This window comes from Sphaerodactylus townsendi, linkage group LG11 (genome assembly GCF_021028975.2).
Source record: "Sphaerodactylus townsendi isolate TG3544 linkage group LG11, MPM_Stown_v2.3, whole genome shotgun sequence".
Classification (NCBI taxonomy): domain Eukaryota; kingdom Metazoa; phylum Chordata; class Lepidosauria; order Squamata; family Sphaerodactylidae; genus Sphaerodactylus; species Sphaerodactylus townsendi.
In genome coordinates, this window is record NC_059435.1 from 56048260 (window position 1) to 56336617 (window position 288358).

At 41.1% G+C, this 288358-nt stretch overlaps 2 protein-coding genes, 1 long non-coding RNA gene and 1 other non-coding gene across 5 annotated transcripts; 2 read left to right on the forward strand and 2 right to left on the reverse strand.

Moving 5' to 3' along the window:
* The first annotated feature begins 7099 nt into the window (after window positions 1–7099).
* MLLT10 (MLLT10 histone lysine methyltransferase DOT1L cofactor) lies at window positions 7100–126949 on the forward strand. Its single transcript, XM_048511868.1, is given in 21 exon segments — window positions 7100–7629; window positions 14204–14283; window positions 22876–22930; window positions 43776–43885; window positions 56222–56325; window positions 57405–57498; window positions 62085–62180; window positions 71963–72058; window positions 74913–75168; window positions 76496–77074; window positions 98982–99073; window positions 99075–99167; window positions 110258–110375; window positions 111697–111769; window positions 117137–117291; window positions 119218–119406; window positions 119955–120043; window positions 120160–120503; window positions 122672–122774; window positions 123741–123929; window positions 125414–126949. Coding segments are annotated over 21 exon segments (3129 nt in total). The 5' UTR covers window positions 7100–7460; the 3' UTR covers window positions 125459–126949.
* A 2441-nt stretch (window positions 126950–129390) lies between these two features.
* On the reverse strand, window positions 129391–214323 carry DNAJC1 (DnaJ heat shock protein family (Hsp40) member C1). Of its 2 annotated transcripts, none has more exons than XM_048511394.1 (12): window positions 214087–214323; window positions 190247–190348; window positions 189417–189463; window positions 183608–183773; window positions 182216–182310; window positions 181038–181131; window positions 167578–167668; window positions 165495–165661; window positions 144908–145027; window positions 134341–134389; window positions 131507–131901; window positions 129391–129880 (listed from the first exon to the last, which is right to left on the reverse strand). In XM_048511394.1, the coding sequence occupies exons 1-12, from the start codon at window positions 214246–214248 to the stop codon at window positions 129812–129814; spliced, it is 1557 nt and encodes a 518-aa protein (XP_048367351.1). In that variant the 5' UTR covers window positions 214249–214323; the 3' UTR covers window positions 129391–129811. The 2 variants fall into 2 exon arrangements, with proteins under 2 accessions (XP_048367351.1, XP_048367350.1); XM_048511393.1 differs by having other exon boundaries at window positions 131507–131976; window positions 214087–214322.
* Window positions 214324–231209: 16886 nt separating this feature from the next.
* On the forward strand, window positions 231210–244308 carry LOC125441365. Its single transcript, XR_007245834.1, has 3 exons — window positions 231210–231333; window positions 232231–232444; window positions 243799–244308. It is a non-coding gene; the product is annotated as an uncharacterized LOC125441365 (long non-coding RNA).
* Window positions 244309–276926: 32618 nt separating this feature from the next.
* TRNAN-GUU lies at window positions 276927–277000 on the reverse strand. Its single transcript has one exon. It is a non-coding gene; the product is annotated as a tRNA-Asn (tRNA).
* Between the last annotated feature and the right edge of the window lie 11358 nt (window positions 277001–288358).

Below are 288358 nucleotides of genomic sequence, written 5' to 3' on the forward strand. Positions count from 1 at the left end.
GGGGAAAAGACCCTATTTAGGCTGTGAACTGCAGTAAAGAAATCAACATGCCGAATTACTAAGCACCAGGTCGCTGAAAACATTTGGTGGCCGGCTAAGCCAGATGCCGTGTTTATACCGACATTTTTGTTTTTTAAATTTTCCTTTTCTCTTTGTCAACTTGCTGTGTTTAGAGCCTTCAGAAAATGCAATGAGGATGTATCTGAGCAAAAGTAATTTAAGTGTTTACAATGTGAAGATTTCAAAGAATTAGGGTTTATCATATTTTACTATTTCTATGTATTTACCCCCCTTACCATACACTGGAACAATTTTTAGCATAGGCCTACAAAGAAAGAAATTCAATGGTAGACTATTTTTCAAAACTGGACCTATATTGCAGTATTTAAAAATTATATTTTGGAAGAAAAATGTTTGAAACAACAGAAATCATGGCTGTTTTTCTTTCACATCCAAATTGTACTCTATGGTGAACAATGGTAATATTCCTCCTCTAAAGGGTCAGTGTTTTGTGGTTTTTATTTTTTTAAATGAGAATAGCACGATTTTTTAAAAAAAATCACATTCTGACTGAAGAGCCACAGTGAGACTGACAAAAAAAATGATCCCAAGCTTGTGCCCCTAATTCACTCGGAATGTTAAGCTTCCCAAGATAACTCCCTGTCTATGTGGTTGTGTTAGTTTTTCTGCAAGTTTGTAGGGTGGTTTTTAGTAGGGAAAAATCGGTACGTGGTAACAACAGGACCTGTGGCTTTGTGTTTGTAAAACTAAGATTAAAATAAGAATCTTGTAGTGGGAATAACACGGTTTTTTTCAGGTTGCATTTGCTTGCTTTTATGGACACAATACGACTAATTACCATATTCCGGGGCGTGTTTTTGAAATAGGGAGGTAGTGGCCCCTGCTTGAAGAGAAAACTTTACATGCAACAAATAACACAAATCTGCCCAAGTAAGGCTAATCCAAGTTAATATAATCGATATCGACTGCAATTATGCCTCATGCGTTGCAAGTTACTTTCACCTCCAAGCAAAAGTGATATTTCTTTTTCCTAAGCACATTTTAACGGATTATAAATGACTTACTACAACACATTCAGATTAAAATAGTTTGGTGTTTCAGATGCTTGATTGTGAAGAAAACACCTTTATTAACAGAAAAAAACACAGCTCTAACTGAAAAAGAGGAAATAACTTGAGTCTGTTGTCAAAAAAATATGCAGCAATACAAACTTTAGCTTTTGTGCACAAAATGTATGCAGGCATTTGCAGTTTTATTTTGGGGAAGGGGAAGGGATGAGTGGAAAGACTTGATGCAAAACAAAGTAACAACCCCATAACATTTAAAATCTTTTCTGGCTTCTCCCCAAAAAGTCCATGATATTTATATTACTTTTAACCTAAATCTTAGAATTAACTAACCTAGTTACTCTCCCCCAAGGATTAGCACATTAATATTAAATTTGGCTTGCCAAAGTTTGTTTCATGTTTTTTCTGTCTTTTTCCTACAACCTGAAAGTAGCATATTTTAATCGACATAATAAATTATTTCCTAAATGTAAATCGTCACTCTGTTGGTAAAGAATTGTTAACTCACTGCTTAAAACCAAATCCTCGCAACAAATTCTTTATTTAGAATTTTGGCATGCAAGAAAAACCCTTATTTCATGTTTACAGTAAATCTCAGACTGGTATTAACAATTAAATACCAGCATTACCTAACAGAAAAGGTACTTGAAAAACAACTATTTCAGCCATTGGTGCTGCTAGTTTAATGGCATTTCCCAAAGCCTCCTGAGGTGACAGTGCAATTTGAAACAATATAATGTATGTTTTAAAAATAGCTTCTCAATGAAATTAATGCTTTTTAAATGTAGAATTTAAGGGAGATATCACCGGTTTTTAAAACAAACTAACATTAATAGGTCATTTGAGAGCGCACAGCTAACACAGTCTTTTACATACAAATTGCAAGTTGTGTAAACCTATTTAAAATTATAATTAAAGTGAGTTCTCCATATATCTGGTGCTGCTGAAAAGTATTCCTGATTTTATGTATACATTCACAGAGAAAGAAAGAACTATATTTTAACTTGCGGTAATTTAGTCTGGAAACTGGGTTCCCTTTACATAAATTGGAAAGTTGGCTTCCTAGGGACTGAGGTGCTGAACACACAACAGGAACTACATGGTGTATTCATATGTGCACATACACAAACATATATTTAGTATGAATTAACAGGCTATATATCTCATAACTGGGCATGGATAGTTTGTTGAATCTAAGCCAGTATAGCATTTAAAACACATTAATGTGCATGGGTCAAAACACAAGTGTCACACACACTCCACATTGTGTGGACTGACCATTATGCTTTCATTTCCTAGGATTAAGCAAACAGCATCATTAACATTTATTTTGATTAATACTAGTTCCAAGTTCAGCAGCTGGATGAAAAAGGCATAGAAAATGTGATTCCTTTAAATAAACACATATATGAGCTTTCATACTTAATGCCAACAAATAATTATATTTCTCAACATTTTTTTCATTTCATACTTTCTTGCACATCATAGCTCTTTGCACCCAGGTAAGGACTGAATAAGCAACACAGATTCAATTATAAAAATCATGGCAAAAGTTGTTAAGAATGGCCTTCAGGCAAACATTTATTCCCACCCCAGCTCCTTCAAAACAAACAGCCCTGACATGACTCCTCTATTCCTCTTCACCCCTGCTAATTATTTTCAACATAGCAAGGGAAAGGGATGTTTATTCAAAGAGTTTATTTTTGATTTACCTCAAAAATATATACGTTCATTTTACCTCAAATGTTTATACCTTGTGAATATTAAGAAAATTGCACCAGATTTAATCGATAGTATGTTTCTGATGAAGATATGATTAAGCAATTCAGGATGGGTTGTTGATTTTTGTTTTACTAGTACTAATAATTAGCAAAATATAAAGGAAGGAAAGAGCTATTTAGGTAATTACAATTTTAAGGTAACACTCTGGTGTTTAAATTGTAAGATTCAAGTGATGTAGTAAGTCAAAAGTCCTGAAGACATTTTTCACTAGGCATGTTTCATTCTAGTCCTTAAATAGTAAAACATTTTCAGCAACATTTTAAATAGTTTTTCTATTTTACCATTATTGTTCTCATTGAGAATAAAAGTAAATAAAAAGAGAAAACTGAAATTATAAACATGGTAAGCACTATGTATATATTGTCTTAGGAACTGACTGAATTTTTACATATTCTATAGTTTAAATAATACAAATGCTTTACAATTGTGAAGTGCAAGATAATTCCCAACCTCTGCTTTCTCTTCTGTTTTGGTTACTCTATGCCTAAACATGCATTTGCATGAATGCTGTCATAAACTGCAGTTCTTTTTTAAAAAGCTTTAACAATGACGACATTCAAGAAGCACATCCCAACCCTAAACATGAAACCTGAAAGTAATTTCCATTGATTTCAGTCAAACTTGCTTCCAAAAGTGTGCTTCCAAGTAGTGTGCTGAGGAATAGGGTGTAAAAGATTTGCAGCGCTTCCATATCATATGGATGTTAATGGCATACTATGTGTAGTACATTGTAGTACAGCTATTCTCTTCCTATTTTGCATTTCAATGGTTCCTTCCAAATGCATTGTTTTATAAAACCACCAAGAGGCTATTTACATTTTGCCATCAAGTTTTCTGCAATGCTCTGAAGTAGAGATTATGGACTGTTTTTGAGTTCATGTATTTTAAGTCCATCAATTGAAGTAAAACTAAAAATAGGACATTAAACATAAAGCCAACAGTATAGTGGTTTCCAACATACTGGAATGTTTGTAAAATGTAAGTTTTAGATTTGTAATTACGTTTATATACAGCACAGAACTGTTTAGGACGTAGCTTTGTTTGATTCACACATAGGTGTTTTACAACATTCTGATCTTTAGTTTTTAACAGCTCTTGTAGTATGAGCTACAGTTAACATGGTTTTACACTTAAGGGCCAAAATTTAATTCACTTGATATAAAATGTGGAAACCTGTGAACTGTGGCCATTTTAAAATTAAAATCTATAGAAAACTTGTTAGCAGCCATTTGATGTACATCCAGAATTGTTTGCAAGTTGGAAGGAAACACAGACTGCAATTGTATCACACTGCAAATTTTTCCCTTGGCCATCTTCAATAAAACATTGGAACCTTAACTATGCTGACTGGACAGGGAGTTAGGATGTTTGCAGCTCTATACTACTAGTTCTGAAAGTACCCACTCCCAATATACCTAACACATACCCTCCCATTTCTGCATAAAATCCAAATTCATCAATGTCTCCACATAGCTATCTATACTGTGTATGTCAAGCGTCATCAAGTCTTAGCCGACTTATGGCAACCCATAGGATTTTCTATACTAGCCTCCCATAATGCTACCAAGTAGAGCCATGTGAAAAATACTGCCTCAGTTTACATTGGGACTGATATGTAGTTGACTGGTTAGTATCTATTTAATTTTTCTGTCAGGTGCTTTTCTGATTCCATAAAAAGGGGTGTGGGGTGCATGAAGGAATCCATGAAAGATTTCTAAAGAAGGTATCAGCAATTTAATCTACTAGCCTTAAGTGCCATGGCTGTTTTCTGTATAAACAAGTGTTTTATTTATGCCACAATTTTATAGTAGTTAACAGAATTTCTAGGAATACTTTAAAAAAATCATACGCACCAACACTGGAACTTTACTGCCCAGATCCACAGCTCAATAGGGCAATCCTGTGTACACTTAGTGTGGAGTAATCCCATGAATATAGTAGGACTTACTTCTGCGTATATCTGCATAGGAACATGTTGCATTTAATACGACTGAAGTCAATAGAACCAAATCAATTTAAATGCAAGTACCAGTTTTACAGGTTCTCAGCTACTTTAAATGCAATAAAATCTTTTACAATAATACTTTACTTATGCGTTCTCTCTTTCTTTGTCTTCCTAAGTCATCAATGTATAATTTATGCCTCCTGTTTAAATGTTTAAATTTGTGCATTTTCTCAATAAGACTTTCAGGGATATTATGTGTGTATGCTTGAGGCAAGTTCAACTGCTCACACTCAGATGGCCGTTATGTTAGTTGTATGTAGTAGCTAAGCCTTCTATAGGAAATGACACTCACTGTTCCCTTTCCTTGTCCTTCCTCCTCTATCTACAAAATTTCACTTCAAACTGTCAAGGACAGCAAAGCCTGACCCAAGATATCCTGCACGCTGCTGTCTCTGATATCTCAAAGGAACAACAGTTCTGCATCTTCCTCCTCCTCTTTCTATGTAACAGCTGTTGAAACCACACTAATTTGCAAAGGTATTACTATTCATTACTTAGCAACTTCTTAAAAAACACATCTAACCCACATATGAGCATATTTAGGACACTGCAGATAATTCCATAAAGCTGATTTGAATAACTATATCAGCCAACAAGGCAGTCAACCAACCTATGCCCAGTCAGCTTGTCATTTAGCATGAGAATGAAAATACATCAATTGTATTAGTTTTCATCCCTTCCCTTCACCTCTCAAAAGTACTAGCTGTGAAGGAAGCAGAGAAGTAGGACTGTTGCAAAGCTGCACTAAAGCACAGTCCTAAATCCTTCTAAACCCATTGCTTTAAAGGGACTTAGGAGGTGTAATTCCATTTAGGACAGTACTGTCCCTGTTCTAACAGCAGCCACAATTAGTTCCTTCAGTTAGTCATACCTGTTTACAATCAATATCTGGCGATTTTCCTCTGTGCTGATGATCTCAGCCATCTCATTATCCCAGTACTATTTAAAATATACAAAAGCAAATCAACCATTGATCAAAATTTGGAGAATATGACCTTATAGCCAAATCTAGTTTACAGAATGTTGGAAATTGGATGTGCGTGCATGCAAAGGGGATGAGGCATCTGGTTTGGTTCCCTGTTTTGTGCCTACAGCTAATTAAGCCTATTAATATTTGATAGTTGGTAAAATGGATTAAGGTAATGAGTAATAATATATTTAAGTATATGTCACATTAATTTCAATAGGATTTGCTTATTATGGTCTACAGGTTTAAGGAGCAAGAATACTCTAAATGGAAAGTTTAAAAAACTTAAAAATGTAAATGTATCAATTTGGCAGATGTAGGGAGTCAGAGATGTGTGGTTGTGAAAATTAAGAAGGCTGAATGTCTGAGAATGGTGTAAGCCACTTTTGAGTCTTGGGGAGAAAAGTTGGGTATAAATAAATTAAAACACGTGACCCACAGGAAACTTTGAAATAAAATTAAGTAATGGCATTTTCACATTAGGAAAATCTAGCAACCTTAACAAGCCATTGAGATCCTTAAAAATTCTTTCGGGGTGGGTGGGGGGTGGACATACCAGTGAAATTCCCAGAAGCAACGTTCTGGATAGCGGTATGGAAGAAACACATCCAGGCCAGTAAAGCGACGAGCAACACAGCAAACAAACCCTATAAGTAACTAAATGGGTATGGGCGCTTGCACAGAGGCTCGCTATAACAATAATTTTTAAATGAGGGAAAGCACCCTGGGCTGAATTTCTAAGGCTCGGTGATCTAACTGTCTTGTTCTCACAGGCACTGGAACTGTCAGGACTCACAAAACACGGGGAGAAAACGTGTATGTTTTTGTGACCGAGCAAGGTGCGGGACTGACACCACTCTTCAGATTCAGGACAGCCTGAGAGAAAGAAATAAAGAGTTCAAAAGGAAAAAAGGGGGGAGATAGCGCAATTTCTGTCGGGAGCGGGATGACTAGTGCCGTCTCGGCTTAAACACCGGTCAGAAGTGTTGAAGAAGCACCGCGGCCTAACAGGCTCTAACCAGCCGCTGAGGCGAAAGCCCAGCAATGCGACTGCATCTTCCTCCCTTCCCCTCCCCCCACTCCTCCGTTCCTGCGCACGCTCCGTGGGTGCATCCGTTAAAAAAAATCCGTTGGGGGGGAGGGGGAGCGAGCAAGCAGCACGCGGCATAGAACTCCACGGCGGCTTGCGTTCCACTGTCCGCCCATGAGCCACCGCGGGGAAAGGAGGCGGCCGCATAGCGGCCTTCGCCGAGAGGGGAAGCGCAGTGCGCCTGCGCGCAGGCCCTGCTCTGTTGCTTTGCATTGCTGGACTGCCGCCGCCAATAATCCCCATTCCTCCCCTAGTGCTTGAGCCTGCAGGACTGCGGGGTCGCTCGCCCGGCCGAGCCGGCGTTGGGGAGCGACTCCGAAGGGGCCCCGTCCTTCGCTGCCCCAGCCGCCGCTGCTTCCAACCTCGCCACCGGCGGCCATGGGTCCCACGTCCCTGCTATGGAGACTGTACTGGCGGCGGCGGCGGCTGAGCGCCTGAAGGCGGAGTGCCGTGAGGGAAGACTGAGGCGGCGGCGGCGGGGGTCTCTGTCGGTGGTGCGCGGTGCTGACGGTGTGTTTTAACCCTTAGATGGTCTCTAGCGAGCCGCCGTTGCTGCCTGTGTCACTGGAGGGCGAGTTCTCCAATAGCATGAAGGAGATGATCGGCGGCTGCTGCGTATGCTCCGACGAGAGGGGCTGGACCGAGAACCCGCTGGTTTACTGCGACGGACACGGATGCAATGTCGCAGTGCATCAAGGTGAGTGCGAAGGGGCGGCTGGGCCAGCCCTTGGGCCCGTCCGCGCCGTCGTGGAGCCGGGGTCGGCCAGGCTGCGCCCCCGCTGGGGCCTGCCTCCGCTTCCCCAGGGCCTGCGCGTGCCCTCACATCAAATATAAAAAGGGTGTGTGTGTGTGTCATAAGACATCTGTTTTCTGCAGGCTCTTGGCTTGGGCTATCCCTGGGGGGTTCCCGTCCACGTCTCTCCTCTCCCCCGCTCTGTTGCAAGCGTGCATTTTATCCCTCCCTCCCCTTGGCTTCGTAGTCAGCCCCATAGGAAGGTTGCCAGTTTCAGATGTGCCTCTTGGCCCTTCGTCTTGCCCTCTTGGGGTGCAACAGGAAAAGGTATTTACATAATATATGCCTTATTCTGCCCCCCCCCCCCCAAATTGGCTTGTGTGTGTGTGAACCTTTCATAGTTACTCTTCTAACGTCCCTGTCCCCCCTTATTCAGTATGTGTCAGCCTTGGTGGTGAATGAGAGAGAGCAGGAAAGGACAGGTAGGTAGTGTTGGGAAGGAAAAATATTTTGGCTGGGCCTGGCGTGCCACCTGCACGTGCGTTCTTCTTTGACTTGTCACCTCTTTGCTGAATTTGAACCCCTTGCGTTTTCACAGCCTTGCATTCCCTTCTCAGATTTCTGTTTCTTAAGCCCAGACAAGGTGCCTGTAAACGTGTTTGTACAAGGGAGGAGTAGCTGTCATGTGACTGTTCCCTGCCCTCTCTTCGGACTGCTCCTTTCCCAGAATGTCATCTGGCTGGATGTTGCCTGCTAGATGAAGAGACTTCCTGTTTGTGGTAGTGTAGCGTTTGGAGGAGGGGAGGAAAGAATTACTTAGCCTTTGATGGTAGATTTGTTTGGATTAGTGGAGGGGAACAGTTGGCTGGTGCCCAGCTGAGTGGCTGTGTTATTACTTTGCTTACTGTAGTGAGCACAGTGCATTTCAGCTTGTCTTGAAGTTTGGCGAGAACAGTGTCTGAAGGCATGCATTATGGCATGAAAGACCTTGGAGACATATCTTGGTCTCTCCCCACCCCCCACCCCCCACCCCCATTAAATCCCATTACTGAGAGAAATGTATAGGATTCCCTTCTGGGAGTACATAGTTTATGAGTTGTTGGAGAGAACATTTGTGGTTGGAATGAAGTATTACGCCAAGTGAAGTCATGCATCTCTTTGTAAAACCTGTGGGTGAGGTTTTTTTCAACACCTTTCATATCACTTACTAACGTGGGAACTAAGCTGTGCATATTTACAGTTCATGTGTTCATCTTCCTACAGTTGCAGGCCAGGGTTTGCTTTAAAGTGCTGATTTTTCAGTTGACTTATGGGCTTTAAAGGCAGGTTGATATCTTTGTTACAGTATGATTAAGGGGGAAGAAGAGAACTGTGGGTCAAAGGTTCTATGGATGGAGATGTAGCAAATAAATTGAGTGGATAAATCCTGGGGAAACAGTGCAAATTAATCAGTGTCAGTCAGTAAAAGAATAACTAAATTGGTGCAGAAGAAAAAAAGGAAATGTAAAGTCAGCATAAGGTTTTCATCCATACCAGCTTTATAAATGTGTCTCTGTATATTGGTAAAAGACTTTGTGTGTGACAGCCAGGGAGTTGAATGCAAAAGATACCAGATACCAGATATGATGCCAACTGTGTCTGTTCTCTTCTCTCTGTGTGTCAGATTGCTCACTCATACCCACACAGAAGCAAAACAAATTCTTGCTGGTGCAAATGTATCCAAAAATGTCTTGTTTGTGGATTTTTCAGTAGTAAATTGAGATTTTCTTAAATTTCAGTGTGGTGTGGAAATGAGAGACATAAGCATCTGTGCTTTTATTAAAATTCCCACACATGTATCTAACATAACTCATTCTTCTGTTGAGTTGATTAGGATAATGAAGTTGGTGTTTGTAAATTGTTTGGGATATAGGTTGAATACTGAAATTAGGCAATATCTAGAACACCACTAATGGAATGAAAAGAATAACAGGGACTATGAAACAGTGAAAGTACTCCTGAGACTAAAATTAAGTTGAACTGGGGGGGCGGGGGGGTTAGAATAAAATACTATATCTATTATGTTTCTGAAAGCTCTTCTCTCCACAACATCTAGTATGTTCTGAGTACCGAAAGTCCTGCTTGAAGGTACTGAGGACTAGTAGAGATCTGCTTCTAGTTCTCCTGAGATGGAGGGTAGGCAGCAGTGACATAAATTGCAATTAATTCTTGTAGTGACCCAATTGTCCATGACAGCACTTGAAATGAAGGAATTTGAGATGAAACTCATGCGATGCTGTAAAAGTAGTATGGAATGGCACCTTAATGTGAAAAGGAAAAAAGTTCTCTTGAACAGAGCTTATACTAAAGACCATTGGTCCATGTAGCTCATTATTTGTTACCCTGGCTGACAGTGGGGCTGCAGATTCTCAGGAACAGAAAGGTCTTCCTCAGTGGACACGCCAGGGACTGGACTTGGGACCTACTCTGTGCACAAAATATGTGTTCTGCAACTGATCTGTGGGGTTTTACTAAGTAGCTAGAATACTTCAATATGGTTCTCCTTTTGGGAAACGTGTTCATAACATGTGAACGTGACACGCACAACCCCCCTTCCATTCCTGAATGTCTCCTGCTGAAGTTCATCTGCTTCTCTTTGTTCGTATGAATGCAGGTCAGGATAGGATCTAAGTGTGTCGAATTGGGGTGTATAGGGTACATATGTAAGCAAGGATGAAAGAGGAATGGCTGCAAAGGAAACTTGCTTTATGAAAACAAGTCACAAGTTGTACCTGTGCACTGTATTTATCTTACCACCATGGTGCCGAGTAGTAAGCTGCAGTACTGTAGGCAAAGCTCTGCTTACAACCTGAGTTAGATCCCAACAGAAGTCTGTTTCAGATAACCGGCTCAAGATTGACTCAGCCTTCCATCCTTCTGAGGTTGGTAAAATGAGTATCCAGCTTTCTGTGGGTAAAGTGTAGATGACTGGGGAAGACAATGTCAAACCACCCTGTAAACAGAGTCTACCTATTAAACATTGTAATGTGCTGTCCCCTATGGGACAGTAATGGCCTTCACCTTGCATAACTAGTTTCCATCCTATTTCTGTAATATTAACATAACATGAGACATTTTGAATTATATCTTAATAACCATAGAGTTAAAAGAGACCCCAAGGGCCATCAAGTCCAACCCCCTCAATACAGGAACACATAATCAAAGCACATCTGACAGATGGCCATCCAGCCTCTGTTTAAAAACCTTCAAAGAAGGAGACTTCACCACAATACGAGTAGTCCATTCCACTGTCAAACAGCCCTTACTGTCAGGAAGTTTTTCCTGAAGTTTAGGTGGAATCTTTTTTCCTTCACATTGAACCCATTACTCCTAGTCCTAGTCTCTGGAGCAGCAGAAAACAAGCTTGCTTGTAATCTTGTAAGCTGCCAGCAGTTTTAGAACCATGCAGAGAGACCATGTGCTCAAAATTTCAAGAATCTGGAATGGGTGTGTAATAGTAATGTTAGGATGTGTTTTGGATTTTTTTCCGTTGTGCACAGACTCACCAACTTCAACTCTTTTTCTCACCATAACTGTATTCTTATCCAAAGTGCAACCTTAAAAATATATCAGAGTAACACTGCACGTAGGAATCCTAATTCTTATTAAAATACAAACGGAAAAAAATCATGGGAATTCTTTCAGAACTTACCAAATTTGCCCGTTTTTCCACTGGAAAAAAACTTTGTTCCCCAGATCCCCCCTCAGCCTTCACATCTCTGTTCATCGTTGGAGTCTTTCAGCCCAATCCAGATTGAGGGTAGAGGAACTCTGCTGCAGCTGGGAAGGTGGCACTGTGCTGCCTCCAATGGAGCTCTGAGCACTGGGGAAGAAAAAAACCTACTGCTTCCTGGAAAAACTCTATTGGAACAAATGAATTATACTACGTGTTTCTGTGGTGAAAGTCAGAGGGCTGTGCTGGGGCATTCCCAGGCTAAAAGCCCAGCGGAAGCCCACTAAAGTCAGCTTTGGCCCCTGGGAATGCCTTTGACCTTCCTCCTTCTGCACTGGTGTGCTCCTGAATGGCTCTCAGCCTCTGAGCAGCAAGCTTTTCCAGCAGCTGCCCACCTGTGCATTTGCTCTTTCTGATGGCCTAGGTGCCCATTTCACTGGCAGGTTGGGCAAAATGTTGGTATTACTACATGCTGCTCCCATGGCCTATTCTACCCCCCCCCCCCAAAAAAAAAATCTGGACTGGACCACAAGTCAGTACAGCGCTATATATCTAAAGCTGTCATTTTGTGGACGCTTGCATAAATGTTGGCCCAAAGGATTCCGTGCAGCTTAACTTATAATTAACTATGTACAGAAATGGACTGCGCACTGTAAAACTTAAATTATTGACTTTTACTGTTACTGAGTGCCAAACTGGACTTCTAGAGACTGCAGCTTCAGTGGCTAGTTTCATATGACGATGGTTGATCATGCGATTGAAATCTGGTCTTTGAAGCTTTAGGACAGAAGCTTTGTATGCATGATGTTTCGTAGCATTCGTTTTAGGACGTTTTGGTCGCATTACTAAGTTGAATTTATGCCTGGGACCCCTGGTTTTCAAAGAGATTTATACGTGTGCAACATTTCAGGCTAAATCATACGAAACTAAATCTTTGAGGTATAAGCTAAACATCAGCAGCAAACCTTCATGTAAGTCTGTTTGAATGGATTATGCACAATATGTCCAAACACATTATTTCAAGCTGCAGGCAACCTAATGTAAATAAGGCTGAAAGTTTCTTTGATCTTGATAGGATCACACAAATGTTCAGCATTACTCATATGCCTGAATGGAAAAAAATTATAAAGGCTGCAAAACTGTACTTAATTTCACCCTCCCTCCCCAGCTCAGTTTCCTGGAGTTTGAAATAGCATTTTGGAATTAGAATCCCTTGCCTTTTAAGTCTTGGAAGTTTCTGCCTATGGTACTGTTTCCAGCGTAGTCCAAAAGAGGTATACCGCTGTCTGGTGGCCTACAGTAGAATGTGTGAAGTAATGTAGTGCTTGTGACAGGTGGGTGGGGCCTGAGATGAGCTCTTATTTGTAAGGCTGGAAAGTTCTACAGGTATGTGTGTGTGTTGTTTGGTTTATACCAGATAAGGCCTTCCAGCCTTAAAGTTCTAGGTTGGTCAACAGGGTTCACAAATAAGAGCCTTTTCAGAACCTATGACATGAGATCCAATAGGAATTCATAAGAATGGATTAAACAGGCTCAGAACCTGAAAATAGTCCATCAAAGGAGAACAACAATTGTGCTTAGAAGCCAGGTTCGTTTAACAAAGAAGTTAGTAGAGCCAGGATAGGGAGAAGCTGAGGCCACAGCTAGGTCGGACACAGTTCTCCTACGCCGTAGGGACTCCATAGGACCCTCTGGTACTTACTTTAGTACTTGCTGAGCTTTTCAGAAAGTGGATTGGGGGCATTGTCAGTCAGGATTTGTTAATTGGTTGACTTATTTTAAATGGAAAGGTTTTCCACTGGAAGATGAGTAGGACTAGTAAGCACCTTGGCTTTCCTTAGTATGTGTTCCATCCCCTCTTCAGGATTGTGTACTTTGCAGGTGATGTGAGGAGAGAGGTATTCTATTTGGGTCCCTCTCCTGGGGCAGCTATTTTGAGATGATGCTCACCATCTTTTAAAAGTCTAAAGGTGCCAGCAGCCTCAAAAGGTTTGGGGACCCCTGAATTAGGCTATCTGGGTGAGCTGAGAAATAACTGGGGGGAGGGTTAAGAAGAGAGCATCTTGTAAATGGTTCAAGAGGGAAACAGAGTGAGAACGTCAGTCCCTTGAGCATGAAAATGGACTGTTCTTTATTTAAAAGTTTGTGTCTGACTTTATCCATATGGAAATGTCAAATCAGGAAGGAGCTATTGGTAATAGTATTCAGGTTGGCTCATAAGGGAGAACGAGGTATTTTGTTGTGCTGGTTGAGTTCTTCAAGCCCCAGTGACTTGATATCTTACCTTAATGTCGAGGATGCCCACCTCTTGCTTCACTGTGGTAATGATGAACATGTGAATGTCATGTTGTATTGTAGATAACAAAAAAACTGAACAGAAATTAAGAGGCTTTTCAGTGCAAAATTGCTATTCCCCTTTATTTCTGGCATTAATGCCAGAGTAAAATACCACAGGAAAATTCTACTTGATCGTTTAAAACTTGTTAGCCTGTCTTTAAAAGCTGTTTTATAGATTTTTGTTCTGTAATAAAAACAACTTGTAATTAAAGAGTAGTCTTTCTATTGCTTTCAGTAAGCTGTAGATTTGTGCCACAATTATTTAGGTGCCAGTTGTGAATACACACAGCCATATGTGCCTTTTGAAGTCAATAGAACGTTTAATATAATTGCTCAATGGGCTCCCAGTTCTAATTTGCATATATGTAAAGTATTCCATGGATTATTTAACCTTCACCCTGTGAGATTCTTTCATTAATATACCAGAACTTACTTTTGTGTACACTATAATGTAATTTTGATTATTTTGTACTTTTCCTCCAATAATAGCATGCTATGGAATTGTACAAGTACCCACTGGACCTTGGTTTTGCAGAAAATGCGAGTCTCAGGAAAGAGCAGCTAGAGTGGTAAGTTTGAACTAGTGTATAATGTGTGTATTAATGTTCTAGTTAATGTCCAGAACTAAATAGCATGTCTTGAAATGTCAGATTCTTAGCATTGGGTGAAATTGTTTGTCTCCTTCACCAGCTACCGATCAACATAAATGTGTTGTCAAAGGCTTTCATGCATGGCCAGAATCAACTGGCTGTTGATTCAGTTGATTCAACTGGCTGTTGATTCAGTTTTCCCAGCTGTGTGGTCATGGTCTGGTAGTTTTTCCTCTTAACATTTTGCCTGCATCTATGGCTGTGCTAGGGAGAGAAACACATCTTGCTATGACATCTCTGAAGAGGCCAGTCATAGATGCAAGCAAAATGTTAGGAGCAAAAACTACCAGACCACTGCCACACAGTCCAGGAAACTCCCTACAGCCAAATCAACATAAACCTGTCAGAAATCTTTACCACCACCCCTGTTGTGTTCTAGTTTTTAACCGGAAAGTGTAGAGAGAGCCAGGTCGGGCTACCACCGCTTAGAGGCAGTGGCAAAGCTGCAATGGGACGGGGTGCTGCTCCCTGGGCATGCGCCATTGACATCATGTGGGGGTGGAAAAATTGCCCCCCCTGGACTTCCCTCCCAGGGTTGGGGTGTGGGTGGGCTGGGGGCACGCAGTCAGGTTGTGCCCCAGGCGCAGTTCCCTCTCACTTTGTCACTGCTTAGAGGGTGTCCAGGCATCCTTCTATGTATTCTACAATTCTCTCTCCTCTTTACCAAAGAAATAAAAAGGTTGACTGTATAGGGAAGTGCTAGCCTCTGATCCTCCACCTCTTTTTGCCAGAGAGAGAAGATTGGCAGGCACTGGAGAAATGTGTGATGTTTGCCAGTTAGGAAAGATGGAGTGGGGCCAATGCTTCAGTGCCTTTTGTGGCTGATGTAGGTTTTGTTTCAAAAACAACCTCTTGCCATGGATGAATGCTAGATGTTGAATAGGAAGACCTGGTTTGAACTCCTCTGACTCTGGATACTGTTTGGAGCTCCCCAGCTTTGACTTACCTGGACTGTTAATTTCAGACTATATTTTTGTAAGTGGTGATACGAAATGCCAATAATTCTTTTCTGCAACTATAGTAAAGGAGGGGAAGCTTATAGGAAATTCCCAAGCGAAGTGCTAGTGCTGAAATGCTGAAAAAAACATTTCAAGTTCAAGTGGGAAGTTTGTTGAAAGCCTAAGCTGTTGTTTGCTCCTATCTGAACATCAGTGGCACATCAATGCCTCCTGAATGTAAGGCATTAGACTATAATTGCTTGGAGTAACTGATTAAATATTTACCATTTCAGTCATTACAACAAGATTTGTCTTTGTCTTGTACATCTAAGCTTCCCTTATGCTTTCACTCCAAGCTACAGCTTATTCTATGACTTCTTGTTGTATCGGTGCATTCTTACCAGTATCAAGGGCGTAAAGTTCTAGTGGTGTCCTTATTTACAGTTTATGGAAGGAGAACCAGTAATGGTTTTCCATTTACGTGCTTACCGTGGGTCTTGTACATATCCAAACTTTCAAGAGGTAGTATATTGAAATAAGTTAGCATGTCTAGCGAATAAGAGGTAAGAATATTTCTTCATTGGCTGTTGGAGTAAGAACCCTGGGCTATGTAGAATTGTATGTCTTTTGCAGGTGGTAGGTGTATTTGGCGATTGGTGGCTAAGTGTTGGTTGCTAAGGCTGCCTTAACCTGGCTTTTTGCCTGCGTCAGGATCTTATGCATGTGATGGCTGGAAATTCAGCCCCTCTGTGCCTGTCTAGCACATTATTCTTTCCTGAATCAGAGGTTCCTGCAATATGAACCGCCTGTTTTTTCAAGCGGTATTCTCTCTTGCTGCTGTTATGGCCTTATCTAAATGAAACTTAGCACTTCCGTCCCCAAGGGCTTTCATGGGTTAATTGTAGTAGTTCTGCATTGGTGCCAGCTTTTTTTTTAACGCACTGTGATTATGTAATATGTAGTCTATCACTTTACGCATATACAATATTTTCAACCATATTTATAGTGAATTCAAAAATATTTGCAAAAATATCACACACCATACAGGTAGTTCTTAAAGTGACAAATAGCCATTCTCTAGGAAGGATGATGAGCCACTGGGAAGCCACATGCAGCAAGTTTGTTTCTTGCTCCTGAAAGATGGAACTGAAGGATGGCTTACTGCACCCTATCCCCTCTTTCAGTAAGTAGTGTACAGAACTGTGTGTACCTTTATGTGTGCATGTGAATGGGGAGACCCAGTAAGGTTTTCAAGGCAAGAGATTTTTTGAGGCGGTTTGCCATTGCCTGTGTGCATATGGGCTGAGAGAATTCTGGGAGAACTGTGACTGGTCAAAAGTTACCCAGCAGACTTTGTGTGGAGGAGTAGAGTATCGAACCCAGTTCTCCAGATAGAGTCTGCAGCTCTCAGAGGCATATGGCCTATGGGGACATGGGGTCACCCATGTCCCTGGGCGCACACCTTTCGATCACTGGGGGGGGGGGGCGGCAGGCAGGCACCAGGTGCTCCCCCATGACAAAATGGTGTGTGCTCCAGCTGCAAGCCACTGAGCCCCACCCCCATATAGCAAGGCAGGGTGGGGCTCAGTGGTGGGTGGTCGTGGCACCTGCCTGGGCCACCTGCTGCGGTTGATCCCCGCCCCCAACCTCGGTGCAGACCCTGGGGACGGCAGGAGCTGGCCTGCAGAGAGGTGGCAGTGGGACTCAGTCTGAGCCCCACCCTTGAGCATGGGGTGTGTGTGCATGGGTGGGCAGGCACCTGGAGGAGGTGTTGCCCCTGGCTGCCATTTCCCCTCAATACGTTTCTGTCACCTCTTGACTATTATACCACACTGGCTCTCATGTACCTTTAACTTTGTGTTTATTATTTATTAGTCCTTTCAGTGAAGTTTTCACAATAGTGACCCCTAGTCTCTGGATTAATGTTGTGACTGGCTATTTTGCTCCTTTGGTGGTTTGCCTTCAGGGTGCCTTAAAGCATTTGATACTAGGTCTGTGTGGCCCATCTTCCCTGCTTTTTTCCCTTCTTTGGTTGTCTTGCCTCTTAGCCTTTGGCAAGAAGTGCTCTTCCAGGAGTTGCCTTGGCCTTGATAGTTTTCTGTATTACTTTTAGGGAATATATGACTGTTTATTTTTGATCTAGCGAGGTTTGTTGTGACACACAGTGTAGCACTGTGTTTGAGTGTTGCTTTCCTCTCTGAGATTTTCTCTGTGGAGAGATGGAGGCTGGCCTTTTGGCTTGTGTGTTCCTCCTTCCTTGCTTCAGTCTTCAGCCATTTGATCTTGGAAATTAGATGTTAAAAGTGTTACTTTGTCCAGGGCTAGGGAAGATACCAGGTTCAAATAACTGCAGGATATTCCAGTTTATAATAATTCCTGAGAAGGGTGGGGATATATTGGATCCTTGTTCCTAAGCTCTCACTGCAGCATTTCTGGTGGGGTGAAAAGTATTCCAGCAGGCCTGAATTCTAGATGGGGTGTAGTGTTGTACACTGCACAATTGCAGGTTTCTGTGCTACCTAAAATTATTTTTCCAGAGGGAGGAGAACAACTGTATTTTGGAAATGTTGGCTACTGCTGAGTGGAACCACTTTATGCTTTGGAGTCCACTTCTGAATTTATTTGAAAATAATTTTTTATCAAGTATGTCTGTTTTTTTACATATACCTAGAATATGTCAAGTGCACTTTTCTCAACTCTTCTGGTTCTTGAAAATGTTTAGGTGTGTGTCCCAGTCTATGTTTAGATAAAACAGAGCTGCATATTTGCTGCTTACCTGTCACTTAATCCTCACTCAGAGAGGAACTAAACCCCAATACATCTCTCAGCCTCCTATCTTGGAATATAGCAGGTTGGAAAAATAAGGCCAATAATCCGATTTTGCTTGTTTTCTTAAAGATTTTAGCATACTTCTGTTCAAGAGCTTTGGACCTCTCTATTGTAGCCAAAGGATATCAAACCCTATTGTCTTCCTGCTCCTTAAGTCTAATAAGATGGGAAGAGCACCAAGTAGATCTAACAATCTTAGTAGCACAAGAATTGAACCTCGGATCACAAGAGTTTACCAGTAATGCTATCATTTAGCTCAGGCTATTGACTATGTGAGGGCTTGATCTCTCCCCTCCCTAGTGGATTTAACATCTACACTTCAGGATGGTGAGAGCGTCCATTCATTGGATGTGTATCACAGACTACCTTGATAGCCACAAACAACTATATCCCCTATGGCTGAAATGGTGGTAGCTGGGTGACCTTAATGCTTTCGAATTGGAGTAGCGAGACTGCCCTGATTGCACCCTTAGAGACTTGAACTTGATACCTTCCTGGTTCTTCTCATTCCCTAGGTTCTCCAAAGATAACCAAAACTCCAAATTATAGCTGGAAGAGCTAATTTCTTTTGCCCTTTTCGAACAATCTGCATTAAATGGACTTACTCAATTTAGTATCTGGAGAGGTCACCTTGCCGATAGGAGTAGTGTGGTTGATTATATTTAATATCCCACACAACCTTTTTTGAATATGGCAAGGTGAATTCAGGTATTATTCCACCGATTTTAGGTGACCATCTGCCTCTTTCAGTTATATTAAAATGTAAACTCCTCCCCATCCCAGCCGACAGTTGAAGTGAGTTTGCCAGATCACTTCCTAGAGAGTTAAGATGGTCTGAGGCATTGGGTATAAAATTCTACACAGCTTCTCAGCTCTCGAGAGCTGGAAACCAACTGAGGTTGGATATGCTAAGTCTCCAAAAGTAGGATGAGATGGTTTAAAATTTGATGACATCACCAAAAAAAATTGAGTTTATCCAACAGAATCCCAGCATAAGAATGTATCCTTGCCAATAGGAAATCTCTACGCAGGGTTGGAATTCTGCTCTGGGGTATGGCCATAAAACACTCACTGCGGAGATTTACCAAAGGCTTAAACAAAGCCAAAGAAATGGGATAATACTATACATCTTACTTTTAAAATTTAAAAGCATAGCCAATTAACATTTAAACTCAGGACTAATCAACAAGAGACAATTGATGCCGTTGCTGGGTGGCGGAGATTCAATCAATTTTGGGAGACTGACTCTAAATTCTGGAAAATGGTCACTGGTGGATAGGATAGCAGGTATCCTTCCTTCTAGTATCTCAAGATCACAATGGTACCAGGTTTTTTTAGGAAACAATGAAGTGCCAGAATTCTCATTCCACCTGGTTTAATGTTCTACCTTCTGACAGCCTGGCCTCCCGATGATACTCTCTCTTGAAGTTGGGAAACTTATAGAAATAACTTAAGCGAGGTGCAACTTGCACAGTTCTGTTATAACTGCTTCAGAGTTGTTTATGGTATTTTGAGAGATGGTGGTCCCTTATATTGACACGATTTGAACTTATGGGATTGATAAGAACAGGCTTATAATTCCCGCAGTGGTAAGACTGCTCAATTATCATCCCTATCGCAAGAAGGTGACCCTAACATGATCCATCTAATTTATAGACCAATCAGTCTTCTCTCGGTCTTGGGAAAACTTTATCTAAATACCTCGCTAAAATTAACTGGCAGTTGGATTGTTGATAAAATGTCATAGGAAGAACAAATTGGATTCAAGGGTAAGTCAATATCGACCACTGTACAGTTGTTCAAGTTGCTTGATAACTAAATGCTTAAGAGGAAAAAGAATTATGTATCACCCAGCCTTTGCTTATACGATCTCCGAGGCATTTGATTCTGTTAATAGAGATTCTGGAAGAAACTCCAGCAATAAGGTGTAGGAAACCAAGGTTACTTCAGATTAGTAAGATCCACAAGCACCTATTGCGCGATGAGGATGCTTAACTGGAGGGATTATTGCTTAAAAAATTCAAGTTACTAAAGGGGTAAAAACAAGATTCTTGTGTGAAACCCTACACTCTTTAAGCTCTTTGTGCCGATCTAGAAAAGCTACACTAGAGTGGGAAGCCCAAGTACATAGATCCAACTCTGGACTCAACTTTATACCTACTTCTAGTATTATTTACTGATGGCCTTTGGTTGTACTTCAGCTCAATTGATGGGATAAGGAGGCTTTACAGAGTGTTGTATAGAATGCACTCAGCGATTGCAACTAACTTAGATAAATCAAAGGTACTGGTATTTTATCGTGGAAGAAGCCACTTGAGATTGGCGGATAGGCCACAGTGGTTCAGAGCAGGTTACCAGTCATATAAATACCTAGGAGCTTCTACCATCATAGGGCCTCCCTGGACACTACATGGAATCAGACCATCTGCCCATTAAATTAAGTTACCTCAGCCATTATCGCTTCCTCTATGGGGAAGGCGGTTATCCCTGCAGTTGAGCATTAGTACCAAAGTGAGTCAACTCAATCCTTTATAGGATCCCCATCTGGATAAGAATGGAGCAAGAGGTTGAAAGGGTCAGTCATACTTTTCTGCAGCATAAAATCATAAAGCACTTGTTCCCATTCCCTATAAATACTATTAGCGAAACTGAGGCCAACTATCCCGTACAAGAACTCAGCCTAGTGCCATTTACATTCAAGTTTGGAGCCAGAGTTGTTTTAATGCGAGGATGAACTGGACCCCTATACATCCCAGGGCGGCTCCATCCTCCACAACCAGTATTGGTGGGTTAAATCAGCTCAAACTTAATGGAGTTGGGCATTTCCTTCAGGAGGGACTCTACTAATACTAACAGAGCAGGAGGAGTCTATGGGAGATATCAAGAAAGAGAGACTTTTTGACAAGAGAGTTTCAACAGATACTAGAGAGAGGCTAATGACCATTTGATCTCTCTGGAATACCTATCTGGATAGACTAATTACCAGCCAATTTTCCAACCTATCTGGTTTTAAGGCCCGGTGTGAGCAATCACCTTAGCTAGTGCTTAATGCCTACCTTCACTTCAACTGTGACCTGTGAATCCACAAGAAATGCCGATGTTAATGGGTTCTGTGAAGCAGTATCTCTCATATGCAGTTGGATTGTCCCTTTTATGAATGGAGTGGGAAAAGAAACACATAATCCCATACCATGGAAGTAGAAGGCATTACAGATAAACAGAAGGTTATATCTTAAACAGCCACAGCCTACAGAGCTGTTTGGAAGTGATTCTGGCTAAATTACCAAGTAGTTATTTATTTTAACTTTTACGTCAGAAATTGTAAAGTTGTAAAGGCTGTTATTATCTTGCTAAGCTAATCTTAAACAATCTATATGCCATTAAAGGTATTTGGAATCGAGAGGAACTAGCATCTTCTGAATGCCTAGCAAATAAAGGGAGTTGTGAGAAGAGCTATCAGCAGTCAGCACATCCAATGTTTCTAATATTTCTCTACTCCAGTCTTCCTCCTTTGCATTCTCAAGTCTCTGTGAACATTCTGAATATTTTCAAACCCTGTGTCATACTGTAGCAGTGCATTATAGAAGATTAATAGCCCAATATTGGGGGGGGATCTCCCTCTGGATGGGGTGTGGGCTTATGCCAGGGAAATACCCTCCTTGGAGCTCTTACACTGGTGGAGGGGTGCTTACGCCGGCGCCCAGTCACTTGGGAGCCCTGGGATGCCCAGCCATGGCACCCAGCTTTCCTCTGGTGCTTCCCCGTCGCCTCAAACTGTGTTGGCATAGTGGGGGCGTTCCCAGGCCTTAGTCGGCTTCCATTGCTGGTTTAGCCCCCTTGCTCCTGCAGAGCAGGGCTCATATATACGCCGTGGTTTTTGTGGCATATCTCTACTTCCCCTTAAAGGAAGAGTTAAAGGTGAGAATTTTTGAAAAACCTTTTGGGCTTCCCGCACTTTGGGAAAACGCTTTGGAGCGGGTAGGGTAGTGCTGAAGCAGTGCCATCCCCACCCACATGACAGCTCTGGATTAGGCTGTTTGACTTAGAATCCCAGTCTTTCCACTCACCCCTCATTGTCCATTGGGGAGGCAGTGCCCTGGCGCAGGCTGTCACTCGTAGTTCTAAGCACTTTGTATCTCTTTGGAAGACATTGGCCTTGTGTAAGTGGAAGTCCTTATCATCTGCAATGGAAAGGGGTGCTATGCTATTAAAAAATCAAGGCTTAGGATCCCAACCACTGTGTAGAATTTGTGATGTTTTAGATTAGAATGTGTTTGAATTTTTTTCTCTTCACAATGATCTTCTTTTGAATCAGAAATAATTAACATTTCTTGTAGTAATGTAGTTTCTTGGATAACCAGTCACTAATTGTCCTTAAATGTAATGGATCAATAAGGTCATTAAAGTTTGTCTTGCACAAAAGCATTTGTAATTGCCTGGCTGGTCTCCATTGGTGTGCCTATAATTATTGAACTAAAAGACTTTGAAGGTCATCTTGTCTCTTACTTGAGGAATAAGTTTAGAAACAACTATTTTTGCAAAGAACTAGACAGAAATAGAACTAAGAGAGGTGTTTGTATTGTGATTTAAGGAGGAGACACTTGTTAGAGGTTTTCCCTAATACAAGGTAAGACCCTTTTATTTACCCTTTCATATAAATTGTAGATAGTTGTAAACGTTCTAGTGGCACATTGTGACTTCTTTCTGAGGTCTGTTACTTATAACTGTTTTTGTCTTCTTGTAGAGATGTGAGTTATGCCCTCACAAGGATGGCGCTTTAAAAAGAACAGACAATGGGGGTAAGTTTATTTTGTTTTTAAAAAACTTTTCCTTAAACTGTGCTGTAACAGGAAGATAACTCCTTAAATACAAATTTGTGTCTAGCTTCTACAGTTCTGTTCATTTGATTGGTTTAGTTTGGGATTGATATAACATGGGTGGCAGTTAATAAACATTTGGGGCCAAATCTGTAAATCTTCTGACATACTGAAGATTTCTGAGCTCCCTTTTAGAGCTTATATTTAATCATTTAGGTGTTCATCACTGTAAATTATATTTATTTTTGCATCATGTATACGAGTTTGAGAAATCTTATCTTTTTCTTCCACATGGAGGATATGGGTTCTGTATCTATCATGCTAGAGGGCTACATGTAAATTGTACTCTTTAATTTATGCAGAAATCATTCAGTGTTTGTGAACAGTGAAGGTTATTTAATTCCATCTGTAGCTGTGGTTCACTGTTCTCAAGTGGCACACTTAAAATGATGAGCCAAGTGCTTGATGTACTACCCACTTCAAAATGGGCTAATTTTTTTGGTTAAACTCCAGCTGCAAACTGTACATATATTATGTTTGGATAACAAATCTTGTTATCTAACTAATACCCACAAAGAAAAGGAAATCCCACTTTGTACAGGAACACCACATGTGAAATTTAGAGCATTTATGGGATGGATGTATTATTAAGGAACAAGAATATATCTATATTGTTCCTCAACATTGTAAATGAAGAATTTTGGTTTTCTCTGATGCAGAATTCCCACAGTTCCAGTGTCAAAGTGTGCATCTGCCATGGGTTTACTGCAAACTGCTCTTTGTTGAGTGTTATGTATTATTTATATGTTCTTAATTTTGGCTGTATTTGGGAGCTAAAAATGTGCTGAATTAGAAGAAAACAAAATCTGCATAATTAAATGTTCGTTTGCATAATCATTTATTAGCATCTTTTTTTTTCTTGGGCTAGAATATGGGCTCCTCTTGATGCAGAGCAGAATCAACTTTTCACGCATAACTAGTGTGATGGAGGATATATATCAGGAAATGAGTTACTTTGACCTTAGTGCTGCTTCGTTGATTCAGGTTGATGTTCTAGAACAGGCACCTTTTGAAGTGTCACTTCAGCCTCATAACTGGTTGCAGTTGGGTTAGTACCTGAAATAATGATTAAAATTGAGATTGTAAATCTACAGGTTTAAAAGTTTTCAGGGGTAGTGCCTGAGCAGGCTGATTGCACTCTTCGGATGGGGGATTTAGCAGGTACTCTATTGTTCTGAATAGATTGTTACCTGGTGAGAGCAGATGCCACTGTGGGGATAATCTGTGTGGTAATGAGCCAGTTAAGATAGTGTATCTCCAAAGACTGCGGGATACAATTCTGAAATGTGTGGGGTGTTGGTGTTGCTGGCAAGTTTTGTCTTATTTCTGGAATGGGGAATTGACTTGGATGAACATAATGGCTCTGGAATGCCTGTTCCTGCAGACTAGAACTTATGCTTCTTTGTTGTGAAGCTGCAGATACGATCAGTGGAAACTTAGGGTGATTGAACAGAACTCAGAGCCCATTTGAAGGTCCATTCTTTGTCACCAACATTGCTATTTATCTGCTTCTCAGCTTCCATCATCTGCTTTCTGCCACTCATAAAAAGTTCATTGGACCTGTTGAAAACCTAGAACAAGGTCAGCCAATCTGTCAGCACACAGTGCTTCCATGTGCAAATCAAGCCTTTATACCCCACTCCCAGGTAGTCTTTTCCAACCCTGGGAAAGTTGATTCCTGGGGTCATGGGACCTGTAAGAATTAATAGACACTTGGGGAGAAGGTAATAAGATCACTCTCTCCTGGTAGTCCAGCTCAGCATATTCAGGGATGGAAAGGACTGCTTTGGGGAGAGGAACATGTATCATTCTTCAGCAAGGAGATTGAGCAGATGAAGTGAATGTTCTAGAGACTTCTGGATGATGCATTCCCTCAGCCCATATTAGTGTGTCTTTCCAACCAGTTCTGGGACTAAAACCACTTTCCCAATTAGACAACCTGTGCCAATTTCGTGTCGGTGTGATTAAAACAAGTTTTTTTTCCTACTGAGAGGACACACAAAGCCTCCTAAAATAGATTCATTTTGAACTATAAGCCTTCCCCTCAGTTTCCAAATGTTTTACAGGTAGCAATGATATAGTTTTTGGCTTCGCTGCTGTGAGGTAAATTTTATGGTGCAAACAGAGATTGTTGAGATCACTGAGACTGTATTAATATATAAACAAACCAACAGCACACATCTCCAGGTAGAGGGGTCTGCAACCTGCAGCTCTCCAGATGTTCATGGACTACAAGAACAAACCAGCAGCACACATCTCCAGGCAGCGGGGTCTGCAACCTGCGGCTCTCCAGATGTTCATGGACTACAATTCCCATCATCCCCTGCCATCATGGCCAATTAGATAAAGTGTTTCTGAGGCACAAAAATTTAAACTGGCGATGACTCATAGACTTCTCTACAATGGTTTCAGGCATGACAAACTAGGTTGGATCTTCTCTCATACACAGGATTCTACTACTTTCCCCAGAGTCAGGTTGAATTGTACAAGGTCAGCTCATCACTGGAGACAGACCTAACAATGGAGCACTCCCATCTCTCCCAGAGATAGAGCTGAACTGCTCTGTCACACTATCAGGCAGAGCAACTCTTCACTCTGCTCTTTTTCCTGAGCCAGACCTGAGTTGTCACTGCTTTCTCCCTGAGGCAGAACTCAGCTGCCTCTTCTCCTCTGTTCCTTTCAATATCTCATCCCCCTTCTCAAATGTGAGTGGATGCTGGAGCAGCACTTCTATCTGAGAGGCTGATTTTTCCTTCAAGGGTAAGACATTCCCCCGTCATCGCAGTGATCCTTTTGATTCTCTGACTGGAAATTTCAGTTGCTTTGTACACTACTGAACATGGCATCATTCTGGGCTGTGTGATGATGGAAATACTGGTACTGTTTTGGATATATCTTGGAAGTTGATGAGGGGTGGGAGTGGGGGAGAGACACAGCTGCTTGTCCTAAGGGATGTATTCCTAGGGATGATACACAGTTCTATCATCCACTGTGCTTTCTAACATCTGCATGAAACTTTGGGAGCCGTTTGGACATTTTGAGGAAACATCATTGGAATATTGCTGATTCTTAGTTTTATGTTTCTTTTTTCAGCAATAACAGGTGGTAGTTGCTTTGAACAGGCTGCATGAGGGGCTAGTAAATAATGGCCAGGCACAGTGGAGATAGTGGAAGGTCTGACTGATCAGGAAGCCACTGGATTCCCTCTTTATGGGGTTCACTCTCCTGAAGGATGAAGTGTGCAGTTGGAAGTCCTTCTAGACCTGCTCCATGGGGAGCTATTAGGACCAGAATCACATTTGTACCAGTTGAGAGGTTCATTTGCCATTTATAACTACTCCAAGGAAAGCTAACCCAGCTACTGAGATGTAAGGTGGATTATTGTAACATCAGGTACACAGGTTCCCTGTGATGATTGTTTGGAAAGGAGTCTCCCACTTGCTAGTGAAATTAGTAGCATACCACCTGTGTTAAGACAGCTGCATTTTCTTTCAGTTTCTTATAAAGTACAGTTCAGAGTGTAGGTTTTAACAGTTTAAAGCTCTGCATGGACTTGGTCCCATTTCTCAGAAAAATGACAGTCCACTTTGTAGACTGAAGATTTCAGGGTGAGGTGGGGCTCTGCTTAGAGCCAATCAGAGGCCAAATTGATCACATCAAGAACCAACAACACAGAACTCCTGCTAGGCTAGCTTGATGTTTACTTCCTGGAAGATGTTCAAAGGCTTTTCCTGTGTGCAGATTTTTATGGGGTGACGCCTTTGCTGATAAATAAACAGTAATCTGCTCTGTTTCTGAAATATGCTGGATATTTATTTATTTTTGTACCTGGCTGCTTTGTGGTACATATTGTTCTGTATTTTAAATTAACACTATTTTAGCATTGTTTTGTTGTATATTGCACAAGGGTTAGCGTCCTGGAAGCTGCATGTTTGGCTGGGTACAAACTCAAAAAATAAATGTATCTGTAAACTTTCAAACATTATATTGCTATCATTCAAAACTGTTATCATTGCACCTCTGAACTAGAGGAGGTATAAATATATTAAAGCTTTTACAAGTATTTTCAGCATTTTCTTCTTGATAATGCCTGCTTAACATCAAAATGGCTCTCAGCTTAATGGTAGGGTTTGCATAGTATTTATTAAGGGTGAGTTTTGCCAAGAAAAAATCATGTTTTTTCTTGCCCTAGGAGAGGCTGTTTTTCCACTGTCTAAAACATTATAAAATTATTTCATTACTACCACATTTTTCAAGCTGTGGTTATGACATGGTTAATTTGCTGTTGAGCAAGTAAAAATGCAATAGGCTTCAATTGATTTGAGTTTTGCATTTTAGCAAAGAAATGTATACTACATTTAAAATAGAATGTAGAAGCGAGCACAAGTTATTTTATTGTGAAAAGTTCAATTGTACGAATCAACATGGAAAGAGGACTTAAGGAAACATTAAGCAAAGATAAAAGGAGGCTTGTGGTTTGGTAGGAGACCAATGTGAGCTATATACAGGAGCGTAACAAGGCAAACTGGAGCCCTGGGCAAAACCTGAGTTTGATGCCCCCCATGGGCAGTGGAAGGAGGCGGAGCTCCCCCGTCCTCCTCCCTTGGTGGCTTGTGGCTTCTCCTATCCCTGCAAGCTGAACTTAGGCGCCCCCTCTTACCGGTGAAAGGGCGCGAGATGCAGGGGGTGAGTGGCCGGTGGCGGGCAGTGGCCGCATCCAGGGGAGAGTGGCGCGGTCGGTGGGTTGGCCAGGTGCACGTGCACTCCTGACTGCTAGCTCTGCCACCCCACAAAGATCCATCTGAGGATGCGGCAGGGTTGGCAAGAGGTAGAGCAAAGGCAGCAAGGCTTGGCAGTTTGACTCAACCTGATATGAGCCGGTTTGGAGGCCCTCAGAGGGCCAAGGGCCCAAGCCCGCCCACTCCGAACTCTGCACGATCCAAACTTGCAGTAACATCCAAGATTCTCGGATATGTTTTTATTTTTTGGTGTTTTTGCGTTTTGGCCTGCAGGGGGCGCATTTTTAGAGATATCCGCACCAAAATTTCAGGGTATCATCAGGAGACTGTCCTGATGATACCCCCAAAGTTTGGTTCAGTGGGGCCAAAGTTCTGGACTCCCAAAAGGGGTGCCACATCTCCATTGTTTCCAATGGGAGTGAATAGAAGATAGGGGCTGCCCCTTTGAGGGTACATAACTTTAGCCCCCCTGAACCAAACTTCACCAAACTTGGGGGGTGTCATCAGGACAGTCTCCTGAAGATACCCTGAAAGTTTTGTGACTGTGCCTTCAGAAATGTGCACCCCACTGGCTGCACCAGAAATTCCCCATTGACATCAATGGAAAAAAATTAATTCAGAAGAATCTTGGGCAAATTTCTTGGGGTACCTGTCAGGGGTGCAATTGTTAAGCTAGCGACACCAAAACTTCAGGGTATCATCTGTGAACATGAGACTGTCCTGATGATACCCCCCAAGCTTGGTGAAGTTTGGTTTAGATGGGCCAAAGTTATGGACCATCAAAGGTGCAGCCCCCATCTTCTTAGCTCCCATTGGAAACAATGGGGGATAGGAGCTACCCCTTTGGGGGTCCATAACTTTGGACCTCCTGAACCAAACTGAACCAAACTTGGGGGGTATCATAAGGACATTCATGATGATACCCTGAAATTTTGGTGCCAATATCTCTAAAAATGCGCCCCCTGCAGGCTGAAACATGAAAAAACAAAAAATAAAAACACAGGAGCATGCCCTGCAAAATTCCTGAGCCCTGGGCAGATGCCCACATTGCCCAGTTGACATTATGCCACTGGCTATATACTAGGCTCTACATTGAAGAAGAAGAAGAAGAGTTTGGATTTATATCTCCCCTTTCTCTCCTGTAGGAGACTCAAAGGGGCTTACAATCTCCCTGCCCTTCCCCCCTCACAACAAACACCCTGTGAGGTGGGTGGGGCTGAGAGAGCTCAGAAGAACTGTGACTAGCCCAAGGTCACCCAGCTGGCGTGTGTGGGAGTGCACAGGCTAACCTGAATTCCCCAGATAAGCCTCCACAGCTCAGGTGGCAGAACTGGGAATCAAACCTGGTCCCTCCAGATTAGAGTGCGCCTGCTCTTAACCACTACGCCACTGCTGCTCCCTACATTGGGACTTAGTTGTATTCCATGTACATTGTGTTATTGCAGAGGCTTCTGATGTTGCTGCATTTTCAATAAGTCACCTCAGTAGCATTGTAGAGTTGTGCAGTTGGTCTTCCCTTGGCACCAACTTGTATACTCTCAGCTGCCCAGAGACATCTTCTAATTAAGATGCAGGACATTCCCTCTGCCCTTTCATTCTAAGCATATTTCCTTCGCTAATTTCAATTTCACTTGCACTCCATTATAATTTGCTAGATTTGTGCAAATGGCTTTCACTGAATTAGCAAGTGATTTGATGCTTCGTTTGCACTACCACTCCCTTCAAGTTGTGTATCTCTGATCTCCTTTTCTGTCCTATATGAATTTAGCTGGAAGGCTGGGAGGATACATGGAAATTAGCAGTACCATTTATTTAGTTAAGTATCACTACCAATTTTTTTTTGCATGTTCCTCTTCCAGTTGCGAGTTGACTTTCTGAATTGATAAGACAGATCTGTGAAAGGCATTTAACTTGTTTATACCACTGTAAATATTGGGTGTTTTATGCTAATCGTCCTTGGTTTCAGTTTTGTTTGGAAGCTTACAGTGTACACAACAAAGCCTTTCATTTCAGTGTATTTAAAGGCTGTTCTTGGTTTGAAATCTGATCCAACTGGATGGTGATCAGGAATGCTGTACAACAGCATTCTGTCAGCTTTAGAACAGGATTTCTGGAAGGCAGAAGTAGCATATGGGCAATTTAATTTTTTGAAGATTTGTATCCCACTTTGTCATTAAAAACATACATGGTAGCTTCCAATAAAGAACAAGAATATGGTAGAATTAAAATGAGCAACAAATGATTAAATGAAACCAAACTAAAATGTAGACCAAGTCAGATGAAAGCACTAAATCAGAATATAGTTCAGCCATTCCTCACATTCTTCTGGAGGGAAGGAGACAAATATGCTGCTTGAGGGACAAATTCCACAGTCTGAGGGGTGGCTGCCAAGAAAGCGTTATGTAGGTTTATGTAGGTCTGGTGTCTGAAAGGGTGTGTTCCTGCAGTTAGCCTTTTCCTGCTTAGATCATCTTGGTGGTGTGATTCATATTGGTGGAGGTGCTCCTTGAAGTACTTCAGGCTCAAGCTGTTGGAGCTTTAAAGGTCAAACCAGCACTTTAAATTAGGCTCAGAACCAAATTGGAATGGAGTGTAATTGGCATAATATAGAGGTAATCTGTTCATTGTGATGATTTGCCACCTACATTCCATGTGCTGCATTTTGTACCAGTTGAAGCTTATGAAATATATTCAAAGGGTGAGGCTGTTGTTTTAGTGGAAGCGCATGTGCCTTGCACCCTGAAGATCTCAGATTTAGTTTTCAGCATTCCCAGTTAAAAGGATCAGGTACTAGCTGATGTGAAACACTGCTGTCTTGAGACCCTGGAGAGCTCGTACAGTCAGACTGAATAGTTGCTTATCTAGATAAGTGGTCTGGTCCATTAGAAAGGCAGTTGCAAGACAGCCATGTTATCTAGCCCTATGTTATAATAATCTAACCTAGATGTTGCCAATTCAATGTGTTCAGGTGGCCAGATCAGCTTTCTCTACATTGGTGAACTGACTTGCATTAGTAAAAATTATTCCTGGTTGCTCCCATTACTTGCTTATTGAAGGACAGAGAAGAGTCCAAGAATATCCTCCATTCAGACATAGTCAATCAGGCAAGTACTACCCAATACACATGTTCCTGGATCAGTTTTGCCCTGATTCACAGAACTTGTGCCTTGTCTGGATCCAGTCCTTCACAGCTAGCAGCTATTGAGCCATTAATCTATGGTTGATATTTGGGGAGAAAGAAAGCCTTCACGGTTTTGGAAGAGATGTTTAACTTTTCATCTGCAGAGATACCTATCCTTTGTTCTTCTGATTCCAAGTAGGTTATTCCACCTTTCTCCTCAGTGGGAATCCAAACTGGCTTACAACATTCACCTCTTCTCCAAGAGCCCTGTGAGAGGTAGGTTAGGCTGCGTGTGAGAGACTGGTCCAACATCACTTAGCAAGCTGTCATACTGGCGTGAAAATTCAGATCTGGGTCTCCCAGATATAGCCAAACCACTCTAACTGCTGCACTACACTGTAGGAATATATATGGTTCTCTTACTTAGCAGTTGTAAAGAAAGGCAGTATCATCAAAAGAAGGTTAAAAAGTAGGCCTACTCAAAATGGACAACGAAATACCTTGGTCACCAATCAGAAGGCTTCTCAGGAAAAAGGGAGAACAATCCAGGCACTGTCACTCCAAATCTGTGCTACTTGTGGTTTTGGTACTGAGCTCTACTCGTCACACCCAATGTTCCTTCACTGGAAGTGACATTACTGTATTCACCTACTGCCAGCTAGTGGAACCAGGAGCTCTCCTGGTACAGATTTCTCTACTACCTGTTTCAAACGTTTTGCTGATCCTTTTTCTTTCTGTCTGTTGGAAAGAAGACTCTTGTTTTTAATTTATTTATCAATGATTTCTATTCTCCTGGGGGCGGAGTCCATCTCCGCTGGGTGTTTCTCAACCTTCTGTTAGGGAGGCAGGCCTAAACTTTCAATTTCCTGTCCCTGGCTCCTCCTCCTCTTTGTTTCCAGATACTTTCCTGCCTAGCTAGGGAGTGCACCTATAGTGTTTGGCTCCACTATTTTACTCTACTACCTCCTCTTTTCTCTTAATTCTTCTTATTCTTCTACTACCAGCACTCTGAATTCTTCCTTACTGCGGCAGGTAGGGTTCTTCCCCTCATACAACCCCCACCCTTCCCATGAAACTAAAAACAAAATAGGCGAGACCGGATCATTCTCACCTCCCAGGCCCCAATTTGCCGTCCACGGCAGAGGCCACCAGATCCTCCACTTCAAGGTCCCTTGACCTAGCGGGAGGAAAGAAATACCAACTTGAAGGGAAAGCCTGAAAAAAGCATAAACCCGGACAGAGAAGCCTCCGGAGCGTGGCTAGCCCCCCTCCCGTTTCAAAGCGCGGAGAGAGCAAAGCTTGGCAGCATACCAGGAGCAGAATGAGGCGCCCGGCCCCTCCACCTGAGCTTCAAAGCTCCCAGATGAGGCATCGGCTGCTCCCCTCCCTCCCCTCGAGCACTTCTCGGAACAGGACTCCGAGGGCAACTTCCAGGCAAGAATTTATTGATGATGGGGGAGGGGCTGGGATGGAAATCGAAGCTTGAGGGAGGAATTCTGGAGATGAGCCCTTTAACCTCCAAAACATGACTGCCGCACAATTTTCCCAAATTCTCCAAAGGCGGACAGTAGCAAGAACAGATGCAATCTGTAAATACTACCACCACAACCTGGCAGCCCTCTTCTCAAAAGAGTAGCACCAGCTCCCATAAAAGCGCACCTCCCCAAGATCAGGCAGGGAATCCTCTAGCCTTCCCAGGGGAGAAACATTCAGCGAGAGATGAGACTCTGGAAGGAGACAAGAGCACTTTTCCGATCAGGAGGAACCCCCCCTGAAACATCAGATCACATTTCACCCAGATTTTTCAAATTGGAGAGAGACCTACCCATGCTAATAAATAAAACTATCTCAGCCCTGGAATTACAGGATGAGGAGGGGACCCAAAGAACCCATCCGCCCCTTCCTCCTCCACAAAACCCGTTAAAGGGGGGGAAGCCTAAAAGGGAGCAAAAAAAATTTTTCCACTCACACTGACTCAGCCTCCAAATATTTTCCCATCCCGGAATACTTAGAAAGAAAAAAATTAGAAAAGAATAGCAACAACCAGGGAGCAGCGAGGAGGCTTTACCCTCCAACATCAAGAAACTATACACCTGGGTACCAAGAGTACATTAACTCCCATGCTGAAAGTGCCCTAGTAGGCGCCCCACTTGGTAGCAGCACTCCAATCAGGAGGGACTGTGGTCTCCAAAGATGGAAACAGACTCCATTAGAGAGGCATGCCATGGATAAGCGTTCAGATGCTTCACTAAGAAGGGCCCGCGAATGGACAGCCCACAGCAATGAAGCGTTAGCACCCCTCAGCTGTAGTTACGCCGCATGCAGCATGCCTCTTGAATCTGGTCAAACAAGAGTCATGGCAATGTTTACCACCCAGCTTACAAGCGCTCAGGGAAGGCATCCAAAGAAATTCTTTGCGGAGTCTCCTTCCTAGCCCGACTCCAACCTGGATGCACTTTTTACTCTCGGCCAGATCCCATGGCAGCATCCGTAGTAGCCAGAGGCGTTGGCACCCAGCTGGCTTAGGGCATGGCATGAGCGGGCTAGACCCCCACTCCAAAAGGGTACTGGTGGCAAACTACTCCTTCCAAGGGGAGATGCTATTTGGCCAAGAGTTGGACCAAGGTGCTCACGGGAAAGCAAAGAGACAAAAAGAAAATCATTGCCCAAAATTAGGTGAGAGCTGAGTGGAAGCCTCAATTCCAAAGAAATACATTCAGATCACACCGCACATTACCAAGAGCCCCAAAGAGAGATCTCCGACGACAGAACTGGGAGACCCCACAACTCGCTTTGGTGGCCGTGAGAAACTCCTTCAGGGCCCACCACTACCAACCCACACAAACCAGAGCAGAACAAATTCGGGAAGTTTGACAAATCAGAGAAGGCAAACAATGGCGCTTACGACACCCGCTACCCGGTGGGAGGGAGACTCTCCCACTTCTCCAAACAATGGAGGGACACACACGAACAATTGGAGCACGGAAATCATTTCATCCAGGCTACCTCATAGAGTTTGCTCACATCCCAAAACCCGCGTTTCTTCCAAACTTATCAAACTCCAGGAACCCTCCACACTGTCCCGCAAGCCAACTGGCAGTCCAGCACCTACTAGACATAAGAGCAATAGAAAGGGTCCCCTCTACTACGAGAAGTCATTAGGCATATACTCACATTTTTTCACAGTCCCCAAAAAGACGGCGGGGACTGGAAGGCCATCCCTGGACCTATAAATCACGTGAACAGGCACATCAAACTCCGTCACTTCCGGGATGGAATCCCTCTCCGCTTTTTTTTCCACCATCACGGGAGGCACTTGCCAGCCCAGGGGAATTCCTGCATCCCTGGATCCCTAGCGGAGGCTTACACTCCACATAATGATCCACCCATCCACATCGACAATACCTAAGGTTAGATTTCAAGCGACCAGTACACTATCTCCAGTTTCGTGCTTTACCATTCCGGACTCTCCACTGGCGCCCAGAATATTCTCAAAGGTACTACTAGGCCCCATAACTTGCTACTCACGCATGACAGGGGATTCACGCACACCCTATCTGGGCGATGACGTTTCTGGTCAGATCCCACTCCAGAGAAAGGGCACTAAAGGACATCCAGATGGTTTACTCCCTCACTAAGAGCAACACGGGTTCTTGGTAGGCATATGGCCAAAAGCTGTTTGACACCATCTACATGAAAATCCTGGAACGCACCTAGAAGCCATCATCTCCACAACAAAAAAATGCGACTAACTTCCTTCCCCATCCAGAGATTTGCATCGATTCAAAAGAAAACAAAAGCAATTATACCTAGCCAGACTAATCATCTCTACTTTTGCCTCACCAGCCTCTTAAGGGCCAATTCATAGCATGACCATGGACATGGTGCAATGGGCAAAAGATTCCATGCACGTCAGCTACAAAATGCTTTCTTACCCATTCCAGCTAAGACATCATGAAGCGGGACCACTCACTGACCCTGAAGAGCCATCACTGGGGTCAACCTCCGTTGGTGGACCATCGAAACAACCCTATCCCAAGGGAAGACCTTCCTATTCCCCAAGCGCCCACAGATATTCTCCGGGGGCTTCAGCCTCAGGGGCAGGGGAGCAACCCTGAACAACAACTTTTGTACAAAGGGACCTGGAACAAGCGCAGAATCTGCACTTCCAATCAACATCCTAGAAACTCGAGGCAATCCTCCTTGCTCTAATACAATTCCATCCACAGATAAAGAATCAACCGTCCTCATCTGAGAGCGGACAGCGTGGCGGCCAAGGTATACTTAAACAATCAGGGAGGATCCAGGTCCTCAAACCTATATCGAGAATCAGCCAAGAATACTCACATGGGCAGAAAAATACGCAAAATCCATACAAGCAGACCACATACAAGGAAAACTAAATGTCTCAGCGGACTGGCTGAGCAGATCCACAATCCAGGAGGCGGAATGGTCCAATCAACAGAAAGACCTTCCTTCTTCCGTCTCCCCAATACTTAGGAAGGCATCCAGAAGTAGACCTGTTAAGCTACAGCGGACAATGCACAGCTCCCAGCCTTCATGGCGGATCACTTTCACCCAAGGGCATTAGCAGTAGAGCGCCAATGGCCAGGCAGCACCATGGCCGCCAGCACCCTCCCTATACGCCTTCCCGCCACTCCCACTGCTTCCCAGACTCCTCAGGAGAATCTTTACCTAGACTGAAGGCGAGAGTAATACTTATTGCACCACACTGAAGCCCAGGAGGCCCTGGTTCTACCGACCATAGCGAGGATGTCGGGAACAGTCCTCCACTGAGACTTCCACGATACCAGACCACTGCTCCACCAGGGCCCAATAAGTGCACCCAGATCCCGGCTGGTTTCAGCTGGCCGCCTGGACATTTGAGGCAGAGAACAACCCTAGGGAACAAGGGCTACTCCTGACAATGAATAGCTAACACACTATTGGCATCACGTGCGCCCTTCTACCAACAGGATATATAACTGCACCTGGAAGGCCTTCCACAGATGGTCTAGTTAAGTAAGAAGAGTCAATCCCACAACTTACCGGCGTCTATAAACAACATCCTGGAGTTTCTCCAGAGATGGAGTGGATTAGGGACTTAAAAGCTCCACATTACGCAGACAGGTGGCGCCCTCACTACCCGTGCTATGGCCACTGGCCGAGGGGACTCCGGCATCCACGTCACCCTGACTTACTCCAGATTCCTAAAGGGGTTCAAGCAACTCCAACCCCAACAACCCACAGGTTTCCATCCTGGCGCCTACACTCCGTTCTCAGCAGCGGCTTACCAAGAGCACCATTCGAGACTCAGTCCAATCCTATCCCCATCAAATGGCTGCGCGGCAGAAACTCTGTTCCCTCATCCAGCTTTTCTTGTAACCGATGGCGGGTCTCAGAATTAAAGGTCCACTATCGGTTAAACAAAACCTCTGCGATTTTTCACACTCTGACAAAGTCATGCCACTTTAGACCCAACCTTCTTTGCGAAGGCAGCATCCTAGAATTTCACCTAAAACGGGAATTCGTGATTCCAGAATTTCTGCGCCCAACCCAAACACCGCACGGGAACACAGCCAACCCGGCACAATCTGGACGTAAAGGCTCGCTTAAAGGCATTCATCATTAGAACAGAGGAACATCCATGCCAAAACTGAAAGTCTCTTCATCAGCGTGACAGCTCCAAACATAGGTCACCAGATGTCTTCGGCTGCTATCAGTTCGACCACTCAAGAAACTGTATACGCAGAGGCCCGCCAAGGCCCTGAGACTTCGCCAGTGCCCACAGGCATCACGGCACATTCCATTAGATGTACAGCAACCAATGCCGCCCTACTGCACCAGGTCTCCAGTAGAGGACATCTGCAGAAGCGGCGATCCTGGTCTTCTTCACCATCTACATTTACCAGATACTTCTGGACTTCACTCTTGGTCCGCAGCACAAAGGCGTTGGGACCAAAAGAATCTTGGAACTTACATCATGAGGAGAATGACGGTCCCCACCCACTTAGGGACACTGCTCTGGAAGGTCCCGAGCCCAGGAGAATGGACTCCGCCCCCAGGAGGAAACTGAGTCCATTGGACACTTACCGTGAAGGGCCCTTCTCCCTGAGTGGGCTAGGAGTCCATCTCGACCCTTCCCGACGCGTCTATTCAACAGGATGCGTTTCCCGAAAACATTTATAACTTTCTGAATACCTAGATACCACAAACTCAGAATGCTATGCTTGACCACATTGGTCCACAAGTTTACACCCACAGTTGATTAAGTTACAGTTTACTTTGTTACACATTTTCTATCACATAAGTTCACTCCAGTTACCGGAGAACTGTTTATACTGTTATTCCTGTTCCTAATTTCTTTTCTTTCACTATTCTTAAATACTGCTTTGACAGTCGTACTGGAAACAAAGAGGAGGAGGAGCCAGGGACAGGAAATTGAAAGTTTAGGCCTGCCTCCCTAACAGAAGGTTGAGAAACACCCAGCGGAGATGGACTCCTAGCCCACCAGGAGAAGGGCCCTTCACGGTAAGTGTCCAATGGACCGTTCTACCTTCTCCTGTTTAGTCGGGCTTGGGGTAGCTTACAACAAGATCTAACAAAATGCTTGTATAACAGTTGAAACCTTATTATGTAAAACTCAAGTGACGCCCAAATGTACAAAAATGGAGAAACTAACAAGAGGAAAGGAAAGAAACAACGAAATCACTGATTAACTAAAAGGAAAAAAGGAAAGGGTAAAGGGGAGAGGGGGAGGGAAAGGGAGATCAGCTAGATGAAAGTGTCACCATCCTCAACTGTAGGCTTGGTGAAGCATCCCTGTCCTACAGCCCACCTGACTGGAGGACAGCCAGGTACTCTTTGAACCAGGGACCCCCAGTAGGTTATTTCCATCTGAGTGAAATACTCATTCTTTTCTGTCCTGATCTTTGGCTCTGGTGAGATGAGTTCATTGGGCCAGATCTGAGGCTAGGGTTGGCAGCTTCAAGTTGGGAAATTCCTGAAGATTTTGTGGTGGAGTCTGAGGAGGACAGGGTTTGGGGGAGGGGGAGGAGAGGCCTCACCTGGATGTAATGCCATAGAGTCCACTGTCCAAAGACATCTTTTTCTTTAGGGAGACAGATCTGTCATCTGGAATTCAGTTTTCATTCTAGGAGATTTTCAGGTCTCACCTGGAGGCTGCAACCCTAGGCCTGGAGGCAACTTCTGAGGGACTTGATTCCATCAAAATGGCATAAGTCAATTATGTCTGGCTGTTTGCTACTGTCCAATAGCCATTATTCTATGAAAGCCAGTGTGCTGGGGAAATGAGATTCCTCCTGCAAGTTCTTGTGGGTTCCCTCTTGTTGGATATATTTTCTTGTAGAAAATTAGAACATTGAAGTTCCATAAATATCCCTATGTATTAATCTGGGTCCCTCTGGAAGCTGTCTCTTTTTCTTAACCTATAATTCAAGGATGTTCACTATTTTGTTACATCCTACTAAAGCAATTCTTCTGCATCTCATACAGAATAAAAGCTCGCTCAGGCAGATCAGTGTCAGGGTAATCGGCCTTTGGCAGAGATGACTGCCCCCAGAATGTCTTGAAGCTACCTGACAACTTCTGTAAAGCATTGCACCCTTGAAGCATGAGCGAGCAATGAAGCATCATTTAGCTGTCCTGTTCTTCATTCACGTTTTACCGCATGCACCTGTGCCTGCCTCCAGATAGCTTAGTTTGCTTCTCTGTAGCCATCATGTGATGCAGAGAAGTAAAAACAGGTTGCTTACTCAAAGCTGTCCTTTGAGTCCATTGTCTGTTATCAGTGCGTTCATATAACTGCCAACTTTCCCTGTAACAGGTATCATCAACTCACTGTGGCATACTTACACGTATGTGGAAGAAGCTAAGCAGATGTGTGCATGTGTGGCTCAAAATTGTGCTTCTGAGGGGGTGGAAACTTCATGTCTAAACACCAGCCCTAGGAGTTTTAGAATTATTGCTCTGCCCAGGTGCAAAATCTCATCAGTGTGAATGCACTGACCAATCAAAGAACAACAGTTATAACCAAGCAGTCTGTTTTTTCTATTTTGTGTTTCCTTTGTTGGGAGACCTTTTTTTTCTCATGGCTGGCTCTTTTGCAACTCATTGAAAGATATTGGTCTTGTGCCACTGGAAGCGCCTTGCACCTGAGAAACAAGCCCTTTGCATTGAATGAAGAAAGTGCTAGTGGAAACAAGGTATAGAATCTACTTGGTTACTGTAGCAGAAGAATCAGTCCTATTATTTTTCCTTATGAGAATGAGCCTTATTTATTTTGATCTGGACGTTTCTCTCACTTTTTCATGTGGAAATGAGATAAAAAACTTCCTAGTTTGGCAAGACTTATCTAACTACAGTTATTGTAACAACCAAAATACAGTGCTTTAACAAATTATGGCTTATTTCCTATCTACCAACTGGGGTTCTAAACCAGGGTTAAACCCTACTGGTTAGCTCACTTGAAAGGCTGTTGTTAGCAGGAATAGGATGGATTGGGACTGGTATATTTTATAGAAGATTATGAGATCCTAGAGAAATGAGAACTGAAATTAACAGTGTGGATTTGGAAGACTAGAAAGTGAGCTTTAGAATAGGGATGTGCACCCATTTTCCCTGATATTTAGGGAAAGAAGGAAAGTCGAAGACAAAAGGGCCAAATAAAGGTAGGTTGGCTGGTGTGTGGAAAGGGAAGAAAGAAACCGGAAAAGCTGAAATTCTATGGGGCTTTCAGGGAAAGGAAAGAGTAAACAGTGGGAGTAGGAAAATGAGATGCCCTCCATAAATACATGTGGGTCACTTGTATGAGTATAAACAGATTCCTGGCTGATGTGGTTTTAGGGAAGTTCTACTGGCTGGATATCTGTCCTTAGACAGTGTTTGAAGAAAAGGAGCCCTGATATTTGAAAAGTGGCAACCATAGTGGAAGATTAAGATAAATGTAACCAACAATAAATTCCACAACATAAATTATGTTGTGGAATGTATTGTTGGTTACATTTATCTTTCATCCCTTTCCACACACCAGTCAACATATTTGTTTGCCCCTTTTGTCTTCTACTTTCCTTCCTTCCCTCCCCCTGACAGCTAGCTCTGGGAAAACTCTGTCCTGGTTGTGTGGTGCCAGCTGCCAGACTCAGGCTTGGTTGCGTGGAGGGAAACCTGCTAGAACTTGGGAGGGGCATCTAATTTTCCCTTGCATCTCCCTCCTCACACTATTTCACCTTTCCTCCTATTGGCAGTACCCATATTCCCTCTTGTTTGCCAGTTTCCTTTTCTTCTTTCCAGTCATCAGTCAACCTACCTTTTGTCTGTTCCCCTGTCTTGAGTGATATTTTTATTTATTTACTTCATTTATACTTAGCCTTTCCCCCCAGTGGACCTCAAAGCAGCTTACATTGTTCTGCTGTTTACCATTTTATTTTCACAAATAGGTTAGGCTGAGAGAGAGTGACTGATCCGAGATCACCTGGTCAGGTTCCAATGGAGAGCAGGAATTTGAACCTGGGTCTCACAAATCCTAGTCTGAATAACCACTATACCACTCCTGGCTTTCCTGGGGTGGCTGTTGTTGAACACTAGTGAGCAATTGTGCCTGGGTGAGTCAAGGAAATTAGGAGGCAACAAGTTGTCTATGATTGCTGCCAGGCCTGAATGAATCTTCCCCCCAAAGTTCAAACAAGAAAGGACTCTGCCTCCTCCTGCCTTTTATTTACCAAACCTAGGCTTGAAGGCTGGCAATATTGTCATGGGTGTCTAGCAGTGATCACTCAGATAACATTTGTTTTTAAATTTTATAGTCACTGCTCCTTTTCATTTTTATGTATTGTAAAAATGGCATTTTCTGATTGGTGGCCCTAATAAAGCTAACACAAGCTGTTACTAAATCTCATTGAAAGTAGTGGAATAAAATGAACATGACCAGTATAAACCCTGTTATTCATTGGGACTCAATACTGGATTATGGCCATTGAAAATAACTGCGCAATTACATAAGCTTGTAATTAAGCACTTATTAGGTCAACTCCAGGTGTTCCAGACCAATATGCTTCCAGGAAGCAATATAGGAATTGGCTCCACATCATGATTCCGTAGGCAATGCTAAGGGACTGCATATTTTTGCTGTGGACCTGGTGGAGAGAACTGTTTTGCAAGCAGGGTGGATTGAGTTAAAGTGATTAAATTAAACCTTAAACTGCTGATTAAATATTTAAAACATCTTCTGTTTATTATTCCTATATTTCATAAGTAAAACTCTATTAATAGACAGCGCAATGTAGGGGCTAAGAGCAGGTGCACTCTAATCTGGAGAACCAGGTTTGATTCCCTGCTCTGGCACTTAATCTGGTGAACTAGATTAGCTTGTGCACTCCAGCACATGCCAGCTGGGTGATCTTGGGCTATTCTCAGTTCTTTGGAGCTCTCTCAGCCCCACCCACCTCACAGGGCATTTGTTGTGAGGATGGGAGAGAAATGAGTTTGTCTTTCCTCCTCCTCCTCCTCCTCCTCCTCCTCCTCCTCCTCCTCCTCCTCCATTGTACAGTATCCATGAAGTTTATTAACTAAAACTTGATAGAGTCTGTATACAGCCTCCAATGTTTTATTACAAGTTTCATGGATGTTTAATGTTTTTACTATTTTAGAAAAATATCTGATGCTTTTCTTATTTTTGATAGCATTGCTCATGATGTCAAATAGGATCTCTGCAGCCTTGTCAGACTTCAGGAGATAGACAATTGATAGAGTGAAACTGCTTCTTCTTTCTCCTCTGCTAATTTTTGCTCCAGTATTTATGCCCTTTCTATTCTCCTTTTTAACTATTTTATAACTTTCCCATCCCATTCGTCCTGTAGTTTTAGCAAAGGAATGGACTGTTGATTGGGTTGGTGTTGACAAATTGTTGTTTTCTGTAAGATAGAAGTCCATGTTGTTTGATTGGTTGAGTCAGATACTTATTCTTGTTATGTGGAGTCCTTTTCAGGAGTCAGGTAGTTAGTTGTTAGGTATGAAAATAGGAGTAAAAAGCAGTGAACTGCTGTGTGTTATAATAATTGGATTTTCCTTTTGCCTAAAGCCTTTTCACACTATTTTCAAATATTTTGGTGTTTTAAGGACAGTTTTAAAGATTTTTGGCACTGCTTCTATAGGATTAGATCCCGGCTAAATTCTTGTTCATTCTGTAGTTTCTTTTTGTCAGTACCACATTGTTTTGATGCTGTTTTAATCTCACCTTTCATTTTCATAGCTGAATATTTATTGTTGGAAATTCTTTTGATGCTATTTTTAGCTGTCATGTATTGTAAGCCTGTCTGGTTGAGAGCCTATTTGGTTGAGAGTTACAGGACAACATTTATTTAAATAATAACAGCAAAACTAGAAGACATGACTGTATACCATCTTTTTGCCTTTTATAACTTTTATGTAGTCTTTTGTGTGTAGTAAGAATTTGTACATATGGTAGGAGGCTGGTTCAGATTTTATGCCACAATGGTGTTAAATGAAGTACAAAACTGGAGTCAGAAGTACAGAATATCATGAAGTATAAAATGGAAATGAGTTTGAAAATAATATTAAGAACACAGCCTTCAGATTTCTGCCACTGCAAGTCTCTATGACACATTTTCCTATGTACTTTGGGTCACATGCCTACCACACATGGCATTTGCTGTTCATAATATATCATCTAATCAATGCATGATGTTTAAATACATTAGTGGTGGTAATTCTACCAAGTTTATTGGAGGTACAGCTATGATGTTATTGCTTGTAGACATGCTTTCAAAAAAATAATTGAAATAGGTTCTGCTTAGATTATCTCAAATTGTTAGGCTCTAGAACATTATTCTATTTAGAACTATATTTCGTGATATAGAGGTTGGCAAAGGGGGTGGAGAAATAGTTGGCATGGCGGAAGATAATTCCACATGCAGAAGGCAGAAAGATACGAAAACATGACTACTTGCCAGTGAAGAAATTCTAGAAGTGTCTAGGGTGGCTAGGATGAGGGCCTAATTTCCTGTGCAAAGCTGTAATTCTTCTTTGAATGTTTCTGCTATTCTTCTTTTCATATTGGGAAATTGGTGTATCAAGCTGCCTGGGAATTCTCTGCATAAAGCATTCTAGGACACAATATGGCCAACGCTTGAATAGCAAAGTAATTTTCAAGCTGAGCTATTTATGCAATGAAACAGTAGCAGACATGGTTAAATTGTTTTCTTCAGCAAAACACAAATTCGTGACTCCCTTGGGAACCACAGAGAACCTGAAATTAGGCAGTCTCTTTTCTGGGTCAAGAATCCTTGAAAATTGAAGGGGGAAAAACAGGCAAAGTGTATCATACCTTTCTGTGAAATTTTGTCAGTAGCTAGGAGTGAAAACAAAAAACTGTTTCATGATCTGAAATACTATTCTGTGATATTACCTAGGAAGGTAAAAGATGCAGTATTGTGCCTTTGATCTAATCAACAACAATGAAAGCAAAGATTTATTGTTTCCTACTGAGAAATCTGTGAGCTGTTGTAGTGGAGTAGTGTATATGTTTCATTCTATTCAAATTAGAATTCTCTCAGTTACACAACTGTAAGCTTATTGATCTCAATGGAAAAGATCTGGTTAAAGGATTAGATTTTTTCAAAAAACTTCATTAATTTGTATCAGTTCTTTATTGATTTGGATTGTAGCTCTTTGAAAATGTTTTGTCATGTTATCCTGTTTTTGCATGCTATCGTGTGATAGGTAAGTAACTTTCATACATTCCTTGCCTTGTACTGAATAATTGAAAATACATGCAAATTATAAGGAAGCTTCTTTTTGTTATAGCTGAAATTATTCTATTTGCGTTTTCAAAAAGCATTAAAAATAAAATTCAATTAACTTTTTATAGGTTGGGCTCATGTGGTTTGTGCTCTGTACATTCCCGAGGTGCAGTTTGCTAATGTTTCTACAATGGAACCTATCGTGTTGCAGTCTGTTCCTCATGATCGTTATAATAAGGTATAATTATGTATTATGACTTATTTTTCTTGATGTAACTTCATTATTTGCTAAATGATTAACTATTTCAGTCCTGATTTTTAAAAACTGAACATAGTTTGCTTTGTGAATTTATTGCACAATTTCATAAACATTCTATGTGAAAGTAAATTTGTAACATTCTCTTTTCTCTTGAATTGATAATGTGAATTCATGTCTGCTTAATTAGGTACCTAACTTTTCCAACATGGAAACTATTTTAATGTCATCAAATAACTTTCCAACGTAACTGTTGCAAGTACTGTACGTGAGGCATCTCGACTGTGGAACACAATGATTATTTAAAAGTTTCTTTGCAAGTAAAGTTTTAAATTAAAAGTTATGAGTAGATTTGGATCTTCCAACTTATTTTTGAGTCTTCTGTTTCCTGTGTTTCTTTTAATATGCTAGAATTCTTAGGCTTTGTGCCTTACTAAAGACATAGCTAATTCTCTTGGTAAAATGTTTTGCCCTTGAGACTGTCAGTGTGATATCAGCTGGAGCAAGCTGTCTAATCCTTGTCTTCTGCCTGCCCTCCCTCCCCTGCCCTCACCCCCGGAGGCATATAATAGGCCTATATAGATGTTCCATTTTGCTTGTATTGGGTGACTAAGATCACATTTCCCCAAGCCCCTAACGAAGTTGACATGTTGGACATGCAGGTAGAATTGCAGGTAGAATATTTAACTGAAATAAAATTAACTTTTAAAAATTTCACTCCTGAGTTTTGTGTTCAGTATCCCCCCAAGATACAGTTTGTAAAATTTTTCAGTAGTGGTAGGGGCACAGACTGAGCATTTCTAATACAATCCCTGCCTTGCATTTAACTGAATGTCTGATTAGAGCTAAAGTAGTATTCATTGAGAGCTGTACCATGTTTCTGGGTATAATCTATTATTAATTTTAATTCAGGAGACCAGTTTAAGGAATTAGAGATCAAGTAGACAGATAAACATTCCCCACCCCTAATAAAACATTGTTAGAAGTGTATTGTGACAAGGACAAGCACAAACCTGAGATTCATTCCCTCTGTTACTACATTAACTTTCTCACTGGCAAAGTAACATTTGACAAAGCCTTCTGTTTATCTTAGTTCTGTTTTTGAGATTTATTTATAGTTATATTTAACTTTATCAAATGCCAGGTACAATGATGAATGTTAACATTAAGGCCATAAAAATTGCCTCCATAGGTCAGGATTAGAAGAGCTGTGAAATGAGTTTTGTAAACACAAGAGAACAAGATTTTTTTTTTCAAACAGCAGTCCACATGTTACATGGAAAACTGCTTTTGAAACTGGGAGGAGTTTCAAAAGTAATTATATGTGAATAAAAATCCACAGGGCTGATATATATCACTTGCTTGAGATGGGTGGAGTTTGCTATCCCTTTTTTTTGTTTCCTCACAGATTCACTCACACTTCATTGAGGTTTAGCTGTTCCATTATGAACTCTTTTTGGTGACTTCTACTTCACATTTTCTTATTGCCTTTAAAAATGCATATTTTAATACCATCCTTCTGCACATTGTCTTTTTCTATATCTAGTATATTTATGTACTTTTAAAAATGTGTAAATTCACAACAATCCATGCATGTAGCATTGTCACTTCTTTACACATTCCAACATAAGTCTACCTCTAATTTACACAGTATTTTAATTGACTATATCAAATTTTTTTTGGGTGTAATCTGCTTTTCCTCTCAGATATCAGGGATAGTTACAACAAGGTGGGAGGCATGTGAACAAGACGGTTCTTGGTCTTGCTACATATAAATGTTCAAGGGTGGGAGAGAAGAATGCACTGAAAAGGGGTGCCGTCTTCAGGCAGTCTTCCAGATGGGTTTCACTATTGATTCTTTCAAAATATTTTATGTAGTTCTGGGAAAGAGCTGAGAGAAGCCTGATTTCGCTCGTAGTGTGACACTATTCTGTACATTCAGCACCTGTTACATGGTGGTTGGAAATTGACTACATTGGCCTATATGTGATATGAACAATGACATTAATATGGGAAGCATATTGTTATGCAGCAGTTCTTCTGTACCTGTATTGTTTATATCCATGGTAATTAAAGACATCTTTGTTAACTAGCTTTGAAATATTAGCTGACAGTATTGCTCTTCTGATTAATAAGTAGGTGCAGTCTCATGCATATTCATCGTATGTCTGATCAGCTGACAAACATCTGGACTGGGGCTGTTCTGGATGATCCAGAGACCCTAGTGTGTAAGCATTCTTATGGTTTTACAAAACTTAGTAGTAAATGAAAGCTGGTGTCTGAAGAAAAGAAAGCTGGTGCAGGTTTGTTACCCGCATGTGATGTCTCAAGAATATTTAAAACAAGCAGGGACTCATAAGGACTCACCCTCCAGCTTCTGTATGCCTCCTATCTCCAGCCATATATTTATTTACTTAATTTATACTCCACTTATACTTAATTTCCTCCACGATGGGAACCCCAAAGTACCTTATATCATTCTCATCTCCTCTATTTTATCCTCAGAACAAGCCTGTGAGGTGAGTTAGATTGAGAGTGCATGACTGACCCAAGGTGAGGTTCCATGAATTCAAACCTGGGTGTTCCAGATCCTAGATTGAAACTTTAACCATGATACCATACTGACTTTGGGGGGATGGTTCCTGTGGAACATTAGCAAACAGCCGCATCTGGGTGATTCACACAGGTTGGGTGACAGAAACTTGCTCAGTAGTTGCTGTTAGGTCTGAGTCCAAAGAAACCTCCTTCAAAGGCCAAAACAACTCTAGAAAGGACCCTGCCCCCTCTCCTGCATTTTATTGGCAGAAACAAAGGTTGGAAATATTGCTATGGTTGCCTACAACAGTCACTCAGGGCATTCATTTCGTAAAGCTACCAGTGCTGCTTATATCTTTTTTTTTTTAAAGCAAAGTTTTCAGATTTTTCTGAAAATCTGGGGCTTTTTTCAGATTTGTAAACATATCTATGTGGTCTGTCCATAACTCTGATTTCCAAATTTATGTATCTGCAGATTGCTATGTCAGTATTAAATATAAGCTGTAAGTGAAAGTTAAATGGAAAGCATCTGTATATCACATATAGCCATATTATTTCTTACATTGTGAGAAAAATTTACTCATCCTTTATTTCCACAGTACATGCACACCTTCATAGTTTAATCTCAGATGTCTCACAACATGCAGGATACTTGTAGGTTTTAAAACATACATACAGGTATTAAGACATACAGGTATTGTCGAAGGCTTTCATGGCCCGAATCACTAGGGTGTTGTGGGTTTTCCGGGTTGTATAGCTGTGTTCCAGTAGCATTTTCTCCTCAGAGAAAATGCTATTGGAACATGGCCATACCACCCGGAAAACCGACAGCACCCTAAGACATACATGGTTTGTTACAGGTATTTGTGGTATATTGTCGTGTATCTGCTATGTCCTGTTTATTTTTTCATGAATTTGCAACCTTTTTATTGTGGAGGGGGCATTTAAATAGGGAATCTTTGCATAACACCTAGATAACATTAAATATTTTAATTAATTTGAACGTTCACAAAAACATGTAGGCCACTTTTCAACTATTCCAGCGCAGTGCACAGAGTTAAATAATGTGCAAGAGCACATATTATAGTAGCAGCAATTATTTAAAGATTTTGTGGTGATTGTAGTAGTGATAAAGCTTTTGGCTCCTACTGGCTAATTTTGGAACTAGCAGCTGATTAAGGAACAAGAAGTCCCGCTGATCAGGAGGAAAAAACAGATACAAATATTTTAGAAAAATAAGCAAATGGTATGTCTGGTGGTGGAGAGCAGCCCATACAGCCAGTAAATAAATAAATACATTTTCATAGTGGAAGAAAGTAAGCTCTGGGGATTTTAAAGGGTCTGATGGTGTTTAACTTGTTTGTAAACAATTAGATGCCAAATATGTGTAATCATGTATCCCAATTGAATGGGATATTTCCTGTAAATGTTGGTCCATTGCATGAAGTATAGTTAACTGTAAAGTGAGGTACATTTTGGGGGGAAAATCCAAACTTTAAATATCTAGACTTAACACAACAAGAAATATGTTTGGAACTGGCAGAGCCTGGGAGGGAAAGATCTTGGGTTATGGGTAGCTCAATAAAAATGTCAACTCAATTTTCAGCAGCAGTGGAAAAGGTGAAATCCATGCTGGGAGTTATTAGGGAAGAGATTGCAAAGGACAATATTGTAATGGTTCTTTATAGCTCTATGGTGCATCCTAATTTGGAATACTTCATACTGTTATGGCCACTATATCTCAAATGGCTAGAAGGAGTCAAGACAAGGGCAACCAAGATGATTAAGGGGTTGAAGTCGGTAGCCTGTTGGGGTGGCATGAGTAGGCACATTTCTTGGCAGAAAAAGCCCCCACTCAGTGAAGTTTCACTTTCTTCTTCATACACACCAAGAACTGTGTACAGAGAAGCCAAAGAAATATTTACATCAATATGCCAGTGTTCAGCTCCCTTTAAAATCTGCTCCCTATAAGGCACCCTCTCCTCTACCTTGGTAAAACCTGATTATAACTTTGGCCATCCCAAATATCAAGGAGAACATAGATTTAATACAACAAGAAATAAGTTAATTTTTCTGGGAGGGAAAGATTTAAGTTGCAAGTATTTACATCAATGACAAAATGGGTAAAAGGATAACCCCTTGCTTCTATCTATCCTATGGGGATGGGTTAAAAAATTTGGAACTTTCTATTCAGAAGAAAAGGTAAAGGTTTATAAGGAAGGTGTGAGATGGAGAAACTAGATAGAACCATGTATGCAGCACCAAGCTCCTTGAATGAAGGATGAAAATATGCTAAAAAGCCAAATGGTGCTTGTTACTTTAGGTCTGTTGGTTATTTGTTTTTTGGTATAGTGCAATGAAATCATGTTGGAATGTTTTGCTTAGGACTATGGGTGGAAGCTTGAGATAGTATTGTTATAGTCTAGAGGCCTTATTAAATTTTGTGGGTGACAAATGATGGATGTGAGAGTCGCATATGCAGGAGTAAGAGAAGAAAACTTGGACAATTGTATTCTGCCCTTTGTTTTGGTCCTCTTTCCAACTTAGGGAAACTTGTTGTCTGGGAACCACCAGATCTTGATGACTTACTGTTGAATGTTAGCTCAGTTAATGGAAGAACTCTTACAAGAATATGTTTATTGGGCCTGTATTACTGAGATGTAGTCTGAGTAAAGTCTGGTGTAGGAGAGGTTAGATGAGGTTGTAATTATTTGTTGGCAGATTCCTCATTTCAAGAAAACTCAATACCGAAAGTTTTCAAAGGAGACTGTTGTAAGATCTTTACTAGAGTTGGGCTTTCTAGAGTTGAATAGTTTTTGCCTTGTGGCAAATCTGCCTTTCCTTGGCAAGGTGCTTGAGTGAATTGCTAGCAACTCAGCACCAGATGTTTCTGGATAACATGGGTTATCTGGACTCTCTGAAATCTGCTTATTGAGTTATGGATAAGAAAATGCCTTGCTCTCGACTTCCGGGAAACCTGGTGATTTGATTGGTTTGAGCTTGCAGAAGCTCCCTTCTGCGCTTTACTGTAAAGGGTTCTTATTGGCATCAGAGCAGACTGGCCCTGACTCTAGCCTCTTCAGAAGTTCTGGAGATCTTAAAATTCAACAGATGAATTAGCTAGGGCTTATCATAGACCCGCTAGTTCTGAAAACATCTAGGATCAGAAAGTGTGAGGTGCCTTTAGGTTTCGAATCTGCTTCTCCATTTTTTCCCCTAACGGCCCCTCAGTTTCACTTTCAAGCTCCCCCCCCCCCCTTACTCTGTTGGATCTGCAATATAACAAGACTTTTAAGGTACTAGAGGACTGTAGAAATCTTTTGTTTAAAATAAGTTTTGCTTTTTGGACTGGATCTGGTTTTTTTCCCTCTTTATTTTTGGATTGAATTTCTACAATAACAATACTCCCCATGTACTAAATGGATTACAAAATCTCTTTGCTCAGAAACATTAACTAATTTTGTGAACAGAAGACCAGAACATGAATTCAGAGAAAAATGGGAGTCCTATTCTGAATATTATAAAATGTAAAGTTCCATACAAGTTTAAAAGTTATTATGACTTTAAAGAAGTGCATAAATGTAAGCATATCTTTTTAAATATACACAGATATTGATAATTAATTTCAAATTTAGTAATTACATGATCACAGAAAAGAATGGGTACATTTATATATCAAGATAGTTTCATTTTATAATGTATTTTATGTTCCTTTAGCTGATCATCAGTGCAGATCTACATATTATGTGTCTGTGTACTTATCTTTTCTCCTGTATATTTTTTCTTTTGTTATAATGTTTTTGTGAAAAAGAAATACATTTTATTTAAATAAAAAGAAACTGCTTTGCTGCCCATACTTGAAGCCCTTGGCCAGGTCTCCCTATTAGTTTTTCTGGACCTCTCCGCAGTTTTAGTGCTAAACTGGGGTATCCTTCTGTTCTGACTGGGATGGAGTAGCAGGGTACTGTTTTGCAGGAGCTCTTATGTCTCCTTGTAAACAAATATCGGAAGATGGGACCAAAAGTCTCCTTTTTACACCTTGGCCCTTTGGTGGAGTTTTGCTTGGCTTTCGTCTTTTCTCCCATACTGTTTAGCATCTGCACAGAAATACTAGGGGAAGTTGGAGATTTGGAGTTCAGTGCTACCAGTTTCCCTCTCCACCAAATTCTAAAGAGGCAGCGAAAACCACAGTGAAAGGATAGATGTGGACAAACAGAAAAGAAAGGAGGTGACAAGATGGAAGCACTGCTGGTTGAAAGCAAAGCAGTCTGGGATTACTTTTTACAGCCTGGATCAGGTTGAACTTCCCTTGAAGGATCTGGTTTGCAGCTTGGGAATGTTCCTGTTCAGGGCTTTTCTTAATGAGAAATAGGTCACTGAGATTTCCAAGAGTATGTTTTACCTGCTGAGGTGGTTTGCCAGCTGTAGCCATTAGTGGAATGCTTGGATTCAGTCACAATCACTCATGTCTTCATCAAAATCCAGCTTGAATTTCTGCACCCTAAAGCGGAACTGGGATTGCCTTTCAAGATTGTCTGGAAATTCTAGTTGAGTCAAAATCGAATAGTAAAGTTCTGACAAGAAACCACTGTGATATACATATTATTCCGGTGGTTTATTTGGTACACTGATTGCCAGTTTGTTTCTGGACCCAGTTCAGTGTGCGTGGTCTGTTTTTTGATAGGTCTAAAGGGCTTAGGTTCAGAGTACCTGAACAGCTTGCCTCTGTCCATGAGTTGAAGATTAGAAAGTTGATTATATCAAACACATAAAGTAGTGTGTTCTGTTTGATGGCCTCCATATTTTGAAATACCTTGCTGAAGATGCCCTTTTCTTCTGGCCTTCTGGAAATGCATCAAACATGTAGGGTTATCCAAGGCTCTTGATGGTTTCATTGCTTGACCTCTTGGTGTAAACTGTGTTAATGTTATTGCTCTTGGGTTACTGTTCTATACTTTTGTATGTGGTTGTGATGGTGAGGGGTGGGATTAGGGCCTTTTCTACCAATTTGCATTAAAGGTTTTAAAAAATAAATTGCTTTGAATTGTGGGCAGGGGCAGTATTAGTGAATCTTTGGGCCTGAGCAAAAGGCCAAGTTGGGGCTCCAGTTTCATTGTTCTGTGCCTTTTGCCCCATTGGGGCCAAGCCAAAGGTAGTACTTTCCCCGTGGAATGCTGGAAGCTAGCTGTCTGAACCCCAGATGGGATGACAGCAGCTGTAGGAGCCTGCTATTAGTTGGGTTGGGAGCTGTGACTGGTTGTGGGGTATTTTCCTTGATCATAAGATTTTTTCCTGCTTATGGAGGGCCTGTTTTTGTCCCCACAATGTTCTGAGGGCTATAGTAAAGGTGCATACACTGGGTCATTATTGACTCATGGGGTGGCATCACATTATGGCGTTTACTAGGCAGACTGTGTTTAGGATAGTTTGTCTTTGCCTTCTCCAGTCATCTAAACATTACTTCTAGCAAGCTGGGTACCCCTTTTACTGACCTCAGAAGGACGGAGGGTTGAGTCAACCTTGACCCAACTACCTGAAAGTGACTTCCATTGGGATCGAACTCAGATCATGAGCAGAGCTTTGACTTCAGTACCTGCAGCTGACTACTCTGCTCCAAGGGGTTCTTGGGCTGTGGTGGGAGATGGAAAATGTTAGTTCACCAGCAGAAGGGCATTCCTTTGATGGAAAACTGCTTTTGACCCAGTCCTTATTTTATTGAGTTATAGTTTTATTTGACCTTACCTTAATCACCTTAATAACAGAAAACTGTTGAGAGAAATTGTTGGTCACTGTTTTATGTGCTCCAGCATAGTCAGTTAAGGTGAAGGGTCCTTCATTCAGGCTCAAGGATATTTGAAGCTTTGCTAGCAACGTTAGAAGACGAAGGACAGAAAAGTTTAGTGCTTAAAGGTCCCAGGAGGTAGGAAAGCCAAGACATACGAAACAAAAAGAAGCTAAAAGAAGGAAGTTAGCAGGCAATGCACTGCAAAGCTTGGTATATGAAATAGAGGTTCAAGGAGGAATACAGAAGAGAGAAAAGGTTTAGAAAAGGAATGGCTAGTGAAAGTGGAAAGAACCAGATTGGCAAATAAAACTGGAGTAAAAAAAGTCGTGAGTTCCTCCAGTACACCCTGAAGTGTTCTTGTACCTTTAAGAATGCAAAAAAGAAAAAAAAAGCGGGGGTGGGGGGTGGGTGGGTGGGTGGGATATCTCTCACTTGTGGCTTTTCCCATCACTGGCTAAGCAAAGATTGCTGAAGGAAGATATTACAGATAGAGACAACAGATTGTCAAAGCAGGAGTTAGAGGGAATGGTGCCTTGGAGACAGTGTGAAATGGCAGCTGGAACCAAACCCATGGGAGCTATGATCCTGTAGGACTGTGATCTGATGGCAGAAAGGAAGGATACTGATGAGACAACCGTTTTTTCGCTTAAAGCATAGTATTTAAGTTTAAATTGCCATGTTGGCACTTTGCGATAAACAAGTGGGTTTAGGGTTGCAATTGCTGGGAACTCTAGGTCTGGCGAAAAGGTTGGCTTCTACACTGGGCTAGGTTGCTGGGAGGTTGCTGGGAATTGAGATCCAATATTTTAATCAACTAGGTAGGGTCCTGGGAAAATCAACAACTGTGAAAAAAAAAAAAGGTCAAGGGGCATCCTGAAAAGGTAGGACTTTGGTTTCATAATGGACACAAGTTTTACAAGCTGACTTGCACTCACCCAGCCATTGCAAAATGTGGGAGATTGACTTTGGACTGAGTTTCCCCAAGCAGGGTTCTGTGGCAATCATCCTTAAACTCCTGCCTCTCCTCTAAGGCTCTGGACTGGATGTTATGATTTTGGCTTCAGGCAAATCCAAGTGATTGTCAGCCCGTGTGAGGTCATGGAACTCAACTGAGTAGGAGGGGGTGAGCTAGCCTCAGCTTAAGAAGGGTGAAGGAAATTTTGGTCTCTTGGATGGGGATTTTGTGACTCTGGAAAGGAGCATCATCTTGGCCAGGCTTTTATTTGGCTTTTAGTTGAGGTTTGAGGGTTGGCTTAGGGAAGAAAGCTTGTTTTTGTATGACAAGTGAGTATCCTGTTAAGGTCTTGCCATTCCTAACTGGTGTTTGTAAGGCCTGTGGAAAGGTGCTCTCTGTGTGGGAAAAGACTAGCTTTGAGCCTGCTGGCACCCTGTCTAGAGAAAGGGGAATCAAATCTTCCTTCAGGGATTATTCACTTGACTTTGAAGCCAGTTTTACTTTATACATTAAAGTCATCCATACATAGCAGTTATAATATTAAATACTTCATTTCCTCTTTTTCATCTGTCTTGTCTGTCAAGTCAAATAGCCAAGGAAAAGTGATCTCTATTTACCTTATATACAAGTACAGCCTTGGTCTAGTGTCTAGCAGATTTCTAGTCAAAAGACCTTTAGGGAACACAAAACATTTATGCTACCCATCCAAACGTTTATTCTATCTATCCAAAACGTTTATGCTACCTATGCTACCTATTCTGTATCTATCCTCCCTTTTTATTTGATTGTGCATGGTTGGGGTTTAAAGAACCTGTAGGAGAGGTGTGGGAACTGCGTTTTCTTTGGTCCAGGAGGCAGTGGATTCAGTGCCCTCTCTTTGGCCCTTCCTTTGCCCTTTGGCCCTTTAAGGCTGCTGCTCCAAGTCACGCCCACCTCTCTTGGCTCCTGCTAGCAGCCTTGCTACCTCCTCAGCCTCTCCCCTTCCCTGGGTCAGTGCAGCTCCGGGATTAGGCAGTGGCTTTCTACCTAATATCTGAAAAGGGTGTCTTATTAGGGCAGAACAAACTTTCTTTCAAAACCCCTGTTCTTAGACAGAGGTCTTGAACAATAAAACCATAAAGCTTAAATAAGGCTCATATGTAAAAACACCTGTCTTCAACTCTTCTCTGCAGCCTCTAAAAAGGAAGCAACAGAAGAAGTACGTTGAAGGTCAGAGTCCTAGAAGAGGAACTGAATCTTTTGTTCTAAAGTTGTTCAAGGAAACATGCACCCTTTATTAAAACAGGGTACAATTCATTTTATCCTCAGTTGGGACACATAAGGGCATCGCAAAATGATATGTACCAAGGAATCCACTGGCTGAAGGGGGCAGGGACAAAGCCAGTATGGAAAAGGGATCTTTAGCAGATGACCCAGCAAAACCACTGAAAAAGGGTAATTAAATCTTGAGGGCATAAAGATTCCATAAAGAGTACAATTAGGAAGATTACCCTTAGATAGAAGGCCCAGGGCAAGCAGAGAACATGTCCGCCAAGCATCAAAATGAATGTAACTCTTATCTGTAGCATAGATCAGTTTGGCCACATTTTTTTACGTTGATCTACAGGGGAAGAAAAGGATCCTCCACCTTCAGATTTACAAGTGATAGCTGGTGTTCAAAAAGCTGGAGCTGGGGACCCTCAAAAGAGTCCCTGAGGGTTAAGCTTAACAAGCTTCCCTGAAAGAAACAAACAAAACAAACAAAATGGTTAGATCAGAGATTCATAAGAGTAATCTTACTTCAGGAATATTTGAAGTTGTTTCATACTTCTTAGATCTTGTTTTTTAAATTATGGCGGTGGTTAATCTGCATCTTGGATTTTATCATTCTGAGGCAATAAAAGTTTTGCCCCAAAGGCTATATTTTCATCTTCTGTGTGGTAGCTCCTTTGATTGCTGACCTGCTTCTGGGGTTTGCAGACTGGCCATGATAGTAAAATAGAACTTATATAAGTAGAGCATGCTAAGGGATAATCAGAGGGAACATCTTGCATCATTATTACATTGTCTTAGTAGCATGTTGTGAGAGATGCAAAAAGGTTTTGCGTTAGTTTTGCCTGTTGGAAACATTTGCGCGAGTACATTTGGCTGTTGTATGGGGGCTGTTGTCTTTCGAAGTTTTTCCATTATACCAGAGAGAGCTACAACAACCAGCTGCTCTTCAATTATTAGAAAAATGTAATTACAGAATGCTCTATCTACAGCAAAGTTTTCCCAGTTTTCATCAGTAGTATCAGTATTTACTATTTCCAGTCCCTGGTCTGAGCGCTATTTATCCTGGAGAGAAGAAAAATTTCCACATGATGGCTTGTTCTCAGTCACAATGTATAGCATCAGGAAATGTGTCCTCCTCTTTCTTCACCTGAGAGCATTTGTCAGTACTAGACTTGTTCCAGGCAGAGGTGTGGAGGGGGAATGGTGCCTGGAGCAACACCTGCTCTAGGCGCATCCCGTGCACGTGCCCCACGTCCCCCCAAGCCCCACTCACCTTAGCTGGTGGGAGCCTGCTGCGGGCTGCCTCTCAGTCTGGCGCCGCCAGGCTGCTCCAGGCCGTGGGATGCCTGGTGGGGCTGGGCCAAGGGGAGGGGTGTGGAGAGTGATTCTCTCCCACGTGACCAGCTGGCGGGGACATGTGACCGCTGGTTCCAGGAATTGTGGTGATGGTGGAGACACGTTGCCGTATGACAAAGAAGGTTTTTAACAATGCTATGTGGTGTTGTGGCTACGGCAGATAAATTCTGTGTAATAAGCCCCTCGGGGATTGGGCGGTCTATAAATTCAAATGATAAAAAATAAATAAAAACAAACAAACAAACAAACAACCTGGGACTCTTTGGGGTTGGGGACTTGACATGAATTCACAGTTCTGAAATCTACAAAACGGTTTAGTCTTGGCTGTGCTTACTTTTTGCTGTGGATATTTCATTTGCTTTTGTCACTAGGTTTCTGTTGACTCAAAATGAGCGCACAGTGCACTGAACTATTTTCTCCTTTTTCCTCATAGACATGTTACATATGTGATGAGCAAGGCAGAGAAAGTAAAGCAGCCACTGGCGCTTGCATGACTTGTAACAAGCATGGATGTCGCCAAGCTTTCCATGTAACATGGTAAGTAAACTCTAGTGCAAATAGCATATTTTATCCTGTTATGACATAGCTTTATTACCTTGGCAGATGTATTTAGTATGCTGTGACATTTTTTGGTTAAAATATTGACTTTTCGTATGACAGCATGCTAGCTGGGTCTATAAACCACAAAATATAGCAGGTATAGCAAAACTTAAGCAACCATAGCACAGAAAAACAGTACCCAGGCTAGAACTGCAGTGCAACAAATAACATAAGCATTTAATACATGTGTGAATATCCAAGCACTCCTGACACGCAAGTAGACAACAAATCTTATAAGTAAGCACAGAAGCATATAGCATTCAACTGTAAAGATGGTCCAAGGCGAGCCTCCTGGTTCTTTTTGCTTATTTTGTAGAATTTTTCTCTTATCCAGTTCTTCAATCTTGCACACAATATTAAGGATCACCTTCCCAATCACTATAACTGCTATTCATCACATTTAAGAAAGCATTCAGTCATTGCTACATATTCTTGTATGTTAGCTGAGAAATCTTACTGTGTCATTATCTCCGTAGTTCAGTTTTGAAGTAAACTCATATAGTTTTTAAGTAAAAGGCCAGTTATTTATTTATTTATTTATTTATTTTTCAGATTTTTAGACCGCCCCATCCCCTAGGGGCTCTGGGCGGTGTACAAAACGATAACCATTGTATACAGATAAAAACAGTTAAAACCTTTAAAAGCAGCAGTAGATAAAGGACTAAAAAGAATAATTAAATTAATTTGTAAGATGGCGTCCGACAATCTAATTTCACCCTCTTTCAGAGAGGGAAGGGCAGCAAATCCCGAGATGGCAGAGGCACAGATGTAAAGGCCACGGGAACTATACCAGAAAGAATTTCCTGCTGAGGCAGCATAGTGATTAATGATTAGGTGCAGGTGGACTTGTAAGCCTCTTTGAGACTCCTTAAGATTGAGAAAAGCGGGGTATAAATCTTCTTATGTTTTAATTTTCATTAGTAGCCTGCATTAATAGCCTGATTTAGACTTGATTAGCGATGGCTTGTTTTCTGTTCTGATGTTTAATCTCTTTCTATCCTGTACTTCTCTTTTAGTGCACAGTTTGCCGGACTTCTTTGTGAAGAAGAAGGTAATGGTGCAGATAATGTCCAGTATTGTGGTTACTGTAAATACCATTTCAGTAAACTGGTAAGAATCTGCTGAATTCAGTATTTCAAAGACAGTGCCATGTTTATATGATGTGAATTTAACAGTTGGTATACTAACAAAAAGTTAAATGTTATATATCTTTAATACTGGATAATATTTAATTTTCTGGGCAGAATGAGTCAGGTCCAAAGTTTTGTTTAGAAATGGAAAGATACTTGTGCAAGCAGAAGAGGAGATTATTTTTGTTGCTGTCTCCATTCCACTGCAGACACTCAACTTACATCTCACACTATTCCTGAGTGTCCCCTAACCCCAAGGGACAGTGTTTTGGGGACCATGGTGGGCTGCAGTGGAAGGGCAGATTTGAGAAAGATTCATTCCACAAATGGAGCTTCACCTGGATCCATCTTTTTATCTTTTGAGTAGGCAAATAGCTGTATGTGACATTCAGGGTTGTCTGGGAATGTTACATTATTGATAACGCTAACGTTGTCTTTTAAATTCTGCAACATAGTAAGTTTATAGTAGAGCATTAATTATGGGAATGGCTTGAACCTTCAAAATGTTAATGTAATGAAATGTTTGTCTAAATACATGATGCAAAACGATAGTTTTGCTGAGAACTACATAATGGTAAAGTTAAAATTGCCTTTCTGGATCAGACTGAACTTTTCTAGGTTAGCATTCTGATGGCAGCAACGGCAAAGCTCCTACTCTCATGCCTTTCTGCAAACTCTGCAAAGCTGAATTATTCAAGAGAGCTTTTCTATGCAGGCAATAGACATGCACTGTACTAAATGATTCACAAGGTTACTCAGAAAAATTATTCGGGACTGTGGTCTATATTGTTGTGTATAGCTGGTTGAAACTTGGATCCTATTGTGGAATTTTGTATAATTTAATGTGTCATGTTAATACTTACGCTTTGCCTCAGTTCTGTTTTTAGACTTCTGGTTGGTTCTACAACTCTAATCCTATTAATTGTTTATGAATGTCCCATCAGTAGCCCGCCTTGAGTCCAAGTGAAATAACAAACAAATAAATAAAGCATGTAGTGCATGATGGGAAGGGGAGGCTGGAAATTCCTATTCTGTGAGCTCTGCTTTATTTGCTGGATGTGTTGAAAGGGACTGTGCTGTGGTCACTTATTTCTAGATGGATTGGCAATGTTTTTTGCATCTTGTGTTAAAGTCAGAACTTTGTTACTTCTTCAGATTAAATCAGAAGATGGCAGTGGGTTCCAGAAGTGATTGTTCTAAGCTGGAATAATTTATTGTATTCAGAAATGACACAAATGTATGTTTAACTTGTCAGCTGGCAAGTAATTCAAGTCTCCTGCTACATTTTCTACCTTAATTGTGTCTGATTTTATCTAGCACAGGGGTAGGGAACCTGCGGCTCTCCAGATGTTCAGGAACTACAATTCCCATCAGCCCCTACCAGCATGGCCAATTGGCCATGCTGACGAAAAGCGATGGGGAATTATGGCTTATCTGGAAACAGGACCCTGATCTAGCATCTTGAAGCTGTTATCTTTGGTTAGGAGCACAATAGTAATGTATTACTTTTTTGATTTTTTTTTCTAATTTGACTCTTGTCCTTTCTGGTAGATTTATGCCTGAGGATAACCACTGCCATTGGCTTTTCTGTGTTCTGATGTGCTAAGTGCATCTCTATTCTCTTTCAGTTACAGAATTTCTGACTCATTCATTTTGTACTTTTTTGAGCAATGGTGAACGGATTTTAAATGTCAGCATTCTGAGTCTTGTTATTAGATGGATTGCAGAGGCATATTAACTTGATGCTGAAAGTAGTTTATTAACTTGAACTATAATAATATAGTTTAATTACTGCATAGCCATGACGATTTAAATCTATATAGTAGCATGGAAAATGTTTTCTAAAATAGTATTTGGTTTTTTAAAGACGATCCGTGTCTTCCCAGGTGCATGCGTCTCTTAATATAATCAGGTCTCTTATCTAGTGAAGTGGATCCCCCCCCGCCCCCCACACACTACCACACAAGTGACCTTGCTGGGTGACCTGGGACTAGTCACAGTTCTTCAGAACTGTCTGAGCCCCACCTGCCTCACAAGATGTCTGTTGTGGGGAGAGAAAGGGGAGGAGACTGTAAGCTGCTTTGAGACACTTTACAAGAGAGAAAGGTGGGATATAAATCCAGATTCCTCCTCCTCCTCCTTCAAAATAATAAAAGTAGCTCCTTGGTGCTCTTGACTCACTTGAGGGGTATGAGCCATGAGTTGGACTTGAGTCTTAATTAATATTGCAGTAAATAATCTTTGCATCCTCATTAATGGATGAGATTGGTCTACATGAATCGACCTTTATGCGCCTTAGGTACGGTTATAATCTCTTCCTGTGCTGGGAACTTTTTCAAATCTTCTGCCTCCACCTTCAGGTCTTTCTCTTCCCAGAGAAATAAAACAACTCCTGATAATACGCCATTCTTTCATCGTAGGCCTTGTTTGCAGCTTTTGCCGCTTTCCTTACTTCAGTGAGGCAAGACGATCTTTTTTTTCCTTGCAGAAGTGGAGTATGTTTGCATGGGCATCTGCCTTAAGCTCTTCAATCAACCAGATCATGCAGTTCATCTGCTGTAATTAATGTCTTAAATTAATCAGGCAGTCCATTTCTGAATCCAGTTGGATCTACTTCTTTTATTTCATGATCTTCCATCAGTGTTTTGTCATTTATGTCTGCCTGCCATCTCTCTTTTAAAATAAATTTTATTATTGAGCTGGGAGCAAGGAAGCTCTACTGTCATTTTCCCGGTTGATGCTCTTGTCTCCTCTCGTTGCTTTTCTTTAATACATTAAACCATATTTCCAGCTCAGAGAATTGCGAAAAGTGGTGGGACTGACTTTAAAAAAAAAAAGTGGTTGAGCTGCCAGTAGCTAGAGGGCATGGCTTTCCTCTGTGAACTGTTAGTTCATATCTTTGAACGTATCATTTCATTTCACTGTATTTTACAAGTTCCTCCTTTTCTCCTGTCTTTGAAACAATAAAATTAATTTCATGAAGAAAATTCCAGGAAAATATTTGTCACTTGAACAAGAAGTGAAAGGATAATCTAAATATACACTGGGTTATGTATGTGTGTTAAGTACTGCCAAGTTGCTTCCTATTATGGTGACCCTTTGAATTAATGGCCTTCAGAGTGCCCTCTGGTTAACAGCCTTGCTCAGGTGTTGCAAACTGAGGAACGTGGCTTCCTTTATTGAGTCAATCCATCTTCCAGCACTTTATATTTTTTTCGTTTTGGATTGTCCCATCATAGGGTTTTCAAGATATGAGATGATCAGAAGTGATTTACTGTTGCTGCCTTCTGGGTAGTACTAACCAGGGTTAGCTGAAATGCCACTGCCATTATCTATTAAAGATCCTCCACTAGTGTCATCTTCCACTACTGCAGCTGCCCAATAGTCACCATTTAAGGTTTCCTCCATTCCCATCACCATTGGACCTGTCCATTCTCTTCCGCTGTTATGGCCATTGATTCCTGAAAGGGGTGGATGCATCTTCATCTGGGGTCTCAGCTGTGCCCATTCTGCATTGAGTGTCTCTACTAGGACTTTAGCCTCTTGACATAGTCTAAACTCTGTACAGTATTGTTCTTGGCTTCTCTGACACACACAAACCCCCTCATCACCTGAAGGTGTGTGCCCAAGAGGGGCAGGGATGTTTAGCGTACATAACTATTCTGATTCCAGGCTTTAATATTTTAGTACCCTATTCCATTTCTTTTTAACGTTCTATCAAATAAAACAAGCAATTTTTCAATCTGTTACATTGTAGCAAATTGGTGCTATGAGTGTTGAAAGCATTTATTATTTATATATGTAGCACTTAACTTTAAGTGCTGGGTAGAAAGTGAAAATATGTTTAATGTTAATTGGCCTGTAGTTTTTGGATATTACACTTTAAGTTAAAGTGTATTTTGCTTGCTGATTATAAAGTAACTGTTTTCCACATTTTACTCTCCAGTTCAGGGGTAGGGAACCCCTTGCATATGTGCTGTGGAACATCAAACCATTTTGCTTGGCACCCAAGGCTATATCTCTGCCCAAGCACCTGAGGCATTGGCAGCAATATTGGGGTTGGCAGTGTAGGAGAAAGCAACTGACATTGATAGTGTCTGTCATTCCTGTGAAGATTCCTGTGCAGCTGGGTACAAGACCCTAAGATGCTGTCAATGCCATTGGGGCTTAGGCTGCTCTGATAGTGTCTTGCCACATTCTCTAGTTCTCCTCCCAGTATTTGTTTGCTGGCACACCAGTATCACAGGTAGAATGTGCATTTTTGGCCTTAGGCCAGAAAGGTTGCCTACCCCTGATCTAGCTGTTTTTAACCATCTGGCTTGAGTGAGAAAATCTATAGAATTCTGCTTTTGAATAAAATACCATTGTTACAAATGGTGGTAGTATTGAAAGGTGTTGGATCCCTTTTCCCTTCAGTCCTTTTAAAAGACTGTTTTTTTAGATAAATTCATACATTTTTACGATGAAATTTTTACCATACATTTTTACTTCTAGGCAATTGTCAGGTCTAGTTTAGATGGCTTTTATCTGTAGTCATTTACATAAGTATATATTTTCTCTTTTTAGAAAAAGAGCAAACGGGCATCTGATAGGTCATATGATCAAAGTTTAAGTGATTCTTCCTCTCACTCTCAGGATAAGCACCATGAGAAGGAGAAAAAAGTAAGTGGATATGTTTACATGACACATCTGCTTTTTAGTATTAGCATCTTCTAAATGTTTCCTCAGTCATTATTAAATGTATGGGAATGTTTGGTTTCTGAAATGTGGGGAACAGCTATATTAACATTGTTATTTGGAGGCAACAGGATGTAGTGGAGAAACTCTCTTTTTCTTTATTTCTTTTTGCCAGCCCCTTCCTTGTTTTGGCATATGAGAAAATGGAATTAAAATTAAGTTTCTTGCATTCAGTTGATCTAATTATAGTGCCAGTTAAAAACCGAAAGAATAATGATGTTGGGAACTTGTTTTTCAGTTGGTTATATGAGTAGCACTCTTATTCTTAGGTGGTTATACGAATATCACTCTTATTCTTAAATCTTACTTTCTGTTTCGACCTTTCATGTACCCATTGTTGAAGAAAGCCAGCTAGTGGGTGCTTGATAACTAATCATTTGGTAGTACTAGAACTTTTTTTCACTGTAATAACAGGATGCCGTGTCATTTATTGGAAATCTGTAAATCTTTCAATAAACTGTAAAAAAAATCAAACTCTAAATGCATCCTGTTGACATTCTTCTTATACTTTGATTTTAGATAGTTTAGGGAAGAAGGTTGGTTCTGTATTGGTAAGTGAATACTTGAAAAAGTTTGGCTCAAAATATACCAAATTGCAGTTGCTTAAAGTTGTTTGCTTTCCACTGTGTAGAATTGAAATATTAGATCTGCATAAATAATTGAAACCTCCAGGGAAGAAAAAGAAACACGGATGTGCTAAATCTGTGTTGAATACTTTTTTCCTTTTGTGAAATAACTGTTTTCTTGAAGAATGGATTTGACTGTTCAGATTCATATACATTGACTTGGAGGAGATGTTGGGGCATGTGCCTCAAAGCTCACCTACTTATACCACCCTCCTTAAGACATGTTTGAGATCTAGAGGGCCTCTGGAATGGCTTAGGCATCTGTTGTCTGAAAGGGAAAGTAGACAGTCCCTCTCTGCCCATGTGTGAAGTGCTTTAGATGGGTAGAAGGGGCTATTTGGATCCCAGCCATGGAGAGTAAGCAGATACTGAGAATCAAAAGAGGCACTCGAGCTATATCCTGATATTGCAGTTGTCAACAAGCAAAACAAAGACATTTCCCACAGAAGGTGTTTTAGTCTTGATAGTGCATTTCCATTTTGGCAAATGCATTTTTTTTGCCTACCCTATGAAGAAGAATTGATGGTGGTTCTTTCTTCCCTGTCCCGATGTTTCCGAGTAGTGGCTTCATTGGCATGTTCTTGGGCATGTGTCACTGCAGGTTATTGATAAAAAAGTTACCGATAACTTCAAGTTATTAATAAAAGGTGGCCCTTTGAGCTGCTCAGAGAGCTACAACAAGATGATTTTGATGTGTTTAGTGTCGTTTTTAGTCAATTAGTATAGAATGAAGAATATTGTTGAGGGCTTCCTTGTTGAGTAGATGCTGTGCAGTTTTAAACTAATTACAGTTTGAAAGTGTGAACCAATTGAGAATGCCCTTGTGAGAAATCATAGTAAAGACATCTGTTTACTTCATTATGTTTTGGTGTATCAGATTCCATTGATTTTTTTAGTTTTGAAACTAATTTTTTCCAATCACAAACAAAGTATTTTACTTCATTATCCAGTACAAATGTCTTAACTAGATGCGTTTGAAGGAAAGACCCCTTTGTGGAGGGTCCAGTAGGAATTTTAGTACTCTACAGTAGATTGTTCAAACCTTCACATTCTCTTACTGAGCAAAAGGCTGACATCTATGGTTATTGAGTGTATATAGCACCCTTCTGAGATGGTTTCCTACTCATTATTTCTGCATATGTACAAGAGATTTTATTAGACCATAAGCACCTAAGGTATGTTTTTTTGTTGTGTTATGTGTGTTGGAAGAAAAACTTGTCCTAGGGAGCAGCAGTGGCGTAGGAGGTTAAGAGCTCGTGTATCTAATCTGGAGGAACCGGGTTTGATTCCCAGCTCTGCCACCTGAGCTGTGGAGGCTTATCTGGGGAATTCAGATTAGCATGTACACTCCCACACACGCCAGCTGGGTGACCTTGGGCTAGTCACAGCTTCTCGGAGCTCTCTCAGCCCCACCTACCTCACAGGGTGTTTGTTGTGAGGGGGGAAGGGAAAGGAGATTGTAAGCCCCTTTGAGTCTCCTGCAGGAGAGAAAGGGGGGATATAAATCCAAACTCTTCTTCTTCTTCTTTTACTTCTGAGGATAAAAAAGGAACATTTGAGTTATTATTTCATTTGGAGTTATTCAATTTCAATAAAGCTGACTTCATTGAAAAATATTTAAATTTCAGTCAGTTCTGTTATAGTTATTGGTAGTACTGGGATGTTGTGTGGTTTCTGGACTGTACAGCCTGGAAACCACACAACACCCCAGTGATTCCGGCCGTGAAAGCCTTCAACAATACATTATTGGTAGTACTTTGAAAGTGATGTACTCACCGTTCTATCTTTGGTTACTTTTTTTGGTGGATGGATGCTTTCTCTTAGGAATGTTGGGATAGAATCAATGTTTTTATGTAGAATCAAAAGCAACTGAAGATCTGCTACAAGGAGAGTTTGTGATTCCAAATTATCTCACTGTGAACCCCATTCAAGTGATAGCCTGATGTGTACAGCCTGTACATATGAAGGTTAAATCCCATCCTTTGACTATCTTCTCCTTCTCCAGGTCTTCCTTTGATCCCCTCTAAAATTCTAAGAAATGTACTCTATCAGTCATAAGGATATGTTTTAATTAATCAGCATGCATATGCAGTGAGGGAAAAATCCCAACTAATGTATGAAATGGAAGATATTGTTTCTAGGGTCAGATCTTTGCTTCCAAAATATGAAGAGAGCAATGGAAAGGGCAGGGGCAGCTGATAGGGTTGACTGGCCCCTGACCCACTTTCAAAGGCTTTGTAACCTACCTTTGGGTCCCGACTCACAAGTTGGGAAATACTGTTGTCTAGCACCAGAAATTCTTTGCTGCTGGCCGTGCTTGCTACCACTTTCCTGTCCAGCCTGGCAAGTTGCAGTGTTCTCAGAGGTTAGACACATTTAAGCTAAAGAAATCTGCCCTCCTTCATGATGGCAGGCAGAGACCAAAAAGAAATTGAGAACAACATTTCTGCTCTGCCTCTTTCTGGGGCTCCAGTTTCTGCTTTCACCCCCCTGTGTCCTCTGACTCCAGTCTTTTTTGGCCCAGCCTAGGAAAGAGCAATCCCCATTTGGAAATTTTGCTTTGATTATAGGTATCATATCAAGGCAGGCGGCACCTCCTGAAATGGGAGCAGAACAGGAAGAACTTGTGGGCTAGCCTTGGCACCACTTGAAAGCTCGTACAGGAAATACAAGTATGAGAACAGAACAATTGCTGTTTGGAAAAGAAACCAGGATTAGTGGGTTGGCGTTCTAACCCATTCAGCTCACGCAGTCCAGAAATTTGAGGCACAACCTCATTTAGCTAGGTTCCCAAGTTTCCACCCTCCTGTGTGGATTGAGCCATTTTACAGCAATCTGAGAGTTGCTAACAGCTGGAAGAAGGGAAATTGTCAGAGAAGACCTCTATGGAGGGTACAGGCAGTGCATGGCTCTTACCTCCAAAATGGTGTTTTTCTTCAAGATCCTGGCTAAAATTGACTGACAACTGCAGGGAAGGCCCTAGAGCTGGGGTCTGCAACCTGCGGCTCTCCAGATGTTCATGGACTACAATTCCCATCTGCCCCTGTCAACATGGCCAATTGGCCATGCTGACAGGGGCAGATGGGAATTGTAGTTCATGAACATCTGGAGAGCCGCAGGTTGCAGACCCCTGCCCTAGAGGAACTGTTTCCCAGCCCAAGTAACTAACTACCGTTTCCCCGAATTGTTTTGAAGTGTGGTTAAGGCAGAATGGAAAAGTCCAACACTAGACAAGAACACATGTAATCTGGCATCCAAATTCTATGTCAGTGATGGCGAACCTTTTCAAGACTGAGTGCCCAAATTGCAACCCAAAACCCACTTAATTATCACAAAGTGCCAGCATGGCAATTTAACCTGAATACTGAGGTTTTAGTTTAGAAAAAATGGTTGGCTCCTAGGCACACATTACTCAGGAGTAAGCTTGGTGAAGCAACCGTGCAACGCTTTGAATGGGTGAATCACGACCCTAGGAAGGTTTACTCAGAAGCATGGTCAGCCTAGATATGTGTGTGTGTGGGGGGTTATTTTCCGCTCCCCCTACATGACAAACTCTGAGTGCCACTTCCGGCACGCGTGCCATAGGTTCGCCACCACTGTTCTATGTTCTCCTTCCAGAGACTTTAGCAATCAGGTTCCCTTTTGGGGGATGCCTCAAGTGTTCTGTAGTGTTCGGTTGTTCTCTCTCTTTTTTCTCTCTCTCTCTGTCTCTGTCATTTTCTCTCTCTCAGCAGTTGTCTTCCAGAATACTCATGCTACAAGCATGTTGCAGCAGCAGTCAGGAAAGGGCTTATTGTTTCGTTTGAAGTATTTAGAGACTTTGCCACAAACTGCGTTTTCTCTGTGGCTATCGACATATAGACTAACAGCTTAGCTTCCATAGATGCAACTACCAAGGGAGGTGAAGGATATACTGCTCGTGTTATTGATGGCAACACATTGCCTAGCAGGATCCTCCCTGAGTTCTGTGAATTTTTTTGCTCTTCAGTTCTGTAATGTACACCTGGCTCAGGAATTGGCAAGTTGACCTTGAGTCTAAGCACACGTTGCCAGTGCCTCCTTCACTGGTTCTGTAGTCTGTCTCAGAAAAAGATGTTAGTAGGGCTGTATATTTCTCTGCCACAGTACTCAACAAGCCAGACCTTCTTTATTGTAGAATGCTCTGCCTGGGTCCTAATGCCTACCTAAGCCCTGCTCTCTCTCTCTCCCCCCCCCCCCCAATTCATTTGAGAGTAAGAATACATTTTGGCATTCAGTTTAATAATGTTTGGTAATGCACCAAGTAAAGGTTTTGACAAAGGCAGCATGTACAAATTCATGGCGTTAGAAATAGCTGCTTGGGTGGGGGCGGGGCAGCGGCAGCCAGGAAGACCTATGGCAGGGGTAGGGAACCTGCGGCTCTCCAGATGTTCAGGAACTACAATTCCCATCAGCCTCTGTCAGCATGGCCAATTGGCCATGCTGGTAGGGGCTGATGGGAATTGTAGTTCCTGAATATCTGGAGAGCCGCAGGTTCCCTACCCCTGACCTATGGCATTCAGTACTTTCCACAGATGAATTATAGCACCCAGCCCTATGCCTAGCAAATAACTGTGATTACAGAAGGTTAGATGGCACTGTAAACTACTGTTACTGTTAACCAGAATAGGGAACAGGAATATGCAGTTTTGGTGGAGAGACGAGCACACAGTGCTGTGGAATGTGTATATGCTGAATTAGTAAAGCATGGCTTGATGGCAGTTGCCTGCAACAAAATTGTCTGTCCTGAAATTGATCTTGGAAGAAAAGTTAAACACAGACTTTATATACCTGGCATCACTTCTGTAGTATACATCTTTAGAGGACACTTTATAATATCATGTCTGCATTCTTGTTTTTAAGGTTTGTTTAATGTGTTTAATTATATTCTTGGCCTAAGTTAGTGCTATTGCAAATAATGGACAATCTTATGTTTAGGGGCGGGGGTGAAGAGGGCTGTCTCTTCTGCAGAAATGGCCTGCTGGCCCTGACTGATCCTGAATATTAAAAAAAAACACTAGTGGGTCAAAATCAACCCAAACTAGTCCCACCTGTCGAATTAAAGGTTCTCAAAACATTGAGAAGGCAAGAGTTAGACTTAGTCTACTCTTTAATGGGCAATTTGCCCCTTTCAGTGAGTGCAGCTGGAAACTGGCAAAGCTCAGACCAAACGAGATGCCATGTCTTCCAGAAATCTCTGGATAGTCTTATGTTGATTGTATTTAGCTGTTAAGTTAAGAAATGGCCACCTACCAGCTCTAAATTTCTATTGATGCAGGAGAAGCCATAAGAATCTTATTCATTGGAGTAATTAAAATCCTGGTTAGTGTCTTTTTGTCTCTGGAAAGCATGGGCCATGTTAGTCTTTTGTGTGGGCAGTTATGTCATCATAACACTAACTTCAAGCAATAAAAGCATCAATAACTTTATGTGTATTTGATTACAGAAAGGAAAAGCATATGATTGAGCAAGGCCAATTCTCAACTAACAAAATGGAATAATAATGAATAATAAAAGCAATTCCTAAGTTAGTGAGTTAAAAGGTAGGCAGAATAATCTTAGTTACCAAATTTCTCTTTCAGACCATATTTAAGTCTCTCTCTTGCCCACCATTCCTGGGCATTTTTAGTCAAGTCTCTCATGTTCCTATTTTTTTTCCCTTTCCAAAGTTATTGTCCCAGTTTTCCAAAAAACAAACAAGTAAACATACCTTCTCATCTAGCAAAGAACAATCTTCCTAACAAAGGGTGGAACTCTTTCTTTAATCTCCCTCAGACCTCTCCCATCCTACCTGATGGAAAATTACTAGCCTTCATCAGGCACCCTGAGACTTCTTTAATTACATGCAGGTTCTGGTGCCACATGAAATATTACTTTGTTCTGTTTAGCCACCTCATAGGAATTGGCATCTTGCAGCCTTTCATTTACCTGTAAAATTGATTATAGGTTTACAGCCTTGCAAAGCTGTAACCTTTTTGAGCAGCTGCTGGGTAAAAATTCACCATACCTCTTATACCTAGAACTGCCTCTCAGAACACCAATGTGATGTTTCTTCTCTCTCTTTCTTCAAATCCCTCTTCTTCAAGACCCAGCTTTTCTGGAAAGCCATTGGCAGGCTTCCCCTATTGAAACGAATCCGAAACAATATGTGACTGGAATAACTTGCATATCCTTTCCCTATTTATCTACTCCTTTGTGTGTAACAAATTTTAGTTTATAAACTCCTTGTTGTCTTGTTCTCTGTGTATTACTTATTGATGGCATTACATGAGTAATAAGATCCAAAGCAATTGCTGCTAAAATTGCCAATCCATCTATATTTTTTGTTCCGAAGGGTCCAGCATGTGCCTGTGTTACAATATTTCATAATTGTATGGACAGTCATAATCAACTGTACATTGGTGGCAAAACAAATAAGTGTGATTTCTTTTTATCATTCTGTTATCCTCTCTCTTTTGTAATTTCCTTCCCTTTTGCACTCTGATTTTTCACTTTGGAGACGAATAAAATATGTAAACATAAAATGTCAACCAAACATGTAACACGGGAGGATTTATTCACTTTTAAAATGAACTAAATAACGTTCACAGACCTGGGAAATTTGTTTACTGCTTTACATATTTAGTAGAGAGATATTTGTAAATAGATAAACATAAGAATCCATTTATCTAGCGTTAAAGCCAATTCTCTGACATTGGGCTGTTGTAATACTGGGTTTTGTGATCCGTTTCTTTTTAATGATATGAAAGCATTCCTTCAATCACTATTTAATTAGTTTTTTGGCATCCTTCTAGGAATTTCTACTCTTTTCTAGGAATGCTTTACAAGTTTCTCATGGCTATTGACTAAAAAAATCTGTTTCTATAATAAACTTTTATATAATTCTTACTGCATCAAAATTCCATTCAGTGAGTTGTTCTGATTATACTTCAGTACAGCCATTTCTTACTCTGATTAAGCTACTGAATCCAGGTAATAAGCATGTTGGCAGCCAGCATCACAGAAATATATCACTTCCTATACATATGAACTTGTATACAGTGTTGAGTCAGTTACTGAAACCATTTCTGTCTTTAATATTTCAGTAACCCACTTACATGGCCCACTGGGGCAAAAATGGCAGATCAGTAGATGGCAGGTGATTGGGGTTGGGCATTTGGTTAAATTGTTAATAATTTAATAACTCTTATTACAATGCAGCGATATCTGAAACAACTGTAACTTCTGGGTTTAATGCAGACCACACCTTTCATGTTAGCTGGTGGTAATTTCTGAACCTTTCTTTCCTAAGTCTTCACTTTTTATTTGCTTTTTAAAATTATATATTTGCATTTAAAAGAATGCTAAAGTGTGTTACCAAGACAATACATTGCAGCTGGAGGTCAAAGTAAATGGTAACAAACTCTTCTTCTTTGCAGTCATTTTAACAGGAGGAAGGAGAAGACAGGAATCAGCCATAACTCATCAGAGCTAAACACTGCATGGGCTATGCTTATAAAAGGAGAGCATTTCTAGCATTTGTTAGGCTACATTATTAACTCTTGCAGAAATTTGGCACACTTTTATTTAAATCACTTGGTGACTTTGATTGGGAGTCCTTTTGAGGATGTGTAGCATTAATCACACTAATTCTGCTCAGTGAGAAACTAAATTCTCTTTTTTTCAGCTTGCATAGAGATGTATTTGGAACATTATTTTGAGTTCACATTATGTCTTTTATGAAGGCAGAATTAATAAAAAAAGTAAAGTTAAAAGTAATCCAATTTATTGATAATAATTTCTAGGCTGCTTCACCTGACAAACTGGGCCCATATAGGTCTTTTCTAACATTGGGGAAGGCCAACCTACTTCATTTATTCTGGCATACAACCTAATTGGAAGTGAATAGCCTATCACTGTGAACTATGTACTATGCATATATAAAACAAAGAAACACTGAGATGATGTTGGAGAACTTGAGCAGTTCAGATGATTTAAGTAAAATATTTATCTCCTGTCTAATCAAGGTTATTTTTGTTTGTTAAATAGTTTGTACTGCAGTACTCAAAATGTGAATGAATGAATTTTGTTGAACTAACATAGTTTGTTATCTTTATTTGTAACTGTGTTAAAGTTTTAGGATAAGCTGAGTGGTTGAAAGCCAGTTTTAATGGTGAAATTTTAATTTTACCAAAACTAAATCTTATAAAAGTGCTTGCTATCTCACCCACATTTTAAATAAAAATGTTGAGTTCTGGTTATTTTATTACACTTCTATGTCATTTCTCTTCCATTGTAGAACTCAAAGTAGCACACATAAAACTGGATATTCTATAATTCCAAAAACTGACTTGTTTAGTTTCAGTAAGGTTGCTCTATCACATGCCTTTAGATTATACCCTGAAAATTAACTGGATTGCTTTAGTAAAGATTTTCAAATATTATTAAAGCAGTAACAACATATGTGAATTAGGAACAAATGTAAATAACACTGAAAATGATAGACCATGTAAGTTTTTATGCATGTTCTACTAATTTCTTTGCTAGCTCTCCCAATGGCAAGCACTCCCTTTCTGACAGGTGCCCCTCCTTAGAACGCTCTTTGAAAAGCAGATCATGTGGGGGAGAGAAGGGAGATGGACGGTTCCACTTCACTGTAGCTTTGCGGAGGGCACAAGTGGTGTCATGAGTCTCTCTTATAGCTTTCCCCTTTCCCATCATCTCCAGCAGGCACTTAAAAAGATAGCAAAAGCTGCTTTCCAGGTGGTGGAGTAAGAGCCTGTCTCTCCTCAAAGTGCTCTGTGCAAGCCAGACTAGTAAACCAACCCCAGATCTGTGCATTCCTCATCCTATAATTACATACAGACATGTGTTTGGAATAAATATAAGACATCAGAAGTAAAGATTCTTTTCACTTTTAATGATATGCTCTTTTGAGTGGATGCTACATGACAGAAAACATCATGTGTCATATATCTTAAAGTTAATTAACATGAAGTAATCATTGTAACTTTAAATGGCAACCCCTCTTCTCATTTTCCATAATCCTGATGTTCCCTTTTATTTTGCTTTCATGTTTTTTAGAAATATAAAGAAAAAGATAAGCATAAACAAAAACACAAGAAACAGCCTGATTCATCACCCTCTTTGGTTCCTTCTCTCACTGTAACTACAGAGAAAGTGAGTTTTTCTTCTTTTTTTGTTGGAATTGCTTTTCTGGTCTTGGTATATGTTTTATACAGTAAAGAGTTCTGCATTTGTGAAACAGTTATGACACAGAAGCCGTCATCAAGCCGATGTGATTTTAGATACTTTTACTGTAATAAGCTTTAATTTAAATATTTGTACTTTCTTATAAAAATGAAGCAGAATACTCTGAGAAGATACTGAATTATCCATGTTGCATTAGGATGGAATTTTGTATGTTCTGTATCTACGTGTATCAGATTACTGAAGAAGATTACTCAATAACTTGGAGTATATGATTGTTCGTGAACATTTTGAGCATCCAGAATACATGTTCTTGGAGTTTAAATGTTTTGTTTTTACATTTATTTTGGACTGAAGAGACTGTTGCGACTGTCTTAAAAGTAACTACTTTTATTAGGATGCATTTTAAAAACATAAGATACCACCAATGTGAATCAGACTGGATCTCCTGTGTTGGGATTTTATTGCTTCTAAGTTGGGGCTAGAGATGGAACATTCTCAGAACATTTAAAGCCTTAGAAATCCCCCTCCCTTTTCTTCTAGGAAAAAAAAATGAAACTTTATTAAATTGAATTATATGCCTGATTTACTTTTCTATCAAACACAGTTTTACGTGTTAATTCCTTATAAGCAATTTGTATTATTTTAATGTCATATTTATGGAACTTAAAAGTATACATGACTTGGTTTTCCATATGAAAAATAGCAGATATACCCAGTACTAAAGAAAAAAATTGCAAACTGCTACACTGTTACTTTAGCACACAAATATTATTTTTTCCCATCTCAGAAGTTCAAAAAATAATTTGAATGTAACAGCAGTGTGTAATAAAAAGGGGGAAAAAAGAGTTTTAGTCATATTGAAGTTAACTTTTTAATACTGTAATAATGGATTATAATATTGAAAATTCTGAACTGCTTAATAATGTATTATCATTAATCAGATAATAGTGTGTCAGTTGTCACCAAAATTATGTATATTGAAACATATTCTTGAAAATTTCTTAAAGTCTATATTATTCTTAGGTATTCCCAGTATATCCAATTGTCAACATAGCCAAATCTGTAGAAACCTAAATCCAAAGACTGGAGCCAGACAATCCAGACTTTTCTAGAAATTTGATAAAAATGTACAGAAAAATCTGAAATTTTGAAGAACCCTCCCTCCAAATGAAAGAAGTGTTTCAAGTAGCTTTAAGAAACAAATGTGCTCAGTGACCACTGCTAGGCAACCACAACAGTGCCACCAACCTTCAAGCCATGGTTTCTGTCTGTAAAAAGAAGTGGAAGGGGTCAAGTCTCCTTCCAGGTCGTAGAAGGAGGACTCATTGAGTCCATGCCTGACAGCAATCACTGATAGCAGCAGACCCAGGTGTTCAGTAGCAATCACCTCATGAAAGCCAGTGTGGTGTGGTGGTTAGAGTTGCATACTAGAGTGTAGGAGAAACAGACTTGAATTTGCTCTCTGCCTTGGGCAGTTCACACACACTTAGCCTTATCTACCTCACAGAGTTCTTGTGAGGATAAAAGGGAGAAGAAGAGAGTGATGTTGCAGGTTTGGATCCTCATTGTGGAGAAAGGCAGAATATAAATGAAGTAAATAAATATAGTGTAAGATGGGGTACAGATAAAAAGTAGGTTGATAGGTGGGTGGGAATGAGTGGAAGAAGCAGGGAAGAGTAAGGATGTGGAGTTGCCAGGAGGAAGGAAAGAGGAAATCGTGTGGGGAAAGGAATATAGGGGAATATGAAGTACCATACACCAAGTTGTATACTGTGCCCTAGATACAGGCTCTGTGGGATGGGGGTGGAGAGAGAAAGCTGAGGACAGGGAGGTGGTAAAGATAGGTTTGGGTGCTGGGTATGGAGGAGAGAATGAAGTAGGAAAAGCAGAGAGGCTATGGATTCTTTAGGGAAGGAACAGAGAAAATTGTAGAAGGGATGCTTCCGCAAGTCCCTGTAGATTCCCCTCTTCTAATTTTTAGACTGTCTGAAATGTACAAATAAATAAATCATAATGTACATTTTGAAACTAAACCCCTAGCTTAAAGAGCACTTCACTTGTTCCAAAAAGGTGGAAAAGAGTGTGTGTGTGTCGTCCCCCCCTTTACACAGCCCTCCGGGAGTGGGTGGCATAAAAGTCAAATAAATAACACCACCACCACCACCACCACTGCTCCTCCTCCTCCTCCTCCTCCTCCTCCTCCTCCTCCTCCTCATCATCATCATCATCCAATTGGGAAAAATTGAAGGAAATCCTCAGATATTTTCATTGTGTATGTAAAGTGCCATCAAATCACAGCTGATTTATAATGACCCCATAGGGTTTTGAAGGCAAGAGACTTACAGAGGTGGTTTGCCATTTGCCTTCTTTTGCATATTGACCCCAGAATTCCTTGGTGGTTTCCCATCCAAATACTTAACAGGAGAAATGCTTAATGTTTGGAAAAGTATCTGACAGTATTACTGTTTACTAAATATAAGTATTTTGATTAGAATAGGAGTATGTCAGTTTGTGTACTTCCACTAATTGCCACAATCTCATGCTTGCAGAATTGACAGCTGGTATCTTGTTGATGTACTATTAGATTTGTTCTATTTTTTGTACTTCCCTGTTAATTTAAATTAAAGTACTCCTTAAGTGTCTAATTCTTTTTAAGCTGGGATTTTAACATCTTATTAATGTAGTATTGGACTTTTCCATATTTTTAAATGATAGGATGCTTTCAATTCCTGAGTTGTGTCCTTTGGAGTGCAGTTAATTTTTTTCGTGGTCTAACTGTTTTTGATCTAACTTCCTTTTTTCTTTGGTTCAAAACCGACAGACTTACACAAGCACTACCAACAATTCTGTGGCAAGCTCCTTGAAGAGACTGGAAGACACTGCAGCTCGCTTTACAAATGCAAATTTCCAGGAAGTTTCTGCACATACTTCAAGTGGCAAAGATGTTTCTGAGGCCAGAGGTTCAGAGAGCAAAGGGAAGAAGTCAGCGGGTCATAATTCAGGTCAGAGGGGAAGAAAGCCTGGTGTTGGAAGGACTCCTGGAGCTCCGGTGTCAACAGCTTGTAGTTTTCAACAAGGTATTATTCAAGAATACTATATTACTTCCATGTTTACCTACAATCACATAAGTTAAAAATCCCTTAAAAATACTCTTCATATTTCACATTTGAAGAATGAAGTAGCTGCATTTTCTTGTTAATTTACTGGAAAGACAATGTTTTTGGACTGCTAGTGAATCAGCAGGGAAACAGATGCATATTTTCTTTAAAATAATTTTTGGGGAAGGAATTATTTGCAGGTGATAGTTGTAATGACACAGTGGTGTCCAGAGGAAGGTTAAATTTAGTTTCTAGTTTGCAGCAGTGTTTTCATATTTTTAAAATGTAATTGTCAGAGGCTATAAATATGGTCCATCGATCTGTTAAAAGAGAGGTAACGGATTTTAATTCTGTGCGATCATGATTATTTGTTAATTTGGTTTAAAATCTGCCCTAATACATCTCTATTTCTTTATTTCTGCTAATCTGCTTGTATTGTCTAATCATGAATAGTCTGCAGTCCAAGGGTATTGAAATGTGTCATTCTGATTTCACACATTTCACATTTGTATTTCTTTTGTTGCATGAAATCTTGACTCAGCATCACATTTCTGTTCTTCAAGTCATACTCTGGTTTCTCTTCAGATCGTATAAATCTTTCGCCTCTAAAGTCATAGTATTGCTACAGCCTTATATATTTAGTCTGCCAAGACTTGTTCCATACATCAATTCTCTCCCTCATTTCCCTATATACTAAAGCCATAGTTTGCCATGATGCCTGAATCTGCTAAATTGATTATTACTTTCTGAATCCAGAGTAGATATAATTTGGAGGTTAGCACTAACTGTAGAAACATTGAAATGGAGAAGTAGTCTGTGTGCAAGAGGGTAGAATGGAGTCTACAAGCCCACAGCACATTCTTAATCCTCCATATCCCTGGGGACCTCTGGTTTAAACTGACAGTGCAGTCGTGGTGGTGGTGGGTCTTTATGTGGAACAGGGTATACTGAAGGTGAAGTTGGGACACAATGCTTGTTCACACTTTCCCAGAGTGTTTCTAATCAAAGTGTTTTATAACTTTACTGTGCCAGGGTGTCGTGGTTCAGATTATAATTTGGAGATTTTTTTATTGGCTGGCTGAGTAGCATCCATGAAGTAACGGAGCGAAATAGGCTTTGCTAGCACTCTGCCATTTAGTATTAGGGTCAGTTAAAATTGTTATAAGATTGTGTAAACATTATAATTAACGCTCTGTTCAAATGCTATTTTGTTGGCATCAAAATTTGCAATTTTGCAGTGTTCCTCTTGCAACTGTCTTAAAATAGTACAGTATTTTATTTTGAAGCCTTTATTTTCTCATCCTAGGCAGTTTTTTGGGAACACCAAACAGTATAAAGTCATCCTCTGGAAGTTCAGTTCAGTCTCCCCAGGACTTCTTAAGTTTTACAGACTCGGATCTACGTAATGACAGCTATACTCATTCCCAGCAGACATTGTCAACCAAAGATATTCTTAAAGGAGGAACTGGAAGCCAGGAAGGGGGTGTGAATTGTTTTACTTCCTTAATTGGTCTCTCTTCAGCCTCAGCTGTTTCCTCCCAGTCTAATATTTTTGACAGCTCACCTGGAGATTTGGGTAATTCAAGCCTTACATCAACAGGATACAAGCGTGTTCAATCTTCTGGGATAGACGATGAGACTGTAAAGGAGAAGAAACGGAAAGGAAATAAGCAGTGTAAACATGGGCCTGGTAGGCCCAAAGGAAATAAAAGTCAGGAGAATATTTCCCATTTATCAGTTTGCTCTGCTTCCCCAACATCGTCTGTGGCATCTGCTGCATCTGCTGCTGGAAGTGTAACAAGTTTGAATCTACAGAAGTCTCCAACTTTGCTCAGGAATGGAAGTCTACAAAGTCTTAGTGTTGGTTCTTCTCCTGTTGGTTCTGGTAGGCATTTGAATTATTTTAGAAGTGCAACTTTTGACATATAGTTTCATTTTGCCATCACTTGTGGCTCATTGAGTATCAGCTAACCTAGAAAAATTCAGATAATGTTACGAATAGTTTTAAAACGAATGGATGATTTGCTTTTCTGTCTTTGTGATTCAGTTGGTGCATTCTCTTGCTTTATATCAGGGTGGGGCAGAATTTTGTCCACTGTAACCATGAAACTAGTCAAGGGAGAAGTTGATATTTTCCACAGAGCAGAATTTGTGCCTTGGGTTAACCTAGATTTCAAGTCAGTCAAATTATGCAGTTTAATACAGATTATACACACTGCATACTGAAAGCTGTCAACTGTACTCTGTCTCAGATAAAGATGTTAGTATGGTCAGTTGAGTTTCAGTGGTAGAGAAAATTGTACGTTTCTGCATTAGAATATAATCCTAAATAAATATGAGAATTATCATTCATTTTCATGTGCTGACTTTGTCAAAACCATTATTTTGCTCATTCTTGAACATGGTTCTTTGACACAAGAGCGTTTATAGTTCATTGAACGACTATTATTAGTACTTGCCTTCTGCAAACTGGTAGGCTCTAGGACTTATGTGGAGCATTCTGCAATAAAGAAGGTCAGGCATTCTGAGTTGTGACGCAAAGGAGGTCACATCTTTTTATGAGACAGAGTCTGAGAATTACTTAACTGCCTTTAACCCTGTAGATGGCTGGCCATTATGCAGATGGGCAAATCTGGGCAGCAGGGGTAGCCATCACTACAATTTTGGGATGTACCAAGCTCATAGTTTTCAGAAAAAACTTTGGAAAAATATCAAAAGTGGAGAGTGACCCCCCCCCCCTCACAAAATTCTGACAGTGAAAAACAAGGCTTCAGTAATCTCAAATGGTGCCAAGTGGTATCTAATGTTAATGGCAGCAGCCACCACCAAGGAGATGGGAGGGGAGGCCAACTGGAATTGGGTGGGTGGAGGCAAGCAGAACTGGTGGGGCAAGGGAGGAACTGGAGCCAACGGTAAGAAGGGGGACGTCACAGCTGGCAGTACTGGGCAGAGGGGATTTCCCTTCTCCTATAAGAAGTCCCCATCCTGTTTTCCATAAACATTTTCAAATAATATTATGGAAGAACTTTTTGATTTGTGATTAATGTGATGTTTTCAATGTTGCGTGAAAAATCTTCTGTTGAAGAGAGCTGTTCTAAATGAAAGCTGACCAAGCAGACAACTTGTATTATCCATGTCAGCTTAAGTACCTTGTGTGGGATGAAATAAGGAGGAGCCCAGTGGCGGTGTTGAAATTGTCATGAATCTTACAGTTACACTGGAGTGTTGTATAGCTAACCATTGACAGGAACTGTAATCACGGAATAACTAGTATCTATGTCTTATGTGCCACAGTGTAATCTTGATATAAGACTAGCCTGATACCAGTAGGCTTCAAAAAGTGAAAACATGTAAGCAACATAAATTTTAGTCTGCATGGTATCACACTTTGCACATCACACATTAAGATGGCTTGCTTTTTAAAATAGCCATCAATAGGCCGATTGTTAACTGTTTACCATTAACTTCTTGCAGTGTGGTTTGTCATGTCATAAAGGCTCTCTCTCCTTTTTACAAAGGCGTCTGGCCATATATTCATATGTATCATGCTACTTGCAGGGTATGTAAGTTAAATATCACTGCAAGTGGCCTTGTCCCTATCTCATTCTCAACAGTGAGGAATTACAGTAGAGGAGGTAGCTGTCATTTTTGTAATCTTAAGAGGGGCCACACTTTGGTCTCTCTTTTTTCATTTTTTTTGCCAATTGCCTATAATCTTCACTTAGACTGTGTGATGATTTGTCTCTGTAACTGGTTTTCAGAGTCATCTTTGAATGTGTAATATTCTCGCTGATAGGCTTAGTTGCAACTGCCAGATCAAGTGAGCTGTATTCTGTTCAATTTCTGGGATTTTCAAGACAGTACTTATTTTCATTAAAGCTAATTTTTACGAACTACAGGAATTCTAACCAGTGGTCAAATCACAAAATACTTTTTAGATGGAATCAAAAGTTTTGGTGTACAATCTGAGATATCTTTGTGGTTCAGGGTGGGTTGTGTGTAATTGTCACAGGTTACTTTCATTTTGTTTTGATCTTTTATGGATGACATATTGTCTGTCTATTATGTAATGTCTTTTCATGGCACCAGAAGTTCTCAAGGTGGTTTACAATGAAGAACAACTATGAATGTAGTATAAAAAGGTGAACGTCAATGATTACAACCATTAAAATACCAGTAGCCCTCAATAATAATGATAATACAAAGTGTCCAGCAGCATTCTCACATAAGTCTGTCAAGATAGCAAATATGGGGGGGAACCCCCCCCCCACACACACGATAGTTCACCCACTGTTGCAAGTCCTGAAAAAATAGAACTGTCTTTACTTGACATGCAAAACACAAAAGAAGGTCAGGCAAATAGATGAACAGAGGAAATCCAGAAACAAGGTACCACAGCAGAATATGTACTGTCTCAAGCAACCACCTACATCACCTCTTAAGGCGGAGAGGCTACAGAGGAAAGTCTTTGAAGAGCTTATAATAGCTGGAAAGGTGGTGGGATTCAGCAGGTTCACACCACTTTGGCAGAATCGGTTGTTAAAATGGTGCTTGTAAATAACCAGTGAAACAGACTTTTCTCTGTGATACACCTCTGAAGATGCCAGCCACAGATGCAGGCGAAATGTTAGGAACAAAATCCATCAGACCACGGCCACACAGCCCGGAAAACCCACAAGAACCAACCAGTTAAATTATTTGAATCCCACCACCGGAACCAGCTGTTAAATTATTTGAATCTCACCACTTTTCTTGGGCGATGATGCAGCGCTTTACATACCTTGGTCCTGAGTAGCCTAGACTAGCTTGATCTTGTCAGTTCTCCAAAGCTAAGCACAATCAGCCCTGGCTAATATTTGAAAGGGCGCCCTCCAAGGAATATCAGGGTAGTAGTGATATAGAGGTAGGCAATGGCAAACCACCTCTGAACATCTCTTGCTTTGGATACCCTACTTGGTAACCATAAGTCAGATGTGACTTGACAACCCCCCCAAACAAAAATAGTTTCTGCCTTTAGTTCCCTGAACAAACACTTTAAATTGTGACCATCTTTCATCTTATGAGATGTGTCCCCTCTAAAATATTCAAGTTTTCACAATTGCTACATTATTCTTAACCATCTGTAGTATCCTTCAAAGGTTGCCTCATCCAAAGCAAACTAAATTGGGATGTAATCAGAGTACAGATAACCATGACCAGACTTGCCTTTCCAGGAAGGCTGATGAACTAATGGAGGCTGAGAACTGGGCCTCCATCTGCTCAAATGGTTCCAAGCTGCAGATCTGTTCTTTCATAGGGAATGAAGCCCATCCAGAACAGATTAACCCTTAAGTCCTTGGTTAGCTCTGTCATCTTTTGACAGCACCTCAGTTTCATCTGGCCTGAGATTTATTCCGACACTCATCTAGCCCAGTCCATTATTGCTGTCAAGCACATGTTTACTTAAATAAGTCCTTAAAGTCCACTGCTTGTCAGATCAGACAGTGCTAGACTGGATGGAAAAGAGATCTGGTGCACATGTGAGATTCTCTAGCTTTTGTTTTTAGCTTACTAAAAAGTGGGTTTGGCAGGCTGTGAGTCTGAGTGGAAGAACAGAGAGAGTTTACCCCTTTCTCTCTGGGCCATTTATTGGCTCAGAATCACCTGTGTGTTACTTGTTTTGCAGGAAAAAGTTGCTAAAATCATGCAAAGAAAAGGTTTAAGCACCCCCTGTTCTGTTGCTGCTCTTCTGTTCCAATTGCTTCTTCTTGAAGCAGCCTTTTCGTTTAGAAAGGGGAGAATATTATGATTATTTTATTTAAAACATTTGTTTAATGCAGAGGCGGAGCTGCAAGGGGGCCAGGGTGTGTGCATTGTACGGGCGAGCCTGAGGGGCAGCAAAAATTTCAGGTTTATTTTTTGTATCTTTTAGTGTTTTTCAGTTTGTGGCCTGCAGGGGGTGCAGTTTTTAGGCTAGCACCAATATTTCAGGGAGTTTTCGATGGACTCTCCTGATGATACCACCCAAGTTAGGTGAGGTTTGGTTCAGAGGGTCCAAAGTTATGGACTCCCAAAGGGGGGTGCCCCATCCCCCATTGGAAACAATGGGAGCTAATAGAAGATGGGGGCTACACCTTTGAGAGTCCATAACTTTGGACTCCCTGAAGCAAACTTCACCAAACCTGGCTGGTATTATCAGGATAGTCTCCTAAAGATACCCAGAAATTTTGATGCTGCTAGCCTAAAAACTGTGCCCCCTGCAGGCCAAAAATTTAAAAAACACTAAAAATACAAAAAACATAAACAAACATGGGGGGGGGCAGCAAAACTCAGATTTTGCACTGGGCTCCATTTTCCCTAGCTACACCTCGGGTTAAATGCCTTTTCTCTTGTTGAACTCAAGGCAGCATACAATATAAATATATTTATATTGGGGTGTGTGTAACTACCTACTACTCTGATGTAGATATGGGTAGGCCAGGCTAGCCTGATCTTGTCAGATCTCAGAAGCTAAGCACGGTTGGCCTTGGTTAGTATTTTAAAGGGAAACTGCCAAGGAATACCAAGCTTGCCACACATGCCGGCCATGGCAAACTGCTTCTGTTTGTCTCTTGGCTTGAAAACCCTACGGGGTCACCTTAAGTCAGATGTACCTTGATGGTCAAAAAATATGTATTATGTATACACACTATTATTTCTTTACAATATCTATACATTTGAAAGTAATGTCTAGTCTGGTTCCTAATATGCTCATGTGCAGATTTTATGAATCTCATGCAATCATCATGCTAGTTATTGGACATCGGCCAGGTTAGGGAGAATAAATATAATTTTATCATAATATCTGTATATAATATCTCAGTTCATAAGTGAATATAAAAAAACAGTGAAAATGAAAGATGTGATAAACAGGAACATAATAATGCAAAGACAAGTTCTGCATCTTTTTGGCACCTGAAATTTTGAACAAAGAAGTTATGTTTGCAGAGATCCAGGGTATAATCTAATAGGGGAAAGAGCCGCGTAAAGTAATACCTGTTTGAACCCCTCTCCCAAGCTCCTGAACAAGCGCACATTCTGTAAAGGGGAACAACTATATAATTGCTATTTATTTTAAGAGTGTAGTTTCCTTTTCTCTGGGATGAAGGCAATCTGTCAATAGCATTGTGTTGTAGCTCCTAACAGACACTCTGTTTCCTGGATACGCTGTGTTTTCCTTAAAATTGCAACTGCTTCCCTGATAGTTAAAACCATAATTTTAACAGACTTGATTTAAATATCCTGTGTCTTTGTGTTCTTCTCAACTTTACATCTCTAAGCTATTTTTGTTCTCTTATTTCTGCCGTTTGACTCCTGCAGTATTTCTGTACCGAAGTGGTTTTAGAATGCCATTCTTGACTGTTCATTGAATGCAGAAGTAGGTGGGAAATTTGATTCAGATGTATGGGCCCCTGGCGCATAAAGGAAATAGATTTTGGTAATGTGATGGGTATGCAGAGAATATTTGCTGTTATGATGTTATTCCACTGGCATTTAATATTTTTGTTACCAAAATTGTAAGATACCAATTTAACATCAGGCACTTACATCAAAATATAATGCATATACAAAAGGTTATGTCCTATCCCCACTAATTTTATCAAGAGGGCCTCTTCATGTACTTAGATGTTCTTACTGACATTGTCAAAAAAATCAATTTAATGGATAAATAGTAGTGGAAGCAAGTGTGTGATATAGGAGGATTATCACATTCAGAAATTAAATAGGGAAGCGTTGGTAAAGTAAAAGACAGTCAATTATTTAATTCTTTCACATCATTGATAGTGAACATAGATAAAAGTATGACTCATTCAGAATGTTATAAAGTTCAATAATTTTAGTGGAATTACTTGCAGTTTTAGTTTTATACTATCTTGGGCTAATTTCATTCTGAGAATTGTCTATTCAGGGGGTGAAATGAATTAAGATCTCTTGGCAAAATAAGGAGCTCTTTGATTTTCTCATTTTTATCCTGCAGTGAATTATCCTAGGGCTTTGTTTTTGCATATGTCGCCTTTTAGACACAAAATGAATGAGCCAAGGTAATTAGGCAAGTGTGTCTAAGTTTTCTAATTGTTTGCTAGGCCTCAATATCCTTGATTGCATAAACAAACTCCAAGGTAGTAGATGCAGAAATAGAACTAGTGAAATATTCTCCCACAATTCAGTACAGCTTCTGAATATCAGTAAACTTTTAAAATGTTGGTGTTATAAGCAGTATTCCATAATCGCTCCTCATCAGGAGACTGGTCCAATATTATTACAAACCTCAAAACAAAACTCCATGTTTCAGTGATTATAATTTAGAACGGTACAATTAGGTATTGTCTTGTACGGCTAAAACATTAGTAGACTGTATTCATCTTTGTTAAAAGCTGGAATCTCTGATACTTAAACCAGAGAAATACCCAATCTAATGTGTAAAATTATTTACTCAGAGTAGCAGAGGTATTTAAAATGTAGAGTCTAAAATAATTTCCATAATTTTAACCAACAGATTAAATTCAGAGTTACCATCCCTTATGTATCATGAGAAATTAAGTTTTTAAATGAAACTAACAAGATGTGGACCATATTCTCTTGCTGAATTAATTGTGCAGTATGTCTCAATATACCTGTATTTTTTAATTTATTTTCTTGGATTTCTGCGTTGCGCTTTCCCTTTCGGGCTCTAGGCAACTTCCATCAAATAATGATACAATTTCTGCAATACACACAATTTCTACATCAATATAGATGATATAATTGTACAGTCTTAAATATATATTTTTTCCAATTGATATAGAAAATAACTTTTGATAAAATATATTGACTGGTTTTCATGTTTTTAAACTGTGGTCTCCTTATGCAATACAGTCAGTGAATTATTAGTTAATTATTAGTTAACGGGTATAAACTTTCCCCAACGCGTGGAAACCACAGATGGAATTGACTAACTCCAGTTATTCACTATGTCCAGTGATTGCCGTTCAAGTCGGAATTACGAGAAAGAAGACTTCGTTTTCCAGAATGATAATTCTCCTTTCCCCACCTCTTGAACTTTCCTCAGAATTTAAGGACAGACCTGCTGGATGAGACCAGTGATCCATCTGTGTCAGTATGCTGTCTCACAGAGTGGCCAATCAATTATTCTGCAGGGCCAAAAGGGCAAAGAAGCCGTGGCCTTTCTACAGAGTTGCCTCCTAGCACTGATATTCAGAGGTTCCCTTTAGTCACCACGGATGGACCTTTTCTCCATGAATATATTTAATCCCCTTTTAAAGCCATGTACATTTCAGAGGGAAACAAACTAAAGAACAAAATCAGGCTAGATGAATAGAACTAGAATTATGTTACATGTAGCCAGTTCAAAGGTGCAGCTCCCTTAGGCTCTGTAGTTCACTAATTCACTGCATAAGAGCCTCACAGCCAAATCTGTGAGGGAGCAGGGGACGGGGCGGATCCCCCTCTGGAGGTGACATGGCCCTATGCTGGTGGAAATGCTCTCCCTGGGGCATTTACCCCGGCAGAGGGACAAATCTGCTGGTGCTCAGTGGTGCAGCGCTTTGGAATGCCTAGCCACAGCTCCCAGCTCCGTGGTGGCACTCCCAAGGCATGTCGGCATAGTGGAGGCATTTCTGGGGGTGGAGGCGAAGCTGATTCTGGTTGGCTTCCACTGTCCATTCAGCCCTCTTGTACCAGCAGAGCCGATCTATCTGTGTTTTCCTCTATGGGGAATTCTGGGGGGCTTTTAAAAACCTTTTGGGCTTTTCACATTGTGGGAAAAATTTTGGGAGGGGTGGGGTAGTGCCAGAGTAGCGCTGTCCCTGCTCTCCAGCCCTGTCTGGATTGGGCTGAAAGTGGTATAGTGGTTAAGAGCGGTGGACGCGGAAGTGGAGGACCAGGTTTGATTCCCTACTCCTCCACTTGAAGCCTGCTGTGTGACCTTGGGCTAGCCACAGTTCTCTCAGAAATCTGTCAGCCCACCTATCTCACAAGATACCTGTTGTTGAAGGGAAGGGAAAGTGATTGTAAACTACTTTGAGATTCAGTATGGTAGAGAAAAGTGAGGCATAAAAATCGCAATTCTTCCTCAATAACAAACATTAACAGTTACAAGGAAATAAGTATACCAACTTCACAAATGTGTTATTTGGTTTAATCTAAAATAAATACAGTAAAATAAATTCCATGAACTGAAAAGTATATCTCTTAACAACATATTTGGGACTGGTATACATACAGTTTCTGAAAGACCTCAGGTTCTGATTGCTCCCAAGGCATGAATTACTTCCAAACATTATTACTATTATTATTATTTATTAAATTTGATAAACCGCCCACCCCCGAAGGGCTCTGGGCAGTGTACAGCGAAACCCCAACTAAAACAATGTGCACAATAAATAAATGATAAATAGTTAAAATACATAACTCAGAATAAGCAGCATTCTAAAACCCAGTAAAACAATATTAATAATACTAATGCTAATGATGGCTCCCGGTCCCAAGGCCAGGGGGGGACAGACAATACCGAAAGATGTCACGCTGGTAGTGCCAATGATGGTACAGCACACAACACAGGGACATCCAATCTGTGGCTGGCCTCCCCAAAAGCCCGGTGGAACAATTTGGTCTTACAGGACCTGCGGAAATCACTAAGATCCCGCAGGGCCCGCACCGCTGTTGGAAGTGTGTTCCACCAGGCAGGGGTGAGGGCCGTAAAAGCCCTGGCCCTGGTAGAGGTCAGCCGCATCACAGAGGAGCCAGGGATCATCAGCAAGTTGGCCTCAGCAGAACGCAGAGGCCTACCAGGGACATATGGGGTGAGACGGTCCCGAAGGTATGAGGGTCCCAAGCTGCGAAGGGCCTTGAAGGTTAACACCAACACCTTGAAGACAATCTGGAATTCCACTGGAAGCCAGTGTAGGCTGTGCAACACCGGGGTGATATGGGCTCTGAAAGAGCCGCCCACCAGAAGTCGCGCCGCCGCATTCTGGACCAGTTTCAGTTTCGGGATCAGTCTCAAGGGAAGGCCCGCGTAGAGCGAGTTACAATAGTCCAGCCTGGAGGTGACTGTTGTATGGATCACAGTGGCCAGGTCGGCTTGGGAGAGATAGGGGGCCAGCCGTCGAGCCTGGCGGAGTTGGAAAAAGGCAACCTGGGTAACATTAATGACTTATACTCTGCTATTTCATGTACCTAATTTAGACACAGTACCCTTAGTGTGGACTTGCCATCAAGCCATCCCATGCTTGATTTTAGGCCCATTCAACAAAATTGAAAGCTATCGAGAATTTGTAGATTGACAGCCCATGCGAGGTGGAAGAAGTGTTTGGCAGAGGCTGGGGATGGCATGGCAAAGGTGGCACCTCGCCACCTCCAAGGAAGTTTTGATGGCGCAGTGCTCCAAAATAAAAAAGTAAAACGCTGGCCCCCTAAAGAACTCCTATTGAGGAACATGACTTACACCACACATTGTGGTGGTACAAGTCTGCAGCTGGAGGAGTGGGCATTCCTGGACTGAAAACCAACTACTCCCGGAAATGCCCCTGGCCTGCCCCCAGCTGTACCAGCATAGCATTCTATGCTAGCAGAACCTTTGAGCATCGGGCTTTTTTGAGGTCTTACTGTGACATGCCTCTGCCAGCCATAGATGCGGGCGAAATGTTAGGAGCAAAAACTAGCAGACAAAATCCACGCAGCCTGGAAAATCCACAACACCCAATAGGAACAGACTTCTCTTGATATAGTAATTGTCAAGAAGATTTTCAGAGTGCCAGGCGGAAATATGAAGTGAAGGAATTGTTCTCCCATTCAAATGCATTCCCCTCATTCAAATGTTGAGTTTTATTATGAAGTAATAAATGAATAAAAGTTTGTCTGGGAACAGTGACAGATTCACAGTGCTACCAGTCAGGGGTTGTAGGCTGCCGGAAAGCCAGAACTGTTCTTCTTTACTCCTAGGAAGATGTGTAGATGCACAAACAATGGGCCAGCACATTTGGAGGTACAGCCAGTCTATATCAAAGGTTGCTTCTTGTCTGAGAAAAGTGGTGGCTGAGGATAATTACAGGGGGATTGATGGGCTGCAGCCGAACACCACAGGATGAAAGAATCAGAAGCAGTTCCCACACACATGTTCGTCTCAGCATGGGTGGCAAGAAGGAAATGCCAAGAGATCCTTGGACAATTCCTGTAGTAGAACACAGTCCCCATCTATCAGGTACATGCAGATTATGGCCAACTGTGGAGGAACACCCTCCACCCAGGAATTTATCTCAGTGTTCCGATTGTCCTGGCTTCTGTCTGTCCACGGACAGGAGTCCTGCAGAATGATTCCTGGCTGAAGGGAGAGGGAGTTTGAAATAGGAACTGTCAAGACCTCAGCACAGACCACTCAAACTCTTTGTTATGCTAATACAACCTCATCTCCTGCTTATAAGTCACACCTAGAGCTATAAAGCTGGAAAGACTAAAGGAAAACTCTTCGTTTGGGAAAGAGGTTATAAAAACTCTGGACCGGAGGGATAGTGATCTGTTCCATTTTGAACAGCATTTTGGGTGTGCACAAGCTGTGATGGACTATGCTTTCACCGAGGGACTTAATCTTGTCCACAAGGCAGGGGACAGTGCCAAAAGAACCACAGCTTTGTTCTTAATAAAGTAAGAAATATTCTGAACCCTACATAACACATCATCCCCAAGGAGTAATGGAACTTGTTCTGAATTAAGTATTTTCTTCCAGAAGCGAAATTAAAACTCATAAAGTTCACATCAGATGTGAAGCCTCTAACCTCATTGGGAATTCAATGACAGTACACCAAGGGTGGATTTGTTTTTAATCAAATTGATTTAAATCATGATTTAAACCACTAGTCAGCCAGACTTGGTTTAAATCAGATGTCTCCATTCTATAGCCCTCCAGATGTTTATGGACTGCAATTTCCATCAGCTCATGCTGGCAGGGGCTGATGGAAATCGTAGTCCATGAACATCTGAAGGACCATAGGTTGGAGACGCCTGGTTTAAATCATTATTTTCTACATACTTATTCTTAGTATAATCTTAATATTTACAACTAGACAAAGGTTTCATTTTTAGAATAATTCCTGCCTTACCTGCCTTGTAGAGAAACTTCATTAAAATAGCCGCAAGCTCTGTCCCTTTTATGGCTGGTTGCTATTGTAGCAAAAATCTTATATTCTCTGGGGTAAATATTTAGATAGGTTGTTTTTTTTTGCTTAAAAGGATTTTAAAAATATGGTTTAAATTTTAAAAATCAGATTTTTTTAATTTTCAAAAATCATTGATTTTGACCCATTCTGCAACACACTCTGATTCTGTTCCAAGGGCCAAATTTCATATGAAAACTCTTCAATGGCCCTTTGCTCAAGTTATTGAAAAATATTCCTGTATACCATATATACTTGTGTATAAGTCAACCTGCATATAAGTCGAGGTACCCAATTTTACCACAAAAAACTGGGAAAACTTATTGACTCGTGTATAAGTCGAGGGTGGGAAATGCAGCAGCTACTGGTAAATTTCAAAAATAAAAATAGATACCAATAAAATTACATTAATTGAGGCATCAGTAGGTTAAATGTTTTTGAATATTTATTTCAAAGAAAAAACAGTAAACTGGCTCTGTAAGCCCTGATTCTCCCTTTAAAACCACTCAGAAGGGGGGGGGTTGATTTAAAGGGAGAATCTGGGGAAAATTTGAGGGTGCCTGTCAGGGGAGAAATGTTTATGTTAGTAGGACCAACATTTCAGAGTATCTTTAGGAGCACCTCCTGATGATACCACCCAGGTTTGGTGAAGTTTGGTTCAGGGTCCGTAACTTTGGACCCTCAAAAGGGTAGCCCCATCTGCTATTAGCTTCCATTGGAAACAATGGGTGATGGGAGCACCCACTTTGAGGGTCCATAACTTTGGACCCCCATCTCTAGAAACCAAACATCACCAAGCACCAACTTGGCTGTATGCAGCAACAGAGATTATCCCTAGATAGATACAAGGCAGGTTTAGTGAAGTTTGGTTCAAGGGTTCCAAAGTTATGGACCCATAAAAATGTAGCCCCATCTACTATTAGCTCCCATTGGAAACAATGGGGATGGGGAGCACCCCCCCTTTGAGGGGTCCACAATTTTGGACCCCCTGAACCAAACTTCACCAAACTTGGCTGGTATCAGCAAGAGATTATCCTGATGATACCCTGAAATTTCGGTGCCGCTAGCCCAGGGGTAGGGAACCTGCGGCTCTCCAGATGTTCAGAAACTACAATTCCCATCAGCCTCTGTCCAGCCTGGCCAATTGTGGCCATGCTGGTAGGGAGGCTGAAATGGGAACTGTAGTTCCTGAATTTATCTGGAGGAAACCGCAGGTTCCCAACGCTAAGCACCAAAAACTGCGCCCCCTGGCAGCTGACAAATAAAAACCCTAAAATATTTTTAAAAATACATCTCACTCACGTATAAGTCGAGGGGGGCTTTTTCAGCACTAAAATGTGCTGAAAAATTCAACTTATATATGAGTATATACAGTAATTCAGAACCAAATACCGGTGACAACAGAAGTGACTCTAAGGGTCTGTCTGGGCAGCAATCTACTATTTGAAATTTGCACAGTAGGTTTAGGACAAAAAACACATAAGAAACCCATAAGGATGGAACTCTGGGTGATTAAGGTATCTCTCTACTATTTCTTCCCAGTGGTATGTCACTCCCAGATGAAGGTCAAGATGTATAACATGATGTATAACATAACCACCAAATCTCACATAAACTGGCAAGGTGAAGACTGGGCTACAGATTCTGAACCAGGAAGCACCTCTCTTCCTATCATAGGTAGACATTCGGCTTCAGCCCACCTCTGTGGACTATACAGAGGGTCAAATACACCTGTTGACTTGCTTAGCCACCAACAGATTATTATAAATAGACTGAAAGCAGAGAATTTCCAGGAGATAGTGGTAGGATTTGGAGATCCAGTAGTGTTGTTTGGCTTGAATATAATCATCCAGAGTTTTCAAAGAATTCTTCTTCAGTAATATGATTCTGTCTCTCCCTTAGGAAAATTTTCTCAGTGGTGGCTGCTACCTTTTGGGACTCTGTCCCTAGGGATATTTGCTGTGCTTCCTTGCTGTTACTATTAGGAGAACATTTATGTACCTTTTTTTAAAGAAAGATGTTCGAAGTCTTAGCCGCTAAATGCATGTCATAATTTTTTGATGATTCTGTTAGATTTTGGTGTTAACATTTTACAATTCCTTTTATTGCTTGATATTTTGTGTTTATTGTAAGTTCCCTTCTGGGTTTGTCATACTGAAAGGTGAGGTAAACATTTAATAAGCTTATATGGCTACTGATTTAGACTATTCCATTTATTTGGATGTTCATAAGCTTTTGGCTGTAAATGCAATTTTAGCATCTCTTTGTTGGAATTTCCTAGGAGAATAAGAAATAGGATGCCTTCTTGTTTGGGAACAATTATCTTTCAGCATCTGGAATCAATTCCTAGTAGTTCATTTACAAGATAGCCATCAGCCTATAATTTCATCATTTAAAAAATTCATATTGAAAACCCTTCTTTGAGATTTAGGACCTTAAATACTTTTTGGCATTATAAAATATGTGTTCAGATGCAAGAGCATGATGATGAACATTTTAAATTGCTTTGTTTAAAATTCAGTCCCTAACCTGAAACAAGTTTGAGAATTGGATCTGAAGCAACAGTGTTGAAAAATGCTACTTTCTGATGATGTCCCTTACTTTAATGTTTGTTTCTTTTCATAGGAGATTGGCCAAAGCACAGAGAAATGTGCAACTTTGTATTTGAGTTGACGTTGCAAGGCAATTACTTATTTTAAATTTGGTTAGGTTTTGAATCCAACTTTGGTGTCTTATGCTATAGAGAAGAGAATCTTTGTTAGCCAAGATTTCACTTCGTTTTATAGTGCTGTTAAAATTATACAGCTAGGGGAAAAAATCCGGTGTTACTATTGTACCAGGTCTGTTGTTGGGGACTAGAAATATTTGGAGTTCAAAAGTTTAACTGAGTTTTAGCAGTGGCAATTATATTTGACAAGCAAGGGACCCCTACAAGGAACTGGGAGGGGGACTCACTTCCCACTGTATCCCCACTGTTTCCTTTTCCTTCCTCCAAAGCCTGATCTCTTTCCTTTTCCTGCTTCCTTCTCTTTCCTGTCCACCAGCCAACCTACATCTATCTGTCCCTCTCTCTTCAGCTTGCTTTCTTCCTTCCTTCCCCTTGGCAGCCTCCCCCTTGGAACACAGAGCTTTCTTGTGCCACTGGGCCGACCTGGACACAGTTGCTCCATGAAGAACCACAAGGAGCTGTGGGGGATCTTCACTTTTCTCTTTATTCTCTCCCCCCCCCCCCAACTACTTTCTCTCTCTCTCTTTTAAATAAAAGTACTTTCCTGAACAATTCAATTTTTATTACAACCCTATTCTAAAAAAAATAGGGAGCAAAATGCGGATCCTCGCTGCTTAATCTGACAGACATTGGTCATGTGTTTCTGCTTCTATAATACTTGTATTCAGATATGTGTCTAGTCACTATTTATAGTTTTTAAATATCCACATATCCTTCACTGTTCAGGCTTACTACACCTAGCGATTAGCTGGCCCTTTTGAAGATCCAGCTAGAAATCTTGGGAATGAATCGCACTCCAGGGGGAGACCTGGAGGATGGACCTTGGCCATGTAACAGAAGTAGTAGGCCTCAAGTAGGCATCCTTTCCTTAGTAGGGCTGTTAGGCCTACAGGAATTTTTATTAAAGAGAAGTCATACAAGAGAGAGTAACCTATTTCCTGGTGGTTGTCAGAGAAACTGAGCAAGCCCCTAATCCAGGGAGCTTCACAGACTTCCACAAAATATGGAATTTCTATCATCGGAAAACCAGCTTAGCTTTCACAGAAAACAAATCACTACTTTTGAACATTGTGTAAAGATGTATGCTAACACTATTATTTCATTCATAAATAAGCATCATGCTTGAACGCATTTAGAAGGCCCATTCCCCCCACTCCCATCAGTAATTGACAAAAGTGTGTAAAAATAAGCCTCTTTAACAAGTTCAGCAACTGTAAGCGATCACAGCAGTGGCTGTAGAGAGATGCATTTTTGTTCTTTTTTTTCATTCTTTTGTGTGTATTAAAACACAACTTTAACATGGAATTCTTTTTCTTCTAACTCAAAAGCTTTCTTGTAGCTGTTGAATACTATACACGATGGTAAGTTATATTAGAATGTTCCCCACAGGTTCATTTATCACAGAAAGGTAGTCTTTTGTGCAGAATTCTGATTGAAGGTCTGCATGTTCTATTGATTGGATGAAATCCAAGGTTGTAGTGAGTCAATTGTTCAGTCCCTCAGTGAAAACTTTGTAGATACCTGCAGGAGGCTGATAGGTCAATAGTTCCTCGGGTTTCTTTTATTACAGTTTTTGCATGTAGCAAAATGATAATAGTGTTATTCTGCTACTGGGGCTCTTTTCTCTTTAATTATTTTTGTGACTAGCTTTCCTTGGCTCCATTCATAGCTGTGTAATACCGAGGAGGACTACCTGAGGGTGCCTTCCACTATGGCCATGAATTATTTATAAAACAAGTGGAAGGATATTTTTGTCTTATCTGCAGTTCCTTATTGTTAGCACATGATATCATCTGTGCTTATGCAGACCTCCCTCCACCACTGCAAAGTTGCATTCAGTCAGCATGGTGTAGTGATTGAGAGCAGGCGGACCCTAATCTGGAGAACCAGGTTTGATTCCCCTCTCCTCCACATGAAGGGCGGACTCTAATCTGGAGAACTGGGTTTGATTCCCCACTCCTCCACATGAAGCCTGTTGGGTGACCTGGGGCTACTCACAGTTCTCTCAGAACTCTCTCAGCCCCACCTACCTTAGAGGGTGTCTGTTGTAGGGAGAAGAAGGGAAGGGTATAAATCCAAATTCTTCTTCACCTCACTGCCTATAGAAAAGGGTGGAAGAGGGGGAAATGCTGCTGAGAATGCAATCTGCTACCGCCTTGCTGCCACAACTACTTCCTGAAGAATGGTGGGCCAGCGGACAGATAGGTGGTTATAGAACTTGGGAGGGGGAGGGTGGGAGGAGGAGAAGGTAAAACAATGAAGATAGCTATTGGCGGATACAGCAGCAAGAAGCTTAATCCGGGGGAGGGCGGTATATAAGTTCAACCAATAAATAAATAAATAAATAAATCTTGACAAGATGAAAGACTTGTACTTGAAGAGTAAAACTGATGAAGCTGATACATATTCATTTCTTTCTTGCTTGGGTTGTAGTCTGCTTTGGAAGATTAGGCTTGCAGTTTGGAGGCATTCCCGGATTCCTCTTTGACAAATAGGTGGCACCATGGCCAAGAATGCTTATTACTAGCATATGGTGGCTCAACAGGTACAGCTTTTCCTTGGTAAAGCTGACCTTGTCACTGTTAAACCTGTCTGGCCATCATCTGGATCAGCATCTTGTATGTCGGGCTGCCTTTGAAGACTGACTGGAAACTTCAGCTAATGCCCAGTGTGGTGGCCAGTGTTCCAAGGTTCACTGAAGGAAGACCAGTGCAGTATGACCTGTATTGCCTGGCAGGTTTTTGAGCCCAGTTCAAAGTTTTGTTGTGAGCTGTTTTGGACATTAATGGATTGGGAAATTTTGTACTGTGAATAGAAATACTGTCCTGAATTTAGCACAAATCAGAGGGATGTTAAAAGGTTGCTTGGTCATATTGGCAAAGCAAGATGGTGGTCAAGACTTGAGCAAACATTGATGTTATTATGCAGTCAATATATATCACCATCATAAAAAAGGTTCTCTTGGTGGTCTTTGCAGTCTGATTGAATTGCTTTTTGTATTTTGTAATCTGCCTTGTGTCTCGGTGAGAGAGGCTGGTTATAAATGAAGTTGATGAGGTTTGTGTATGTAAAAAAAGTCCACTGAACCTGAAAAGGATGTGATAGAAGCATGGCAGAATTGATGGATAATAATATGTGTCTTGAAGAGGAAAATGGCTGCTCGTGGAAGATGACTCAGTAGAAAATTGTGGTGAAGTCAGTGCAGCTCAGAGATAAAGTACATTGCGTATCAATGTTTTCCTGCCATTAATATTATATTTTAGGCCTCTAAGGGGGCAGTATAGGAAATCAAATAATTAATAGATAGATAGATAGATAGATAGATAGATAGATAGATAGATAGATAGATAGATAGATAGATAGATAGATAGATAGATAGATAGATAGATAGATAGATATTTGAAATATTACAAGTTGTTTACTTAGTTTTTGTATACCCTTAATTATATTATATTGGGTAAGTTTTTTGGAAGTTAGATTTTAATTTTTGCTTCAGTTTGGCTTGTAGATGTATACACGTTTGGTGTATTTACTTGTAATTTCCATCATTATGGGTTATAGTTATGACAATTCACCCTCTGAGGTGTAGTAGCTGTGTGATGCATTTTGATGTATTTTGCAATGAATATCTGTTATTGATGGGTAGGAATGATCGGTTTTTCTGATATTGCAAAAATACATTAAATATACTGTATATACTCTTGTATAAGTCGACCCGCATATAAGTTGAGGCACCTAATTTTACCACAAAAAACTGGGAAAACTTATTGACTCGCGTATAAGTCGAGGGTGGGAAATTCAGCAGCTACTGGTAAATTTCAAAAATAAAAATAGATACCAATAAAATTACATTAATTGCGGCATCAGTAGGTTAAATGTTTTTGAATATTTATTTCAAAGAAAAACAGTAAACTAGCTCTGTAAGTGGAAAAGAGGGTCAACAAGAACAATATGGTCTCAACAATAACTGTTTATGTTAGCAGTACCAACATTTCAGAGTATCTTTAGGAGACCCTCCTGATGATACCACCCAGGTTTGGTGAAGTTTGGTTCAGGGTCCATAACTTTGGACCCTCAAAAGGGTAGCCCCATCTACTATTAGCTTCCATTGGAAACAATGGGGGATGGAAGCACCCACTTTGGGGATCCATAACTTTGGACCCCCTGAACCAAACATCACCAAACCTGGCTGGTATCAGCAAGAGATTATCCTGATGATACCAGGCAGGTTTAGAGAAGTTTGGTTCAAGGGGTCTAAAGTTATGGACCCGCAAAATGTAGCCCCATCTACTATTAGCTCCCATAACTTTGGACCTCCTGAACCAAACATTACCAAACCTGGCTGGTATCATCAGGAGTGTCACCTGATGATACCCTGAAATTTTGGTGCCGCTAGCCTAAAAACCGCACCCCCTGGTGGCTGACAAAGTGAAAACCCTAAAATATTTTTTAAAATACACCTCCCTCGTGTATAAGTTGAGGGGGGCTGAAAAACTCGACTTATACACGAGTATATACAGTAAATCTGGGAGGCAGAAGTCTCAGAAATCCCAGTAATCACTCTAATTTAAACAAAAAAAGATTTAACAGAACCATCACGAGTAGGAGGCATTTATGTGAGTTTGCATCTTTGGGGTTGGGAAAACCTGATACCAAAGGTTTATCAGGTTTAGCCCTCAGGTATGTTGTACAGCATGTTCCACTTCTTTTTCTTACTATGTTAGTTTGTGTCTGCTAGTGGCTAGACTTGTATGGTCTTCCATTATACCCAGCATTTTAGTTCTTATCTCTGTTACAAGCCACTGCTTCTCTACTAATGCTCAAGACCAGCTTAATCCTCCACTGGCTTCTCTAGTGCTTTTTTGCTTCTCAGGTGGTCACCACTAAATTCAAGTTTATTTCTTGATGGGCAGGGTACCTGTTGTCTGCTCAAGCAAACTGCACAGGTTTTAATGAGTTCTTGCATTATGCATTAACATCTCCCCTTGCAATTCAGTGCTGGAAGCCCCAATTCTAAGACTGCAGTAGCACAGGCTTCTTTTCAGTAGCACCTCCCCATGTAAAATGAGGAAACCCCAGTGGTTCTTGCAATCTCTTTTCTCTGCCCGGTAAATTATGTGGCAACCGGCATGCTGCTTTTTATATGTTTGTGACTGCTTCCCAAGCAAGGTGCTGGTAAGCAGGGGCGAATCTAGGCAAACTGGAGCCTGGGGAAAAAATCTGAGTTTGGTGCCCCCCCACCCCCACCCCAGGTATGGACGACCACCCTCCCCCACAACGACCAAACAATGATTTTTTTGCACCAGCTCACAAAACACCTCCCACCACCAGCAAAAAATACATGGCTCTCTCCCCACCACTTTCCTAATTGTGTCCTCACACCAACCCTGTGAGGTAGGCTGCTAGCCTGAGAAACAGCGCCAAGCCAGTGCAAGGGGAATTAACTTTTAAGCATGTAAATCTCTCACAAGTCACCCCCCATCTGAAGGTTTACCAAACAAACCATCAGCATCATCTCTCACAAATCACCTCCTACCCCCAGCAAAACATACATGGCTCTCTCCCCACCACTGTCCTAATTGTGTCCTCACACCAACCCTGTGAGGTAGGCTGCTAGCCTGAGAAACAGAGCCAAGCCAGTGCAAGGGGAATTAACTTTTAAGCATGTAAATCTCTCACAAGTCACCCCCATCTGAAGGTTAACCAAGCAAACATCAGCATCCTTTCTCACAAATCACCTCCTACCCCCAGCAAAACAGGCATGGCTCTCTCCCCACCACTTTCCTAATTGTGTCCTCACACCAACCCTGTGAGGTAGGCTGCTAGCCTGAGAAACAGCGCCAAGCCAGTGCAAGGGGAATTAACTTTTAAGCATGTAAATCTCTCACAAGTCACCCCCCATCTGAAGGTTTACCAAGCAAACATCAGCATCATCTTCAGTTCTGCTGCTGCTTCTGGGCTCCCTGCTCAGCTTGCCTTTTCCTGTGCCTGCCGACCCCTGCTGCCGGGGGAAGGCTTCTGAGTAATGACACACTTAATTTAAGGCGAATAAGGCATGCTGGGTTAGAGGGAGGGGAGGCGGAGCTCCCCAGTCCTGCTCCTGGGAGCCCAGTGGGACTTCTCCCCCGCCCCCTGGACACTCCAGGCCACCGTACAGAGTGGGCGGGGCTACGACAGGCACTAGGAGCAGTCGGCTGCTTCAGTGCCTGCTTTCTAGTGCTTGCCGCCCCCCACGTGACCTCAATCGATGCGCCCGGGGACAAGGGGTACCCCATGTCCCTAGGCAGGAACGCCAGTGCTGGTAAGTCTATAACAGACGCCTATAACTTCTGGCTTGGGTTCCTCAGAAGATGAGGTAGCAGTTGTCTGTCATTTGGCACTTAGAAAGATTCTGCCCAGAAAGATTTTTCAACCTTTGAACTAGTTGGTGCTTCTCCTTGAGCAAAGAGTGTTGAAGGGAAATCTGGTCAGCATCATACTGGTCTTGTAGGCATTCCTCCTCGTGTAAAATGGGAGTATACCCTGAAAATAAGTGCAGTTGTGTGGGAAAGACACATGGGGGTGGGGGTGGGTGGGCTGAATACACCTTGAGAGAACTACACAAAGGCAACAGTGACATTGGAGTCAAGAGCGGGTTTGCCATTCAAGTAGCTTGGATATCCCTTTTTGAAAACATTTTTGTTCAGTGTTTATGAATGGGAAGACATGGTCACTATTTTCTTATTTTTTTACATGGCTGTCTAACTTTTAAAAGACTCTTATTTTCTGTTTACATTAGGATTTTTTTTACTCAAGCTAGCAGAATGGGACTGTTTAAAGAGCAAAGCGCAAAGCTCTTGCTCTCCAATATTCTTTGGGATTATCACTCCGAAATTTAGCCCTGCTATAATATCTGGAACAACTTGTTAATTACAATTGCAGATGGGTCATGACTAGAGCAAGGTGTAACTCTTTTCCCTCAGTACATCTTCAAGGTCGCTTTTCTAATATTCCACAAAATGAGCATTGCTGTTGATCCTGTCCTGATACAACTGATTCACTTTCTCATATTTTGCTTTACTGTTCAAAATACAACAACATTAGAACTGATTTGAGGACTGTATTACCTACAGGATTTATGCTCCTTTCTGATAAGTTAAAAATGGCTAAGCTTCTAAATAATTCTTATGCTGACATCTCGGAAGCTGTTGCTATATTTTTACTCTGTGTACTACAAGTTGTGCAATAATGACCTTCTTATTGTACTTGGAATTCTTGACACACACCAGTTTCATGCCTAATAAAGGTTCTGGAATGGAATGGAATGGAATGGACTGTTTAAAGGAAATATACTTTATCTTTAAAAGATTTATCTGACTCTACCTGTAACCCTCAGACCAAAAAACAAAGCAAAAAACACTCTGCATGGTCGAATGCTTTCACGGGTAGAATCAACTGGCTGCGGTGGGTTTTCCAGGCTGGGGTCTGGTAGTTTTTGCTCCTAACGTTTTGCCTGCATCTGTGGCTGTGTGTAGTTCAACTAGCATATCAACCACTAGCCATGATGATATGAAAGGCAAAAAACCGCATGTCTGCCATAGATGCAGGCAAAACATTAGGAGCAAAAACTACCAGACCCCAGCCACACAGCCCAGAAAACCCACAATAGCCAAAACCGCACTCACATTAAACTACACTCTAATCCTAAAACTGTTTGAGCCTTTTTTAAAAACAGCGGTGTTATGTCCATTATTTTAATTTGCCTTCAGTGAGCTGATTAAAGTAATTCTATGAAAAATACAATTTGGGAGCTTAGTGAGATCTGCCTTGTGTAATAATGAATGAATAATTAATGAATTAATGAATAAAAAGATCTTTGTGTGTGATGTGTGTGCTTTTTTTCTAGGCATTTTTAGCTTGGTATAATGATGAAGCCGCAGGTGTCGATTTCCCCAAAGCGCCGCGGTCTGCAAGCTCAGGCTCTAGCACCAAATTCCCTGTTTCCAGTCTAGCAGACTTTACCTCAGCAGCCTTCTGGTCAGGTGCAGCAAATGTCTCCATCATCTACGCCTTCTGTAACTGCGACTGTAGCTACCACTCAGGTAGGTGGTTGTCAGTGTTGATTATACAGGCTCTGGCTCCCCACAGGTATGCCATTCTGAAGCAAATCTATTATGTCACAAGGATCTTCAGGGCCCACCTAAATAGTTCTCATATTTTGAGACATATTTTTCATTATTTTCATTTCACTAGTTGTACTGTGAGCATCATTAGATAAAGAAACAACTGTATATAGCATTCAAAGAGTGGTTGGTTCACGTAGATTACAATCTCTACATAGTCTGTTAAAGAAAAATATGAATGTTGTAAATAAATTAAAAATCGCATCCCCATTTTTACTGGTACTGCTGTTTGAATCCTGAGCTAGTACTTTTGGTTATTGCCTACAAGATCTTCACTGAATAGCAGTCAATAATTTAGAACTCCACATGGGGTTCTTTATGATTAAACATACACAGAAGATGATTCTTATTAATACCGGACAATTAATTTGTTCCCCTGTTTTCTTGATCTTGATATTTGGCCAGATGTTTGAAGTACAGTTGGAGCTTTACTACGTTCAAATCCAGGAGAGCTCAACTCTGACCCTCCAAATGTTCATAGACTACGATTCCCATCAGCCCCTGGAGGGTCAGAGTTGGGTACCCCTGTTCTCTAATCCAATCATTCAGTTTTTGGTATGCGTTTAGGCAGTAGTTCCTGCACTATAGTTCAAGTGGTATATTCACCACTAGCCATGACAGTATGAAAGCAAACTGGCTATAAATTTTAGTAAGCAAGTTACTTGATTCAGAATGCCTTTAAAATGTAGAGGCAAAAATACTACAAGTACCACAAAAATAAAATGTGTGTTTTATGTAATCCAGAAGTTTTAACAACATGCAGTTTACAAGCTTGCTCCCAAGTATTTAGCTGCAAGAAACAAAGTAGGAGAAATTAATTACACGCGAGTACTTACCTGAAGCATAGACAATTTCCACTTACTTTGTGAACAAGTTTAAATATTTTTGTAAAAGAAATTGCAGCTAAATCCATCTTTTCACTGTGTGTGTATGCATGCATCTTTTAAAACTTCAGCATTGCTTGAAGGAATACCCTTCGTCCTTTTCCTTAGGTGCCAAATCGCATTGGAGTTCTGCAAATGGATTATTTTGCTGTGTGGGAGGGTACCACTGCACTGCTTTCCCACTTGAAGATATTCTCCCCCTGGGGCTGCTTTTAAGCCCCAGTAGGGAAAAAAAACCCTGTATTTTGTGCGCACGCTCACACGTGGGCTTAAAACAGCCCAGGAGCTGTAATTTATGAATGTGGGAAAGAGTGCAGGAGGGAAAAGAACTAAACCTTCCCTTTCCTCAGTCATCATCCATATCTGGATAATCTGTGATCTCCTCTTGCCACAATCTGGCACTCCAGACATGTGACTGCAGGGACTTGTGTACTTTGGCCCTAACTTTGAGAGAGAAAATCATGCTTTTGCATTTTAGTTCCATGATCTATCAAGGACTGAAAAGAAATGCAACATGGACTCTCCCATCACTATTTATTCTATTCACTAATTCGTTAGCTTCATAGAAGCGGTCACTGATGGCAGAGCCTGTTTCTGTTAATCCTTGTCATCAAAAGAACATCTGTGAAATTGATGGGGTTTAACTTGGGACTATATTTGTTTTCTCCTTCTTAAAAAAAGTTTGTGGGAATCTACTACAGCTGAAAGCTTTGCATGGGTGTGGCGACCTCCCTACACACAAGCATATTTATCAGAAACTCTTACAAGGTTCTGGCTAGGCTTTAACACTTTAACTGGGCTGTTGATGCAACAGTTTTGCCACCTTATTCGTTGCCATCCGGGACAAAAAAAATATATTCTGGCCATCGTTTCTCACAAATTTTACTTTATTTGTTAAAGAAAAGTTAGTGCACCAGTCTGACATTGGTTACCTTTCTGGTGTGATGTGTCTTTCCATTAGCATTTCATTAACTGGTTAAAAAAAAATTCGCAATCTAGAAGAAGTTACTACAGTTCCCATGCTTCTAGTTGGGAACTCTATCAAAATCCAAGCACACGTGGGATCATCTGTCCGTTTAAAATATCTGTATGACTTGCCCTGTTTTCTACCAGTTTGCCAAGTAGAAGCTTGGCTATAAGCCTGTATTTTCCTTATCAGTTTACTTTGGCAGTCCAGTAATGATATGGAAGTTGACTTTAAATAAGTGAAGCAGTTTTGTTAATAGTCGAGTGCTTTCTCATTTCCTTAAAAACACTCTAGCGAATGTCACTGAGTTCTGGTGACTTTGACTGCTTTGAATTACGTGAGGGAATTATTTTGGTTCAGATCCTCTAGAGATCCTCTCCTAGGTGAAGAAGATGCAACAAGTTCTTTTATGTTTCCCTACAGTTTCTTCCTTTATATCTTCATCACCCAACGAGTATGTGCACCCTGTTGAAACTTGGCCGAACTCCAGTAAAATGGAATGAAGTATTAAAATTAAAAATACTAAAAGAGACTTGTTGGAACTCAGCTCAAATGTTTTTAGCCACTGACAGTTCTTGCATCTATTATGTTTTTTGTTTATGTAAATCATTTATAGTCTGCTGTTCTTACTGAGACTCCAAGAAGGATTACATAATGTAAGTCAAATACAATTAACAGCTTGTGACATCCTGTAAAACAGTGCAATGTAGTATGGATTGCAGAAATCAGAAACAGAGCTGAAAACAAAGCATAAGAATTTAAATGTGACATATGAAACAATGCAGAAATCTCTTACAAAGACATGCAGAGTCCAGTGTGTTCTTTAGACATTAACTTTAAATGGCTTTCACTGGTAACATGGATAATAATTAAAGATGCCTGTAATATTTTTCCTGAAAGAAATTATAGAGTATCAGTTTTACTGTAGCGTAAGATAACTGAAGATTCCAATGTAAAATTAACTGGTTCAGCTATTTGTAGCCTGTCCACACACAAGCATATGGAAGAATGATATTTCAGGCCCTGAACTTTGTCCTGTGTTTCTCTGTGCTTCTGGGAAGTGATCATTCTATACCATTCTATAGTGACCTCCTCTGGCTGGCAGGAATAAAAGCAGTCCTGTGTGATATTTTCTTCTCCCCCATCCCTCAATGCAAGAGTACCGAAAATAACATATAATAATTCCTGACCTTTGAGTCACCAGAAATACTTTCCTCATAAGTTGTGCTTAACCTTCAGTATATGGCATTAATAAAATAATATTTCAATTATTATGTAAATAAACCGTTTATTCTTTAAAAGCTGGTTTGCATAATTATTGCTAAATAGTAGGCAAAACTATGTAAAAGCCTTCTTTTCTTTCATTTAAACTAGGACTTTGAGGGTAGGGGAATGGAATTTACAGCCAGAGGGAAAATTCCACATAACATGTGACTCTGCTAGAAGAACAAAGGAATCACAGTTGCTCCTATGTAGAATTTGATCCAATTAAAATCTTTATTTTTAATGTGCTGATTTCAGTAATGCAAGCCTCCTGCATAAATATAATCTTGCGAGACTGGACGGCCGTTGCATGATTTTGCACGCGGTCCTGCATAGGGAGGCCAACTGCATCAGCGTTTCACAGTCTTGCAGTAAATGCTTTCTGCCTTCAAGCTGAAGCTTATTTAGTCGGGCTTATCTGGTGCTGCTGTAGCAACCATCAGTCTCCAGGCAACTGAGGCACATTGACCTCTTCGATGAACTGAGTGTAGCACTACTTCAGTTTAACTGCCTGAGACAATAGTAATGGTGGTGAATGTGAAAAATGGGATTTAAAACAAAACAAAACAGTTATGCAGCAAATTTAGGCACAGCTCTGACAGGTTTCACACAATTTTTTTTCCAGAGTGGCAAAAGTTTGTTGATAATTTGAAGCCCTTGTAGGTCAGATGTAAAATTTAGTATGATTTAAAGCATTTTGAGGAGAAGATTTTGGCTTTGATTGGAATGCATCTTTGAATAACGAATGTGCGATTCAGACCTTTCCTCAGATATATGTCAGTAATGTGATAACCCTGCTCTTCATTTCCTTCTTTCTTACTTAGTTGTAATTGTAAAGGAGGAGGATTGGGGCAAGCAGATTTATCAGTCACTAAACTACTTAAATGGTCTGTTAACAGTATGAACATGAAATCTTCGAACCATGTCGTGCTGGTTCCAGGGTCAAGAATAAACTTTTGATTCTTTAATTGTAAAGAATTAATTTCTGGTTATGTTATTAAACCGCCATTGAAAAATCAAATATGTTGAGCTGCCAGGTCAGATGGAATTATTAATTTTAAAATACAGAATATTTTGACAGAATATTAAAAGTTTCTGTGTTTCTTTAGAAAAAACAGCAGGCTACTGTATAAGTTCCATATGAATATGCCAACCTATAAAGTTATGGAATATTCAGACTGATCAGTACAACTGTATACCAGTTTTCAAGTTCACGTTATTGTTTTGGATATTAGACCTTTTGTATTGGATATTAGACCTTTTTTCATTGGCGTTTTTAATTATTGCTGTATTATAACAGTGGTGTGAAATGATTTCTGGAGGTATGCTGTATTTTAATTTTGTTTTCTAATTCTTTTGTAATTCCATGTTTTCCTGGTTGTGTTTACTTTTGCCTCTGTTTATAACTATATCTTTTTGTTTTAAAGTAACTGGATTTTGTAGTGTAAATATGAAATGAAGGTTTATTTAAAAATGATAATCCATATAATAGTTCTGTTTAGTAACCTGCATTGTTTGCCTATCTAATATTGTACTTTTGTTCTCTATACTTTAATGAACAGAGGCCATTTTCTGAAAATGTAGTCACTTTTTAACAGAAATGTTTTATTTTAACTATCTTGAAATAATTAAAAGCAAGAAATACATCTATATATTTAAGTTGTTCAAACAGTAGTTTCTCTGTTGAAGAAAAAATGTTTGGTGTTTGATATCTGAAATATCTGGCTTTGTTATCAGAATGGGTATAGAAAACATTTTCATTCAGGATGTTTTCTGTCATCTTTCAAATAGTTCCCTACTCTTTCAGTTGTTTAATATGTTTTAATTTGATAAAAGTGATCAAATGATTGGCATTTGCTGGGGCGAAGTACAATACTGTATTTCCCACTCTGAAAATCCTTTTCCCTAAGGAGCACAGCTCAAGAAATAGAATTCTAAAGTAAATTAAGTAGTAATAATAAAACTGAAAAGAAATTGTCTTTCTGATTCTGTTGGAATTAGATTGTTGGAAATCCAGTTGGTACAGAATCTCTGGGAATCAATCATCATCCTTTTCCTCATGGAATATTGACTCTTATGCGTACGTATTCTATTCTGTTGGGTTCTTTTTATCACTTTTTAAAAACCCAACTTGCATTTTTAAACTTTTGTCACAAGAGCCAAAGATCAATCATACATCTTTAAAGCATGATCCTTATTCATAAGTAGAGTGAATCCAGAAAAGTGTTGAGTTGGAGCACCAGAAGGCAATTATTTAACTCAGGCAAAGTTCCTTCCGGAGTTAGAGAGTGAACAGTACTGCAAGCAGCAATACATTCACAAAGGATGTTTGTAGCTAAAGCTGTGAAATGTGCGCATTAAGTTGTATTTCCACTTGATTCCCACGTGGCTCAGCCTGTATCCCACAATTGCTAATCTGTTATCAGAGGGAAGGTGCTATATTTTTTCTTCTTTTCTGCCAACAATAAGTGTTGCAAGCATATCCATACTGAAATAATCACCTGAAAAAGAGAAGAGGATGGCAAGGTAGTTATTAGCTGTCTAATTTACTGATAGCGCCATTTAGATTGCATATCTAGTCATTTTGATAAGAGAGTGCTTACTTAATTGCAATTGTTGTTCTTTTCTTGGTAAATAAGGAGTGGTTTTAGGTGTTTTTTTAAAATAAGCCTTTTCTATTTCAATTCTCCACGGTTTATTTGAAGTTACAAATTATGTTATAAATAGTTATTGTAGGAATGATTACCTGTAGTAGTTATCATACTGACTTCGTACGGAGGTGCAGTATCCCCTGTGTGAGCGTCCTTGAAATTGCTGCCGTTGTGCAAAACATAAATACCACCAGGGCATTAAATACTTGGAGCATTTTCTGTTAACACTCGCAGTGAGCAAAATTTGCATCTAAATACCTGTATTTCCTGAGCACACTTCTTTTAATGAAAACAGGATTCTGAGTTGAAGCAAGCCATGGAATCATACCGTGATTTAATTTTAAAGTGTATAACTACTTGTGTCCCACAACTATTCTCAAACTCATGCAAAAATTATTCCCAACAGAGGTATTGATTAGATATAAACTTGATTAAGAAGCTGCTCTGGAATTGGTGGTTCAGCCCTTTCTTGTTGCCCTATCATGAATGAAGCAGAGTTCAGTAATGGTTTAAGTACAATTAAATCCCTCCCCCTTCTTTATGGAAGCTCAGCTGTGGGCATTTCAGCATTAGCCTAAACAATGGTTTTGAATATGTTAAGCCCCTAACAATTAGGGAGAAGTTTGGGGCATTGAATAATGTCGAATGATGCAATTGAACCTGACAGCTTCAACAGTCAGCCTACTCATGGGACCTGAAAGTTGTTCACACTTGGTTTCATCTCTCATCACACGCTGAGTATTAAAACCTTACTGGTAGGGAGCTTAAGCAGAAATGAGGCCTCTTAGAAAAAAAATCATATCTTAAACTTGAGGTGAACAGGAGCTTATACATGATATCTGCGATTTTAGGGGTCTACTAATACTCTTTAAAAAGCATAGTAAAATCTCTTCCTTTGGTTTTAGATAAACGATACAGTGATTTTCTTGAACCTCAGTGTTTACTTCACCTAAGTTGCAAGCTAGCTTTAAACATACATGGTCACAATTCAGTATTCATCATCCAGACAGCTGCAGACCCATGCGCTGAAGATTCTTGTAGTCTCAAAGTCATCCTGGGCTCATTCTCTGCTTCTGCCTGTATACTATCAAGAGGCATGACAGTCAGTTGGAGTATGAGTAACGTGCCCTCACTGGATTGCCAAGGCTACCTGGGAATCATACACATTGCGCTGTCTAAATAACCACCTGCACGTGTAGGTGGGAGAGAGGGAAAACTGGGCTCTGAGGCATGGGAATCTCTGGCATTTGAGTATTGCATCTTGTCTGTTAAATTTGTAATTCTGTTTCTTGTAAAGAATTGTGAACATTTGTTTAGAACACTGTGGGTCATATAAACTGATTAGTTAGCATTGTTCCATACAGTACAGAGATAAGGTATATACAGATGTATTCAATTAGATGTGAACAATAAAAGCAGATAACTTTATATTATACATGATCTGCTTCTGTTTTAAATTAAATTTCCTATAAATTTCCTATAAATTTATTAAATTTCCTATAAATAACAGACATTTATTAAATGTATTAAATTTCCTATAAATAACAGACATTTTATTGTATGTGTATAAACATTTTGAATATGCCTGAATGAGTTTTTCAATACATGCTTTAAAAAAATTACCTGTAATTATCTTTGGCTAAAAATATGTTGATGTTTCTGGTTATTCTGACTCAGCTGAAACAAGGTTCAGTGCTGTATTTTACCTCTTGCTTAAATGCATGACCTTAATGTATATTTACAGGATGACTGTGCATTTTTAATAAATGCTTTCTCCAGCATGTTTCAGCTTGGATTGAAACATGATGCTTCTATTTCACCTTTAAGTAATGCAGTAATCTAATACTTTGCTTACATTTCCTGCCCAAATGAAGCTATCACATAAATAGTAATACTGCTTAATCTACTTTTAGCCGCAATTTTACCAGTTGCCATCATAAAAAGCCAATTCCTTAATTCAGGCTATAGTTCCAACTTTGTGGGCTGTTTGTGTGTGTGTGTGTGTGTGTGTGTGGGTGGGTGGGTGGGTGTGTGGGTGTGTGCGCGTGCGCACTTAAAGTGTGTTGTTAAATCATGCCAAGCCTACAGGACAGACACATGTTGTTTAATTTCTTTTGGTGTCTGTTGTGTTCTGCCTCAGTAGATTTCCCACAAAGACATGTTACTTTATGCAGGAGAGTTTGATCATTTAAAACAGACCTGTGCAAGATATATCTCTCTTTCCACTAACGGAATGCATCATCTTCCATTGTTAAAGCTTAAACCAATCTACTTTATCTGCAGGTCCTGTACTCAGTTGGGTTGGTCTGTAACCCGTTAATTTCAGTGAAATGTAACTGTGTAGGGTAGGATGCTTTAAAGTGAAATAATAGAATTAAATTAGATGTTTTTGGAAAGATGCAACATTGAGAATTTAAAGGATCTCGTTAAATTCAGGAAAAAAATCAAGCGCAAGACGTTGCTGCATATGTGATAACATTTAAAATAGTTATAAAGAGCACATTACTACAATTTCATCTAGAATTAATAGAAATCTGTGGTTAGGTTTGTTCATTTGATCTTTAGAAGTATGCAGGTTGGATAAAAATTTGGTGGGTGCCAGAAATGTATTTTGTTGTGCTTTTTGACCAGGCCATCATATGGTCTGATATAATTAAATACGCCACTGCACATAAGTTTCAGTGGAATCAGTGTCTGTGATAAAAACAGAATAATGCATCTAATTCGATATACCCAAAGGACTTTTATATTTGTGTTTCCCAAGCAGAAAAAAAGTATAAAAATCCCGCTAGGTGAGTTCAGTTCCTTGATTTTGCCAAGAGTAGCTCTTTGGATGCCAGCTAGGACCTGAATTCTCTGCTTCCCCCATATTTATTGTAGTAAATTATGCTGGTAGTCATGTTGCCTCTGCCTTTTATCCCATCATATGCCCTCATAGAATATCGAAGAGGACGGTGTTTGTGTGTGTGTTTGTTTGGTTTTAAAATGCATTTTTATCCATCCCTCCTTCCAGGGAGCTCGAAGAAGCATCCATTGTTCTCCCTCCTGCATTTTATCCTTATAACAACCCTGTGAAGTTGAGTTAGAGCAACTGGCCTAAGGTCACCCAAAGAGCTTCATGGCAGAGTAGAAATTTGAGGCCTCTTAGATCCTAAGCTAACACAGTAACTACTAAACCCCCCTGGCTCGCTGTAATAAGTAAATAGAATATTTAGCCATTACTAAAACCTGTAATTCCTTTTCTTCTGTTCAACTGATCCCCCCACTAAGAATGTAGTTTATGTATGTGTACATGCACTTTCACTAAAAAATTCTCTTATAATCTGTGGCTCAGTTATCCAATTTATGCATATCCACGCTCATTGCTTGGTGGCTGCAGCTGCAGGAGGCAACTTGTATGTGTACATGAGCCATTGCATGTCACAGAGAGAACTTCTCTCAAGTAACCTTGATGTTTTTCAGTTCATCCACTTTGCACATTCAGCTACAAATTATCAATGCTGCAGCCCTAAGCATGCTTCCCAGGAAGTAAGTGCCACTAAACACAATATGTCCTGCCTCTGAATACATATGCTAATGAGCTGTAAGTTTTGTGTTAAGTTACATACATGCATTTGTGAACTGGCTCTAAGTCATTCATAATAATATATCAGTTTCAGTTTATCTAATATATTAAATGTTTTGTGAATTCAGCCCTTCCTGTTCTCTTTAGCGAATGTTCAGGCAGCCCTGGACTCCTGATCTGGCTATTGGTATGTCATAGATCACTCATACAAACATTCCTATCTATGTCTATTGGATACAGTTTTGTTAATGGAAAGTGTACTATCATTTGACATAACTGATAAATATATACATTTGTAGAAGCTTACTGTGTTGGCTGAGGACCGATTTTATGATAGGGCATGATTCTCTGGAAATGCAGGTCATTATGTGATATTTGATTTATAGTAGTCCATGTATTTCTTGTTTGTTGTGTGTACTTACACATCTTTTGAATTGAGAAGTAATGTGAGTACTATCCGGTCTAAGGAAAACACTTGAAATCCAATTGGTTTCAGAAGGGGAAATCAGGGAGAGTTCACTGTTAAATTTTGGCTCGATCACACTTTAGGAATTTAATTTCTTCTGGAAAGCATATTTGCGTGTATTTTGCATTCAAGTGAAAACTGTTTAAATAATTTCAGATATGGATCTAGTTTTAAGCCCATGGGGCTTAAATTGTTAGATTATTATTCTTAAAAGGAGTGGTCTGCAAAATGTAATAGCAATGCTTCTCCAAAGTCTGTTCACAAAGTATTCAACTTAAGCATTTAGATATATCTATTGTGAATAACATAGTCAAAGGCAGAAGGTATTTTTATTACAAAGGATTATACAAGAGTTTTGCCAGCCAACTTAGTTTTATCTCTTCAAGGGTTCATTTTTGCTTGTTTGGCACAAGTCCCAGCAGAGACCTTCAGAATTGTGGTTAGTAACGTGAATGAATGAATACAAACTTTGGACGAGCTCTTCAGTAAGTTGAGCTGGCCAACTGCCAAAATTCATTTCCTTATAAGTGAGTCAGGACAGACCTGTGATTCGTTGAGCCTTATATTGTATAGAAAACATACTTGAATTGGGTGTTTGCTTTCTTTAATAAAATAAAAACAAAACCCCGTTTCCCTGTGCATTGAAGTAGGAAGTAACCAAACGGTGTGCAGATTTTACTAATGATGGAGTACGGCAAAGCAAATATGGCTCTGTTAGGTTAAACTATAAAGCTGGAAGTTGGACCTTTTGACCTGTACAACCGTCTTGTGATATAAAAAGCCCAAGCATTTGTGAGACATCTGTTGTCTACCTGCCCTTTATTTTGTAAATGGTTTAATAAGATTAAATAATTACGATAGCCGCATGGTCATTAAGCAGCTAAGTCCCGGTGTTGTCAGAGCACTTCGAAAATGTGAACAACTCTGCATACCCGCAGTATTGTATGAAAATTGTTGAAAATCTCACTTCATGACATTTCAGGCACAACCTAGATGAACATGTCGATGTTTTCTGAATGGGTTTTCCTAAATATGCAGTGTGTGTTAGGTATCAAAGCTGAAATTCCTGCTCATGTGTTCAGTAAGTTTTGCAGATTGGTTTTCTTTGCCTGCCCCAAGCATAGTTGAAAAATGACCTTAAACCATTTTTAAGTCATCGTGAAAGCATTTTAAATACTTTTAAGACAATATTTTTGGATTTGTTTGTTTGCAGGCAAACGCCCTACCTGGATCTTCTCTCAGCCTGCCTCCATCCCATGTATATGGCAGTAGGCTGAATTCCAGCACTACAATGGCAGCACTTATTGCGCAGTCTGAAAACAGTCAAACAGGCAAGTTAGTTTTTCCAGGAATTTCTCTTTTATTGGAACGACCATTTCTAACATTATGTGCTTGCCTTTTAATTAGTTGTATGCTCTCAATTACTTGCCGTCGTTTGGCAGTGATTCTGTTTTGCTGCAGAAATCAGTGTGGTGTATCTTCCTGGCTGAAATGTAAATGTTTAAGCAGAGCTATGAGCAGGCAGGAATGCAACAATGTCTCCTGTGACTTTAGTGATTGATGCATTCAGTTCCTTTAGTTCTCTGCAGAGGGAGTAGCACAGCACTGGGGCTTGTTGTGAATAGTTTAAGCCTTTATTTCCATAATTTATAGAACTGCACGATATACAAGTTTGTATGGGTGCGATCCTGTCAGACAGTTTCCACAGTGTTGGATAATTCTGTGAATGTTTGCTGGTCTTTTTTCAACATTGGTCTGTCCGCCCCCCCCCCCCCTTTTCCTTCTCCTCTCTTCTTTTTTTTTGTACAATTTTTAATGAGCTCCTGGATTTGCTTTGTTTCTTTCCATCCATAAGGATTTGTTGACATGTCGTAATAGTCATGCCTGTTTGGGGGAAGGGAATGAGTTTAGCAGTTTACCAAGAATGGATCAGTCATGTCTTGCCCTCTAAGAGGCCAGAGGTCATTTGCTGCAGAATAGTGGGAGGGCAACCTTGAAGGGGGCAGATAGGGTTATTTTATTGAGAGGCCATAGGGAAAAATAACCCTTTTGAGTCCTACCAAGCAAAGCGCTTCTGTGTATTTAATGAGGAGGATTTTTTTTAAAAAAAAACAACCTTTCAGTGTTCAACTTTTTTTTTCTTCGCTTCCAAAAAATAATCAAATATGCGTGTTAACATTTCTTAGTCAAACTCCTGGCAAAAATGTAGCTGGTAGAGAAGCCAAATGCACAGAACATTTTATGAGTTGTCCTGGGATGTGAAGTGTTAAAAAAAAAATACAAAGCCTGGGGATTTGCTGTGATAAGCATACAGATTAGCTGTCCACAGCTGTGATTCATTACTTTCGCTGCAGAAATTAAAAGTAGCTAAGGGGAGGGTGCTGGAAATGCAAACCATGCTTCTGTGCCGTAAAACTGAAAGCAATGAAAGGACCGAGCCTAATCCATGGCCTGCTACTCCCACAGAAATGTGAACGGACAAAGCCTTCGCCATCGCAGTTAGCAGTTTTAAACTCACAGCCGCCTTTAGTATGGATAGCAGCTCTCAGATCCTGGATCACCTGTTTTGAAATTATGTCCATATCTGCAGCATCTTAAAATCTTATCTCAGAAAGAGTTTGTTTCATCTGCTGTGAAAAATTTACTTTGCAGATCAAGATCTTGGAGACAATAGCCGCAGCCTGGTTGGCAGGGGAGGTTCCCCCAGAGGAAGTCTTTCACCACGGTAAGCAATATTTACACTCCAGAGTTGAGAAGGAGGAAACGTTGTTTAAGAGGTGGAAACTTTTTATCTCTTATCAGACCTACTTGAGTTTAGGTTGGAAAGAATTATCTAGATAAAGCATGTGTCCAGATAGGTAAGGGGGGAAAAATGTTCGATAGCAACTTGGATAAATAGGATTATGTGCTTAGACAATGCAAGAATGAATGCCTTTACCTCAGACGTGGAAATAGCTTCAGGGGACTCCACATCTTTGAGGGGGGGGGCGTTATGTGCTCTCGGCTCAGTTATGTGACCCCCATGGTTTGTACATAAAACTTTGTGCATTAGTAGTTACAAAATGGGACCTATATTTGTAGGATGTTGAATGTAAACATGTTTATGTTTGACTAGTAAAGGACAGCTCAGATGGTAACAAAAAAGTAACCTTCCAGAGGAAAGGCGTTGTCCTGCTTTTCACCACTAAAACATAATTTTTTTCCCAACATCCTCCAAAAAATTCGGAGCATTTTATGGTTTCTGATGCACAAGACTTCACATACAAAGTCAGCGTTACCATGACCAGAGGCAAATCATTGCCAACTTTCTCCTTGTTTCTCTTGTTTTCTACATGATCAGCCATATTGTAAATGAAAATGCGCTACTGGGGTATCGAGTTCTTCAGTGACAGATTTCTTCTTAATTATTAGATGGCATTCTAAAGTGTTTCATTTACTGTACAATAGTACTACATGCTGTTGCTGCAATCATCTGTGTGATATTTAATAAGTCAGTAATAAATTTAAAGAAAACATTGTTAGTGGAGACATGTCAATGTCCCATAACTAATCAGAAGTGCTGTGTCATGTACAAGAGTAAATGAACTGTAAAGTGAATGCTACTGATCTGTGGCCTGGTTTTCAAGGATGGCAAGAGCGTGCAAATCCCAAAGAAGCAGCATAGGAATGCCTAATAAATAAAATAAAGACTGAATGACATTCACCTCTGCAAATGAGGTAAATGTGAAGTATTAAATTTTGTTGGGACAAATCTTTTAAAGCCTTTTGAGAAAGGACTGCGATTGAGTCAAATACCGTAAGAAGTTTAGCCTAATATATCTTTATCTCTCCTTTTACTTTTTATCTTTTTATCTCTGCTGGATCGATTTTAAGGTTCCAGCTTATTTTTTAAAAGCCAAGTGTTTATTGTATTTGTTTATCTTTAATGTTGGTGAGTTCTCAGCCTGTAGAGCAACATTTGAGTTTGGTGAGCATGTTCAATAAAGGAAAGGAAAATGATTTTTGCAAGCATTGCCTTTTTCAGAAATTTGGGATGGGTTATTACTTCAGTTATCAGTTACCCTATAGATTTATAGACAGAACTATTCAGGAATTAAATATACAGTAATTTGCTAAAATCTGATTGATTCAGCTAGGATTTAGATGTGCCAAAAAGTTTTTTATTTTTATTTTTTGCCTTCATTATACAGTAGTAGTTATGGACTGATGCTGTATAAGATTACATATAAACATAACATTCTTGGCAGTATTGACATAAGACTGCCAATAAAACACATACCTAGTCTCCTGTCTGCCTCTCTTCTGTTTGTATATATGAAGCAAACCACTTTAGAAATGTCTTCATGCATAGTTTGCTTTTTAATCTTCTATCTTGAACATCATCGTATAAAATCTTCCATTCTTGTCTTTAGTATGTTTGGAAATGTACTAAAATCTGCTTCATCAAATATACATAAAAGAATGTAAAATACATCCTTCTATGACAGTGTGTGTAGAACAATACAAAGAAGCCTGCTCTTGTCTTCTAATTGCACTCAACTATTTTTAATATATAAATCTGCCACATTAAACCCAACCAGTGACTTTAGCAAACCTTGTACCCTGACTCTTGCCATAGTTCAGTGCTGTGCATCAGAGATTCCGCCCCTCCCCAAAATATGTTAATGTAGAGGCATCCCCCTTGTTTTCATGTCTTGACTGTCAGAGATTGAAGTTTTAGTACTGTCTACTAAAAGTGCTGATACAATCTTTATGCACATGTAAGTAAGCACACTGGCCATGTGGATTAAAAAACACTGATGGCCCTGTCAATTTGTTAAATTGATTAATCCTGTGTTTTATCAAGCATGGTATTTTTTATTTGTATGTTTTCAGAGAACAAATTAATTTGGAGTTCTGTGGTTTCGGCAAAGAGTGCAGTAGATTTATATTCACTTCCTGTACTGTATATGATCTGGTGTGCTTCTCTACAATGTTTTTAAAATTCCCATTAGGCTGGAGAATTCTGTATTAACTTTAGCATTGTATGGATATATTCAGAACTCAAATAATTCTGTGAAACATTCTATACATTGTATTGTCGAAGGCTTTCATGGCAGGAATCGCGGGAGTGTTGTGGGGTTGCCGGGCTATATGGCCGTGTTCCAGTAGCATTTTCTCCTGATGTTTCGCCTGCATCTGTGGCAGCCACTGCTACTGAAACACAGTCATACAGCCTGGAAACCCCACAACACTCCAGACATTCTATACTTTATTATAATAAATGCCTTCATTATGAGTTCAGAGGAAGAGTTCACAGTTCTCTCATAACTCTCTTAGCCCACACAGAGGTAGGCAACAGCAAACCACCGCTGAATGTCTCTTGCCTTGAGAACACAGTGGAGTTGCCATCAGTCAGCTGTGACTTGATGGTGCGCACACATGTGCGCACACACACACATTATTTATATGAAAGAATCACATGACTCTTTGTATTTTCTCTTTTCTAACAATTCCCCTGCCCTTCTGCAATTAATAACTCCTGCCATGTTGTTTGTAATTGCTGAAGCACTTTCAGACAGTGTTTGTTGTTAGTTATCGCCAAAATCTGTTTCCTGATTGGTAATAGCTTACAAAGAAATTGTGGCTTGACTTGTTTTCCCCCTAATGTGCCCACTTGTGAAAATTGAATTTCCACCTGCTCTTTTATGCCCCAATCAGCTAGTTCTTAACTCTTCAGTAACTTCCATCAGCATCTTGCAAATACATAATGCTTCTGTATTCATATGTTGTTTATTTCCATTATTTATTGTCCATCTTTCTTATTGAGACTCAAGGCAGATTACACAATGTGGGTCAATTCAGTCAACAGGATGGGGCATCCAGCAAGCAATGTAATAGGATTAGGATGTGGAAATTTAAACCAAGTAAAACCTGGAAGAAAGCTGAAACACAGCGTAAATATCAATGTGGCATATTAAATGATGCAGAAATTACCTAGTAGGAGAAATGCATACAGCAACAGATAGTGAGTGCTGTACACAGTAGCGTAGTCTACAGTCCTTTTGTTAAAGCATTCTAAGTCCTGAATAGTTCAGCTTTGCATAGTTTGCAGGAAGCCAGTCAAGTGGGTGCCTTCCTGACCTCATCAGTCAGGCCATTCCATAAAGTGGGTGCCACAAGAAAGAGTGGACCTATATAGGCAGTTGTTGATTTGGGTGGCATCTACAGAAGGCCCTGGTCAGAAGAGAAATGCTGTCACAGTGGGACTTCTGTGCTTTTGATGAAGGTGGAATCCCAAACAAGTTAAGCAGTGACTTGTTCTCCTGATGTTTTCTGTGAAATTTCTGCAATCTGTGAAATTTCTGTCTGCTGAACTAAATGCAGTGCTGTTAAATATTTTTTCATATTTTCAATGCTCTATGCAGTGTGCACATTTCATGCCTACTCACATTTTTTCTGAGCATCAGGTATGATAAGCAAAGCAGATCATAATATAAAACTTTCCAGTATCACTGGTGTTTTCCTCACATTATGAACAGCGAGCTGTGTTAAAAACGAGGTTAGACTTTTTGATGTCTTTTGGGCTGCTTTGCAGAATAAAGTAGGATATACATCACATATCAGACCATGAAACCAGACATTTTAGGTTTTACTTTCTATCACATAGAGAAATGTTGTGTACTTCATTTAGGTTGCAATCCTAAATTTACTTTTCTGGGACTAAGCCCCATTAAATAAAATGTTACTTACTCCTGAGGAGACCTGCTTAGATTGCTTCCTGAATTTCTCTGTGCTAAGTGTTGTTGACATGAAACTGTTTCTTGGTCAGAAAGAAATTTGATGATAATCATGAACTGTGTGAGGCAAGTACTCAGTATTGAGGACCCATTTTAAAAACTATGAAGATGCTATTGTTTGTTTATTGATGCATTTTCATGTCGAGTGATGGGCAGAATCCAAAGCCTATTCATATCAGCAGGGAATCTGATCCTAACACAAATGCTAATGAATGAAAATAGAGTTTAATCAAATAAATTAAATACAGTTTAAATAGATTAAATAGGCTTTGCAACCTTCAGTTTGCTGTAAATAGAATTGCCTATTTTATATTTTAAGTTCTTAATCTTGACATTAATGAACATCAGAAGATCACAGTATTCTTGTAGTGGAATGGAGAAATTTCAGTGTTTGGGGTATAGAGTGAATATATATGTCTGCATAATGTGAAAGTTGCTAATATTAATTTTAAAATGTCTGCAGACAAAGGGAGGAGAGCAATTTTGATAAGATGTTATACTGATACTCATTTTCTGTTAGTATCAAAATGTTGCACTCAAAGGCTCAGTTAAGGCCACAGCAGCTATGTGTTTTCTTTCTGTTTAATTTGTTTTTGTTTCTTTAAGGAAATAAAGTTTCCACGTTGTTAAAGTATCTGTCACATTATGTGCTGATCAGGATTTCCTGTGCTGTGACCTAAATTAGCTGTACTGTCTACATGTGTTTTTAATACTCTCTTCTGCATGCTGTATTGATTGTTCATATTACTCCAGAATTTTGTGTAGAATTTTAATCACTGATTGTACAAAGATACTATGCTGTGTTAAACAGAAAGCTTTACTTAGAGGTTGCTGGGATTTACTTCCTTAGAACTACAGATCTTGGGTGTCATCTTCATCCATAAGTGACTATTCTCTGTAATAAGTGTCCTCAAAAGAAGTCATACAGGATTATTTGTGCAAATCATCCATACAGTAAAACTGCACTACCTATGAAAGAGTGCAATAACTTTAATGCAATATTTTGTACCGCCCGAGTGTTTTGGATTTATATTTATCACAGGAACATTTTCTGCAGGGTTCCTAATCTACTTTTCTCAGTAAACTGCTCCCTAATTAATGCATTAGTCCGTTCACTACTTGAGCAAGAGAGAGCTTGCTTTTTGCCATTCTCAGATTTCTTTATTTAAAGTATTGTTCTTGAAAGGCAGAGCTCTCAGGAATGCTGCTTGCGGGGGTGGGGGGTGGGGGTTCAGCCTGGCTAGAATATAGACAGTTCTTTTATGTGTGCGTATTCCATTTCTTTCTAAGTATAATTTGCCATCTCTCTGCAGGTCACCTGTAACTAGTTTACCAATTCGTTATGATCCACCAGGGAATCACAGTGTGGACCATTTGCCCTCAGTACCTGTTACTATAGAGCAGCTTCTGGAGAGGCAATGGAGCGAAGGGCAGCAGTTCTTACTGGAGCAGGGCACCCCTAGTGACAGTGAGTATCTGATATTATCCAGCCTGATCTATTGAATGCCGACTGTTGCTAACCATTTATGTTAATAGTACCATATATGTAAGGCAGTACCCCACAGGGGAACACTTTATGATGCATATAAATTTTGATGTTTGAAATCTGAGAATTCCTGTAATTCCTGTGTGTCGTGGGGAGGGGTTTGAATATCTGTCCCCTTCTCATGCTTTCCTGGTAATTATTAGGTAGTGACTTTGTTGAAATTGTTTAAGGGGGATTGTAATAGAAAAGAGGGTTGTAAAATTTATTTTGGCACGATAACAGTAAAAAAGATGGAATCCCAATTAATTGCGTTAAGAAAAGCGATATTCTGGTTTTTAATGTATTCATAATCAAACCACACGCATGTAAAGATTTGAACTGTTTTAAGAATATTGTTTTGCCATTTAACAGAAATCATTGAGCCTGCTTTCCTGGCTGATGGGTGTCAGTGAAGTGCCATCTAGTTGGTATTTTTATGAATGGTACCCTGACAAAAATGCTAATTGTGAGGAAATTCATGCAGGGATAATCCTTTAAACATGATAGCTGGAGGACAGGTTTAGCAAAGTCTTATTGCATCTCATTTGGGCACACTGAGAGTTCCTTTGTATGTTCTTGAAGAGGAGGGATAAAAAGCTAAATCCCTGGGAAATGACCAGATGTGCCTGTATCGGTAGACTTGTGTCTGTATTAAGCCCAGAGGTCATGTTAAGCAAATACGATTTAGAATTTTGAAAGTGGGGTTCCTTGTGCTGTGGGGGCCCACTTTCTCGCATGTGGGCTGGTTCTAGTCCTAAAATTCATCCAGAATCCCAGTTGGAGAGATCTGGCTGTGGCAGAAACAGAAGGATGTACTTTATCTTCAGGGAGAAAGTCGGACTGCAGGACTCCTAACGCTTCCTGCTGGTGTTCTTAAGAGTGACACCGAAAGCAGCTGGAGTCTGATTTAAAAGCAATAAAAACAGAGGAAAAGTTTTCATTGACTACATGAATTTGTGGAGTTTCTGGCCAAGGAGTCAACCAATCGGTTTTCCCCTTTTCAACAAATTAGAACAAAAACTACTTTGTGAATACACTGTCGTATTAAACTTGCAATGTAAGGAGCGATCCTTTTTTTACAGTTGGCCACTTAACAATAGATGTCGTTGAAAGGAATTAGTTTTTTATGTTTCAGAAGTTAATGTAACTAAGAGCACATGTACAACCATTTTGTTTGGCTTTGGGAGAACAAATGGTTCCATGCATGATGGGGTCTCTGAACCAAGGGCAGTAGGGAGGCCTTGGCTTTGAACAGCCACATAAGTAGCACTGAGTTCAATGAGACTTACTCCCAAGTAAGTGTGTATAAGACTGTAACCTAAGTAGATGCCATGAGCATTAGAAAGCTTTATGGTCTTGGAGATTTCAACGGTTGAATACATGGGAGAAGCAGACCCATTCATAGGATGTGCTGAACTACGTTACATAATTCTAGATCAGGGGTCTGCAACCTGCGGCTCTCCAGATGTTCATGGACTACAAATCCCATCAACCCCTGTTCTAGATATTGACTTTAGCACTGTAGAGAAGTGGATTACAAAGGTGGAGGTGAACATGTATGTAAACAGAGGCCTGTAATTTTCAAATGTCAGAGAGAATTCACAGTATCACCAAGATGTAGAGAAGTACCTTCTGGTACCTTATTTGACCAACGAGTAGTTCTTCATAGCCTGAGCAAAGAGTTTACGTACAATGCGTCGTTGAAGGCTTTCACAGCTAGAATCAACTGGCTGTTGTGCATTTTCTGAACTGTGTGGCCATGGGGTGGCTTGTTTTTGCTACTAATGTTTCTCCTGCATCTATGACTGGCATCTTGATGTGGCTTCCAAGGGATTTTTCAAGGAACTGAATTGGTCAAATGCTGTTTAGTTTTAGGTATGCTAAAGTCATTACACCAGCTCCAAGTTGAAAACCGCCGCTTAGAAGAACAGATTAAAAACCTGACTACTAAAAAGGAGCGCCTCCAGCTTCTAAATGCCCAACTTTCGGTTCCTTTCCCAACAATAACATCCAATCCAAGTCCATCTCATCAAATGCACACATTTTCATCCCAGGCTGGTGAGGAAAATTTCTTCCTTTTGTGTTAAGCTTTGTCAACATTACCAGAAGGCTTTGCATTTGCAGCCTTTTACCTGTATTACCATTATGTGCATATTTTAAAGAACAGTTTTATTATTGGTCTCTCCTACTGTATGACCTGTCAATTGTCCATGTGTCTGATAACAACTTTACAAGGGGAAGGGAATGGAATATGCACTTTGGAAAGGGGCAACTTTTCAACTGAGATTGATGAAATTTACTTAAGGGCTTTGCCAGGCAAACCTTTATAGTTTTTGCAAAAAATCACATTGCAGGAGAAAAGAACTAAATGCTTTTGAAAGCAGTGAAAGCCCGCACTTTCAGCTACTTGTGGTTATATTCATATTCAGTCGTGAAATTCATTGACATAATTAGATAAGGGCTTCAGTCTGATTAATGCATATATTGCTTTGGGTTAATGATTAAAAGAAATTAAATTCAATTTTATGTAAGTGTTCCACATGGAGTTAGATTTTATGTATTTCGGATACAGAAGTTAATTCCCTTTTTTTTAAAATTGTCACTAGCTGCTAGCACTGATTCTTTGAACAGCAGCAAGAGCCCTCATTTGGGAACCAGCTTTCTACCAGACAATTCCCTTCCTGTATTAAATCAGGTACAGTTTGCTTTTTTCACATTGTCTTCAAGACTTGTAGTAGGTTAATACGGTCCTCCTATTCTTTTATTGTTATGTGAAGTTTGGTACAGCTGAGCCTTTCTTGTTTTCACTAGGAAATCAACTCCAGCGGACAAAGCACCAGTAGTTCCTCTGCCCTTTCTACTCCACCACCTGCTGGGCAGAGTCCAGCTCAGCAAGGCACCGGAGTTCAACAGGTCAATGGTGTGATGGTGGGGGCACTTGGTGGTGGAATGCAGACTATGACATCTACCATTCCTGCAGTGGGTGGAATAATTGGAACTCTGCCAGGTAACCAGCTGGCAATCAATGGAATTGTTGGGACATTAAATGGGGTAATTCAGACTCCTGCCACAATACCACAGAACCCGTCTGCTCTCTCTCACACAACTGTGACACCGAATTCAACACATCCTTTGCCGACTACATTGAGTAACAGGTAAGCCTTTGCTTGTTCTGAGTTTGTATTGTTAGGCCATATTTGAAGTTTCTCTCAAAACCAATGGTTGTGTAGAACGAACTTGCTGAGGGAAGGCATTAAATATGCGAAAGGTTTTTTTTAAAAAAGAAGCAAATCATGGACTTTGTGTGACACTTGGATCTTTCTTGTGGATGTTAGTGCAAGTTTATCATAATTTGTTTCAGTTGCTTGAATAACATGGCAGAAGGTGAGTTTATCTGATTTTTTAAAACTTTTGTTGCACCTGATATTAAGGAAATTGGAAATGTGATCAACTCATTCACAAGAATAAGTTTAACGTGAAGGTAGATTATGCTGAGTAGCTATGTTAGTCCATATGTACCAGTAGAAAAAAGCCAGAGTCCTGTAGCACCTTTAAGACTAACAAAATTTCTGGCAGGATATGAGCTTTCACAGCTCACTTCTTCAGATACCAACTTAAGCTGAGTTCAGCATGAACCAGCATCATAACATAACTGTGCATAAGTTGCTGTCTGGCACAAATGAAAATCAAGATCCTAGAATCGTAGAGCTGGAAGAGACCACAAGGGCCATCAAGTCCAACCCCCTGCCATACAGGAATACACAATCAAAGCACTCCTGACAGATGGCCATCCAGCCTCTGTTTAAAAACCTCCAGACTCTACCATCCTCCGAGACTGTCAGGAAGTTCTTCCTATTGTTTAGGTGGAAGCTCTTTTCCTAAACCTTGAATTCATCACTCCTTGTCCTAGTTTCTGGAGGAGCAGAAAAACAGCTTGCTCCCTCTTCAACATGACATCCCTTCAAATATTTAAACATGGCTATCCTGTCACCCCTTAACCTTCTCTTCTCCAGACCTCAGTCTCTCCTCGTAGGGCATGGATTCCAGACATTTAACCATTTTGGTCCTTGGTTAAACCTTTTGATTTTTGTTATGAAGTGTTTGAATTGTTCACTACAGATTTCCTGGGACAGGAGATTGCTTTCCCCCTACTAGTACACAACATTTTTTAAAAGCCTGAATTCCTTCCCTAGATTGTATATGTTTAACTTTTAAGCGTGTTAGATAGTGGATTAATGCACTCTACACAAAATGTCAACATGAAATAAAAATGCCTTTTAAAAATACATTCACTTAAATATAATCACTCCAGTGGACAGTAAGAGTACAGGGTGCCTTTCCTTTCAGAATGTTTATTTACTTCATTTATGCTCTGCCATATGCCTGCGGGGGCCCAAACTGGCTTATATCATCCTACTCTCCTTCGTTGTATTCTTCCAACAACTCTCTGAGGCAGGCTAAGCTGAGAGTGGGTGACCCAAGTCAATCAGCAAGTTTCCATGACAGAGTCAGGATTCAAATCTGCTTCTCTGACATCATAGTCTGAGACTCTAACCATTACACATCACTACACACATGCTACAACACAAGGGGAGAGCATTTGTTACAGGGAAGGTGGCTATTTTTTCTTAGCAGAAGAAGAAGAGACCAGTCCCATCTTGGATCACCTTTCTGCACAGGATAAGGAAGCTGGGATTTCCCAGAGTACCATAAAGTCCAGAAGAAGAGAGAGGGATTTGGCAGCAAAAGACTGTCTCACTGGACTGTGAAGCAAATAAGATGGGAGGGTTTGGTCACTTGCTCACCTGGGTTCAGCCCCATAGTTTCTTTCCTTTGTGCTTTAGTTGTGGTTCCATAGTTTCCCAGATATGGCGGGAGTGGACCACAAGGCACAGTGGTCGTGGCGATGGTGGAGAGATACAGCCTGGCCTTGCTCCAGCGAGGGACATGGAACTTGGCAGCAGTTGTTTTATTTCTCTGTCTGCAGAATAGCTGAGAATAATATGGAGAGGTATCTTGGTGACTCATAAGCACTGAACACAGTCCCTAGAGCAGGGGTCTGCAACCAGCGGCTCTCCAGATGTTCATGGACTACAATTCCCATCAGCCCCTGCCAGTATGGCCATTCTGGCAGGGGCTGATGCGATTTGTAGTGCATGAACATTTGGAGAGCCGCAGGTTGCAGACCCCTGCCCTAGAGTGACACTGTGTACATAGTTGGGATTCTTTTGCTTGTGCTGAAAAGGCAACATAGAAGTGAACTGGTGAAGGTGCCAAGCTACACTTCTAATCAAGTGTTTTTTTAAAAATAATTATACTGTAGTGCCTCCGGACTTGGATTTCTTCCTGACCAGCAGAGGCAACTTTTGCTACATCAACAACACCAGCAATTTCAGCAGTTATTGAATTCTCAACAATTCACATCGGTAAGTTCTGCTGTTTTATAAGTTCGGTTTTTCTCCGTCTGTCAGCCCAGCAGCGTAGATTATTAGGGACTGCTCTCCCTTCCACACCCCAACCCTGCTCAGAAGACATGGCCAGACCTTGTAAGTGGCTCCAAGGGAATTTGAAAGAACATTTTTCTTATCTGATGAGCAGGAAGCACAGGGTTGGCAGCATGGGAATATGGAGCATGCTTTGAAGAGCTCACATACATTTGGGTCCTTCTGCCCTCCTCTCTCCTACTGTGGGGGGATTTCAAGCCTTCCCAGTTGAAAAGCGGCAGAATGGCTCCTGCCAAAGCTAGAAATGGTCAGAATAGTACAACGTCTTGAAGGGAGGAGCACTGCAGCTGCAGGTGCCACTTGGGATTGGGCAATCTGCTGGAAAGAGCCTTGTCACAGTAAAGGGCAGTGCTGGGTTATGCATGAGGGAGTGGTCTATCAAAGCCTGTTTGATCACAATGGAACACTGAAACCCTTTCCCACTTTCAAGCGCAACAGAAGTACAGCCAAGATTTCTCCCTGACCACTGATCTTTAGACCTACTCTGGCAAGTTTAGGGGGCAGTACTCTTTGAATCTGCCACGCTGGCTGAGTTGTTTCCTGCTCTAAATTTTGGTGCTAGAATTAGGAAGGTAGGCAGATCCATCAGGGGAATAGAGCAAGTGGAGAAGCCAAGGAAAGGGCCAGAGCTACTCAAGGAGCTGCTGCACATGAAAATATAAATGGTGTCAGCACACATCCCTTTACTGTTAGACCTATGGCTGCTTAAAAGGTGACTGACTTACCAAGGTTTGACTAGAGACTTGTCACAGCTCAACTAGTGAAGAACTCATTGTTCACCTTAGTCTGGCTTTCCCCCACTGACCTACATGTTTCTTCTGAACGCATAAAGAGTAGGTTCACCCATTAAATGACTGACTAGAATGTTCCTCCTCTGTCGTATTCAAGGAACAGCACCAGGCTCTTCTGTATCAACTAGTGCAGCAGCATCACCAACCTGAAGTGCAGCAGTTGCAGATTTCGGGAGCAGCACAGATTCCTATCAGTAACTTGCTGGCCGGCGCTCAGGCCTCTCCGCTTCATGCCGCTACAACAAATCCATTTCTTACTATTCATGGGGATAATGCGACTCAAAAGGTAACTACTCTGTGTATTCATGTACCATTTACACCAGAGTGAATCGAAAAGAGTCAAGTCAGAGGAAGTTCTTGTCTTATTTGGTTGCAGCCAGTAGTGGGATTCAGCCAGTTCGCACCATTTCGGCAGAACTGGTTGTTAGAATGGTGCTTGTAAACAACCAGTTGTTAAATTATTTGAATCCCACCACTGGCTGCAGCTGCTCAGAAACCATAGCTGCCCAAGCCACCGAAGTGTTGGTGCTGCCATAAAACATGTGACCTAGCACCCTTTAAAAGTATCCTCCTGCCTCAGTATTATTCTTGGGTTCTAAATCTTGCTGTTACGTTTGAATTGGCTGCTTTTGGAGCCATTCTTTTAAAGCAGGGCTTCAACTTTTAACATTCAATAAGTGTATCATGATGATAGTTCTATATACATGAAGGGTGTGCTTTCCTTCACATAAACCAAGTAAGCACCATTCATGCCACATTTGAGGGAATGAGTGATCAGGACCTTGGTGTGCAGCCAAGGAAGTCTCGCATATTTTTTCCTTAGCATTTAGCCACTGCTTTAACTGTCGAACCAAGACTTCTTAATCATGCTCAAATACCTTTGAATCCCAAGTTGCGAAGAAAAATAGAACAAACAGATAAACCCATTAAAATAGATATATTGGTCAGTGGTCTCAATTACACATATGTGATTTATTACCCAAGTTTCAAATTTAGCATCTTTTTGTGATATTGAAGGGCCTGGTAAAATCAACAGTACCATGACGGAAAAGTAATAATTGTTTTTGAGGCCAGTTCTGGTGTGATGTAAAAGGGAATTACAAAGAAAATGGAAACAAAAGGCCTTTTAAAAACAAACAAACATGTGTTTGTTAGCTTTTACCCCCGTCAATTAAAACTTGATGTGATTGATTGGCATGTGTCCCAACTTGACAGAACAGCTACCCATTTCTAAGTCAAAATGTAGATTACATTTGGCTGATGAGCCTGCCCTTTTCCATTTGCGGCTGTTCAGTTTTGGGGAGACATTGGTGCCACCTATTCTCCTAAGCCTGCTGTCAAAATTTTGCGTTGGAAAGCTCTGATCTCAATTTTGCCTACAGTGAAAAAACAGAAACTGCTTGACTCTTAAGGGCAGGAGAAGAGGCTTTGTGACTGGTGCTCCCCTCCCCCCTTTGTTCGGGATGCTGAGGTTCATCTGGAATGCCCTTTCAGTCAACAGCAGGGAACAAAAAGCTGGGCCCCCCTGCTGCTTCCACAGTGGTCCTTCCTTAAGCAGAGACACAGCTGGGAGGGAGAGGAAGCAGCAAAATCAGTCTGCAACTCTCCACAAAGTTTGGCTTGTTGCTACGAGAGGGTTGCTGAACATACGAAAACTTGGAAAATGTTTACGAAGCATTAACGTGACATGGAATACAATGCTGTTTTCTGTCGTCAGAACTTTCCACGATGATTGAGAGTTTGCGATAACGCATTTCCTTTCCCCTACAGAGGCTCAATGACAAAACTGGACCTGTTGCCTCGGAAAAGAACTGACTTTTGGGCAACTGGAGCATTTGAACTGCGTCTCCTGCTGTGATAGCACTTCATCAGGCTGCAGGCTGCAGCCACTCATTCCCTGCAGGTATGACTCGCCACAACAAGGAGCTAACTGCGCACTAGAAAAGAGGCTCTTCCTGGAGGTGTTATTGTAAGGCTTGGACCTTGTTGTTTTTTGTTGCACTGAAAAAGAAATGTTTTCTTCAGATTTCATGAGACTCTAGAAAAAGTCTTGTTCATACCAGAGACGCCTGTTGAACAACTGCTTGAACTCTGCTGCTGAACAAATAGCCTGGTATTGTATTGGAGGGCTGATCAAACAGCCAGCTGGATCTACTTCTTTATCTGAAGAAAGCAAACCAAATTTGCAATATCTGCCAATGACAGTAGTTCCTGTAGATGGACAAGTTTCAGCGTTTAGGAATACCAGTTTTTTCTCCAGCTGAGGGCTAGATAAACTTAAGTCTTCTCTTGGCTTGGCTTTTAATGGATATTTTGCTGGAAGGTGAACTTTTAAGGAGAAATGGCGAAAGGTGATTAGTCTTGAGTTGGATTGTTAAGATTGCTGGAATTTTTTTTTTCAGAGATGATGAATTTTACCAGATGAGAAAGCAGCTCAAGTCATGGTAGTGTTTGACCTACTCCCAAGTGCCTGTTGCTTACCTCTGTTGGGTTGGAATGGCTTTAAACAGCTGGGCGTGCACTAAACAAGTCTTGGAAAGTTGTCAGGGTGGGACACCCTCGCACCAGCAGCCTCCCCCCATTAATCTGCCTTTATTAGAAGTGTGTGTCACTGTAGATAGCTCAGGCAAATTTCTACCTGGGTTGCTTTCCACTAATAAATTACCAAAAAAAGAGAGGAGAGGTATCTTAATATTTCTAATGAAAAAGTATGAACGGGTGAAGTGTTTGAATATATTCACTTTGAATTGTTTAATTAATCGTATGACTATGCAGCATAGCAGAAGATAGATTGAAGTTGGGGGCTAATGACCACTAATTTGAAGTTTTAAAGTGTGAATTATTAGTGGAAAAATACCCAAGTATAATTAGACCTTCACTGTGTACTTAAATGGAAGAACCCTTTTGTTTCTGCAATATTGCTTGGTTAAACATTGCACAGTTCTTACCTCATTTCTGTAAATAGGTTTTGTGACTTGTTTTGTATTGTGAAAATTCATAAAAATGTGGATATTTTGATTTGTAATATTTCTAATTGGTAGATTTAATTGAAATAAAGAATAATTTATTTTTATATGTTCATGGGATTTTTTTAAAAAATCAAAAATCACTTTTGTAGATAATTTACTAAATAAATCAGTATGGTTTAATTTGCTTAAACCGCTCATTAATATTCTGTAACAGTTTGTACAAAGAATTGCTGTTTTGCCTAGATGTAAAATTGCAAGTTTATAAAAAGTATGTACAAAGCTTTGGTTAATAAATTTTAAATATTGTTTATGGTTATAAAAAATAAGGATACTTGGATTTCCTGGCCATTCTTTCTCCTGTTTTATGCCGGATTTTCTCAGTTGTACTATTTTGTTTTTTTTAAAAAAACCCTTAAATTCCTCCTTTGTACTGTTAATGAGACTGCTTTCAACAATTATTACAATGACAACATAGTTAATTAAACTCACAGTGAAGCAGATAAAACAATAATGAGATCAAATACCCCATGCTAAAAACCAGGATTAAAATTAACTATGTGAGAAGGAACTGAACTGAACAAAAACCTGGGAGAAAATCTTCACCTAGCACCTCCAGCTCTTGTACTTTGGTGCTAGGAGACGGATGTGGGTAATGATATCCCCCGATCAAGATGACACTACAGAAAAGGCTGTGCTCCTAGTGACCACCTTTACTTACTTTAGAGGACAGGGAAATGGTGGTGAAGATAATGCACAGCAGAGCTCCTGTCGTTGGTTTTCACTGTTATGTAAGTTTGGGGGGCAGGTAGTATGGCCAGATCTTAGAGACCTAGGGGAGTGAGTGCGCCTGCACCAGGCAGCCTGCAGAGGGGGACAATGGCAGCAGATTATGTGAAGAAAAAATGTATATAATATATGGGGGTGTCAATTTGTACATTTGTCCCCTTTCAAACAAGTGTCAATCTGGTCCTAGCAGCTTGTATTATAAACTGGCCTGCAGGTGGCCCAGACTGCTTGGTGCTTCATGAATTACACTTGGAAGCACACTGGAAGTGACTGTAGATTTTTAAAAGTTGCAAGGTATGTTCTCTGAGTCACACTAGCAAGTAACTTTGCTGTGTCACTTTGCACCATTTGAAACTTCTGAATACACCCTGGATTAGATCACAGCATAAGTGACTGATCGAATTGTCTCTCTGAAAGCTTCTACTGGCATAGCACTCAAAGCTCAGGCTTGATTTGGTTTAGAATTTTGCGGGGGGGGGGTGTAAAGGGGTGGTTCCATGGAATCTGTGATACTCTCTTCCAATATCACATCTCAAAGGACTCTCCTCTCCTCCTATCAGCTTTCTACATTGTCCAGCTTTCACACCCATACATCATAATGGAATATTATGGCATGACTTAACTTGATCTTGGTTGCCAGTGACACATCACTTAAGAATCTTTTCTAGCTCCTTCATGTCTGCCTTTCCTAGTCTCAATCTCCTTCGGATTTCTTAAGAACATAACAAAGAGCCTGCTGGATCAGATCAGAGTCCACCTAGTGCAGCACTCTGCTACTCACAGTGGCCCATGGCCCACCAGGTGCCTTTGGGAGTTCACATGCAGGATGTGAAAGCAATGGCCTTCTGTTGCTGCTGCTCCCAAGCACCTGGTCTGCTAAGGCCTTTGCAATCTCAGAACAAGGAGGATCAAGATTGGTAGCCATAGATTGACTTCTCCTCCATAAATCTGTCCAAGCCCCTTTGGTTGCAGTCTCCCTTTTGGTTCTTGGTTGCAGTCTCCCTTTTGGTTGATGATGGAGCCACCACTTCAATATCTTCATTGTCCACCCTAATGCTGAGTATTGCTTAAAGGTCAAACCAAGTACCATGTCAACCAGTGGTACCACTAAGCATGCTTAAAGCTATTGATGTTCAATATATTAGGATCAGAGTACGCCATAAAATATTTTAACAAGGCTTCAGGCTTGTATAGGCCTTTTCAATAGAAGGAGGTTAAAGGTAATCAACATGTTGTAAAGATAGCTGCCAGTATGTGCAGTTTTACTTTTTTTGGTTTCCTAAAACAGGAACAGGACATATACCTGAGCTGCTTTCTGGCATGCAGGGTTGCCTAAATCCACTGATTTTGGGCATACTAGTGAGACATGAAAAAGCTAAAGTTCTCCATCTGTGCATAATATCACGTTCGGCCTTGTTGCAATTAGCCTGGTCTGGATTAAACTAGTCCTGTACCTCTGTAGGAGATGGCATCATTTGATCACTTATAAAGCAGCCACCCTAGGAAGAATTTTTTGTAGATTCTCTCCATGAGCCCTGCTTATTTATTTAAAATGTTTGTACTCTGCCTTTTTCCAAGTATTCAAGTCAGTTTACGCATATGACACTACAAAATGCTTTGGGCTTACCAAATGCCAATGAGGATGAGCTGCTTTAGGGACTGGTACTAGAATTTGATCTTGCATTTTAACTCAGAAAAATATCACTGCGCTTGAGTTTATGGAATACTGTAGAAGACTTTTCCCCTGAAAGAACGCTGAAGTCCAGGTTGTATTTTAAAGTACTGTTGTTTAGTTCCACATTCTAAGTATGGATGCCGTTGCCTAAGACTTCCCATTGCTATTCAGTGACAAACTATATGCCAACCTAAGTGGCTGTAGTGTTTGATGTGTAATTTTGAACAGGCACTTGAAAGTATACCCTACTGCACCATCTGCTTATTTGAAACACACAGATGTAGGTTTCAGAAACAAAAATGAGATTTCCAGCACTCTGCATCTCCAGAAATGTATTGTGATGGCTTTTGTAATAGCCTTGCTCCAATAGTGTTGAGTTTACAAAAGGCACCGTTCACCTGACTAAAAAGGAAAGTGAATTAACACAAAATAATTAGTCTAACCTAAGGCAAAAAAAAGCATATTTGTCATCTCCAGCAAATAGACTCTAGTGATTTAAGTTTTCAACAATACAGGTTCCTAAACTATCCAACTATGAAGATAAGCGCTAGATCATGTCCATATTTTCCAGTACAAAAATACATTTTGATCTTATTAACATAATTTTAAAGGCATAAAAGTTATTTATTTGTATTACTAAGGCACATGACGTACTGAAATACTGACATACAAAAATACACGTCACTGGATATGATGATTAAAATATCCTAGTACGGTAAGCACAATTCTTCCACGTGTTCAGCTCTTTGCCATTTTTTTCTTTTGTATGAGTTCAACCAGCAACTTGTATCTAGCCATGCATTCCTCCTGTAAGGAGAAAAAGAAAAACTTAACCATTAAAGTGATCTTAAAGTGCTTTTGTTAGAAAATGACACTTGCGGTTAAAAATGGTCATCTGCATGTACTTAACAGGTTATGCCAAGAATCAATATTTTGGGAGTGTTTTGTAAGGGTCAGTTTCATATTGCTTAATTTATCCATGTGTGTTCATGACCACATCTATGGCTTTGTGCAAAAAAAAATATGCAAATAAAAGTGGTACTAACATCATTGCTGGGATTGCAACCCTACTTCTTGCTGCAGTTTTGGGGCAGGGTGCTAACTCATTGCACACACAACTCGTGGCCCTCCAGATGTTATGGACTACAGTTCCCATCATCCCCTGCCAGTATGATGCTGACAGGGGATGATGGGAGCTGTAGTCCATAACATCTGGAGGGCTGCGAGTTTGACACCTGTGAACTAGTTCACACTAATACACCATAGCACACAGAAATTCAGTAGTGTGAATCCATACTTAATGGACTCACATTTTGAGAAGAGGGATGATTAATGCTTCTCCATTGTATCTAAAAGTACAAGGAAAGTTTCATTGTTCTCTAAAAACAAATTGTTTTTTTCCTGATATATTGAAATCTTCATCAAAGCACAAAATCAACCCAAACCAATGCAAATGCTTCAGGTCCAATATGCAGACTTCTCTATAACACTGTTTCAGAGTCAGTGCTGTGCAAAACCAACCCAAACATCAGAAAAGTCCTGCCCCGGCAATGAAAGAAGGAAGGAACGGAACAATGTCTGAGACAGATTAGTCAAACTCCACTCCTGGTTCTCAAGTGACATTTTGTAAAAGCCCAAATGCATTCCCTCTTCCTTCCTGTTGAACTTTTGGCACAGGCAAGACAGAGGCACCCTACTGTTCAAGCACTTGAAACTCCTTTAACAACGTTGACCCTTTTTAGAACTTAGCCATGGGCAAATTACAGGACAGATCAGGAACACTGCCAGCACTTCACTGCTTTATAATTTAGTGTCCTCGGCTGCTTATTTCCTGTATCTCAAAGTATGTAACGTTCAGCTGATAGGCAGTTTAATATGCCACTTTAAGAACGATGGGAACGTAACATGATTACTACATTCTTATTCAAATATTAGGAGCTCCGTGACACAAAGTGGTAAGGTGCAGTACTGCAGCCAAAGCTCTGCTCAAAACCTGAGCTAGATCCGGAGGGAAGTTGATCTCAGGTAGCCAGCTCAAGGTTGACTCAGCCTTCCATTCTTTTGAGCTTGGTAAAAGGAATATCTAGTATAAACGATAGGGGAAGGCAATGGCAAGCCACCCTGTAACTAAAGCCTGTTTAGTAAACATCATGATGAGATGTCACCCATATTCCAAGGTTCAAGCTCTCACAGAAATAATGCGTGGAGGTGGAAAATATGATAACCACTAAAACAGCCAAATGATCCTAATTAAACATGCATATCTCCTTCTCTTTAGGTGTCATTCTGCACCCTAAATATACTTTAACAGAGTGCAAAATCACTTGCTGAAGTTGGTTAGCCTTTCCAAGATTGGCTTTTGCTTCAGTGTTAGGCTGAGGGAATGTATCAAAGAACACCATGGCTCATCCTGCCCAAAAATAGTGACTCTACCTTGCTTTTCCCTGGAACGAATTTCGCAATTTTATCCCAGCGCTCCGCTGTGCCCTTTGGATACTGCTGTAACGCGAGCTCCAGCAGCTTCTGTTGGTTTTGAGTCCACAAGTCTTCTGAACTGTGACATCTCTCCCGTTTTCTGGACTCATCATCACTACACTCCTCTTGTTCTGCCGCATCAAAGTCTTTCTGGCGCCTCCCTCGACATTTGTCCTCCACTGTTTCTTTCACCCCTGGGAGCGAAGGGTCAGTTCTGGCAGTGACTTTCCGCTTGCGATGTCTGGTTTCGCTCAGTGCTGTCTGCTGCTGATGCATTGTTGCCATGTCCTCTGGATCATAGCTGCATTTTGCTGCTTCTTCCTCTTCCTCTTCTCTCTGTGTGATTATATGATCTGACAAGTTAACACCGACCTTGTTGGATTTCGAGTTCTGGGCCAGCATTTTCAGCTCGGAGAGCCTAATAATACCTGTTGAAAACAGCACTTTCAGTTTGATTTGTGATGTCAAATGAACACTGGTGAGGGGAACCCTTGTTCCAAGCTGGTCTACTACTTTTAATCTCTGATATGATTCTACAACAGTTATCCTCAAACACGAAGACTCAAATTTACCCTTGAAAGTGTGGAAGTGTCCTTTTTATTTTCATTGCCTGACTATCCCCAGAAATCAAACTGCTTTTCTATTGACTAGACTGAATGCTTTTCCATCCCTTTTTGGTGGGATGTTTCCAAGGAGTGCCCGACTGTGCACGTTTTTGCTTTATAGAATGGTTATTTAGGCACCACTCACAACTCAGGGCTAATTCTCACATTAGACACTTAATGACGGCATTTCAGCTTTACTGCTGCAGTTACAGGCAGAAAAGGTGACCAGTATATTCAGTAGTGGCTCTATCACCCAGTTCCAACATCCACTACTCTACTTTTCCCCTTGCTCTGTGTTGCCAGGACAGAGAGATCACAAGGTACCAGTGACACATCCATCACATACTTCCTTTCAGAACACTGTCTGAAGATGAATCATGTAGTAACCTTGGTCAGTAGGCAGGGTTGGGTCTGGACAGTGCCTGGATGGGAAACTAAACTGCCTTGGGAATTGTAAGCACTAAAATCTAGATATAAATATCAACCACAAGAGGGGAACCCTGAGAAACCCAATAGGACAAAGGAAATCCTACAGCCATGCTGGGCTCCAAGTCACTCCTCTCTTGCCACCCCAGCCTTTTCCTGACTCCCCAACCCTCCTGCCAGCCAAACCCCAATCAGCTGGGAGGCAAGGTGAAGGAGGTTTGGACCGCATCCCATACCCCTTCTTGCTACTGCCAGTCAGCTGATGGCGGTAGGACATGATTTCACCTCCTCTCCCCAGCAGTAGGCTGGTAATAGTGGTAAGAGGCTTGAAGCAGAAAATACTCAAGAAGTGCTTTCTGCTCCAAGCCGCTCCTTATTCACCACACAGCTGATTGGGGGTGGATGGCTCCAAGCATTGGTGCCTCCACCTTTCATCCCTCTGCTTGCCTTGTTTCTGCTGCCAGCTCTCCCTCCTCTGCCTGCAACCCTCCTGCCATTCTCATGTCCTTGTTCTGCTACTGCTTTCTTTCCTCAACAGATCCTTAAAAATTCTCAGTGTAATGCCAACCACAGTCTCACAAACTCTTAGTCAGCATTTTGTTGCTTGAATCATGAGTTCTGTTGCAAGAAAAACTACTACTTTTCTAACTTTGGGTTTTTTTTTAACCTTTCTTCTTTTTTTGGGCAAACCTAGGGCTTTCTTTGAGTTTGTTGATAAATCCCACCTATATCTGTATGGCTCCACTGTGGACTGGTCTGTACTCTGGGGCCACATTCGTAACTGGATAGCAACATACATTTCCAACAGCTTTCAGTCATTCCGGAGCCATCTGCTTTTCATAAAGCTACTAAAATGCTGCAGAGGAAGCACTAATTTCTACAACTTCACATTCACATTGACTTTAAGTTATTGCTCTGCTGCAAAAGAACACCTGCTGGAATTCCCCACCTGTGTAGACCACAATAAAGCTGAGAAATGCAGGGACAGTATGATCGAGGAAGAAATGTCTTATATTCTTACACACAAATCACTTAGATTAGTTGTGCCTCAACGGTTAAGAGGTCCACAGGGCAAATCACTAGCCCACCACACTTTGGTATGAATAAAATAGATAAACCGAGTCTCAAAGTTAGTTCACCTCATCCTTTTAAATTTGCTCAGTTAAGCACTACATTTTTTTTGAAGAGACGGAACTAGTAACAACAACGCCAGTTGAAAGAGACCTTGGCTGAGGGTCTGTCCCTTCTTTTCTGCATATATTCTGGGTATGGCCAGAGGTGTCCCCAAAAGACAACAGCCAAAGAGCTGCAGTACTTGGGTGTCCTTGGCTCTTAGCCTGAGGCCTTGTGTGTGCCTGGTCAACAGAACCATCACCAGTTTGGGATGTCTGTGTGGTTCACTGCCTTGCTAAAGTATTTATTTAAAACATTTTAATGCTGCCGTCCTATCCAGCTTAGGATCCTTAAGGAAGCAAGCCATCAAAACCATTAACACAAGTAATAAAACAATTAACACACACAAATAAAGAAAAGCCTCTAAGATGACCACAGCGACCAGGCAGATTCATACGGAAAGAAGAAGACAACTTTATTTACGGTCAATGACCAAATATGATTCATATGGGAATAATAACTACTTTTGTATGGGGAAAGAGTCTCTTTGTAGCTTCATTATTTTATTTTGTATGCTGTGTGAGTCCCCTGCATCAGAAAAAAACAGGATAAAAATGTTCTGAACACAGATACGCCTTGGAAACATACCTGGAGCACATGTAACAGAATCCTTAATCTGCTTGGCTTTCACAGTGACCTGTTCAAAACAAAACAAAAAAGCACAGAAAACAGGTTTATATCTATCACAACTGCTCAAAAATGTCTAAGTACAACGGATCACAACATTTCAAAAATATTTTTGAAAGTGGATACTATATGTCATGATCCATGATTGGTTTTATTTGATGTTGATGGGAGTGTGTGTGTGTGTGTGTGCGTGTGTGTGTGTGTGTGTTAACTGTGACAGTGCTAGCATATACCTGCTTTTGTAAAGTCACTGCTGATTGTGAGGTAAAAGTATTTAAATAAATAAATGCATCCTGGAGAGTCTTACAAATATACACTCTGGTAAACCCTTACAATAGCAACTTGCATATTTTTTTTTGCGAATCTATGGTCTAGACACTCTTCAGTCACACTGTATATGTTACATAGATCCTGTGTTGTTTTGAAAGTTAACACCTTGTGTTAGCAACATAATTTAAAAGCCCGTGTGCCTCCAGGAACTTCGTCCAGTCATGGACGGCACAGAGTTAGTTAATCATTTTGCCATCTTCTCGCTGACATATGGGATGCTTTCATAACTGCCCCTCTTTAACCTCACACTACCAGGCATCACGCTAATTAGAAAAGTGTGCTTATTTCTACCCACCTGTCGATTGTTTTTCTTCCTACCTGGGCCTTTTTCATGACGGCAACAAATCCCCCATCAGTCTGCCATTGCAACCTGAATGCAAGAGATTAGTGACCGCAGGGGCAAGCAGAATCAGTTTACATCCTCTCCGGCAAGCAAATGATATTATTTCATGAGGATGAAATTGGAGAACTCTTCGCCGTCACAGTTCAGAAAAACTGCACTTAATAACTATGCTAAAGGCTGGCTTTTTTTTTTTCATGCCAACCTGCTACTTCCACAGCTTTCACTCCCTCCGTGGATTTTAACTTTATAAAATAACAGTCAGGATTGTGAAAGGCCCCTGTCTAGGTGGAAAACGCTTCCACATCCGCCGGGGGGTGGGGTGGGGGGCAGTTTTTATGTCTGGTAGAATGTCTCATGATTTATAGCAATACGGCCTCCCCCCCTACACCAAAAAGAGACTCTGTCAAAAAGAGGAAACTAAAAGCCCTCTTTTTAGCATGGTGTAGTGGTTAAGAACAGTGGACTCTAATCTGGAAAACCAAGTTTGATTACGGTCTCCTCCACATGAAGCCTGCTGGGTGACCTTGACCTGCTGTAGATCTATCAGAACTCTTGGGCCCACCTACCTCACAAGGTGCCTGTTGTATTGCTGGGTGGATGTGGAGAGGGGGTGATTGTAAGCTGCTTTGAGACTCCTTACAGTAGAGAAAAGTAGGATACAAAAACCAACTCTTTTCCTTCTTCCTCTTGCAAACATAAAATAATCCTAAGAGGGTTTTGGATCTTCATCTGGGCCCACAGATCTTACATGGTCGCCAGGCACTACGCCGAGGCTGTTGAGCTACTTTTCAACAGCTACTGTTTATATTCACTTACATTATCATTTTAAGTTATAAAGTAACGTTCAGAATAGTCTCAGACCTTTAGGTCACATCCCAAAGATTCAGTAATGGTTATATGACTTTGATGATTTTGTCATTAAGAGGCTTATGTGCCTCTTGCAACCTGTGCATGCACCAATACCAAGTGTTTAATTATGAGGTTCATATAATGAATCTGGTCATCTCAGAATATGTGCCAATCTAACACAAAGCTAAGGGTTTGGTGAACACATCTGCAATCGTTTATTCTGTACGACAGTACTGCAAATCAACAAGTCTGTCTTCACACGTTTCTCATAAGATGATGCTTTACATCCATATGCCAGGTTTTGGAGTTTATCTTCTCCATCTGTGCAAACTTTAGGCATCCTTGGTCATCTTAAAAAATTGTATGTGTTTGGGTTAATCTATCCCAAAGTCCTGCATTAGTTGAAGTATCTATTTAAGTGGTTTGCATGCCTCAGCTGCACATAATGTACGTCCATTTGTTGTATCTGTATCTTCAGTAAAGGCAAAGTTCTGCTTTGCCTCTTTCAAATCGCTTTTTGGTAAGCATTTGATTAAGCTCTTTGTTTTAATCCATAGATGCTTTGAAGTTTGCACACAATTTGATTGTCTTTAGGTTATTCAAATCCTGGTGGCGGTTCCACATAGACATCTTCCTTTATTTATCCATGTAGAAAGGCAGCCTTTACATCTAGATGCTCCGCTTGCACCTTCCTTGCTGCTGTGGTCCTCAAAAGTAGTCTCACTGAAATATATCTCAACAGTGGTATGCCTTTAGCAGCTAGTTTTGCTTTGTAACTTTTTTACTTGCCCTTCTGCACCATGCTTGGTTTTACAGATCCATTGGCAATGCCTCACATTGGCATCCCACTGCCTTCTTTCCAGGTATAAGTGCTGTAAGCATCTGTGTTTTATTTTGAATTAATGCATCAGTTTCTTCTGGAGCTTTTCTCTGCCCTTCCACTTTTCTGGCAGGGCATTCTTGCAACGTCTTCCTACGTGGAAGGCTCTGGAACAACTCTGGGAGATAAGCAAATCTCAAAGCTGTTTGATCATGCTGAGTGTCTAACCCAGAGCTCTGAATTCCTTTGTTGGCTGAACAGGCTCTGTAGATGCTTCATGTACACTGTCCATGGGCTCTGATCTGCAGATGCTTCAAGTGCATGGCACTCAAATAGACTGTGTCTGGGAGTCTAAAATAAATATATTTTATTTATGGTCTTAGACCAAAACATGTGAGGGCTATCTGGCTGCGACATCTGTCACCTCATTGATCTCCAGGGTTGATTCGGCTGGCTAGGTGGGTGTCCCCTACCTCCCTTACCGCTCCATGTGCGTCCCTCCTGAAGCTGCACGCTCGGTGGAAGAAGACGACCATCCCAGAAAGAAGGAGCGTACCGTTCTTTGGTCAAAGGTATACGACAGCTGTTGAAGTAGATTCACTTGAATCTGCTTTCCCCTTTTCATCAATATAGATCACATTGCAGATTTTTATTACATCTGTTTCTGGGCTGAGGATTCTTATATTCTTTGCATCCCAGTGCACAACCTAAAACAATCTTGAGCTCTAAGCATTTTCCTTTTGGGATGTAAGAATATGCTTTTGATCCTCTCCATGATTCACACTGGTTTGTGCCCAAACCACTGTCCATGTGATGTGCTACTTGCATCCTTTGTAGGTAGTCTGTTTTGCAGGCAAGTTGCTGTATTAACGGCTTCTCCTCAATATTTTTTAGGCAGTTTTGCTTCATGCAGCATCTAGCCGTCTAGGTTAGGGAGCTACACCATTAATTTATGAACCAAAATGAACAGTCAGATGATGCTCATTTCCATATTCATCCAAAAAATTATTCTCCGCATTCCTACATATTTTCCATTATTGTTAGTGTATATTGCAACTGACATTCTCAGATCTATTATGAAACAGTCCAATATAAGCCTTAAATTTGTCCAGTACTTGGCTTTTCTGTCTAACCAAGAAGGTCACAGTATATCTTGAAAAATCATATATAACAGTTAGTAAATATTTGTTTCTAGATAGGATTTGTGTTTTAAAAGGTCCACGGACATCACTGTGTATTAATTCCAGAGGATACCGGGTTCTGCTTTTGTTCAGGAGCTTTGAAAAACTTGGGTCTCACACCCTTTGCTTGAATGCAAATTTTACCTTTCAGCTCCTGGGGACATCTAGCAATTTGAATATTCTTAGTTAAATTCCGGCTTTTAAGTTGTTTGACTGCATTAAGATCTCTATGTCCATAGCATCTTTGCCATAATAGAGTCTGCGGTTATCTGTGGTTCCTCCCTCCCTCCCTCCCTCCCTCCCTCCCTCCCTCTCTCTGTATTCATTTGTTAAATGACCCATTCTCCCACAGGTATGACATTTTAGTTCTCTTTTATCTTGTTTTAGCTTTATTTTGTATTGTGAACGAATTCACTTCAAAAATGCTTTTTCCTTTAATTCTTTGGTAACTTCTGCTAAAATAGTTTTTTCTCATCTCACAATGCTTAGAGGTCCTCTTGTGCGGGTCTGTCAAAGGAGATCACACTCCACAGTTTCTCTTGTTGTAGCACTTTTATCTTGACATTCCAGGTGCCATAATTCAAATCTGTTAATGCCTCAATGTGGGGGCCATGCCAGACTCCACAGGAGGTGACCATCTTAACTCCTTCACCTTTATCTGCTAGCTCTCCTGAATCACCTGACTTGATGGCCAACTTTTCCAGCAAGAGACATTTGAAACAGCTGGAAATTTGCAGGATCAGTTCAGATACACCTCTAAGATCTATGTGGGCAGTGCAGGAAGTACACAAAACTCAGGCCCCTTCCGCACATGGAGAATAATGCACTTTCAATCCACTTCCCATGTACTTTGCAGCTGGATTTTACTATGTGGAATAGCAAAATCCACTTGCAAATGAGATGGATTGAAAGTGCATTATTCTGCATATGCGGAAGGGGCCTCAGTGGTGCAGGATTATCTCAACATCAGAGCCTTGCCTTGCCATCTATGTTTAAGAAAAGAGGGACACTCACACAGATTTCCTAGAGCTAACACCATCTGAGCCTCTTTACCTTCCTTAACCTCTCCAGTTAGTGGTGAAGTCCATGTAAGGCTCTCTCATCCAGATGAAATGGGAACTACAGTGCCCAGAATGAATCTGAAATTATGGCGAAGTCAAAACTTGAAGACTACAAGTTAGTCCCTGTGCATATTGTAAACAGAGAGGAGGAGTGGCATACTGGTTAAGAGGGGCAGGCTCTAACCTGGAGAACTAGTTTAATTCCCCATTCGTCCACATGAAGCTTGCTGAGTGACCTTAGCCAGTCACGGTTGTCTCAAAACTTTCTCAGCCTACATGGAGGGTTGAGTCAATAGCTGAACATCTTTTGCCTTAAAACCCCTGCAGGGTCACCGTAAGTCAGCTGTGACTTGACAGCACTTCCTACCACCATACTGCAAACATAGAGAAGAGTTTGGATTTATATCCCCCCCCCCTTTTCTCTCCTGTAAGAGACTCAAAGGGGCTCTCTCGGCCCCCCTCACAACGAACACCCTGTGAGGTGGGTGGGGCTGAGAGAGCTCCACAGAGCTGTGACTAGCCCAAGTTCACCCAGCTGGCATGTGTTGGGAGTGCACAGGCTAATCTAGTTCCCCAGATAAGCCTCCACAGCTCAAGTGGCAGAACAGGGAATCAAACCCAGTTCTCCAGATTAGTGCACCTGCTCTTAGCCACTGCTGCTCTTAAACATACATATTTTCAAGGATATGTTTAATGGTTAAAAATGAATAATTCTGGCAACAATTAAACAATTATCATGTCTGATTATGATAAATTATTAAAGAGTTCAGTCATACAATATCCAAATTAGGTGCTGTCTTACTTACTGTGACTGTATGAGACCTTCCAGTCTAGGTAATATTCACTCTTTTGTTTATTACAAAATTTGTTCTCTGTAAAGTTTTGTTTTTTTCTACCTCTCAGATGGCAACAATTAAGATATGTGCGCTAAGATAGCATAGGGTGCAGCAGTTTGCAGCTTTCTCTCAAGTACAGAGTATACTTGCCATTCTGTTTGCAAAAGACAAATGGACTACTAAGCAGGACTACTCAGAAGAAAGCCAGTGGGGCTGACTCTCAGAGAAGGGTCTGTAAGACCCTTATCTGCTAAGTTATAAGTAATGTATTTTATGTTGCTAAGGAAACAGAATAAGTTTAGGAAAAGTAAGCATTTGATATTTTTCAGTTCCCTCCCCCCACCCGGCAATGGCCATAGATAGGATGCCCAGAGACTACACCTACCCCAAACATAATGAGCAGACAATGCACACAAAAAATCTCACCAACTGTTCAATTTACCTAAATATGATATGCTGAACTACTGTGAGATGAGATGTCTTCTGTTATGCTTCACACCTATATCCTTGTTCAGTGCAACTCACAAATGGCAGCATCCACATGGGCTACATGTTCAGTGTACTGGCCAGGGAAAATGCATAACAAATACCAGGGAGTTACAAAATAATTGTGATGGACCTCAGCAGCAGGCAGAGGCAGAAAAGCCAGAATCTAAAGTGTTAATCTTCACAGAGCCTAAATGTGTGAGTGACAGGCTGGGAACAGATGAAGTTTTAGAAGGAGTCAGAGCTTCTGTAAGTATTAGAAGATCATCTCCAAGTTCCAGAGAGAACAGATGTGTTCAGTGACTGTGAAAGATATGTGATGCTGGTGGGAAAAGAGTATTGGGGGGAAAAGGGACACTACTCTAGCCAGGAAGGGACATTATCTTCTAGGCCAGTGGTGGCAAACCTTTGGCACTCCAGATGTTATGGACTTCAATTCCCATCAGCCCCTTCCAGCATGGCCAATTGGCCATGCTGGAAGGGGCTGATGGGAATTGTAGTCCATAACATCTGGAGTGCCAAAGGTTCGCCACCACGGTTCTAGGCCCTAGGGAGAGAAGAATTCCTAGCCCAGGTTCTAAGAGCAGAGCTAGTTTATCTTCTGGACAGATTGGGTAGAGCTGAAGGAACTAACAGTGATAGATTTGTAAGAGAGAGGGACCATTTTCTAGTCAGAAGGGGAATTTACACTGTATTTGGGAGAAGAATTCCCGTCCCTAGTTCTTTAGAATGAGTTACTTCAAATGCTGTGAAGTTATCCTAAAGTGTGGCAAGGGAAAGCAAGTTGGGGGACTACTCTTTTTCATATAGTTTATAGGTACCAGAGTTAACACATGAACCTATGAGTGCAAGCTTGGGTTAAATTTGTGAAACATCTTGAAAGTCTATCATATTTTAAAGCATTAAGAATTCAGAGACTAACTGAAATCTTAACAATCAGTCAGACACCATCTGTGCTGAACTTTGAAAACAACTTTCCACTTATATATAGAACTGCCTCTTTCCTTATTCCCTCCTATTCTATTCCCCAGATGTGTTCAGTAAATTCTACTATTTATTTGTTTAACTTTGAAAAAGCTTCTTGTGTGGTTATCTAAGGTAAAACACAGAGAGAGAGAGAGAGAGAGAGAGAGAGAGAGAGAGAGAGAGAGAGAGAGAGAGAGAAGTCATCTCAGCTGCCTAAGCTGTCTCAGATAAACATTTATTTTGAAGAGGTACAGGGTGGGACTACTGAAGAGAAAAGCTGACCAGCAGAGAAGATCAGAAGAAAAGAAGATCAGAAGAATTAGGGAAAGTCTCTTTGCCTTTGGGTATAAGGGAGATGGGAGTTTTATCCCTTGTGATCCCCTGCCTTCACAATAATACAATGCACAACTGATCAGTGCACAGGCACCATTACAAATCTGGGGGGAAAAAACTTGGCAAGAGTCAGGGCCTCCTCATGATCTCTAAAAGAAGTTCAAAATGAACTAAACTGGGAAGAGGGATTCACCCATCACTAGTATAAACACACAGTTGGGGGAAGAGAGGGCAAATACTTAATTATTTCTCCAGGTAGTGAGAGGGCAAGAATGAGACATTAAGTCTGAAGCTAAACATTCAGCAAGGAAAAATGGGTCAAACAACAGATGTTTGGAGGCAGACCTGGAGCGCTGGTACAGGTAACCAGGTCAACTGGCAGAAACTTGGATTAAAGAGAACTGAAGCCAGCTTTCCTTTCATAATCAAAACATTTGGCCAAAACAAATCTAATTAATACCACAAGCCAGACCCAGTAATTTAATAAATGCTGCAGTATCTTTTCACTTACGAATTAAAAATGTGATATACTATCAATTTGAGAGGGCATTCCCTTTTCCACAGAGATCTGAAATGGTTTACAGGCTAAATAGTTCTTTCAGCTGTTTAGATTCTTAGAACCAATTCTCTAGGTTGGATCAAAAGTCAACTGTGGACCCCCACCCCACCCCCCGATCATGCTGTGCCAGTTTGGTAGTGCGTGTTTAGTTTGGGCTCACTCCTGTTGTTATGGAATACAGGGCATGTTAATCAAATTTGCAGAAGACATCAAATTAGGAGGGCTAGCTAATACCCAGAAGGTCAGGATTCAAAATGACCTGGACAGATTAGAGAGCCAAAACTAACAAAACGACTTTCAACAGAGATAAATGTAAGATACTACACAGGCAGAAAAAATGAAATGTGTAGCTATAAGATGGGTGACACCTGGCTTGGCAACAGTAAATGTGAGCAGGGTCTGGAAGTCTTAGTAGACCACAAAATGAACATGAGTCAGCAGTGTGAGGTGGTAGCCAAGAGAACCAGTGCAATTTTGGCTGCATCAACAGGAGTACAGTGTCTAGACTGAGAGATGTAATAGTACTACTATATTCTGCACTGGTCAGACCTCACCTGGAATACTGTGTCCAGATCTGGGCGCCACAATTCAAGAAGGATATTGACAAGCTGGAATGGGTCCAGATGGGGGGCGGGACCAAAATGGTAAAAGGTCTGGATTCCATGTCCTATGAGGAGCAGCTTAGGGAGCTAGGTATGCCTAGTCTGTAGAAGAGAAGGTTAAGAGGTGACATGATAACCATGTTTAAATATTTAAAGGGATTTCATGTTAAAGAGGGAGCACACTTGTCTTCTGCTGCTCCAGGGACTAGGATAAGGAGTAAATGGATTCAAAGTACTGGAAAAGAGATTCCACCTAAACATCAGGAAGAACTTCCTGATGCTAAGGGCTGTTTGACAGTAGAATACACTGTCTTGGAGTGTGGTGGTGAGATTTTTAAACAGAGGATGAATGGCCATCTGTCAAGGGTGCTTTGATTGTGCGTTGCTACATGGCGGGGGGTTGGACTTGATAGCCTTTGTGGTCTCTTCCAACTCTATGATTCTACACGTCAAATCAAAAGGACAACAGAAAACATGCAACTGTTCAGAAGCAATGAAAGCTCTCCCTCCTGTCCTCATGAAGAAGAACAGAAATGCATCTCGGGTTTAAAAGAGGCATATGTCTACAAGATCTTATCGTTAAAAGCACTTCGTTCATTCTAAAACAGAAATATTTCATGTGAGTTTTTTTAAAGTACTCCCCAAAATGTCCTATTTTTTCATGGGAAAAATTGAAAAAAAGTCTTCTGAAAAAAAATTCTCCAGAAATTGTTCATCTTTTTCCCAGAGCTTCACATTTCTACTCATGGAGTAGCATTCTTGAATAGCCCTTCCAACCGCCTGTAGTGGCACTTCATATAGTGCTTGAAAGAAACAATGTTGACCAAAAATGTAGCAGAAGTGAACCATGCCCATGCTGGTCCGCGTATGAACTGAATTCTCCACCCCCCACCCCCAACCCAGAAGATATATGGTTGGATCAAAAGTCACTTAGTGGAAATCATGGGATCCACCTCTTAGAACATACATCACTCTAATATATCTACCAAGATGAATATTCTTGTGTGTTAAATATGAACCAAAGATCTCTCTGCTCTGGATCTGGAAACATCAGGTATATCTTTTTGTAAACTGGGGATCACATGTATTTGTTTTTAAACAGAAGACAAATTGAACAGGATAACTCAAAAAAAGAGGGTTTGAGGAAAACGATTCACAAATCACGAAGCAAACTATCGAGCTGACTTTTTGCCTACCTGGTTTAAATTAACAAATATGATAATGGGTTCTTCATGCCCCTGATTGCCCATCAATTGCTTTATTCAAAAGTATTAAGGAACTGTGATACAGTTAAAGTTTGTGACCACACAAAAAAGGATCCTAAACCACACTGTTTCTGTTTAAAGATCAAGAGTTCCCCTCTTCCCTTTCACATTACTATCTGAGGGGCAGAGACCTTTGCAAGAAAAACTGGGTGTGTGATTAGTATTTCTCATAGGAACAAAGTTTTACATTATGCAATTTTCTTAATGCTCAACTGTAGCAATTACCACCAAGCACCAAATATCCATTGGCAACCAATGAACACTACACTTAAAGTCTCTAGAACCAGAGACACCTGAATGGAACTTTATTTCCACTTTCAAGAACCGCAGTTCCTTAAGTCCAAGGGTTTTTTAAAAAATTTTTTAAAAAGCCAACCATGTTTTCCCTCCCACAGGAAGGGCAAATTATTCATTTTCTACTCCACTATATTCCAAACTTTAGTGAAAGTCCAGCCATTTCATGGAATGAAATCCAATGTAATTCATAGATGCCACCTGTCTAAATAATATTAGCTGATTGGCATTTAGTTGTGTTCCCTTTTAAATCAGCCCCTTCTGGACTTAACCAGACATATTTATCTTTACTTACATCTCACAAATGTTCTCTTTTGAGAAAAAAAGGGTTTAATACAAAGCCTAAAACTGGCATTGTTCTTCTGTGATCATGTTACAGTAGCTCAATCCCCATATACAGCTGATCAATTTCAGCTGTTAATTGTGGAGCAGGGGGACCAGCTGACATCTGCTTCTTGCTTGCTTAGTTAATGGTTCACTTCCAGGTTCTAAAAGGATGATAGCCTCTCTCAAAAGACAATGTTGGACCCCATCTATGTCTGGTTTCTACACTGCCTGTCTTGTTCTGGTTTGTCCGCACAATACAAATTCGAGTGAACTCACATCTGCCACTGATCGACCCAATTCGTGAGCAATCTTTTCCCATCGACCAGGCGTCCCCCCGGGGAACTTAACCATACTTCTTGTCAGTTGGCTAAGGTTTTCTTCTGTCCACTGAGGTGCCTGTAAAACATTTGTAGAACATTCATTACGCTAAGGAACTAGGAGGATTTTAGTGGGCTGAAAACATAGCACCAGAATACATAAGTAATCAAATGACAGAACGTTGCTGCTGTTCTTAAATAAATGTACAATTCCCACCTTTCTTCTGCTCTGCAAAATAATGCAAGGTGTTGTACATTGATATTTTATCTGATGATTCTTACCTATAAACATATATGTCTGATAATTTTTATTCATTTACAATAAACTGGACGGAGATTTTTTTTTTGTGCCATGTTGTGGGGTGGGGGGAAGCAACACCATATGAAAGCAATGTTTCAAAATAATATACAGAACTCATTTCTCCTGGAAGTAATAGTGTAACGCATTTCTTGAGTCTAGCTCACTGTTGTAGACAGGTCCTTACCAAGCAGAGCTAAAAGTAGCTCACAACTGGGTCAATAGTTTAATGGAATCAAGCACCAAGTACAGAAGGGTGAAACAGAATCAAATGCAGAGTCCAAATGAAGATCAAAACCGGATTCAGGCTCCACAAACTGTAAACAGCCGGTTGTGGTGGATTTTCCAGGCTGTGTGGCCGTGGTCTGGTAGATCCACCCGCCACAGACAATTGAATCCAGCCATGAAAGCCTTCGACAATACCTTGCAAGTTCACACACAACGTCGCTGCCACAACATAGCTTGACTACCAGCCCCTTTTATAGCAGACATCCCGCCCATTAGTGTACACACTTCATGCAGCTGTGAGACTTCAATCTGGCCCCTGCAAAGACTTATCAACAAGCCCAGCTTGCCCCAGAGCTGCTAGCCTGCTGCTGCATCTTCTGCCCTGCAAACTGGCACACAGCTTCCTTCAACGATGCTCCTGGGGCTCTGGAGACAAAGGGGGCTTGCAGGACCTCCCCTGGTTTGATGTCAGGAGGCTGGAACCTGGCTATAGCTCCCGGCCTGCTTGCTCTATCCGAGACTGGGGACCTGGTCCTGAAGAGGCTACTGAAGGTTCTGCCTGAGCCTCTGGCCAGGTACTGCAGGAACCTCAGGCTCAGAGCTTGCAGGCATTACCTAAGACTCTGGGGCCAAAGCTATGCACTTTTCCCCATCTGAGTCCCCTTCCGAGCGGTCCTCAGACATGCTGGACTGGGCCACAACACTCACTAATCAGAACAAGCGACTAGAGACCATACTGACTGTGTGAAAAGTACCCAGATGTGCTGCACAGTGGGCAACAACACACACAGGAAGAAACTCACTGTTCTTTACAGAGGCCAATGCAGGACAACCACTGCAAAGGATTCCAGCTTCTCCTGTTATGACAAATCAAACCAAACCTCCCAAAGCAAGAGAGCAGCAGGTCTGCACCGAGACACCTTAATATTCACACCTGCACAGCTGTTCCCGCCTTCTCTTTTTCTCAAAGCCCTCTGCACCAGGCTTCCTCCACACGAGTAGCAAGCAACAGCTCCCCACTTCCATTCTTTGTCTAAAAAGAGCCCTTTATGACAAATAACCTCTCCTAATCACCTTTTCCGATAACGAACAGCCTTGCATCGGGCGGTTTGCATTGCAGAGCCATCAGCTCAGAACAACAGTCAGAGGTGACTGACCCCAGAGACCATCTCCACAGCTACGGCAAAGCTTCTCCCTGACGCTAATCCTGCCTGTCATTCTCCCACTGTGCTCTAACCACGCTGACGTCTGTCCGCCCGCTGCACTGCGAGCTTAACGGGCTCTTCCTGACTTTTCCCTGTCTACCCCAATCAATGGCTCGAGCCTGCTCTTTTCACCATGTCCAAATGGCAGCTTCACTCATAATCAGAGTGCCTGAGCCCCGTTTAAAGGGCTACCCAAAGGCACAGCCATTTGCATTCATTTGCAAAGCAAACTATTTTTATTCACTTTGTCCTGCTATCCAGAACGCCCCCTGAAGCAGATAAATTGGCATAAAGGTACAGCTTGTCCCTTACGAGACAGTAAATAATGGCCAATAGAGGGGAGGATTTGACCAATCATCCTGTTTTGTGTTGATCTTTTCGTTCGTTCATTTTCGTGTATGCCTTTGTCCATCAAAATCCGGAAAACATATCTCTGTGGCATTTTTTTTTTTGCAAGCATTCATTCATTAGTGGATGCAATGGTGTGCGTATGGGGGGTAGGATACACCCACACATGCAAGTGCGCACAAACACTCTTGCACAGACATTTTAGTAGAGAAGGCAATTCTCCGGGGGGGGGGGGGGGGGGAGATGAAAAGAAAACAGGCTCACAAGCGCTTCCACTTGAGAGATGGGGAGGGAGCTGATTTCCATGAGGAGCAAAGAAGGCTGCCACGAGAAATGAGAAATGTATATTCCAGAAAATCAACATTTATCAATGGTAGGAGGAGTAAAGTTATACCCAAACGTCACACAGTCAGACACAGACCCCGTGGGCCAAGATCCAAAGTGCCCTTTTTGGTATACAAGAACCAGTGGTGAGATTCAAATAATTTAACGACCGGTTCCGGTGGTGGGATTCAAATAATATAACAACTGGCTGTTTACAAGAAACATTTTAACAACTGGTTCTGCCGAAGCGGTACGAACCGGCTGAATCCCACCGCCGACAAGAGCTAGACTGCCCAATGTAAAAACAGAAAGGAAAAGGGGGAAGTGACAAATCACACACACAAAACCCATTGCAAGAGTCAGCAACGTTGCTTGCAGCACAGCATCAGAACTGATGGGAAATCAGCCACTGAAATTCTGTAGAGCCGGACATGAAGCGCTAAGGATCCATTCACTAAAGAGATTATACAGAAATGAAGCCCCTCGGTATTAGCCAGAAATTTCACCAGAGATTTGCATTTTTAAAGTTAGCGCAAAGTTAACAGAAGGAAAACCGCCATTTTCTATTGAAAGCTTCTGAAAATGATCTTCATCAGCTGATCGCAGATACAAAATCAAAGCGAGCCAAGAGAGTGCCTAAGAACGGCTCTCTGACCTTTTGAAGCATTTCAAATTGGGGGGAGGGGGAGGAGAAACTATTCCACAAGTCACCCCTGTGGAACCAATGAAAACTACTTTTCAGGCCCTTTTTTCCTAATAGGTTTAAATAATTGAGTGGCATTTGAAACTGGCTAATATTAAAATAGTACAGTGAATGAAGATCCTGAACTTCAGACCTTAAAACGCTTATTGTGCAGACAAAAAAAGTTTCAGTTATTTGCTTTTTCAAGTAAGGACTACAGTAGTACTTGTGTGCCATCAGGTCACAGCTGACTTATGGTGACACCCCGCCCCCCCCCCCCACGGAGCTTTCAAGGCAAGAGAGGTTCAGAGGTGGTTTGCCGTTATCTGCCTCTGCATGTGCTGAGAAAGTTCAGAGAGAATTGTGACTAATCCAAGGTCACCCAGCAGGCTTCACGTGGAGGAGCGGAAAATCAAACCTGGTTCACCAGATTCAAATCTGCTGCTCATGTGGAGGAGTTGGGAATCCAATCCGGTTTGCCAGATTACAGTCTGCCACTCTTAACCACTACACCATGCTGTCTCCTACTACTTTGTCATACTGGTTAACGCAGTCAGAAATCATGGCACTGTCAAGATCCAAAGAGTTCTTGTCTTTCCTCAAACTTGTGAAAAGCCTCAGAGTTTCCTCAGAGAAATCTGGGGAAAAAATCCTAAAATAGTAAAAGCTGTGATGTGTAGCTTCAAGGAACAATGCCCTCAAAGGCTACTGTGAGGTAACCACAACAACACTGCCACCCTTGAAGCCATGGTTTCTGTCAATGGAAGGCAGAGGGAAGTTGCAGGGGCCTTTCCAGGGCTATTACTCAGTGTGGTGTGGTGGTTAAGCATTTCAGATTAGGAGCTGGTTTTACTCAAATACTTTTAAACCATCCAAAGGTCCTGGAAATAAGCTTGTGGATACAAGATCTTGGAGCAGCAGAGAAATACTCTCTTGGTTCTCACATAGGTAGTTAACATTTTAAACTGCCTTTTTGAAGGCCTCCTCTTCTACTGATCAAGTTCGAGCCCCTTTTGTTAAAACCAACCTGCTTTCAAAGTCTTTTAACATTTACCACCCTTTTATACAGGATGCTGCTTTTGGGGAAAGAGGGGTACAGTTAAAGTTGACCCCCAGCAACAGCTGATATTGGGATCAATTTGAATAAGAAATCTGAACCTGGCAGATTACATGCAGAGCTTGAATGACTGGGCTCCCTTCCTATCAGAATTCTCTCTTTCTCTGTGCCTTATAACTGGGTCACTCTTTCTCAAGTGTTTTTAGAAAAGCAGGAATGCCCTGAAAACTTCAAACAGATTTTTAAATGATAATAATTAGGGGCAGAGACAGCAAGCTTTGTTTATCAGATGTATTATATTGTTTTTATTTCACTGTTCCCAGTTTACTGCTTTCTTTGTGTATATTGCGCAGGTCTTTTTAAGCCCTGTTTCCTAATTCTGCAATCTTCCTTGAATCTCAGCTGGAAAGGCAGACTACAAATGAAATACATAAAATAAATAAGAAGCTACCTATCAAAATTATAGTCTTTTTATTCTGATCATGCATTGAAAGGAAGAACTTTTCTTACTCTTCTCCTGGGAAAGCACTACAAAGATCTACAAGTGTATACTTAAAACCCATCGAGTTTTGAGATAAACAATAAGCAGAGCCCCCAGGATCCATCTCACCAATGAAGGGGCCAATTTACCACTACAAGATTACCTTCTGGAGTTGCCCATTATCGTATAATTCATTGCTAACTGATACATAAAGTGATATTTAAAAACAGAAAAGTAGGATTCGCATTTCCTAAATGAAGAAACATTTTAGGAGACATCGTGGTTAGAAGATTACAACTAACATGGAATTTTGCATATAAAATATGATTACTGATTTATAAATATCTGTGTAAGAAAATTAATTCAAGAATGTACTGACCTCTAACTTATGAACGATTTTAAAATGTCTTTATTAGCCACAGGGAATTTTTTTTCCATCAGCATATTGTCTCTATGATGGAAGGATGTGAATCCAAAATGAATATAAACAAAGATTTAGCTGGCCCAAAACTGTCGCATTTTCTTTCTGTCACTATCAATTTCAAGGAAGCTGTTGAATAGATATTCCCTAGAATTTTCATTGCCTCTGATCAGGAGATTATAGTGAAATTTAGTTTCTTAAAAAAATAAGGATATTCCCGGTCAAGATTCCCAGAGCAAAGCGATTATTGCTTGAGCCTAAGGCAGGGGTCTGCAACCTGCGGCTCTCCAGATGTTAATGGACTACAAATCCCATCAGCCCCTGCCAGCATGGCCAACTGGCAGGGGCTGATGGGAATTGTAGACCATGTAATCCCATCAGCCTATGCCAGCATGGCCAGTTGGCAGGGGCTGATGGGAATTGTAGTCCATGAACATCTGGAGAGTCGCAGCTTGCAGACTACTGCAGGAGAGGTGGCAAGTGGGGAGCCGGTAGGTGGAGCATGGCAGGGTGGAGATTCAAAGCCCCCCACCAATAGAATGCCACTGACATTTACGCAATCTCCTCTCCTACTACCATTTTGTAAGTGAGGGCTCAGCTCACAGACTTTTTTGAAGGGGGGGGGGGTTGCTGGAGGAGAAAACCAGCAATGTTTACAGCCTTGAAAGAGGTAGCAGCAGCAGGAGCCAAAAGAGCAGCGCCGCTGAGCCGGAGCCACTCATTCTCCTTGTGCTCATTCCTCCCAGGTTGGTCCATTTGCTCTGAGCTAGGACACTGCTGGCGCTCTGACCACATGAGTGCCGTGAGGAGACTGGCAAGTAGGGGCAGCTAAGGCTGGAGAGTGCGCCCTTTCTATATATGTTTGTGGGGGGGGGGGGGAATGGTTCTCCTCTCTCCCCAGAACTGCCGCAAATTACCTGGCTCCACTCCATCCATGGGTGAGGTAAATCTCCCCTCACTCCAGTTCTTCCGTCGGGCCAGACCTGAGCTGTGGCTCACTTGGGGCAGAAGCATGCCATTCCTGCACCTTGCTACTTGATTTCAGCTGGAAGGGGGAAGGGGGAAAGGGGAAACAGAAAGGGAACTCTCAGGGTGCAAGGCTGCCTGGTTGAGTCTCGACCTGGCGGCCTTGGGACACCCTGACGCCCTCACTGGGGGGGGGGGGCAAGGAAGGGAAAGGAAAGAACTAAATGCAGCTGTGAGGCTACTGGGTCAGGTCACACCAAGGGGTGCACAGCAACCCAGCAGCCTCACTCCTGGGGAGGCGGGGAGGGCAGGGAAATGCACCCCTCACGTGGCGCCTGGCCCCCCGCCCCCTTGTGGCCCCCTAGCTTCGTCCCTAATGGGCAGCACCATTCATAGCCTGAGATGCCAGGATGCAGTGTTGCTACCATGCTGCCCCGGCACCTCCAGGGGATTTTCAGACAGTGCGAGGAGGCATAAAAATCAACAAACCTTTTTGGCCAGCAGAAAGCCCTTCGTGGGATTAAATGGACTTTCACTACCCTTTTGGTGGCGTAAGTCCAGGGTGCTGGCTGTGCTGTGAAAGCCTGGGGGGAATGCCCCAATCCACTGCCCCCTGCACTGGTATCCAGTCAGACACCAACGCAGCCCGGAATGGCCAGCCTCCCTTCTAGGTTATGCGCTGTCAAGATGTGGTGACCGCCCACCTCCCAGCACCACCTCCCAGCTTGCCCACTCTGCCGATACATCTGCCAAAGAGAACATGCTATTTTCCATTAAACCATTCACACACACCCCTTTGGATGGAGTTGTTAAAAGGACTATAGTTTATTCAAATGTTCAAATAAACATATTAATATTTTCAGTGAAAGTAAGCTGTTACAACTGGCTCTAAACCAAACAAACAGCTCTAAACCAGCTCTACAGCTCTAAACCAAAAAAACATGACTAGATGTCGTGGTCAGATCACAGAAATGCATGTTATAGATGGTGGAATGGACACTAAAAAGCAGAATTAGAAAGGGAAAGAAAAAGGAAGGAAGCAGAGACTTCTAATTTGAACTTCAGAAAGGACTGTTTTGTGTGTGTGCCCATTGAAAAAGGTATAATAGAGTACACAAAGACAGACCATATGATCAAAGGTCTGTAGAACAATGTTGTAATTAACTGCATTACCCAAATAGTACATGTCTGAATTCTGTCTTACCCTTGGAAGAGACAAAGATCCTTGGGCCTTGATCTTCCCATTTAAACTGAGAGACTAAAACTTGTTTTCACAGTGATGAAATGGGAAGGGTAGTTTACCAGGATGGACACCAGCAACCATTCAACAGAGGCCTCCCGGGCAGGACGTAGAACCAATCTGAGGTATAGCTTATGTCAGTTCTAAGCACGCCCTCAGGGGCAATTAGCCAGAAGGGCTGTATTGAGATGAAACAGAAGTCCTGGAACAAGTTGCCCTGGGGCAGGCTTCCCCCAGACATGTAGAAAAGCTTCATTCTAGACCCAGTTCTCTGGAGTGGGGTGAGGTTGCCTCTTAATGTGGGCTGAACTGAGTTATCAGGATGGGAGGGAGGTTTCTATTGTGTTCTGTGCAACTAGCTAGAATTACCTCCAAAGATCGCAATAAAGACATTTGCAGGGCAAGCAAGAGTCCATCTGCTATGCTTGCATTTAAAAAAAAATCAAGCCAGGAACTGTGAATGTATACATCTTTAAAAGGCTTTTTGAAAAAGACATCTGAAACAGCATTTTGACGTTTTTATATTTTGACATTTCTGCCTTTACCTACTACGGTCTTAAGCGTTTTAGCTGTTTAAAGTGCCAAAAAGCATATGTAGCAAGCACAGAATTAAAGAATTAGTTCTAAAACCCTGCACAATGCAGCATTCAGTATATTCAGTAGTTTGAAAACTGACGGTGTATTTCTAAGGGATAATTCCAGCAGTGCAGCGGTAGATTAACACGCTCCCACAGCCTGCTGGCAGATTACAGCCCCCAAATCATTAATTATGCCGACTTGCCAGTAATTGCTACAAAAACTTGCAGAAACAATATCTGGCCCAACATTACATTACAAAATTGAAATAAACAATTCACTCTTCTGCTGCCTACTGCTCACAAGAGAGTCTGAGGACATGAACATAAGAGTCTCTGTCAAGGGCACAGCACCGACTAAGCCAACACGTGGAGGTTTGCATTTCAAAATTAGGGAAAGGAATTATTAGCTCCAGTCCCTTTTTGTTTTGTTCTTTTATTTACTTGTTTACAAAGAGATGATGTCACGTTGCCAAAAAAACCTATCCAACGTGGCTTACTCAATAAAACATAAAAAATAAATCATTATAGGTTGTCAATCAAAACCCAGCATTAAAAACCCAATGAGGGCATAAAATTACTGAGCACTTTAAAATGTATAACAATACACAGGCTAAAAACACACACAATAAGAATGGTGAAAAAGGACCAACTCCTTAATTAAAAGCTTGGGTAAGGAGAAATCTTTTGACCTGGTGTCTAAAAGAGAACAGCACAGGAATCAGGGTGAGGGCAGTTCTCTGGCAAGGGGCCACTACTCACAAAGCCCTGTCTCTGGTTGCCAAATGGGCTCCAGAGAGCAAGGCTTGTGAGGCAGACCTTTGGTAGGCTGGACAGTATGGCAGGGAGTAGTCTTTAAAGTACCCAGGCACCAACCCGTTTAGGGCTTTAAAGGTTAAAAAAACACAACAGCTCTTTGACATGTGGCCTGAAACAAACAGGAAGCAAGCGAGATCTTACCCCGCAGGAGTGATACAATCCCTGAATTCAGCTCCCCAACAACAACCCAACAGTTGCATTTTGGACCAGCTCAGGTTTTTGGTCTCTTACTTTGCCCTGCCTGACCGTATCTGGAAGCAATGACAAATTAGGGTGCCCGTCCTATGCTTTCAAATGTAAGCTGTGAAGCAACCTTTGGAGCAACAGGAAGACATCATTTCAAGCACATGATTGGACGACAGAAAGCCCAACATCCTTCCCATCAAGCCTGCTGTTCTCGTTCCAGCCAGAACTTCTTTCAGAATCCAGTTGTGGGGCAGGGAGGAATGGCTGGGAGAAGCAGCAGGCAAAGAAAAGGTCTCTTCCTCTCTCCCTCAAGCACACACACTCACTTTTCTGGGCATTAATTTGTCACGCAAAATTGCTCAGTGAGCTCTTCAGCAACAATCCAGATCAGCAACTACTGTGCACAGCTCAGCCCACACACTTGAACATCTGAAATCAGTGACTTTGTGCTTTTTACATCTGACACTTAACCGGGAGCTGCAGCCAGACACAGTCGTGTACCTGAATGGAACGTGTCAAACCAGTTTGTGTCAGATTCCCGTAACCTGCATATTTCAGTGCATATTTTCAGTGCACATATTTCAGGGAAATACTAAAAAAATCTCAGTTTTCTCCTTCCTCTGAGGACACGCTAAGATTATGGGAAGCTTTAGCCTGGACTCAGACAATAAGGAAGGAATATTACAATCATGCAAGTCATGACCCTTTTTGGAGATCACCGGTTCAACTAAATGGAGGGTTCCTGCCTTTTCGTACCTTTTGGGTGGCCCTGCAGGCCCAATATCAGGTGGCATGGGGTGTGCCTCCGACCAGAACGCTTAGTCCAGCCAGCACTACATCTGCATGCCAACGACTCCATTCGCTCAGCATATGCTGAGGTAATATCCTTTGCCGATACACATTTAACATTAGTGTTCCTGTACATTGTTGCTTTGAAATAAGCAAGTATTATGAAGACTATGGGCTAATGAAACAGGATCTATATGCAAATGAAGTTAATCAACCAACAATCTTCCGTTTAGGGACACGAGCAAGAGAATGAAAGAATGTGAATCTCACACAAGTAAGAGATGACAGATTAGCACAGCGTAACAGAACTCAACCAGTTTTCCTCAGATAGAGATTTATTGCTTCCTCTGTCACTCAAGCGAATTTCCAGCTGTCCCTCAGCCTATATCCTTACCCCCATCTACCCAGACACCTCTGATAGAAACAGGACATTGTGGGTAAAAATTCTCTCTCTAATCATCTTTGATCTAGATTGGCACCACCAACTTGATTGATGTGAACATAGTTCCTATGAAGAAAATTCTGCAATCTTTTAATCAAGTAAAGCAGGCATTATGATCACAATTTCTTTGCTTCTTTTCTTTGAGGCTATTATTAATTAGGCCAATTAAGTACATATCAGATCTGACATTCCCATCTCCTGAGTATCATCATCAGGTCTCAAGACAGAGTATAATTAAGATGCTTATTTCAGAGCCATGCTGTTTCTGAATACTTTACAACACCGGCCAGATTAATTTAGAGTAGGAGAATTTAGTGAAGTAAAACAAGCCTATTGCAAGATTTTGTCAATGGCAACTGTTCGTAATGCCAATGATCAGTGCGCTAGAAATGTTCCCCAGATTTCAACACTATTCAAAGTTATATTTACGTTAGCTCAGTTTTATAAGCATGGTTTATCTAACTCTGGCTCATTCTCAACGTTTGTGAAAGACTCAAGACCAGGCCGACTTCCTTTAAAAAGGTGAAGGGGAAAAATAATAAGGGCAGAAGCCACAGACTGCTCATTTGTCTTGGACTAAAACTTACCTAACTCAACTGCCATTTATGAGCACAGAACAAGGACAAAAAGGCTGTCAATTGAAAGATAAGATTTATTCTGACCACAACTGTATATAACTTCAGTAAACAATCCTGTTTTGCTACCAAAGATAGCCTCTAAACTTCATTTTTACACTATATTCTCAAATGGCAAACTGTTCTGAGGACCTGCTAGCAAGCCCCATATATACTTTTTATACTTACTAAGTCCCCATTATAAATTTTATTATATCACTCCACAATTGACTTCATAAGAAGACAAAGTTAGAAAAATTGAGATTTCAGATTAATTTTAAAAACTATATTAGACTAGTTCTGGTGGGTTTTCCGGGTTGTCTGGCCGTGGTTTGGTGGGTCTTGTTCCTAATGTTTCGCCTGCATCTGTGGCTGGCATCTTCAGAGGTGTATCACAGAGAGAAGTCTGTTCTATATGCCAATAAAGGTTTGTGTTGTTGAGAGAAGTCTGTTACACACTGTGTCCAGAGAGAAGGAAATGTTTGGGGTATATACTGTCCATGCTGGCAGGGGCTGATGGGAATTGTAGTCCATGAACATCTGGAGCACCATAGGTTGGCCACCCCTGCAAGCTCTAAGAGCAGCAGAGTAGAGTTGCAGTATTTACATGCTGTCTCTTCAACATGCTGCCCAAGGTGACGTATAAGTAGGCCATAAAATTTGCAATCAAAATGGTACCAATAAAAATCAAAATTTAACTGCTGCAAAATAAAACCTAATACATATAAACAGCAGAGAGCCAGGAGGGAAACCATCCACTTAATTAACTAAAAAGCCTTGGTGAATGGAAAGGTCTTAAGTAAACAACAAAAGGCAAAAGCAGCAAGGAAAGCTGGTGCTTCTCTCAAAGATCTTTTGTTTCTTCTTGAAATCCCCCCCTCTCTCTCTCACACACACAAATGTATACCCCTTGCAAACTCAGCCTCAACAGTCACTGCTACTACTATGTCTGAAAGATGTGTTCATTCCTGCCTACATACCATATTTTATACATTCTCCATGTGGAGGCAAAATCTATATACATTTTCAAAGGAAAAGAAGAGGAAGAGTGGACAAAACTGAGTTTGTAGCATGCACTGTGTGAATTCTGAACACGAGGCATGTGGGGGAGAACATGTGTGCCCACTTTTCTAGGTCACCAATTGCCAATAGCTGGGGGGAAAAAACACCACCCTGAACTCAAGACTGACCTCCAAGATCATAATGTGATGCAGTTGGAATGTTTCAAACAGGATAAAAGAAATAGCTTGGAGATTTCACAATACTCTACAATTACTTTTCAGGTTTTTCTGCAAAAGGAACTGGCTGCCAAGATGACTCCCACCAGTGACCAGATTAAGTTTTCAGCAATCTATCCTATATTCCCTCCTTTCCCAGTGGTGGGATTCAGCAGGTTCGCACCGCTTCCGCAGAACCGGTTGCTAAAATGGTGCTTGTAAACAACCAGTTGTTAAATTATTTGAATCCCACCGCTGTCCTTTCCTCAGTGATCTGGGACAGCCTATCCCTCGAATGACAACCACTTCTCTGAGACCAACTCAGAGAAGATAGATATTAATTTTAAAGGACCTAACAGCTCAGGCCAACGTTGCCAGTCCTCACAACAGAATAAGCCCCAATGCCATGTTCAGGACATGCACCAATCAGCCCCTGTTGATACGTCACTTATACATTATTATTTATGACTGGCCGTGATCATTATCATTTACTTCTTTTTATACTCTGCCATTCTCCTTGATGAGGACACAAACTGGCCCTGCATCATTCTCTGCCAATTTATCATAACAACCCTGTGAGGTAGGTTAGACTGTGTGTGACTAGCTCAAGATTACTCAGAAAAGTTTCATGGTAGAACGAGAATTCAAACTGGGGTCTCCCAGTTCTTAGTCTGACATTCTAACCACCACACCACTCTGGCATTATCCCAATCAAGCAGGAGCTGCTCACAGAAGAGAGCCTCTTGCTGCCATCTGTAACATTCAAAGGAGTACTACCATTCACTAGATGTTGAAGGTGTAAGTGATTCACTTAGGCTCCTTCCGCACATGCAGAATATTGCACTTACAATCCATTTTCAATGCATGTTGAAGTTGTGCGGAATAGCAAAATCCACTTGCAAACAATTCTGAAAGTGGATTGAAAGTGGGTTAAAAGTAGGCCTAACACCTTCAACATCTAGCAAATGATAACACTCCTTTGAATGCATTCCCTTGCACCTTCAACATCTAGCAAATGGTAATGCTCCTTTGAACATTCGTATCTTACTGGTACTGTGAGCATAGGCCTCCCAGCCAAAGGATTTTTTCAGGCATGTCCAGAAGACAGCTTCTTTACCTCCTGGACTGGTGCTCCTGATGTCCATGCCACATTCATGCTAACTAGGAGAATCCAACTGAGAGGGAAACACAAATGTTCATTCAGGCTGTGCAAGTCAGACATACACTACAGGAATCCTCATTATACAACAGGCGACCAGTTCACTTGATCCCATGCAATATCTATGCTGCTTTTCAAGATAGGCTTCAGGCAGATGCCAATAAAGCATAATTGAAAACTCAAAGAAGATTCCAGATATCGGATTTGTTTGTACACTTTATTGCAAGATGTCCTTCTTAATATCTCATTGCAGGCAGCCTTACAAAATATGTTGTTCTCTGCCACAATACTAAGAAAAGGGTTGATTCAGTAAAAGCATCCTGATTTAGACAGCCATGCAGTCCCTATGAGATAGAACTAGCTTCTTAAGAGAACCAAGCAAAAGGGACCAATAGCCCAGGCTGGGAAACTGTCTTCAATTACTCCAGGATAGGAAGCTGCCTAGAGGAAATAAAATGTTATTTGTTGCTTAAGAGATGGCATTCTGATTTCAAAGCAGCATGAATATGCTAAGAAACAAAACAAAAGAGAATAGGTGATAGTCAAGAGCTACACAGGCACAAGATTTTTTTAAAAAATCTACCAAATTTAATCTGTACCTTTCCTTACAAATGACAGAATAGTGAGACTAGATTTTCAGAAAGTTGAATAAAGCATATTTTTTTCACTCACATGCACTCAACTGTTGTCTCTCTTTCTCTCACACACACTCACACAGACACACACAGAGCAGTTTCAATGGAAGGAAGGTAAAAAGGAAAATTACTCAGTTAACAAGAAGAAGAGTTGATTTTTTATACCCCACTATTTTATACCCCGCTATTGTGACTGCATGGTCCCTAGAGCTGGCTCCACGCAGCCAAGTTCACCTGCAGATGATACAACAGTGATTGGTCTCATTCGAGACAACGATGAAACCGCATACAGACGGGAGGTTGAACAACTAGCCTCGTGGTGCCACTGGAACAATCTAGAACTGAACACACTTAAAACCGTAGAAATGGTGGTAGATTTCAGGAGAAACCCTCCCATCCTACCTCCTCTCACAATACTAGACAACACAGTATCAACAGTAGAGACTTTTAAATTTCTAGGCTCCATCATATCTCATGACCTAAAATGGACACCTAATATCAAAAATGTCATCAAAAAAATAAAGAATGTTCTTTCTGCGCCAACTCAGGAAGCTCAAACTGCCTGGCAAGAGCTGCATACAGTTCTACAGAGGAATCATTGAGTCTGTCATCTGCACCTCTATAACTGTGTGGTTTGGTTCTGCAACCCAACAAGATCGACACAGACTTCAGAGAATAATCAGAACTGCAGAAAAAACAATTGCTGCTAACCTGCCTTCCATTGAGGACCTGTATACCGTAATCGGTCAAAAAGGGCTGTGAAAATATTTATTGACCCCTCGTGATCCTGGACATTAACTAGTACAGCTCTTACCCTCTACACTTCGCTACAGAGCGCTGCACACCAAGACAACAAGACATAAGCATAGTTTTTTCCCTAATGCCATCACTCTGTTAAACAAAACTATTTATTATATATTTATTATATAATTACTGCACTACTTTTTTCATCATTCCTATTACCCATCTCCTCCCAATTATGACTGTATGACTATAGCCTGTGCTGACATTTCATTTTATTTTATGATTTTACATTTTAAGTTTTTATTACTATTGATTGTTTCCTGATTGCTTACTAGACCTATATGACAATCATTAAGTGCTGTACCTTATGATTCTTGACAAATGTATTTTCTTTTATGTACACTGAGAGCATATGCACCGGAGACAAATTCCTTGTGTGTCCAGTCACACTTGGCCAATAAAGATTCTATTCTATTCTATTCTATTCTACTTTCCTCTACCTTTATGGAGTCTCAAAGAAGCTTACAATCACCTCTTCTCCTCCTCCCCACAACAGGAACCTTGTGAGGTAGGTGGGGGTGAGACAGTTCAGAGAGAACTGTGACTAGCCCAAGGTCACCAGCAGGCTTCATGTGGAACAGCAGGGAAACAAATCCAGTTTACCAAATAAGAGTCAGCTGCTCATGCGGAGGAGTGGGGATTCAAACCTGGTTCTCCAGAATAGAGTTCACCATCCTTGACCATTACACCTTGCAGGCTACACCATATTCCAAGCAAGGAAACCAAAAGCTAAAGCAACAAATGCCAAGAAGTAACATCAGGTAAAATATAATGGGGGGGGGGGGTTTCCCATCAATTACAATCTTTATTTAAACTACCTGATTTTAGATAAGTTTGAAAATTTAAGAATAAAACAGCTCAGATTGGGAAGTATACATATGATCTCTACACCGGCTACTTAAACTTAAGATCCCCCCATGTTACATAAGCTAGGAACAGTATATATGGATCTAACTAGATGACTGGGCTAGGTTTGGAAGTGACCCAAAGGGCTGTAGATCTGCTGCTAAATTCAGAAAGTGCTGAAGCACCGCTATTGTGACTGCATGGTCCCTAGAGCTGGCTCCACGCAGCCAAGTTCACCTGCAACAACTCAAGCAGAGAGACAACAGGGGATTCAGGTATAGGTGAGTTGGCTTCCCTGTTTGCTCTCAGAGCCAATCAGGGGCTGCTCTTGACCTCAATGGACAGACACATCAGGATTTTTAAAAAATTTCCTGCCCTATCTCCATCCTGAGCTCAGCTGTACTCAAGCGCTACAATGGAGGCTTGCTGTTAAAAATCTGTTGAATACACCAGCTTATAATTCACGCCTCCACTGATTCTAGCACGCACATCTAGGCCGAAGAGGTCTCTCAGTCATATCATGAAGAAAGAAAGTTCCCTAATGAGCATTAAGTTGACTCAGTTGACTTAACACAGCTGGCCACCAATATGACATAAATATATAATACAATCAAGTCCATGGCGCTGTAGCCAGAAGCCTATTTCTAATAAATCACACAGTTCATTTAAAGGATTAGGTCATGCAGTCATATATTTGCTACAGTGGGTTATTTTTTTATTGGCATGCAAGCAGACTTTACTTCACATGTTGATACAAGTAACACACTTCTGGATAGCTAGGCAGATGCAGGTAATTATTATTTTTTAGACTCACATACTTCAATTGTGACGTTCAGAAAATTTTTCCAGGTTCCCATCCTAGTCATATTTTTAAATATAAATCACCAACTACTTCTTGGAGATCCCTTTCTCCAGTTTAAATTGTGGCTAGTTCAGCACATCTAGGTTTGAAATGCAGCATTTTCAAAAGGCAAATGGGAAAAACCAACAGGAACATAAGGTTTGAGGAACCATCATTTTATTATTTACTTTTAAGCATATATAACCATTGATCAAGATAGGTATGGAAGCTTCACATTTCATTCAAACCAGTTATCAGAACGTTCCAAGAGATATTTTAATACCTCTAAAGCTTTCCACTATGTCTAACGACTACACAAGCACCTACAAACTATGCCATATGATATCTATAGGCTACTCTTCTAAAGTAAAAAAAAATCTGCACAGAAGTGCACATTTCATCATAAATCCAATTTTCATTAGCATTCTTTTAGTTGCATTTAAAAATAATTGTCAATAAATGTAAAAGGACATTTTTAAAATTGCTTATTCGAGATACAGTATACTCACTCAAATATAATTGCCATCCACTTGTTCAACATGGGGAAACAGAAGCCAACTGCAAAGCCATTGTTTGTGTAAGAACTTCCAATGCCAATCCTAATTACACTGAAATACTCAAGGAAATAAACTCTTAAGCAGGTCTTTATTTCTTTAGATCTTTTATATGATGAAGAATACTACAGGTTGTATCAACAGGCAGATATTATGAACAATCGCTTAACACGGCAGGGAATCCTCAAAGCCTTTTTGACTCCCTACTCTTAAACATGAGCAACTGCATTTAATTTTGGAAGAGGAAGTTCAAAATATTAAATATTTCACTCCACCCACACTCTGGATCAGACTAGTGACCATCTATTCCAGCACAGTAGTCAACCAGTTGCCCTGGAGAGCCAATGAACTATGCAAACCTTCCAGGTGTTTTCCAGCTGCAAGAGTGCCACTAGTAGCAACAGAGGGATTTTAATGTTTTTGGGAAGGGAAAGAAAATGGCTGGAAGGGTGGAATATAGGAGATACAAAAGTTTCTTGCCCCAGATCCCAGTTTCTCCTAATGTCATGTTGGTGAGGGAGCAAGCTTGTTTTCTGCTGCTCCAGAGACTAGGACCAGGAGTAATGGGTTCAAGGCGAAGGAAAAGAGATTCCACCTAAACGTCAGGAGAAACTTCCTGACAGCAAGGGCTGTTCAGCAGTGGAATACATACCTCGGAGTGTGATGGGGTCTCCTTCTTTGGAGGTTTTTAAAGAGCGGCTCAATGGCCATTTGTCAGGAGTGCTTTGATTGTGTGTTCCTTCATTGCCGGGGGTTGGACTTGATGGCCCTTGGGGTCTCTTCCAACTCTATGATTCTATGATTCACTGGGATCACACTGAAGCTGGACCACTGAACTCTTTCATCATCCTTATTATAAACTATGTCCAGCTTTAATCAAGGCGTTTGACTGTTAAACCCTTTGGGCTAAAGAGCGTTAATGGCCTACACTAGCCCAGAAAGGCTCTAGGCCTTTCTGTATTTGGGTAACTCCCACAATGGTTAATGAATATGTATTCATTAACCATTGTGGGAGTTACCCAAATACAGAAATATTTTAGTTCTGAGTATGGGGGAACCCTATCAGCGTATTACATGCACATTTTAGCTAGCTGAAGCATCTGAGACAGGAAAGAGATGCATTGCATGCACTGGAGATGGAGAAAGAGGCAAATCTCTTCTCTTTAGAAGACACCTTTTTCTATCATCTAAAACAAAGTTTTTTTCACTTTAAGTTTCGTAAGACTAATTTTAGTAATAACAAGTCCCTTTTAAAAACACATTTCTCACCATGCCTCTACAAAAAAAAGACTATTGGAAATATTTTGGCTGGGTTTTCTCATTGTACCACTTTTTCCCTTCTGGAAGAAACAAACAAATTTCATCGGCTGATATCATCACAAACAGCAGTCAAACAGCACAAATGTGTTCAGCTTAAATCCCACATCAAGTTTGCCAAAACACGTTCCCTCTCTTCTCTGGGCTCCAGTTAATAATATAGCAACTTGTCAGACTGACGGCAAAAAGGCATATGATTAAGTAGCAACAAAGTAATACGATAGGTGCCTTAACCGTATAAACCGAGCAACAAACTCATCGGACAAAGAAAGAGAGACAATGACATTTCTATCATCTAATATCCCTTAAATCCTAGCAACAGATTTCCACAATACTGCTCAAAGTAAATACCGGGCACCGATAAATACTAACTAGAAGCTCAATCCAGACAAAGCAAACTACCTATCCTTCTCCACTCCTGAACTGGATCTGCAGAAAATCCTAATTTAATTGTACAGAGAACACACAGCAGAGGAAACAGAACTGCCCATGGTCAGACGCCATCATTTACAGAGCTTTTTAAACCCATTATATTATGTAGAGGTAAGATTCCAGGAAACAAGTTTATTATTCACACAAAATTCCCTGTATTCAGCTAACGCCATTATGAAAGTTCAACCACTCAAGTTTATGCAAGCCACACCAAAAGATGCAGGCTCAGTCAGATAGTTCCTTGCCAAAGGTGTGTGCATCGTTGTTGTGACAAGAACCCAAGTATAGAATATGATCTCTTCCAGGTGTTTACCAAGATTTGCACCCCCTCAAAGCATTAAGATGTTAAAATTTTGCCAACTGAGAAATCATTGATGCAATTTTAAATTCATACAAGCTTCTTAAATATGGAGAAAATTTTCTACAGATGATCACATTTTGGCAAAACTGAATTTCAATGTGTAATTTTCACAAACTGGTAATACTGGTCCCTAGAAAGCAACAGATGAAACAGCTTTATAAAGCTCTCTGGGGGGAGGGGGGTGTCACATGATTTATTATGAGTTTTTAAAATGAGCAAGATTTGGGTTTCCTTCATGCATTTGCAATATATGTTCTGCAAATCCAAGATAATAGTCACTTTTGCTTTCCTGCAGTGCCCAAGACTCACTTCCTCAATGTGTGGTAAATGAATTGCCGTCAATCACAATTGCCTTATTAGGCTCACGTAGAGTCACACACCTACAAATCCATCCCATCTCTTGTGTCTTAGTAATGCCCACTTTGAAGAGCTTTTTGTTCCAATGCCAACAGTCCCTGAGCAAACTACCCACTCACGCTTCCTCCAACCACCTCCAAGACCCGTACATTTCAAAGGGGCAAATTAAAAATGCTTTAGCATTGCATAATATAGCAAACTATCTAATAAAATAGCAAACCATGTGTGAAGAAATTGTATGCTGGGAGAAGTTTGCAGAGAGTGAACATTCTATCTGCGGCCGTTAGGCAGTTGAACTAAGATCTCACACTGTATGGGTTGACTAGAAACTCTCTCTAGGTGTGAATACATTTATGTCAGTAGATATTGTTTACTGTTCTGCTTGAACTTGGAATCTGAGACTGAAAAACTGTAACTACATACAAAACAGTTACTTGGGCTTCAGATACACTTATTTGCTGTAGCTTACTTCTTAAGAAAAGAAGCCAACACTACCATCGCTAACCATTTTAAGGCTATTAATCTGCCAGCCTTGATTTTTGATGGTATTGATTTTATATCAGCTGACTACATGTTCGGTCTGAAAATGTTGTTTTAATTGTTGTTTACCTCTCAATAAAATGTTTACCTTTCAATAAAATTCAAGAACAAAATAGTTTTTTAAAAAAATATTGGCTCTGAGTGCTTCATGTCAACCAAATCAGAATCCATGCAGTGGCAAGGAGTTCCCCTTGCTCTACACCATGAAAACCATTTAGCATCTAGCATGCACTGATCAAATATGGGCATTTCCAGATTATACTTTTGTATACGCATAGCAGACTGAGAGGGGAAGATGTGGCCACTCTCAAAATAACCTAATGTCTTTAAAAGCAACAATCAGAGAGAAACACTGGCTGCATTCGGACAAGCTGTAATTAAACTGGGATTGGACACGAATATAGCTTATTGAACACACCCCTCACCCTCCCTACTTCTCTGCTCCTCACTGGCATGGGACTTTACTGAACATTTCCCAGTTTGATCAACCACAACACCTGCATTTTATTCGTTTTATTTAATTGATTTATTCCCCACCTTTCTCCTTAATGGGGACCCAAAATGGCTAACTTCATTCTCCTCGCCTCCTGTTTTATCCTCACAACAACCCCGTGAGGTAGGTTAGGCTGAGACTGGCCCAAGATCATCCAATAAGTTTCCATGGCACGAGTGGGAATTAAAACCTGGATATTCCAGATACCAATCCAACAGTCTTAACTATTACCCTACGTTGGGTCTGCAGGTGCCTTTGTAATTGGAGTTTATTTAATGCACACAAACCACCAAGATTATAAGACTGTACACTTGCCTTCTTTTTTAGTGACTTGTTTCTGTCTTCCAGCCAGTCATCCATCTGTTCTTCAATCTCTTCAATAGAAGTAACATGGTCATATGATGGTAAGTATTCCTTTGTTTCTGCTGCTGTATATACAGGAAATTCAGGTTTTGGTTTCTTGACTTTAGGTTTCTTCTCCTCTAGGGAAAAAAAGCTGATTTAATGACCACCTCTGCCTAGAACTTTGATACAGACAGTTGCAGCATCCTATTTTTTTAAGTTATCATTGATTTGGCTGTTGTGGGTTTTCTGAGCAATGTGGACGTGGCCTGGTAGTTTTTGCTCCTAACATTTCACCCACATCTTCATCTTCAGAGGCATGTCACGGCGAGATGCATTTCCATCCATCTCGCGGTGAAATACCTCAGAAGATGCCAGCCATAGATGTGAGCTAAACATTAGGAGCAAAAACTACCAGGCCACATCCACATAGCTCAGAAAACAGCCAGTTGATTTCCTTTAACTGGGGCCAAGCTAGGAATTGGATACTTTATACTCTTAAAAGCTAATAAATGATAATGTGTAACTGGAAACAGCCATTCACCTTTTATTAAGCAAATTACAAACACCAATGCAGAATATCATAATGGATCTACCAAACTACAAGGGGTTAGAAGAAGTAATTTAAAAAAAAACTGGGAAAGAGGAATGAGACAAAGAATAAAACCTACACTATGTGTGCAGCTATTGTAGAAACATTATAATCTTCATAGCAGATCAGATCTCCAACTGGCCAATAAGAAGCCCTGTTGGGTAGAAGCTCCACCTGGTCCCACCTATTCTAAAAATACTAGGCAAAAGGTGCTGGTGGGCACCATAGCACCGTGTTCCTAACACCATGTTCCTAACACCTAGCACCATGTTCCATAGGATCCTCAAGGCAAGAGACCTCAAAGGTGAATTGCCATTGCCTGCCTCTGCACAGTAGGCCTGGACTTCCTTTGTGGTCTTCCATCCAAGTACTTACCAAGGCAGACCCTACTTTGCTTCCAAGTTCAGATGACATCAGGCTAGCTCAAACTATCCAGGGCAGGGCCTGTTCTTCTTGCATTATAAGAAATATTTCAAGAAGTAGTTTTTAACAAAACAAAAACAAGCTCTAATACGCCAATATACTAATACACCAAAAGCAAACACTATTACCGGTAAGCATAGTTGTGTCTCTGGAATAGGACTGCAACAAAGCAACAGTGCAATGTTACCCTCTGCAGAGGTACAACCTTCTAAGTACACTCGATGGGCTTAAAAGTACAGTGCTGCTTAGGGTGGCACTAGAAGAGTTGTGAGACATCTCAAAGGTATTATGGAAGTAGCTGTTATGAGCTAGAGATTCTATGGAAAGGCATATGTTACAGCTATAATAATGTTTTTAGTCTTTACAAGTGCCACTGGACTCTTTGTAGCTTAAATGATTCACAGCTTCCCAAAGCATTAAAGCAAATTTCCTGCCATTAAAGGGAGTTGGGGCATTTTGATGAAGTCTCACCAAGTTCCAAGTCAAAATATCAAAGGGGTTAAATACTGGCTATTAATTTTTACATCTAGCAGGTGCATATAATTTGGAGTGCGTTTCATAATAATTAGATGTCATACGAACCTGGAACTGCTAACCTGGAACCACAACTTATTTGAATTGCTTCCAGGCTCAAAATAAAGACAGTATCTCAACAATGACGACTTCTCCAAGAGCCTGTCTTAATCCTTTGTTTGGCAACTTTCTGCATTTCGCTTGCACTTTTCTCAATGGTATCTGTTAATTTACTGACTTATTTGGATGCAACATTAAAAATTTTGTGGATGCAACATTCAAAGACAACGTTCAGCAACTGCAGAGTACCCAACTAGATACACCAGCAACAGTTTATCTGGAATGCACTCAGTAACCACAACTTTGCAATAGGTATATATATTTCACACATTCCATCTCCGATTATCTCTTAGAAAGAGTATTTTTGTAGTAGCAGAAAAAGGAGAAAAAGGAGGAGCAGCAGCAGCAGAAGGAGAAGAAGGAGAAGAAGAAGAAGAAGAAGAAGAAGAAAGAGCAGAAGAAACTCACTCAGAAGTGTTTCCAGTTCAGCTCTCTCCTGGGCCTCTTCCTTCTTCTTCATTTTTGTTTCCTTATATTCTATATAAAGGTTTCTGGCTTCCTTTAAGAAAATGTTGCAACAATATTAGTTTCTCAAAGCAGCTGCATCAAAACATTATATTTTAACCACAGAAATAAATCACTGAAGGGCAAAGTGATTCTTGGGCTAATTAATCCAACATTTAAACAGTGGAACTTATACATAAAAAGCAAGATGATAAAGTGCTTCTCCCTGTGAGGCAGGAAAGTGACTGAATTGGAGGGGGCGACTTCCACAGGCAACAGGACCTAGCCCACCCACCCTAGCAGAGGGAGGGGGCGGGAGGGGTGGCATGCAAGGGAGGGGAGGGGACCCAGCATCTGGACATGGCTCACCCACCCTAGTGGAGGGAGGGGGAGGGGAAAGAGGGAGGGGGGTGGCATGCAAGGGAGGGGAAGTTGAAAGTTTGTTCCTGCCCTCCTTTTAAAGTGATGAGAATTACACAGAAGGCATCCTCCAGCTCAGGGATGAATGATGGGATCACAAAGTAAGAAAGGAATTTTGCCACTGCAAATGGAGATCCTCCCTCCCCCTGCCTGCTATGCTCTCAACTGGTACTCCAGTACCTGTCTACTACAGAATATTTGAATCATATAAAGTCAATGCAATAAACTCCTCCAGGAAGATGGTAGATATGCTCCACTATCAAGTGGATTAAATCTTGCAACATACAACAAAATTTTTAAAAAGCTTTACATTAATATAGACTCAACTATTTAATATTAAGGTATTCTTGTAATACCGTTGAAAATTTAAGTGGGTAAAAGCATGGGTTCTCGCTTCCAATTTGAAATTATCAAATTATTTCGTTCTTACGCACAACACAGCCAGACTGTGTTGCCGAGCTGTATTTTGCTATTAGTAAATCTCAAACATGATTGCTTATCATTTTTCCACAATGAGTTTTGGAGATCACATCAAATGTACGGAACTGATAGACCATGGATGCATTTGCTGCAGTTTTAACTTGCATGCAGTCAATCAGCATTTAACTTTACACCCTTTGACACCGAAAGCCAATATTTGATGCTAAATTCTGGAACAGAATCTATTATTGCTTATGCGACCTCAAGACATAAAGCACCAAGGGGTACCTGTCAATCTTTCTAGTGTGTCATTCATGGAACAACTGGAATAGAAGCTCAAATGAAAGACAACAGCAAATAGGGGTAGAGCAAAGAAAATCATAAGCAGTAGCCAGGCAAACACAGACTAATAATTCATACATTAAGAATTGGAATGACCACTGCCCATAAATAACTCCCCCAAAATTTGAGAGCTAATCACTGGAAGTTATAAAGAAAAACTTCCCATAAACAGATAAGCAGAAATTTGTGGTGGGAGGAAAGAACTCTCTCGTAAAACGGTTAGCGTGGTATCAAAACACTTATCACGTGCTCTGTTTTCATTGCTTTATGTGACTGACGCTTTTCTCCCTTTGTGTCAATAAGGAAAAGATTATTTTACCTATATAGTTACTTCTTTATTGTGTATATGCACACACATATATGAATGCATGCACCCATCCCCAAGGCAAGATTTGATTCTGCAAGCAACTCACTAAGATGGCTTTAGGCAATCTACTCTCTCTCTCTCTCTCTCTCTCTCTCTCTCTCTCTCCCTCTCTCCCATGTCTGCAACAACAATGATAATGGTCTACCTTATAAGGCTGTTAAAGATTATTGGGACAATAAGTGCAAAGCACTCTGAATACAGAAAGCACTGCAAAAGTACTCCACTAGTGTTATTATTACTGTCCTGTTATATAATAAAAATAAGTGTGCGCCATCAAAACACAACTGACTCATGACCACTCCAGGACCATGATGTTTTCAAGGCCGGAGATGAACAGAGGAATAGCAACCCCCGCATTCTCTGGTGGTCTCTCATCCAAGTACGAACTTTGGCTGTCTCTGCTTTGGTTTCTGAGCTCTGATGAGTCTAGGATTGGGCAAGTCTAGGATATCAGGCTGCTGGCTTCCAACCTGGTGGAATAAACTCCCTAATGAGATCAGGGCCTTGCATGATCTAAATCAATTCCACAGGGCCTGCAAGATGGGACTATTCTGCCAGGCATTTCCATCAACCCAGCCGGGCTAGATTCCATCATAGATGGCCTCTTGTGGGCAAGAGTATCTGCTGCCATCTTTCATTAGGTTGTTGTCTATTATATTGTCTACCGTACTATATTATACTGTATTTTTCTGTCTTACTGGATTTAGCTATTTTATTGTTGCTTTAATTGTATTCTATTTTTAAGTGATTGTACGAGGCCCTGAGCCCTGTGGAGAATTGGGCGGGGTAAAAATGTGAAAAAATAGATTAAAATTAAATAAATAAATATTATAATGATCCCGAGCAACACCATATGCTATAGTTTTAATCTAGATTTTAAAAAACTCAACCAAACAACTTGAAAGGATAACACAGAAATCATATACAGTTTAGCAAATATTCTCCCCAATTCTCCTGGTATTTTCTGAGTCTGTTTCATTCTACCATCAATTCCCTAGAATTGGTCAGTTTCTACATTGTTGGGGTCACTATGTTCTCTAGCAAATTACAAGGATTGTTAAAACATGCGTTGTTGAACTATTTGACTTGTATTTCATCTATTGTGAAAAAAGGTAGGCAAATCTGTGGTAGATCTAGAACTATCTTATGGAGTCTGAACACCTAATGGCCAGGGCTTCCCAGTTACAGAGCTCATGGACTCAGGCACAGCCAAGATATTATATGCAAGACTGAAAGACAGATATACAGTCTGAGAAATATAAGAAAACTCCATCTCCCAAACTTGAAAAAAACTTGTTTCTTTACTTGTAGGGAAAAAAGTTTTACCACCTCTTGATTCATTAAAAATTAGGTAGCTATCAGGAACCAAACAGAATGATTCTAGGGGAGATGACTAGAGCCCACCACTGCCCACTCTTCCCCGACTTGGCAAGCTAGCCAAGCCTCAAACAATACTAGCCCCAAACAATACCAGCCTCTTCCCTAAGCACTAATCTTTTCTCTCTTCTTCCTGGCCAATTCAGGTACATATAGCAGAATTCTAGTAGTGAGCTGCAATTCTTTAGCAATCCTCTCAGTCCAGACAGATGCAAGACAATTATGCAGCAGTCACCCTCAAAAAGCAAAGGATTTGGCTTCTGTGATCCCACCATTGGCCTTTCATTAGACTTGGTTGACCACCATGGGACACAGGATGCTGGACAACAAGAGCCACTCGTCTGATCCAGTAAGACTCTTTTTATGCTCTTGCCTTACTATTTGGTCAAAAGTTGTTTTCCACTTCACATTATAATGTGAACAGAGATGTAGGTATAATTTTTTTTAAAAATGGACTGAGATGCAAAAGCAACAGCAGAGTGTTTCTGAACAAAGCTTGCCTTTTGAAACTAACTCAAAATCTGTTTCAGATCTTTAATTGGCCTGGGCTTTAAAAGTGTGAGCGGAGTCAGGTATCTTCTGAACTAATGTTTTTCTTCCAGGTAATTACAGCAGTCAAGAAATTACAACACCTGTACATCATTGACTTGAGTGGGTATCCAAGCTAACACAACAGAAAGAATAATTAACATGTCATGATGTTTATGAAAATCTGAAATCGCTTAACAGAGAACTTTCAGCAAGAAATGCAATGTCTGTTTTTAAAAAGCCCTCGATTCCAGGTGGAAACTATTGTAGGAGTCACAATATATGTCATAGTGATATAGTACATACAGTTCAAAAAGAATGAGCTGGCTTCTCAGCATGGTGTAGTGGTTAAGAGAAGGTGCACTCTAATCTGGAGAACCGGGTTTAATCTCCCGCTCTGTGACTTGAATTGTGGAGGCTTATCTGGTGAACCAGATTAGATTGTGCCTCCATCACATACCAGCTGGGTGACCTTGGGCTAGCCACAGTTCTTTGGAGTTCTCTCAGCCCCACCCACCCTTCAGGGTGTTTGTTGGGGGGCGGGAGGGGAAAGGAGATTGTAAGCCCCTTTGAGTCTCCTTACAGGAGAGAAAGGGGGGATATAAATCCAAACACTTCTACTTCTTCTAAAATACTATCCACCAGAGAATTAACGTGCACTGGCTACTGTTAAATGAAGCAGTTATGCAAGAGCACAACAATGCTCCTCTGGTACCCTCATTCATTTGGGTACAGCAGGTACCAAAGTATCTTGTGGACCTCGCTGCAGAAGGTCTGCAGGTAATGGAAGAACTTCATTCTAAAGCGTATCATTTCCGTGGAAACCACACAGTAATCTTCCTGTTTCATTGCTGCAGAAACCTAATAAAAGATGCATAACAGAACTATCCCGGCATCCAGAGATTTGATGTGAAATAAATGCAAGCTTGCATTTTACAAATAATGGAGATGGGCAAGTACAAAATTGTTACTTGGTAAATAAAGATCTCTTACATACATTGGGGGAGAGAGAGGAAGAGATATGCTGCCCATTAAAAATTCAAATCCAAAAGCAATCATTTCAAAAATGCTAATCCTTGCTTGTAAGCCATGCACTAACTGCTTGTTTTATACATAAGCAGTAGCAAAGGGGCATCTCTTAATCTGTTAGAGATAGTTAAAATATAAGCCATACAAATAACCAGCAGTTAAATGCTTCTCAATTCATACTATTTTTATTTTCCTTTTCTTGGAGAATTCCACCTTTGGCTCACCAAGCTTTCTAACAGTTTTTCACCTTGCTCTCAACCAACTGTATTCAGAAATGAGAACTACTGAAGTTAATGGGTTTTTCTCAGAAGTGTGGTTTGAGACAGTCTACTATGAAAAAAAACCAACTCAAATGAATTCAACATGAATTTGTAGACTATTGCTGAACCATTTTCATACCAATTTTTAAATATAAATCCACCCATTTTCTAATTACACCCAAAGATTTGTTTTGCTGAATTTTCTGTCTTCCTTCAACAAACAAGATGAAGGATGTTTAACAGATACTCAGAGCACAGATTTGTTTAAAAATAAAAGTTAGCATTTTTTACTCAATGCAAATCAATGCTAATCACTCAAAAACAATTCTAATTTCTTAATTAGGTGATCAGTGTTTTCCTCTCTCCTAACTACATATCTGAGAATTATTTACTCCTATTTATATCCTAATTTTTTTACTATCGAGTCATCAGATAAGTGATTCAACACTTGATGAACTATATATTAGACCTCATTGCTGAGTGAATATTTTAGCTCCTGCATGAGAGGGCCGGAAAATGTCCTGAGGGCCAGGCTGAGAAGAGCCAGGAGCTGCTCTTCCTTCTCTTGGATGGTGGACTTAGTGACCCAATGGCCAAGATTACCAGTAGCTTTTCTATTTCTAGGAACACGTCTGACTAGTTCAAACTATTCAGGATCCTCCTTGATCTGAGATTGCAAATGCCTAAGCAGACCAGGTGCTCGGGAGAAGCAGCAGAAGGCCACTGCTTTCACATCTTGCATGTGAGCTCCCCCGGTGGGCCACTGCGAGTAGCAGAGTGCTGGACTAGATGGACTCTGGTCTGATCCAGCAGGCTCTTTCTTATGTTCTTATGTTCTAGAATAGCTTGATTTTTTATGACTGTGCTGGTACTTTAAATGTGGAGCATTACGGTCAAACCCCCCCCCCCAATAAATCTCATTCAAAATGTGGTGCTGAAGGAGAGTTTTACAGATATTATAGACTGCTAAAAAGACAAATAAGCCGGTTCTAAATAGAAACAAAGGCTCCTTCCGCACATGCAGAATAATGCACTTTCAAACTGCTTTTAATGCTCTTTGAAGCTGCGCGGAATAGCAAAATCCACTTGCAAACAGTTGTGAAAGTGGTTTGAAAATGCATTATTCTGCGTGTGCGGAAGGGGCCAAACTTAAAGTCTCCCTAGAAGCTAACATGATTAAGTTGAGGCTATCATACCTAAGTCACATTATGACAAGAGTCACTGGAAAAGACAATAACGCTAGGAAAAGCTGAAGGCAGAAGGAAAATACTTCTTTCTTTTATAAGGAAGCCAAAGCCCTCGGTTTGCAAGACCTGAGCACATCTGTGAACAATAGGATGTTTTGGAAGACATTAATTCATAGGGTCTTCATAAGTCAGAAGCACTTACACGCACACAAATCTTACATGTTCCCCTTTTGTTTGATCAGAGACTGTCACAACAGCAGAAAAAAAGTAGGGGAAGAATCAAGGTCCTTTTTTAGAAAACATGGCAAGGATACTTCTCATCATGCACCAGAATTCAGAACTGTACCACTTTCTAACCGTATTAGGGCCAATTCATAATGTATAAACCAATGTTCTCCTTGAATGGCTAGCTAGACACATGTAGTCTTCTCCCTACTGGCTTGGCACACTTGCTTAAGCCACATGAAGCTTCCTTATGCCAAGACAGACCACTGGTCTATCTAGGTTAGTTTTTCTGTGGCCTCCACAGTTTTACATCACTTCCTCCTTTCAACTGGAGGTTGCAGGAATTGAACCAGGAACTTTGTGCAAGCAAACCCACTCCTCTACCACTAAGCCAAGGCCTCCACCCCAACCTAACTGGAGTGTTTTACTAAAGCTCTGAAACAGTGGATGTTACCTATGAGGTTGCCTCGTACAACATACCATCCACATTATTATTGATCAGTCAAGTCATATATGACGTAACTTGGTACTGCAGAAAGCCCATTCACTTGCTATACACCTGCATTTGTACTTCCAGGGGGCATAGCTCAGTAGGACAGTTTTGGATACAAAGGCATCCTTAATTCCATCCTCAGCAATTCAAGGTAAAATACAATCTCGGGCTTAGGAAACATTTCTGTCACAGTATCTGATGAAGGGAACTTTGACTCTCAAAAACTTACACCACAGAAATCTTGTTGGATTCTAAGCTGCTACTGGACTTGAATCTCTTTCACTGCAGACCAACCCAGATATCCTTTGACGCTCCTGAAACAGTTATTCATTCTTGAGCCATAACGACACTGAATAGACTCCTCTTGAATGATAAAGTGGAAATCCAGAAACATTTCTGTTTTAAAATGTTGTTTATTTCTCATTAGAAGTTTCCTCAGCCTAAAGAATGAGGTGAAGACTTCTGGCTTCTGGCACCACAATGGTTGAGACTCTCCTAGGGGAGAGATGACCCTGTTGTCTCTTTTTTGCTGAGTGATGTATATGAGTGACAGTAGCCCCCTGGATTAAAGAAAGCTACCAGAGAGAAAGGCACTGTGCTCTGCAGACATGGGAGTGGAGGGGCGAGGGGCACTGGAAGAAAGCCATAGGCCCAGCCCTTTTGCTCATCGGATTCTGCCTATCACCATCTTGGCAATGGGAAGAAGCAGTTTTTTTAAAACTACTTTAAGTTATAAGTGATGCTGTTTTTTTTCCTGACGAAGATAAGAAATGAAAAAGGAAGACTAACCTTTCATCATGTAGTTCACCCAGCAAGAATTTCCTTCTTACCAACAGATAAGTACAACTGAGTTATGTGCCTGATTTATGAACTGCCTCATAAATTTCGCCATGTTGGAACGATGAACAGTCAGTTATTCACCCGCCCTAAGGGATATCACTGTGCTCCCGAGCATTAGAACTTCCTTCCCCCTTCAGAAAAGGGAGACAGGGATTCAAAATTGTATACCAAATTTAGCTTTGACCACTTGGTAACGTATGTATTGGCTTCTCAGTGCACCAGAAATCCATCTTACTCCACTTGCTTGCATCTTCCACAAAATGAATTACAAGTAAAGCTCTCAAAAAATTATGCGCTGAAACCTGCAGACTTGCGCACCATTTTTCTTTTCGCTTGGGAGACCTAACAGCAGCAAAGCAAAGAACAGTAAAATGACAAAGGCTAACCTGTGGATGTGCCTACAAAGCAGTTTTCTGAAGTAAAGAACTACCTTAATTATTTTAAGTGCCTACATGTATTTTTCCCCCTCCCGAGGTAGGGCAAAGGAAGGGGCAGAAGAGATGAAAAACATTCAGCTGGATAAATGACAATCAGATGCAGGTAAGCAGCTTTGCAACGTGATTCATGTAAAAGGATATTTCGCTGCCCTACCTCTCATATATCTTTTAAGATATATTAAGAGGCACAGACCTGGATCTAAATAACCTTCTTAACAAGCTGAATGTGCTTCCACTCTGAATGCGAGGCGGCAGGAGTGTGTCTGTGTGCTGCCAATTCCTGACCCCAGCTTGTGGTCCTGCGTGTCCCCCCACACCATTTTGCAAAATTGAAGAATGCTCTGCAGCAGCTTGTGATGCAGCAGGTGAGTTTAGGGGGAGGGGAAGTGCCAACAAGTTCCAGTTGATTTATGGCAACCATGTAGAATCTTCAAAGCAAAAGACTTTCCGAAGTGGCATGCCATTGCCTGCCTCCGCACCAGGACACTGGAACTGCTTGGAGGTCTCCCATCCAAGTACTAACCACAGCCAACCCTGCTTAGTTTTCCAGATCTGATGAGACTGGGGTAACCTGGGCCATCCTAGTCAGGGCAGTTCAGAGTAGGGGAGTAAATCCATAGGTGAAAACAGGCAAAAAAGCTATAATTTTTGTAAATATACAGGCAAAAAAGCTATAATTCCCTTTGGCGAAAAGGTGCAAGTCACCATTATGAATGTTGGGAAAAAGGCAGGAAATGTTCTTCAGTCTTTAACTTACTCTCCTCTCTCGCCAGTGCTAGCTGACCACAAGGGGGGGAAGGTGAAGGGGGGAAAAGAGACACAGCAAGGAAAAGAACTGGAATAGCTGACAATCGCAAAGCCACAAACACACAAGCTAAGGAGTCGGTTGAAATACATGCTCTCCCTTCAGAGGCAGGAAAAATACTGAAGTAAAATGGAGTCATGTGAGAAGGACAGGAAGTGGGGAAAAACTAGTTCTTCCCTCCCTGAGAAATGGGTATGAAATCACCCACACAAGATGTCCTCCACCTCCAGGAGAACCTATAATTATGTCTCTAATGCATAATGGCAGAAAGGCATTAAAGGAAGCACTCGATGCTCGATTTCAAGAACGTAATCTCATTTTTATTCCCAGACAAAATAAACCTTTGTTTAATTTACAGTGCAATCCTGAAGAGAGTTACTCCAGCCAGAGCTCACTCATTTCAAAGGGGTTAAACTGGAGTTGTTCTCTTTAGGATTGCATTTAGTTGCCTAAATAATTAAAGAGACAAACTAAACATACTCTTTCTCTCTACATTTAAAGATTTTTATTTAGGGATTAATTTAGATTTGCTAAAATAATGCTTTTCTCCCAATCTAGACTTTGCCCAGTCTAAGATTCGATGCCATTCAGAGCTTGGCTGAATGTCCAAGAGCACATGAGCCTGTTGCTTTAAAAACAGGTAGCGGCCAAGGCTAGAACTACTCCCCACCCCTCCCCCCCAGTTACACCTGATACACCAGCTGTGTCTCTTCTCAGAAAGGAGGAGATCTTGCCACAAATATCACTGCTTTTGTAACCTTGAGGATAAGCTCCAACAGACTCTGCATGAGACTGCATTCTTAAGAGCGTTTGGAAGCTTGAGCTGGTAAAAAATGCAGCAGCGTCCTCTGTATTTTGCTTCTCTTTGTTAAAAGCAGCAATGACCAAACCCCTGATAAATGGGAAACCGGCTCTGATTTCTCACTCTGAAATGTTTTGTTTGTTTTTTATTTAGGAAACATAAGTCACTTTTCCGGGGCTCAAAGAGGTTTATACAGAATTTTGAAAAAATAAACTCAGTAAATCAGAAGTACAATCTGTAGCGAAACACAAGCCTTCCTGATTAGATTCGCCAAGGTTTCATCAGAATTTAAAAAAGTCTTGCTACCTTTCCAGAGGTAGAGCGGTGAGAGAGCCAGCATGGTGCAGTGGTAAGAGCAGCAGAGTCTAATCTGGAGGACCAGGTTTGATTCCCCTCTCTACCACACAAAGCCTGCTGGGTGACCTTGGGCCAATCACAGTTCTCTCGGAACTCTCTCAATCCAAGCAGAGGTGGGCAATAGCAAACTACCTCTGAATCTCTCTTGCCTACACAGGGTGGCCAACCTATGGTGCTCCAGATGTTCATGGACTACAATTCCCATCAGCCCCTGCTCCAATTGGCCAGGCTGGCCATAAGTCAGCTTTGACTTGATGGCACCCCATACACCTTTTCAAAACACAGAAACAGAGCAAGACCCTCTGGAGATCATTCCATGACACTGAGTATGACAAAGGATCCTGCTCCAGCATAAGGATCTTCAAACTAATACAGACAGAGTACACAGAAGAAGACCTGATCTTCAAAGTAATAACAGCACCATTGCCTCTAACGGGACTGATCCCAAACTTATGAATGTCTGCATGTGGAGGCTTTATACAAATGCCTGAACAGCACTGATAACCACACCAGACCCTTGTGACAACAACATATGCCAATCCTCATAGATCCAGGGCATACCAAAACATCAGTCATAGTGAATCACGGTTGGTACAATTCCCCAACCACCACCATAAGGTAAAAAGCAGACTGTATACTTTGACAGGGTATGCAGGGTCGGTATAGGTCCTGATTGCATCCGCCAGTTCCAAATGGTAGAGGAGTTACTTAGCAACTTGGCGTTTGACAGAACCAAGAAAGAGGAAGAATTGCGAGATAAGGAACCTAGAACCAAATGCTCAGAGATCAAATCAAAATAGAATCCTTAGGTACATATACATGGATGGGAACTGCCTTAAACTGAATTAGATGCTCTGAGAGAAGGCAGCACTCCATGATTTCAGACAGAGGTCTTTCACATCAAATACTACCTGGAAATGTTTAACTGGAAGTATTTTTCCACAAGCAAAGCAGCTGTTGTACCACTGAGCTATGGCTCCCCTCCATGTGCCTCACCTGAACTTTCCATCTTACTGCAAAAAAACATATCATCCTTCTCCTTGTACTTCCTCCACTCTGTCCACTTATTACTGCTACTGACATCTGTACCAGGAAGTCCATACTTAATGGTCTACGACCTCTAATGTTGTTCTTTGGTGACTGCACCCCACCCCAGTCAAAGGATCTGTCTCCACATCCTGCTTATGTCAGTGGAGGGGACTCTGCCTAACCACATTTTCTTCCAAGCCCTATGAAACAGCAGTGACTGTGTAATCCTTGAAGGGTGAAAACTGCTTAGGGGACAGTGTGAGCCTAGTGCCGGCCTAAATGCCACTTGCGCCAGTGCAGGGGCACTTGCACTGGTGTTGGGGAGCCATGCAGTAGTGCAACTCCTGGGCCCCAGTGCAGATGCAGTGGCAGCGCTCTTCTTATGCAGGAGCTAGGACAGCCACAGTGCTTTTCTGGTGCAAGAGCAGAAAGGTATGTTTCCAAAGTCGGTTTCCGGAGCCTTTTCAATTTGGGAACACCCCCATTTGTTGGGGCACACTTACACCAGCAAAATCGGAGGTGAAGCCCACTGAGTTGCATAGGCCATTGAACGGCACTTTCTCAGGGGAAGGGGCAGCACACAACTACTCGCCCCTCCACCAGACTTCACCATAAAGCTTAGTCTAAAAATGCAGGTGTTACATTTGTCTCTTCATGTAAGATTTGTCACCACAGCAAGCCCATGATGGTTTCCTCACCATCTGCTTAGCCTGCGGCAATTAGAACATTTCATCATATTATGAAAAGACAAAAGTCACTGGAAAAATCAATAATGCTAGGAAAAGTTGAGGGCAGCAGGAGAGGAGGAAGACCCAACATGAGATGGACGGACTCAATCAGTGAAGCCATAGTCCTCAATTTACAAGATCCAAACAAGGATGTTAACAATAGGACTTTCTGGAGGTCATTAATTTTTAGGGTCACAATAAGTCAGAAGCGACTTAACATATACATGCAATCAGAATTTTTGCATTTTACTCCTGGGGATGGAGGCTCTCAGGGTCAGATGGCCAATGAGATCTGATCCCAAGCAGTCTGAAATAGTGGGCAGTATCTGGCCATTTTTGTCTACGGTTCCCCTTTCAATGTACTGACTTTTGCAGTTGTCTTTAGGACGCTTGAAATGATTCATGCAAAAAGTCCTCCAGATTTTCCATACAATGCAATGCAATTAACATTGACTTGCCACAAAGGTTGATCACTGTACTCTTGCCAAACACCAGAAACTCGATGAGGGTATTGTCTAGTTTCAGCCTAAATCATGAATTCATTGGCAAATGGATTTGTTTTCTGTTTCTGTTAGCTTGGCTTCTTCTTCCAGTTTTAGCCGTGCCGGCTGAGCCTGCACACCAGCCTGGCACAACATGCCAACACTCCTCCCCACCACACCCACACACACACCCACAAGCTTATAATCACAACTTCTAGTTCACATTTGCCAGTGTTGGCAAAACCAATAGGACATGCAAGTCTTATTTCTTCAGATATCAATGATGGGTAAAGCCAAACCTTAACCCATCTTCCCCGCCCCACCCCTGTGATCTGAGTCAAAACAAAAAGCAGTTTATGCAAAATAAAGCCAGCAAAATAAAGCCAGTTGGGTTACTAAAGCAGATTTTTTATACAGGCGACTAGAGAGAAGGGGGAGTTCCTTTTCCCATTCCAACCTTTTCCTAGCCAGAAATACATCAGTTTTGTAATCCTGTAATCCTTTCTATATTTATAACACTAAATTACAATTATTACAAATGCACAGCTTCAGCAAACTAGACATTGAATTAGTCCAGTGCTTGCTTACTACAAACCTCTACATTTAATCTTGTACTGCACACTTAAAATGCTTTAAAGTTTTTGAAGCCATTAAAATAATTTATTAGCTCTGCAATCTAACAAAGGAGAAAAAAATTACTAACAGTCACTGCAACTAGATTTATTCTATGTGAAAATATAATTTTATTTGTTTTCCTATCTTATTGAAACCTGAATTGCTCTTCATATATTTTTATTACTCATGCAGCAAACATGAGTAATGAATAAAAAGGCAAGTGCCTTCGATGTCTTCCTGTTAGACCTCAAACGTAATTTTAGAAGTGGGAGTTCTTAGTGGAACTGTCAGTGTCTTCAGTGTTAATCAATGCAAAGATGGCACCTTTTAGAGTCCCATGATGCTCTGCAGCTACAAATAATTCCTTAGGCTTAAAATAGTTATTCTGCCAATAAACAAAATATAAAATGACAAGCAGTGGCAACATAACAGAGGTGAGAGTTCTAGGGAAAAAATACAAGCTAAAAAGAAAACCTTACAAACCCTTCCACACATGCAGAATAATGCGCTTTCAATCCACTTTGCAGCTGAATCTTACTGTGTGGAATAGCAAAATCCACTTGCAAACAACTGTGAAAGCAGATTGAAAGTGCATTATTCTGCATGTGCGAAAGGGGCCCAAGAGCCACACACACACACACCCCGCCCTTAAACTCTCCACACACAGTTCTGTATTTTTACCTGAAATAGTTGAGGTAGTGCTTTTACTGTCAAACAGAACCATATACCCAGTTTACATGGAAGCAAGTCTCGCCACTGTGGTTTATCTAGCAGCCTACAGAGATGGGGACAGAAAAAGTTTTCAGAATTTTTTTTTAAAGGTTGCATACATTGCTACAAACATCTACACAGCCAGGAAAGTAAAGTGCTAAGTAGGTATCAATCTACCCTGGGGGCACGTAAATATTTTCACATCCAGCAAATATTCACCAAGAATCTTTTACGCTTCCAAGGCAGCCTAGAAACAGAGAGGGAGAAGAAACGGAATACCTTCTTGTAATCTTTACAGATAGCTTTTCCTAAACACAAGTTTGTCTGCACCTCACAAAATAAACCCCTCAGCCTTCTTGACGGCTTTAACTTAAAGAGAGAGCGAGACTAACCACCACCACAAAGCAGTCACGCGCGCTGACAACCAGATATGAAGACTGCAGCATAAACAAACCAATACATAAAAATTAATGTCACTTGCAGTTCACTGAAGCATTACTCACTGATGTCATCAGAACAGAAGACAGGCAGAATGGTCTCTGATCTCCATCCTGCATTGATCCAGTTCATGCCCCTGCTGCGTGAACTATTTAAACCCTTTATTTCTTTCTATGAATCAATAGAAGAAGCGGTGGTATCTTTGGGAGTACTCCGAATGTTACTATCGTGCCCTCCCCCGAATTATTTCTTCGTTTTAAAAAATGCCCACACAGTCAGGAACCAAGGCGTTGGGGAAGGAATGTTGTTTGTCTCTGCACTTGGAAGAGACTTAACCAAAACTTCGAATAAACTCTACTGTGAGCATCTTGCATCAAGCAAAATCCTCGTTTTTTCAGGGGGCAGGGTTAAAATCTTCACCAAAAATTGAAGAAGTAACCACAGCTGCCAGTTATACTAATTCTGTGCAAGTTTCCTGATTTGCCCTGACAAAGAACACTCTCGTTTTACACAATTCAATCCCCACCAATGACTCATGAACTATTAGAAGCAAGAATTGTTAAATATCTAAAAGACACAATACGCCTCCCACCATTACTGTGGCACAGCTTCTGTTCAAGGTGCTATTTTATTGCTCTATATGCCAAGAACTATTCACTTCAGTTACAAGAGGTGACTCCTCTACAGAAACGTTCTTCCTGCATTCCCACCTCTCATTCTTGTTCCCACCAAGTTTCACTTCATCCACGTTCTTCCCTCCGGCCTTTTTCTTCCTTTCTCTCTTTTTTCGGCTAAGCAGTTCATCCTGAAAAAGAAAGGAGCACTATTGTTAAGAGGTTACCGGTAGCATGTGCTCTGCAATTCTTCAATTAAAGATAACAGAAGTTATTTATGCAAATCTTTGGGGGAGGGGGGCTGCATGATTAAGAAAAATCATCTCGCTTTAACAATAACTGTTGCCATGACATTCGTTCCTTAAACACACATGAAGTCCAGTTCTGCCAGTCATGTGTATCACCCCAGCAATCAAAGTTTTCCTTAAAAGACAAGAAGAATTCAACTGACTTCTTTTCACGTTAAGCTACTTTCATTAAGACACTTTTGAAAATATAAAGAAGAATAAATTGCAAGACAGGAGTACTGCATGATAAGTTTCTTGGCATTTAAATCAAAATGCTCTACTGCTTTCTAGTAGACAAGGAAGAAACAAAACATTTAACTAATCTCCCGCTTCTATCATTTTTTCCATTCGAACCTTGGAACATTTATCATGTTTGAAAGACACTTCAATTTGGGGGATGGGGAAGGGAACCTCCATTAAGACATTAAAAGCTGAAGTGAATATAATTTCAAAACCAGGGATGGTGTGTATGGGGGGGGGGGGGGTCCAAAACTCATATTATACCAGTGCAATTTCCAAGGAAGAGTTCATTTAGATTCTAGTAGTGATTCTACAAAGTGATTTTACCAGCTTGCTTGATCATACCAGGTTTTTTTAAAGTTCCCACTTTATTTCAAAAAATCTTATAACCATCAAAAAGGCAGCAATTTAAGTATCTTTTAAAAGAAAAAAATCTGAGTTGTTTCTTTTGTATCCAACATGTGTTTGAGACAATCTACTTTACCACAAAATTATTCTATTTTGCCTGAATGGAAAATTAGGTTTTTTCCCCTATACGTACCATTAAGAAAAAGAAGGGGTATCTTAAATTTCCCTATAAGTTATAATTACATACAGTAAAAGAAACCTGTTGGGTATAACTTTTTTTAGCAGGATTGTCTTACATTCAGGTTCATCTTCCTTTTGTATAAATATAGTACGAGAAAACTAATTTGTAGTGGCAAGAATAAACGCATACACCAGTGGTGGGATTCAGCCGGTTCGCACCACTTCGGCAGAACAGGTTGTTAAAATGGTGCTTGTAAACAACCAGTTGTTAAATTATTTGAATCCCACTACCAGAACCGGTTGTTAAATTATCTGAATCCCACCACTAGCATACACTTACAGATACATACATGGGAAATGGATGAAAAGCGTAGCTCCAGAAACCTGAACATGTCTGTGGTGATTTTAGAGAAAGGTCATTACCAATGCTTACCAGTTGTTTTTCCAGGTAGATTGACCAAACTACACCATAATGACCCACTGTGAGGATAATGAACAACAGCAATGCCAATTCAGCATTGCTCATTTTCCTCACTCGCCTGTAATAGAATACAGGCTGCCGCCAATCTGGTAGCCCATTGATCAGAATATCATCATACCTACAGTGGCAAAAAACAAACAAGCTTTTATGTAGCATTTAAAATTAATCCATTTACTTTAAAAAAAATAAAGACAGAACTGAGAATTATCATCATTTAAAGAAAACAAAAGGGGGAAAAACCCCTCCCATTATATTTTTGTCAACCTTTTATCTAGGTTGCTGGGATAGACAAAATTCAAAATGGCATGTTGTAGAAATGTTCTTCAATGACTGCACTAAAATTGGTAACTGTTCTTACAGCTCCCCCAATTGATTTACTTGAGAAATGTTTTTCTTCCTCGACAATGAACCATATGTTCAACCTACCTGTCAATCATTGGTCAAGTTTCCCCGAATAAAAGAATTACAAAAGGATGATTGAAAGGAAAGTGGAACTGACAACCAAATCCACTTACGTCCTAAGATTCCTTAATTTATGAACATTTATGAACAACAAAAAACAGTTACCTTCAAGATATAAAAGGATGTGCTATATTTGCTGTTTTATTCATCTTTTTATCTTTTTACCAAGAGTAATTTTTTTAAAAGCTGGGATTTACAGTGATCAAAATTTTGGAATTCAGGCTATCTTTTAAGAATGTTATTTGAAATTTTTTATCATTGCTGTATCATTTTTAATAGGGTGACATGCCTTCTTTGTTGGTTGCTTTCCTCTGCTTTATATAATAAAAGTTACTTGTAGAATTCAACTCTTTCTATATTCATTCCTCCTTACTGTCACTTTACTGATTCATTGGGGAGGAAGAAATCTGTCATTTCTTATCTGCAAAAATATCTGGTTGGATCACTTTTAGTAAAAAACAAACAAACAAGGGGCAAAAGTCTAACGTTAAATTCACTTAGAATGGAGACACTCAAATATTGTATGCTCAAATTAATCCTAAATGGAGCAGAGCTCATTGAATATTCTAATCACGCTATATCCAGAATTAAATCTTCACTGAAAGGCCTAATTTGGTGCAACACATTGACCAAAATATTTTAATTAAAAATATTCTGAGTTAGTCGCAGGCCTAATTACAGGAATAGAAATAGAGCCTATATTGTCATGCAGGTCAGTAGAACTCAGTAGTAGGTTTTTCTCAAGTAAATTGACTGATCCAGGAATAATGGCCCAGCTGCTAAACTGCCAGTCTTGACATGTAAATCAATTTAAATGCAACAACTGCAGTAGCTACTTTGATAGTTATTAAATTGATACCTTAGAGATGGAATAATGAGGAAAAAAATCAGTTATTTTTGCTAACATTTGTTTTTTTCCCCAAATAATAAAACTTAAAGGCATCAAGTATAAAACAGATAGCATTCAAGAGAAATTAGGAAGTTTAACCTCTGATTAGGAGCCCACTGTTCTGGACAAGTTGTTAATTATTTGATGGTCAGAGAAAAATATTCCACTAACTTCCACTGCTGGCAACCAAAAGGATAAATATGAGGCAATTTCAGCAGCCATGTTAATTACATTTTTTTAAAAAGCTTGCATGCATCTCAAAAGCTTCAAGCATTTCAGTGAAACCCATTGGTATAAAGTTGAGTGATTTTTTTTTCCCAGAAGGAAAAATCATCATAGTCCAGAATGATCCAATCTCACCTACAAAGGAGGAGGAAAACAGTCAAATTACTTCTAAAATGTTTTCAGTCTATGCTCATTTGAAGTGTGAAAACTTTCCAAAAAATGGAGAAATTAAACTAAACAGAGATGCACATGTATGTACTTGAAACAGAGTATTAATACTATATGTAACAGCCTTGTCTAGAAGATACTGTTACTGTTACCAAATAATATTTTTAAAGAAAAATTTACTCCACATTGCCATCAACTATTAATCTCCCTAAGTCATCACAGGTTCAGATAATACAAATTTAAAACTGATGACAAAAAAAACCCCTGTTCTATATAAATCTAAATCCAAGTCAAGACATTTCCATGCAGTCAAGACTCTTAACACCACTTTGCATTTACCAGGCTATGACTGCTATTCTGAACAAAAGTCTCCAAGGATTTCGTTCCAGAATCAATGCTCTATTGATTTTACTATCAATGAACATTATAGCTCACATGACTAGCCATTTTAAGGGAAGATAGTTTCTATTATTAACCCATTTTTTAGCATATACACTGTCAAAAAATAAATCACTCCTTCGTACGGTAATTAAGCACTGTATTGAAAAATTAAGACATCTGCTTAATTTTTTAGAACTACATGTGAACAGTGATCTTTAAGTTCCTCAGAAGCCTTTGATAATTTTTAATCTTGTTTTTCACATTTAGGAAATTAGTTAATTAGGAAGCATGCGGATGATTCATTAAAGCACTTATTTGCAGAAATCAATCTATCACCTACGCTAGACCATCAGAGCAGAATTAAGCACATCAGGAAATCACAAAGCACTCTGCCTTTATGTCTGCCTCACATTTCACCCTTTCCCTGGGCAATCCACTCCATGTATATGCTCTGAACACACCAAGACATGAACTATATTTGGAAAAACAGCAACAAAAGGCAAAAGATGAGAAGCACACATAAAACACAAAACCAGCCGTACTTAGGTGGGGGTGGGGGGGTGGGGGAGATAAGTGGAATCATTTTCAAAGCAGAAATACCAAGTAAAAACTACAGAACAAAACTAATGTACTGTGCTCCAACAGAACACTAGCTTCAGGTAAACTCTGCAATGCAATGGCTGAAATGCACAGGAATTTACGATATTTTGTGTCCCTCCAACCACGCTCATCTGTATGCAGCTTGTTTCTGCACTGCTATTTAGCTAATTATATACAAGTATTTAAAACTGTGTGCCCAATTTTTGCCTGCTTGCTTGACACATTTTTTTTAATTTAAACAATGCATACAACCTTAAAATTGTGCTCCCAAACCGGAAAACGGAAGTCACTAAAATGCATGAGATTTATATCTAGGTATTCTGAGAATTAGGCTTCCTAATCTAAAGGTCTAAAGGGAAATTAAAAGAAAACTAACCACTCCCATTACGTTGCCAATAATATAATGAAAATGCACACTCAAGAATGCGTCATATATTCTCCATATGGTACACACACACACAAACCCTCTTCCTTACAGAAAAGGTCATATACGCTTGGTGTTAGAACAATTATTTTGATTATACCACTAGTGCTTCATGTAATCTGTCCACAAGCATTTGGAAAGATAAGTGCATTCTCAGTAGCAATTAGAAAAGCATTATACTTTTAAAATTGAAGATCTTGTTTAGGTAAATCAAGCCATAAAGCCCCTAAGAAACAGTATACTCAGATTATATTTTGGGAGAGTAGAGGGGGGGAAAAGAGAGAGAGGATCTCTTGGAATTCAACCCACTTTCTTTCACCACATTAAAGACAGGCAATGAACTAGAGAAGATTTACTTTGTAATTTTGCAGTTAATGTAACTGGATTAAAAAGAACTCCCAGGATCAACCCCCATGTACCAGAAAACCCCGGGACAAATTTAAATGCCGTTCTATCTGCTGCTCCATTTGCCTGCTCTGCATAGGGCAAGTACAATATGAAAAGCCTAAACAGGGATCCAGCAGGACTTCCTGCTCCCACACTGCTCTGCGACCTCCTTCCGTGTTCAAAAAGCAGGTTGAAAGTTTAACCCAAGAAAAGCTTAAAAGGAAATATTTACTGCCTTCACATCTTCAGTAACTGGGTGTTATCCTGTTCTCACACCAAACTACTGACTTCTGGATTACAACCATCGCTTTCTAGGGGTGGGGGTGTACAGATGGTATAGAAACCAGCCAGGTAGGACCCAAAACTGATGCACACACAAAGCAGGCTCAGATGTGGCTTAAATGCTGAGAATATTACTATCTCAACCTGCTAAGAGAGAAAGATGCTCCAGTAAGAATCTGAAGAGTTAAGTACCCTCAAGGACTATCAGACCAAAACATGAGGCTCTGCAGGGGGAAAATCAGGTGCCTAATTTTTTTTTATACAATAATACAGCTTGTAGGAAAAACAATGTGGTATTTCTCATCAGAAGTCCAATTTTCCAGCCAATTCTATGATCCGTCCTGAAGGCAAATGTTGGGAAGTGCGGGATGGATCTCATAGCAAAAATGTGATTTTTGCTTTTTTAAGAGAAAGATGTCCACAGTGGATATTCTGGCGCCCTTTGGAAGACTAGCATGACCGTTTAGCTGAATAACTCATAAAATTGATTTTAGCTCACTGCTACTTATTCTACATGCAGAGACAAGAGCTGCAACCATTTAGTGAAATGTGTCTGTACGATCATTTAGCTATTAAAAATAATAACAATCAACACCTTATGTGAAATGTCTCAATTTTATTTCACAACAATGGTTGATAGCTGCAAAGAGAGGCAAGTTGCAGCATAACAGGGGGGGTAAGGGAAAAAAATTCAAAAGGAAAATTTAAAACAGCAGCCAACACAAAAGCACAACATGTTTAGTATCATACACAATAAACAGGGAGCATGAAAAATATTACTGAGCGATATTGTGCGTGCATGCGTATGTAGGGGTGGTGCATTTAAACTAGCTCATACCTTTTGCAACCATTTGACATCAGACATTGACCCCCTATTGTTAAACTTCCTAAACTTCCTTGATCTATGACTCCAAGCTGAAAGACTGCAGTGGGAGGCAGGGTAAAAACCATACACAGAATCTCCAAAACTCCTCTGAACACTGTTCCGTGGCTCTTTCAACACAGAGGATTATCTGAAAGTAGATAATCTCTACTATGAGACCTGGACTCATGCCAAGGTTTCTACAAAGCCAAGAACCTCCTGGAGAATTTTCAGCATCCCCACTCAGAGAACTGAAAGCCTGCAGACATTTCACACAGAACTCTTTTGCTGGCAGCAAGCTGTCCTTTTCTTCAGCAAAAAAATATCTGGATCACCAACCTAAAGTGAGCATCCGAATAAATCACAACAGCTACCTGAAATGCAGCCCATGGGATTGTGTACCAAAATACTGCCCCCCTTTTTCTGCAGGTACTATAGCCTCTAATCGAGTGCACTGTGTACCTCAAAGAAGTCCATCAATCATTCCACATGCAGTAGCTACAAGCATTCTGAAAACTCCACAGTTTTAGAAATGTTTCATGAGTAAAATAATGCACTGTTGGCAACAAATTCTGCTAATAATTTCACAAGAAAATGCTTTTAATAAAACCACAGAGAGATAAACTAAATAAGTTTGGTTTAAAATATACCAGGAAAAGGAAGCTTGAATTCTGATCAGAAAGCATCTGTGCTTTCCCCACCCACTCAAAAAGGGGAAATAAAACATTGTCCTGCACTAACCACTGTGAATACTTCCTTGGGTCACCCCAATGCCATGATTTGAAGATCAGATGAACAATAAGGAATAAATCAACAGCTGCTTTAAGCAGGTGTTAGTAGCCTAAAAGCATGTTTAATTTATAACTGATAAGGTTATCCTCTGCTCCCTTATCAACATATGTTAGGACTCAGAGAGCCCATTTATGCACATGCAGAAGACTACGGACATTCATTAAAGCAGGGAAAAATCATGCTCTGGAAGATATTCTGTGCCTTTAAAGATACTCTGAACACTGGGGCTTAAGTTAGTAGCTGCAGGAGCAGAAAGGTTTGCTATAAAATTCACACAAAATAAACTCACTTATGCCTTTGCTCTTCATCTTTTAAAACCTCGTAGATGGCCACCAGCTAGAACGAAAGTTTATGTTATTTTTTAAAAAGAAAACTGTAATCTGAACAGTTAGAAAGTTTCACTATGAAGTTACAAAAATACTTGACCAGGTCCTCAAAGGGAGAGTTAAAAATATTTCAACACATTTTAACACTAAAACTTCCAAAACCTCTTATTTTACAGTCTTTCTTGCAAATATTTTTCATCTGTTTTCTGTAACGAACCATCTGTCCAGAGGTGATACAATTATTCACTGATGCAAACAACAAAAGTTCCAACCTTTAAAAATACACTTTAGTATTTTGCTTAGCAGCCATGAATACCCCTTGTAAAAAGATTCCAAATTAACAAATTCTGTGGAAGAGCTAGATCATGCTTTATTTGAAACATATGCCAATGCTGTAAAGCTTAACATTATACGCATTAAATATTAACATAAATTCTTATTAAATATTTGCTTCATAAATATTTGCTGCTTCTTGTTAGATAACAAGATATGTGGCTTCAGGCACTGTTGTTGTTTTTAAAGTAGCCCATAGTACTAAGTTTTCTCAAGTCTAAGCATTCCATCCAAGAGTCTTGGTGACTATTATTTTATTTTTTTTGGAGGGCTATCGTTTACCTTTTAAAAAAGAGACTTACACCTAAACTCAGTTAACAACAAAAGCTTCAGAATTCTCAAGTAAATCATTTTGAAATATCACCCCACGATCACAATTACACCAATTCTTGATTAAGGATCATACAGCAACCAGGTTTCACGCAGTCCTAAGGCTGATATTAAAGTACGCGTCACTTACTTGTCTAAATTGAGTTTCGGCATTTTCATCTTTATTCTTGTCTGGGTGTAATATTAGCGAAAGCTTGCGATACGCTTTCCTAATGTCTGCTGATGAAGCATCCTGCAAAAACACAAAGCAAACTTTTGTCAGAAATGAATTCCCAGATCCTTGTTAAGATGTGAGAAGACAGCCAACCAAGTGCAGAGACCCGAGGCGGTGTAATTTGAGCAATCATTCTTAACAGCCAGGATATGCAGCATGGCTGGCCCACATGACTGAACAATCAGTCAATCCAATTCGCCTCTCCTCTTAAATTCTCTCAGTGCCATGTGCTCATTACAAGAAGACAGTATTTGCCAGAAACTTTCAAACACTTGCTTCTTTAAAACTGGTCCATAAATCTTCATTGGCCATTAAGAGATCAAAAGGACAAATTAAAGTTAATGCATCTGCATATCTTCAAGAATGTTCCCTTTTGCTTTGGATATTATGATTATTTCTGATAAGTTTCTGGCCTTGCTTTACACGATGCCTTTAATATTAAATATGAATCACCCGTTAATCCCTTACGGAACTTTCAAACACCTCTTGTCTCCGAGATGCTTATGGAACAGGGCTTTTAAAAACAATACTGGCTTGCATTCCACAAGACACGTGAGCAGACAATAGTCCTTTTTTGCCATCTCAGTTTGGTTTCATTTTTGTTTTTTCAGGCTTGAGCCTGCCTATTAATTGCATAAACGCTGCAAATTCTGTTACTAAGATGACACAGCATGAAAGAGGTTACAGTTAATCCCTGCTTCTTCCCTGGAGGGAAAGGCTGTATCTATTACCCACTGAAAATTACACAAAGTATCATTACATATATCTTGAAAACAACAGTTTAATGACCAGCATGTCAAAGACAATGTATCCTGAAATCACTATATAACCGCCATAATAGTCTATAACTTAAACAAAATATACCCTAGGCAATCTACTAATGCTAGGCATACAGTGAAAACCTTGCTAAGAAAATTAAGCATACAGATTTGGTGTCTGACATATATTTTACTGCAGATTAAGTTAGGAATAAAAATGAATGGAACATTCTCTCTTGAACGATATCCTCACAATCTATGGCAGCAGCTTCTATCTGGAAGAGGTCCTGAAACTACGAAGCCAAAATAAAACAATTAAAGCAGCACTGTAATTAGTCTGTCAAGCTTTCCAGCACAAAGCACTGTTTTCATTACAGATTTATAGCACAGGCTGAACAGCATAAAACATTTCAGTCCAGAAAGGAATAATAGAGTAAAGTCTGTTGCATATATGCGTTCTTGCCTGTGTATATGTGGAAATGTCTGTGGGCATATAGCGTACATCCACTGGGAAGCCACACTGAGTAATCAGATTGTAAAACGAAGACAAGAAACTGACATACAACTATCTGCATACGGGTTTCACAATTTTTCCTGTCTTGAATTGGGAGGTCTTTAGGGTGCAAGTGCAGCAAATACCCAAACATCTGAAAAGGTCCTTTAACTGCTTTAATGAATTCGAAAATATATTCTTTTGATACTGCTGCACAAGAGTGAGAGCTGAATCATCCACGTTATTCTGCAGCCGAAGTCCAAATCTACCCGCTCATTGAGATGTTTTCCCAGAGGTAGCTGCTTTTATAGACTTGAATGTTTACTAAAAAGTATTCCGTGGAATTTAGAAGATGTTTGCAGCTAATACTCAGGGAAATTCTTCTGGTAATTTTCTTCGAAACCCATTTGAATCAAACCTGTTTGTGCCCAGTGGGAGTTACCTATTAATTCTAATACTGAAGTAATACCTAAAAAAGACCCCACTATAGTTAGACACTGAACCTTTTCAACTGCTTCTATTCTCAAAACACAACAAAAGGACAAAGTGGTACAAAATTAATTCATTCTTGAGATCCAATCACAAATGCAAATATAAAATGAAAAGTAGATTTATACATGGCACACCAATATGCTATGTATGTAAATTAAGTAATTTAGGGAACTAGAAATCTGCACCTCTGCCTACAGTTTCAGCAAGATGGCTCACTAACACAATGTCATTATGTTTGGACATGGGCAAAGAAGAAGCTGAGTTAGTCAGTGCAATATTGACCATGATTTTGAAGTCAATTAGACTAGGACAAATTGTGTTCGGCATCTGTCACTTAATTGTGATTAAACCCTAAAGGAGGCTGATGGGGTGGGGGTGGGGGGAATCTGGAGGAAGGAACACAGGTGAACTAAGAAAAACGCATGTTTAGTGCTGTGTGATGTTTACTGAACCATGCTACTAAATGGCTCCCCAAATCACATTACTAGTTTCTGCACAACAGATTTCAGAATATTTTGCTGTCTTGACATAAACTGTCATCTCAGGCCTTTGAGAAACTTCTATGACGGTGCATCTCTTTTAGGATTTCTGCAAAGCCACAAAAATTACGAGAACCACTCAGTGCCATTCTGCACACAGTCCAGGTCTGAGCTCTGGAGCTCACAGAACCTCCTATTCACAGCCTTTGAGAAAAAGAAGAATTGCAAGATCTCCTTCCAAGAGGCTTTCTTTCAAACATGCTCATCATATTGGATTGCAGCCTAAACCTTCCAACAAAAGTAGCCTTACTCTTTCTGTGAACATCCAAGAGCTTCCAGGTCTGAAAATGAACCCGTTCTCTAAGTGGAAGAAGAGTAGAAGTTCAGCAACTCCCAAGGGCATCATCTGCAAGATTTACAGTGCCTGCTTGCTATAAAGCAAACAAGCCAACATTCTAATCATGTCTGATAGGGTCTGATGTTATGGCTAAGGCCCAGTTCTTACTGAAGTGACAAATCTGTGGCTTTACCACTTCAGATACAGGTGGAGGATCAAATGATCTGAATGCCCCTCCACAGATTTTTTTAAACCTTCCTATAAGAAACTTAAGAAGGAGAAGAGATCTAGATTAGCTGTCTCAGTCATGCTAGCTTTCTATGGGGGAGGGTTTATTTTTGCTTTGCATGAAAGAATACTCCATCCTGTGAGTTCCCTGCTGCAGTCTCAAATGGTATAGCCCAAACACATTTATCAGCTCTGGGAGAACAAGAGCATAGCTTCACTGCTACCACCTTCAGGTATTTAAAAATAATCTGTACATTTGCAACAAAGCCGATTGTTTTACAGATGACAACAGGATTTTCACAAGTGGCGTTCCTGTTTACCGACAGGCCATGCAATCAAAATACTTACTTTGGATTCTATCCCCTCCCCAGGAACAGCATTCCTTCCAAGTGGCCAACCATTCATCACTCCACTGATTAAAGTGCATGCTGCTACACAGAGTAACATAGTTGCAAAATAGGTTGATATTAACTATAGGCATTGATCATGCCAGCATTTCATGGTATTGACCCATTTTAATCATAGAAGACTGATTTCATTTGCTAATTCTAGTCATGGCACGGGAAGAAGCAAAAAAGAATCTTGAGGTTCTACTGCACCAGAGTTATATCTGTGTCTAAAGCATTCACTGGCATACACATAATACAATCACTATATAAATTAGATGGTGGGGAAGGTCTTATTTTCCAGCTTCATGCCATGTGAAGTTATTCCATTTCTCCCCTGCAAATGCTGCCCAGCAAGGCTCTGAAGTGAGGCTGAATTTGGCATCTGCATGGTAGAATCAGCAGTTTGGAACCCGTCTACTTCACCCGAAGGAGAAGGAGTTTGGATTTATACCCCACTGTAAGGAGACTCAAGGTGGCTTATAAGCTCCGTTCCCTTCCTCTCCCCACAAGAGACACCTTGTGAGGTAGGTGGGGCTGCGAGAGTTCTGAGAGAACTGTGACTAGCCCAAGGTCACCCAGCAGGAATGTAGGAGTGCAGAAACACATTGGTTCACCAGATAAGCCTCTGCCACTCAGGTGGAGGAGTGGGGAATCAAATCCGGTTCTCCAGATTAGAATCCACCTGCCATTTCACCCTTACAAATGCCCCAAATCCTGAATTCCTATTATCTCTGCAACAGTGGAACTGGGAACACTCTGGCCAAGGTAAGTATCCAACGCTGCCCTTATTCAGAATCTTTGCTCAGACACCACAGAGGGCCTCAAACTCTAGAGAAAGGCGGATAAAACTATGAAATGAATAAACTTGGTGTAGCCTTCCAGGGAAATGACACTATAGGACAAAAAGCAATTAAGAAGTGAACACAGTCAGTCCATTTTAAAGCCACAATGCAGGGTTTCAAGTTATTATAGCTTAGAGTGACACGAACACAAAGTGATACCATTTCTCCATTGGGGAATTCTTTCAAAGCTAGAAGAGAAAAGAAGGAATAACCAGAACTAGCCACAGCAACCATCAGCACACTATGCCTACTGTGGCACTGATATGTCCTCCCATCTACCAACCACTACAACAGTACAAATACATCTGATCCCTGAGCAAACGTGCGCACACACATATGAAGCAGCAGCATTCTTTGGCAGGTGGAAAAGAGGCTCAATATTGCTCCTTTAGAAGGTGAGAAGAGTTTGGATTTATAACATACTTTTCCCAACTGTAAGGAGTCTCACAGCAGGTTACAAACTCTTTCCCTTCCTCTCCTGACAACAAATACTTTGTGAGGTAAGTGAGGCTCAGAGAGTTGTGAGATAACTGTGACTAACCCAAGATCACCCAGTAGGCTTCATGTGGAGGAGCAGGGAAACAAATCCAGTTCATCAGGTAAGAGTCCACCACTCATGTGGAGATGGAGGGGGAGGGGGGGAAGCTAACCCGGTTCTACAGATTAAAGTCCACCACTCTTAACCACTACATCACACTGGCCCAGACATAGCGAATGGTGTGGCCAAAAGACCACAGCACATGGCAATTATAGCCCCACAGGCTAGTTCCCTTTTAAACATGGGGTGGGGATTTCTCCATCCAAGTAGCATTCTACAAGTAAACAACGAAGTTGGAGGATTTCCAGAAGGCAAGGTCACAGATATACTTTCCTTTTTTCTCCCAAATTGAAGATTCAAACATGTTTCTCTGCCAACATCCAAGGGCACCCAACCAGAATGAAAGCACAGTTTTCATTCTAGCTTCCCAAGTTTACACACTCAGCAGCGGAGAACGCTGAAAGCACAGTGGTGCAGCACAGCAAGCCCCTACCTCCACCTCTCTGCAAATGCTCCATTACAAGGGGGAGGGCATGCCTGCCATTCATTAGAAATTGGGGAGGGGAAGTAAAAACTATGTGAATAGGACATTCAAGCAAAGGATGTGGGAGGGGGCTCAAAACACTCCTCCATCTCTCATTTTACAGCCAGTTCCTGATGATATACAAACCACAGCGCTTGTCTTCATAGTCAAGGACAATCTCGGTTCAAAGTCAAGAGAGACTGACTCAAAACAGAACAGCCTGAAACAATGTCAATTTTATTCCCCTTAATAAAATCTCATCACATGGTACAGAAACTCACAACAATGTCTGGAAATCTTGCTGACAACTTTCTCTTGAACACACAGAATTATGACGTAACAGACTCTGCATGATTTCATAACTAACTAAACAAAACAAATGCCACCTTTGGTCAAGAGGCAGTTTACCTATTGCATTAGCTGCCTGAGCAACTTCACGGCTGTTCCCCCAGCATCCTCTCCACTTGGTTTTCATGCTACTGTATGGGCATGTTCCCGACACGCAATGGATTTCCTAAAGGGCAGCTGGTGTGAGCATAAATGCACAGCAGTATGTTTGCTACACCTGCTTCAGTGAGTAAAGTCACTTCTTCCTTGCCAGGTCTAAGCCCCACTTCCTATAGGGAAGAAGATAAAAATACGCTTTCCTACAACTGCTTTTTCCCCAGTGAATTATGGTTTAAAAAAAATCAGACTCTAGCCATTGCTATTTGATGTTCTCAAGTCCCCCTTGTTTTTTCAATACAATTCTAATCTTTGTTTTCAATTCGTACCCAGCTTTGGCTATACGTGTAGAAAAATCACTGTGTACTTTAAAACATTTTTTTTGTTTATATAAAACATTTATATAAAACATTTTTATATAAAATGTTTATATAAGTTTATATATTTGTTAATGTTTATATATTTATATATTATAGGTAGCAAAGGAAAATGTTTATATATTTATATATTATATATTATATATGAATGTTTATATATTTATATATGTTTATATAAACTTTTTTGTTTATATAAAATAAGCAATTTTAAATAGTCCCTAACAGCTACATTTCAGTTAATCTGAATACAAATTCAAATGTTTCTCTCTTCCCTTCACTTTCGGCAGAGACGTCTTCATGGCCATAAATATAAATCACTGAACAGTTTTGATTTAGAGCAATAATTTATCCAGAAACTACTGAACAAGTAGTATTGTGATCTCTTCCCACAGTGTTACACATTTGCTGAAATAGCCTGCAGGCCTCCATGGAACAGCCACAGACCACTATAAATTAAAATTAGTTATGTGCTCATCTTCCCCAAGAATGCAACATTTCCAGAAAGAGTATTGAATTTTTTTTAAAAAAAGAAGTAATGCAGAAAAGTGTGGAAAGCAGAGAGAGGGCACTCAGCTTCACAGCTGAATAGTTCTCTTGTAAATGTATAGAATTCACATTCTAATGTGGGCTTTCATATAGAAAGCTTAATGTTCAAACTGAACAGCAAAGGTATGCCTTTTGCCAGTATGGATACGTCTAAATTTGTTCAAAACCTAAAATGAGTTCCCAACATAATGTCTGCTCACAGAATTCCTTCTTCTTTTCTTTTCTTTTTTAAAGAAGAGCACTTGTGAGTGGAAGAATCAAGTCTGAACAAATTAGTCATATAACTCTCCCAGGAAAAAAAACCCTGGAGCATGAGTCGTGAGGAAGGTGTCTTTCCCAGGGGAGAGTTAGCCAAGATTTACACATGGTCCCTGAAGTGCACCTGTCATGCCAATCACACTGGTAACATGCAAAGGCAGAATTCTAACTCAGCAATAAACTAGGTCTGACAGATTATGAGGCCCCTACTATCCATCCTGCTTAATCTAGACTAGACTCAATGAGACACAACCCTTTTTTAAAATCAAAAACACACTGAAATTTAATTTTCTAAATACTTCTATTGTTTTTGTAAGTAAAGGTTAGCGGAGACCCCCTCAAGATAACTGGAAAAGCAGAGCTCATCAGGACTCACGGTGAACCTCAACCCTGGTAGTGTGTAAAAGTTCTGCATTTCACAAGGCACCTAGATCTCATGCATGGATCATGCCAGCAACACAGGTGAAAGTAAAATATGTGTCTAAGTCAGTCTGGACGAACAAATCACACATGTAGAACATGTCAATTTTCAAAGTGATGCAGGAGCCAATCGTGGGAAACACAACCAGGTAGCAAAGGAAAATGGGTCTTGGGAGGAGTGCGGATCACATTGGCTCCAGAGGAACACGTTGGCACATGAGAAACAGAACATGGGAATGCAGAAGTTTGGGAAATAAACTCCATTGGCTTAAAGGCATGGATAATATATAGAAAGGTGCTGTGATTTTATCGTGTGAGGCTCCAAAGTACCCACAATTTACTAAACCTCCTTGTCTTAGAAATCCTCCAAAGTCCGCACCTGAGTATCTTTCAGCAGCATTGTAACACTTACATGTGGAAGCTGGCTTTTGAGGTTGGGTCATGATTATACAAGGGTGAAGTCATAGATGTGTCACAACTAAAAACAGTCATACAACCTGCCAAGGAATTGAAAGTATGCAGCCATCTGGAATAATTCTGTTAGAGGGTGGAGACTGCCATGCTGGTCCAAAGCAAACTTCAAAAACACTAAACTACACAGATTGGATCCCACCTGAATCTCCACAGGAGCAAATGGGGGTGGGGAGTGATCCCTGCCAATCCTCTTCTAACAGGAGACCTCCAAATATTTGCTAAACTATTCCTGGGAAAGGGGTCCCTCTATTTCCTAAGAGCAGCTTTAGGGGCATTTTTGGCTGCACAAAATATTGTACAAGCTTTCTGAATTTTCCATAACTCTTAATTAAGGCTGATATTTATTTTAAAAAGGGAGATGAAGATGATTCACCTCCAGTTCTTATAGTCTCTACCCTACAATGTTTAATTGAAATGCAAGGAAGATTTTGGATCTGAGAACGGAAGCTTTTTAATTGTGTTCCTTGCTCAACAATTAACACTATGCAGACCTGAGATAACCTTTCTTTTTTCTTGGGTTGGGGGTGGGGGAGAGATAAAAGTCTACCTTGGATAAATCAACAGATTGAGGATCTTAAATATTTGAATGCAGGGTGTGCGGATGACAATTGCACATGGACTTATTTGGAAATCATTTATAGACACTTATGTCTGGATATACCATTACTGTTGGTATATTTTTGTTTTTACTTTATGTACATCTTTTAAAAGTTTTCTTCGGGGGGGGGGGGGGGGGGAGAAGGAAATGAACCAGGGAAAAATATTAAAAATAAATACTTGAGGTAGCCTTCCACTCTCTGAATGTCTTTCTTTCTTTGGACACACAAATGTGCCTTACACTAAAGGTCTACTCTAGGGTCTTGGGTTCAAAACTCATACCACCTGATTCTTTTAAGTGCAAATACAGGGGTTTAACCAGGAACAACTTAAGGTTCCCCCATTACCGTCACAAATAAGCCATTCCAGACATTTCAGTGTTTGTCCCATTAGCTAGTGCTTTCATTCCACAGACCACCTTAACCAGTTCTATGCCACACTCCATAGCCATGCCTATGAAACCATGCCACAATGCACTAGACACACTTCCTTAAAAACACTGTTGTCAATTGAGATCTATTAGCCAGACACATTTTTTTTCCCAAAGCAACCTGCTGCTTTCAGCCACAACTTTCATATAATCACTACCTTTCTAGTACTGCATTTGGGGATGATTTCCCCCCCATTGCAGAGGAGGAAGCCTTCAATAAACATATTTTTAAAAGACTAACCAATTTTGAAAGATGCCAACAGCCATATTGGTGCAAAGCAAGATCCAGAAATAAAAAATTAGGTTGTGTTTGTGTTATTTGAGCTGGTCCTTTAAAAAAAAAGGCGTTATATGGCTTTTGTTAATAAACGTTGCCATTTTTATTTAAATCATGACCATAAACTCGAACAAAACATCTGATTTTAGAACCATCTTAAGATCGCTTACTGACTGGACTAGTTGTCCCCTATATCCTTGTAGCCTGGCAGAAGTTTTACTCAGACTAGGTAACAGTTCTCTCTCCCCCTTCGGAAGAGCTGAAGCTCCACCTAGAGGTTTGCGTTCGGTGCTTGTCACTTGCAGTATTGCCTTGAAATGGGAATAATATTGAAGTGTCAGAAACTTCCTTTGTGCCTCCCATTTTGTTATTCATAACAGCATCCTGCCCTGAACCGTTCCTGGCAACACTAGCTCCTTCACTGCCATCAAGTGGTAAAAAGCCAAAACTGAAGTTGAAGATGCGAGGCCTCCCTTCCAAGTGCCAGGGGCAGATCTAATCAGACCAATGAAAAATATATACACACACTCTTTAAGTTCAAGAAAACCTATTTGTTAATCGCTCCAAATTACTAATTAGCTATCTTTAAAGGCAGGTTTGGCGGCGTTCCATAAAATTTCACATGCCCCCCACCCCAAAAACAATCAGTGTTTATGAGACAGCCGCTTCATCTGGCCATAAAGCGGTTAATTCAGATAACAAGAAAAGCAATAGCACAAATTGTGTTTCTTGGCTTGGCCGGTGCTAATCCGGTGATAAGCAAAATATGCATTGCCAGGGCCTAGAGGTTGTAAAAATGCCTGTCTCACTGAACATGTGGACATGCCAGCACACACCTCCTCTCTTCTCTGAAGGACGGTCTGTGTTTCTGTTTAGTCTACAACTCACAGGCATTTAAGAACATACTTGTTTCCTATTCTACTTCCAGCAACCTCAAAGACTACCATATGTCTGATGGGCTTGGAAGCAAACTCCTTTCCAGCCATCAGCTAGATATTACATTAGATATTGCACAGTGAAACCGAAGATATCTAGCGCACATTATATTATATTGAACAGGTGGAAATGAACCTTGACCTTCTTGGGTGCTATTTACTATGCTTGTTGCTTTCCAGAGTCATGAAATTCAGCAGCCCACTGAACAAAAAGAAGAGGCAATCTTAGTATCCAGCATGGTGAAGAAGAATTTGAAGAAGAGTTTGGATTTCTATCCCCCCTTTCTCTCCTGTAAGGAGGCTCAAGGGGGCTTACAGTCTCCTTTCCCTTCCCCCTCCCCACAACAAACAACCTGTGAGGTGGGTGGGGCTGAGAGAGCTCAGAAAGGCTGTGACTAGTCCACGATCACCCAGCTGGCATGTGTTGGAAGTACACCAAGCTAATCTGGTTCACCAGATAAGCCTCCACAGCTCAAGTGGCAGAGTCGGGGATCAAACCCGGTTCTCCAGATTACAGTGCACCTGCTCTTAATTACTACACCACACTGGCAGGTTTTGCCTCAACTCCCAATCAACCATACATTTACTGTAGCTTGTAAGCACCTATTCTTATTTCCCAATGTATAAAATGGAAACAGCGAACTCTGTCATACTGTGCAAAAGAATGAAATAAGGAACAAAAAAACCCCTATGAGAGACAGTAATTAACTCATCAGAATAAAAATCTAAACTCTATACTGCCTTTTTCCACCTCTATTTGTCTACCCCCTATTCCATAAAGAAAGGTTAGAGAATGGGAAAATAAATGTACCCCCTTGCTGTAAGGCAATTTAAATATTTTAAATATTCACCACTTCGATGGCCAAAATCCACCCAAATCATGAGACATCAGAGAGAAGGTGTCCTAGAGTGCATTATACCAAATAAGGTTAATTCACCAGCTGTAGCCATACCTACAGAAGGCTGGTCTGGTCATAATCTTCTATGTCTGGGCAGCACCCAAGATGGATTACTGTACAGGACACAATGTGAGGCTATGTTTGTGGAATGTCCAGAAACCTCAATTAATACAAAATATGCATGAGGGTCCTGCTAAGGAGCTCATAAGAGAGAGAGACTGCTTCCCTGTCCAATTTAAGGTGCCGGGGGAGAGGGAGAGGGGGGGAAGAGACAGAGAGAGAGGGGGGGAGAGGGGGGGAGAGGGGGGGAGAGAGAGAGAGAGAGAGAGAGAGAGAGAGAGAGAGAGAGAGAGAGAGATGCAGTACTTGATCCCTGCAATACCTAAACATCAAATGTATATAATTTTTAGAACTAAAATTGTACTATTGGCATATTTATGAAATTTAAAAGTATTGATTTCTTAATTTTCTATAAGAAAAATGACAAGTATACCCAAATACATGAGAGATTTCCTACTTGCTACACACCCTATGCTATCATAATACATGTATCTTTAATTTTTTTCCATCTGAGACATAGAAACAAAGTTATAGTAGAAGACAAATTCTGTAGTAAACAAAATAATGTGTATTATTTGCATAGAAAACTCTCAAAACAGATAAAGCTTCCAACATATTTGGATATTACATTAAATTTTGTAACACTGGAAACACTGAATTCCTTAATATTGTATTTAAAGAGTATTAATTTTTGACATCTCTATTTACATTTAAATAAAACCACACTCTTGAAAATGTTGAAAATGTCTCTAGTGCCATAGACTATTTTACATACAAATTTTCATGCTATGTATGAAATTTCACTTATTTTGAGTAAAACCTTGTCTTCAAGCATCCACTCATTCCAAAATGGAAAAAAAATTAGTTTTTCAAGGTACCCCCAAATTTTTCACTGAAAAAGCTGGGAAAGTCCTCAGAGTGAGAAAAATTGTTCTAAAAAGCATTTCACTCATTCTAAAAGAGAAAATATTTCATAGAATGTTTTTCGGTGTTCCCTGAAATTCCCAAAAATTTCTGTCAAGAAAACCGAGGGGAAAAACTCTCAGGGAAAAAAGCCAGGCAATAAAAAAAAAATCTATAAGCCAGCCTACAATGTTATGAGGTAGACCCATTTTTCAGGTTTTTGGGTGTTATATTTTAATACTAATTATTGCTATCATAAAATTAGTTATACATTTTTCACTATTTCTCATAATTTTATTAAAGCTATAACAAAAATATAGAAATAAAACCTGGTTGTTATCACTGCAACAAAAAGCTTACCACTAACCCTAACCTGTCCTCTTCCTGTTTTCTTTGATTTTGTTGTTGCTCTGAAAAGATCCACTTAATTGAAAGTTCATTTCTTAAACTAGTGTTTAAGAAACTAATTAATATTTCGGTACGAAATATAAAGAAACAGTAATTCTACTGAGGATCACTAAAAACACATTATGATAAAATCACTGCAGAAAATACTAGGCCTCACAATGACAGCCATGGTTACCCAGTGCCTTCGACTGGCTGTGCTATATTAAAAAACCAATCTAGTCCATCCATCCCTTCTACCAAAGGGGCAGGCACTGGTTTCCTAAGAGGGCTCCTTAGATGCAGCCAGTATTTATGTCAGAACAGGGTCTTAATACAGCTAGAGCCATCCCCGGTGCAAATGTATTCATACAGAAGTCCTATAGAGATCAAACAACTTACACTTAAATTAAAATTGCCAGGGATTCACAAATACATTGACCAGAATGGTTCCAACACAGAGATTTCCTCCCCACATGAAACCAAGCATTTCACCACTCTGAGGAGCTGCCACATGGCACCAGGCACTTTCTCAGCACAACTCTTAGGACTCCTGGGGCTTCCCACTTTAAACCACCTGCAAAAAAGCAAACTGGCCACAAACTCACCAAAGCCATTTGGTTATCACCTTCTCAAGGTGGAAAGGTCTTTTTGGAAAAGGTTCAATGTACCTGGAGGGTGCTGAAAGGCAGGTTAAGCCACCTCAAGCGGGAAATGGAAGAGATGGCACAGAGATCAAATAAATAAATAAACTGAATGAATGTTATGGAAATAAACATTCAGTGCCCATGCCTTTTATTACAGTTAAGTAAAGAAGTTTCAAACTGATGGAAATACCCAACCAGCATATGCTGTAGCAACTAATAATCACAGAAAAGATAAAGATCAATAATTTAACATTATGCTAATCATTAGCAAAATGTATTCCCGTGGAATGATGAACCATTCTAGATTTATCCATGTGATAGTCAAACAGTGAATAAGAGTCTCTTCAGTCATCACTTTGGGACACAAAAGTTAGAGCAACCACAAAGATATGTAAAGCACAACTGATAGAGAGATGAGGCACTGTAGTGTTGTTAAAACCTTTATGAATGAAATGCCTGTGGATAGCAAGCTAATCTGCCGACTCAAGAAAGCCCTGCTCCTATGCTGCCGCTATTGCTGTAGTTTAGACCTTGGTTTATGTCTGCAAAACTCCACAAGCATAATCACACAAGGGTAAAATTAGAAGAACCATTTAGGTAGTTGCTAGGCAACCACCCCTGTGTCTACTATTGCTTTCTCTCATAACCCCAACTGGTGGGAATCACAGACATCAGATGTTATGAAATTAAACCAGTAGCATAAACTGGTACTAAAAACCGGTTGTATGCAAGAAATACAGAACCGCTAGTAGTGGATATCAAGTGCATATTTATTGCAGAAACCTGACATTTGTTACCAAGATATTAAACCATTTTGAGGGTTGATAATGTTCACGGAGAACAACAACAAAATAAAAGCTCAGGGTCAAGATGAAATAATGGAAGAACAAAACAACTGAATGGACGTGGGGAAAAGGACAGACTGGGTCAGGAGATTACATCTAGGCCATAAACATGATCACAAGCCACAGTTCAAGACTAGGCAGGAGAAAAGTTCACGTTTTAGTCATGCTTCCTTTGAACTGACCACATGCTAGATTAAGTGCTCAAAGAGCAAGGGAAAATGAATGAACTCATATTGTGCATCAAGGGCAGAAAAGGGCAGATACTACCATGCTGATGATGCACAGGGGTAGGATGGGTGGGTGGTTGTTAACCTACTCTGGTCTACATAATCATGCTCAGGTAAAAGCTGTTTTTAAAAGCCAGCCAACCCCTAGGACCCATTTATACAGTTCAGTGTACAGTTTGCACAACAAGCCCAAGGATTCACAGGTTTAAATTAAATAAATGCTCCTTTACTTTGCAAATAGATATTACCAGTTCTAGTCAGTTTCTTAGCTCTCTATGTGCAGAGGTTTTCTCACCATGGATCAACTATCTACTCATGCAACTGTCAGACTTCCAACCCTGCATCTGCCATGATACAAATCAAGGAATAGATTTACTACTGCATCTGTGGTTTGTGTGAACAAGGTCTAAAGTAATTACCAAATAAGTATCTACAGTTCCATTTAACAACCGGACAGTTGGCCTTAATCACACAGTTCACTTTTACAGGGCTCCCCACACTACTGTTGTTTACAACTAGGTGCTCAAACAACGGTTTGCTTAAGGCCGATTTAGCCTGGAAGAACTCAGCAAAAAGTGTAGGAGCTGGAGGGGGAACACAGGTACATCAGAAAGGTAGTGACAAAAGGGGAAGAGTTTGTGCTACAGCTTCTATTTCAGACTGTGACAGGCCTTCTGTTCCTGGCAGACCAGTGCAGCAGATACATCATTCTTGAGGTGGACTTGAGATGGACTTACCCATGGACTAGTGGCCATGGGTAAGCAGATCCACATAGAGCCCTGGGGCATCTCAAAATCAAATAGACTGGATTCATGTGCCCAACCCCAGCATACCTTCATTTGGGAACATCCCATATTCTACAGAATTAAGGTGAGACACAAAACCTACAAAAACATATAGGAAATGTGTACCATTTCTACAGTTCAATCAACAAGTTATCTTATTCTGACATTACGTTACACACATGGATGAGTCCTGACCTGGATAGCCAAGGCTGGCCATCCTGGAGGCAAAGCAGCCCTGGTTAGTACTTGGATGGGAGACCACCAAGAAGTCCAGGATTGCCATGCAAAGGGAGGCAATGGGAAATTATCTCTGAATGTCTCTTGCCTTGAGAACTCTGCAGTGTTGACTTAAGTCAATGCAACATGATGGTATTTTTTACCAACACAATACGGATGAACCGTTTGCAGACAAGACTTGAAATAGCTTCCACTTCGACTGCTGTGGCACTGAGGCTCTTTCTGCACAGGCCAAAAAACGTGTATTAAATGGTTGGGGGAGGGGACTTCCCATGGATCCTGCTCCTAACGCGGATCTGTTCCGTGTCTCACCCCCCCCCCCCCAGGTTTTTCAAGAATTGCAATTTTCAGAATTCCTTTGTTTTAATGTGCCAAGCAACCACAGCCGAAAAAATGGCTGGGCAGGAGGCATGTTAAGCAGATGCGATTCTTAAGTTGGATCTTAGTCCCTGGCTCACATCCACGGACTCATGCAGGGACAAAGGGCCATATCATGGTCCTGGCCGGCTGCCTGAGAAGCTGCATGTCAGAGAGAAGTAAGAACCACAACAAGAGGAGCACCGCATGGCTGGCTGCTCACGGTCATGGCTGTCCATGTGCGGCCCATTCGCAAACAGGTCAAGGCAAGAACGGGTTCATGTAACCCGCCTTTTACCCACATTTGTTGGCCTGTGCGGAAAGGGCCTGAGTCATGAAATATCGCTTTTAAAATGCATATTTGCGTTACAAATGCCTCTTCTCTGTTAAAACAATCATACGTTCACAAAAATCCCAAGAAAGAAGCTGAAAGCACACAACTTTAACTTTATGTGTAAAAAGGATTCTGCACACCTAAACATCCAGACAAGCAGAGACCAAAGAATAACTCACAGCATTTTCACAAACTAGGAATGCAGGAACAAAACATGAATGTTTTTCCCTACACACCTCAAGAAATAGGGTTAAAATTTCATACAATGTAAACATCAGCTGGAGACTGAGGAAGTTTCAGCTAATTGGTACTTACGCCTCATTTTGCTTAAAGGTTATTCAGTATCCTCAAGAACTGCTTGACTCCTGCTGATTGAGCTCTAGTAAAGGGGGAAGGGGATAAGATGCATTTTTCTACTGCATAAAAATGAATATGTATTTGGGGGTGGGGGGTACTTTACAAATCACACTGTGCTCTCCAGATTTCAAATCTATAGTGTTTTCATTCCCTACCTCGCCTCCCCCTCCCCCCTCAAATGTAGATATCATGTAGGGATTGTTATTTCACCTTCTGGACATATGTGCAGAGGCTGTTGTCACAGGTTACTAAATACTCTAAAAGAGTTCTTAAAATGTCAATGACATGCAATCAGAGAGGAAATAATTGACAAACTGCAATAACCACTATTCCAGTACATGACAGCAACATATTATATTCTGGTTTAAACAACATGCTCGCATTATCCTTCAAAACCAACCAGTTTTTATTGTTTTGCGCTTACAAGGGAAAATATTTTACTTCAGCAAGTTCCAAAACCTACATTTCAGACCAGAAATTTTGTTCAATATTACTCCAGAGGGAGCAGCAGTGGCGTAGGAGGTTAAGAGCTCATGTATCCAATCTGGAGGAACCGGGTTTGATTCCCAGCTCTGCTGCTTGAGCTGTGGAGGCTTATCTGGGGAATTCAGATTAGCCTGTGCACTCCCACACACGCCAGCTGGGTGACCTTGGGCTAGTCACAGCTTCTCGGAGCTCTCTCAGCCCCACATACCTCACAGGGTGTTTGTTGTGAGGGGGGAAGGGCAAGGAGATTGTAAGCCCCTTTGAGTCTCCTGCAGGAGAGAAAGGGGGGATATAAATCCAAAACTCTCTCTTCTTCAGTATAGCACTCAGTAACAGAACCTCATAGATTAAATTTTAAAAAACTGCAAAGGAAATTCTATGTTTGTAGTGTAGTAGACTGGATAAAAATAGAACTTTATAAAATGGGTTTAGAATGATTAACCTGCCACAGTACTCTAATGAAACACTTGTGAATATATAATAAATAGCAGGTCCACATATTGCAGAATCCCATGGAAGCATGTAAAATTCATGTGTGCAGTTTGTACACATTAACACACACACACCCCCAAACACACACACACAGGGTTCCCATTAGTGGAGGCAAGACCATGCACAAAACATTACAAGGTCATGCCAAAACTTTGTTTTATAATGGCTTCTATTCATCTTTACCGGAAAACTCTTTTTTTGAACTGTGATAGGATATCAGATACTCAAAAAATATTATACTTGTAAAACAATTCTGATCTTGCAGTATGTGAATTGGTGGCCAAGTTTTTACAAGAAATCATCCACGTTAAAGGATAGTTCTGTTCTTTCTAATTTTCTAGTGTCACTCTGTTATTAAGAGATTGTCACTGTTTTCTTTGGGGAGATGTATTATGCATTGTTAACTATGCCCATGACTGTTATGCTATGTACTACTTTGTCCCACATAATTCATTGAGGGCCAGTGGTAACTGAGCAAATCCCTACCTGCATAAATTAGAAAAAGGGAGTAACAGAAAGCCCAAGGCAAACAGATGCCTTCCCATTAATAAAACTAACACCTTTGCCACCCTTGATCATCATCTTGAGTTCAAGGAGGTAAGCTGGCATAAAAATGTTTAAATAAGTAATCAATGTATACGTCCTGTAGATCAGCAAGGTCTCAATAGGTTCTGGTGGGTTTTCCGGGCTGTGTGGCCGTGGTCTGGTGGATTTTGTTCCTAATGTTTCGCCTGCATCTGTGGCTGGCATCTTCAGAGGTGTATCATAGAGAAAAGTCTGTTTCACACTGTGTCTAAGTGAGAAGGGAAAGTTTAGTGGGGTATATTGTCCATGTCCCAGGGTGGGGAACCAATCAGTGTGGGATCCAAAAATTTTAATAACAGGTTCCAATGGTGGTGGGATTCCAATAGTGGCGCCGCCGCACACATGCACCTCCAGTCCCTATTGGGCAGGGAGGTTGCTTTAGTAACCCCTTCTCGGCACTCAGAGAAGTGGTGAGAACTGGTTGGATCCCACCTCTGGAACCAATCATTAAGTGTTTGGGTGGAACTTGCTATGCACCTTTCTCAATACCTTCTGAAGATAGGAGGGAGATCTATTCCTAAGATGGGAAATTCCCAAAAGGGTAGTCCTTTATTTATTCTAGTACTTATATTCTATCTTTCAGCTGACAGTCTGCATGTCAACAAGGTCACTTCTTACATAAAAATATGTGGGAGGGCGGTTTATAATAATAATAATAATAATAATAATAATAATAATAATAATAATAATAATAATAATAATAATAATAATAATAATAATAATAATAATAATAATAATAATAATGGGACCTCAGATGGAATCAGCACAAACAACAGATGAGGGAGAGAGCAGAAGAAATCCACTGCTCCCTCGCCACCTTTCAGGATCTTTGTCACACTACAGAACACTACTGTGCATGCCCTCTATAGGACCCAAGGTGGCTGTCATCCTTCTCTCTTCCATTTTCCTCACAACAACCCTGTGAGATAGGTTAGGCTGAAAAAGTGTGAATGTCCCAAGGTGATCCAGCACGCTTCCATGGCATGAGTGAGGACTCAAACCTGGGTCTCCCAGATGTTAGTCTGATCCTCTTAATCACTACACTGGTTCTTACTATAATATAAATATATAACACAAATATATAACATAATATTATAATATAATATAAACAAATAAAAATAGGATAGATAGGAACACCAATAGAACAAAAAAACTTCTTCAGCCGGTGGAAGAAAACAATGATAGAGGGAGACAGACAAATCTCTCTGGAGATCTAACATGAGGTAGTTCTGCGAAGTGGGAAATTCCCAGTTTAGGCTGGGTCTGTCTCAATGGCTGTATTGTGTCCTCACAACAAACCAGTGTTAATTTTTGTTGGAACTAAGAAGCCTGCAGTTAATTCTGAACCAGGAAATGTTTGATATCAACATGAAAAGGTAGGGAGGGAGAAGAGCAGAGCATGCAAGCCTCAAGACCCCCCCAGGCCCATTCTGAGACCAAATGTCACTGGTTGCAATGTCTCAGTTGGAGTCCGTTCTTGTGCCCTCTGACTTTGTATTTGTTTTTCTTAAAACTTCATAAAAAGACATCTTTTGTGATTTCATCTTTGAATTAAACATATCCATGCTGGAAAATGCCCCTTAAAAATTGGCACGCAGGTACATGACCAAACCCTCTCAAGCGTATAATGACCAGTGGAAAAGATGACAAGGTATGTCAATTTATTTCAGTTGAGCTTTCACTATGCAAACAGAACAAAGGCTTCTACAGCCAGTCCCATAAACCATCAACTTCATACCACATTTAAATTGTGCAAGTTATTAAATACAGTTTAAAACATTAGACATGACTTACAAGTATATAATTTATTTTCAATTTTCTCCCATAAAACATTAATTGCATAATTTTATTATCTCATGCCTCAGCTCAGATGCAAGGATAGCATGATGGCCATTAAGGATAGGAACAGCTGGATTCTGCAGTTCTTCAAATTTCAACATTTGCATAGTTTAATGTTATACCATATTAGGCACAACAGAAATATTTGCCTTCAATCTATCTACGTCTTGAAAGTATCCAGAACTAATCATTGGAGGGTGGTGGTAAAGAAACCAAAAAGGACTTGGGGATTTTGGCATCTGGAACTTGAGATATTTGGAAAAAACTGTAACACAAAGAAATATTTCCAGGGAATATATGCTACTAAGTGGAAACAAAACTACAAGCGGGGACCTGGAAGAAACTTGTGGAAGCAGCAGCTACCCTAGCTCATTCCATCCCATCCTTCAGCTTCCTCCCCTCTCCCCATACTTCTCTCAGGCCCCTTCCGCACATGCAGAATAATGCACTTTCAATGCACTTTGAAGCTGGATTTTACTGTGATGAATAGCACAATCCACTTTCAAACACCTGTGAAAGTGGACTGCATGGGCATTATTCTGCATGTGCAGAAGGGGTCTCAGTCTCTCCTTTTTCTCCCTCCTGCCACCTTTTTCTTACCTTCACCTCTATGCCAGTCACTTTCACTCTCTTCTGCCCCCCACCCCATCACACCCCTCATTATGCCTCGATCACCTTCCCAACCACCCATCTTCTTTCTCTCACAACAGCAGGGGTGACAGTGATTCTCCTGAAATAACAGTGGATCTCCCAACTACAAAGATGATTCCTCCTTAGGATTGCCAGTTTCAGGTTGGGAAATTTCTAGAGATTTAAGGGTGAAGTCTTGGGAGGGCAAGGTCTGGGGACAGACACAACTTTAGCAAGGTATATTCCCTAGACTCCACCCTCCAAAGCAGCCATTTTCTTCGGGGAAACTGATTTCTGTCATCTAGAGATCAGTTGTAATTCCAGATGATCTCCAGCCCTCATCTGAAGGTTAGAAATCCCAGTTCCCCTGGAGGAAATGGCTGCTTTGGAGAGTGGAGCTAGGGCATTATACTTTTCTAACGTCCCTCTCCACCTCTCAAATATCCAGGAATTCCCCATCCTGGAGTTAGCAACCCTATCTCCTCCCCCACCCCAGCCAAGTGGATCTGTTCTTTTGTCTTAAGCTTTCTGTCTCCTTCCTCCCTGCAACCTAACCCCTAATTGAAGTATTTCTCCACAGGAGGACAAAAGCAGTTTGCATTGGTCTCTTTACCTCCTTTTTTATCCACACAACAATCCTGTGAGGTAGGTTAGGCCAAAAGAATGGAACCCCCTCCCCCAACAAGTGTAGCCACTCCCACCCCCCACACATGCATATAAGTTCTCATCTTATGGTGACTTCTCATGCAATACTAGATCACTGCTGCATTCATAATCCTGCCCTTCCAAGAGAAAGGCCAACTCCATTTGGTCCAGGGCCGTATTCAAGAGCTGAACAATACTGATTAGTCAAAGTACTGTTTGTACCTTCTTGTTACTCAAAAGAACATTTTTAATTTAATTACTTGATTTATTGACCGCTCTCCTACTACAAGCAGGGCGCAGAGCGATGCACAACAATATGTACAATTCAAATTATACAGTTAGATATACAACATTTAAACTGCAATTCCTACAGTATTTTGCTTGCTGCATTTGATGCTGTTCTCTCAAAAGAAAAATGGAACCACAGAATTATTCATGGGGTGCTATTGTAACCTCAGCTTGTGGGTTCTGTGGGGCAGTACTTGGAATGAGTTGCAACAACAATTTTTAACCAACAAAATGGTTTACTTTTCTTTACAATTTACACTTTTAAAACATCAACATTTAATGTTACAATTCAAGGTCCTGTTCAGGTTGCATTTCAAGTCCTTCTATTTACAGTCTACTGATATTGCCAAGTCCAAATTCTTCTTTGCAAGTTGGCTGGCTCCTGAAGACTCCAAGGGCTTGATGAACAGGTTGCAACATGATGAAGGTCTCCAGGAGAACTCTCACCCATTACAACCACAAAAGAAACCCTGAAACAATAAACTCCAACATTTACAACATAGCAAAAACAAACAACTACCTTCCCAGTAGTTCCCAACAATATTGCAATTACCTTAACAAGGTGTTAAGGGCTTATAGAAATCAAGGTCCGAGTCTGGTACCCTTGTCTTCTCCAAAGAGCTCTTTCAGCCTTTCTGCTGCTCTGAGTCTCCACCCCCTTACTGGGTCAACCCATTCTGGGCCAACCCATTCTGGGCATGGGGGTTACACTATCAGAACGTGAACAGGGCCAAGCAGGGCTGTTGCCCAGCAAAGCTTTTGACAGGCTGAGCAGATTTTTTAAAATGTTACTTTGGCAGCAACTGCCACCACAGCACAAGGAACTGCATTGTTTTACTGAAGTTAAGCTGTGGCAATCATTTGGTGGCTAGCTCCACCTCCTATGCCAGCAGTTTTGTTGCTACACCCACCAAGCAGAATCAGAATTTCAAATGTGGTCACCGGCTCAAAAAGACTGGGGACCTCAACATAGGGACTCAGCTTAAAATCTTTCAGAAACCCTGGAGAGTGTGTAGATACTTCCTAAATAGTCCTCCAGATCCCAGCCAAAACATGTTTCTTCAGGGAAAAAATTATCTTTATGGAATGTTATAAGCTACATGATATATATATTTGAAAATGGCCAAATAACTGAAGCAGTTACCTTTTTTATTTTTAAGTTAGTATCTGCAACTTAACTACACAACAATAAAGATGAGGATGACCTGGAACTGAACACAAAAGACTCAATGTGAAACTGGTATAATTTCAAAAGAATTCCTGTAGACTTAGGTCATTCCCGCACATACAGAATAATGCACATTCAATCCACTTTCACAATTGTTTGCAAGTGGATTTTGCTATTCAGCACAATAAATTCCAGCTTCAAAGTGGACTGAAAGTGCATTATTCTGCATGTGCGGAAGGGGCCTAAGGGACTCTGTTCAGACCTAATGGGAAACTATAGTTTATTTCTGCTGTGACTCAATTATAAAACCAGACCCAAATTTGCTAGGACTCTTTCCCAGATTCTATTATTATTATTATTATTTATTATATTTATAAACCGCCCTCTCCCAAAGGGCTATGGGAGGTTAAGAGAAGAATGTGCCACTTCCAACTCTTGAGGCCCTTGGCCATAGTAAACATTCAAACTGCAATCCACAGGGCACACAAAAACCAAGTCGCAAAACTTATCACACACCAAAAAGTTAACAAATGTTTACATCTGAGACGCCCTTTTCGCTGGAGGCCCTCCTGGCTCCCTATCCTTGGGCCAACACTTTCCCACACCACTTTCACATCAATCCAGCTGGTATCCCAGCTGGCCCTGCAACACCAGGAAACAAGTCAGGGCGTTTTCCAAAGCCAACCCCAAACTGAGATTAATAATGTGAGTTCAAATCATGTTTTCACATCCTGGTTTGACAATGCTAGGTAACCAGTTAGTAGAATGGCTAGCATTTGGACAATCACATTCCTCATGGTTTTTTACCAGGGATCCCTGTGACATGTGAACCAAGTGAGAGACTGATGCTGCTGAATGATATTTGACAGCATCTCTTCTTTCCAAGAAGCATTATTGTTAAATCAGTCCAAATCTGAGATACCTTTAAAACAGTCACCCAACCTTTATAGTTTGCCACACTGTTTAATTTAACACGATGCTTTAGACTTGTTAAGTTTAACTTCCAGTTTCACAGGTTGCTGCTCCAACACAAAAACAAACAATAGCAATGGCAGTTATAAATCCATCAGTGTCAAGGAAATCCGTAGGTTTCACCCTAACTTCACCTCAAAAGAAAAGGCAGAAGTGTAAACTGTCACAGTAAATTACCCCGCAAGCAGTAGCCAACAGCGCATAACAGTGCCCTGGAAACGACCAAGGAGCCACCACCGCAAGAAGAGTCAGGATATTTGCAATTTTGGTGGGCTGCATTTATAAGCAAAAGGGAAGTCTCCTCCAAGAGCGGAGAGTGAGGCAAGATGGCCATGGTCTGCTAGCATGCCTCTGGAAAGTGGCAGAGCATAAAAGGCTGGGTACTGTTTAGAGGGAGAATCCAAGGAAACCGCAGTCCAGAGTAGGAAACAGGACCCAGGATGGGACATGACTGGAATGAAATGAAAGAAACTGGGGAAGGGGGGGGGGGAGGATGGAGGAACAAGCAAAAGACCCGAAAGAAACGGAGCCAACAGCGGTGCTTACAAAGAATGCAATCCCTGTCTCCAGCCATGCCCTCTAGTCGTCGAACGCAACCACTCAACACGAGGAAGTCAATCTGCACATGCTCAGGAACCCTCTCGTCCTAAATTAGTGATGCTTCACAGCCACTCAAAACTGGTTGCCTAGTAGCAGCGCTGCAGTTTAAATGATTCAGCTCCAGAAGCGAGAAGAACCAAGACACCTTTTTGGGGAGCCACGCGTCCCATGCTGCTCACCTGCTCCACTCCCAGGAAGGCGTAGAAGTTTTGCGGGACCTCCTCCACCAGGTCGAAAAGCTCCAAGTCCCCGCTGTCCCAGGCCAAGGCGGCCTGCCCTAGCAGAAGAAACCACAGCCACGGGGGCCACCGAAGCCCCGACGCGCGCCGTGAGCACGCCATAATTCCTGGTCAGGTCTCCGCACAGACCCGGCAGACGTGGCCGAAGAGATCCCCACCACGCATGCTCCAGCCATAGCGCCGGTTCCGCTCCGCCCCCGGAGAGTCCCACCACGAGGAGCGGGGCCTGCGGCTTGGCCAATCGCCATTCGCTTCTCCGGGTACGTCACGACGCATAGCAACCGCCAGAGGCTTGTGTCGGAGAGGCCTGGGAAGAATCTCCAGCAGGCCGAGGGAGGCTGGGAGAAGGGAAGGGGAAGGCCTCGCTGCTGAAGAGCGGCCGTGGCCTCCTGCACTTTCCTGGAGCCCGGGCCTCTGCGTCGTAAAATACTGCAATAACAATGCAACAGTTTAAGCAACCCTCCTGGAGAGACTGTCCCCCTTCCCACACGCATACACAGGAAGCACACAAGGGCTCATTCCGCACAGCATATTTATAACGAGTTGCAATCTTTTTTTCTCATAAAAAGAAAAAACGAATTCATTTTTAACGATTGCAACTCGTTATCGATAGGCTGTATCTTTATCTCAGCGATTTTTTCTGCACTGACCCCCCCCCCTCCTCCTCCATGTTGGGTTGCAGTATTTTGGCAACAGCCGCTCCAAAGGAAAGTTACACGGTTGGCTTGTTCTTTAGAACAGACTAGGAAGCTCCTGGAAAAGAAAGCGCAGCTGGTATTTATGTCTATGGTTAATTCTGCACAGCATATTTATAACGAGTTGCAATCTTTTTTTTCCCATGAAAAGGGAAAACGAATTCATTTATAACGACTGCAACTCGTTGTACATTTGCTGTGCGGAATGAGCCAACCGTGTAATTTTCCTTTGGAGCGGCTGTTGCCAAAATACTGCAACCCAACATGGAGGAGGAGGTAGGAGGGGGGTCAGTGCAGAAAAAAATCGCTGAGATAAAGATTTTCCAGTGACCTTGGCTGGTTCCGCCTGTTATTTAGTGTCGTTATAACCCATGTCTGCCATTCAGGTTGAAAGAAGGCGGATTTAAAGTAAGGCATAAACACAACATTCAAGATCTAGGGATCTGTCTGAGAACTGGAGCCAGTACCAATGAGAAACAGGAATGTTAACAAGAGTCACAGCAATGAGAAAGTACGGTAACCCAGTTCCCAAATAGCCATTCTAGTCTTTCAGCTTACAAGAATGAAGAAAACAAAGCTGCACCTTTCTTGCCCAAGCCGACTGCAGTACAGTTATTGAGTTATAACTAGGGTTGCCAACCTTCATATAGGGCCTGGAGATCTCCTGGGATTATAACTGATCTCTGGGCAATAGAGATATGTCCCCTTGAAGAAAATGAGTGCTTTGGAGAGTGGACTCTTTGGCATTATGGTCCTTCTGCTCCACAAACTCTGCTTTCCCCAGGTTCTGCTTTTAAATCTCCAGGAATGTTCGAGACAACAGCTGGTCACCCAACATGGCAGCACTGTATATTTAGCATTAGAATTCAGTTTTATTTTCAGTCCTTCTCCTAATAATTATCAATAGCATGTTTGCCTTTTTTATCTACTGCAGTTCCTGATTTATACTTCCTGAATTTTCCTAGATCTCCTTTAGATAGTCACAGAAAATTTGAAATTTAGAGAGTATTTAGAAGACTCTTCACATTGGGTTGTCAGCTCCAGGTTAGGAAATACATAATTAAAGAACTTTAAAAAGAACTGTATGAAAAGGTTCAGGTCCTTACTTATTCACTTATTATACCTATATTCCACCTAGCCCTTGACACATTCAAGGTGTCTACTAAAATTTCTCAAAATAGTTACAATAGTTCAGTTACAAAAGGCAATATGATAATAATTAACAAAAGTATTTAGTCAATTTCATGCCTACCAGTGTGCATGTTGGACCATTCAGCCTCTCTCAGGCCCCTTACGCACAGGCAGAATAATGCTCTTTCAATCCACTTTCAATGCACTTTGCAGCTGGATTTTACAGTGCGGAATAGCAAAATCCACATGCAAACAATTGTGAAAGTGGGTTGAAAGTGCACTATTCTGCATGTGTAGAGGGGGCCTATGTCTCAACTTCCAAAGGTTGTTGAGAGGATAAAATAGAGAAGATGGGACTGATGTCAGCCACCTCCAGGACCCACTGCGTCAATAAACAGCAGCACCCAAGGAATCTTCCAGAGTTTTAAAAAGCAGTTTAAAACAATAAAAACAAAAAATGGCAGAATTTTAAAATGTAAACAAAAGCAAAATAAATACAAGGCAATTAAAGCTGTGACAAGCCCAAACTGCAGTTTTTCTGCAGAGCACTGATGGGGGTCTAAGAATGTCAGAACTGATAAAAGTCTGCATCCCAGTCTTTCACTGGTCCTTTTGGAGATATAAAGATGTGGGGGATTTCCCCAAGAACTGAGGGAATCCCACACTTCCCAATTAGATATTAAATCTAGGGACATTTTAAATCTGAATTCAATGTCACATCTGAAGTAATCATTAAGAAGAAGAACATGAACAGCAATTCATGTATGTAATTCATAATTTAATACATGAAATTTTCAGGGAAATGGAGATGTGATGATGCATGAAATGACAAAATCTTGATGCCACAGATGCTCTCTACAAACAGTGATGCTTTCAAGGCCAAAGTTAACATGATAAGGCAAATATGAGAAACAGTTTCCAGACAGGCTCTTTTTCTTTTCTTTTTTTTGAAGCTGAAAAGATGTACAGTTGATTGGAGCAAAGGAACTGTTGCTTAATCTTTTCCCTTTTATCAATTTTTTAAAAATCAAGACCAACATTAACACAGGAAAAGATAGCCAGTATAGTGTACTAACTGGAGTAAGACCTGCATTCAAATTGTCACGAACCTCACTGGGTAATCTTGGTTAGCCATTCTCTCTCTGGCTAACTTATCTCACAGAGGGTATAAAAACAGAAGGAGAGAACAATACATGCCTCCTTGAGCACAGAGGTAAAATGGAGTTACAGTGTTATAAGTATGTAGATGCCACGACCTGGATTACCCAGGCTAGCTCTATCTCTTTAGGTCTCTAGGGTCAGCCCTGGTTAGTACTTGAATGGCAGACCACCAAGGAAGTCCAGGGTTGAACCATAGAGGCAGGTAATGGCAAACCACCTCTGCTTGTCTCTTGCCTTGGAAATTCTCTGGGGCTGCCTTAAGTCAACTGGGACTTCACAGCACTTTCATGCTTTTCCTCCATGAACATGCACAGTCTCCAGCTGCTATGTTTCATTGACAAGAACTCTTCAGGGAGATTGCTGCACAGGTCTGTCGTGTAGAGTGCAATTTTGAACAGAGTTCATGCCCTGACTTCAGTTGATTTAGAAGGGTGTAACTTTGCTTAGGAGTACACTAGTAGTGGATACTTTAGCCTCAAGACTACTTCCTATTTTAGCCTTTTAACAGGAATTGCATATCTTTTAAACCTCACTATTTTTATCAGTGTTTTTATTTATACTTGCTATATTTTATGGAAATTTGTACAGTGCATTACATGTGTGTTAGACGTCTTAAGCCCGGCTTCAGCCCAGAAAGGGCGAGATAACAAGTCCAACAAACAAATAAATAATAAAATAAATAGAACATTTCTAAAAGCGTCCTGGATTTTCCTAGATTAACCCTTTATTGTAACTGTCTAAAGCCATTTTTGTTCTCCTCTATTACTGTAATAGGATATTCCCCATTCTAAAATATTGTAGAAAATAATATTAAAGATCTTTCGTACTAGCAATGTGTACTCCATTGCTGTTTGTTTAACTGTTTAACTGTTTGTTTAACTCATACTTAATAGGAATGTCAGTAGATCTGTCAACCTACAGAACACTGAAAATATGTGTTTTATGTATAGGTTTGTGTGTGTAAAACCACTGAATTTTGAAGAGAATTCTGTCATTTTCTGAGGCTCATCCAGGCTCTAGCAAGGTCTGTTAGGTCATAACTGATCCAAGACAATGCTGACTTGAATACAACCAACAACACTGGCTGTGTGAAAGTGGTGTAAAAAGGTTTAAAACGGTGTAAAAGGGTTTATACTGTTTTCACACCGTTTTCACACTGCTGTTTTTGGCCCATGCGGGATCAGCCAGTGAAATCATGGCAGGTAAGTTGTCTCAGGAAACTTGTTCAGAATCCACCATTACTGACTTTCTTTAGAATATAAAATTTGAAAGATGCTGGTCTAGATGCTGCTCCAGAAACTCAGAAGTATTTCAAAGTAAAGACGGCCTGAATGATAAAACAAAATTAAGATGATACTCAAGTCCATCATTTTAACCATGACAGGCTTTGATTGCTATGTTATTTTTACAAAAGAGCTGGTAAAACATATTTTCAACTAAGACAGCTGCCCAGGAACAACCTAGTTGTGTCCAAACAAAATGGCAATCAGGATTCCTTCACATTGCATTACCATGACCAAAGACTGTTGCTTCTACTCATTTTCATTCATTTTCATATATTTTCAGATTTGTATGCCAGTCACCAGGCTTTACATTTCGCATTTCACAGATTTTTTCATGCAGGCTTTGAAGATATTTGCAGTATTTTTCAAATCCATCTGACCACAAGGGGGCAAGGAGAAATTTCTCCCAACAAATGGTATTTATAGCTTAGCATAGTAGACTTATTTTACTGTTTCTTGCCAGTAAACCAAAGCTATCAGAAGAACTTTACTTATGGTGAAAGGGATTCTATGAGTATAAGTTATGTTAAGGATCAGAACATTAAATTTTGATCGTCAAGCCACTTTCTCTCTAGAGTTATCTCAATGAAACGAAAAGAGTGTTATTTCAGAAGGCTTCTATGCCCTAAAAGGCAATCAAGAAAACCATATATAAATGTAAACAGAAGTCACATAGCACATTAAAAAAAATAGATAGTTTTTGTTCTAGCACAAAGTTTTGTGGAGTACAGCCTATTTCATCAAATTGATTTAGTGAGTTCCTGCTGTGTATCTGTATGTATGTGTCCACATGTATGATTGTGAAATAAAAATGGAAACAGCAAGGGGCCATGTAATTCAGGTAATGTAGGGTGACATTTAATTATGTAAAATGCAAATGTGATCCAGAAGACTACAGGGATTTCTCATCTTGTATTTTCTGCATTTCATGATCCTTTGACCCTTCTGTTCACAGATTTTTTGTCTCCATTTCTGTGTTTGTGCATTTGTCTGCTTGTCTGCATAGTGTATTGGACAAAGTCTACAGTGCTTCACCAGTTTTCAAATTCCTTTTTTACATTCCTTCTGCTTCTTTGATGCTGCTTTATTACGACAAGCACAGAGAATGCTGGAAACTGGCTATCATGTAGAGACAAATATCTGTACCATGGAGCAAGACATTTATAGCGCACTCATCAGTAATGTAAACTGTAAGAAAACAAAGTGCAAAGATGGACAATTATTAGTGCAATTCTGAACAGAGCTAGACCTCTCAACACTGCAATCTGAAGCAGAGTTAGATCCTTCTAAGCCCATTAAAGACAGAACATTTTAACTCTGCTTAGGATTGTAATATAAATCAATTAGAATAATTAAAAAACAAAGAGGGTGAAAGCATTAGAACTCTTCGGGCTTTTAAAAGGAGAACAAAAGTATAAGTGTGTTTTACAAATACATATGGGAGAGAGAAACATTTCAGATGGTTAGCCATATTAATCTTTATCAACCAAAATGAGAAAAAATCTTTTGGCACTATAAAGACTCACTAATTTATTATGAGATAAGTTTTCTTCAGTCAGTCACACAAAGTTTTCCTCAGTCTGGTCTATTTTGCCAGATGCATGAAGATGGATGGCTAACAGGAACTTATGCTACAATAATTTAATAGTCTTAAAGGTGTCACAAGAACCTTGGTTACTATAGGGGAGATATTGCAGATCCTTAATCTAATTACATATCTCTTCACATTTATTTTAACAGCAGCTGTGCTGTGTATGGTCAGAGAAAATTAATCTGATCTTTGGTGTTGGGGGGAGGGATATTTTCCCATTGTAAATCTGTCCCCCTGAAGCAGCTGGGGAAGCATTATGGGTAAAAGAAACCATAAAACATACAAGAAACATAAACACAGAGATCAACAATCTATTACTTTGGATTTTGTTGTACTATGGTGGGGAGAATTCAGTCAGGTAATCTCCAGCATCCTAAGTGGAATAATATTTGACAGACATAAAATCATATGTAAACCATACACATTTCCCTTCAATGTCGTTATTTTAATAAAACTTGTAAGGTCTGAGAAAATGGTGTTCTTCGGGAGAACAGAGTTGGGGGTGCTGGTAAAATAAAAACTATTTCGGTTATTCTAGCTGCACATTTTCCTGCTAATAATAGCCAAGGAATGGTTGTTAGCAGTCATGAATAATTCTTGCATTGCCAATCAATTCCTGCCAGCGTTGCAGGACCTTTTCTCCGCTGCCTCTCCCCCAAGCCAATGCCAGGCAAAAGCCATGCTATACATAATATCACCACATATTGTTAACATTACACTTGTCACCAAGCACATGTTTTTTGCCAGTGGATGTTGCACTATGACGAACATATGGTGCAACAGAAGGATCAGTGGCTGAGTGTCAGGGATTGAGTGAAAGAATTTGGTTTCAGTATCATGTCTGTAACAGACCTTTTAAGATTCAAATTAGGTTATTCTCTTGTGAGGTAAAGGTCAATAGTCAAATCCAAACCAGCTAGTCAAACAATTTGTCTTTCATGTTTGCCAGTTCAATTTTTTAAAATTGTGAAACTTAATATTTTAGGCCACATAATGATGGCCTTTATAATAAAATAGAATCTGTACTTTTTCAGAATAATTTCCTGGATGGTAATATGATCAGTTGGTATGGAAATAGCTGTCACATTGCTTTACTCAGAAATTGTTAATACTTCTTGGTAGTTTAGTAATTTGATCAGAACAATTAATATTTCCACCTACTTAGTTGTTCCATGCTACCTTCCACAAAAAGCACTTTTTAGCATCTCTTCCACTGTTGGTGTGTACATCCACTTAAACAAAAGAAAGACAGTTTTAATTGTGCTCATACCGGGATTCTGAATCCATTAATGGTTCTACAAGGCAAACTGATTTACAATCACAAAGCCTTCTTTAGGGAAAAAATGATAATGAACAAGCAAAAAGGAGGAGGAGTTACATACCTCGTTTCTTCACAATTCTGTAGTGTTTCTGCCCTTGAAATGAGTCAGGCACATTTTAACTTAGAAATATCCTTATTTTTCTAATAGCTATTTGAAATTTGCCTCTTTTTTGTGATTTGAAAGATTATGATTTGTTCTTTTTTTTTTTAAACGAGAGTAATATTAAAAGGTCTGGAATAGGAAAACTGTGTCCTGATTTGTGCTTAGAGGATTTCTGGTTATCCTGGAGCCCCTGGAATTCTGCCATCCTGCATAGTCATCATAACTGCCAATTAGCTTGGGATAACCTGAATGAAAAGATTTGTGGTTAATACTGTATGACAAACTGAACACACCACTAGTCATACGCCACTAGTCATACACACTATGACATCATGTCCTTGCGTAGCATTTATTCTCCATCTTGGCTCCATTTGATTGGGTGCCTCTTATTTTATTGTATTATTTTATTTACTTCATTTATACTTCACGTTTCTCCCCAATGGTTTAGATCATTCTCATATTTGAAGAGGGCCAGAGCAGATCATGGAATGGAGCTAGAAATAGAATATAAACCTAGTCTTTTTTTTTTAATGGTCCCAAGGCAACATCAATGGGAGGGTACTGAGGATACAATATCACATCACACTCAGCACATTTTACCTGAAAACAAGCAGCACCTTCATGTTTATGGAAATATGTTGTTGGGTCTTGTAACTGACTTGAAATACCTTTTGCAAGAGTCCTCAGAAACTCATTCTTCATGATTTCATGCAATTCTTTTTTTCTCTGAAACTCACCAAAGCCTGTGGATAAAATGTGTGTAAAGTAGTTCCAAAAGTTTTGTTTAAACAAAAAGCAGTCTCAGGGAGATTATGATTTTGAACAAATGAGTGGAGGGGGTGGGATTTTTCCCCCCTGCAACGTATTTTCTAACTCATAACTGTCCTCTGAACATCTCCCCCACAGGAGGTTCCCAATGTGCACTTAACTTGCATTTTACCAATATTGGCAGCAGGTGGCCGGCTACTTCTGGCCACTCAAAACCACAACTTCCCAATATTGCTTATTACAAATAACTAAACTTGGTGAACTTTCTTGCACTACTTTGCTCCTAGCATCTAGTTTGATCCATAGGGCCTCTTCCCATACTACATTTAAAGTCACAACCATAAGAAGTTTTCACTGAAAAAAGTAAGGTGTAACTTAGTGCAACAACAAAATAAGTGTTTGCAAATGTATCTTTTCCCCCATCATGTCACAGCAGATTTATGGCAATCCCTTAGGGTTTGCCATAGGCAAGAGTTGTTTGGAGGTGGTTTGCCATTGCCTGCCTCCACGTCATGACCCTGATATTCCTTGGAGGTCTCCCATCGAAATACTAGTCAGGGTCAGAGGTGTGTGTGACTGCCTCAAGGTCACCTAGCAAGCTTCCATTTTTATTTCTCCTATTAATTGAGTCTCATGATCCAAAAGTTCTGTTCCATTAATGGTGGAGCCACCCTCTGGTGCAAGAAATCTGCCTCGACACAGGCTCCAGGCAGTTTGTTCCTGCTTCATTTTCTGTTGGATTTTTACAGTGACGTATGATGCTGAGCAGTCTCTGTTACATTTTTGTTTTGTTTATTAACAAAATGGAACAATACAACAATATAATTGAATTACTCACAAAAAAACTGGACCTTGTTTTTATACTAACAAGACCGTTGCTGGACAGCCTGATCCAGATTTGGGGGGGGGGGGGGCAAATCTGTATAGGAAATGGCAGGGGGGTTGCACTGATGCATTTGCCCCCTTCTGCTGCATAAGGGGCAGCCCTGCTGACTCAGGGAGCAAACACACTGGCAGTTGGCTGCCCCTCTGCTCCATGGTACTGAAACCCAAAAGTCCAGGTTGCCATGGATCTGCACTGACATCCTGAGCAGATGCCAGAATGGGGGGGCACGCCAGGGCATTCCCAGGGTGAAGGTTATATTAGCCAGCATCCACCGGCATTCCAGCTTAGGAACACCCAGATCTTCAGCCCCCAGATCTTTAGGCAATGAGGCAAATTGGGTGTGGGAGGATTTTCATGTTCTCCCTCCCTTCTGTGCCGCCTGAAGCCCCTTTGGAGGCAGTGTGGCACTGCTTTGGGCCACGACAGCAACTGAATTGTGTTCTAAGTCAGAGAAAAATTCAAATCCAATTTTGTTTCATAATTCAGTTGGAGGTCTTTTTATAAGCTACTGAATGGACAGGTCTGAAAACTGGATTTCCTTCATGTGCTTCTGGGCCATTTGAAAGTAAAAAGACATGTTTATACAGAGATGCCTTAGGCAGTAATTTTCAACAACGAGATGTTATGTCTTATTAGTCCCACCGCCAGCACACCATTAAAGGACATTTAAGGAGCATTCCTAAGCAGTTATATTTGCTTTATTTGATGGAATCTAGTCACAAGAATGTGGTCTTAGAATGGCAGTCATAAACAAGTATCTAGACAGGTATACCCTCCACAAAAAACCCTTGTTAGAATGTGCCTTTGAACTGCCTAATCCTCTCCTTTAATGTTTACAAAGTTCAAACATGAAAAGCTATTCAAAGGGAATGTACTACGACATCTTCCTATAATTTCTCTTTCTCCCTCTCCTCTTTCGCTTAATGCTTTCCCTCTCAGATAAGGTTAGCATCTATTGGAACTGAAGATTCTGGTGCCTCCATGGCAACTCATGAGTAGAGCCCAGTTGGAATCCAGGAGTGGAACTCAGCATTAGATAGCAGATTCAGGCAGACCTTGCTCCTATTGGTATACCAAAAATGTACAGCCAAAAATGCCTGAGATGGTGGGTGGGGTACAACTTACTCTTTGTGTTGGTGGTCACTGGCCACAAAGCTGCCTTGTCTTCTCGACCCCAAAAGCAGCCAGATCACTTTTTCCAGCTAGTGGACAGGGCAGCCCTGTTGGCAACTGCTTGTGAATTCAAAAGGAAGCCTGTTTCGAGAATTATGACGATGAAACAAGAATGGCACATTTTAGCTTGTAAGTGGGGAAGAGCCTGAGATTAAGGGGGTCTGCTTCCTCAAGTGCTCAGACAAGATTCCTTCTTCTTTGACCCATCCATAATATAGCTGGGAGGGACTATATACATGTATTTTGATTCCCCTGTGGTTAAGACTATATACCTTATATACTTGCGTATAAGTCTACTTTTTCAGCACATTTTTGTGCTGAAAAAGCCCCCCTCGACTTATGCGCGTGAGGATCCCACTTAATTCTTGTGTAGCGTCCCCCCTCTCCGGTCTTCACTTTCTCCTGCCTTCTTCTCTGCCTTCCCCCTTTCAGCCGCTTTCTCTGCCTCTGCCTTCTTCTTGGCGGTGGCCGGCCCCTGGCTCTTGGTGGGTGACAGCCAGTCGACCTGGGTGAGCTGGACAAGCTGTGGGATGGAGAGGTCAGTGGCAGAGACCCCCAAATAGCGCCCAACTATATCTATTTTTATTTTTGAAATTTACCAGTAGCTGCTGCATTTCCCACCCTAGACTTATACTCGAGTCAATACATTTTCCCAGTTTTTTGTGGTAAAATTAGGTGCCTCAACTTATATTCGGGTCGACTTATACACGAGTATATACGGTAAGTTAAATCCTAAAAAGGAGTATAATACAAAAAGATAGCAAAGGATGAAATACAGTTTTCCAACGTAGTCATTCCTCCCCTCTGGCTGCCCCTCTGCTTCATGGTAGTCCTCCATCTTAAACCGTTTCTCAATTAAAGTAACAAAACAAAGCCAAAAAAAGCATCATAAGAAACGCTGATGCTTGAGACTGTCAAATGTATGTATAGTTAAGTACATCCTAAGCAGAGTCCTTTAAAAGTCCATTGAAGTCAATTGACTTAAAAGAGTATAATTTTACTTAGGACTGCATTGTTAATATGTTTTTATTCCATCCTTTTTCCAAGGAGTTCTAGAGGAGGGGTATTCATGACTTTCCTCTTCTCCATTTTACCATCACAACAACTCTTTGATGTAGATTAGGCAGAAAGAAAATAATTGGCCCCTTGGTCATCCAGTGAGTTTGATGATGAGTGGGGATTTGAAATTAAATCTGACTAGTCCTAGTCCAGCACATAGATTGCATCATGCTCTTTCTCTTTATGAAGCAATTACTTCTTTTCCTGGCATATTTTAGGCATCCAGAAAGAAATGTACAGAACAGAATTCTAACTTTGACCTATTAACCTTTTTCATTAACATTTTGCTTTATTTTGCTTATTCACTACAACATCAACCAGTTGTGCCAGCATTTGACCATTTCAGTTTCTAAGTCAAGAGCAGAACTTGGGATGCGTGGGAGAAATACATCTTCAAATGCCTTACCTTGAGCTCACCTTCTTCTGATCATTGCTATTGTTCTTTCCAGCTGCTATGACTTCAGTACCATCCCCCTCACCCCATGAGTGAATAATCTTTTTGGAATTATTCAATCTTTACAGAGCAGTTCTATTACAAATAAGATTGCATCATAGCACTACGCAGCCAATCAGATCTGATCACATGCTGATAGTACACAAAACCCATTAATAACTGACTGTACCTAACCACTAGCATCAGAACCTAGCACCTACTTGCTTCCCTGATGCCCTGATTTCTAACCCTTTCCCCATTCCTACCTTTTTCAAGTTTCCCTCTTTATCTTCCTGTGCTCCACTCATACTTCTTCCTTTTCTCTTCTTTCCTTTCTCACATTTCACATCCTTCTTTCCCTGACCTCTGCCCCTTTTTCTCTCTGTCCTTCATCCCTGACCCACAGCCAGTTTTGAGGGATGCTAAAAGTGACAGGAGGATGGAGAGGTTGCAATGGGACTGATAGGGTGGGGAGGAGAGACAGCCAATTAGGATTGCTAACCTCCAGTTGGAAAGAGAGAAGTTCTCCTGGATAAAATGGCCGCTTTGGAGGATGGGTTCTGGCATGACATCTCTGCTAAGCTCCCTCCCCGTTCCAAACTCTAAGGCCCCTTCCTCGCATGCAGAATAATGCACATCCAATCCACTTTCACAGTTGTTTGAAAGTGGATTTTGCTATTTTGTATAGTAAAATTCAGCTGCAAAGTGCATTGAAAGTGGACTGAAAGTGCATTATTCTGCATGAGCTGAAGGGGCCTAACCTTCTATGCTTTGTCTCAGGCACTCCAGGAATTTCCCAATCTAAAGATGGTAACCCTACATACCTTCCACAAAATTTAGCCATTAGATGCAGCATAAAGGATTATGAACACTTGAGCTCAGAGTTTGTCCCCATTTGATTTAATCAGGGACAAGTGTATGCTTGAAACTGTTTCTCTACTACAAAAACTTCACCACCAGGAGAAAGTAATGTGACTCAGACAGATGGAACAGCACTACAAGAAATAAACATGCAAAGAGCCAGAAGAGAAGGAAAATTGGGAGTTTACAATCCCTCAGCCTCAGCCAGAGAAACACAGTCCATCCTCCTAGCAATCTACCACATCCAAAATTGCAAACATATACACCAAATAAAATCTACCGTACCTATTCCCCAATACTAGCTTCGACTGAATTATCTCATAATCTTAATAAGAATAGGTGGTAACTAAGGCCACCCACCACAATTTATTTAAATTGGATAAAACATCAAAATCTCAAGTGATAATACTATTATTTGCAAGTTTTCTCTGCCCTTTCAAAGGCCACTTCCGCCCCATCAAATGTTTAATTGAAATGAAACATTATTTTAAATATATATATATATATATATATATATAAGAAGATTTTTGAAAAACTCAACACCTGTTCTTCAGCACATGTAAGCTCAGTTATATTTAAATTATACATTCCTTCCCTCCTTGGGGCACTTTCGAACATGAAGAATATAATGCACTTTCAATGCACTTTCAATCCACTTTGCAGCTGGATGTTACTGTGCGAAATAGCAAAATCCACTTGCAAACAATTATGAAAGTGCATTGAAAGTGGATTGAAATTGCATGTGTGAAAGTGCCCCTACAGATACAAAAAATTTGAAATGCCTTTGTGGTGTTGTCTATCACTGTCTCTCAAAATTCCAAAAATGACATGGGTTTAACAAGGTTGGTGATAGCTACGTTATATCATTGCAAGCTGTTCTCCCATCAGATTTATTGCTCAGGAAAGCAGGAAATTAAGGAGTTAAATTTTCTATAGTTTATTCCTCCCCCTATTCAAAACTATTTATACACAGTATGGAGACTAGAGGCAGAGAAGGGAGAAACAGGGTGGTTGCTGGACTAAAGAGAAGGCGAGCCAAGCCGGCCACCAAAACTAGTTGACAACCAATTGATCTGAAGAATATATGTGAATAAAACAAGTGCATCTAATTGTGGTTCAATGGCAAAGAGGCTGTAAAACTGAATCTATGTAAATGACTACACTGGGACAATTTGGTCTCTGAGGAACTTTTCGTCACTCAGACAGTAACAATGACTATAATCTGCTCCTTACTTTCTGTTCCATCTTCTTTTGAGCTCTTTTGCTTTTCATAGTGCTCAGACTACATGTTGTCTCCTGGTAATGTTCATCAAATGCATTTGAGAAGAGACTGTATTCCCTAACTCCTAAGGGGCTACTCAGTCTGTCTGACTCCTCTCTTGATCCTGTGCTGCATTTTACATGAATGCTTGAAATTAACTTCTGCAGCAAGATGATGGACTCTTCTTTCATACAATGGAGTCCTCAGTACACTGATTTGAATTGTTATGCCGTGTTAATGGCAGCCAGATTTCGGAGATAACAATCCTCACACATGTTTGTTTTCCTATCTTTTAGAAAATAAATATTTGCTTCAAATGAAGATACTGATGGCATAGATCTTTTTCCAAACATCAACCTAGACTTACAATGGTGCAGATATTATCCCCATTACTTGTTATATATTCAACCTTTGAAGCATGATTTCAATGTCAGAATGGTCTGTGGCATCATTTAGAACCATTCAAATGTATCAGGCAGATTCCGCATGGGCCAAAAACAGCGGTGTGAAAACAGTGTGAAAATGGTGTAAACTGTTTTACACCATTTAAAACCATTTTACACTGTTTTCACACCGTTTTCATACCACTGTTTTTGGCCCATGCGGAATCCACCTCTCTAAGTATGTTGATGGGTGCTGTCCTACAGAAATTTATAGTACCTCACAAGGAACAGGCAAACTAACAGCTCTACAGGGGAGTAGCTTAATAAAATGGCACCAGAGGCCTGCAGCTTATAGTTCGATCCAAGCTTGGCTGCGGCTAGGCTCAGATGAGCCCTTACTGCCCCCCACTTCCACGTGGCGATTGGGGGTGTGGCATGCCCCACTCACCGGCATGTAACTGCACCCTGGACTGAACTCTTTGGAGTTCAGAATGGGGCGCAGTTGCGAGGGAGGGCGCAGTCCTGCTGTGTGCCCCCTGGAAGTGGGGCCCTTGTTTCCAGTCCCTCCATGTCCCCGCTTAGTACACCACTGCCTACATCGTATGAATGCAATGGTGGCAGTCAAGTATTATGTCTTCATCACCACTGCCATACAGAAGGCTTTTAAATGAGCTCTAGTCCACGTCTTGTTGAATGAGTCGACTCTTCCTCTATGATCACTCTTATCCTCTCCTTTGTCTGTTCCTAGATCTCAACCTTTTAGTAAACCTTAGCAAACCAAGGAGTACTTGGGAATAATCATTTCACTCACCCATGTCATTTCCTCAATCCAGAAGTTAACCAGGGCATCCACAGACAGATAATAATTTATCCTTTCCCCCAGTCAGGACGCTTGGACACTACTAAATTGTCAAACAAGATATCAAAGAAGGCCTACAATAATTTTAGACTTTTTGGACACAGCAGTAAGAGACTTGCCTCCGGCAGGCCATTGCTGAAGACAGACAGTTTGATTCAGCAAAACTGACATTTTCTGCTCTCTTAAGATGGTCAACTTAAACATACACATTTGGATCACTGCATTTGTGAGATGACGAGTATGGGGCATTTGTGAGAAGAGACGCTCCAGCACTTAATTAGTAAGTTTATTTGCTAGAGGAAGTAAAAACTTTGTGGAAGATCCAAAGCAAAGGTAAACTGATGGAATCACATAACAAAGCAAGTTCTCTTGTTCCAACCAGATTGTCTTTTAACTCCTCCTGCATCCTCAACATTATACCAGCAACAACTCCCTCCTGGAAGCAGTGAGCATATTGCTAAATCACAGGGTTGCAACATAGCGTTAACGCTACCTGAAGCCAATGCCAGCAAGAAGCATTCTCCTGCAAAGCATGCTGCCAAAAAATTCCAAAGGACAAATCATCAACGGGATTGTTCTCCTACGTGAATATGGATCAGTTCAGGCCGTTAATTCTCGCCGTGTTTCCTGTTCTTGCTGAAGTCGGAGGTTATTGATTCACCAGCAAACAGAAAGGACTCACTACACTGCAAGATCTCCAAGCTGCAAACTGAAGCAGACCCAAGTTCATGAGAGGTCATCCTCTAAATTCCTGAACTGGTTTATTTTGTAGTGGAATGGTGCCCGAACCTCTGCTGCCATGCCCTGGCAACGTTTGAACACCATAAACAACTCTTCAAAGTGAGCATTGTGACTCAACATTTCAAAAAATACTGTCCAAGGAACACAATTTTGTTTCCTTCTCTCCTTCAGGCCAAATTCAAATTAAGGCCTGTTTGGCTGTGACATAAACAGTGGCCACGAGCCAATGAAAAGCAGCATGCACTCAAGATGCAATATGAGCTGTGTTCCTGGGGGACTGGAAAAGACTTGAGTAACAGCTGTCTCCTTTTAATTGCTTACTATTTCCAGAGTTTTTTTAAAATAACAACTCCAGTTACTTTCAGTTTCTATCCAAGATGCCAATAAATAATGTAAATCCTCCCCCACCCCAAAAAAGGGGAGTCCAAAAGACAGTGAAAGTGTTGTAAAATACTGTTTTTTTTAAAAAAAAAAATCCACTGAGAGTGTCAGCAAAATGAAAGCACTTTTCACTCCCCCTGCTTTTAGTGCGCCTTCTTTTTCCTCTTTTATGTTCACCCTCCCCCTTTTTCTTCTGTGCCAAAAACCAACTGCTGTAAACAGTGAAATGCTGGACTGTGCTGCACTCCAAATAAAGTTACCCGCATACTGATGGCCTCTCCTTTTTCTGTGTCAGCAAAACCGATTCTCTCCAGTGTTTTATCTGAAAAATCAAAGTAGCCAAGGCTAGCAGAGCAAGCCTTTTGATTTTGATGCACTTAAAGAAGGTTATAAGTACCCTATTTAGGATTGCGCTTTAAAAGTCATGCTGACCGACCCTATTTGCCTGTGATAACCCTGACTTTCTGACCCATGTTCCTGATAAAATCACTGCTCTTATTTTTGCATGTCTTGTCATGCCTTGTTAATTATAAGTTGTTGCCATTTTTAGGTCCCCTCCTCCCACCACAGGTTTATAGAAGTTAAATCTCTGCACTGGATGGTTATGTCAGATGAATCTTTTGCACACGAGCACATACATGAACTTTAAAGCGCCATGTAATGGTCTGCCTGTCAGATTGTCAGACCATTATGTTTTCTAGGATATTTACGGTAGTTCATGAACAATGGTAAACTTCAGGAAATGGAAATTATCCAGTGCAAATGCAAGCTATGATACATTGGATTGAAAACAAAATATACAACAAAAGGGGAGAGCTGGTTATGCTCCGCGGGTGATGAATAGGTTTGAAAGAGTCTGTAATATGATCACAAGGGGTGTGTGTGACATTTTGAGTTGCTTTAATAGAAGCACTGCATGCAGGACAAGAGAGATCAGGTAGCATTCTGCTGAGAAGAACAAGCTCAATTTCTCACAGTGTTGCCCCTAGTTCTGGTCATCATGTTTTAATGAAGATATGAATAGGACTGGAAGATGCTGTTCTGGGGGAATAAGAACCAGGGAATGCTGGGAATGACTCCTGCTGTTTGTGTCCCAGGTATCTAGCAGTCTGCTTTTGAAGGTGGAGGTTTTTAGCACTGCATATGTTCAGAGATGTGAAATAGATACCAGATCCATGAGGCTAGAGATACTGAGTATGTGCTAGAACAGGCTAAAATCATGCCTGTGTAACCACAGTATTATGTATAGCTGTGCACTTACAAATGAAAGGCACCCATTTTGGTTGATAAAAACAAAGCATGATCAAAGCCAGGTCTAGCTCTGTTCAGAGGAGCAGAAAGGAAGAAATGCAGGAAAGGAAGTGAGGGAAGGGAAGGAAAACTAGGGACAGGCCATGAGGAAGTGTGATTGGAAATGCAGTGAGGGGCTGGGGCAGACTGGCCATTTAACTTGCAGGGGAAATTCCTGCCAGGCCACACTTTTGGAGGAGCATGGGTAGCCAGTCTCTTGGCTCCGACATGACAAGGGCCACCAGTGAGGGTGTAAGAGACACTCATTGTGGGGCACCTCTGACCTACCCAAGCCAATTGGCCCTGGCAACCTCTATACACTCTTCATTGCCCCTCCAGGGCAACTGGTTGGCCACTGTGTGGAACAGGATGCTGGACTAGATGGACCCCTGGTCTGATCCAACAGGAGACTTCTTTGATCTGCAGCATGCAGAAGAACAGATGATAATGATCAGGGACAAATAATGTGGGACACGTTGCCCGCCTAGTTCTATACATTTTATCTTCTGAAGAAGATTTGGGGGTGGGGGGAGTGATGAGCATCTCTCAAGGATGGGCTTAGATCTGGGGTTAGGTCTCGGTCTGGATGGTTCTTGGATGGAGAAAAGAGTCATAGTGGAAGTTGTTTTATCAGGTAATGCCGGATCTACTTTACAATTTGCTTTACAAAGGTCAGGACAGGGTGCTGAACTATTGGTTGCTAGGTAACGGAGGACAGAAGTCTGCAGCCAGATCCTCTAACCTCCATGTCTTCTCCTGGGGGTAACTTGTGCTACCAACCTCCCTGTGCATCTTCACTCCGTCCAAACTTGGTGAAAGAAGGAAAAAGTCTCAGCTCCTAACTTCTGAATCTGCAAAACAACTGCTGAAAAACTCAAGAGTCTTTTTCTTCCGAGGAGCAAGAAAGTGTATGAAAATGTATGTCTTGAGCAAACTTTGTTCATATTCACACCCTCTTTCACTTTAATGAGAAATAGCAAAGCATATGGCAAATTACTGTAAAATTTACAGCTCCGTATCTGCAAACCACTTCTGCTGGGTTTTCCTCAAGGAGAAGTGTGAAAGAATATATTATTTGACACTAATGTTCATTTTGTCTGCTCTGATGTCTGCAGTCAGGAGTGGTTAAATATTTTATCTTGACTTTTGAGTCTCCCTTACCTTCTCCTTCCTCGCCAGTGATCCACTTCTTTCTCATCCCTTGCCTCCATGATGAATCCTGACAGGCTTTTTCTTAAGTCCTTGCTCTCAATTCATCCCAGCGTTTCTGCGTCAGGTACCAGGCCAGCTGGCCTGCCTGCCTTGCATATGTGCAAGTTTTAACAGTGTAAATAAACTGAAGCAGTCTTTTTCACCATTTGATCCTAAACTGAAACAGAGCTTTTGATTTCTGTTCCTGGATTATAACAAGGCAAGGAAAGGACAGCCCTTGCTTGCTGTCATACCAGAATCCAGCCTTTCCTGCAGTAGATACATACCAGAGAGAATAAGCAGGGCTAGACCTGGTCTACACACGCAGCAGAACAAGAATCCAGAAATGGTTGGGTGGACTACACAATGTGCGTGTGTGCGTGTGTGTGTGTGTGTGACACAGAGAGAGAGAGAGAGAGGCGGGGTGACATTTCTGGAAGATGCTGCACAAATAAATGAAGTAAAGCTTAGCACAGTAGGAAGAGACATGCCCTCTCCATTCTCTTCTTGCTACTTGGGCTGACTACTGGCAAAGAGTTTTTTCAGAAGAGGTAGAATTGAAAACCCAGGCCCCTCTCCAGGAGTCCGGAGTGATGCAATTTCCTCAGAATTCTATGAGGTCCTTATGTTGCTTACATGTATAGACTAAGCCCACGTCTGCGGCAGTCAGAATGGCTTCAGGGTCCTTCAAGACTTACTATGGCATAAACTTACATGAGTCAGTTAGACTGTTAGAGCCTATTTCAACCAATGCAGCATTTTAGCAGCACATTAATTGGGCTGTCACCAGAGTCAAGAAATCTGGTCAGTGATGACAGAAATTCATCAATAAACACTCATCAGCCTATAATACTCTTTTGCTAAGTGATGATCCTTCCTTATGCAGAAGTAGCCTTCCTCTGACTGAGGAAGATGGAAGTTTCTCACTTAGAGGAAGGGAGTCATTGAATTAAAGTCATCAGAAGAGCCTTCCTGGACTAGTGGTCCATCAAGTGCAGCATCCTGTCTTACACAGTGGCTTATCAGTTATTCTTGAGGTCTATCAGGGCATAGAGGCTGAGATCTTCTTCAAATATTGCCTCATGGCACTTGGATTCAAAGGTTTACTGTTTCTGAATATGGAGATTCTCTATAGTCACCAGGGCTAGTAGCCACTGATAGATCTATCCTCAAGGAATCTGTCCAGTCCCCCTTGAAAGCTCTCTAAGGGTGTAGCCTTCACTGCATCAATTTGGAAAGATCTCAAGTAACAGGACAGAAAATGATCTTTGTCCGCACTTACCCCTTGTGTGTCTATGACCCCTTGTCTACTATATGGAAGCCACTGCCATCCATACAGTACTGAGCTAGATGCTCAAATGACCTGATTCCACATAAGGCAGCTTCATGTGTTCATCTTATGCTGGCTGCCCATTTCTTGTCCAGGGTTATCAACATTTTTTCTTGCCACATGTTCCTATGCCTTTAACAGTACCTTGATCTGCAGTCTTTTGGGGGAGGGGTCAGGTCTCAGCTGAGTCGATTTATGGCAAGTTTGAAGGATTTTTGAGGCAAGAGTTGAACAGACATGGTTTGCCATTGTCTGCCTCAATGTAGCAATCCTGGACTTTCTTGGCGGTCTCCCATCCAAGTACTCACCAGGGCTAATCCTACTGAACTTCTCAGATTTGATGAGATCAGACTTTTTTTGTCATGATCCTGAAAAGCAATGGCTATTTATTTCAGCGCCATAGTTACTAGTTGTCTAAGTGGCCTTGGGAAGACAAAATGTTGAGGGTTTTTTGGAGCAAACAGGGACCCTGATCAGTGATATGGGGTCTCAGTGAGAGGAAACATATTGTGAACTCCTGACAGTGAAGTGACTGAAACAACCAAGGTTCATATAAGGAAGTTCTTTTCAGTCTGGCTATTTGTACTGTGCACCAATGTTTTTGGTTGGTTGGTTTTTTGTTAAAATACTTAAGCGGCCACATTTTTGAAGAATCTCCCCCATAATATTTTGCTCTGTGAATCAATGATCTCTTTTTCTTATGCATCATCTTCAAGAACTCTGTTTTCATCACACTTCATACAGTATTTCTCTTTGCCTTCAGGGCTTCTCTTTTTTTGGTCTCTTTTCCAAGGCCTTCAATCACTGTTCTTTAGGGAGTGTGGCCTTTTTCTTTAAATCCCCTGGCAATCAGACACATCCGGATGGATCCTTTCCCTTTTCCCTAAAGGTTATGTATGTGTGTCTCCTGGCTCAGTGGTTCTCTCTCAGATTAGCGGCTGTCTCCTCTCCTATCCACATTTTATATTCTGTAGAAAGGACAGCAAATCCCAGTGAACATGATTTCACAAATAGAATTTGGGCATGCTAGAAATGCTTGAGCCAAAATGCTCTGAAAATGAAAGCAATTAACAAAACATAAATAAGGCTGCAACTCCCGTGTGCTGAATCGTTAAATGAGGACTTATTTGTTAAAAAAATGTCATCAAATATAGGACAGAAAAGCCACATAAACCAGGAATTAACATTGCAGTCCGAAGCAGACTTATACCCCTCTAAGCCCATTGAATTCAGTGGACTTAGAGGGATATAACCAGTGGTGGAATTCAAATAATTTAACAACCGATTCCAGTGGTGGGATTCTAACAACTGGTTGTTTACAAGCTCCATTTTAACAACCGGTTCTGCCAAAGTGGTGCGAACCTGCTAAATCCCACCACTGGATATAACTTTGCTTGGGAAGACAGGTGTAACAGGGTGTGGAAGCTCAGACTCCCTTTTTGGAGTCTGCCTCACTCCAACTCTCCCCAGAGAAATAAAAGAAGGAACCTCTGACAAAAATGGAGGGGAAACTCTGTAAGAGTTGATTGTTGGCCCAAATGCTGACAGACACCTCCCTTTGTAGGCACACTGAAAAAGTAGACTGGAACTTTGGGTAATGTGAAACAGAATTTGCAAAGTTTATTTTGCTAGAAATGAAGGCTTCTCAGTTGACTTGAGAGGTTTTAAACGCTTGTTGATTACAGAAAGTAAAGAGCTTCTACTTGCGAGGTTACTCAGTCAGTTACAATAAAGTTTTCCATTTGGTCACACGCAGGTGGCCAATATACTTCTTCTCTTAAAGAGGTTCTGGTTCTTAAGCTTTCTCATGTACACAGGTTCTGTTTTACTTCAGCTTTCTCTCACAGAGGTTTCAGCTTTTAGTTGTTACACACACAGACACTAGATTCTCTCTGATCCACACCCTTTCTAGTTCACACAACCACCCAAGTCTTAAGACTGGAAGGACTCTGAGCTCAACACTGCATGCACCTTCCCTTTCAGTCCCCTGTTAGGGCCTAACTGCCCCCTTTATGGACTGGTCTTCACCTGATTGGGCTTTGAACAGGGGTTGGACAGACACTAGTCTGGACAGACAAGCTGCCAAGCACCTGAGTGGCGGATTCACCTTCCACCAAGCCCAGGGCTTTCCCTCACACTCTATCAAGCCTCCTCAGCCTGACTAGAGCAATCTGACTTCTGGTCAGAACACTCAAGCAGCAACAGATCTCTCTTCCTGATCTGCTCTCTCTGCTTTGGATCCTGGTCCAAGCACGAACCAAGGAAAAAAGACCCTCAGCACTCCAGCTGCCTCCTTTTCTTCTCCCTGGCAATTTCCTCCAGCCAATCAGGACTGGGCAGGACTTAACTCTTTCAGGGCAGTCTCTCACTGGAAACCCCTTCCCAAATATGGGCATTTGTCACAACAGGCACTGTGTATCTGTGCAAAAAACTGCAGCATTTGAGAGGCCATTAGTCTGGGAGTAAGAGCATTTGTGAGATGCTGCCTGATCGTGGGACTTTATTTGGTTTATTATCAAGGCATGGGGTTTTTTTACTTCTATGCAAAACCTGGTGCTTAGATGGTACAGGCCTGCTGCCCTTATACACACTGATCCTGTTCACACATTACAGTGAATAGATGTACATTCTCACAGGGTTGCCAGGTCTGGGTTGGGAAATCCCTGGAGATTTGGAGGATGGTAGGTTTAGTAGAGTTTGGGCAGCAGGGGAGAGGCCTCGGTAGGTATAATGCTATACAGGCCACCCTACAAAGCAGCCATTTTCTCCAGGCCAACTGATCTCTGTCATCTTAAGATCAGTTCTAATTCTAGGAGGTCTCCGGGTCTCATGTGGAGGTTGGCAACCTATCTACATGTGAATACGCATCACTGTTTATTTTTCTCCTACCATCACTTCAAAATGAGAGGATCCCCTTGAGGTAACAACTTAAGTTTACACTACCGTGTTTCCCCGAATATAAGACAGTGTCTTATATTAATTTTTGCTCCCAAAGATGTGCTATGTCTTATTTTCAGGGGATGTCTTATTTTTCCTGTGTTCTGTTCGTCGGGCATGCTTCCAAACAAAAACTTTGCTATGTCTTACTTTCAGGGGATGCCTTATAGTTCTTATTTCAGCAAAACCTCTACTATGTCTTATTTTTCGGGGATGTCTTATATTAGGGGAAACAGGGTAAGTAAATAACAATTTATCTGAAAAAGGGTTAAAGAGCAATCTTGTCTGGAGACTTAAAGTGGTATATGACATTGTTCCTCCATTTTATCCTCACAACTAGTCTAAGGGCAGAGCAAGCTGAAAAAGAGTGACTGGTTGAAGGCGACGCAGTGAGCTTCCAGGACAGTGTGGAATTTGAACTTGTGTCTCCCAAATCCTAGTTTGCCACTGTAGCCACTACACATGCTATGGCATGCACAAATACAGTGAAACAATAAATGTGGCAGATGCTTGTTCATTGGTATTTACTACCAAAAGGCTGTGTGAAAATGCACACGTGTGAAATGTCACAGGGTTTTCAAGGCAAGAGACTATGAAAGATGAGCCTGCCTCTGTGTAACACCCTTAGATTTCCTTAATGGCCAGCATCCAAGTACTATATGCGGCCAACCCTGCTAAGCTTCCACAGATTGCCAAAATCAGTCTGGGCTAGGTTGTCAAGCTGCTATGGACAGCCAAACTACTTGACAAAAAATAGACTCCCTGCCTACAACCAGTGAGCAGAACATGAGCCATAATGGCAGGTGTTCAAATATTCCTATCCCCAAAACACCTACTTGCTCTGCTCCATAGGCATCCATTTTACTACAGGGAGAAACAACATAAAATTGCACAATTATGACTAATGGGTGAGTGTTATTGGTCCATACCTCTTTCCCTTTTACCCGCAACTCCCTCTTTACCTTTTACAAACTCCCTTTTACAGCCCCCTAGTATCTAAATATACCCTCTAGTTGAAAGATTACTCAGAGCTGAGCTGAGTTTTAAAAATCTTTAAAATTATAGTAGTTCAATTTGATGACTCACTGATACACAGAATTTCTGTAATCTATATGTAATGATGCAGGTGTTCCAGGTGGTAGAGAAACTAAAGCCTTCAAAATTATATGAAGCATAATAAGCTTATTTTTAGTGCTAATTAGATTGCCACAAAAAAGTAAGCTAGCTGCAAGATTCCCAAAACTCTTAACCAGACTGGATTTTTAGTACAAAAAAAAAAAAGGGGGGGGGAGCTTTCAGGACAGAATAGAAAAGGCCAACTCTGCTGTTTGTAGCCCTTTTGAACTGGAGATCAGAAGGGGATGCACACTTAATGAGATTTGATGACATTAGGCACACAACAGATTTCAAACTGCACCAAAAACTAATGGGATAAAAAATGGCAATTTTCTCTTTAAAATATAAAAGACAGCTATTTGTTATGCCCCCCTCCTCCCCCCCCCCCCGAAAACATTGCAAACTACTTAAACTCTGCAAAGGAGATCCAAGTGAAAGGCATTTCTCCTTAAAGTCAATTTCACTCCATTTCGCCAATCCTTTAATCTCTCTTTTTATTCACTCTTTAAGATAATTAACAGAGGCGTTCCGACCAGTTACACTCAGCAAAGTAAATGCATCTAATTCTGAAGGAGGAGGCGAGTTCACTATGATGAATGAAGCTCAGCGTAGCAGCAAATTCTATTCCAAAATCATTTTCAATTCAAAGGTTCCATTTCCAGAGATAATGATGGAGGCTCAGGATTAATCACTGGCTGGGGGAGAGGATGGCCCAAGGCAAACCCACAGGCCATTAACCCTTGCAGGTCACATTAAGCCCATAGGAAATGCACAGGGTCAAGTTCATTGTTCCTATTATAAACTCTCCTAGGAGGAAAAAAAGTTAGGCCTAAATGTTTATACATGTTTTCCATCCTCATGTTCATAGGAGCTTTGAATAGCTTTTGGCAAGCCTTGTGTATTTCACCTCCTGTGTGTGTGTGTGTGTGAGAGAGAGAGAGACAGACAGACAGACAGAGACAGACAGAGACAGAGACAGAGAGAGACAGAGAGAGAGATAGGATGGACATATGCTCCTGTTTGACTTGATGCCAAATATCATAAGTAGATTCCCCCTCTTCCCGAATTTGTTTTCTGAGAAATATTGAAGTTTTCAGAAATGGAGGCAACAAAGCAACAGAGAACAAAGGAAACAGAGATGTGAGAAAGCAAATCCACATGTGGATAAGCTGGCATATCTTTACTAAAGTGAGCATCCTTTTAGTCATCCCATCCCATTCATTTTAGCAGTACACAGACTCACAGTTTGGGGTAGCTAAAAAATAATTTCAACTGCAATCTTACAGGCATAGAGCAAAATCTCATTGGCTATCATATTGAACTAACCATGTGTATCTCCTTTCTGTGAGCTTGGGAGTTTTAAAACACAAAGACTTTACATTCATTGTCTTTTTTTATTCTCTTTGCTTATTTATACTGCAGTCCTAACCAGAATTACTCTTGTTAAGACCACTGAAGACTGATTAGAATCTCTGTATATTTACTTGGGAGTTGATCCTATTGAACACACTGAAATTTATTTCTGAGTAAATACGCACAGGATATGTCTTCATTACTCTGGTGCATTTTAGGGGGGGGAAATGCCTGGTAGGATTTCTAAGAATAAAATCTACCTGGGTTGCTGGGGAAAATGTGTGGGTGTATGTTATGTATGTCTGAATATAATATGGTGATGGGAGGAAGAATATGATGATGAAGCTTTCCTTCAGTGGCAAAGCGGAGTTATGAATCCAATTCCAGAGGCCTCAAAGTTTTAGAAGCAAGAGATAAGAGGTCAGCCCTTGATGGGGGGGAAAAGGCAGTTATGAAGCTCAGATCAGAAGCTGGCCTTGTGGCTCTTCCAACCTGTTGGGTCCCTGATTAGAAATGAAAAGTAGATTCTTGGCTTTCAAGCTGACAAAAAAAACCCGCATTTTAAATCCCTTTTGAGGAAAACCTTGGAGATGTAAAGCAACCGCTAGGGATGAGAAGAACAAACAGCTGGTCCTGTCTTTCCGGATATGGGGATTGGGGGTGGGGTGCACAGCCGAAAGAAGATGACTGCCTCAGGCATTATCCTGAAATTCAAAAGCCCCAAGTTCCATTTCCAGATTGGTCATGGAAATCATATGTGAGCCTACCAAAGTAAATGTGCTGGTTGTTACGTCATTCTACTACCATGAAATGGGTCATTATGAAAAATCTGCTAGCTGAAGGGTGTCTCAAAGGAACTATAAACAAACATTTGAAGCACCTACATGACATCAGTGACTATGCTGGAAAATCTGTAAGTAAGAACTACAAAATCTGTTAAAGTAAGTTTGTTAAAGCAAGAAAGGAAGTTCAGAGCTCCTCAGTTTTGTGTCAAATTACTCTCATGCTCAATGCCAGTACAAAAGAAGCTGAACAATAAAATCCACGCCTCACAGCTGCACAATTTGCATCACTAATTGGAATGACATATCAGTCTCTTGCTGTCTGTCTGTCTGTCCATTGTATCTGCCCAAAAGGAATGATGATCCAGAATAGAAGCCACTGCCCCTTAAAAATGGTTATACACAAATTGTTTTCTTTAATATTGTATGTAACAGTAACCTGTATGTGAAAATAAGACAATATTTAGAACCATCAATACTTTCATCTCTCTACAGAACACTGTCTAGAACCTTAACTTGTTCAGCTGCGGCATTTTCTCTTTTATATTTTTGGAAGCTGACATGTAGTTGAAGGAGAGTAAACAAAGGCCAGCAAGCTTATTTTTTCCTTAACTGCTTCCATCCTCCCTCCATATCAAACCACTTTAAACCCTCCCCAAACCCAGAAAAAGAGACAACAGCAATGCATAATTAGAGTTGCCACAAATTTCACAGTTGAACACATTAGATGCATACTTTGTTCAATGGCCACAACCCTTGTTCATCAGCCACAATCACCTGTGAGCCAAACATTCAATCTGTTTGCCTATTGGACACCTCAAAAGACTTTCAAACACTTGATAATTATACAATAGCTATGATGGTGGAGTTTGCATCTGAGGAATGGATGAGATTGATTCTATCCAGGGTCAGGGATGGTATGGACAGTTCAGGTCAATTAACAACCAGAAGCAGGATCTACATCACTCATAAGGCTGTGAGAAAATGCTCGTGGACTTAAATGAATTAAATGAGAAATGTTCATGGACTTAAATGAATACCAAATAATAAGACAACTGAGTGCTTGCTTATAATCACAGGCTGACTGGTTGATTTTCTTGTTCTTTATTTGTACCATTGACAGTCACAACCAATTTGTGGAGGAGGGAGGAAATTGAATCTATGGGGTTCTACGAGAAAGTGCATGTGTGAAACATGTTGATCCCACTGTATGCCATTGTTACCAGACTGCCCCAGGGTGTTACCAGACTATTACCAGACCGACCCCACCAGACGACACCAGGCTGATCCATGGTGGGAGGAGAGGCTGTTTCTAAAACAACAGTGTCTTAACCATCCACCAACCCTTGGGGTGCTTAGCAGTACAGTGGCAAATTGGGGGAACCTATTCTTTGCTTTGGCTAGTATACTCTCAAGGACAGAAATCTTGTCTGGTCTTGCCCTCACCCATATCCTCCACACAAAATAGCCTGCCCCACCCCCTTCCTGAAGGGATGAAGATAAAACAATACCTTCTGCCATGGAAGCCCATTTCCACCTCCAACCCTGGTCTATTTATCTCTCTAAGTCAAAGAACATGCTGATGTATTTGTTCCAAGGTGTTCCCGCCAGCACAATACTCTGACTAACTTCCCTCTAAAGATCACCTTATTTACACTGACATTGTTTTACAGTTGTAAGTGAATTAACTACCTTCCCCCTTTCAGCCACTCTAGGCTTAGCCACTTAAGTCCAGTGCTCAAACCATTAGATTATTACTCAACATTTAAGTTGATCTCTCTCTCTCTCTCTCTCTCTCTCTCTCTCTCTCTCTCTCTCTCTCTCTCGTTTTTCTCCAGAAAAGCAAGGCTTCCCTTTGTCTTGGGAGATTAAAGGTCTCTTAGCATGGCTGGAGGACCTGATCTTCCCCATAAATTAGCCTGTTGCCCAACACTGAGTGCCCAGTACTAGTGAACTGTTCTTTAGTTCAGTTGCGCTGCATACCACCTGCTTTCTATCTTGCTTCCTTGGAGACTAGTTGGGCCCTGGACTCTGCTTCTTGGACCCAAAGCCTCTTCACTATCTGGCAAAGTATAAGCCTTCCCCCAAAATTCCTTTGTTTTTCCAAACCTATCCACTCAACTCTATATACATTCTAGGACTGCTTGTGTGTGCCCTGCTGCTTTGATTATTGTGTGCTTGTATTTTTTATTTTTATTTTTTTCAATAAAAATTGCTAAGGTTTATCTCATTTGCCCATGGATTCCTTGCAAAAGCAACTCTTCATAAACTTTGGCAACCAAGATTCTGAGCTCGCCCACCTCTTGTTAAGGAAGGTCTGCCCTTCACGAATTCCCTCATTCTAAAAGGAACAGATGCCAGCATTTTATGTAATACTACTGTGCTTCTGGAATACTTGAAAAATGAACAGGACTGAACTGCTTGCAAACAGTGAACTGATTGACAGACAAATCACCTCTGATCACAGTTGGGAAGTATATGGTGAACTAAGCAGGTGTTTGAGCAACCTTATTTGAGATACCACATAGTTGGCTTCTGCTAGAATGATGGGAAAGATTTTGATTTTTGCTGGTCACACAAAAGGGAGTTTTTTGTTCTCTGAAACCCTAGGCTTGTCAGCAAACTTGAATTTGAACACAAGAAGCTGGTGTACCCTGAATCAGAACATCGATCTTTCTAGCTCAATACTGCCATATTTCAGATCTCAGGCTGAGAAAGTCTATCTCTAACAGTTGTAATGGGAAATCCTTTAATTGCAAATGCCAGGGGTAGAACCTAGGATATTATATATGTGAAACATGCACTGTATCCTTGAGTCATGAATTTCCTGCGGTTTGTGCACACCTCTTTCATAAAGCTATGTACTGTAGCAGGTCCATTCCCTGGAGTCAGTCAAACCATTATTAATTTTCAGAAGCAGAGATGCTGGTGTTCTTGTCTGCCTGCAAATGGGACTAGCTAATTTGGAAATCTTTCCTCCTGATCCCTGAAATGAGGGGAACCTTCTGTAGTTACTCAGTGATAATAGAAACACACTCTGTGCCTGGTCAGGGGCCCTTTCATTTATTCACATATTCCACCATTGAGTTCTGGCATTGAAAACAGATGCTGTTGTGCTGTTAAGGAAGGGAACAGTGGTTATTTCCCGGAGGGAAAAAGTGAAATGACTAAAGCTGCAGTGTTTAGTGGATTGATTTATTAGATTATCGTGGTAAAAACCTTTCGCCAAACTAATATGAAGCCCTGATTCATTGGGCAGAATTCTTTAAAAAATAATATGAAAATATACAAAGCCCATGGATTTTGTGGTGCCATTTAGAACACTTTCCCCTCCCATATGAAATGAATAAGGGATGCCTCTCCTGGGATCACGCTGTCTTTAATAGGTGTATCTATTCTCTTTTAAAGGTATATATTCTTCTATAGAACTACCGGTATTTGTTTATTTTTACATGCAAATGTATTTAATCGTGTGGTCAGCTAAAAAAAAAACCTGGATGAATTGCCTAAGATGACTTTAATTGAAAGACAGCCCTAAAAAAAAAATCCTTATTCATTCTCAGGTGATCTCAGAGAAAAAGCTGAAGATGTTTTCCAAATTATCCCAGTGCTGCTACACTGATGCAAAGAACCCATGAGACCAGGTCGGGGAAAACATACAAGCTCTGTGGCCACACAGACGAAGAAAGAAAGCTATAACAGATAAATAAAGCCACACAAAATGTATTTCCATTACCAAGAGGAATTAAGCAATTACTAGTACTATTAATTTGCTTCTCTATCTCAAGAATACTTACTCCCGCAAAGGAAAGGGGGAAAATAATTTTAGCCATTTACAGAGAGCTCTTCAGTGGCAGTTTTAAAAATTCCAGCAAACAGGATGCTTTGATCTCCTAGAAAAACCTAGGGTGCATCTAACCAGATAGCAATTATTATGCTACCAATTTCTAGCTGTTTCTGTCTGTCTAGATTGATGTTGAAAATATGTCTGTCTATTCATATATGTATAGTCATGTCCAGATATTCACAAACATATACATACATATTTTAAACACCCCATACTAACGTGCAAAATAAACATAATTACAGTATCTCTCGTGTGTAATGGAATGTGTTTCGTTCCACTCTTAATTGACTAAAAGGATTTGCAAATGCAGAATGGAAAACCTTCAGCATCAATTTTTAATAAAGAACTGTAATAAGATGCTAATCATCTTATAAGATTAAGTAGCTAGATGGTGATAAGATGATTTAGCATACAGCTGCTGGTGCCCAGTTCTCTCTAATTAAATCCTGAACCAACGTTAAGCTAACATTAAGGACTTGGTTTGAACCAAAGAGAAAAACAGCACACAAGACTAGGCTGACCTTTCATGGTAGCACAAAGGCAAAAAAGGAGAAAGTTGAAGGACAGTTCTAGATGAATCAGTTATGCTAAACAATGTTTCTAGCATTTGACCTCTGCAAAGAGATGAGTGGGTCATCTACTCATCAACTGCAGTTTGTTGTCATATGATCAGTGAATAACTGTAGTTGTTACAGGTTGTATCTTCCACAGGATGTATCTCCCACAGCCCAATGTGTAACTTGGGAAAAATGCAAAAGGGGGAGGGGGTGTCATGCTCTGTAGGAGAACCCGTCACATCCCTATACTAGGTCCATTTGGAATAAGTGCCCTTCAAGGTGCTCTTTTATTAGAGAGTTACATATCTGAACAGATAGGGAACATATCCCACATCCAAGATAGAAGTGTAGCCATTTCATAGTTGTCTGATGTGGAATATGTTAAACAGAAAATTATCTCTATTTCAATAAAAATGGTGTGGAGGGGGAATGAATTGTAGTGTCCATGGGAGGCAGAAATGGTGAAGCTCCTGAACTTTCACCCCAATATCAGAATGTAGCCTTACAACTCCCAAAGCACTGTTGTAGAAGATCGCACATGAAGAGCAGTTTTCCCTCACCATTAGAGGATTAAGTTTGTGGGCTTGCTCAGATCATAAATTTACAGTACAACGAATGTGCTGTTGATTTTGGTTGACTTGTTCCAGATGTCTTCTCTCACAGAAGCACTTGTGTTTGGGACATGTTGTGTTTTCTCAGTTTACAATCTACATTATTTTGTTACTGGCTGTGTCAGTTGACAGGGCCATCATAATTGAGAACTTTTTCAACATGGTTGTGCAGACATCACAAGCCCTAGCCAATGGCATATCTTTATGGGAATGTCCTCTTCCCGTGTCTGCAGTATTTCGCCTGGAAAAAAGGTATTTGGGAAAGAGGTGAAACTGACTCAAGGAGAAGTGACTAGATAACCCCTTGTGATTTTCTCGCTTCCATAACTTCTGGGAATTCTACAGCATGTCTCATCCAGCAACAAGAGAGCACCAACAAAATAGATTCAGGTGGGTAGCCGTGTTGGTCTGAAGCAGCAGAAAAAAGATTGAATCTACCTTTAAGACCAACGAAGTTTTATTCTTGGTCAGAGCCATAGCGAGCGGGAACTGTGCCCGGGGCATGTGTGTGCCCTGCACTCCTGCCATGGCCCCGCCCGCCCAGCCCCAGAATGCCCTGGAACGTCCACGCCCCCTGCACCAGTGCGCTCCCGGTGCAAGACACACACCCTGTCCTCTGGGCACTACACCACTGTTTTTGGCATAAAATGTGTGTACATGCACACAAAAGCTTACACCAAGAATAAAACTTTGTTGGTCACAAAACAGTTACAAAACTGCTGCTGTCTCTTCTGCTGATTCCCAACCTCTATCCAATTATGTCTGGTTTCATTTTAAACTTTGTAAATGCATTTTAAACTTTGTAAATTATTCCAAGACATCCAGATAAGGCAAAGGCTTTCACGGCCGGACTCAACTGGTTGTTGTGGGTTTTCCAGGCTGTGTGGCCGTGGTTTGGTAGATCTTGTTCCTAACGTTTCGCCTGCATCTGTGGCTGGCTTCTTCAGAGTGTATCACAGAGACAAGTGTACACCTCTGAAGATGCCAGCCACAAGTGAAGGTAAAACATTAGGAACAAGATCTACTAGATCACAGCCACACAGCCTGGAAATCCCACAACAATCAATCCAGATAAGGATTTTGAAATCAGAAGATGTGAGTTCCAGTCAGCCATACACAATGATGTCTCTTGTTTTAATTAAAATAATTAATCTCTGTGCAAAGTTATTACTGGAGAAGTAGCTGTCACAGGGCTCTTAGCTTAAGGTTGCATCAGATATTGCCCTGCTGTCTTTGGAAGTCAGCCATACCCGTTGTGGAGAATGCATAAGGCCCAATCTGTCATGCCGTGCCAGTATGAACTGATGTAACTTGCAGGGATCAAAAGCACTGAAAAAACCTGCATACTTAATACTATCTCAAAGTATTGGTAGACTAAAGATGCTGCGGAATTTCATAGCCTTGCTATTTCAATGCAAAAATCTTTCTTGCATATTCACTTTTCCTGTGAGCAAACTGAATCCACAAATCTTTATTTACATGAGATTTGTGGTTTCCTCACATCCAGTTTACCCATTAAATTCATACATTTTAATATTGTTTCTGCATCTGCATGTGGTGTAGAAATGGTATAAAATAGCATTAAAGTGATGTTAAAATATGTAAAAATGCCATAAAATAAACAAACTGGGAACACTAGCACATAAAATATGTTTCATGAAAAATGTTCATAACCACAGCATGCAAAATAAAAGAGGGCAAACACCATATCTGCATACCTTACAAGCAAAGGTAAAACAGATTTCTCCTAAACCCACAATAGAAATTGTGAGGCTGAGATTAGTTCTACGAGTATTTAATCCATCCTTTACCCCCACCCATTACCATCTCATAAAGACCTGGTCTGAATCAAGACCAGTATGACATTTTTTTTTGTTATTTACTATCAAGGCCACTTTGCTGTGGAACAACACTGAATTTAAAGAGACCAGACATTCAGTAGCACTAAAGAGACTTAAATCACAATATTCTGACTTAGCATGATTTGTAGATTGCTGACAGGAACCTTGAACCTGCCTGTAAGCAAGTCCTATTGGTTACAATTGGATTTTCAATTAGTGCATTTTAGATCCAAGCGCCCCGTCTTAAAAGGGTACTAAATGTCCAGAGTGACCTCACTACACATTGTACTTAGAAGCAGAGCATAAAATCATTATAGATAATTTAGCAACATGTGATAGTGTCGGGACATTAATTTTAAACAGCTATTTGTAATACTGTGCTTACAGCATACTTCGCTTGAGGCAATATACTGCTATGCTTTGTGAAATTATTAATTCTCATTAAACTGTAATGCTCATCCTTGAAAGAAGAGAATTAATTAACCACTCTTCACTAAATTAAATGTTAGCTGCTCATGAATGGTACTATTCCTACTTTGTGGTGCCAAATAACATTAGATTTCTGAGCAGTTAATTTCCAATACAAAATGCATTCTTCTTCACTAGTTCTTACAAACAGGGGACCTGCAAAAACTTGCAGGGGGCACCTTAATGCCATTATTCCACTATTTCTCCTTTTCCTTCCCCCAAAGCCTCCACCACCTCTCTCCATTTCCCACTTCTTTCTCTCTTTCCCACCCACTAACCAAGTTACCTATTTCTTTCTTTTCTTTTTCCCTCCTTCCCTCTTTGGCACCCTCTCCCTATGACTAAGCTGTACAATGCTGGCTATCAGCCTGGCCCAGGCCCAGGCCCAGTTGAGTGGCAAGGAACCCACTAGGGCTTACAAGGTATACCTCACTTTCCACTGTATTTCTCTCCCCACTCTATTTGTTATTTCCCTTTTCCTGGCACTGGCAGCCCTTACAGCCTCACCTTTTCTTGCTTTCTTTTTCTTCCCAACCTGCCTTTTATCTTTTGTCCTTCTTCAGCTATATTTATTATTGTGAAGAGGTGATGAGCTTGCTCAGGGTCTGGGGGACTCCAGCATGGCAGCGCCCTTCAGAGTTCCTCTCCCCTGAGAGAAGTCGATTCCCCACTTCAAAAATGAAACTAGATACAAACCGGGTAGGTTTGAGCACATGCCTTTTGAGCATGGTTTCAAGGTCCCCACTGCAGCTTCTGCCCCATAAGTGGCAGCAATGCAGCAGCCAGGCCGGAGTACCCACTGTCAGCAGATCAAATGCGTGATCCACTCAGGGGCTATCCTGATTGGCTGCTGCGTTGTGCTGGGGCAGGAATTTTTTTATTTTCAAACTGACAGATCCACGTCTCTGCGAGCATGCACAGAACAACCCTATGCGGTCGTAGATACGTGGATACGTGGACACGACATTTAGCATTTCATTGTATTGCCTTTTACTCAGTAAACGCTGTTTTAACTTCAGTAAACGCTGTAACTCAGTAAACGCAGTAAACGCAGTAACTCAGTAAACTCAGTAAACGCAGTAACTCAGTAAACGCTGTTTTAACTTCACATACACGCTACAGGGGTCAGTGCTATCAGTCACAGACCAGGAAAGGGATTTGGGCGTCTTAATTGATAGTTCCATGGGAATGTCAACTCAATGTATGGCAGCTGTGAAAAAGGCAAACTCTATGCTGGGGATAATCAGGAAAGGAATTGATAATAAAACTGCAAAGATTGTCATGCCCTTATATAAAGCCGTGGTGCGACCACACTTGGAGTACTGTGTTCAGTTCTGGTCACCACATCTCAAAAAGGATATTGAAGAGATAGAAAAAGTGCAGAGAAGGGCAACGAGGATGATTGAGGGACTGGAGCACCTTCCCTATGAGGAGAGGCTGCAGCGTTTGGGGCTCTTTAGTTTGGAGAGGAGACGGCTGAGGGGGGATATGATTGAAGTCTACAAAATTATGCATGGGGTAGAAAATGTTGACAGAGAGACATTTTTCTCTCTTTCTCACAATACTAGAACCAGGGGGCATTCATTGAAAATGCTGGGGGGAAGAATTAGAACTAATAAAAGGAAACACTTCTTCACGCAACGTGTGATTGGTGTTTGGAATATGCTGCCACAGGAGGTGGTGATGGCCACTAACCTGGATAGCTTTAAAAGGGGCTTGGACAGATTTATGGAGGAGAAGTCAATTTATGGCTACCAATCTTGATCCTCTTTGATCTGAGATTGCAAATGCCTTAACAGTCCAGGTGCTCGGGAGCAACAGCCGCAGAAGGCCATTGCTTTCACATCCTACATGTGAACTCCCAAAGGCACCTGGTGGGCCACTGCGAGTAGCAGAGAGCTGGACTAGATGGACTCTGGTCTGATCCAGCTGGCTTGTTCTTATGTTCTTAAACATTAAAAACTGGCCCCGCATTGCCTCGTATCCACGTTGATCTTGGGCATGGGAAATGAAAAAGGAACACGCAAGCATGCGCAGAGCAACTCAACAGGGAAACGGGCAATAAAGGTCAATCCCTGTTCCCGTGCTGCCTTGTCCCCTCATATACACGTGGATACAACGTTTATCGCCACTTTGTACTGCCTTTTACTCAGTGAAGCATTCAAACTGCCCCAACGTTGTTTCGTCTAGACGTGGATCTTTGCTCCGCGAAAAAAAATTTAAAGGGCTGCGGGCGCATTGCGCACAGCCCACTGCTTCCTGATTGGACGAAAGGCTCCACATCACTACCAGTGGCGGGAAAAATGAAACAAGATTCACCCCTGAAATTCCCCACCGCTCCACATTCAGCACGCGCTTTTTCAAAGGGTCTACCACACAACCCCCCAGGATGAGATCAGTTCACCAAATAGGGGCAGGCTGCATCCTACTCTCAGCCCCTGAAATACAGTTTACTTCCAGCTACTGTAATACATGTTCTATAGGTTTAAATAAGAATGGGGGATAATAAAAGGGAGCTATAGCAATGCTGAGATTGCCCAGATGTGGCCTACAGATCAGAATGTTTCTAGCTGTGTTTCGTCACTGAGGCTCTCCAGTTTTATCTGATGTTGACATGATTTCACAGCCCATGTGGCACTTGTGGGGTCTGTGGTTCTCACCAGTGGGTTTTCAGGTGATCATTTGCTTCTTCCCCAAAACAAATACCCAGTGTTCTGGTTTTCTGTTACTATACTAAAGCAAAAAGTGCTTCAGAAGAACCCAGGAACCATCCTGGGTTCTGTACCATTACGTTTTATGAAATTTTGTCGGATGCCGCTGTAATTGTAATTTTATTTAATTCGCTGTTTTAACTGGGATTTTAATGCTATTATTGTTATGATTATGTTGTTCACCGCCCAGAGCCCTTCGGGGTGGGGGGGGGTATATAAAATTGATTATAAATAAATAAATAAATAAATAAATCCCTTTTGTATCTTCAGGGAGCACCCACTCAAAAACTACTGCCTCCCAGCCTTTTGGGAACCTCACAGCCTTTTGAAGTTGGCCCCAGTATCCCACAACAGCCATTTTGTTTTGGCCCTGGCCCCAGAGGTGGGATCCAACCAGTTCTCACCACTTCTCTAGAAGTGATTACTAATTTTTTCTGAGTGCCAAGAAGGGGTTACTAAAGCAACCTCCCTGCCCAATAGGGACTGGAGGTGCGTGTGTGCGGCGGCGCCACTGTTTGAATCCCACCACCATCGGAACCTGTTATTAAAATTTTTGGATCCCACCACTGCCTGGCCCTAATGGTGGATATATTGTGACATACCCACTTTATATTCTCAAAATTCGAAACATACCCACAGGGTCCATGATACTTAAGTCCCTGTCCTAAATTTTAAATCTCATCTCCATTAAATTATATGACTTGGCCATAAAGCAGTCATGATTTTCCCTCAGCCCAACTATCAGTTAACCTTTTCAGTTCAAGGTATGCTTATGGGTTCTGTACCATCAGGCAATTTTGCAAAAGAGACATGATCCCTTTAGCAACCAAACAAGGTAACTGCTTGGAAATCAAGGATACAAGTATTGAATTCCCTGACATGCTTTAACAGTAGGTAAAATTGCTTCAGCAGCTCTTGGTACCAAGGGGTTTTCAGACAAGCAAGACCAGCTGTGACATCAATTTGTCACCAGTGGAAATAAACAAGAAAAACTGCTCATCAGGTCTGCAGAGATCAAGTCATTGATTTAAATACCCAGTGAAACAGCTACTTTTATTCTCAGCAGTCCAATGTAGTGGAGAAAGAGAGGAAGGAAAATGTAAAAGCGTTTCTTCAGAGAGAGACTATTTTAAATTTTCTCATCCGCCACCCCCCAAAATGCAACTGTATTGCCATCAAGAATCAGAGACTGTGCCGATTGACAAACCTGTCCAATAAAAATGGTCTGTCCAATTCTCAACACAATTAAACTAAGGAATCTGGATTTCAGCCAGTTTAGCTCTCATTGACTTGGAACAAACAGTACATCACACAACACATAACACTTGAAATATTTACAAACCTAAACTCCAATAAATTTAAAGAGGTAGCGTGCATGAATAAATCACTGGAAACTGGGGTGTAATGACATGGAAAGAAATAGGCTATTGGCATAAATGGTTTCTAGATTATTCATTCCCCACCATTATCAATGAGATCAAGGAGAGTGGGATTTTGTTGTATTGCAATGAATTAGCATAGCAAATAATAGAGCAGAGGTGCAATTGTGTTGTTTTGTAAAACTTTACTAGATAACAAATGAATTTATACTAAATATAGGAACAGCAAACTATCTATGCAAGTGCCCAGTCTGGTTTTCTGTGCAGTTTATCTGTGCTTGTTTGTCTGACTCTCCTCTTTTTCTGGAAGATGAAGCAGAGACATCTTTCCAGAAGCAAATGCTGTTCTAGTCATGTGACCTCAACAGTTAACTCTTGCTTGACTGAATGAAGCAGGCACTTATAAAATCCTAACAGATTTGTCAGACTGAAATGCTGCCCTGCCTCCATTCCAGAGCATTCATATAAAGAGCACCTCATTTTTAAAAAATCACCAAATGTTCCAGGCCTTTTTCAAATGTTATGAAATTCTCACAAAGAGCACAGTTGCACACAGGAGAACGAGTGCAAACCACACACAAACTGACTTTTTGGGTTGGTCACATATAATTTATTTGCATGCACTGGGAAACTGCAATGTGCATTACAGAACAAAAAAATGCAGTGAAAGACACAGATGTCACATTTTAACCATCTATAAATATTGGGGCATATCCCCAGGGCACACTGTCCATTTGACCCTGAGTCAGGAATTGAACCCAAGTCTCTTTAGACTTGTGACTTTAGATTTTAGACTTTGAAACAATGTGTTTCAAAAATTTCCTGAATTCTCATGATCTGCAAAATAGTTTACAAGGGTTGCTATACTGTGTGTGCTTTCAAAGCAATGATCTGTTACAGCACATTTCTTTCTGATGGGAAGGTAGGATTCCTTCCTTCCTTCCTTCCTTCCTTCCTTCCTTCCTTCCTTCCTTCCTTCCTTCCTTCCTTCCTTCCTTCCTTCCTTCCTTCCTTCCTTCCTTCCTTCCTTCCTTCCTTCCTTCCTTCCTTCTAAGCCAAAGGTATTATGTGTCATTATACCCTATCCAAACTCTGCCCTCTGTCCTTCACTCCCCAAACTCTGCCTTCCATTTCTCAAAACTCCAAGTACGTCCACCCCACAACTGGCAACCCTATTTTCCAGTGATTTAACTTGGACTTCTTTCATTTTTGTGCATTTCTTTATGAACGGTTTAATGACATGTCTGTCTAAAAGAGTTGAGGAGGAAAAGCAGAGGATTAAAACACTTTTCCTGAAATCTGAGTTACATTTATCCAACAGTAAATCCCATTGCATCCAGTGGAGCTTGTTTCTATGGAGGCATGCATTTCCTCGAAAATAAGACATCCTCTGAAAATAAGACGCAGTAGAGGTTTTGCTGAAGTGCTAAATATAAAGCATCCCCTGAAAGTAAGACGTAGCAAAGCTTTTGTTTGGAAGCATGCCCGTCGAACAGAACACCAGAGCATGCAGCTGTGGAGCGGAAAAATAAGACATCCCCTGACAATAAGACATAGCGCATCTTGGGGAGCAAAAATTAATATAAGACACTGTCTTATTTTTGGGGAAACACGGTAGTTATGTGGCCCAATGCTGAGATTGTCTTGCGTGTAATGTTAGAGATAATGGTCGATTCCCCATGGACAATTAATTGCATGGTACTCAAGTGAAAAAACGAGGTTTCAGGCATGCCTCCTCACTGCTTGAGCGACAAAGGGGGTTTCTTCCCAGTTCTGTTGCTCGTCTCCCCTCTTATTCCGCATTTTCTCTGTACCTGCTTGGAAGAGCAACTTTCTGTTTTGCCACTGTTCTTTCCAGTCTCGAGGGGAGGGATGGGGTACTAATCTTCACTATTTTCCCGCCCTAAAAAGTGATGCAGATCCCTTCGACTAATCAGCGGTCGCCAGGACTTAACGATGCGTGCGCAACGTTTACTGGCTTCGTTTTTGCCTTTCGGGTCCGAAGAGAGTGCAAGCGCTAGGAGGAGATGGGAAAACGTACGAGCACGGTAAACATGAGATCAAGCAACCGCTTAAACGATTTGCCGTACGCCGGTTTAATCACCTAAACGATCTAACGTTTTACACAAAAGGCAGGGGTGCACGTGCTTACATGTTTAACATGATCATGTTTTTTGCGGGGGGAAAGGGACCTGCCCATACACGGCACGGCAGCCAATCGGGAGAGGCAAAAAACAGAGATCAATTTGTTGTGGGGAGTGCTGCATTTCCAGAACCCGATGTAGACCTACATGACTTCACAGAATAAATCGGCAGTGGGGAGGTTGAAACCCCAATGAAAAGGTGCAGTTTATTTTAAAACTTGGTTTAAACTATAATAAATTTCCAGTGGGGAATCGACCAATTTGTGAATATGTCAGACTTGCAGAAGGGACTATTACTTTAAAGGAAAGGTGTTTCAGGAACAGTGAACAGAATATTTTAAGCATAGCTTTCAAAAGCTTCAACATTTGGGTCCATTTCTTCATTTCTATTTCTGTTTGCAGTGACTGATTTCATGAATTTTCAATCTCTGAAAACCTTGAAAGAAACAAATATTGAACATTTGCAATTGAGAACACACAGCTCTATTATTACAGGCTAATTCCTAGACCCGAATTACCCAGCGGATACAAAAAAAATTTCCCTCGAGAATAACTCCATCGGAGTGCATAAACCAGCACAGAAAAGTTAAAGCCCATGGCTATGTTGAAATCACACTAGACTTTTGTGTGAAACCAGACAGGCAGCAGACACAGCTCTCTCACTCACAGCCACTTCCTGGAGACAGCCATCTTGCAAGTCATGTGACTGGCATTATCCACAAAAGCAGCTGTATGACTCCTGTCAGTCATCTGTCCCCTGAGGATCATGCCACTTTCTACAATGTTCCAAAAATGGCAACTTCATGCAAAATAAATTTTAGTAGTTAAAAATATCTTCAACAATTTTATAGTTAATTGAAGACAGATTTATGCTACCCAAATGCCTACTGGATGCAAAACAAGCACCATAATTCATTTCAGAGTGATGAAAAGAACCTGCCTGTATACCATCCAGGGGTTTGTGAGTGTGTTTTTAATGCTCAGTTCTGACATATATGCAATATATTTTGACCTTTGCATGGAAATTTATATGCTTGCACAGATGACTGGGAAAGGCAAAGACGAACCACCCCATAAACAGTCTGCCTAGTAAACATTATGATGTGACGTCATCCATGGGTCAGTGCTCACATGGGACAACCTTTACCTTTATATGCATTTCTGTTTTCCCCCCCTCATCCCAAGTGCTACCCCCAAGGAGTCCTGAAAATTGTTTCTTTGATCTGATGTATTGGTTCTGAAATATGCATGGTCATGTTATACACTAGGGCTTCTTTCACATCAGGATCCTCCATGCTATTTTCATCTCTGTTGTGAATGCAGAAGAAGAGGAGGAGTTTGGATTTATATCCCCCCTTTCTCTCCTGTAAGGAGACTCAAAGGGACCTACAATCTCCTCCCCCCCCCCCCCACACACAACAAATACCCTATGAGGTGGATGGGGCTGAGAGAGCTCCGAAGAGCTATGACTAGCCCAAGGTCACCCAGCTGGTGTGTGTTAGAGTGCACAGGCATTATCGAGTTCCCTAGATAAGCCTTCACAGCTTAAGTGGCAGAGCGGGGAATCAAACCTGGTTCTCCAGATTAGAGTGCACCTGCTCTTAACCACTGCACCACTGCTGCTCCTCAACCAAACATGTTGACCATGGAGCTTCCACACCAGGGAGTGTTTTGTGCACTTTTCTCCCCCTTTTATTGTTATTTTCTTCATGCGTACACTATAGTGCTGTAATGCTTCTATTAAAATCTGAAATAGTTGAGTGTCAATAGATCACTATGGCATAAGGAGTGATACTACGGTTGCCAATCGCCAGGTGGTAGCTGCAGTGGTGGGATCCAAAAATTTTAGTAACAGGTTTTCATGGTGGTGGGATTCAAACTGTGGCATAGTGCCAATGGGGCTGGGCAGGGCATGACGGGGGTGTGGCCAGGCATTCCAGGGCGGGGCATTCCTGGGCATGGCTGTGGCAAGGACAAAGCCACTGCGCCGGTCCTTGGGTGGGAAACAAATGCACGCAGGTGCAGGCTGCCACGCACGCCGGTGCACCTCCTGCTAGACTGCTTCAAGTTCTGAGCGCTACTGCTGAGAGGAGGGGCGTAACTAAGGCAAAAATCACGTGGCAAAATCACCAATTAGTAACCCCCTCTCGGCACACACAAATAATTAGTAACCTACTCTCGGGAACCTGTGAGAACCTGCTGTATCCCACCTCTGGGTAGCTGGAGATCTCCAGGGATTACATCTAATCTTCTGACAATAGAGATCAGTTCTCTTGGAGAAAATAAATGGCCGCTTTAGAAGGTGGGGTCTACAGCATTCTATCCCTTTGAAGTCCTTTCCCTCCTCAAACCATCCCTCCTCAAGCTCCACCCTTCAAATCTCCAGGTATTTCCCAACCCAGAACTGGCAACCCTAAGGCCCTTTCTGCACCTGCAGAATAATTCACTTTCAATCCACTTTCAATGCAGCTGTGCGGAATAGCAAAATCCACTTGCAAACAATTGTGAAAGTGGATTGAAAGTGTATTATTCTGCATGTGCGGAAGGGGCCTAAGTGTCATTCACAGCAGAGTTATGCCCTTGTCAATCCATTGACTAGATTTAGAAGGGTCTGACTCTGCTTAGGATGGTGCTTGGATGGCCAGCCAGCAGGGGGGAGGGGAGCAACACTGGGGGGAAGGGAGCAACACTGCATGATGAAATGCAATGTTGTGACATCACTACCATTTTGAACCAGGAAGTGACACTGTGATTCCAACCCAAAATGGCATGAGAGGTGTTGCTAAATAACATCTCTGGCACTATTTCAGTTTGGAAAATTGGCAAGAGCCAATTTTATTGTTAAGATTAATAATATATTGCCCAACAATGTATGTAAATCTACAGACTAAGAATTGTATCTGTAGCTAAAGATTTAAAAACAGTGATGGGTAGATAAAGAACTATTCTAGAACTCTTACCAGTTTTGATTAAGGATTTTACAGATAGTGTTTCCCCCTTGTAAATTAAAAGCAAGGATCATAAATACATTAAGCTACTCATGAGGAAGTGTATTTAGGAACACAGCCAGAAAGTCATTGATTGCCCTTATTTGCTAACCAAAAAATCATTACGAAGCAAATTAAGCATAATCTACACTACTGTTTATACATAAGTACTGGTTGTAGAAACGCTTACTCTTTCATGGCACAAATCCAGGGTTAAATATAGCAGACTGAGTTTTGTGAAACAAAGTCCACTTGCACACCGTAACAAAATTTGATCAAGCAGTCTTTGCACAAAATGGAGAATGTATGTTCTGACATACTGTCTGTCTCATTTACAGTGATCAAATACAATGAAGGACCAGGCTCTTATACCTAAGCAGAAGGACATGTAGAAGGGGGAATTTGCGCCAGTGCAACTTTTGAGGTCCTAATAATGTATTTACTTTATTTATATCCTGCCTTTTGCCCCAACCAGGACCCAAAGCATTGTTCGTCATTCTCCTCTCCTCCTTTCTATCATCACAACAACTCTGTGAGGTAGGTTGGGCTGAGAATGTGTGGCTGGGCCAAGGTCACCCAGTGAGCTTCCGTGGCAGAGGGGGGATTCGAACGCAGGTCTACCCAAATCCTCGTTCACTACTTTAACCCCTCCACAATACTCGTTAGCTGTGAATACACTGGAACTGGAAATTTAAAGGAACATTACATTTCTGGGCTAAATTTAGACCATTTTGAATGTGCAGGGAAAATAGGGAGAGAGGTCCAAGGCACCACACTATGGTTCTTCACGCTCAAAGAGCCTTTGGATGTGCTTCTCAAATAGCTGTGAAAAGTTTTTTTAAAAGTAGCAGTGGGACTTCATAGGACCCTAAGCTGTGCCCACCGAGGTCCTGTTTCCTGGTGACTGCTGAATGTTATACCGGCAAAAGAGGTGGAACAAAATTATAACACTGTGTGTGACCACCTCAGACTTACTCCACCATGAGCACAAGATTGCAGCTAACTCTGCAGTCAATGTCAGCAGTGACATACGAGTCCTCGGCAACCCAGCCATATTCCAAAATAAGTCGGGATGTTCCTCCTTTGCCTCACATCAAGCAAGCTTGGGGTACACACAAGAACACTGATAAAATGCACTTTTGAACTCTTAGACCCCAATACTCAAAACCCAAGTGGAGGTACTGTAGTGTACCCTCCTGACTCATGTACTGGTGACTCAGGTAAGGTTGGCTGCTCCAGGTTGGGAACTGGAGATGTTGGGAACGGAGCTTGAAGAGGCCTGGGTTTGGGGTTGGGAGAGGCTTCAGTGGGTGTAAGGCCATAGAGCAGTGTTTCCCAACCTTTTCGACGTTGCGGTACCCTTGACCTCGCTCTTCATATCTCAGGGTACCCTTGAGGTTCATTTGATTTTTTTTTTTGCATTTTGTAAGGGTTTTTTTCGTTTCTGGCTTTTAGGTGGGGGGAGTGGCAAGCAGGGGAAGGGGAGGGAAAGCAGCGTTGACAGCTGCGTTGTTTGCCTAAATTTGGCATGGATTGGGGGGATTTAAAGGGAGTGCTCCCTTTAAATCTACCCCCCCCCCAATCCACACCAAATTTAGGCAAATAAAACAATGCTGTTTTTCAGTGTTGTTTAAAGGGAGCCCATGAGGCTTCCAACCCCCTCTTCAAAATCCATTTGATTTCGGTGGGGGAGGGGGAGGCGGTAGCATTGTCATGGTACCCCTGGGACGTGCTCAAGGTACCCCAGGGTACCACGGAACCCTGGTTGAGAATCACTGTCATAGAGTCTATTTTCTAAAATGATCTTTTATCCATGTAAACTGATCCCTGTCACCTGGAAATCATCTGTAATCCCAGGAGATCTCCAGACACCACTTAGAAGTCAGCAATCCTAGATACAGGTGATAGTTAAATCTTCCCTTAGATTTTCTTCCCCATCCACTACTCATTTAGAAAACCATTACCCTGTCTTTCCAGGGAACCTGCCCAAAGCAGCTACTAAATAAAAGAAAAAACATAAAACCTCTGATTTTTCACCTCCTTCTCAGAAGAAAAATAAAACCCATTATTCAATGTTTGACAAGTTTCTGATCATGGAGATCTTTTTTCTGAATTAAAATTGTTGGCAACTTAACTCTTAGGGCTAGAGAAGTTTATTTAGAACAGGGGTAGGGAACCTGCGGCTCTCCAGATGTTCAGGAACTACAATTCCCATCAGCCTCTATCAGCATGGCCAATTGGCCATGCTGGTAGGGGCTGATGGGAATTGTAGTTCCTGAACATCTGGAGAGCCGCAGGTTCCCTACCCGATTTAGAACATGCAAGCCCCACCCATTGCTCCCCCCACATCCATTCCTCTCCTTTTATCTCTGAGTGATTCACACATGATTGGAAATAAATGTTCCCAGAGCTGTGACTCATCCAGAGATCTGGCATGCATCCTCTTCTGACAGCTCTGCTGTATCTCTGCATCAAGGTACACAAATGATCTATGGGTACATGCTGCAGAGATGGGTCAGAATTACCTGTCGCCTGCAGAAGCTCCTTGGCAGTAGACCAGAACTCAGCAATGAATCATGCAGAGATGCGACAGGCCATGGGTGGGGGCTTTGGGCACACAGGAACCTTTAATTTATTGATTTATCATGGCACATTAGTTATCCTAGCACATAGTTTGGTTGTTACTGATGTAAGGACAGGCAAAGCTCAAAAGGGATCATTTTTCTTCAGACGTTTGAGTTTGTTTTTTATTCTAAGATGACACTTTTAGCTCTTCTATTTTAAAAAAAAAGCTGTCTCACACAAATACAATATAAAGCTATGCACTATTGTGCAGTAGAGTCTGTAAACAGGGTGAGAAAAACAATAGCAATACAAAGTGAGAACTTCCCCTATTCATGTTAATAGACTGTTAATTATGACCACTTAAATGCCCACAAGGTTAACCCTTTCACCACTGACTCTCCTGCCAGAGATACACTGTGAATAAGGACAATGCAGCTGGTGAAACATTTCGTTTATTGATGAATTATTTCAGTTTTACTGGTGTTTATTAACATCCTTAATTAAAGAGAAGGATAAAACCACAAAATGCTGAATGCCGTGTGGTTTGTGGTATTTGACAGGGCAGTGAAAGATTTTGTGGATTTGCTAATAGATTTTTTCTCCTTCAGTGGTGGAGGCAATAAAATGTAATTGCCTAATAAATATTATGTTTCTTTCAGTGATATCTGATATTAATGTGTAAGAGCCAACTGGGATGAATAAAGCAAATATACAAAAGAAAGATATTGTAGAACTTCTCCATAGTTAATATGTAAAATATTTTGACTAAAACATTTAGCCAGTGTTACACAAAATGGCCATGATCCACCTACTTAGAGTGCATTGTGCACTAGTAGGCAGTTTCTAATCTCTCTCTCTCTCTCTCTCTCTTTCCCCTCCCCCCCAATTTTTGGGAGAGCTAAAGGAAATTTGCTTCAAGAAATTTGGCCATTTAGACATATTTTAAATAAATAAATTGAGAGCAACTCAGATCTCCAGCAGTTTTCATTGTGTCACACTGGGCTAATTTTAATGTGGATGCTTGGCTAAAACCTGATACACTCTCAAGGTCACCCCATTATTCTCTGCACTAATTAAAGAGAATGTGTTTTTTTTAATCCTTCCCTTCTTTCAAGCAGTTCATGGCAGTGTACATGGTCCCCTTCCCTCATTCAATCCTCACAACAGTTCTGTGAGACAGAATAGCAGTACAACCCTAAACCCGTTTACTTGAATGAATTTAGGTGTAACTCTGCATAGAATGGCACTGTCGGTCAAGGGATTGGAAAAGGGGCAAAGTCAACCTCTGAGCTTCATAGCAGAATGAGGGTTTGACCCTAGCTCTTGTTGTACCACTCTAGTTCACTATCTACTCAGTGTTGTATGCAAACAATTGTTAATATTAAATAGAATCCTCTCTTCCCCCTTCCACATGTACTAGAATAAAGTGAATAGGTCAGGGCATGATAGTTCTGGGTCACGTTGTCTGAAGTCTCAAGTTATGAAATAAAAATGGCTGGTTCATTTCTGAAAAGACATAAATAGATGGTGTCTGCAATCGTAAAGACCCTTTCCTAGGGGTCAGCCCCACTGAATAACTTAAGGCTTGCTCCCAAGCTCAGAATATCATGATAACAGATTTGCAGCCTATGCTGAGCTCCAATAAGATGTACCCATTTTCTTCCCCATGTTTGCCCCCTTGTGTTCTACATCATTCAGCTGTATTCATGTGGAGCATCTTCAGTCATACAGTTGTACATTCGTCACAAACCTCGCAAAACACCATTCATAGCAAATAAAGCAGCGCAGATTCAAGAGCTTGCACAAAAGGCATATATTTTTAAATGCACGGCCCTCCTTGTAATGTTGATAGAAAAGAACTTCACTGAGGTTGACACGCAAACCTCTACACCTTAATCCCTATTAATGGTTTTGAATCCCAGTTGCTACTTATCGCTGAAACATGGACATACTGTTTTGCTTGCACAGCCATTAACTCCAGAGTAAGTGTCAATAGATGGATAACACTATCTGATATAATGATTTTTATAAGTGCCATCCTGGAAAGCATAGTTCCAAAGGCAATGCTTCTTCTAACAGATATTTGAGAAAACCCTTCCTCCACTTCTATTCCTTTCTACACACTTACATGTTGAAGTCTTGGGGTTTTACCTTTAGAACTGAAGCTATTTTACATGAACAGTGAAAACAAAACCGTTGTTTTTAAAGACAGTCGGGTGACCCTTCCATATGGACACTCGGCACTGTTAGCCAGAACAACAATATCTAGTCCCAAGTGCTAGATCTACTGCCACTCTTAAAACACCCCCACCCCCCTGACAGTTACCATAGAGATTGCAGGAGCCACAAAGAGCTCTGGTCACATTACTGGCTGGGAGGGGGTCAATTTGTATGCATGAGCCCTGCTGGGAATGAAAGAATACAAAGGAGGACAGGAGAGATAATAGAAAGAGGGGGGGAAATAGAAATGAAGAGAGGTTATAAGGAGGAAAGAAAGAGAGACAGAGAACCACAGCAATTAAAAACAAAAGAGAGGTAGAGAGACGCAGGCAGAGAAAGAAAGAGAAGGAGGGAGGGGTTGCGAAAGAGAGAATGAATCCATCTTGTCAGATACAGCACCTCTTGTCAGTCACTGAGAGGAAATGCTGTCTCCACAAGAGCTAATTCACAGGCAGAGAAAACAGGCAGGAACAGCGGGGGATGCCTCAATCACCTGACCTGACCAGCAAAACTGAAGGGGGTGTGTAGAGGAAAAGAATGAAAGAGGAGGCTAGGGAAACGAATAGGAAAACCGGAAATAAAAGGTGTCATTTGGTTTGCAACCAAGGTGTCTTAGAAATAGTCTGAATGCATGCAGTAAAGCAGCAGTTGCATCTGAGGAACTGTCTGCACAAGCTCTCAACATCCATTATGGGGAGACGTGAGCTTCGTGTCGGGATCCGTATCATGACATTTTGTGTCTTGGCAGCTCAGAAGTGGGGTTACTGTCCTGTGTGGCTTGACGACTGACCCAAATTCAGAGGGATGTGAAACAAATCCGGACTTCATTTCCATATTCATCTACCCGTCTGCTTATTAGTGGCATATGAAAAGAATAAATAATCAGATTTCCAAGACAGAGTTTATTACCATTTACCAAGCATGATACTAACCCTTTGCATTTATATGGCTTCTTTCTAAGGGCCTTGTGTACCTTGTCCGAGCCATTTTACAAGCAGCTGCAATTTGACATATAACATATTTCATATTAAGCCAATTACTGCCTTATTTCAGTTTTGATTTCAGGCAGGTTGGGCACAACCATTTCTACACTATTTTGGGGCAAGTGTACATATTTGAAAAACTTAAGAAAAATACTCACTGCTACTGTAACCTCAGCTTGTGGGTTCTGTGGGGCAGTACTTGGAAGGAGTTGCAAAGAACCAAATTTAAACAAAACAGTTTACTTTACTTAACAAATAACACTTTTAAAACATTTAACATTTACACTTTGCAGTCCTGTTAAGTTTGCATTTTCAAGTCCTTATTTACAGTCTACTGATATTGCCAAGTCCAATTCTTCTTTGCTGGTGGTTGGTTTTGAAGACTTCTGAGGCTTGGTGAATGGGCTTTGCAAGATGATGAGAAGGTTCCCAGAAAACTCTCACCCATTTACATACACAAAAAAACCTCTGAAACAATAAATTCTAACATTTACAATATAGCAAAAAAAATAAACTCCCTTCCCACTAGTTCCCCACAACATTGCAGTTACCTTAAACAAGGTGTTAAGGGCTTAATAAAATCAATCAAGGTCCCAGCCTGGTAGTCTCGCTTCCTCCAACCTCATGAGTTCTGCAGCATTCTACTTCATTTCAGACTCCACCCCTTTCTGGGTCATCCCATTCTGACACAGGGGTTACACTACTATATGAGCATCCATTTAAACAGTAACCTTTATTCTAACAGATTACTCTGGAGTTAACGGCTATGCAAGCAAAACAGTATGTCCATGTCTAAAGATTTTCCCAGTATATTGCACTATCCTGAACTCCATTCCTCTTGCCTAGCACCTGCACTTGAAGAGGAAGAGTTTGGATTTATATCCCCCCTTTCTCTCCTGCAGGAGATTCAAAGGGGCTTACAATCTCCTTGCCCTTCCCCCCTCACAACAAACACCCTGTGAAGTAGGTGAGGCTGAGAGAGCTCCGAGAAGCTGTGACTAGCCCCAGGTCACCCAGCTGGCGTGTGTGGGAGTGTACAGGCTAATCTGAATTCCCCAGATAAGCCTCCACAGCTCAGGCAGCAGAGCTGGGAATCAAACCCGGTTCCTCCAGATTAGATACACAAGCTCTTAACCTCCTACGCCACTGCAGCTCCATTTACTTTTCATGTTTTGGACATTGCATGGCCAGAAATCCTAAGTAGCTTTTCTGGATCAGATCTGGACTCTATGCCATCAGTCCCTCTAGCCAAGTTATTGTCTCATCTGACTGATGGGAAGAGGGGAAAGATCTGGATAAAGAAAAGCCTTTTCCAATGACTGTTACTGAAATTTTCTGAGATGAAATTCTTGGGCATACATCTTGTGCATGCAAAAGGTCTTTGGCTTAAATTTCAGGGTTTAACTTGACAATATATTTTTCCTGTGAACATTCCCAGGTCTAGCTGGCAGACGTGAGCTGGGAATTCTGTGCCTCAGGCAGACCAATTTCGGATCAGGACCACAGTGAACAGAGATTATACATAAGACTTTCAGTATAGTGTAGTAGTTAAAAGTGTTGAACTCTAATCTGGAGAACCGGGTTTGGTTCCTCACTTCTACACATGAAGCTTATTGCATGACCTTGGGCTTGTCACAGTTCTTGCTGAACTCTCTTAGCCTCACCTACCTCACAAGGTGTCTGCTGTGGGGAGGGGAAGTGAAGATGATTGTAAGCCACTTTAAAAGTGGGGTATAAAGACCAGCTCTTCTTCTTCTTCTTCTTCTTCTTCTTCTTCTTCTTCTTCTTCTTCTTCTGATCCTTGATCATTATGGAATCTTCTAGGAAATCCATAATGGTATATAAAATTTTCCCAGAGAGAGTTGTAGCTACTGTTCTTGCAGTCTGATCTCGAGGTATGCTTGTGCATATTTGGTAAAATGATCAGTAACTACTAAAATATTTTTAGTGCCATTTACACTGTGGTTCAAGAGTTAAAAATCTATACAGACAACCCCAAAGGAGCATATATGTTTTTATGTTAACTAATTCAGCTGCTCTTTCTACTCCCGCTTTCCTCTTTATCCTGTGCATTTTAGCAATTGCACCATAAGTTTCCACAGTATGCTACCATCCTCATTAACATCCCTTGAACTTATGTCACATAACAAGATAGCTTTGCATCAAACCCCAACTTTTTTGCACACTTCCATTGTAGCAATTTATATTTGCAATCTCACTTCCAAGCCCCACGCTGGTTGGGCCAATTTGTAACCTCAGCTTGTGGGTTCTGTGGGGCATAATTACTTGGAAAGAGTTGCAAAAGAACCAAGAATTTAAACAAAACAGTTTACTTTTACTTAACAAATAACACTTTTAAAACATTTAACATTTACACTTTGCAGTCCTGTAAAGCAGTTTGCATTTTCAAGTCCTTATTTACAGTCTACTGATATTGCCAAGTCCAATTCTTGTACCTTTTGCTGGTGGTTGGTTTACTTGAGCAGAGACTTCTGAGGCTTGGTGAGAATGGAGCTTCAAGATGATGAAGGTTCCCAAGAAAACTCTCACCATTTACATACACAAAACCACTGAAACAATAAGAAATTCTAACATTTTACAATATGGCCAAAAAAAAATAAACTCCTTCCCACTAGTTCCCCACAACATTGCAGTTACCTTAAACAAGGTGTTAAGGAGGGCTTAATAAGGTCAATCCAAGGTCCCAGCCTGGTAGAAGGTCTGCGCTTCCCTCCAACCTCGCATGAGTTCTGCAGCATTCTACTTTCATTTCAAGACTCCCACCCCTTTCTGGAGTCATCCCATTCTGACACAGGGGTTACACCTACTATATGAGCATCCATTTTAAAGCAGTAACCTTTATTCTAACAGATTACTCTGGGAGTTAACATTGGCTATGCAAGCAAAACAGTATGTCCATGTCTAAAGATTTTTTCCCAGTATATTGCACTATCCTGAACTCCATTCCTCTTGCCTAGCACCTGCACTTGAAGAGAGGGAAGAGTTTGGATTTATATCCCCCCACTCTCTCCTGCAGGAGATTCAAAGGGAGCCCACAATCTCCTTGCCCTTCCCCCCTCACAACAAACACCCTGTGAAGTAGGTGAGGCTGGCAGAGCTCTGAGAAGCTGTGAGGCCTAGCCCCAGGTCGACCCAGCTGAGGGCGTGTGGGAGTGTGTACAGGGCTAATCTGAATTCCCCCAGATAAGCGCCTCCACAGCTCAGGCGGCAGAGCTGGGAATCAAACCAGTTCCTTCCAGATTAGATACACAAGCTCTTAACCTCCTCGCCCACTGCAGCTCCATTTACTTTTTTCATGTTTCCCGGACATTGCATGGCCAGAAATCCTAAGCCAAGCTTTTCTGGATCAGATCTGGACTCTATGCCATCAGTCCCTCTCTAGCCAAGTTATTGTCTCATCTGACTGATGGGAAGAGGGGAAAGATCTGGATAAAGAAAAGCAACTTTTCCAATAAACTGTTACTGTGGAAATTTTCTGAGATGAAATTCTTGGGCATACATCTTGTGCATGCAAAAGGTCTTTGGCTTAAATTTCAGGGTTTAACTTGACAATATATTTTTCCTCTGTGAACATTCCTATAGGTCTGGCAGCTGGCAAGCGTGAGCTAGGGAATTCTGTGCCTCAGGCAGACCAATTTGGGATCAGGACCACAGTGAACCAGAGATTATACATAAGACTTTCAGTGATATATGATGTAGTAGTTAAAAGTGTTGAACTCTAATCTGGAGAACCGGGTTTGGTTCCTCACTTCTACACATGAAGCTTATTGCATGACCTTGGGCTTGTCACAGTTCTTGCTGAACTCTCTTAGCCTCACCTACCTCACAAGGTGTCTGCTGTGGGGAGGGGAAGTGAAGATGATTGTAAGCCACTTTAAAAGTGGGGTATAAAGACCAGCTCTTCTTCTTCTTCTTCTTCTTCTTCTTCTTCTTCTTCTTCTTCTTCTTCTTCTTCTTCTTCTTCTTCTTCTTCTTCTTCTTCTTCTTCTTCTTCTTCTTCTTCTTCTTCTTCTTCTTCTTCTTCTTCTTCTTCTTCTATGACAAAATTAGAGTTTTGGGCTACATGTTATGTAGGAACAAACAGTAGCTTCCTGGAATAATTTCATACTGAGAAAACAGTACCCGGGGGGGACACTTTAATTCATCTCCTTGTATGTTGAAATTCTAATCTAAATCTGGTCTGCAGGCACCTATTAAACATGGAACTCCTGGCCCATGTTTGTCGAGTGGTCCTGCAAGTATTTCATCGAATTAGACATTCAGTTCAGTCATTAACTCACTACTTATCCTTAACCAAACCACATCACCCAGTTTTAACACTCTTCCTCTTTTCTTCAACAAGGGAAAATAAAGGTTAAAAAAAACATTATTAAATATATACATTTTTCTTTGGTGAGTTTAAATGCTGCAATTTAAATCAATCCACCCTGCTTACAAGGGAACTCCTTGCAGTGTACATAGGATCTATAATGCTATATGCTAGGGAGGCCAGATTGACCTCTGTGGTACGCAGCTTCCTATACCTGGTCCCTGGGTAATTGATATTTGGTGGAGCAGTGGGAGCAAAAATAGGAGGGAAAACCAGCATTGTGCGACACTCTAGAAATGTCCCAAATTTCTATGGTTTTTACCATTGAGATTTGGGGTATCCATAGAACATTTCATGATGCCAATTTTTTAAGTCCCTACTCCAGGGTTTTGTTTTTTGGTTACAGGACATTATTGGGAGCACAACAGAGGAATTGATATACCAGCCAAAAGAGTTGCAAATATTATAATGCTCCATTTTAGAGAATGTGCTCCAAACACTTGGTCATTCTGATAGTTCTTTCCTCCGTTTGTCCAAATACCGCGATCTTACTCATGAATGACCAGAACTACTGGTTTCAAATGTGGCTGTACCATAGTGCATTATAATACCGAGAGTTTTGTTTTCAATCCATTTTCTAACAAATTTCCACCATAGAATTTGTCTTTTTCATTTCTGCTGCTCATTGAATTAACGAGCAGTCTACTATGGCCCCAGTCTATTTCTTGGGAAATCACTGGCAATTCAGCATATATGTGAATTTAGGATTTCTTGTTCCAAGAATGCACCTTAATTTTATTCAGTTTGGATCCCCACCTTACTCCCTAATGGGGACTCAAAGTGTCTTACGATGTTCTTGTCTCCATTTTATTCTCACTACAGCTTTGTGCAGGAGGTTTGGTTAAGAGTATATAACTGGCCCAAGATCCCCCAGCAAGCTGACATGTTACAGTGGGAATTTGTTCCAGACACTCTAACCATTATACCATGTATGCACTTATACTGGCACACTTTGCATGTATATTGAATCTATTTTGCCATTTTGCTCCATCAGGTTTGAAGAGATCCTTTTGGAAATGTTCAGTTTACTATGGATTTTACCATCCTGAATAAGTCGTTATCATCCACAGACTTGAATACCTCGCTACTCACATCTGGCTCCATTTCATTAATCGTACCACTCCCAAATCATATTCCTGAGAGACCCCATTGCTTATTTCCAGCTGTTCTGAAAATTGTCCTATAATTCCTGATCTCTGCTTTGAGTTACTTGGCTGACTTGTCATTTTTACCCTGTTATCCAGTTTATTTAGTTAGAGAATGGATTTTGTCAGAAAACTGGTTTGGAAGCCCAAGTGTATGAAATTTGTTTTAAAAGGTGAGGTTTCCCTTTCAGATATCGTACTGTTTTATCTGCAGGAGGCTTGTCTTTCTGGCCTGAAACAATTCTAGTTTTATTAGGAACAGAAGTTAGTTTCACATGTCTATTATGGATATTCTAGATATTGCCTTCTTTAGACAATTTGAAAAACACACAAAACATTGATTACCTTCCTGTCCGCAGGTAAGGAAACTATTTTTAATTATTTCATATTTTTGCTTCACAGCCCACTTATTTCACATTTGGGCTCTTTAAGAACGCTGAAGACAACTTTAAAGCTACTTTCTTTAAAAACTTGAATCTTCTTTTAATATCCCGTTATTGATTAGAATGGCTCATATCTTAGCAAAGATGTGAAGGGGCAGAGAAACAATCATCTATTCTTTTTTACACAAGCTAAAAAAAAGCAAATTGTATTTCAGCTTCTACTGCTATTTCAATGCATATTTCAGTGCAATTCTAAGAATGTTTTCCTGGATGCAAGCCCACTGAATAGATCTAAGTAGACCTGCTTAGGATTGCTGTGTACAAGTTACATGCAAGTTGTAGAAGTTGCCCTCTGACAATCATAGTTCTCATTTGAGCAAGCTGTAGTCATTTTTAAAAGTTATGAAAATATACAAGCTTTTTGAACTTATAATTCCAAGTCACAAATTCTTCCAACATAATTTTGCAAAAGCAGCCCAAAAGGCCCCAATAACTTTGCAAAGACCACTATTAAATGTCCAGCTGGCATGTGGTTTCCACAGATTCCTTTTTTTTTGGAAAGTGACTAGTTAATTGCCTTATTAATAGAACCTTAGCAGAAGAACTTATCTCCTTCTCAAATATACCTTTCTGATTATCATATTTTCTGCAATGTCACAAACAATAATATTAACTTCTGCTATGCCTCTGTTCATTTTAGCAACAGAAGTGAGAAAAACATTCTGTCCCAAATTCCCAGTGCAAGATGGTTTTAAAGAATAAAACCAGAGGATAAAATAATACTTCAATCAGGCATCTGAAAGGGGAAAAATAAAGACATTTACGTTTTGCATTTGCAAAAATTTTTGCAAACTAATTATATCAGTCTCTAGGCTTTGTCTCCATAGGTAGACTCCTAATATAATTTCTGGCATAGGAAGCCTAAAAGAAGCAGGGTGAAATGAATCTCTAGGCTTTCTGGGTATTGTTTTAGCCTAGAGTTTGACTCAAATCAGAATGCACAAATATATGTGAAATGCAATATACCAGGCAACAAAAATACTTCTACAAATACTCAGAAATGATTTATTTATGTATTCACTTAGATTTGTTGGATGAGGATGTTAATTACCATTTTAGCTACTTGCAGCCATTACAGAAAGCCAGCTGCCATTTTAAACAAGTTATCAGAATTTCTTTTATTTACTCAATTTGATAAAAGTGCCTTGCATTTACACTTAGGTTTGAGATACTGTGGATTGTGCCATACAGGCATGTAATTATTACCTAGCAAATACTTTTTAAATTTTGCTGGCCCTTGTTTTCCATGAGAAGGAAACCTATCAACATCTGTCAGTTATGGAGGTGAAAATGAAGAAAAGTCCTGAGTAAATAAAACAAATGCAAACATAAACCATGGTTAGGTACATACCTATGACTAGCTCTGCTTTTAATTGTTCTAATTATGTATTGTTTTGTTTGCTTTTAATGGTTTTGTGATTTTATTATGTAAGTTTTCATATGGTGATCCTTGTGAAGGCAGAAAAGCAGGATATAAATGTTATAAAAATAAATACACAAAATATGCACAAGAAATGGCTGTTTCACTCAATTCCCTGTTTACTTATTTACTAATTTAATTTGTTGGATTTATATCCTGCAAAATCCTCAAAGGGCTCTGTGCGAGTTACAACAAGCTTAAAACATTCTATAGACAATCATATTAAAAATATGGATACTAACCAACAATTTAAAAATTGCTGAGGTGTTAATCAACATAAGTTCATCCATCTCACCATCCATCCCTCCTTCATCCCCCTCCCCTCAGAGACGGAAAGATGTTATACTGTGTTCAATCAAGCTGTTTGTGAACATCAACACCTGATTGGCCACTATAGAACACAAAGGACTGGACTAGTCCGACTGATATAGCAAAAGCATTTATTACATTCCTAGTGGATCACAAATGACACAGAAAAGAAGCAAAAAAAATGTAATCCTAAAAACATTTTCCCAAGAATAAGCTTCCCCAATGAACAGATCTCAGTAGAATGCTGAGTTGACCAGTTTAGTATGGCACTGTAAATATCTTGGAGGACTATGTGTGGAGAATGCAGAAAGCCTCGTTATTAAAAGCTGACTTCCAAGACCCTGCCTGGTCACCCATGTTATTTTTCCCATATGTGCCCCACCATCTGAAGCATGATGGATTCATACTCTGGGTAGAGCATCACAATAGACTCCAAGAAAGTTTGTCCTGCTCATTCCTTGCTGATTTTACGGCCTCATCTTAACTTCTTTCCTTTTAAAGAGCTTTTTATCCTATATGAAATGGTGCAGTTGTTTAATTTCTGTGTAAATCTGTGCTTGATATTTGCTTGCTGTTTTGTGTGTCTGTTCCTGGTTTTTGGTTGGCTTTGATATTATTGTGTGTGTGAAGTGAGTCTTTTTAAAATCTATGGTAAACTGCCGTGCAAGGCTGCAATGGATAAGAGGGCGGGGCAGCAAGCGTACAATAAAATTTTAATAAATCCTGCTCGTTTCATGTGTTTGGCAAGGCCCAGATGCTTGAGCATGTAGAAAATGGGTAGAAAGAAGCTGTACATGCAGATGGGGAAAGGCATGATTTTCTTTTCTTTTTTAAAAAGTAAATCTTTATAAATACATAAATTATAGGATGTTGTGTGGTTTCCGGGCTGTATGGCCATGTTCTAGTAGCATTTTCTCCTGACGTTTTTCGCCTGCATCTGTGGCTGGCATCTTCAGAGGATCTGATGGTAGTAAAGCAAGTGGAGTATATATATTATGCTTCAAAGCTTGTTTGCCCAATGACACTACAAATCTTGAAGTTCAGTTCCAAAGTACAATGCTTTGGGCTCAACACCTTGCCTCTAATAATGTCTAACAAAAAAAATCCATATTTCAGCTCAGTTTCTTTACACCAGCTTGGACTCCACAATCCTTTTATCCTGTCAATTTCACTGAAATTAATTCTTGAAGAATGGGCTGTGACTATTAGAGTATTTTTTCCCTAACGGAGGTTAAGTTGCAGATATTAAACTTTTAATATAGGGGGAGAATATGTTGCAAAATTACTTTTCATTATTCTAATCCTCACCCATAACAGTAAGACTAGCTTGGATCAAATAGTTTCTATACTTTCCTGTATGTCAAGCAAGTTCAATTTGCACCAATTAAATTTTTAATTAAATTTTTCTTAGCTGCTATAGCTCTTCTTTTCTTACAAATAACATTAGCAAAAGAGTCTTTCGCCATTAATTTCTCCCCTTAGTTTGTAACATGACAACATTTTGGAAGGCAGGAGTTTTTAAGTTCTACAGCTTTCAGGTAGGCCTTCCTTAACGAAGCTTCCAGAAGCCCTACTGCTAAGCCAATATCTCTCCAGTGAAGCTCATGTTCTCTAAATGATATCACAAATTTATTCTCCATGCACTAAGCACTGTTTGCATCTGCAGCATGAAATCTCCGATTGCTTTATAAAACCAAGGAGTCAATAGTTCCTTAATGCATTCTTGCTCATGTTTATAGTTATGATAAACTTGCTCATTATTACGGTAACTAAGAGAATGTGTCCTGATGTTAGGTGTCAAAAGAATAGGCAAACTTTCAACTTGCACAGAATTCTTGATCAGGCAGGCCTGAATGGAAAGTTATAATGGAATAGGAAGAACAAAATAGAAAGGAAAAGGGAAAAACAGATTCTAAGTAATCAGAAGGAATGAATTTGTTCTGTATTTCTTAATGGCAGCACCAGTGATGGAATTAATTTCAGAGGTTCTGGCTCACCAAAATCTGCTTTCTTACCTGCCTAGTACAGCCTCTAGACACAGAGTTCTGTCTCCTGCAGGTCTCCTTTGCATTTTTTCTCTCCTGTAAGTCATTCTGCCAAGTTTATTCAGAGAGGGCAGGGATCCAAGGAAAGTAAAACAGTAACTAGCAAAAAGGAAGGTGGGGTGAGAATTTGAACTGAGTTGGGCTGTCTGAGCAATGGAACTTCTGGGGGTCATACTTAGCAGCCCTGTGTAGTCTCTTTCTGTTTAAACATTTTTTCCCCTTGGAATACTGCAGTGGCCTGATCTAAATTACGCTTTTAAAACTTTGATCTCTCCTATTTAACTGCACTCACAGAAATAGCTTTTTGATATTGGCAAACAGAAAGATAGAAGAAAAATCTTGCTTCGTTTTAACCAGAAGCTATTTCTAGCATCTCTGGGGCAGGAGGGGGGGGGGGGGGGATTGGAAGAGATTCCTTTGACTTGTGCCAGATCGGCCTTGTGCAGAAATGCTGGCTATGCCACTACTGTAAACTGAAGTTGTTGGAGCAGATCTTATATCTAAGAAGTTGCACTTTAAGTTGGTGAAACAAGAGAAACCAATAAACAAAACCCTTTTCAATACACCTCCACCAGTAAAAAGCAGTCGTTCGTGCTAATTCCATTCCAGAATTTTAAATGTGTGACTCTAACTGGAAAGGCAAAAAGAGAAGTATGAATTGTGGAGTAATTAAAACAGCCATAATATACAGACCTCCAGAATTCTCAGACTGTTTTGCTGATGTGACCAATATGGCCATTCATTGTATCTAAAACCAAAGGTGGGGGATCCCTTCCAGTTGCTCACCTTAGACCAGCAGGATTCTTCCAAGGGATGGAGGAATGGAGGTAGGTTAACTGTGCCGTTTCCTTCCAGAATCCAGGCTGTTCCAGAGAAACTCTTGCCAAGTATGAAAAGGTCCAGGCTGGCTACTGCCTGCACCATTTTAATGCAGCTGTTCATGGTGTTCCAGAGCTTGAGGGCCTCTTCTTAGGAAACCACCTATTTTTCACATTAATATGAGGCAGCCAGAGCCAGGTGCTCTCTGCAGCTTGAACTGGGAAATATTAATTACAGTATCTTTGGGAGGTGACCGGATGCTTAACCACAGGATACCCACAGAAGCTAGAAAGCTGCTCAGGATATTGCCCCCCTTCTCTGTCTTTCTTGGCACTCAACAACATCAGTTGCAACCCTCCCTCCCAAGAAATGCCTGTGTGTGTGTGCGCGCGTGCAATGGGGGATCCACCTCCCTTCCAGGCTCTCTCCTGGCAATCCTAACCGAAGTAATTGACACCGTGGAAAGGTTGCACCCTCAATCGGGAGCAAGGCGACCAATAATAAGACTTAGGCCCGGGCAAGTAGCATCCCTCTGTTGGGCCAGGGCGCGGGGGTAGCCGTGGCAGTCCTTCCAAACGGGGACCAGGGAACGGCTCTTGGCCGCGGATTAAAGCTGCCGCCTCCTCCTCCTCCCGCTGCCGCCAAAGGAACCCCCCGTCCCGTTGGTGAGAGCCCCCTGGGCGGGCTGGTCCCGCAGAGCGGAGCCCCTTCCAGGGCTGAGGACGGCGGCGAGCTTGGCGCAAAGGCCCCGGGCTGGCCGAAGCGCCCCTAGCCCTCCCGTCGGGTTCCTCTCGGCACCTGCAAGCCGCCCCGGTCCGACGGGGGCGCCACCTATCTGGGGAGACCCGCGCGGCGCGGGGGGGGGGGGGAGGTTTGCAGGCGCGCACCACTCCGCCGCAAGTTCTCCCGGGATGCCGAGCGGGCCGTCCTGTTCGTCAGCACCAGCCCGACCGTGTTGACCGCCCGTCGAAGCAGGTCCTGCCGCTCAGCCGCTGGGCGTCGGGGACGGCAGCAACCCTGGCTGGGCGCTCCGGCGACGGTCATTGCTCGGGCAGTGGAGGCGGCTCTCCGCGTGTTCCTCGCACAGCTCAGCTGGTGGGGTGGGGGTGGGGGGCTCGGCTGCTGCTCCCTTGGTCAATATCGCTGGTTTCCAACCTCCCTAGATTTGCCCTCCGAGGACGAGGGGAACAGGCTCTGTCGGCGGGGAGGGAGCCACGTCAAACATGGACACCCCAAGAACTAGAGGGGCCGCCGGCTCCCCAGGCAGAAGCTTCACCCTTTCGCTTCTCACAAGATTTTAGCTCACGTTAAACGTCTAGTCTGGGAGGGAAAAGATAGAAACTCCGGAAGTTTAGACGGGGCCGTCATCGAGCTTGTGAGGTCTAAATCGACGGGATTTGAAAAGGCTTCACTTGCGTTGGAGTCTCTTAAACATTTTTTTTCCTGCATAAAACAGGGCGGTCACTGGTGGAGCGTCTGCGTCCCCAAGGTAGATATTATTATGATAGCGCGTGCCTTTTGGGGATTTTGCAGGGAAAGAGAAGAAGTTGTCCAGTTTTCCCTCTTTCCTCTCTTTTTGGAAAACATATAGCTGGAATGCATTTTCATCAACCCCAGTGGCATTTGTTTGTTCGTTAAACATGGATCCAGTGAGGTGGGACTCAGTTTCCCTCTACTTTGTCTATCATACATACGTGACAGGAGTCGCGATAGGACTTGGGAGTAGTAAATAATGCAACTCTTTAGTAACCCCCCCCCCCCCAAGAAATGCCGACTAACAACTCGGGGGGCCCCGCCTAGGTGAAGGTGCGCTTTTGATTTCCCCGAGAGGATTTCAGCGCAACCCGGTGCAGAGAGACTCCAACTGATGCCCGCCAAAACCCGCGGGTTTAGGAGGTAGCGACGCTGTTAAGCTGGTCGGGTTATTAACCACGGGTCTACCACGCATCCTCTGCAGACTCCCTGCCGTCTAAGCCCACGGATTTTAGGGGGCTGAATTATGGAACCCCCCCCCCCCCCCGCCTGCTGCACTCGATTACCCGGGAAGTCTTTTTCAGTTGAATCCAAAAGACTTGGAAAGGCTTCAACCTGGCCGGATCGCGCCCTGAGCGTTTTACAACTCCAGAGTATGTCTGACATCCTGCAAAATACCCCACTGTTTAAAAAAAACCAAACACTCATGACTCTTAACATCAACTGGCCCTATTGGGGTAATCTTTATGAGCGACATATGATTTGTCCCGCTTCCCAGGCAAGTTTTGGGAGCGCGTCGAGGTCATTTTTGTGTGCAGCCCCTGTGCCTTTATTCTCTTTTCCAAACCAGTCAGATGAATTTGGGGGGGAAAGGAAAATCCCGAAGGGAAGAGAAAGCAGGACATGTTTGTCCAGACCGTGTTTTCATGACTTTGGAAATCCTTCCCTAGTTGGTTTTGGAACAGTTCTTACATTAAAATATATAGGAAGTTCAGCTAACAGGCTAACATTTTTTCAATGGTCGCATTTTTAGGGGGGGAAACTCAAGCAGGGGGAAATACTAACGGAGGGCTCCTAAATCGAAGATGGGATTTTTAGGGTGGATTTTGATCAATTGTCCAGGGGGTCGCAGAATTCGGGGGTGGGGGAGCTGTTAAATGACGCCCGCGGGGGAGTTGGTTGCAGCTCCTCGACTTGCTTGGAAAAAAGTGTGACTCTTGGCCTCTCCTTTAAGATTGCATTTAAAAAAAAGAAAGAAAGCCACCCGTGGGTTGGTGGGTGGGTGGTTCTGCTTCCCTCGTCACCTTTGGCAAAGCGAACCGATCTGACAAAAGAAGCGGGGGGAGTCAGTCCTCTTTGGAGGGACCCACATCAACTTCTGGCTACAGGAGGAAGGGGGGGGGGAGGGAGAGAAACAAAAACGGAGGCCTGGAAAAAGAACTGTATAGGTTTATTATTATTCCAAGCGAAGCCCTGCTCTAAAGCCAACCTGGATGTAATTTGCAGAAACCCGGAATTGGGTGTGCGTGTGTGTGTGGAAATGCAACTGAAACGGCACTTGGCTCCGCTTTTCCCCTGGAGCCTCTTACATAAGAGTTCCTCTTCCTGGCACCTCTCCGCGCCCCCCGCCCTTCGGATCGGAGCTACCCCCACCCCCACCCCGGGAGTCCTCTGCGGCGTATTCTCCATTTCTGTGGCTGCTCGCGTGGGGAGAAGAGAGCGACGCTGGCCATTGGGATCGATATGCCAATACTGATGAATGCAGCTGTGAAGTGGGTGGGGGGTGTTTCTGGCTTAAGGCCTGTTTTAGATACGCACAGAAAGGGGTCGGTGAAAAGCTGGGCAATCATGACCCCCTCCCCCCGCCCGCTTCTTGGCAAGGAAGGCAGAGAAAGGGTCTGCACTGAACCCGGTCCTTCTGCTGCTTGCAAGATTGCAGGGCAGAGACAGCGAGCGTGCAAAGAAGGGGGGTGGGGGGTGGCGACCAGGCACTCTGGAGCAAGAGGGGGCCAGGAAGCTGAGGTTCCCTTTGTGGGCCCTCTCCTCGGAGGTCTGCTTTGGTAACAACAGACCCTGACAGAGTTGCTCGGGCGGGAGCGCAGCCGTGCAATCGTCCTTTGCTCCGCTTTGGGGTGCAGTCAAGGTCCCTTCTGCCTATGTGGACTTGCTAAAAAGCGCTCCTACCCGCTGCAGCCCCTGCGCCTGCATGCAGCTCATGCTCGCTTCCTCCGCTAGGCGAGCCCCTCCAGTACACGGCTGCACCCATCCCCCAGCCCGGATATAATGAAGGGGCGCCGCACCAGGGAATGCAGAATAAAATAAAAACAACCTCCTCGTCCCTGGGTGGGCTCGAACCACCAACCTTTCGGTTAACAGCCGAACGCGCTAACCGATTGCGCCACAGAGACACCACTGGTAACAGGCTGGAGAAACGGATTGATTAGCTGTGCCAACGAAGCCTGGTAACAGCCTTCTAGAAGTGTGTTGCTTTCAGGGGAGGGATAGTGTTTCTGCTACAGTATCGAAACTTGCTGTGAGATGTAAAATATAGTCCTGATCTTCAAATTGTTTTATAAACTAGCAGAACACCTTTGTCTTCCACAACCTGGTTTTGTTTTAATTTCTGGCAAGCTTCAAAACAAAACTGGCAAGCTGGCATGGATAGAACACTGCGTCCTGCAGTCCATTTACTCTAGAGGAGTCAGTGGAATTTCTTGTGATCAGATTGCTGATCAGGTGCATATTCTCCCCCTGTTATCTGCTCCTTCCTAGGCTCCTGTATCCAATCTGCCCCTTCTCATGTGCTCTGTGTTTAAATGCTCTGTGTGGCAGGGGCTGGGCTGTCATTTGGCATGCATAGCTGTTATGTAGTCCTTATACACTTTCTTAAAGGGACATTAAAGATTAAACACTCCTCTGCCACGTGCATGAGTTATTCCTTGGACTAAAAGGAGCATCGAAAAGCAGTGCTTTCTGCTGTAAAAAGGAAAGCTAGTGATTTATCTTACAAGTCCTCCACACACCAAAGTCTGCAGGTCTCCCCACCCCACTCTTTAAAACATTAGAACCAGCACTGTGAATCCACATAAATAGTAATTATTCTATTCTTTATTCCATAAAATATTCTATACTACCTGTTTTACAAGAATCAGTCCAACTGGTTCCTTTGTGTGTCTGGCTTTTGCAAAGTGCTTTCTCTCTTCCTGTTGGGCTTCCATCTGCTAGGTAGCTGTGTGGGCATAGTCTGGGCATGAAGTACTGCAAAAACATGTCAGTAGTAGATTAGGTAGTAGAGCCACTCTGGGATCAATGATTGGTTCATGCATGTGTTCATCATCACTCACCGCAGTTACAGGGTGCTCCTTCTACCATATCTCTCTCTCCAGTTCCTGCATCTTTCAATCACTCCTGCAAGAAAAATTTCAACAAAGAGGCAAAGATTGTAAGTAGCTGGGCTGGTCCATAAAAAAATACCAAAATGACACTGTGGAAGATTAATACCTTTGTTGTGAGGACTAACCATAACTCCAGAGAATAATAACTCTGAATGCAGCTGCTAACTCCTGATCAAAAGTTCCACCCGATGAAGACTTTTGTGGAATTCAAAGGCTTGCCATTTTGTGATCTTTCAGGTGGTCCTCATAGAAAGGTATTGGTTTTGGAACTGAGGGTTTTTAAACCCACGGTGGTTTCATTGGGAATTTCCGTCATCACTTTGGACTGTTTTTTTATGGAGGACTGCAGCCAACTGATTTCGCTGCAAAATCTTCTGCAGTTTTCTAGCTGTTAAAAAAAGCAGAGCAGGAGGAAATAGAACTGAGAACAGAAATTTCAACTCTTGCTTCAACAGCTGGTGGGTTATAATGGGGGACACTGAGTCAGAATGGTGGTTTCCTTTCTAAAAAAAATAAGGCAGGGTGCAGGAGAGTGGAGCTAAAATTCTATTCTTGCATCCTAGAGAAATAGATTGCAATGGAAAAACCTGGTGTGGGGATTTGTTTGCACAGGCAATCTTGTGTGCAAGAATAACCTGCTATACCAGTGATGGATAGATGGATGGATGGGTGGATGAGACTATCCTCAGTGGTAGAGCATCTGCTTGGCATGTGAAGGTTCCAGGTTCAATTCCCAGTAAAAGGATCTAGCAAAAGGTGATGTGAAATACCTCAGCCTGAACCCTAGATTAGAACCAATGGTATCTACCTCTGATCCAGGACTCCTCTTACCCCCTACTTTCCCATACCCAGTGTGCTGAGACTTAGCATGCTGATGATTATATTACTGAGCCATTTTAACATGCTAAGATTGGGCTGTGTCAGTCTAACAATGCAGAAATTCAGCAGGTGAAGCTTCCCTCATCATTACACCTGGGATCTGGGGAAAGAATCTTCTGTGGACTTTCTGGTTGTCATGGAGCCGTTAAAGAGCATCCTGCCAGGAGCGAAAAGTTGGCAACTTACCAGAGGAACCTGGACATGCATTCAACAAGTCCAAACCACGATCCTATCCCAACATACTGTAAGACATTCATACTCAACCAAGCTACATTAACGGTAAAAAACAGCTCCTGCTTTTTAAAGGGGAGTTCACCAGAGCTCACTGTGTGTGTGCCAAAATCTTGTGTCAGATTGCATAATAACAGCCCCATCCACAGTTAGCGTTAAACACATGCCGATGTAAAGTCATACATTTGTGATGTTATTTTGCAGCAATGCATAAAGAAATAATAATTTTAACGCCTCAAACATAAGCAAGAATAACACAAAGAAACTGTAATAGGCTCAAAATATGGTTTCCTGGTTTAGATCTGGAGAAAATTGGTACGAAAGGGAAAATTCCAGCACCCCTGGCTTCTCTATTTTTTGCAGCACTAATGATAGGAAAAGACACTCTTGGCAAAACCCTGTCTTACAACTCTTGAGAGTAGAAGCACCATAAGGGAGGCGGGGCAGAATTTCCTAGGCAGTAATGTGATTGGCTTGGGGTGAGGACTCATTTTTGTCTGGGAGCCTGGGTGACTGTAGCCTGTGGTACATGGGAGGGGGCATTTACAAAAACACCCAGAGCAGAGTGTATTTATGCTAGCAGTACAACACCAGTCAAGCTCTTCACTATATTTTCAAGGTATTTTTAACAATCGGAAAACATGGGAGGGCATGGGGGGGTGTTAAAAAAATTAATTTGCATTATTTTATTGTTGATCTTATCTATTTCCATAAGGACAAGTCCACCCTTTTCTGCTCTCTTTTTACTCTTCCGTCCTCATGCACATTTAGTGCACTAGTAGTGTGTCCGAGCAGATCAGGATCCTGTGACCGAATTCTTCCCTTAGGCTGACTCAGGAATGATCTTATCAGGAAGGCCACCTGTAAATGACATCACCATGAACCGTAATTAGGGACACAGCCTGAATGGTACTGAAGCCATTCCAAATTGAATTTGAAAAAGCCTGAGATAACAGACCAGAGAAGACATAAAACATAGGGATCTGAAAAACAAAACTAAAGGTGGGCCAGATACGACATTGTGTTTCATTCTGTTGTGAGGTTCACTGGCCTTTTTCTCCCCCTAACCTACCTTATAAAGAATTGTGGGGTGTGTGTGTGGGGGGGGGGCATGAGATAAAATTGCAAAGAGCTATACAATTGGGAGTAATGCTGTATAATTTTTTAAATAATTCTGCTTACCAAATCATAAGAGCAAAAAAATCTGCTGCTTTCCATTACTGTATTTCTAAAGTAACTTGAAAGTAATTCTAAAGCATCTTGTAATGTTGTATAAGGAATTTAAATATCTGTATAGCTTATTTTATTTAATTGTACTTTACTGGGTGTCAGTCCCCCGATCCAGACTTTGGTCAGGAAAGGGTGGAGTAAAAAATAAATAAATAAACCCCTAAAGTAATTAACCGACTAAAAATAGTTTCAGAAAGCATTACTTTTTATTCCGATCCATTTGTGTTTTTTGATCTTTCATGCTTCATATGGGCTGAGAAGCTCAAGGACTGCTGAAAGCAATCACTTAGCTGGCAAATAATGTAGCTCTCTGACCAGATGATTCAGAATAATTCACATTTTGCACGTGCAGGAAATTGCTGACCAAGTCTCAAAATCCTAGTGTGTTTAACAAAAGGGATTTTTGCAAAAAGAAAGAGCCTATTTTCATCCTTGTTGACATATGTTCCACGTTGTGTTGTGCTGTTATGCAAAACAGAGATGGCTTGGCTGTGTAACCGGCTTGAACAGTGAAAGTTCCAGACTTTTTTGGGAAACTATTTTAAGGATGGGCCAAAATCGGGACAGGGGCCATGGCACAGTGGCAGAGCATCTGTGTAGCATGCAGAAAGTCCCAAATTCAATCCCTAGCATTTCCAGTTAAAGGATTTAGTAGTAGGTTAAGTGAAGACCTCCACCTAAGACCCTGGAGAGCTGGTTGTCTGCGTAGATCCCAATGGACTGAAGGTCTAATAATTAATTCCACATAAGGCAGCTACATGTGCTGCGAAATAAATACAATGGGCTGGTCAGAGGAACCCAGAAAACACAGAAAACAGATCAAACTACCAACGGGAGAAGAACGTTTAAAACCACACTGTCCATGGGTGGTATTTATTATTCTACTACACTCTTCCTCGGAGGAGCTTATCGCAGTTACTACCGGTATGTGTTTTCCATCTGGATAACACCCAGGGTAAAACCAACTTTGCTTTAGCAGAGGCATTGTGCCATGGGTCTTCAGCAAGCAGTTGAACACAGACTCATGTTACAGTTCTCCACTGACAAGATCTTAGCCCTTACACAAAATGTTAGTGTTGTCTTTTGCTTATAGTCATTATACCCATAATCCTTACAACAGCCCTGCAAGCAAGGTCACTGTTACACATGAAACTGCCTTATACTGAATCAGTCCACTGGCCTATCAAAATCAGTATTGCCCGTTCTGACTGGTAGCCTTCATGATTGTCTGAGGCAGAGAGACTGACACATGCTCCAAAAACCTTGGTGATGCCTGGGATTGAACTGGAGAACGTCATCATGCAGAACATGTGCTTTGCCACTGAGTCATGCTCCCTCCCCGGCATCTGCAGATATTGAAAGGGGGGGAGAGAATGGGATCTGTGGCTAGTTTTCACTAGTGGTTTCCCAATTCACAGCTAATGCTGCAGATATTGAAAGGGGGGGAGAGAATGGGATCTGTGGCTAGTTTTCACTATTGGTTTCCCAATTCACAGCTAATGCTGCTTTAGCTACAATCCTATGAAACATGCTTTCTTGAGAGAAAGCCATACTGAAATAATCGACTTAGGCTTCACAGCACTGAATTGCATTGAACCAGTTCACAGATGTAGTCAGAGGGAATATATGCTATATTAGGTCAACTTTCACTATGAGCAGGCCTTCCCGGGCACTGAGAAGGCAGGTGACCTTAGATGGAAAGGAATCTTTACAGGGAGAAATCCTATCTGTCTGGAAGAGGATCTCCAGAGTCCTAGATTCTCAAGTCAGTAACTTCCAACCTGCCTATACCTGCCCTTTCTTGCTATTTTCACAGGGCTTTCACAGATCTGCCTCAGGAATGTGGTGTGACAATGTCCTCGTGTGAACTAAAAAATTGGCATCCAACTACACCCAGTATGTGATGAAGATTAGAGACACCTGCACACTCTTCATCCAGGTGTTTTTCTGTATATTCAGATCTTTATCTGTACTAAATATCTGACCTGACTCCATCCATTTAATCTGTTGTGACCACTGAACACATATGGAGCAGCAATGGAAAAAATTCTTGTTTGGAAATATGAAGGTATGGGAACATTAAGCCAAGTTATTAGGAATTTGAATGCACTCGTGAAAGATTATTTGGGAGGGGGTTGCTATGTAGGGTTGCCAGTTTCCAGATGGGGCCTTGAGATCTCTTGGAATTACAACTGATCTCCAGAATATAGGGACCACGAAGAAAATGGCTGCTTTGTAGAGTGGACTGTATAGCATCACATCTCTGCAGAGCTCCCAAACTCCTATCTTTCCCAGGGACAAACCCTACTCTTCATGAATTTCCTACATAGGAGTTGGTAACTCTCATGGCTATGGAAGAGCCATAATTCAGATGCCAAATGCTCTAGGGCCGTGGTGGTGAACCTTTGGCACTCCAGATGTTATGGACTACATTTCCCATCAGCCCCTGCCAGCATGGCCAATTGGCCATGCTGGCAGGGGCTGATAGGATATAAGGTCCAGGAACCAAAGACCCTGGCATTCTCAGCCAACAGGCCCTGGGCAAACACCACTCTAAAAAATCTGGGTCCTAATTTGCCCCAATGGGCCAACTTTCATCATCCTCAGAGACCCCAGACAGCCACCACTGCCGACCAGAATAGACAACAATGAGCTGAGTGAATGAAGGGCCCTTCCTGTAAAAAGGTTGGTTGCATTTTATTAGGCTTTGTTAGACTGAGGAAAGAATTTAGGGTTTTATTGGGGTTGGCTGTTTCAATTACACATTCGAAGCTGCCTTGAACTATGGAGAAAGGTGGGATATAAATGTGATAATGAATAAAATAAATAATGCAGGACTCACTGGAGACAGTGAGCTTTAACTGTCAAGAAAATGTGTGCAGGATTTGATACTGATGGTTTTCCCATGCTGTATTTTTGTTGATTTGCATAACACTCTGAAGTACAGAACTCAAAAAACATGTGTGATAAGAGACTGCATTACTATTTGTAGGGGAGAAGTGAGGCTGATGACCGTTCCATATACTGGATCACAACAAACCTAGGTTTGGTACTCAGTATGCACTGCACAGGGAACTACAACCAATCCCACCTCTTTGGTGAGTGTGACAGTATAACAACCCATTTGTCTATTTATATACAATAACAATCTATTTTGATGCTCCTTTTAAAAAATGGACTGTTGCCTCGATATATTTTTAGATTTACACGTCAAAATTAAAATGTCCATTTAAAAAATCTTAATGTATGAAGAAATTGTGCAAGATAATGATTTCTTTAGTTCCCCCAACCATATCTCTAATGTTTGAATCAATTCACCCACTTTCAGGCTACAATGGCATTAACATGTCAGCATATTTACGGGTTGATCTCCGCCCAATAATAATTAATGATCCTGATGAGACCCAGGATAGCCTGATCCCATCAGATCTCAGAAGCTAAGCAGGGTTAATTCCATTGTTAATAAGTTATTAATTCAAGTTTTATGGTTTGATATCAGCTTTGTATGGTCTGTGTTGTTTATCCAGTTATATATAGTGCTGTTAGCTGCTCTGAGCCTGACTTTAAGTGGGGTAAAAGTCAAATAAATGAATAATTATTCGGATGGGAGACCTCCAAGAAATACCATGGTTACGATGTGGAGGCAGGCAATGGCAAACCACCTTTGCCTAGAAAACCCCCACCAGGAGTCCCCATAAGTCAGCCGTGACTTGACGGTGAAAGAAAAAAAATAATTAATGGCTGCTCTGAAAACTCTTAATTCCTCCTCCAGCCTAAGGAGCCTTCTTCAAAATTTAGGCAGCTCTTCCACTGGTGGAAGATCTCTGGCGTACTTAATGCATGGGCACGAGGTTAGTAAAAGGGGCTCTGGTTTAGTTGCACTCATCCTGATCTTAATTTGGCACATCCTCTCAACAATTAGAAAATCCTGCACTATGCCTGACCGTTGAAGAATGGAAGGAAAGTAGGAGACATTTTTGTCAACAATTGCTTAGCTGCCGGTGTCTATATCAAAACGTCTGCTGTACCAGCTATACCAAAAGGAGTGGAGCTAACAGGCAATTGGGTCTAATGTTTTAACCAAGAGTTCTGTACAATTGCACATTTCCACTACATAGAGGAAAGGAGCAGCAGTGGTGTAGTGGTTAAGAGCAGGTGCATTCTAATCTGGAGGAACCAGGTTTGATTCCCCGCTCTTCCACTGAGCTGTGGAGGCTTATCTGGGGAATTCAGATTAGCCTGTGCACTTCAACACATGCCAGCTGGGTGAACTTGGGCTAGTCATAGCTTTTCAGAGCTCTCTCAGTCCCACCCACCACACAGGGTGTTTGTTGTGAGGGTGGAAGGGAAAGGAGATTGTCAGCCCCTTTGAGTCTCCTACAGGAGAGAAAGGATGGGGGGCGGGGGGAGAATATAAATCCAAGCTCCTCTTCTTCTTACATCTTATCCCAAGTAAACCTTCCTGTAGCCTTGATTTAAAGATTGGACTTTAAGGGCTGCAATTGTATAGCATTCAGATAAGATGATGTGTGTGTGTGTGTGTGTATGATTTTTCATAAGAGCATATCTGGAGTTAATGAAAAAATTAATAGCACAAGTTGGCTTATAAATGATTTCAGCATTAATCCAAAAGCTATTACCCCCTGAAAGAATATCATTCTTCATTTTTTAATTTTGTCACTTTCCCTACAGCAAATTATTGCAATCTAGGCTTTTGCTAATTTCCCTGTCCAGTGTAGCTTGTTAATAAGCTAGACTTTCTTCACAAATGCTACTGGAAACTCTTGCTAACAGAAACTTCAAAACCTTTAAAAAAAACCCTACACCATGTGACTATATATGGCTTACTTTTAAAAAATGTTATAGGTCTCTTTTCTTGCCAGCCCACCCTTAACTGGCCTTTAAAATGCTGTAACGGCATTACAAAACTTTAAACAATTGATTTCTTTATATATTTAGTACTTCCAGGGTTTTTTAAAAAGATTTTACATGTTCTTGTTTGGGTTGATATTTAAGATCATTGTAAAGGTTGTGGCTGCAGGAGTTCACTGTATATGTTTCAGTAACATCTCAAGTCTATGTTGTTTACCTTTCAAGATATCCTTTCAAGTATACAATTATCAACAATGGCCAAATCCAGAGACAGTGGCGGAGAGACATCCTCCACTCACTTTTATGGAATCTTGATCATGAAAGCATTTGCTTGGACAGGGCAGCTTGTCTAATTTCAGCTGAAGTGGTTTCTAACTTCTGCACATACAGAATAATGCGTTTTCAATTCAGTTTCACAACAGTTTGCAAGTGGATTTTGCTATTCCGCACTGCTACAAAGAGCATTGAAAGCGGTTTGAAAGAGCATTATTCTGCATGTGCGGAAAGGGCGAAAGAGAGCAAACTAAGTACCAGTATGCCTACTTGAAATTAAGTTCAATTTTATACAGTGAGGCTGACTCCCCAGAAAGTGTTTTTACAATTGCTGTCTGCTTATAATCCATGGTCAGATGACCCCAACAACTGAAGTTATTTGCATGTGGAAGAAGGAACAAGCATTCATCCATTTTTAAATATATATATATGATTTTGTCAGCTCTATTAAATGCTGTTAATAGAGAGCTGGCAGGGTGTTGTAGTTCATGTCAGAATAGCATCAGGAAAACCTTGTATCTCCGCTCTGTCATGGAAACTTGCTGGGTGACCTTGGGCCAGTTACGCACTCTCAGCAATGGCATAGAAAGGTGGTATAGGGGGACTAGAGCCCTGGGCACCACTTCTTGGGGTCACTTGGGGGGGTGCATTGCATGACTGCCCTTCCTGTAACTGCATCCACCCCTGAATTCCAGTTGAATGATGGCCAGTGGGGCTTGCCCCGCCCTCAAACTCCATGGGATGTTCGGGAGCAGTGCAGGCCCATTTGATGCTGGCCTCAGCTCACCTGGCAGTTTAAAACTTCATCCAAGCCTCGCTGATCAAACTGTGCAGCTGGACTGGCCAGTTCCAGCTTAATATTGTTGGCTCCATCCCTCCCCGAATCTTCACCTGACTGGAGGCTTGGGTCAAAGCCTTGAAGTGCAGCCATAAAGCCTGAAGTCTAAAGCTGGACCCAGGTGAGCTGAGGCTAGCATCAAACAGGCCTGCACCGTTCCTGAACTCCTTGTGGAGTTTGGGGGTGAGGAAAACCCAGCTGGCCCCGCTCTCGAGCTCCTTGGGGAGTTCAGGAGCAGGGTGAACCTTGCTGGCCAGTGTTCAACTGTGCTCCTGCCCTGAACTCCACAGGGAGCTTGGGGGCAAGGGGCAGTTGCAAGGGAGTGGGGTGTGGCTGTGAGGTTGGCACCCAGGTAAGCCCTGGGCACTATTTTACTCAGCTTCAGCTGTGCCCCTGATCTCAGTCTCAGTCCTGGTGAATATTTGGTTGGGAGATCTCTAAGAAATACCAGGAGCTTGATGCAGAGGCAAGCAATGGAAAACTCCCTCTGAATATCCCTTAAAAACTCCATAAGGTCTCCATAAATCAGCTATGACTTGAGGTTTTTTTTAAAAAAATTATATCAGATATAAATTTGTTAAGACATCTCTTCTTATAGAAGCATCACACAGTATAGTATTTATGATCTTCAAAATAGAGAGGCCCGATCCAACATGATATCTATAATTTTCTTAGTCCACCAGTGGCAAATTGAAAAATTAATATTTGAGGACTCCCCCCCTCCTTTCAATGGGGCTTTTCTGCCTGCGTGAGAGAAAGATTTTTTATTTCATGCATGCACTAGTCATCCAGAGGGACTGTATATTACTTTTAAATTGTACAAATTGGAAATGTCTCCTGTTTTCCATGTCTGCAGTTTGGCTTGGAGTGCTATGAATATTATTCAGCCTTTTAAAGTAAATGAGGGAGATTGTGTTAACATGGAGTTAGTCTCATAAATATATCTGATCCAGCAGAGGAAAATATCTATCTACCAACGGTCTTATCTTTATTTCTAAAAAGAAATGTGTCTCATTTTGAAGTCATGGACAATATGGACAGTATTTGCCTTGAGTAAAGAAGCTGTGGCAGCTCATGATTATTTATAGATTACATTATAAAGTAAGTTTCATTCAGGCTGTTAAATCCATTGACTTCACTGGGGCTGCTTGGATATTAGGCTGCTTGTATCTGATGAAATAGTGTCAGAGCAAGACTTCACAAAACCAAGGAGGATTTTGCCCTGCAGTAATTAATCTTGCCTACTAGATGGTGGGCTGACATTCTTTAAAGCATTTTTTAAATATTCAGTTTACTCCATCCAGTCTGTGTGTGTCCCATCAAGTCTCAGCTGATTTATGGTGACCCTGTAAGCAACAGACATTCAGAGGTGGTTTGCCATTGCTAGTCTCCATGTGGCCTGAAAGTCACTCAACAAGATTCATATGGAGGAGTAGGGAATTTTCCAGATTAGAGTCCTCTGCTCTTGACCACCGCACCACTCTGGTTCACTCTGTTTCTCCTACCAGACTAGTTTTTTCTGTGTCTTTCCCACCATTTTCTGCCTTCCTTCCTTCCATGCCCACCACTCTGGTTCACTCTGTCTCTCTTACCAATCTAGTTTTTACTGTGTCTTCCCTGCCATTTTCTACCTTCCTTTTTCCTTTGCCCAACTTTTTCTGTTATTTTCTGTTCCACATTACTTCTTTTCTTTTTCTGCTCGCTCCGTGTAGAGTTTTACCTCCCTTCCTCTCTTTGTTTTACCCTTTTAGTCCCTCCTCCCATGCAGACACTGGTAGCTGGAACCCTTGGCAACATCACAATAGTTATTTATTTATTTAAAACATTTCTATGCCACTTTTCAGCCGAAATAAGGTCCTCAAGATGGTGAACACCAAGACACTAACACAGAATTTAAAATAAAGTACATCAAAATGATTGGAGCATCACTCTATGAACAAGCACAGCCATACATGAAGTCGTACTTTGGACCCTTCAAATTCTACCCATTTAAAAGATCTAAAATGGCAGTTTATTTTTATTTGCCAAGGTCTATAGACAGAATTTCT

Coding starts and splice junctions, on each gene's coding strand:
- DNAJC1 (XM_048511393.1), bottom strand. CDS start 214,248: ATGGCGTGCTCACGGCGCGCGTCGGGGCTTCGGTGGCCCCCGTGGCTG. Junction 190,349..214,086: donor CCTTCCTGGGAGTGGAGCAG/GTGAGCAGCATG, acceptor GTGTTTTTGCAG/GATGCTTCATCAGCAGACAT. Junction 189,464..190,246: donor CCGAAACTCAATTTAGACAA/GTAAGTGACGCG, acceptor CTTTCGTTCTAG/CTGGTGGCCATCTACGAGGT.